This window comes from Rhinichthys klamathensis, unplaced genomic scaffold (genome assembly GCF_029890125.1).
Source record: "Rhinichthys klamathensis goyatoka isolate OS25496 unplaced genomic scaffold, OSU_Roscu_1.1 h1tg000055l_1, whole genome shotgun sequence".
In the NCBI taxonomy this organism is placed as follows: domain Eukaryota; kingdom Metazoa; phylum Chordata; class Actinopteri; order Cypriniformes; family Leuciscidae; genus Rhinichthys; species Rhinichthys klamathensis.
This window is the reverse complement of record NW_026606600.1, coordinates 459,158-747,515: the sequence shown is the minus strand read 5'-3', so window position 1 is coordinate 747,515 and position 288,358 is coordinate 459,158. Positions and strand designations below refer to the sequence as shown.

Here is a 288,358-nt window from a genome sequence, read left to right as displayed (position 1 = left end):
GTAATGGGTGTTCAGTCTATATTTCTTTACAAAGTGGCAACTATTAAAACTAGCGATTTTAGCCGTTTTCGTGGATCTGTGTGAACGGGGATAGTTTTCACAACGTTGTTGTAAGTATGCGAAAAAAGCAAAGGAAAACTTTTTAATTTTTAGTACATCGTTGTCATGTAAACATACCCCGTCCCCAATATCCTGATTTGGTGCTCAAGAAACATTTCTTATTGTTATCAATGTTGCAAACAGTTGTGCTGCTTAATTATATATAAATATATATACACACACAAATATTATATACATAGTATCTGAAAAGGTTTTGGCCAAGAGTGATGGGATAGAGATCTAAGCCAATTACACAGCTGAGTGAGACAAATGAGAGCTACTATGATCTCTAAAGTGAACTGCTTCAATGACCTCTACCTCTGCTATGGCACCCTATTGTCACCATAATTATTTATAAAGCTGTAATATGTTACTGGTGACATGAGGATAATGGCACCGGCACCAACTGAAACTCACTTCATTGTATTAAATGTAATACATTTCTACTTTAAATGCTGCATATTATTATTTTATTTGTATTTATTTTTAATTGGTAACATTTTACTATAAGGTTTTTACAATAAGATTTCCTCATAATGGAAAAGGTAGAATGTGCTCAACTCAACAACAAAAAATTAAACAGGAAGTTGCTACTCTAATAGAAGTCCTGACAAAATAATTTTGTAATGCATTATATTTTATTATTATTAATGCTCTTCTATTTATGCTAAGTTGTTTTGTGATCTAAATTGTTGTCATTATTTTTTTTTATTTTTGGGATGAAAAAAACAGGCCCTTTCTTATTCTTATATCTTATCTCATTTAACTGATGTTTCAGTCCCGACTTTGTTTTTTAAATTCTTGAATTCTGTTTTTGAATTTTAAAGTTAACTGTTCATAATTGAACCTGTAACATTTTGACTAGGTCTAAGGGTAATGGCATGGCTGCCCTGTATATGCATCCACAGGTGTTTGAATAATAATAAGAGATTCTATGTCGGCGGCTTCACAAAGTGGTGGAGAATTCAGCTTTGAGAGAAGCACAGAGGAGATGTGAAAAAGACTTGCCTGAGACCTTACTACTTACTGTCAAGTCAAACAAGTCATATTTCTATACTAACTACTGATGCTAACATGAGCCAAATTAAATTTTAAATAATTTTGGATTGCAACACTCATAAGTGTTAGCTAAATTCATAATAATAAATTATTTTAGATCTACGTAGTTAAGTCAAGCTCATTGCAATTTTACATTATGGCCTTCTTTTCTTATACTGATACCTAGTCTAATTTGTGAATGATTTATACATATCAACTAAAAGAACATTTTATAACTGAGATTTCAGTCTTATCTGAGAAATGAAACCAAACTGAACTGACATTTGAGGACTCACCTGAGAACTTTCTTGTGTGGTTTGTTGGGGTCCTTGTGATAGGGCACAATGCGAGGCTGGAAGTCCTCATTCCCATCCCCATCTTGGCCATCCTGGAGATCCCTGATATGACCACTGTGTATGAGTCTCCCATTTCCCAGTTCATCTCCACAAGCCTCATCAGTGTCCCCCTGTGTCCAGGACACCATCAGGAGACTGAGGCTACAGCCCAAAGAGAGGCCCAGGATGAGGGGCAGAGCAGGCCGGAAAACAGCCAGGAAAGGAGACAGGCGCATGGTGGAGCAGGCAGTCTTCTGCAAGCCAGACCAGTCAATGGATGTCAAGTCTAGATAGGTCTCCTTGGAGAGCAGTTCAAGTAACAGCAAAGTCTTGATTACAGTAGAGGCATTTCACAACGATTCTGTATGCGAAGTATTTGAATTCCTGACACTATATGATCATAGCATGACTAGTCAGTCAGTGTTGAGGTCTTCACAATCAAAATAATGGGCGATGAAGATGTAAAGTTACGCAGCGCAAATGCAAACAAAAGGAGGCGCAATAGTAACCAGTGTAACCTGCCTCTTTACACTCAAATGACTAACACCAGGACTTGTCTGATTTACCATCCAAATATGCAAAACCGAGGCACTACCACTCCCTCCATATAAAATAGTCTGTGACTAAGAAAAAACTGACTGATCTAGCCGGACATCCTCCTGCAAGCGATATGCGTGAGCTGCATGTATGAATACATTATTTGAGAATTACTTCTACATTATTAGATGAGAAATCAGCTCCACTGGTGATGCACAAAATGTTAGATCTCTAACCAGTCGACATCATTTGCAGTCGCAACCAAGATGCAACGTTCATGCACAGTTGACCGCGGACTGAAATATGATATAGTGCAGGATATTAGCATGTAAGTTTTTTTAGTCTTTTGGAGAGAATCTGCGGTTCGAAAGACAATCGACGATAAATTACATTCAATAAAAAGTCCTCCACTATCTAGCGTAACTTAGCTGCTTTGCTTGCACACTGAAGCTGAGCAACATTAGCAGCCACCAGCGATATTTCCCCAAAAACACACTAATCCGAAGAAAATGCTCTCAAATGTGGATTAATTCCTGCGTCACTTCCGATGATTTGTTGAAAAATACAAAAAAAGTCGCGAAATGACTTTATTGGCTTTGCTGTAAACGTCTCCAGCATCGTCGGGCACGTATCAAGCAGGGTATCAAGTCCTACCTACGGATGTGCTCGAGAGAGGAAGATTGACTTGACTCAATGCGTTAAAACCAAACGGACCCAGGGAAACAAGCAGCACGCGCACAAGAGTTCCACGTGTACACGAGTCCTAATGCAGCAGAGAGTCGCTCTGACTCTGACAGACAGCAAGTGTTTGTCCGCGCGGTTCCCGTTATCCCATATCCCGCTCCTGCACTCTTCATCGTGCTCATTCAGGGCAGGCCGAGGGGAGGTGGTAGACACGTCATCAACCACGAATGATAGGTCAAGATTCAGGCCATCAAATGTCAAATACATGATTTCAAGGAGAGGGGAGGAGTCACATTATTAAAGAATCTACAAATAAAATAAAAGGGAAAATTAATCATATAACAGTTAGCTCTGGTCCTGTAATTTGATTTGTGTCAGAAAGAATTGTGCTCAATTGAAAGTCAAAGTATATATTAAAAAATTTAACATTTATTTGTAACTATTTATTTTGAAATTAGGAAATCTGAAGGAGATTCCTGTTACCCGACCTCTAATTTGACAATTGTGTATTGCTTAAAGACTCTGTTTACATTTTAATCAAGTTCATCTGCTGTTAGCAACCGTTATAATTAGGCTAGCCTACAATTAATTGCTTAATGTCAAAGACTTTGATGTGGGGAATAATGAGAGGTAACCTACAAAAATGAGGAGTGCAATAAAACAATTTGATTGGCTTGTTAGCTCAGTAACAGAAGAAAGAGAAAATTAAATGCAAAATATCTTGCAAAAACAAACAAAAATAACGACTTTATTCAACTATTCATTTTCTTCGAGTTCATGAAGTGTAACAGCTTGTGTTGTACGTCACAGTCAGGCATCACACACATGACCAGCGTCTATGGCAAGCCGTTTTAGCTTTAATTGTACCCAGCCTTACTCGTCGTAATTACATTTTTACTAGTAATAATTCAATTAGAGAGCTCTACAATTCAATTATTACTAGTAACAATTACAATTAGAGAGCTCTCTAATTCAATTATTACTAGTAACAATTACAATTAGAGAGCTCTATAATTGAATTGTTACTAGTAAGAATTACAATTAGAGAGCTCTCTAATTCAATTCTTACTAGTAACAATTATTATTAGAGAGCTCTCTAATTCAATTATTACTAGTAAGAATTACAATTACAGAGCTCTCTAATTCAATTCTTACTAGTAACAATTGCAATTAGAGAGCTCTACAAATGAATTTTTACTAGTCATATGTCTCCATTGACTTCCATTCATTTTTAATTAGAGAGCTCTATAATTGAATTGTTACTAGTAAGAATTACAATTAGAGAGCTCTCTAATTCAATTATTACTAGTAAGAATTACAATTAGAGAGCTCTCTAATCCAATTCTTACTAGTAAGAATTACAATTAGAGAGCTCTCTAATTGTAATTCTTACTAGTAACAATTACAATTAGAGAGCTCTCTAATTCAATTCTTACTAGTAAGAATGCAATTGCAGAGCTCTCTAATTCAATTATTACTAGTAACAATTACAATTAGAGAGCTCTCTAATTCAATTCTTACTAGTAAGAATGCAATTACAGAGCTCTCTAATTGAATTTTTACTAGTAACAATTACAATTAGAGAGCTCTCTAATTGTAATTCTTACTAGTAACAATTACAATTAGAGAGCTCTCTAATTCAATTCTTACTAGTAAGAATGCAATTGCAGAGCTCTCTAATTCAATTATTACTAGTAAGAATTACAATTAGAGAGCTCTCTAATCCAATTATTACTAGTAACAATTACAATTAGAGAGCTCTCTAATTCAATTCTTACTAGTAAGAATGCAATTACAGAGCTCTCTAATTGAATTTTTACTAGTAAAAAAAACGAATTAAAGATATGTATAATTGGAGAGCTCTGTAATTGAATTAGAGAGCTCTGCAATTGCATTCTTACTAGTAACAACTGAATTAGAGTATGGCAAGCCGTTTTAGCTTAAATTGTACCCAGCCTTACTTGTAGTAATTTCATTTTTACTAGTAAAAATTTAATTAGAGAACTTTACAATTCAATTCGTACTAGTAGCAATTACAATTAGAGAGCTCTCTAATTCAATTCTAACTAGTAACAATTGCGATTAGAGAGCTCTCTAATTCGATTCTTACTAGTAAGAATGTAATTGCAGAGCTCTTTAATTGAATTAAAGAGCTCTGCAGTATGGCAAGCCGTTTTAGCTTTAATTGTACCCAGCCTTACTCGTCGTAATTACATTTTTACTAGTAATAATTCAATTAGAGAGCTCTACAATTCAATTCTTACTAGTAACAATTACAATTAGAGAGCTCTCTAATTCGATTATTACTAGTAACAATTACAATTAGAGAGCTCTCTAATTCAATTATTACTAGTAACAATTACAATTAGAAAGCTCTCTAATTCAATTCTTACTAGTAAGAATTACAATTAGAGAGCTCTCTAATTCAATTCTTACTAGTAACAATTATTATTAGAGAGCTCTCTAATTCAATTATTACTAGTAAGAATTACAATTACAGAGCTCTCTAATTCAATTCTTACTAGTAACAATTGCAATTAGAGAGCTCTACAAATGAATTTTTACTAGTCATATGTCTCCATTGACTTCCATTCATTTTTAATTAGAGAGCTCTATAATTGAATTGTTACTACTAAGAATTACAATTAGAGAGCTCTCTAATTCAATTATTACTAGTAAGAATTACAATTAGAGAGCTCTCTAATCCAATTCTTACTAGTAACAATTACAATTAGAGAGCTCTCTAATTCAATTCTTACTAGTAACAATTACAATTAGAGAGCTCTCTAATTCAATTCTTACTAGTAAGAATGCAATTGCAGAGCTCTCTAATTCAATTATTACTAGTAAGAATTACAATTAGAGAGCTCTCTAATCCAATTATTACTAGTAACAATTACAATTAGAGAGCTCTCTAATTCAATTCTTACTAGTAAGAATGCAATTACAGAGCTCTCTAATTGAAATTTTACTAGTAAAAAAACGAATTAAAGATATGTATAATTGGAGAGCTCTGTAATTGAATTAGAGAGCTCTGCAATTGCATTCTTACTAGTAACAACTGAATTAAAGAACTCTCTAATTATAATTGTTACTAGTAATAATTGGATTAGAGAGCTCTCTAATTGGAATTCTTACTAGTAATAATTCAATTAGAGAGCTCTACAATTGCATTCTTACTAGTAACAATTGAAATAGAGAGCTCTCTAATTGAATTAAAGAGCTCTGCAATTGAGTTGTTACTAGTAAGAATTGAATTAGAGAGCTCTCTAATTGTAGTTCTTACTAGTAACAATTGCATTAGAGAGCTCTCTAATTGAATTGTTACTAGTAAGAATGCAATTAGAGAGCTCTATAATTAAATTACAGAGCTCTTCAATTGTAATTGTTACTAGTAACAATTCAATTAGAGAGCTCTACAATTAAATTGTTACTAGTAAGAATTGAATTAGAGAGCTCTCTAATTGTAATTGTTACTAGTAACAATTGAATTAGAGAGCTCTCTAATGGTAATTCTTACTAGTAACAATTCAATTGTAGAGCTCTCTAATTGTAATTCTTACTAGTAACAATTCAATTAAAGAGCTCTGTAATTAAAAATGAATGGAAGTCAATGGAGACATATGACTAGTAAGAATTCATTTGTAGAGCTCTCTAATTGGAATTGTTACTAGTAAGAATTGAATTAGAGAGCTCTGCAATTGTAATTGTTACTAGTAATAACTGAATTAGAGAGCTCTCTAATTGTAATTGCTACTAGTAAGAATTGAATTGTAGAGCTCTCTAATTGAATTCCTACTAGTAAGAATTGCATTAAAGAGCTCTCTAATTGAATTAAAGAGCTCTGCAATTGCATTCTTACTAGTAAGAACTGAATTAGAGAGCTCTCTAAATCAGTTTTTACTAGTAATAATTGCATTAAAGAGCTCTCCTAATGTAATTCTTACTAGTAAAAACTGATTTAGAGAGCTCTCTAATTTAATTGTTACTAGTAAGAATGCAATTGCAGAGCTCTTTAATTCAATTAGAGAGCTCTTTAATGCAATTCTTACTAGTAGGATGGCAAACCATATAATGGCAAGCCGTTTTAGCTTAAATTGTACCCAGCCTTACTTGTTGTAATTTCATTTTTACTAGTAAAAATTTAATTAGAGAACTTTACAATTCAATTCGTACTAGTAGCAATTACAATTAGAGAGCTCTCTGATTCAATTCTTACTAGTAACAATTGCGATTAGAGAGCTCTCTAATTCGATTCTTACTAGTAAGAATGTAATTGCAGAGCTCTTTAATTGAATTAAAGAGCTCTGCAATTGCATTCTTACTAGTAACAATTAAATTAGAGAGCTCTCTAAATCAGTTTTTACTAGTAAGAATTACATTAGGAGAGCTCTTTAATGCAATTATTACTAGTAAAAACTGATTTAGAGAGCTCTCTAATTCAGTTCTTACTAGTAAGAATGCAATTGCAGAGCTCTTTAATTCAATTAGAGAGCTCTTTAATGCAATTCTTACTAGTAGGAATTCAATTAGAGAGCTCTACAATTCAATTCTTACTAGTAGCAATTACAATTAGAGAGCTCTCTAATTCAGTTATTACTAGTAACAATTACAATTGCAGAGCTCTCTAATTCAATTCTTACTAGTAACAATTCCAATTAGAGAGCTCTACAAATGAATTCTTACTAGTCATATGTCTCCATTGACTTCCATTCATTTTTAATTACAGAGCTCTTTAATTGAATTGTTACTAGTAAGAATTACAATTAGAGAGCTCTACAATTGAATTGTTACTAGTAAGAATTACCATTAGAGAGCTCTCTAATTCAATTGTTACTAGTAACAATTACAATTAGAGAGCTCTCTAATTCAATTCTTACTAGTAACAATTTAATTGTAGAGCTCTCTAATTGAATTGTTACTAGTAACAATTACAATTGAAGAGCTCTGTAATTTAATTATAGAGCTCTCTAATTGCATTCTTACTAGTAACAATTCAATTAGAGAGCTCTCTAATGCAATTGTTACTAGTAAGAACTACAATTAGAGAGCTCTCTAATTCAATTCTTACTAGTAACAACTCAATTGCAGAGCTCTTTAATTCAATTAGAGAGCTCTCTATTTCAATTGTTACTAGTAAGAATGCAATTGTAGAGCTCTCTAATTGAATTATTACTAGTAAGAATTCCAATTAGAGAGCTCTCTAATCCAATTATTACTAGTAACAATTATAATTAGAGAGTTCTTTAATTCAGTTGTTACTAGTAAGAATGCAATTGCAGAGCTCTCTAATTCAATTACAGAGCTCTCCAATTATACATATCTTTAATTCGTTTTTTTACTAGTAAAATTTCAATTAGAGAGCTCTGTAATTGCATTCTTACTAGTAAGAATTGAATTAGAGAGCTCTCTAATTGTAATTGTTACTAGTAATAATTGGATTAGAGAGCTCTCTAATTGTAATTCTTACTAGTAATAATTGAATTAGAGAGCTCTGCAATTGCATTCTTACTAGTAAGAATTGAATTAGAGAGCTCTCTAATTGTAATTGTTACTAGTAAGAATTGAATTAGAGAGCTCTCTAATTGTAATTGTTACTAGTAAGAATTGGATTAGAGAGCTCTCTAATTGTAATTCTTACTAGTAATAATTGAATTAGAGAGCTCTCTAATTGTAATTCTTACTAGTAACAATTCAATTATAGAGCTCTCTAATTAAAAATGAATGGAAGTCAATGGAGACATATGACTAGTAAAAATTCATTTGTAGAGCTCTCTAATTGCAATTGTTACTAGTAAGAATTGAATTAGAGAGCTCTGTAATTGTAATTCTTACTAGTAATAATTGAATTAGAGAGCTCTCTAATAATAATTGTTACTAGTAAGAATTGAATTAGAGAGCTCTCTAATTGTAATTCTTACTAGTAAGAATTGAATTAGAGAGCTTTCTAATTGTAATTGTTACTAGTAATAATTGAATTAGAGAGCTCTCTAATTGTAATTGTTACTAGTAATAATCGAATTAGAGAGCTCTCTAATTGTAATTGTTACTAGTAAGAATTGAATTGTAGAGCTCTCTAATTGAATTATTACTAGTAAAAATGTAATTACGACGAGTAAGGCTGGGTACAATTAAAGCTAAAACGGCTTGCCATATGCCATACTGCAGTTGCATTCTTACTAGTAAGAATTAAATTAGAGAGCTCTCTAAATCAGTTTTTACTAGTAAGAATTACATTAGGAGAGCTCTTTAATGCAATTATTACTAGTAAAAACTGATTTAGAGAGCTCTCTAATTGTAATTCTTACTAGTAAGAATTGAATTAGAGAGCTCTCTAATTGTAATTGTTACTAGTAATAATTTAATTAGAGAGATATATGACTAGTAAAAATTCATTTGTAGAGCTCTCTAATTGCAATTGTTACTAGTAAGAATTGAATTAGAGAGCTCTGTAATTGTAATTCTTACTAGTAATAATTGAATTAGAGAGCTCTCTAATAATAATTGTTACTAGTAAGAATTGAATTAGAGAGCTCTCTAATTGTAATTCTTACTAGTAAGAATTGAATTAGAGAGCTCTCTAATTGTAATTGTTACTAGTAATAATTTAATTAGAGAGCTCTCTAATTGTAATTGTTACTAGTAATAATCGAATTAGAGAGCTCTCTAATTGTAATTGCTACTAGTAAGAATTGAATTGTAGAGCTCTCTAATTGAATTCCTACTAGTAAGAATTGCATTAAAGAGCTCTCTAATTGAATTAAAGAGCTCTGCAATTGCATTCTTACTAGTAAGAACTGAATTAGAGAGCTCTCTAAATCAGTTTTTACTAGTAATAATTGCATTAAAGAGCTCTCCTAATGTAATTCTTACTAGTAAAAACTGATTTAGAGAGCTCTCTAATTTAATTCTTACTAGTAAGAATGCAATTGCAGAGCTCTTTAATTCAATTAAAGAGCTCTGCAATTACATTCTTACTAGTAAGAATCGAATTAGAGAGCTCTCTAATCGCAATTGTTACTAGTAAGAATTGAATTAGAGAGCTCTCTAATTGTAATTGCTACTAGTACGAATTGAATTGTAAAGTTCTCTAATTAAATTTTTACTAGTAAAAATGAAATTACAACAAGTAAGGCTGGGTACAATTTAAGCTAAAACGGCTTGCCATACTCTAATTAAATTCTTACTAGTAAAAATGAAATTACGACGAGTAAGGCTGGGTACAATTAAAGCTAAAACGGCTTGCCATATTAGAGAGCTCTCTAATTATAATTGTTACTAGTAATAATTGGATTAGAGAGCTCTCTAATTTGAATTCTTACTAGTAATAATTCAATTAGAGAGCTCTACAATTGCATTCTTACTAGTAACAATTGAAATAGAGAGCTCTCTAATTTAATTAAAGAGCTCTGCAATTGCATTCTTAAGAATACAATTAGAGAGCTCTCCAATTGTAATTCTTACTAGTAACAATTGTATTAAAGAGCTCTCTAATTGAATTGTTACTAGTAAGAATGCAATTGCAGAGCTCTCTAATTCAATTAGAGAGCTCTCTAATTGTAATTGTTACTAGTAATAATTGAATTAGAGAGCTCTCTAATTGTAATTGTTACTAGTAATAATCGAATTAGAGAGCTCTCTAATTGAAATTGTTACTAGTAAGAATTGAATTGTAGAGCTCTCTAACTGAATTATTACTAGTAAAAATGTAATTACGACGAGTAAGGCTGTGTACAATTAAAGCTAAAACGGCTTGCCATACACTCAGGCATGACGGCGTAACGTTACGATTATAACGTAATACCAGAGCCCGTCTAACGGAGAGCCTTGGCACTTCCTATTAGCCCCATTGTGTATCATCTTGGTTGCAGTTTCATTAGAATTCCACTGGAGGTGATCGCGGGCGAGTGCAGAATGAATGGGAGTCTATGGAGCTAAACGGCTAAATGTATCTCTTTCTCCTGGTTGTCGTTGAATCAACATATATTTTATTGTTGATTCTGCAAGTTCAATATAGATTATAGGCCAAAAGTCGAATGAACGAGTACTTATGTCCTTTCGATTTTTTACAGGTTAGGCCGTTGTTGGCTGGAACACGCTAGCATTCTGCTATTATGTGACGTCATCACATTTTTGAATGGATTTTTAGAACAGATAAGTGATCTTAAAAATTCAGTTTTCAGCTGAGTGTATTATCTTAGCCCTCCCTTTTGAATGCAACTTTCAAATTACTTGACAAAAAATTACATCCTGAGAAAAGTGGATTTCTGGGGGTGAAACCCCATAGACTCCCATTCATTCTGCACTCGCCTGCGAGCGCACCCGCATGGAAAGAGTCGGAGACGTGTTACTGCAGCCAGTCCAGTAACCGGAAGTAACCAGACAGTGCCAATTCTCTTCAATTAGACATTCTCTGGTAATACTATAGAAAAAATGACAGACGTTAGCTTCAGTAAAGTTAGCTTCATTCATTGAGAGAAAATGTGCACCATTTGGGTTTGCAGTCTTTGTAATTTCGTATTTTCACATCAATTTTGACTATGCATTTTGATCAATGCATAGTCAAAGTCCCTAAGTCCCTCCCCTTCCGGTTGACCACCATGGGACCTTGGAAAAATATTGTATGGTAGTCAATGGCGAGAGACAACAAATATTTTCATCTCGTTTGAATTGTGTCCTGAATTACACATATGATGTTTGTCAATTTTGTTGTAAAGTTTGATGTAAAGTTGAAACATTTCGAGATTAAAGTCAAAACGTTTCGAGATTAAAGTCGAGTTTTTTACGTTGCGGTTTACAAGGCTTCCGTATATTACAGTCACGTCCGTTACTGTAAACCTTTATTTTTGCGTGATGCTGCACGGACGCACCTACGCCAGTAGGTGTCAGTATGAGTGAGTGTAACACTGGCCAGCGCAAGATTCTCATCTGTGGCTTTAATATTTCAAAAATAATTTTATCGAATTATGTATAATAGCTAATGTTGTACACATTAACTCAGCGATATAATAAATCATATGTTTGACAGCATAAAGCAAATTGTTATGCAAGTGACACGACGGAATGCATTGGCACATCATCACACGTTTTAGTGACACATGCCAATATCCACTGGCACATGCCAGTTGGCCTGTGTCACTAAAACTGACATGTCTCTTTATGTTGTGGCACCTCCAGTAGTGACACCTGCAGATGTCTGCCTGAGTATATTGTAGATTATGTAACATATGCACAATTGCACATAGTTAATTTGTACAACAAAAATGGATTTTATTTATTAAATAATTCCATAAAATTATTTTTAAAATATTAAAGGTACATAGGAAGGTCCAAACGTTTGTTGAATATTTAAAATGCACTGAGCACTTTTTTGCACTGTCTTGGATAAATAAAGAAGATTGCTAGTAGCTCTGTATGTAATCCTTTTCAGATATAGCCTAACAAATTATTTTTAATAATTGATTTTTTTTTTTTTTTACACTTTTTGGAAGGACTTGAAATGCTTGAAATATTAAAGCCACAGAATCCTGCGCTGGCCAGTGTTACACTCACTCCTACTGACACCTACTGGCGTAGGTGCGTCCGTGCAGCATCACGCAAAAACAAAGGTTTACAGTAATGGACGTGACTGACTGTAATACGTTATTCGTAGTGACCCATGATAGATTTATTTCGTGTCTTTCCTAGAGCAGTTTGTGACTTTACGAGATAAACAACATAAAGTAGCAGGGGTATTACAAAACATTCAGTGGCACAAATAACACGTTTGAAAAAATATTACTGATTTTATTGCGTTTAATTGATATTTAAAATATCACAAAATTAGGCTATTTATTTAGGATTTTGTGTCACAATTACGTCAGGATAGGTGCTCGAATCTGCCAGTCACTACTGGAGGTGTCACAACACCCCACATAGCAAACAGACTTGGCCCAAATGTGGCCTCGGCGTGGACATACACGCGGATATTTCAAAATGCGTATAGATAACACGCCACTTGAATTGAAAGTGGCGTGTATGTTTACGCAAAGTCATGATGTCATGTTGCGCATGCATCATGTCAGCCAACTCTGGGCCATGCGTGGCAATGATGGCACTGCATGCATGACGGCAAACAACATTTGGGCCGATTGTGGATGGGAGGTGTGTGGCCCAGATCATGTCAGCCAACTCTGGGCCATGCGTGGCAATGATGGCACTGCATGCATGACGGCAGACAACATTTGGGCCGATTGTGGATGGGAGGTGTGTGGCCCAGATCAGTTTAGCGATTATGGCCCAGATCAGTGTAGCGATTATGGGCCTTTGTGTACTGGACAGTTATAAGTATTTAGGGCTGCTAGGCCTATTAGTTTTCAGCAATGTTCACAAAATTCAATAATCATTAAACAATTCCCAAATCCATTTGACCTGAACAAAATATACATTTTCCTAACATGATAATTGATTTTTTTTTTAAAAATAAATAAATTATAGTTTAAAGAAAAAATAATTCACATACAAAATAGTCAACATTTTCCATACTTTTTAGTTTAAGCACCACAAAATCATGTTAAAAACGTACTATATATATATATATATATACATGTTAAAAACGAACTATATATATATATATATATATATATATATATATATATATATATATATATATATATATATATATATATATATCAGTTTATTAAAAAACGTTTGAAAAAAAATATCATTTAAAAAATGCTTATTTTGGCGCGATCTCCACGGTAACAGCAGCTTTTCTGGTTGGTTAATGAGGTTCACGTGATGTATGCGTCGTTTGAAATTTCTCCCGCTGAAGGGTGAAGAACAGAAGAAGTCTGTCACTGTCAGACAACTGCTGTTCAGGTAAGTGAAGTTCGTCGCTCTCTTTCTTTGTGCTTTTTTTAAATACCAGAATTCAAACTCGGATGTCACTTTGTTCTTTATTGAAGTGAACTTTTGCTTATATGGTAGCGGATCCACTGCCCCTTGAGAATGCGAGTACAGACTGACGCGACCGGTGCGATAAACCGGCCTGCGGGATGTAATGTAAGTTAATGCTGTTAAAATGATAGGAAAAATCACAGCGAAATCAGCAACAAACAACAGTAATTGACTTTTAAAGCTCAAAGTGATTCAATGGCTGTATAATCAGATTTAATTATATCTAAATCTAATCTGTGACTTTGATAAGCAGGATATGTCTGCTATTTTATGTGTGTGTGTGTAACGTTATGTCTGTTCTTGTTTTTTAAAGGAAGTTCAAACAAAACTGAAAATTTACTCATCATTTTCTCATATGGTTTCTTTTGATGAACACAAAGAACACATTTTGAGGAATGTTGGTGACCAGACAGGTAACTGGAATGTAACATTAAATTGGAAAGTGGTTCTCTACTGATTAAACATTTTTTTATTTTTTTTCTGCTGTGTTCAACAGAAGGAAGAAACTCATACAGGCATCGTACAAGTGGAGGTGAGGAAATGTTGACAGAATTAAAATTTTTGGTTGAACTATTCCTTTAGTGGATAATTGCCGTTTTATTTTAACAGTTAATAAATTAAAAGTTAATTCACAGATAAGCATGTGTTTACACCACAGTTTTCATATCTAAACATTTTTAAGGTTTTTGTTTGCTAAAAAGGTTTTGTTTGTCAAAATACTGTTGTCATACTGTTGTGAGTTTGACAACAGTATTTTGACAGTCATTCAATAGTGCCACATTATAAGCAACCATTTCCTGTATAAAATGTAACCAAAGCAACCTTATTTTATTTTGTTACCTACAGGTGGATTAATGTTTGTATATGTATTTATTAATTTTGTATTAATTTAATATTTTGTCTTTTAGCTGCTGTGAGAAAAAAATCGTCTGACACAACATGCTCCCGATCAGGAGATAGAAGCAACTATACAAGATGGCTTCAGCTTGCTCCTGATAGAGATGGAGGAAGGAGAGAGCGCTTGAGGAGAAAAGAGGGGCTGCAGAGATGTACTTCACTTCCTGAGAACTATTTTTTTTCTCCCTCACACATACAAAAATTCTGATGTGTAAATTTGTTTTAAGTAATTGTTTTAATTTGCTCTATGTTTGTTGAGAGTAAAATTACATTATAATATGGTTACATTTCAGTGCTAGATTCATTCATAGATTAATTTAGTTAGAATTGGAAAATGTTGTATACTTGGCTGTTCAGGCAACTAAAATAGTGTTCACACAACTCTAGCTGTATTACTACAATATTACTACAATAAGTAAGCTACTGTTTAAAGGAACACTCCACCGTTTTTTTCATATTAAACTTTTTTTTATTTTTTATTAAACAGACCATTAAACTATGTTATTGCCTTATAACATATAATGGATAACTATAATGTATGGCAGAATAGCACTTGATAGCACTTCAACTCGGTGCAGTAATATCATCACTCATAATCCTCTCCCGATGATATAGTTATATTACTGCGCCGAGTTCAAGTGCTATTCCGCCATACATTATTATCCATTTTACCCGCTTAGAAAAGTGCCATGTTTTATTTTGTTTCACCATACTTGGTCGTGTAACTGTATTTAAATAGGGAAAACGTGGAGGTGTTTGGTCGCTTCTAACTTCATCTCTGTTTGGATCCTAATGAATGAACTGGGCTAAGCTAAGTGCTATCAAAGTGTTGCCGCGCGCCAGAGCGATATAGTGCACGCACTGAGACGAGAGAGGTATCAACTCGTCTTAGTTAAGGGAATAACATAGTTTAATATGAAAAAACGGTGGAGTGTTCCTTTAAGACAGACCAGAACATTTTGAAATTAAATGCACTTTGAGGTAATAGGATGTTGCGCTTTGAATGTACAAAAAAAAAAAAAATAGCCTTCACACAGTTACACAATTCTAGATTTGAATTTTCATTATTATTAAATGTTTTGGCTTGTGCATTACTACAATAAGTAACGGTTAAAGACAGACAAGAACATTTTGAAATTAAATGCACTTTTTTGAGGTGCTAATAAGATGTTATGCTTTGAATGTACTAAAATAGCCTTCACACAGTTACACAATTCTAGATGTAATTTAAAAATGTATTTTTGGCGTGTACATTATTGTTAAATAAAGCAATTTTCAGAATTGAATTTTCCTGTGACTTATTTGTTCATATGGTTTGGTAAGATTAGGCTGGGTTATGGCTCAGTTTTGGGGTTTCTGGTGTTGATAAGGTTAACTTATGGCTGAGACTTGGTACCAATAATAAAACCTGTTTTGGTCCTATTCAGGGCCAGTTATGGCCCATGTGTGACTCTTGTCCTTAATCCAGTTCTGGGCCACTTCAGGGCCAGTTAAGGGTTAACTGGCTGAGATTCGGGCCAGTTATGGCCCATGTGTGACCCTTGTCTTTAATCCAGTTCTGGGCCACTTCAGGGCCAGTTAAGGGTGATTAACTGGCTGAGATTCGGGCCGGTTATGGCCCATGTGTGACCCATGTCTTTAATCCAGTTCTGGGCCACTTCAGGGCCAGTTAAGGGTGATTAACTGGCTGAGATTCGGGCCGGTTATGGCCCATGTGTGACCCTTGTCTTTAATCCAGTTCTGGGCCACTTCAGTACCGTCATTCTTTGCGGTACTTGGGCCGAGGGAAAAGTGATTGTGTGGCCCGGAGCTGGGCCAGAAAACATTTGCTATGTGGGACGGCGACATGTTCCGCGACTCGGTGTCAGTCAGGTGTCCTGTCAGTGTGTCGCGATAATGTCAGTGACACATGCCACTATCCACTGGCACATGCCAATGAAGACCGGATGTGCCACCACATGTGCCATTGGCTTCTGTGCGTCAGATGCCATGTCACTTAATGTTAATACCGCCTCTCACTATGTCATGAGTGTAGGAACCCATTACCCTGTTACGCACTATTTCCACCTCTGCATAGTTGACGATTACCGCAATTTACTAGAAATTTAATGAGACACGTTTGTAAACCATGTTTTCCGGCAAAATAAAAGCTTGATGCAGTTTCCGCCAAAATAAAAGATCATGTGCTAATCTCTTTCAAGTATAGAAATTAGTACAAGACTAATTATAAAAGTTTCCTTTATTTTTCAGTGCATTTGTTTTTACAATATATGGCTATTACTGTCATGGGATTAATATTATAACTATTATTATGTAGTAGTGTAATGCAGACACTTATAATACCTTATAGCTTGTTTTTAGGGTCCATTACTGATCTTCCTGCTTTGCTACTGTTCGGACGCTCTTGCTTACCGCTCCGCGCTTTGCTCTATCGCTTTTATATTTTTATATTTTATATTTTATCTCCTTTTATCACCTAATTTTAACTTCAGCTAATCAGCACAGTGCTCAAACGCTTGGATTACTAAAAAAAAGCAGAATACTTTTATTCAACCAACCTCCCACTGCTTACATTCCGGGGAAGAAAACACAACTGCCTACATTCTAAAGGATAAGAGAAAATGCCTCTTCTGGAATCTACTTGCTGCACTAACTGCCAGAGACTTTTACAAAGGATTGTAGTTCTTGAAACAAAGTTACTTGTGGGACCACCAAACCAGTCGGAACACACAACAGAGCTTCGTCATGGACGCCCTCAGCATACAGCCGGTGAGTCCCATGAATCTAGTCCTCCTCGACAGGCCATACTGAGTGTAGAGAAACAAGCCGATCAACTTACAAATCGGTGGCACAAACAGGGAGCGAGACCCAAAGGCACTCGAGACATCAGATTGTCACGAGCATCACATATTGCCGCAGTAGCATCCTCTACCCCAGATACGGCTCTGACAAGGATTGCAAACACTGGTCTCCTACCACCGCCTATACATCTTGAGAACAGATTTGAAGTATTAATGAATGAGGAATCCCTGAATGTGATGAATGTGATGAATGTGATCGAACACAGACTGAACCAGCCAGTAGCTAACACTGCTAACTGGCGCTCAAGGTCGAGCAGACAGCGGCACTCAGCTCAGAGCGCAGCCGAGCACAGGACTCTGATAGTGGGTGACTCCATAATCAGAAACATTAGTAGCAGGGATACAACTACGTGCTGCCTTCCACAAGCAACGACTTCTGATGTAACAGGGAACTTGAGAACATTCTGACGAAACATAAGACTGCAAATCGACTCATCATTCATGTGGGGAAAAAGGATATTCATAAAGAGCAGTCAGAACTCCTTAAGAAGGATTTCAATGAACTTTTTGAAACACTTAAAAGACTGAAAGTACAAACATTCATCAGTGGACCACTCCCAGCAAGAGGAACAAACAGGTTTTCACGGTTGCTTGGGCTCAACACATGGCTGCAAAAAACCTGCAATGTAAAAGGAGTAAACTTCATTGACAATTTCAATCTTTTCTGGAGTCAGAGGCAACTGTTTCAACAGGATGGCCACCACCCAAACAAACTTGGTTCAAGAGTGCTAAAGGACAATATCTACTTCTCCCTCAATCATCCTTCTGCAGTGTGTGCCAATCCACTCAACCTGAATGGCACACACACACACCTGGACACAGTATGAATGACCACAGGACTTCACTTCAGCACGTGGATGGACATGCGGTTGACATATCACACAAGGACAATGATAACACCACTCAGCCAAAACAGCCACTGCTCACGGACACAATCTCAGCTGAGCCCTGCCCACAGAGCTCACCACAGACAGACTGTGACATGCTAGAACTGCTCCAAGTTTCAGCTCCAAAGGATGACTTGCTGGAAAACCAGGACAGCATTTTACAGCCTCCAATAACACCAGAGAAACAGCCCCCTCCAGCCTCTACCCTCTCACCAGACACGTTATCCCTATCTCCAGCATCTCCACAGCATCTTATGTGCTCCTCAGAACAAATGGAAAAACTGGTGTTTGCTGGAACCAAACTATCTGCAAGCCCCCAGACATCAACCAAAAAACGGCAGGCCCCAAAACCACGAAAGCCTGCGGGCCCAGCTCGCTCTCCGCTTGTGAGAGCTCTTCGGCCTCTGCAAAAACGCCAGGGCCCACACCCTCCTCCATCGGCTCGAGGTGAACCAAAAACAACTGATACCAGCTCTCAGTGATATGTGCCGGGTGCCCGCTATGATAACAGTAACTTTCTCAAATGTTTACAGAACAAGCGGGAACCCAGTGTGCCTGTATCTTTCTCTATTGCTGTTCGATTACATGATAGAAAGTCTAAGGCCTTCAAAAGCCGTACAGCAAACCCATCTAATCTGGTGCCTATTACACGCCAAACTAAGACAAAAGTAACAAAAAGTAAGACTGTTAAGTTAGCACTTTTAAACATCCACTCACTTAAAAATAAATCACTTCTAGTCAATGACTTAATAACCACATACAACCTGGATTTTATGCTTCTAAACGAAACTTGGCTAGAAGACAGCTGCAGTGCAACAGTCCTCAATGAAACAGCCCCTCCTAACTTTACTTTTATGAGTGTCTGCAGAGCGGATAAGAGAGGTGGAGGAGTAGCTGCTCTTTTTAAAGATGTCTATCAATGTAAGCAAACATCATTTGGTAACTACCCCTCTTTTGAATATCTGGGTATTATGTTAAAAGGTGCCCCACGCATTTTACTTATCATTATTTACAGGCCTGCAAAATACTCTCCAGCCTTTGCTGAGGACTTTACAGAACTGTTATCAACAATTTCCTCAGAGTTAGACTGTTTTGCTATTACTGGAGATTTTAACATTCACATAGATAATGATACAAATATGGCAAAAGAAATCAAAACTGTTTTAAAAACTTTTGATCTGACTCAGCATGTACATGGTCCCACACACAATCGTGGACACACTCTAGATTTACTTATCAGTAAGGGTCTAAACATCTCATCGATTGTTATTAAGGATGTAGCACTGTCTGATCATTTCTGTATTTTCTTTGATATATTGATCTCTCCTGCCATTGAAGCTAGATCTGTGTCTGTCAAGAAGAGATGCTTAAATGAGAACACTAGTGTACTATTTATGAAGGCTATATCTTTAAAACCAAGCATATCTGCTGACTCTGTTGATTTTAAACTTGATTCTTTTAACTCAAAGGTTAAAGGTGTAATAGATTATATTGTTCCTGTGAAAGTCAGGAAGAGTGGTAGACAAAAAGCACCTTGGAGAAACTCAACAGCTGTGCAAAATATGAAAAGAACATGCAGAAGAGCAGAGCGCATGTGGCGGAAGATAAAACTTGTAGTCCATTATAACATCTACAAAGACAGCATCCATGCTTTTAATATTGAACTAGGCAAAGCTAGACAGACTTTCTTCTCAAATATTATAAACAGCAACTTAAACAACACACACACTCTTTTTGCTACTGTAGAGAGACTGACAAACCCCCCAAGCCAGATTCCCAGTGAAATGCTCTCAGACGGCAAGTGCAGTGAGTTTGCTTCTTTCTTCTCTGAGAAAATTAAGAATATCAGAAAGGTGATCAGCACATCATTGAGCCGCACTGGGGTCAGACAGATCAGACCACAACCTGAGAAAGTAGTTACTATGTCTGTTTTCGAAGAAATTGATGGCAAAATTTTGGAAGAAACCGTACAACACCTTAAAACATCAACCTGCGCCCTTGACGCACTTCCCACATCTTTCTTCAAAAGTGTGTTAAACAGTTTAGAAGCAGATCTCCTAAAAGTGGTTAATGCCTCACTTCTCTCTGGTAGTTTTCCAAACTCCCTGAAAACTGCAAGCCCCTCCTGAAAAAGAGCAATCTGGATAAGACTATATTAAGCAACTATAGACCGATCTCAAATCTTCCTTTCATAGGCAAGATCATTGAAAAAGTTGTCTTCAATCAGCTGAACAACTTCTTAATCTCGAATGGATACTTCGACAATTTTCAATCTGGTTTCCGATCGCATCACAGCACAGAGACAGCGCTCATAAAGATAATAAACGATATTCGCTTAAATACTGATTCAGGCAAATTATCAGTGCTGGTACTACTCGACCTCAGTGCTGCATTTGACACTGTCGATCTCAACATACTTCTTGACAGGCTGGAAAACTGGGTGGGGCTTTCTGGGATAGTCCTAAAATGGTTCAGGTCATACTTAGAAGGGAGAGGTTATTATGTGAGTATAGGAGACCATAAGTCTGAGTGGACATCCATGACATGCGGAGTCCCTCAAGGCTCAATTCTTGCGCCACTCCTATTCAACCTATATATGCTCCCACTGAGCCAAATAATGAGAAAGAACCGAATCTCTTACCACAGCAATGCAGACGACACACAGCTCTACTTAGCCCTATCGCCTAACAATTACAGCCCCATTGACTCCCTGTGCCAATGCATTGATGAAGTAAACAGTTGGATGTGCCAAAACTTTCTTCAGTTAAACAAAGACAAAACTGAAGTCATTGCGTTTGGAAACAAAGATGAAGTTCTCAAGGTGAACGCATACCTTGACGCTAGGGGTCTAACAACTAAAAATCAAGTCAGGAATCTTGGTGTGTCTCTAGAGTCAGACCTTAGTTTCAGTAGTCATGTCAAAGCAATAACTAAATCAGCATACTATCACCTGAAAAATATTGCAAGAATTAGATGCTTTGTTTCCAATCAAGACTTAGAGAAACTTGTGCATGCTTTTATCACCAGCAGGGTGGATTATTGTAATGGACTCCTCACTGGCCTTCCTAAAAAGACCATAAGACAGTTGCAGCTCATACAGAACGCTGCTGCCAGGCTTCTGAGCAGAACCAGAAAATATAAACACATCACACCAGTCCTCAGGTCTCTACACTGGCTCCCAGTTACATTTAGGATTGATTTTATTTTAAAGTATTATTACTGGTATATAAATCTTTTAATGGGCTAGGACCTCAATATATTGCAGATATGCTCACTGAATATAAACCTAACAGATCACTCAGATCATTAGGATCACATCAGCTAGAAATACCAAGGGTTCGCTCTAAGCATGGAGAGTCTGCTTTTAGCTATTATGCCAGCCACAGCTGGAACCAGCTTCCAGAAGAGATCAGATGTGCTCCTACAGTACTCACATTCAAATCCAGACTCAAAACACATCTGTTTAGCTATGCATTTACTGAATGAGCACTGTGCCTCTGTTCGTCCGACTGTTTTTACTGTACTTTATTTTATTTTTTATTCTAAACTGTTTTAATTATTCTTATTTGTTTTGATTATTTTAATTTCTTCTATGTAAAGCACTTTGAATTACCATTGTGTATGAAATGTGCTATATAAATAAACTTGCCTTGCCTTGCCTTGCCTACTGTGGAATATTGTTCAATGAATTAATAAATGACAATTTTGTACTTATTTCATCTGTTAACTCTCACTCGTTCCTACTCACTCATTACATGGCATTAGTGGTTTTCCAATCACCGACATGGGTTCGTTGATAGACGCTGGCTTCTTGCCAGCAGCCATATCACCCTGTAGCCCAAGACTGGTTCCCCACTGAAGCTAAGCAGGGCTGAGCCTGGTTAGACCTGGATGGGAGACCTTCTGAGAAAACCAGGCTGCTGCTGGAAGAGGTGTTAGTGAGGCCAGCAGGGGGCGCTCACCCTGTGGTCTGTGTGGGTCCTAACGCCCCAGTATAGTGACGGGGACACTATACTGTCAAAGAGCACCGTCCTTCGGATGAGACGTTAAACCAAGGCCCTGACTCTCTGTGGTCATTAAAAATCCCATGGCACCTCTCGTAAAGAGTAGGGGTGTAACCCCAGTGTCCTGGCCACATTCCACCCATTGGCCCCTACCAATCATGGCCTCCTAATAATCCCCATCCACTGAATTGGCTCTATCACTCTCTCTCCTCTCCAACTATAGCGGGTGTGTGGTGAGCGTACTGGCGCTGTTGTACTGTGGCTGCCGTCGCATCATCCAAGTGGATGCTGCACACTGGTGCTGGTTGAGGAGAGAACCCCTGATATGATTGTAAAGCGCTTTGGGTGTACAGTAGTACATATGAAAGCGCTATATAAATGCCTCATTCATTCATTCATTCATTCATTCATTCATTCTTCTTCAGCTCCGACTTCGCATGCAGCCGTGCACGAGCGCAAAACCTCACAACACCCGCCCCCTGTCGGTGATTGGTTGGAACACTATTTATTTTGGTTTTGAGTGGTTGGTGAAACCAATTGTTTTTGTGTGCAGATCTCAGAGCCTAGGCTGCCTACAGAGATGCATTTTTTTTGATGGCCTGCTTATGGGGCGGGCAGCTAGCGGATTGTTAGGAAAGATTAGATGAATGTGATCATTTATGTTTGGGCCTGAAATTCCTGATACAACCTTTAAGGCACACCAGGGGATATTTTTGAAACAAGGTTTTTTCAAAAAGAATATGTTTTTCTTATGATGTCTAACTAACTTTTTTTTGTTTTGTTTTAAGTGCATCCTTGTACTCATCTCACACTCTCAAGACTTTCTTAATGGCGTGTGCATGAACATCATTCATCTCCACCAGAGGAAGCTCAAGTACTACACTGTGAGTGCTGTTTTGGTCACGTTTTTTTTCCTACAGTTTACTATTTGGAGAATCTATTGAATGCATTTAAAGAGATGGTTCATCCAAAAATTCAAAACTCATAAGTTACTCACCCTCGCTCAGCTCTAAACTGTATGACTTTTTTTTTATTTTCTGTGAACCATAAAAGAGAAGGTATTTTGAAAATGTCTTAATGTTTTTGTCAGTACAATGGAAATAGAAATATCTTTTAAGTTCTACAAAAGAATGAAACTCATACAGGCTTGGAACAGAATGAGGGCATTAAAGGCACACTGTGGAACTTTTCAACCTTTATAATATATTACCAAAACCCATTGAGATGGTACATCGACTTACAATAGGTTGAATGACACGTCTGCCGTAGCCTGAAGGTGTCTGTATCGCTTTTCCTAGCACTATGTAACTTCGGGTTTCGGGTAGGAACCCGAGCACAAAAAGAACTACAAAATTCAACCGCTTTACGGCATACGTCACTTCCCCCACCACTTCCTCAGATTCTGACGTGAGTGCTCAACTCGCGTTTGATTGCCGTCTGTATGTTTTCGTCATGGCCGAACCAACAGATACAAGGAAGAAGGCAAAGGTTTTGTCAGAGGACACTAAAAAAAAAAGAAAAAGCATAGTGACAAATGTAAAGCCAGGACGAGGATCACCATTGGTCCAGCGTTCGCTCGCTGGCGTGAGCTACAGGAGGAGGAGGGGTGCCCGACCGATGCTGACGCTTGCCTGCACACAAATGCCGTTTCCAAGGTGACCCAGATAAATCATATAAGTAGTGTAGTATTTTCTGGTATTCCGGCCACAGCCGATGGTGTTATGAGTGTAATAAAATGCCCACAGCCCATTGTTCATTTCTACACACAAACACAGCCCGCCACAGTGCAGGGCTCGCACAAATAGTCGACTCATGTCAAATGTACATTAAATGTAGTGAACGTGCCCACGACTCAGTGCCCACAAACACTACACACAACATGTCCCACGGTTTCTGTAAAACGAAACCAACACACATAAGTTACAGTCAGCTCAGGCCGACGGTGTTTTTAGTGCAGTAGAAATGTGCCCACCGTCCCGCGCCCACATTCACTCACAGACATGTTAGCACTAAGCCCCACGGGGCTCGCCCCGCTCGCTCTCTCTCAGCAGACTGCTATAACCCCTCATTTACACTGCACACGTCTGCGGCGCATTACGGCTGCGACATTCCGTTTTATTCCGTCCTTCACACAGTGCCAACTCACTTCTGAGTGAGGCTGCCCGCCTCAAACACTGCACACAATCTAAAGACACGGGAGGCTGACCCACTGTCTATGGGCTGACCGGTTGACTGTTTGTTGACTTTTGCGACAGTGCTGCGGAGCTTGTGGCCTCTAGGGACGCTAGACGTGAAAGTTACAGGTCGAGCGCCACTAGTGGCCAAAAGTTCCGCGGTGTGCCTTTAATGAAAATAATGACCGAATAATTTTTTTTAATGTAATGTCACACCTTTTTTGAAAATTTGCAGTCCATTCAGATATTATTGAATGAAGCTCCATCAGTGTTTAGGAACTTGGATGTAAAAGCTTTATTGTCTCCAAAAATCTGTATTGCTACCCAGCAAGCAATAGCTGTCATTTCAGTTTCGGTTAACTATAGTCAGACTACGAGTAACCCACTTCTAGACCAAATAACCTTGAATTTGGTTACATGTTGTTTTTGACAAAATAACTTGCAAGATTTATGATATTCCATCATTCAAGCAAAGTCAACAGTGATTACAAGGTGTTTGGTTTAATTTCTTTGAGAGGTTCTCTGCGTAGCCTGTGCGTCTATTCTTGGGCTATGGTTAGATGTCTATTAAATTTTCACTGACAGCCCAAATTTTGCCTTGTTTTAGCCTAGACACCAGGGCTGTGTTTGGACTGCTATTAGACGTCTTTTAAACGCAAAATTGCTTGCTGGCTATGTACTTGTCTAGCCTTAAAATGCCTGAAATCTGATGCTTTTATTACTGTTGCTAATTATGAACTGTCTGGTTCATTGGCACACTTATCACATATATTAACAGGAACAAAGGTACAGTATGAGAGCGGTAAAGTCTGTTATGTATGCAATTTTAGGGTAACTATGACCAGTATGTGAAGACCAGGGAGGAACTGGAAGAAAACCAGATGAAGCGGTACAACTGGGAGCAGGACCAGATAGCTCACATGAAGGTGAAACAGTGCAGCCTTGTGGCCTTATTGCTCTGTTTGAATTGCACTTTCTCTTATTTCATCATTATTTTATTGCGTTGTTGCCACAGAAATATTCACCAGAGGTATGCCATTGCAAAGATAATGTCAAACTTATTCCCTTCATCTCTTGTAGAGCTATATCGCCCGTTTTGGTCACGGCTCTGCAAAGCTAGCTCGCCGGGCTCAAAAAGCAAAGAAAAAACACTGCAGAAAATGGTGGCCTCTTGCCTAACAACTCGTGTCGTAAATGATAAGGTTTGTCTCACAGACAAACACATCAACACTAACACACTGTAGCATTTAGAGTTCTTGCATGTCATTTTCTCTTGCCCAACACCTGTTATCGGCATAAAGCATCAGTTTAGAAATGCTCACATTGTTCAATTGACCAATGCAATGACAAAGACAAAAGAAGTGAAAAGTGAGAACCATTTAGAGAAAAAACACAGACATGATTTATTTTTTTGTCACTTCGGTACAGGTTTGGTAAAAGCAATTGATTAAAAATGGATTCTGTAATTTCCTTAACAGTTTACTAAGCCGACATTTGCTGTGGTGACTATAAACACAGCTTAAAGCTGCAGTCCGTAGCTTTTTTGGGGTTAAAAATTATCCAAAATACATATTTGATCAAATACTTAACCAGCCAGTGTTCAAAACTATCTGCTTGCTTTAGCTCGATTCAAAACGGTAAGCTTGTAATAATGTTTTTAAAGTCCCCGTGAACCGGAAGTTGCAAACGACTTTTCTCCAGTGTTGTGACGTATTTCCGAGAGAAACGGAATACTAAATGAGGCAAAATAGTGGGCGTGGCTTTTTTTCCAACTAGCACCTGATTGGATCTAGAAAAGTAGGTGTTTTCATTCAGCCTGTCTACTGTCAGTTGGAGGGGCGTGGTTATGGATGTTAAGCAGACACCCAAACCGTAAAGCCTAGGTCATCGGGCAAGGTCCTCCAATGCAGAGGGGAGGGGCATTTTCAAAATTTGATTAAAGATTACGAAGCCAAAAAAATTTTTTGTGTGGATTGACTTGCATGGATGAATTGTTCACCACAAAACGATCAATTTAGGCAAACAAAGTAATTATGGTCAATTTTGATTTCATGGGGACTTTAATTCCAGTGGTACTGGTGGATTTCCGCGGGAGATTCGTTACATTCATTACGTCACATCTGTACACATAAAGAAGGAGTCTCGGCTAGTCGGCTATGTTGCGTGTGAGGATGCTGGAGGTGGAGATTTATAGCCTTTTCTCACATCACTTGATATAATTAAACTTATCAATTTGATGGCGGATCCAGAAAGGTTCAAACGACACTCACCAGTGACAACTAGAGATTCACCCGTTGTAAAATGCAAAAGACTTCGTTCGGACTTCGGAGTGGCTACAGAAAAGAAGAGACAGCAACCGGCCCATGCGAAAACAAGGATAATATCGGAAGGCCATTAAATGTAGTGACGCAATGCTGACGTTGTTAACATTAACAATTTGTGAACAAAGTATAATTTGCACGGTTTTGCGTGATATGATAACTTATAAGCGATTGTTAGATTCAATCAGCGCGATTTACTGCAATGTCAGAACCAGAACAAAAGTGGATGTTTCTTACTAGTTCAGACATTTTCCGGTGAAAATTCTTATGTTGGTCATACTTCCAAAAAGAATAATCTGTGATTCTGAATGACAGTATTCACACCGGCGCGGTGATTGACAGCTGCACTCTCCTCAAACATTAGTGTTCATCCGCGCTGTGCCGTGTCGAGGGTGTTGAAGTACAACTCACGTAAAGTTGATAATTCCGCGAATGATTGCAATTGCAGATTTCGAACAGAGATGGCGACAAAGAGGAAAAACGCCGGACTGCAGCTTTAAGCTTTGGGCTCTAGAAGGCACTGAGTTTGCTTTTAAAGATGAAATTGTCACTTGTTTATCAGAGAGTTTTAACCACACCTTTATCCTTCAGAGCTTGTCGTTTTATTTTCCCCCTTGTGGGAAGATCCAGCCTCCTGTCATCATGGTGCAGAATGTCAGCTTCAGATGCAGTGACACAGTGAGTCAACCGCCTGTTGCTGGATCATTTACACAGTATTGTCTGTTTGGGATATTTTTGTTTCAGCACTCATACTGTAAGCTGTCATATGCCGTATTATGTTCTAAAGTTTTAGTAAGCCTTCTAATTCTATAAGAATAGTGAATTGACCTATGGCTAAGCCACGCCCCCTCCACTCACTCGGACAAACAGTCAACATTCGGTGACAGGCGCTATGGCAGCTGTCACAGTAGGAGACATTTCACAGGAGGCAATTGATGATTTTTGGAGACAGAAAGATTATATATCATCTCGAAGTCACCAAAAGGGCATTAACTATGCATTGGAGGGTTATATTAATAATTTTATTGTTGAGAAGGTCAATGAAAAGCTTCAGCTCCAAGCAAAAATGTACAGGTCACAGTGTAAACGTGATAAACCGCATCTCGTTGCCATCACCATCTCAGACAACAAGATAGAGGATCAGCATTGTTCATGCACTGCAGTATTTACATGAATCATTCAGCACAACATTGCTAACATTTGTTATCTCGGTTATTTACATACGTTTATATACGTTAATAAAGCTAAGTGACATGATGTACAACGCAGCTAGAAGCTAACGTTAACGTTTTAGGGCCGTTACATAGTCAACGCGAGCAAGCAAATCGAAATTTGAAATCGAAAGCGAGGCTCCGGTGGGAAGAACCCCGGAAGTACAGATAGACAACAGTGCCTTGGACTACCAACCTGAAGCTGCTGCCGCGATTTACACTATTGGATGTTAATATCCAATATAGGGTACAGGTCCTTCTCAAAAAATTAGCATATTGTGATCAAGTTCATTATTTTCCATAATGTAATGATAAAAATTAAACTTTCATATATTTTAGATTCATTGCACACCAACTGAAATATTTCAGGTCTTTTATTGTTTTAATACTGATGATTTTGGCATACAGCTCATGAAAACCCAAAATTCATGTCTAAAAAAATTAGCATATTTCATCCGACCAATAAAAGAAGTGTTTTTAATGCAAAAAAATATTCAAATAATTATGTTCAGTTATGCCCAGCCGGCATTTCAACGTTGATTCACCGGTGAATCAACGTCAGGGACCAAGGTTGAATCAACGTTGGATTATGATTCGATTTTGCAAAACGATTCAACGTTGAAATCGTGACGTTGTTTCACCGTTGATTTCGTGACATTGTTCCACCGTCTTGCAGCGACGTCGAGGTTGAATTAATTGGTTTAATTAAATGATTTTGCAAAACGAAACAACGTTGAAAATGCAACCTTATATCTTTTTTTTTAACATTGAATAAACTATAGATTGAGTTTCCTTTTCACTGTAGCCTACTCTCTGAAGACATGACATTTGTACAGAAAATCAAAGGAACTGTAATTATGTAACTTGCTATGTATAATTTGCAATACTATCCTATAGTCGCATCTGGGAAAACATTTGGTTCAAACTGTGTACAGATCGGTAGTTCAGGGGTGAGATGTTACACATTGTATGGGGGAAAAAAATGTTAGCACTATGCCAGATTTTAAAATAAAAAAAACAACTGTTCGAATACATATATATATGCTTTTTTATTTGTCTTGTTCAACAACAGCAAAACACAAAACTATAATGAAATAAATTGAATTCATCAATTGAAAGCATCATTAAACATCAAAAATTTGGTCTTTAAAAAGGTTCTTACAGCATTACAAGCCAGAATAATAATACATAGGCTATATAATTTCATTGAGTTCAACCGGTCTTTAAAAACGGTCTTACAGTACAAGCCAGAATAATAATAATAAATATATAATTTCAAGTAACATCAACAGGTCTTTAAAAACGGTCTTACAGTACAAGCCAGAATAATAATAATAATAATAATAAATATATCATTTCAAGTAACATCAACAGGTCTTTAAAAACGGTCTTACAGTACAAGCCAGAATAATAATAATAATAAATATATAATTTCAAGTAACATCAACAGGTCTTTAAAAACAGTCTTACAGTACAAGCCAGAATAATAATAATAAATATATAATTTCAAGTAACATCAACAGGTCTTTAAAAACGGTCTTACAGTACAAGCCAGAATAATAATAATAATAATAATAAATATATCATTTCAAGTAACATCAACAGGTCTTTAAAAACGGTCTTACAGTACAAGCCAGAATAATAATAATAATAAATATATAATTTCAAGTAACATCAACAGGTCTTTAAAAACAGTCTTACAGTACAAGCCAGAATAATAATAATAAATATATAATTTCAAGTAACATCAACAGGTCTTTAAAAAAGGCATTACAGTACAAGCCCGAATAATAATAAACTATTATTTCGAGTAATATTGTTCAACAGCAAAACTATTTTAGAATGCTCATTAAACCCATTATTCAAACTTTTTTTTGTGTGGGTTTCAAGTAAGTTCTTATAAAACTACATGCCAGAATTATCATCAAGTAACATCTTTCAACATCAGTAAATCACTAATGAACCAAAAACATTTTACTCTAGGTTTCATTCTTGAATTATATATTGACCTAGAAACAATAAATAAACTTTTTTTTTTTTTTGTGAATTGAGTCTTCATGTAAGAGTCGTCTTACGGCCACCACCACCCATCCTCTCTGGTGCATATTTTAAGTATTTTGACATGGTCTCCAATATTTGTGTACATGTTGTGTTGTATGCATTGATGACAGCGTCTAAAGAGAAAAATAAAGACAGTTTAGATCAACATAACTGCTGTATATTTCAGCCCATGAAACATCCTGTGTTTTACTTTTTCTATAGAATAGAATCACATGTAGGTGCATGTTAAGAAATATTTGCAAACATTCTTGATATGTGAAGCCAGAAAACCACTTTGTTGGTGCTAACTTTTGACTGTTGGAAGTAAAAGAGGCACAAACAATTAAAAGACTGCCATTAACTTGTTAAATGATCAATAAGAATTACAATTTGTAACTACTGTAATTTAATTACATTTGGATAAGCACAACCAAAATAATCACACAAAAAAAAACAATCAAACACAAATGCCCCACAAATGAGTTGTTCTGCACCCGTTTTCTTTTTTTACTTACCACAGATGATCTGGCATAGCAGAGACTGAGAAAATGGCAGCTTCCCACGTTTGCCCTTTAAATTCATCTGTGCCATCAAGGCATTTGAGAGAGTTCTAAAAAACAAACATGCATGTAAATATATATTAAGTACTCATTTATAAAAGGTATCTTTTCCATGTTAAATACATGACAATACATTTGCAACGTCTTTTGCATAGAGCAGAGACATTGCAACGACAGCAAGAAACTAGAGCTTAATGTGTGGCGTAATTATTTATTTTAAATAAATGCAGCAATGTGTGGCATAAATGGTACTTACGCAGACATTGATTTTTTCACCATGTCTACCTCATCAACACCTCCCGGTCTTTTCAAATATGCTTGCTGTAAAGGAGTAAAACAGAACAGCAAAAATTACTTGTCTGTAAGATGAACTTGACAATAGAAATCTGACAAAATAAAAGGGTCTAGTCCTTCACCCCGGGTTAGCATAATTTCTAACTGGGGTGTAAATTGGACAGTTCATCACGATACGATATCGATTGTCTCAGCCAGCAATACGATATCTGTCGATACCTCAACAAATTCTGTGATACAATTCAGGGATATATTGATATTTAGATATTATGTGCCAAGTTTACACTCACAAATGCAACAAAAAAATATATAACATGTATTTTTGTTTGTGCATTTGAAGTAATATCAAACTGCAGCTGGGTTGTTTTGATTAAGTAAAAAGAATCCAAAAACATACAGGTAACTTACCAAATAAAAAGTTAATAGAAAGTATGTTTTATATTTGTTTTACCAAAAGCTAAACTGAGTTTCAGGGTTAAACAAAACCAAGTAATTGCTATGATACATAAAAAAAAAAACACTTGGTTAATCTCCTCAGCTGACATAGACGCCTGTCAAACTTTGTTGTGATCACATCAAGCGAGCTTTTCCCTCACCACTGTAACATGCTGCTTTAGCAAGCTTCTGTGAAAAAGTTTCAGCTTTTATTTTCCTTTTACGTAAAAATAATCATTTAATTAATTAATTATAGAACACATAGAATTGTCAATTAACATTTGTGAATTGTCACTTTGAGGCTAGAACTGTGATTGATTGCGTATTTCATCTGAAACTTACCAAGGCTGCTCTTTCCATTTTGTCTTCTAAACGACTCTCCAGTTCTTGGAATTCGATCTTACTGTTTGCTTGCTTCAGATTAAATGTAGTCCCATCAGAGTTTCCAATAGCAATTTTTATTGAATCTCTTATGTCAATAAGCATTTGAAGCACTTTCTTCTGGAATTCTAGGATTTAGGGAAGTGAGAACATGAGTTAATAGGGTTGGGCAATAACCTCTAGGTACTATGTGGTTTATAGCAGTTAACATAACTTCAACTTATAAATACCCATTACAGATCATGTATCCAAGCTTATTCTTCATAGTCTGACAAATTATTAACTTAAAAAAATAAATTATACTGCCCAGCACTAACACAAATCACTATGAAAAGTCAGTAAAATTAAAAGTGACTACTTACTTTCCTCTGATAGAGGAAAGTTTGATGCCTTCAATTTTGGAGTTGAGGTCTGTTGGCACACTTCAGAGAAAGCAGGCTCTGATCTTTCCCTGTCCTCATTGTTGTATGGCACACAATATCTTTTTCCCTCACTTGACAGTTCTGCACTCATGGACCTTACTCTCTTCTTGTTGGATTTAAGTGGTGGGTGAATACTCGGATGCTGGCTCAGGCTTCTCTGTAAACCTCTTATTCTCTGGCTGTCACTTTTGAGGGGACATCAATATACCAACAAATGTTAAATAGGTTGTGGTCTTAAAATGAAATTAAAGTTTAGACACTGTCTAACAAAACAATACTTAACACCAAAGATAGTTTATTCTTCTACTTATCTATTATGGTATAAATCCATAATTATAAATTCAGGTAGGGTCGTCAATGGTATTTTTTAGTGAGAGGCTCACCTCTTACTGCCATTTCTGCATTTGTCACGGGAGGCTGATTTAGAGGGTCTCCTTTTGCTGTGTGACTGGGTGTCTATGGATCTATCTGACAGACTCCAGTTGCTGTGTGACTCTGAAGAAATACTTCTCAAGCTGTGCGAGAGGGATTTACTTGGGCCTCTTCTCTGGTCGTGTGAGAGGGACTCACTGGACTGATCTCTCCTGTGATTCTGTGAGAGGGATTTACTTGGGCCTCTTCTCTGGTCGTGTGAGAGGGACTCACTGGACTGATCTCTCCTGTGATTCCGTGAGAGGGATTTACTTGGGCCTCTTCTCTGGTCGTGTGAGAGGGACTCACTGGACTGATCTCTCCTGTGATTCCGTGAGAGGGACTCTATGGGGCTTCTCTGGTCGTGTGAGAGGGACTCACTGGACTGATCTCTCCTGTGATTCTGTGAGAGGGATTTACTTGGGCCTCTTCTCTGGTCGTGTGAGAGGGACTCACTGGACTGATCTCTCCTGTGATTCCGTGAGAGGGATTCTATGGGGCTTCTCTGGTCGTGTGAGAGGGACTCACTGGACTGATCTCTCCTGTGATTCTGTGAGAGGGATTCTATGGGGCTTCTCTGGTCGTGTGAGAGGGACTCAGATGGATTACTTGGGCTGCATGTGGATGGTCTGCTTTGGTTTGGACAGATGCCAACAGTTTCTGCTAAAAAAGAACAGATGACAATAAAGACAAAATACTAAAAAACAGTTATGTACCGAGCCGATCTTAAGGATCAATATCAGGGCTGATTAAACTTTAACTATCCTAAGCCCAATCCCTTATTTTATATCAGCTATATTAAGTGACTCGGATCGGGGGCACAAAAAAATTGGGACATCCCTACTAAACTTTTACTATGCACTAACTTACATGGAACAAAATTTAAGTTTAGTGTTGAAATAAGACAAGATTTTGATTTAAGTTCAGCAGAAAAAAAGGGTTGAACAAACACCAACCAGAATGCACATTCTTCTGAACTTTCTTGGGTACATCAGGAAGAAAGAGATCATCTACGAGGAAAAAGGATATAGATACTAAATATCTCTGACCATAGGCTCCATTCAGTTCATATTTATAAGCATCATTGGCAGGCATAAACAATTTATCAATTTTAATGTGAAAAATGTTTTTTTTTTACTACAATGTCAGATACCTGCGTGCTCACGTATTTGGGGCCCAGCAACAGCCACCATTTCAAATCCATTTACATTAGTGTCAGGAAGGTCATCTGCAATAATTTACATTCAATATTTTTTATTTTTAAAAGGTTCAGTCTTACACAAAAGGAAAACAACTAAAATCAAAACTCCTCATTTATCTTTATGGCATTTTAAGTAGAAAATCAAAATACCAGAAGGTACACCGAACGCCATGAAAGTTTTATGGATATTATTAAAAATGCACTGGCTGGTAACTTAAAAATAAAATGCAGGCGGGGAAACAGTTAATAATTGCACACCAACTGAAATATTTCAGGTCTTTTATTGTTTTAATACTGATGATTTTGGCATACAGCTCATGAAAACCCCAAATCCCTGTCTCAAAAAATTAGCATATTTCATCCGACCAATAAAATAAGTGTTTTTAATACAAAAAAAAAAGTCAACCTTCAAATAATTATGTTCAGTTATGCACTCAATAGTCAATACTTGGTCGGGAATCCTTTTTCAGAAATGACTGCTTCAATGCGGCGTGGCATGGAGGCAATCAGCCTGTGGCACTGCTGAGGTGTTATGGAGGCCCAGGATGCTTCGATAGCGGCCTTAAGCTCATCCAGAGTGTTGGGTCTTGCGTCTCTCAACTTTCTCTTCACAATATCCCACAGATTCTCTATGGGGTTCAGGTCAGGAGAGTTGGCAGGCCAATTGAGCACAGTAATACCATGGTCAGTAAACCATTTACCAGTGGTTTTGGCACTGTGAGCAGGTGCCAGGTCGTGCTGAAAAATGAAATCTTCATCTCCATAAAGCTTTTCAGCAGATGGAAGCATGAAGTGCTCCAAAATCTCCTGATAGCTAGCTGCATTGACCCTGCCCTTGATAAAACACAGTGCACCAACACCAGCAGCTGACATGGCACCCCAGACCATCACTAACTGTGGGTACTTGACACTGGACTTCAGGCATTTTGGCATTTCCTTCTCCCCAGTCTTCCTCCAGACTCTGGCACCTTGATTTCCGAATGACATGCAAAACTGAGCAACAGTCCAGTGCTGCTTCTCTGTAGCCCAGGTCAGGCGCTTCTGCTGCTGTTTCTGGTTCAAAAGTGGCTTGACCTGGGGAATGCGGCACCTGTAGCCCATTTCCTGCACACGCCTGTGCACGGTGGCTCTGGATGTTTCTACTCCAGACTCAGTCCACTGCTTCCGCAGGTCCCCCAATGTCTGGAATTGGTCCTTCTCCACAATCTTCCTCAGGGTCCGGTCACCTCTTCTCGTTGTGCAGCGTTTTTTGCCACACTTTTTCCTTCCCACTGACTTCCCACTGAGGTGCCTTTATACACCACTCTGGGAACAGCCTATTTGTTCAGAAATTTCTTTCTGTCTTACCCTCTTGCTTGAGGGTGTCAATGATGGCCTTCTGGACAGCAGTCAGGTCGGCAGTCTTACCCATGATTGCGGTTTTGAGTAATGAAACAGGCTGGGAGTTTTTAAAAGCCTCAGGAATCTTTTGCAGGTGTTTAGAGTTAATTAGTTGATTCAGATGATTAGGTTAATAGCTCGTTTAGAGACCCTTTTCATGATATGCTAATTTTTTGAGACAGGAATTTTGGGTTTTCATGAGCTGTATGCTAAAATCATCAGTATTAAAACGATAAAAGACCTGAAATATTTCAGTTGGTGTGCAATGAATCTAAAATATATGAAAGTTTAATTTTTATCATTACATTATGGAAAATAATGAACTTTATCACAATATGCTAATTTTTTGAGAAGGACCTGTATATAGTTCGTTCCTGCTTCTTTTTTTTCGTTCTGAATTATATATAAAAAAAATGTTTCATTTATAAATGAATTTCACTGTATATAGTCTAAAGTATGAAAGAAATGTATGTACATTTTTAGAATAACTAATTTCTACATTAAACACAACAAAACGCCATCGCATTCGCGACTCTCCTATGATTAAAAGCGACACTTCCCGTTTTCTTCCCGCCGGAGCCATTTCAAAATGGCAGGTGCGTGAAATCAGCGTATGGACGTGGAAGCAGAGAATGTCCGAGTGTATTGGGTTAGCTATGCGCACTGATTGGCTCATCGCGTTTGGGGGCGTGGCTTAGCCATAGGTCAATTCCACACTACAGCCATAACAATAAAGCCACAAAGGAACAATATTAATGGAATCATTTTCGGAACAAGTTTTTTCCAGTTGATGAACAATAAAAACATTGACTACCAATCAGAATCCACTTCACTTTAAAGAGCTCAAGCAGTAGACAACATAACTCCATAGCATACTTATAATAAACAGAATGTTATTGTGCGTTGGTGTGGACGCTACTATAGTTATTGTTATAGTTATTCTCTGTGAAAATGGGCATTTGGACTGAAAAACAGCGGCACACGCAAATATATCATAAAATTTTTTTCGTTGAATTTTATTTTATTTTTTACAGCATTTTATTTATAAGAACTTGGAGTGTGGCATTGACCTGGACACACGAGTTGCACTTGTGGGTCCCAATGGGGCAGGGAAGTCCACACTTCTCAAGCTACTAATGGGAGAGGTCAGTTATGAAAAAGAGATTGATTTGACAGTTAAACGTCTTCTAAAAAGTGAGTTTTAAAGTCATTAGCATTAATTGGCTTCTGTTTTTATCTCTTGCAGCTTCTCCCCACAGACGGAATGATAAGAAAGCATTCACATGTCAAGATTGGCAGGTATCACCAGGTACCGTCTTCATAGAAATACTGAGTATGATTAGTTGACTTATTACTTGTGTTGTTCTTGGCAGTTTCATAACATTTATATGTCTTAGATATCTATGTACTGTATATACATAGAGATACATATTAAAGGTGCTATATGTAATTTCTAAAATGAATCCTTTTTTTATTGCCTGTGTGTGAAGGGGTTGTAATCAAACATTACAATGATCCACTTGTCGGGTTTTGCTATTACCTCTGAAGGCCAGTATTCCTTATTTTTATGTGAAGTCTCCGGGTCGGATTTTCTGCGAAATCCATCGGATGTGACGTGCATGCGCCCTCCCGAGCCTCTCTCCTTTTTATATACAGTCTATGCAACGGCACTGCAGCTAACGACATGGAGTCTGATAACACCAAAAACGACCTGCCTCCAGCACAACACAGACTCCAACACAAACTCCACATAAATATAAAAAACAAAACAAAATTTATCTGCAAAAATTTATCTCGTCAGGCCAAACGTGAAACGGATCGACTTAGGACGAAAACACGGATCAACATCGGCAGAGCATTTGAATTATGGAAAGACCTCCGCTATTTTTATTGTGGTAAATTTCAAGTTTTCAGATATGCTGAAATAAATAATGGTAAACTGTAATGAAATAGCAAGGTAAACTACAACATACATGAGACATGAAATGAATACAAAAGACTGTTCCAGGATAACAAAAAGTAGGTGCTTTAGGATGTAACTTTTATTTTATGTACTAGATCTACTGTCTAACGTCACTCATCCCACTACTATCATATTGTTTATAATACACATTTCCAGACACGTTCAGTACAGTATGTTACTTTCTACGATCTTACTGTTACACTGAAATTCTTCAGTCTAGTTCACTAACCGTTTTCGTTATCACATTATACATTTACCTATGTTGACATTGCTGATTGTGAAAGATACACGAATAGTTAGTGAAATGCCTTATTATGCGAACACCACATGTCGGCTAAATGCAGTCAGTGTAACGTTATCATGGTACGAGCATGGAGCATTAGTTCAACATCAAGCTGATAAAAGTAGCCTATTATTGTAACGTTGCAGTGGGAGTTTACTTGAGTTTCCAGCATGTTGTGTGATGCTTTCTCCGGGGTGTTGAAAGTCTCAGTGTGGCCGGCCGGTACCATGAGTGCTGGCTCTTGAGTTCGAGCACGCGCAAGAGCACGGGCGCTCTTGTAAAAATTGGTTGCAATCTGAAACATCACCGATAGAGGCCGTTAAAAAATACATATAGAACCTTTAAATACAGTTACAGTTACAGTTACAGTTCTGGGGGCGTATTACAGAAACTTTCTGTCTAAAGTTAAAATCTGACTAGTTAATTTAGGATTTTTCACAAATTCGTATTACAGAAGCAAATCCTAAGTTGATTTGGGATTCTTATCCTATCTTACAAAATCTCATCTTATCTGTAGTTAGGAAATCTTAAACCCCTCCATCGAGTTCGGTAATCAACTCTCAGGTCTGTTACCAAGCAACCAATGGCACCTGCTGTGAAGTAAAACGGAAAAACTGGAGAATGGAGAAAAAAAATTAGTGGTGCTTTTCATTAAGTAAAGTTTTGATAAGCTTGGTAGAAAAAGCAAAGCCTAATCTGTTTTGTCGTCAAAGTGCAGCACATCATTTGGGAGTTCACAAAGTCTTTCCACCATCAAACATCGCTGTTCTTCATCTTGTATCATTAATAAATGTGATGCCATTCTCAGCCAGGGCTATTATTATGTGATTTTTACAGTTGGCTTTCAAATCATTTTGAAGTTTGGACACCATCGGGGTTGTCCTAAAGTTAAGACAGTTTTTAGGATTTTTTGTGGAGTTAGGATGCTTCTGTAATATTCTTTTCCTATCTGTAGTTAAGATAAGATTATGGACTTAAGAAATGTCATTTTGTAATAGCTTTTGTTCTAAATGAGGTCCTAACTGAAATTGCCATGTTTACCAGACAGATAAGATGGGATTCTAAAGTTAGGATCTTTCTGTAATGTGCCGCCTGAAAGCTAAATATAGTCAAATTATTTGTTTCTTCGTTATGTGAAGTAATAAGCACATACTTTTTTAAGTATTGGCAATTGTCCTGCAGCATCTGACTGAGCAGCTAGAGCTTGACCTGTCTCCTCTGGAGTACATGATGAAGTGCTTCCCTGAAATCAAAGAGAAAGAGGAGATGAGGAAGATCATTGGACGTTACGGCCTGACAGGGAAGCAGCAGGTATGTGTGTGGTTGTGTTTAATGTGCAGGGCTGTTAACATGAGTACTAAATTTATTTTGAAGGCCAAACAATACAGCACACTGTACTTAATTATTACTGTTTTAACTGTCATATCCCTCCTATACAGGTCAGTCCCATCAGGAACTTGTCAGATGGCCAGAAGTGTCGGGTGTGTTTTTCCTGGCTCGCATGGCAGAATCCCCACAGGCTGTTTCTGGATGAGCCAACTAATCACTTGGACATTGAGACAATTGATACTCTGGCTGAGGCCATGAGTGAGTTTGAGGGTGGAATGATGCTAGTTAGCCACAACTTCAGACTTATTCAGCAGGTATGTCTTATAGTACAAAGCCAGTAAATGGATCATACCTTAGATTTATTAGTGTGTCTAATTAGGATGTTGTTTTTACATTTGACTGTGATCTAAATTGTGATGGATGCGTTTTCTATCTCATTCTAGGTGGCTCAGGAAATTTGGGTTTGTGAGATGCAGACCATCACCAAATGGAATGGGGACATTTTGGCTTACTTGAAGTCAAAACTTGACAAACAGACTCATGATATATAAAAATCCATTAGCTGGACAGACAAGCTTTTCCATCATGGATTGATTACCCTCCTCTATTTCCCAGATGTGCATGACTGATGGAATTTTGAATCGGACAGTGAACTCCAGTTTCTCAGCTGTTGTGGATTGCATTCCATTTTACTGTCATCTAGGATTGTTGACAACTTAAAATCAATCATTAAGCATTCCCTGGTCTTATATCTTTTAATGCACCTCTCATTTCCCAGCATCAGCACGTCTGTTTTATTTAATATTGTAAAGGCAATAATGGTTTATTGGAATGAATAAATTTGATTATGTTGTTGGAGAACAGTAGAATTTTCAGAATATCCTACATCAAAACAACGTATGGTGCTCATACCAAAATAATGATGGTAGACATAAAATACCATTTTAAACTGAGCAGTGTGATGTGTGAATAATGCGTACATGTGAATGCACGTACACTTGGAACAACAAAGGGTGCTGCTGTAAAACCTTCCTTTGTTTCCTCATTTAACTGTTAAAGTAAGATGAGCTGCTGTGGCATTATTTAGGCAAAAAACAAAACTAAACACATCAGGCAAAACTGTGCTGTGGCTTAGTTTACACGTACAGTCAAGCCTGTTCAAATAGCTTTACTTGTACCTGTGAAGAGAATCATATTGTAGCTTAGCAATATAACAGCAAGCAATGATTAATTAATATAGTTTCTAAATATTTTTAAATAGTTTCTCAAAGAAGACTATGTGCAAATGCACAAACAAATGCAAAGAGATACATTTATCAGTTCTAATGAACAGCAGCACCCTTTCTCATAAAATACCAAGTCATGCAGGTTTCAGTTGTTAGGAAATGTTCCTGCCCACACTGTGTGTGAGTGTGTATTTCTAACTTGGCTACACTTTGGGGACACATTTTATAAAGATTTTCTTTGTTAAACCCAACAAGATCCTTGTGGAAACACCCATTTAGAGAGTTAAACATGCATATGTGCAACTGTCCTCCAGTATTGTGGTTGCACATCTGCATTGTACAAAGTAGATGATCTGTCTCTGTCTTTCTGTTTCCCGCTGTATTCATTTCTTAGTTCATATTGTAAGAGGAGTGTGGGGTGTTTGATTGGGAGGGTGAGGGTGATGTGTGATGGGTCATTATCCTCCACATACACCCTAACGTTAACACGCACTACAATGGCTTTGCCAAAGCTTTTAAATACATTGGGATTAAATGAGATTAAACTGTATTGACACTGTATGACTCGCTACATTTAAATACAAATATTAGCCCTTTGACAACACATAAACAATCCTTTAAACAATCTCTGAAAATATGCTTTCCTTCCTAATATAATGGTGGCAGCAGATGCTGCTAGTCATATCTCTAGTGTGTATCTACTTCCATCCTTTCACAATGAAGGAAACCAAAAATTTGACACGAGTCAAAATCCTTTCAATTTTTCATCTTTGTACAGGGAGCCATGTGTAGTAAGATTGATTCCTATAAGATGGCCACCTACACAGCAATATTGGACATAAAATCTTTAATTCTCCTCTTGAACTCCACAAGACTAGTGTATTTGCAACAGAGATGAAAGAATAACAGTGAGTTGGGTAAACAGGAAAGTATTGCAAAAATAACACAGTTTAGTAAGTTCCTTTATAGTTGATCAAGACTTTGCTTACAGATAATTCTTCAGAAATTTATGTTTTTGAGTCCTTAATTATGGCATGAGGGTATTATTATTAAGTGCATTTATTTTTTGTAATCTTTGGTTTAGTGTAATGAAATAAATCTTTGATGAATGAATACAGTCATATCTGCACTGTCGGTTTTGCAGCTGTTTAAAATTCCCCATTATGCAAAATTCACTCTTACATGGTGTTTTGAACATAAATGTGTGTCGGCAGTGTGTACACACACAACCACACTATAAAGGTAAAAATCCACCCACTCCTTTTTTAATCCATAAATCATAAGCAGTGTCTCAGAACAAGCCTATGCAGATTGTAGCTTGCACAGGCCCCGCCTCTGCTGACAGACTCCGCCCTATTAGCATATACCCCGCCCACGGTCCACCATGTTTATCTCCTCGGCGGAGCATTAAACAGCAGCATTGATCATATAAGAAAGAAAGAGAACTTAATACTCATGGTACACACCGGTCTGACAGCCAGCTTTTGTCTATAGGTAACATCGCGCGCAATATAATAGGATATAATATAATAATTTCTTAATTCCGCCGTTATTTTGTCATACTCAATTAAAAATAAATATTATTATAGGCCTATACATTTATGATAATATCATGTTGCTATGGTCGCACAGGTTGTTTACGCTTTTAATTTATAGCCATGAGAAATAGATGTCCTTCAACATAAAGAAGTCATATAGCCACAAGAAAAATATATTCTTCCCTCAACTAGGATCTCATGGCGACGACTTTACATCGTGTTCCCACAAGTTAACATGTTGTGGCCACGACAAAACTAAGTGAACCGAACATGTTCCTTCCCGGTCACCGTATAATACAATTATCTGTGGGGTATTTTGAGCTTAAACTTCACAGACACATTCTGGGGACACCCGAGACTTATATTACATTTTGTAAAAAGGAGCATCATTGGTCCCCTTTAGAATCATGACATTTACAGTTTTGATAGGCTACTCTTATCTACACATAATTTGCAGTAATTTGTTGGAGGGGATACATCACAGGACCTGAAATAATGCAGGTAATAATTTATATAACTATATTATGTTGGCAAAAGGTTCTTACATCTAACAAGATCCAACATTTTACAAATAAATATTCAGAGGTAAAATAAAAAATAAACTACACAAGATTCGGTGCACTAAACATGTTCGTTCTTATTTTCTGTGAAGCTTAAGATGAAAGGACAAGATGAATTACTGAATGAAGTTGACACTTCCTGTCACTCAAAAAAATATTTTAAATTATACATCAGCTCAATTGCTCAGTATGAGATGAGACAAGCTTTTTGAGACAATAAAAACAAATACATGATTGGATTACAAAGGTAAATCAGCAGAATGTAAAAGCAGTGTTTGTTTAATCTTCAGTTTCAAGTGAGAATAAAAATATGAGTCAGAATTTCCTTTCATCCAATATCCTATTTCATGCACTTCTCAAAACAAAATGTGTGTGTGTGTGTGTGTGTTTGAAAATACATAGTATACCTTCTATTGAATTGAATTCTATTGAATTAACTGTCTGATTGTTTCAACAAAACTAAGTGTCTTACCAAAGTTTTTAAAATTATATGCTTATCTCATTCATTTGCAACATATTTGTTATCAGAGACATGCACATGTTGTTGTCATCACTTGCAACATGACTTTCTAACAAGAGATCAATATAAATATTGCTGTAACTTCCTCAAGTAGAAGAGGCTACTGCTGTACATCTAGTGTTCAGGCTCGGGTATCCTGCTGCAATGAAGCAAAAATCAACCCTTCATTTGACTGTAGGCCATTTTTTTCTCATTTTCATCTTTATACAAGGAGCCTTATCAATGAAGCAGAGCAAGAATCCACCATGGGTGAGATGACAACTTGCAAATTAACTTGCAAAATCTACTCTTGAAGTCCATCTATTTACTTGGTTGAAATAAAATGAATGAGAGTATTATAACATTCCTTAAATAATGATTAAAAGATCAGCAAATCTGTTTTCTTCGTTTTATCAGTTTGCAAAAGTCAAACAAAACATGATAAAAAAAAGTTTATGAAAATTAACTTTTAAATAATGTGCATTATTGAATATGTTCATGATTAAATCATTTCTTGCTATCTTTTTTCCTCAGAATTTTGGGTCCACATCTTTGCCATTAGATGAAGGCCTACCGAATTCAGCGATGGATTATGATGAGGTGAGGTCTCTATACTGTGTCCAGCCATATCAGTTAATGTCAGACTAATCATAGATAATTATATCACTAAGGATGTTTTTATGTTTGGAGAAATGTGTTATCCAGGCTATTGTGTTGTGGATTTAAAAGCAGGAACACAGCTTTTGATTCCTCTGCTTTACTTAGCTGTCAGACGACATGAATCTGTCTGGATCCAGTGATGACTCCGCTGTGGAGGAGACATTCATCACAGGACCTGAGCGACCAATGAAGGCAATTTAAATCTCTCTCTCTCTCTCTCTCTCTCTCTCTCTCTCTCTCTCTCTCTCTCTCTCTCTCTCTCTCTCTCTCTCTCTCTCTCTCTCTCTCTCTCTCTCTCTCTCTCTCTCTCTCTCTCTCTCTCACTTGATATCATCTAACAAATACGTTTAGGTAAAATAAATTAATCTTGTGTATTTCTTTTTTTTTCTGAAGTTATTTGGAGAGAAGAGGAGCCAAGACAGTTAAACCTTGTGAACATGATTGTCACACTGCCTATATTAAACATGTTTGGTTTTACATTGTAATAAATGTTGGGCATAGCCTACTTTACAATTTTGTAAAATGAAGTAGGCCTAATGACGGTTAGAAATTAAAATGTTAGATGCAAAACAACCTCAAGCAGTTTGTAGATTAAACGATATTCAGTGTCTCTCATTTGAGTCATTTCTCTTGTCTTCAAATTCAGTGTCACTGGAAAAATAAAATTGAGGGACAAGGGTATTTTTTGTAAGCGTGTTTTTTCCCTCTCTGATGTCTTCTCTCATGGAATAACATCTACTGCAGATTAGCCTACTGGAGGATTCGAGAAATAAATAATTAAAGAGCTATTAATTACATAGGCTAGCTACACGCGGTAAGGCCAACCCAGATTTGAAATTTCTTCAGCACCAAATAACAATGACTTCAACACAATTTATGTTTTTTGGTTTTTTTAAATATGAAGTTTACAGACATTAAAAAAATGAATAAACAATCATTTGACTTAGGATAGCCTACATTTATTTCTTACCTTCTTTTGAACCGTAAACAAAAACTTCTCGATTAACATCACGTTCTCTTGTCAAATTTATCTAAAATCATATTTACTCTCACATCTATTAAGTAATTATTCAATAAAAAGATCAACTAATATTAGTCAGTCAGACAGCCAGTAAAACGAAATGACCCTTGAGGTTAATTTTTAAATTTCGCGACCGCTGCTTTGTGCCATGTGCGTCGGATGTAGACGTTTTGGCAAAAGCGTCAGTATATGACGCCTTGGGATGAGAATGCGTTGGGAAGACAGGAGAAAGCGTGCTGGAGAAGCGCGTGCAGATCAGAGGCGCGCAGTAAATGAAGATAGAAACAAACCCAGTGCCGATCCTGACCTCCCTGGGGCCCTAAGCTAAATTCTGCTAAGGGGCCCTCTACCTGACCCGTGAAGCCGTGAGCTATGTAAACCATTTGCCATTGCCACAGTCACACCTGACACTTCAGTTCTTCCAATACAATCCTCCCTCCTTTAAACCAAACAGTCAAAGAATAAGTACAATAATATAGAACAGAATGATATTTATTGAATAGAGTATTTTCTATAGAATATTAAGATAACAAGTGAATATTGTGTTGCAGATATCAATAATCCCCGTGAGTGATGACATCATTGAAATCAAGAATTAACTTTTGTACAAGTGAACATGTAATTCCTGATATCAGAAATAGACATTGGTAGATAAAAATGTAACTAAGGGGCCCTACTAGTAAAAAATAATCAAGAATTCACATTGCAAATAGTAAAAAAAAAAAATGAATTCTTGATATAAAAAATGCATAAACTGTGAATGAATAAAAGCTAAAATGGCTTGCCATATGTTAAAGGTTTGTTTTAGTATGCATGTTGAAGCAATTCTTGATTTATGGTTATTATTTACTGAGGGATGTGCATCCATATTGACCAGTATGTCCAGCTAATCAACATTTTAAATTCAATATAGCCTATAAATCAATAGTCAATCAATGTCAAATTGTCAATACATTGCTTTCCATCTTGCATAAGCAGTTGTTTAGAGTTTTTAACTACACATTGACTGAGACTAGATAATCAGTGTCTTGTTTTAAAAGTATGTATAATGTGTAATTTGATGAGGAGTGTCATCATTCAGGCCCAAATATTGTAGGCTACAGTATGTCTGGTCTCTCTCCACATATATTTCTGCTTGAAAAATGCGCCTTTCATTTCGTGCACGCGCATATGAACGTATGATAACACACGCGACGCGGTTATCTTTTCCGAGCCGTTGCACTTTAAAAAACACAATAGAAATGCACATAAACTTAACTTTACTTTGCTGACATCAAACTTGGAGAGGAGAGAACACAAGTTTACCTGATTGTTGTTTCCGCAATTCACTCATGTTTTCCCCCCCTCTTTTTGTGACCAGAAGGATAGTTTCGCTTCATTTTGTCATTGATGTTGTAAACATTAATTGACGCGCTATGACACGAGGGGGAGGCGGGGCCTTGAGTAATTTGCGGGGCCCTACGCAGCTTGCGTAGTGAGCGTATAGGGCGGATCGGCTCTGAACAAACCTGTCTATGAAACAAACCCACGAATTTATGATTTCTGTGCTTTCCAGAGATGGACAGTAACAAAGTAGTCTACATATACTTGAGTACTGTACTTAAGTAGCCTACTCTTTTTGAGTATCTGTAGCCTAGCCTACTTTACTTGAGAATTATTTTTTTTCTGGAAACGTTTTAATTGAACCTCACTACATTTGAAAGACAAATATCGTAGTCTACTTTTTACTCCACTACATTTCTGTCAAGGTCCTTAAGTAGAAAGTAGTAACGTCAGTCAGGGGATGATATTGGTTGCAGGGCTTGCATTTTGGTTGGAAATGAAAGTCGGATTGACGTCAACATCCAACGTAGGACAGACGTTGTATTTTGGTTGGAAATGAAAGTCGAGTTGACGCCAGAACACGATAATGTTGGTTTCTGACGTCAACCCGTTTTCTATTTTCAACCACAACACAACGTCTGTCCAACGTTGGAGATTAACGGCAATCTGACTTTGGATTCTGACATCAACCTAATTTTCATTTTCAACGTTGGGTTTGGTCTTATAAATGCGAGTGTTTTGGAGCACACTAGCTTATAGATAACAGTAGGCTAACATATTCATACTAAAAGCCAAAAAACTTTAAATAGGGCACAATTGAGGGAACAGCCAGTTGGGTATTAGGCTACATAACAATGCAACGTTTTAATTAAGGTTATTTTACACGCTAAAAATAACCATTAGGGAACATTCTGTATAAGCTATTTTTATATTAAAAAAATAACAACCCTGCAACGTGGGGACGTTATTTTATGGTTGAAAAAATAAAACCTAAAAAGAACGCTCCAACGTTATCTAAAAAAATTTAATAAATAATAATAACCAAATGGGAACCAAATACTAACATTAGGGGAACGTATGTTTGCTGCATGGGTATGCACCGTAAAACCAGCTCCATGCCTGCCTTCATCAGATCTTTTCATCCATCTGCGAAAATTGGATATTGTCTTTCTACTGTCCATATATTTGAAATATATCAGGAAGATTTTTTTTTTTGTTAAAAAAACAGTGGCAGTGGCTCAGTGGTTCATGTAGGTTGTCTACAAACCGGAAGGTTGGTGGTTCAATCCCTGGTTCCACCTGACCAAGTGTCGAGGTGTCCATGAGCAAGACACCTAACCCCAGCTACTCCCGATGAGCTGGATGGTGCCTTGTATGGCTGACACCGCCGTCAGTGTATGAATGGGTGAATGTGAGGCAAAATGTAAAGCGCTTTGGTGGCCATTGGGTCTGTGAAAGCACTATATAAATGCAGTCCATTTACCATTTCCAAGATTCTAGAGAAAGTGGTCTAGCTGTTGAATACTTTTGATATTTTAGACGCTTTCTGAGAGACTTTTCTTCCACATTGGCCCCTTTGGTTTGTGGTGTTCCTCAGGGGTCGAATTTGGGTCCGTTGCTGTTCTCTCTGTAGGTATAAGCTTCCTCTAAGCACTATTTTTCAGAAGTATAGTATTTCATACCACTCTTATGCTGACGATCTCCAGTTTTACTTTCCTGTGAGCTTAGATAAAACCTGTTCGCTGGACAAAGCACAGGAATGTTACAGTGACATTAAACTTGGGCTTTCTAGCAACTTTCTCCAATTAAATGAGAGTAAAACTGAGGTTTTGATTGTAGGCTTTCCCATCTCACCTACCTTTCCTGATCATTTAGGTTCATTGTCCCTAAAGATTGAAGATCATGTAGAGTTTAGGGGTAATCATGGACTCATCACTAAATTATAATAGACAGATTGGTGCCGTTGTTAAAGGTAGCTTTTTCAACCTGAGATCAATTGCTAAAATAAAGCATTTTCTATCCAGTAAGGATTTGGAAATTGTGGTTCACTCTTTTATTTCATCAAAGATTAACTATATTAAAATTCTTTATATATTGGTCTCCCCCATAGGCCTACTAGTCCGCCTACAGTTAGTGCAAAATGCAGCGGCAAGGCTTTTAACGGGGGTGAGAAAGAGAGACCATATTACTCCTGTATACTGCAATCCTTACATTGGCTTCAGGTTAAATTCAGGATTGATTTTAATATCAGGCCTTGCCCCCCAGTACATCAGTGATCTTATTATTCCCTACTCTCCTTAGAGCTCTCAGGTCCTCCGATCAAAGGGTTTTAAAGGTCCCTCGTTTAAAATCAAAGGAGATCGTGCTTTTTCGGTGGTAGGTCCCAAACTCTGGAATAGTCTCCCATTCCACGTGAGGTCAGCTCCATCAATTGCCACTTTTAAGTCTTATTAAAAAAACGTATTTATTTTCTTTAGCTTTTGAATAAGTTATGTTTGTTTTGTTGTATGATTTTAATGTTATCATTTTTGTAAAGCACTTTTGGGCAACGTCTGTTGTTTGAAAATGTGCTATATAAATAAAGTTGCTTGCTTGCTTGCTTAACAGGCCACTTTACCAAATTCTTTATTATTGCACTGCCCCTTTGACTCAAAATGTAAATGTGCCTTTTCTGGTCAAAGTAAGTCTACAAAGTTAATACCAGTATCAATAACAATAACAATAATATGAAATATATAAATACAATCTAATTAACAAACTTGTGAATGATTATGAGGTTATTGGCGGAAAAGCAAAACCTCCTTCTGATTTATTTTGTTGCTTGCCAGACAACCACTCGGGGTATCAAACAGCGACATCCAGCGGGTGATAGAAGTTATTGTTCCTCCAGAGTGACGTGCTGCTCAAGCAGGAAGTGAACGTGTTCGCATGTGTTTGTGTTGTTCTGTTTTGCCGCCCTGAAGCAAACTCACATTATTTACATGAGGTGTCAACGTTTAATCATTTCTGATGTAAGCAACAGACACAAATTATGTCTTCTGATACTTCTACTGTTGGAGGGATTCAAGGTTATCTCCTAAAGCTTCATTCATTACTTGGAGACACAGAGAACAGGAATGCTGCTATAGTCTGCCATGACATTATTGGAGACTTGGGGCAGGAATGCATGATAACTAAAAATCACAATGAACTGGGTAAGAACTTTCTCATGCAAAAAGCATTGCGTTGTGTTTATACAAAATGCAAAAACAAAATGTTTTTATTTATTACTTTTATGCCTATATAATTGATACTTATACAGAATCAGATTACAGTGGCACATGGAGCAGACTGACAGAGATTTGTAAATCTTAATGTTATCCAGGTTAATTAAGGATGAATAGCTGCATGCACATAAACTCATATTCTATTGTTGAACAAAATAAATAATGTATGCATATAAAGTTAACTCACTATAGATGGACAGATAGCTAGATATTTTAAAGGGGAAATTAAAGTGCAAGAGCAGCCAGACAAAAATAAACTGTACCACACATAAAAAGTAAAAAAACACAAGTTTATTCCCATATATAGAATAATATGTGTGTATTTGTTCAGGCAAGGGATGAGAAAGATATCTGCAAGATTTAGTCCGCCGACAAGCTCACAGTACAGTCATTGGTAACTCTGAACATAGGTGATAGCTTGTTCAGTCTTATGGCAGAAAGCACAAGTGAACTTCCATAATGCTCACTTTTGCACTAAGGAAGGACCATCCTATTGCTGAGGGTGCTCTGCATGCCAATGAACATTTCATGTAGAGGGTGATATATGTATTGTCCATGATAGTCATCAGTTTGGTCATCATTCTCTTTTCAACATCGGCCAACCCCGATGACCAAGCCTGCCTTTTTAATTATCCTGATGACCATTAATCTTGAAATATGTTCTAATGCATTTCACTTTCAGTTTTACAGACATCTTTGCTTTTTGCAAAGGAAGGGGGGTTGCTTAGCTTTCTCCGAAAGTCTCTCTCTAATGAAACGGTGAGAGGTGTTTATGGGAAAATTCTAAATTCGAATTCTATATGTATTATTTAATTATAACATTATTATAAAGATATTGATCATACGTTTGTCCACAGCTGCGTGATACAAGAGTGGAGATTCTCAATTTCTTAGGGGCATTTCTACAGAGAATGTCAGTCACTGTCCGAGGATGGGAGAAGAACTATGCTGTGGACCTCAAGGTACCTTCAGCAGTCGGCAAATTTCTTTCTGGTTTGGCATTGGCATCACATTTTAATGTGTATTTTTAAGGTTGACTAATTATACACGTCACCTTTGAACCACTAATTTGCTGTATTTTGGCACATCTGAGTATTTTTTCCTCTCTCTGCATGGATAGGACATTTGTATGGTTGTCTACACAAAGGACAAAGCTGCAAAGTGCAGAAGCCCTGCTTTAGATCTCCTAATCAAAGTGAGTTCTATATACACATGTTGACCTAGTGTATGCTGATACCCAGACATGGCAACTTGCACTTACTGTAAGTCATTTAAAAACTTGAGACTGGTAGTCAACTGACTTGACATCTGCAAGGAGAACAATTTCCTTTGAATATCACAATACAAAGTAACGTTTAGTTTATTCTTACTTTTTAACTCTTACTTGGAGTCAGAGAATTGTGAACATGTCCTTGGTAATGACATATTTTGATATTCACAGATAAACCGTTAACACATTTCAAAAATCTCTCTAGATACTGTATCTCACGAAAGACTCCAGCATCACCCAGGATCTCAAAGTTGGGGATATGTTCAACAAATTTTATGGAGAGTTATGTCAGAAGAATAAGATACCTGATACAGGCAAGTGAAGAAATCATAAAAACATTAGGCTTATTGTGTCTGTTTAAATTTAGTTATGTAGCCAAAATATGTTGGCATTGCCGCCAATAGTTATCTTTAGATGACTGATTATGATTGCGTGTCAGATTACAAACAAACACGTTACCACATATGCATTATTGAAACATCAAATTGACTACCAACAGTGCTGGGTTGCATTTATGAACTTCTTGGAGTGCTGGGTGAAGTGCACCCCAGTGAGATGGTCAACAACTCTGAAAAACTCTACAAGGCCTACCTGGGTGAACTGAAAGGACAGGTAAAGGCGTCTCATCCGCGTATGGATATGTGCTCTTATGTGCATGTATAAAATTGCCAAGTGCTAAATCAATGGTTTTCAGATGACATCTACTACAAAGGAGCCCAAACTTCCTGTTGTTGCTGGCTGCCTGAAAGGAATCACCGCTCTGATGGTGAACTTCACCAAATCAATGGAAGAAGGTGGGTTAATTTAGTAAAGTTTGTGTAAATTTACTGTCCTGCACTGGTCTTAACCTAATTAAATGAATATGCTCACTGTTTTGCTTTAAACAGACCCGGTTACGTCAAAAGAAATCTTTGAATATGCGCTAAAGGCGATTTGTCCTCAGGTAGGATTAATTAAGAGTGTTAACTTGGCAATAAAATTTAAAGCTGAATTGTTATTTTACCCTTTTGTGTAGTATATGTGCAGCTCAGTCACATTTTCCATTAAGAGCTCCCAATAAATGCACTTCTTCCTTCCTTATGTCTCTATAGACTGATATGAAACGATATGCAGTCATCTTTGGTAAGTGGAATTAGATATCAACATGTATTTTCATACCATACTGCCAATGTTTAACTCATTCCTTGTCTTTTTTTACTCTTGACAGCCGGTCTCAAACTGTTTGCTAAGCACTCAAGCCAGTTCGGCAACTGTCTCATGGATCATTACATGTCTATCTTTGATGTCATGTCCAAACTTTGTGGACATATAAATGGAGAGCTGAAAAAGAGTAGTTACACAGCCCTAGAGTCATTCCTAAAACAGGTTTTTTCTATTTATTGGTTATTAAATGTATAAATAGTTTCATATTATTTTTTTATTTTTTTATTTGTGTTGAGAGATGTTCAACTTGGTTATGATGACCATGATCTTTTCAAACTCTTCCTCTCATTGCTGTAAAGGTGGCTACTCTTGTGGCAGAGAACATTGAGTTGCACAAAAGCAAGCTGAAGTTCTTCATGCAGAAGTTCTGTGCTATCATCAGGACCATGGAATCCACTAATAAAGAACTGTCCATTGCTATCAGAGGATATGGCCTGTTTGCTGCGGTTGGTATCTGGACATTTTATTAGAATAATAAGAACAGTCTATACTGTAATTAAAGTCTCACAGCAAGTCCACGTTTTTTTTTAATATCTGCAAAATATATCTGTTTTATTGCTGATTCTATTTGATCAAATTTTTCATTTTGCACTAATGTAATTGTTTCTATATCAGGCTAAATGAATGGAGATTTTCTGACTGTGTTTTGTGTTTGTTTGCCTTTAGCCGTGTAAGGTGGTGTGCCCTCGGGATGTAGATCTGATGTATACAGAGCTCATTCAGCGGTGCAAGCAGATGTACCTGACTGAGTCTGACCGGGAGGATGACAATGTCTACCAGCTGCCAAGCTTCCTCGACTCCATAGCTAGTGTTCTGATACACCTTGACCGGGTAAGATACATCTCCTTTACTATGAGCAGTGAATCACATTGTAGATGATTTTATCTAGCATTTGGTTTATCTAATCCTTTAAACGAGTTGGTTAATTGGCATTTTAAATCAATATTCAGTATTTAGGTAATTTAGGTGAGTATTTTTAGTCCCCTCCTCTGCTCAAAGTGGTTACTTCATCAATTTAGGATAACAAAATTACTTTAAAGTGTCTCATGTCATCGAGTCAGATGAACATATGCATATTTAAAAAATATATATATATTTTCTAGATTATTTTAAGTTCTAAAGTGAGCAGGATATAATAAAATGTTACAATTGCTTCGACTGCCATATATTATGGTACTAAGCGGGGTGGCGGGTGCCTGAGCCCTCCCCTGCTCTACAGCACCCCACAATTTTTCTTTGGGGCAGATTTCACACTGCCCCACTTATTTTCATGTTACCTTACATAAACCTTGCTCCAGACCAAGACGATTTCAATCTGCTTCAGTGATTAGTATATTAGTCTTCATCAGATCAGTAAATAGTTGGCATGTCTGTTCTTCCTGGAGTAGCATATCAAGTTATGAAAATATAAATTCTTTAAAGGTGCTCTACGTAACTTTTAGCGGCCTCTAGTGGTTATGTTTCAGATTGCAACCAAATTTTACAAGAGCGCTCGTGCTCGAACTCATAGACAATACCGTCTATTACGCAAATATCTCGGCGAATACTTGACGGATTCGGCGAGCACCGAGCTCGTTGGGACCATCTAGTCGAGCTGAAAAGAACCATATAAGTTCCATAGTTTTTGGTGGTGTTTTCGCAGAGATATTAGCAGAAAACCATCGGGCGCGCTGCAAAATTGCGGACGCCGGTGACGTCACGATCTCAGAAGAAAATCGCTCGTATCTCTGGAACGCAAAGACCCAGAGAGCTCAAATTCTGGATAGGAGGTCGCAGGGGAACCCTTGCCCGAACGCTAGAGTGGCGGGCCTCGGGGGTGCCCCCTACCGGATCGCCGTTCGCTGGGACCCCCGATTTCGAACGGCTATAGCTATATAAGGAGAGAGGCTCGGGAGCGCGCATGCACGTCACATCCGTTGGATTTCGCGGTAAATCCGACCCGGAGACTTCACATAGAAATAGGAATACTGGCCTTCAGAGGTAATAGCAAAACTCGACAAGTGGATCATTTTAATGTGTGATTACAACCCCTTCACACACAGGCAATAAAAAAAGGATTCATTTTAGTAGAAAAGTTACATAGAGCACCTTTAAGTTAAAATGTGCTCATTGGAATACCCTATATATAGTTCTGTTGTGTTTGCTTTGTTTGTTCTGTCCTCACCAATATTCTGTAATATTCTAAAACAACATTCAGAGGCAATAAATCGTATATTAAAGGGATAGTTCACCCAAAAAATGATAATTAGCCCATGATTTACTCACTCTGAAGCCATCCTAGGTGTATATGACGTCTGGCGGAAGCTAGTTATTTTAGAGTTTAAAGTTATAAATATGGGTATTTTTCTCACAAAAACACATGGCTTCAGAAGGCACTTATTAACCCTCTGGGGTATCTGGCGGTATCATGGGCTAATTTTAATTTTAATTTGCAATTCTAAGATGGTGTGTGGTGTGTACTTAAAGCCTGTCGATTAGAGCGCCACCATCAGGCTGAATAATGCAAGGACACCAGACCTCTGCCAAAAATGTACTTCGTGTTCAGCGATTACAATATAATGCTTCAAAATGTTTATTATAAACTAGCTCGAAAACCCAAAATCTGCTCTACAAAAATTTACTGTGAGGAGCCGCTACTGTTTGTTACCTTTAACCTCACCTAACAGATTCTATTGTAATTTCTATAACTGGTTATAGATCCCTGAAGTGTACACTCCCGTGCTAGAGCGCCTCCTTGTGGTTCAGATGGACAGCTTCCCTCAGTACAGCCAGAGAATGCAGTATGCCACCTGCCGCTCCATCATCAAGGTGTTTGTTGCCATGGCAGTTCGAGGTCCTGTCCTGTGGAGTTTCACTAGTTCTGTGGGTAAGGATGAGCTGGAGGTTAGCATGGCTGATCTGATTCTAGGTTCGTTTTTACCAGTGCTCACACTCTTTATTTCTTCAACAACAGTTCACCAAGGCCTGATCAGAGTGTGCTCTAAGCCGGTTCTTCAGTCAGAAGTAAGTGTTTTTGCTAAAAGTGCTGATCTTTTTTGATTTTTTTGTTGTTGTTTAAATTATAATTATCATGAAATCTAAATGTCTAAGTGGTACATATTTATTCACCGTCAGGAGCGGAGCATTCATTCCGGTGGTTCTCAAGCGGAGGAGGATCCCACCCTGGTGCGCTCTGGGAAATGGAAAGTTCCTTCCTCTAAGGACTACCTTGACCTCTTTAAGGGCCTTCTGGACTGTGAAAACTTTAAAGTAAGAAATTAGATATTTATTTGATGAACAATTATCTAGTTAAGGTAATGTTTTAATTTGTTAGTATTTTAATGATGTATTATTGGGTTTGAATGTGACCATGTAATCATAAAAGCCGCTGAATGTGTACTCTGGTTACTTTGTTTCAGCAGATTAGACTAATGTCTGAACTGATCTAATTTGCTGTGATTTTAGGACACAGGATTCATGGATGGAGCTCCAGCTGCCAAGAACTACAACCTGAGAGACATAAACCGACACTTATACGATGCACTGGTGCAGTCAGTCATGAAGATTGTGGAGAAACTTGATCTTTCAGTTCAGAAAGTCAATGCAGCAGATGAGGTGATGTTGCAGTGCTGCACCTTGAATGAATAGTAAAAATGTGGGTGGTTAAAGAAACGGAGGAGAAATAAAACCCCCAAAAACATAATTTATTTTCAATAAGTTATGTACAGGAATTCCAAATGGATGATTTAAATGATCATACCTGGAAAAACCTTGGCAATAATTTACGGTCCCCCAATTCTTCCTCACTAAATGCTGCTCACAGTATTTCTGAAGACTCGCATACACTTTGACAGCATCAGACTGTGGAGGACATTTTTGTGTGTGTACTAAAGCAGTACATATAAGAAACAAACTTGAAACACAAATGTTGGATGTTAACAAATGTTATGGCCAGTTTTGGGAAGTATTTCTTCTTTTCCTCAGGCCCAGAGTGATGCAAGTGCTGGATTTATGCCTTCATCTGACCCCACAGCAAACCTGATGCCCAACAAACCCAAAGACTTTATTGCCTTTATCAACTTGGTTGACTTTTGCAGGTGCCAAAACTTTTTTTTTCTATTGGTAATGTCAGAAATCTATCAATCAAACAAAAAAACAACAAATCTTATTTGGGCCCTTATTTTATAAAAAATTGCATGCATAAGATTATTGTTATCTTCTCTATAGTGACTTATTGCCTTCAAGAAATCCTGAGTATTTTGCCCAGTGGATGTACCCCCTGTGTCATGAGCTCATTCTGCAATCAATACGTTTCCCTCTGGTCAGCGGCTTTTATAAGCTCCTCTCCCTCTCTATGAGCATTGCCAAGAAAATCCACTATTTTAAGGTAATACACACACTCTCCATCACATTAACTCCTCAATTTGTCAATTGATAAACCTTGACAAAACCAATATCTTTTGCTTATAGGACCTAAAACAAGGGCCTAAAAGTGTTGGTGGTGGCGGCTCCACCATGGAGAATGCCTGTTTCTCGCTCCTTGCAAAGTTTGGAAAGGAGGTGACCCTTTGACCCTTTTCGTCACTTTATTTCTGTGATAGATACTTGAACATTGCAGTCAGCTTTATGTATTCTGTTTCTGGTCATATTGTTGTGTATGATGAATGTGATGATTTGAAGGGCAAAAGTTTTTGTTATTTCCTCAGGTTTGTGTACGTATGAAACAATATAAAGACGAGCTACTGGCTGCCTGTCTGATGTTCACCCTCTCTCTTCATCCTGACATGGTGGCTCTTGATATCAAGGCATATATACCAGCTCTGCAGGTTAGGAAAGGGAAGCAAATGGGCAATTTTGTGATTATCAACATTCTGTTTTTTCATTAACAGTAAATAGCAATCACATTCTAAAGTGATTAAGTAACATAAATTGAAGCATGATATATGTATGGAATGATCATCTGTTTTCATTGTTTTGTTTGAAGGCTGCTCTGCGTCTGGGTTTGAGTCATGCTCCTCTAGCCACAGCAGCACTGGATGCTCTGGAGTCCTGGTCTTCTCTGATCCCTTCTGCCATCATGCAGCCGCACTACGCAGACATACTGCCACATTTAGATGGCTACCTCAAAACAACCAGTAACTCTGGTCAGTTATTTGTAACCTCATCATATTTATCTTAAATAGTGTACTGTCAAAGAAATGCTCACTGGTTACTATTCTTTCTAGATATACTACTTGGATATCTAAGGGTCAGTGATTACTATCAAATTCATTTATTAGCTGATTGTTTTTATTTGTTTTTAATCATTCAATTAGAACAAGATGACAGCAATATGGAAGTGACGTTTCTGTCAACGGGAAGTTCAAAAGGTTATGGAAAAGTCATGATGAGGCTCCTGAAGAAATCAAAGCACTTGTCTGTGGTAATTAGATTGATTTGTTTGCCATATTTTGATTTTGTCTATGTAATTGATTCTGTGATGCATCTGTGTTACATACTCTGAGTCTGTGATTCGGATAATATATACGTAACTACATGCACACAGTGTCCTGATGTTACTGTGGTCTCTGTTAGGGAGATGAGTCTCCGATTGCTGCTGTGAGACGCAGGGTGGTACGTCTGCTCGGACACTTGGGCGGACAGCTCAACAGGAGCCTTGTGACAGGTTATTTTGTTTCTGCTGCTGTTAAATAAATTAGTTGTTGACTTTTTTTTAAAAGGCAGTACTTGTTAATTTTGCTTGCTTGTTTTTAAGCTTTATATATTGTATTTTCTCATATCTCACCCCAGCTGTCTCTGCGGAGGACACGATGAAGCGTTTTGTGGCATGGGACTGTGAGAAGAGGCTGAGTTTTGCTGTGCCTTTTAAAGACATAAAGCCTGTGATCTACCTGGACTCCTTCCTGCCAAGGGTCACAGAGCTCGCACTGTCCTCCAGTGACAGACAAACTAAAGTAATCATAGTCAAATTTTCTTGTCATTGTTGATTAAAGTTTATTAACATTTTATTTATTCACCCAATAAATTGAGGCTGAAAGTGATGATTCTGTCTGGTGTGTAGGTTGCAGCGTGTGAGCTTCTGCACAGTCTGGTCATATACATGGTGGGTAAAGGAGCCCAGATGACAGAAGACGACAAATCTGCTCCTCCCATGTACAACCTACACAGAAAAGTCTTTCCTGTTCTCCTACGCCTGGCCTGTGACGTCGACCAGGTCTTTTACCTAATGTGTGCTCTTTAAATATGATGAACAGAATAAACATTTCATTTGACAGTCAGGTTTTCTAATGTAACATAGTTTTGTCCTTTATCAGACACTTTGAAGCAGTGGTTCTCAATCTTTTTGCATCCAAGGCCCCCCATGTAGACCAAGATATTTCCTCTGTTACTTCTCCTGTAATGATTGAAAGTAATTCAAGAAGTTTCAGTGACGTTTTTTCAATAAAAACAGCAGTTGTTCACGGTATAATTTAAAATAAAAAACACAGTGTCAGTTTACACATTTCATACCTGGATTTTTTATTTAAAGGTTAAGTTAGATTATTTACAGCAAGTTATTTATTTAATTGTTAAAAATATATATAATATAATATTGAATGAATGAATTAATGATTCATAAGTTTTTTTTTTTTTTAAATCAAGTCATCTTGTAGGCCCCTTGGAAATTTGATGAGGCCCCCTAGTGCCCCCCGACCACCTGGTTGAGAATCACTTAAAAGTTCATAGTTTCATGTCCACATTTTGTCCACTTTAATCAGTCTCTGTCAGTCATGTGTAAGTTCCACAAAAATGGAAACTTTGACTACTTGTTCAGGTGACGAGGCAGCTGTTTGAACCTCTGGTGATGCAGCTTATCCACTGGTTCACTAACAACAGAAAGTTTGAGAGCCAAGACACAGTGGCGGTGCTGGAGGCCATTTTGGCAAGTAAACTCCTTCAGTAGAAACACTTTATTTTATTCAAAATCGAGTTTGCCGTCTATAAACGAGGGCTGTAAATCTGTTTGGGCTGCACAGGATGGAGTTGTGGATCCGTTAGACAGCACCCTCAGAGACTTCAGCGGCACCTGTATCCAGGAATTTGTCAAATGGTCCATTAAACAGACCACACCCAAACAGCAGGAAAAGAGCCCAACCAACACAAAATCTCTCTTCAAACGTATCTACAGCCTGGCCTTACACCCCAACGTCTTCAAGAGGCTTGGAGCTGCGCTTGCCTTTAACAGCATGTACAGACAGTTCAGGTCAGTGTGTGATGAGCAGAAGAGCTCATTAGATGGGCTACTTACAGCCTCTCAACATTTCAGCAATATATTCTATGCCATCTTGAGTGAATGTAAGAAATCTGTAGCGAATGAAAATGGTATTTATGCAGATATTTATCCAAATATTGTCTTGTTTCTCAGAGAAGAGAGCTCTTTGGTGGAGCAGTTTGTTTTTGAGGTGCTGGTGGTGTTTGTTGAGAGTCTGGCTCTGGCCCACTTTGATGAAAAGTCCCTGGGTAAGACTAGACATATTCTCTTCATCAATACGTCCTGTTTGATGCTCATGACTATGATCTATCCTGTCATATTGTTATTTTCTACACAGGAACTGTCCAACAGTGTTGTAATTCCCTGGATCATCTGATGAGAATTATCAAACACAAGGCAGACTCGCTCAATAAGAATACCAAGAGACGCATACCCAGGTACACACACATTTGATTAGGATATTATTCTTAACTTCCCTTAATTCACATTTGTAATGTGAGTAAAGTGAACATTATGTGTCTGTGTTGTAAAATACTGACAGACCTGCATTTTCTACTCTTTCCGCAGAGGATTCCCTCCAGACCAGTCAGTGTGCTTGTCAGATGTAGTCATGTGGCTGCTGATCCAGTGTGGAAGACCACAGACTGAGTGCCGACACAAAAGCATGGAGCTCTTCTATGAACTTGTGCCTCTGCTGCCCGGTAACCGGCAGGATATTTATAATGAAGGCAACACAGTGATTTAATTGCCATTCAGGGACTCTCCTATTCGAAGACATTTCAATCTCCTTCTTCAGAATTTGAACATAATATGAATTGACCAAATTAACTTGAAATTAACAACTGTAAAAATATTCACTGGTAGCACAGGGATTCTTTTTGATCAATCTCAGAATTTCACTAAGCAGAAAATATGTCCAGAATTATTTGCTGTGGTTTTAATTAAATGTTATAGAAAAGCTTGGTCATATAAATAGTGTAGAAATGCCTTTTGTGATGTAGGTCATTTTGCACCTCTAGGATTGTATTAGAATTGCATATAAGAATTATTACTAAGATTATTGAGAAAAACATAACACAATTTTTTATTCAAAATGACTACACAGTTTCTTTACAATTTCTCTTCTTCTTTTGACAGGTAAAGCATCTCCTGCGGCCTGGCTGGACGAACAGGTGAAGCAGCGTGGTCCAGGTTTTCTTGTTTCGTGTTTGGAGGGAGGCGGTTTACTCTCCCAGCCTACTTTGAGAGAGGTTGAAGCCCCCTTCAGCATCAGAGGCACCTTGCAGTGGATGGATCTACTGCTGGCTGCTCTTGACTGCTACAGCACCTTCACAAAACTGCACTGTGTACAACCCCAGAGGATCCTGGGTGGGTGAATCCACACCATGAATTACCTCAACTTAAGATGCATAACTGAAATCTTCTCATATCTTTGAAATAATCGGTATCTGTCGAATTATTGCTAATAGCTTCTTTGTTTCTCCCATTCCTCTCCGCATCCAGGCACTGGTGAGAAGTCCAGCTTTTTGCCAGCTGTCCGTTTCTTCCTTACAGAGCTGTCCATGCAGGACGTTCAGGCTGCCAGAGCTTGCTTCAGAATAGGTAATGCAGGTCAGTCACACTTAAGCCCTCGTGAGACAGAGCAGTACAACTACAGCAAGTGCTCCATCATTGTCCGAATGCTGGAGTTCTCCACCATGGTACTAAAGAAATGTCCACAGGATCTCTGGAAGGTAAGATTTTTGTTGCTTGTATATTTCAAGGGAAACATAATTCATTTTAAAAAGGTTAAAATAGTATTTTGTGATCTTATTGAGTCTACCTGCCAAATGCTCTAGTGAACCTACCAGAATCTACAAAGTAAAAAAAAAAAATACCATGCTGATTTAACTTTTTCACTTTCTCTTTAGTTAATGGAGCAGGATTTTTTCAACACTTCCTTCTTCACACTGGTGGCGCTGACGGTGTGTGAACCCTCTTCCATTGGGTTCAACATGGCTGACCTAGAAGTGATAACTCAGCTGCCAGAAGTGTGCGCTCCTTTGCTTAAAGTTTTGTCAGCAACGCCTTACAGGACACAAGTGGAGAGCAGCATTAGGAAGAGAATAACCGTACAGAGGTCTGCTTAATTTGTAGTTGGTTTCAGTGAATTATTCATACATAGTTATAAAGTTCTGTTTACATCTAGCTACTCCGACATGTTGCGCAGTGGTGCTCAAAAGTTTAAATCCAGTTTGTATTTTTTCCTGATTCCATTACACCTCCTATTTCCTATCGTCTCAACGTACATTTGTAGAAAGGCTATAAACTGTGGTTACAGTTGCAGTGTTTTGGAATATTGTTGATGAATTTTTTGAACTGATTGAAGTAAATAGTTTTTATGTGTGCTTGTTCATTTATGTGTGTGTGTCTTGATTGTTCTGGACAGTGTGGAGGAGTTGTGTGCTATTGATCTGTATGAGGCAGACACCAGAGACAGTCATGCTAGCATGCATCTTTTACTCTCAGCCTGTAAGCAGCTTCACCAGTCTGGGATGCTCAACTCTGTTCTGCACAGTCAGGTACACACTGATCAAATGAATGTTATTGTAATTATGTTCAGTCTACGTAATTGTTACATTGACTTGGGTTGGGATGTTTACAATTTCTCTGTAGGATGCTGGTTTCGGTCACACTCTGGGCTCCAAACTTCTCACTAGTGTGTATAAAAGCATAGCTCCTGGAAACGAAAGGAAGTCTCTGCCCTCCTTGGATGTTGGCAGCAGGAAGTTGGCTAACAGTCTCGTGCAGTTGGCATTCTGTTTGGGAAATCAGGTAAGTGGTTTGAATTACAGGGGAGGAGTAAAGCTGGGAACACATTACAAGACTGTCAGGCCGATTATGAATGTAATTTGGTTGTGACGACTGATCATGCCCAAACAGACCGGGTCTGTTCCAGTTGGTCTCAGTCGTGTTTTCAAGTCGTGTAGTGTGCAAGGTCTGAAAATTCTAGTCTTATAGTTTAAGAACCAGCCGTAAGACATTGAAGATCACAGAATGTTCATGTTAAACCATGAAACCGGTCTTTTTTGTTTCCCTAAACAACTCAGAGTGAACAGACGGTTGGCCTTTTGCTGAACACCATTACACTCTCCGTCCCTCTCTCTGGCAGTCTGAATCCTCACTTCCTCAGCTTCTCTCACGGAGAGTACTTCTACAGCCTCTTCCAGACATCTCTGAATACTGAGTTACTCCGCAGTGTGGAGTGCACAGTGCCGCTGCTGCTGGCTGCAGCCAACCAGAACCCCAGCATGGTGAGGCATCAAACTAGACTGGGCTACGTTTCCTAAAAGCATTGTTAGCCTATGTAAAATTTAGAAACCACTGGCCCCAATGGTCTTTATGATCTAGCTAGATCTAGGGTGTTTTCGGGAAGTGCATCTCTGGTGAACAAAAACACCAGCAGGATAAAACTCTAGTTTCTCTGCACGCATTGTGACTAAACCCTTGAAATTGTGTCTAACTTGGGATTATAACATGCTTTTGCTCTTGATTGGTTAGACAAATAATACAAATAAGTCCTAGATAGAACTGTTTTACCATTTTCTCCATAAGCACTGAAATCTGAAAAGTTTTCCTGTCCAACTGTCTTTTTAGGTTAGTGTGTTGCTGAACGGCATGTTGGATCATAGTTTCCGTGAGCGTTCTGTCAGAATGTCTCAAGGCTCACAATTGGCTGAACAGGTACTGAAGGAGTGGGATTTACTCAGGCCATGGTGGGAGGGTCCTGCAGCCTCACCAGAGAGCAAAACTTCAGTCCTGTCATTGCTCGCCAAAGTGCTCCAGGTACCACATACTCAATGATACTTTATTTTCTGTGCATTTTGAAGAGCTAAAATGGTTACATGGATGGGATTTTCAGGAGTAGATTTTAAGATTTTGTTTTTTCTGCAGATAAATTCCTCTGTATGCTCCAATACAGATCACCCAGCATTTAATGCTGTGTTCACCACTTTCACAGCTCTTCTCACAGATATATCTATGCCATTAAATCTCAAGGTATTCGTTTCCAATTTTTAGCAGTCAAATTTACATTTACTCTGCACCAGTTGTACATTATAGTCTTCTCTTATTCTTGTAGTGGCATTTTTTTTGTACAGGTACAAAGCTAAATCTGGAAACAGTACAATTTAGTGCATGCTTATGGCATTTGGCCAATGGAGTCTATATTAATGTCTTCATATCTTTCTCTCTTGTGATTAGAGCCAGGCTCTGATCATGCTGCCCTTCTTCACTGCATTACCCAGCATGCCACTGGAGGAGCTCAGGAGGGCTCTGGAGACGCTGGTGGCTACACATTTCCCTATGCAGTCAGATGAATTCCCCCGGGGATCACTTCAGTGCAACAACTACATGGACTGCATTCGCAAAGTGAGATGCTTAAACTGGATATTCATTTTTAGTATAATAAATCTTTCATTTCAGAGGTGGCCATATCTTTTCAAAAAGTATTCTTTTGCTCCGAATTTCACCTGCTGAGTGTACTTTGGAAACTTACTCTAACCAATCTTTTTAACTCAAACCAATCAATTTAAAACTCTGGATTCTTGACTTCTTAAAAATCATATTGCTTTAAGTGCTGTAATTTTCTATATTTTAAATAAATATAACTCATATTTATTAAGTAACATAGGTCCTATACCCAAGAATATATTTTGCATCCTTATTTTATTTGGTTTCTTAAAGATTTGTTATATTATCTGAATTTCTTCTGTCCAATATATATATATATATATATATATTTTTTTTTTTACTAGTGTAAAAAATGTTTATCTTCCCAAGGTATCTACTCCGAAGACTATGGATACTGTTTCACTCTCTTTTTCACTTTCTTTTTTTTCTACTTTTACAATTTCATTATACCTTGCTCAATCAGTAATTTAAACAACATTTTGACTCTTTTTTTTTTTTTTTTAAGTTAAAACTGGAGTGAACAGGGAGAACTTAAAAAAAAGTATATTTTATGTTAAATGATAATAATTAGTCCTTCATTTTGGTAACACCAGTTTTTAGAGGCCCTGCAGCTGTCTCAGAGTCCTGTGTTATTGAAGCTCATGGCTAGAGTTCTGTGCCGGGATAAAAAACATATCATGGAGGAGCTCTTTCAGACCTGCTTTCAAAATATTGCTCGCCAGTAAGTTCCAAAAATTCCTGTTTATGTGTCTATTATTTAAAGTTCATAGATTTATTTCTAAAATGCATTTGTTCTGTATTATTTCTCTTTGTCAGGTCCCAGTTGGAAAGACAGGTTCTTCTCCTCAGCTCTATCTACCAGTCATTTCAAGCCAAAGAAGTTCCTTCAAACTCCATGCTCATGGGTCTTGTAGACAGAGTCCTTCTACTACTGGCCTCTTACTGCAGCCCTCAGGCACTCTCTCAGTTCTTCATTACTAATATTGCTGACATCATGACTACTCTACAGGCACGCTTCACTAAGGTGAGTATACTATACTTAAAATGATTCAGATGCCAATTAGTGATGGGTGCTTAACTTTGCGAATCATTTGTTTCGAACCAGCTATTCGGAGCGCGTTTCAAACTGCCAAAGTCACATGATTTCATAACGTCATAACGGTTCTGAAATGTTTAGAAATTTCAATAGTTCGCCGCTAGGTGATGTTCTATAGGGGGCAATTTCTGCAAACCCATCAAAAAGTGTCTATATGGTTTTTACCTGATCTTGAATCAGTCTTATAAATTTGTATACATTTAATGACACATTAGTATCATAAAAAGTAAGAGTTGTAGTTAATAGTCTTTTATTGGCCTGATTAAACAAGCTCTCCATAAAAAAAAACATTACAACCAAAACAATTTAACAAAACAACACATATCATTAAAACACTTGATATTAAAAGGCAGGGTAGGCAATTTTGGAGTGGCTAGCAATAGCAGCTTTAAAAGCATAAGATCCCACCCTCCCTTCAGAAGACAATGAACGCACACAACAGATTCTACAAAGCGTCACGAAACGAGTGACCGCGTTAAATTATTAATAATTCCGTCTGGAACGCGCTGATGTCGCGTGATGTCTGCACGAGGTATAGAAATACATATGTTGACAGGCAGGTAGGACATTCAGACCAAATGCAATGATTGGACGAACATTTTTTGGTCCTGAGATTTCTACAGAAGATATATGTACATGTTTTAATATTTAGACCAATTCTGAAGAGAGTTTCAACCAGTATAACAAAAAGTGTTTATAAAACAAATGGCCTACATTGCCTTTAATGGAATTAGATGATTTGTTAATTGTACTTAATAGATTACACTTAAAAAAACAAACATTTGCAATTAGTTTGTAAAAAGTGTTTTACGCTTGTTTAAGCTGATTTTTCGCTACATTTACACCGTTCTGACCAGCAGACGTCACCAGCATGTGGCAATTCGAATGCTTTGTAACATTGAATCATTTTGCGAAGCAAATGATTCAATTGATTCAAAGTTCCGAAAAGCTTTTTTTCCTCCCATCACTATTCAAAACATGTTTTTGTCTTTTCTCTCATTCATTCTGCTATTGTGTCTTTCCTGTCATATGTCCTTTAGTCTGTTGAGTCAGTGTTTGAGAGTCAGATTATGATGAAGATTGGCTGTTGCAAGCTGTTGGAGGTGTTATACTCTCGTCTGCCTAAAGAGGAAGTCTATTCTAAAAACTCTGCTATCAACCAGGCCTTCTGTGGCACAGGCAGTGCAGAAGGCAACGAGCTTTCCAAGAACCTCCTCAAGTATGTTGAGTGATATGACAGTTTTCTTTTTTTTACCTTCAAGAGCAGATATTACACTTTATATGGTCAGCTAATTAAGTGTTATTAACACTCTTGTGCCCCTTTGATGTTACCAAAGGAATAGTTTTCTACAGAATTCCTAAGACTGGAACACAATTTTTTTTTTTATAAAGTCCTTAAAGTCAACATGAAATAAAATGTATTTATAGAGTATTGCAGTGTTTTGGAGGAGAGAGAGGTACAAGATTGGGAAAGGACCACAAGCCGGGACTTGAACTTGGGTCGCCCGAAGTGCTGTTGCGCTATATGTCGGTGCGCTGCCCACAAGGCTATGGCTCAGACATTATAAATGCTTTATCTGTGTTTTAAAAACGTTAACTTCCACTTTCCCTCGCAACTGCATTTCTTCAGTCTCAGGAATTCTGGAGCAAACTGCAAAAATGCCATAATAAAGTAGAATTTCTGATCAATACAATATATGTCAGATTGTGTTTTGAGGCCTTCACTGAGAATATGGCAGGAGAGACAGTCCTGCTGGAGCTGAGGAGACAGTATCACTGTGCTGCTTATAACTGTACCATCGCCCTGATCAGCTGCAGCTTCAACGAGACCAAGTTCTATCAGGGCTTCCTCTTCACTGAGAAACCTGACAAGGTCTGTTACTGCGCACTCAAAAAAAAAAAAAAAAAAAAAAACTCAATACGTATTGTGTACAAGCAGGTCATAATTCAATGTTTGTTAATTTTATTTTTATTTTTATTTTACAATTTAAATGTAAGGTATTTGTTCACTTACCATTCACGTTCTTGGCAGCCTATTTGATCAAATAACCATAAAAATTACTCTTTCTGTTGGTCACCATGTTACATAAGAAAGGCACACACACATTTCTAGTGAAACAGACTCTCTCTGATAGAAGTATAACCTTTTCTGTATTTGTAAGTGAATTTTGTCATTTGATATTTTCCAGAATCAGTTCATATTTGACAACCTTATTGATACACAAAGGGTGTACAACTTTCCTATAGAGATTGATGTAAGTAAAGCTCTTAAACATATAATATGATATTTGTACTTGTTTTGTGTTGTTTGGTATCATGTTTCCTTGCATTTACAGGTCCCTATTGAGAGGAAAAAGAAATATGTCATGATTAGGAAAGAAGTGAGTGGAGAAAACGGAGGTGAGTTGACTGAGATATTCACACGCTTTTAATCAACTGCATGTTTACAAAGATAAATGCCATCCACTAATATTCATGAAATGCTGCTGTTGTTGTTGTCATGCATAATCCTTGTAAAGCAGTGCAGGCCGCAGTCTGCTCTCTTAAAACTCTTGTTCTTTTTCAGATGCCCCTGTATACCTCTCCTCCCAGTCCTACATGGCAGACAGCAGTCTTAGTGAGGAGATGAGTCAGTTTGACTTCTCCACTGGAGTTCAGAGCTTCTCCTACAACTCCCAGAATCCTTCAGGCGAGAACAGCTCCAGCAGGACTCGAGTAGGTCCTTCTGTAGTAGTTTTCTATAAAGTAGAGGTCATACGTTTCAGAATATTATCTCTAAGATTATATAAGAAATATTTTATGAATAACTGTCTGCATTATTAGGAGCGTAGGGATGTTGTGTCTCAAGATGAGACTGTGGAGCTGGAGATGGATGAGCTGAATCAACATGAGTGTATGGCCAATATGACGGCACTACTGCACCACATGCAAAGGAACAACATTACCCCTAAAATAGAGGAGGTCTGTCTCAGCATGACGTCATGGCCATGAACATTTTTGCCAGGATTTTGTGTGAGAACACTGTCAGATATGTGCTATGTTTTGTTTTAGGGTGTGACACCTAGTGTTCTTCCTCCCTGGATGAAGTTCCTGCAGGGGAAGCTGGACAATCCATCCACCCCTCTGAACATTAGACTCTTCATAGCCAAACTAATCATCAATACCGAAGAGGTGCTGCCTCAGCATTTTCATATCTCTGGATTTATTGATATGATGTTTATGTGTTGCTTTTATTGTACGTCTTTATGTCCAGATATTCCGTCCGTATGCGAAGCATTGGCTGGGCCCACTGGTGCAGCTGGTGGTTTCCAGTAGCAATGGAGGAGAGGGCATTCACTTTATGGTAGTGGACATTGTGGTGACTGTCCTCTCATGGGCCAGTTTGACCACACCAAAAGTAAGTATGAGATGGTATTTTTATAAATTGCGTATTGACTTCCAATCTGTCTGTATGTGTGTACATGTACTTTTTTTTTGCAAAGAAAATTATGTAGGTATGTTGCATACTTTTTTTATCTAGTTTGTCTCTTTCCCTTATCTCTCTCACCATTTAGGGTAGCACAAGAGATGAAGTTTTGGCCAATAGGCTCCTTGGGTTTCTGTTTAAGAACTGCTTCCACACCAAACGGGCTGTTTTCCGCCACAATCTGGAGATTATCCGCACAGTTGTGGAATGCTGGAAGGACTGCCTCACAATACCCTACGAGTAAGAAAACCGACATTTAGACTGCTTTTTTCCCTGGTTCGTAATAAATTGAATTGAAGGACACACATTATGACATACTGTATGGTTATGAACTATTAAGCAGACATGAAGCTGAAGCATTTGATATGCTTCTATTATATCATTATATAATCTTTTAGAAAATTAAAAAGAGCAGCCCAGGTTATTTTTGAATGGCTTAATATACTTTATATACTGTAGTTTGTAAATGTAGTGAAACTATTTCAAATTGAGAGTTGCTAAGATTGCAGGCTTGGATTTTTAATGCCAGGCTAAATGACCATGCATGAGTGGATGGTTGCAAAATCCTAAAGATCTTTTCCCTCTTTTCCTCCTATAGTTTGATATATGAACGGTTTGCTGGAACAGATCCCAACAGCAAGGATAACTCTGTTGGATTGCAGCTTTTAGGTATTGCAATGGCCAATAATCTTCCTCCTTATGATGCTGCATGTGGCATTGAGCACACCAGGTAAACATTTTTTTAATTGTATTTTATAATTATTCATTTTCTCATACAAATGTGATTCATGTTTTTTTTTTTCAGAAATTGTAAATGTGTATTAAAACCAATGTTGTTCTTTTACAATTTTTGTTATAGATACTTCCATTCACTGGCCAACAACTTATCATTCATCAGATATAAGGAGGTGTACTCTGCAGCTGCTGAGATCATTGGGTTAATCCTAAACTACATGACTGAGCAAGAAAATGTATGTGTGGCTGTTTGTTCCTGCCAAACTATATCACATTTGTCACCAGAGTTATTTAGCTTTTGTTTAATGTATTGTTGTGGAATATGATGGTTGTCTTTAGATACTTTAGTGTCCTGTAAACGTACTATTGTTTTTTTTGTTTTTTTACGTGGTAGCAAAATGAAGGGCCCTTATTGAATATCACTATTACAAAGCTCATGGATTTGAGGAAGAAGGAGGTGGATGACAAATTTATTGTTTGCCTAAGCAAAGTGTCCAAACACTTCCCACCTTTGGTGGACCGGTAAGAGACATTTTTTTCCATCTAGTCTTATCCGATAAAAGCTAAAGCATATGTCTGTAAATAATGTTTGTTTTTATATTCCACAGATTCGTAAATCCTGTTTTTTATTTGCTGCCAAAGCTGCATGGCATGTTGAAGACACACTGCCTTGAATGTGTGCTGAGTCGTGCTGATGTCATCCCTGAAATCTACCTGCACCTGAAGACCAAAGGCCTCACACAGATCATGAGCCACAGGTCAGTTAATACTGCAGTAGCTCACGTCTCCATTGTTTTACTTGTGTTATTACAGGTTTTATGCCTGTGATAGTGAAATATTATAGTTGAGATAAACCCTCTTCATATCACATGCTGTGTCTTTCAGAGATGAAGCCAGACAGCGTGTTTGTCTGGACATCATACATAAGATCCTGGCATGTCTGAAGCCAGAAGAGCTAAAGGAGATTTTGGGAACTGTCACGGCATTTGTGTCTCATCCTTCTCCTGTCTGCAGAGAGAGAATGTATGACATCCTGATGTGGATCCAGGATAACTACAGGTAACTGACTTTACAAGCCTCCCCTCTCCAGTCCATTCATCTCACACAAAGGACTTTTGTAGTTCATTCCTCTCTATATGGTTCCCATGAGGTTCTAAGGTTTTTTTTTAGTTTTTGTTACAGTTACAGTTTTATGATTGAATGTGTTTTGCATTTACCGTTTCATCACAAATTAAATTTACTCTACCATTCAAACGTTTAGGGTCAGTAAGATTGTTTTTATTTTTATTTTTTATTAAACATACAGTAAAAATAGTATTGTGAAATATTACTTAATAATAAATAATTTAAAATAATTGTTTTCAACATAAAAATAAATGTTTATTTTTTCTGTTATGACAAATCTGAATTTTCTGTTTCATTACTCCAGTCTTTAGTGTCAGATAATAATTCAGAAATCATACTAATATGCTGATTTGGTGCTCAAGAAACATTTCTTATTATTATCAGTGTTGAAAATATTTTATTTTTGTGGATTTTTTTTTTTCATGATTCTTTGATGAATAGAAAGTTCAAAATAACAGCATTTATTTTAAATAATTTTGAGATTATAAATGTCTTTACTGTTACTTTTGATCAGTTTAGTACATTACAAATAAATTAATTTCTTTAAAAAAAAACTCGCAGTAACCCCAAATTCAGAACTGTAGTGTGCGTATAATAATGGTGTGTTTGCAGTGATTCTGAGAGCAGGGAAGACTGCACCTCTGTTGAAGTGCTCGGTACAGCTCGGGAGAGTCTCCTCCAGGGGCTGACGGATGAAAACCATGGCTTACAGTAAGCAGACTAGATACCTGCTTTGATCATTTCATTAAACTTACATTTTTCACACCTTTGAACAACAAAAGCATTAGCATTTGTGCATTTGAATCTCCTCACAAATCACCCTAAAGTAATTTCTTATATCCCTATGTGATTTCTCTTTAAGGCTTTATGTGCGTAATTTCTGGAGTCACGAGAGCCGTTTACCTCCAGACACTATGGAGCGCATGCTTGTCGTGCTGAAGTCACTGTATTCATCCCGCATTGAAGAACAGTTCCTCAGTCTGGCCACTGACCTGCTACTCGAGATGACCAGTCACAGCCCTGACTTCACACGCAACATGTTTGAGTTTCCACTGTCTGAGTGCAAGTTCCAGGTTAGAACTGTTTTTTTATTACCGCATTTCAAAAATCATATCTACATGCTGTGTATTTTACCTGGCTCTTGTAATCATACCTAGTATTTGATTAATTCAAATGGAAGTTGTTTTTGCAGACCATAATTTCAGTGGTTTCGTTCTATTCCAGGACTACACGATAGACTCTAACTGGCGTTTGCGGAGTACAGTCCTCACGCCGATGTTTATGGAGACCCAAGCCACCCAGGGCCCTGGCACTCAGGGTCCAGAGGCTGCAGGAAGCCAGGCAGCCACAATAAGCGGTCAGATCAGGGCCACACAGACGTCCCTGGAGTTCTCCCAGACGTTGGCTCCTGGTGCAGGTACCTCATGAAAATAAAATGAGCTTTAGTTCTTTCACCTCTATAGTGTTGTTCAGTGGATTTCGTAACCACAGACTCAGATCTGTAGAAAAGATGTGGGGGGAATTTTTTTTTTTGAAGGATAACTAATGACAATTCACCATATCTTTCTGTGTAATAATAAACATCTGTTCTTTCAGGACGCCGTTCAGCATATAACTGGTTAACCGGGAGTAGTGTGGACACACTGGCTGATTATTCCCTTTCATCCGATTCTTTATCGTCACTCTTGGTGTTTGAGAAAAAGAGATCAGAGCGCCCCCAAGCTTCCTGGAGAGCCGTGGGTGCAGGGTTTGGCTCTAAGAGGCTCACCGCTGCCGGTGACGAGACAGACAGTCGAAGTGCAGGTCAGTCACCAAAAATAAAGGAGAATGCGTGAATACATTTGATTTCTGACAATTCCCTATGAGTAAAGGTTGGACTTGAGCATTAAGCAGTAGAGACTTCCGCAGCAGTGAAACTCTGTGTTGGTTGGTTTTCAAACAGCTGAGCGGGAGCGGCGTGCAGACATTCTGAGGCTCAGGAGGAGATTTCTTAAGGATAAAGAAAAGGAGAACATCAGATTTGCCAAGAAAGAAATTCAGTCCCAAAGAACAGAAAGGGTAGCTCTTTTTCATAGATGGACATTTGCATTATAATTTGTTTACGTTTTTTTATTACTATACTCTCTTTTCTGTGTTGTACAGAAGAGAAGAGCAGATCTGAAGATCCGTCAGGATGCTCAGGTCACACTGTACCGCAGCTATAGAGTTGGAGATCTTCCTGATATTCAGATTCAGTACAGCAGCCTCATCGCCCCACTACAAGCTCTGGCACAGGTTCACTGTGATTCAGGATTATTTTAACAATGTGGTCAAGATGTGTTTGAAAGTAATTGACTGAATATCAAAAAATGCTTAACAGAATCAAAGTTTTTGTTTAAATGTGTTTTACAGAGGGATGCCACACTGGCAAAGCAGCTGTTCAGCTCACTGTTTGCTGGGGTGCTGGTTGAAATGAAGAAATCCAAGTCTAGTAAAGAAACGAGCAACATTCTAAATGATCTAGTGCAGACCCTGAACACCTTCCTCAACATGAGCACTGTCTACTTCCCCCCTTTCATTTCTTGTGTGCAGGTAAGACACAATGGCTCTGTTTATAAGCTGGTGAACAAGGCATCTCACTAGGGCTGAACAGAGCTTGAATATTAAAAATCTTGAAGTAAGACTGTTGTCCTGTTAATTGTATTATTTGCCTGTATGCAAACACATTTTATACATTACATTACAGGATATGAGTTATCATCATAAGGCCCTTCTTGGTGTTGAGCCGGCTCTTGTCAGTGCCAGCTGTCTCGCCAGTCTGCAGCAGCCCATGGGCATCCTGTTACTGGAGGAAAGTTTGCTTCATGGCACTGGAACATCAGAGGAACCTCCCTCGAAACGAGCTCGAGGCAAACGAGAGCTGCCACCTGACACAGAAAGATGGATCCACCTCGCCAAGTAAGATCAAAACTCCCTCATAAATGTTCGAAGCGTTCACCATGTTCATCAGTTCTATACTGATTCATATTCCTCTGTAGACTTTACAGGTCTTTGGGAGATTATGATGTAGTCAGGGGAATCTTTAGCGGCAAGATTGGTACAAAGTCAATAACATTCACGGCCCTGCAAGCAGAAGCAAAGAGTGATTATGCTGAAGCTGTGAAGCTCTACAATGAGGTATTGATGTGTTTTCTTGGTTACAAACACACTATGGGAACATAAACAGATTCAGAATATGCTTTTTTGCTTAAATTGTTTTTAAATGTTTGTTAGAGAATAAGACACTATATCAGATTTTCACTACATGATTATAGTGGCCAAAAGAATTCACGATAACAATATTATCATGTCTATAGAAATTTTGGAGAAAAAAAATAGATAATGGTATCAGTCAAATTCATCTTTAACTGAATCACAATACAAGTGTAGAGAGGCAGAGAGTTTCTAGCCATAACTGTACAAAAGCATACAAAAAAAAGAGTCCAAATGTCCAAAAAAACTTGCGAGTAAGTGTCTCGCTTTCATCTGTCCTCTCCTCTGAAATGATTTGGTTATACTTTATTTTGATAGTCCAATTTAAACATTCTACTAACTTTGGGTTAGTAGAATATGTTGACATGTATTTGCAAAGTTACTTAGTAAGTAGAATGTCTAAATTGGACCATAAAAAAAATAAAACCAAATAAAATGGCAGTTAATTTTCTCTGGCAGTAGTAGCTACACATCATCGTCGTCTTCAATGGCCACCATTCAGTTGCAATACCACCACCTACTATATTGGAATGTCAACCTGATGTTATTGCCGCTGGATTATTTATAAAATATCAACATTAAATCAATATTTTATTTTTTAAATATCACTGTCATTGTCAAAACTGGTATATTCTGACACCCCACAGAGAATTTTAATTTATGAATATTTAATATTTATACTCAGAACATTTATCTGAATTTCTTTAAATGCTAAAGTGCTTTATATCTGACCTTATCAATTGAATTGTGACGTGTTGTTTTGATTCAGGCTTTGAACAAAGAGGACTGGAATGATGGAGAGCCCACAAACACTGAGAAAGATTTCTGGGAGATTGCTGCGCTGGAAGCCTATAATCACCTTACAGAGTGGAAATCTCTGCAGTACTGTGCCACAGTCAACATTGACGACAACTCACCCGTCAAACTAGAAAAAATGTGGACAGAGCCATTTTATGTGGTACGATTTTTAAGTCATTTTGAGCAGTTTCAATTTGAGCAATTTTTTCAAGGTTGTGTCACCACAAAGAGTAACTAATCATATTATCTGGAATCTCACCTATTATCAAATAATATAATATCCTGCAGTAATTGCTTCTGTTTATTTCTCTAATAGGAAACATACCTGCAGTACATGATGCGTAGTATGTTGAAGCAGTTGCAGCTGGGCGAGAGAACTCAGGATCTGCTCAGCTTTGTCGATGCTGCCATGAAGATGGAAGAGCACAAGATCATCATGGAGACCCATTACAGTCAGGAACTGAGTCTACTGTACATCCTGCAAGAGGACTATGACAGAGCCAAATACTATGCCAACAACTGCATGCAAGTCTTCATGCAGGTCAGTTTCAAACCAATGAGTTGTTTCACAGAGGGTAGGATGTTACATAGGCTTGCAGACAGACACACATAGCATGTGATCTGTCCTGTAAAGAGGGGTTTTTCCCTTTCTTCAACAAATGGCATATATTTACATACCTGATTTTTCTTTCCACATTACATGGTACCATGTAGAACTACTCAAGTATCGACCCACTGCTGAACCGCAGCCGTCTGACTGTGCTACAGTCTGTCCAAGCTCTGACGGAGATCCAAGACTTCCTGAATTATATCACTGGAGAGGGTGAGTAATTGATCTTAGTAAGGTTGGTTGAACGCTTGGAAATTTATAACCATGTTGTGATCTTTCAGCAAACTAAATTATCACTGTATCTTGTTGCTCTCAGTCTCAGTGAATTCTCTCAAGGTCATGATCAGACGATGGACCAGCCGCTATCCGGATGCTAAACTGGACCCCATGAATATTTGGGATGACATCATCACATCTCGGTGATTTACTGCTACTTTACAACCAATGTTCCCTCTAAGCTGCGCGCGTGCGCAGCCGCGCACTTCTGAAGCGGCGGCCGCGCAGAAAATAATAAAATGCCACGCAGAGGACTGACGCGAAATGTTTGGGGAAATCCATTTGATTGTAGTTTAAGTGAGAAATAATTGCAGTGCTCTGGTCAACCGCTATAGAGTGAAAACTGGTGAATGCAGTTCACAGGTTTCATAGAAAGAGAACGATGTGAGCGTGTGTGATTGGCAGTGAGTGTGTGTGTGGACCAAATAGCTCAATACGAGAGGCAACGAGAAACCCAAAGACACGTGAAATAAAATCATATCATAATGTTTTAAAGAAGAGTGGTTTGATTAAAGTGGTGGAAATAACGGTTGATGGACACAGAACGGTAACAATTACACACCCACCCGCGTGCAAATTCAAAATACATCATTAGTTTAAATAATGTTTTTGTGTGTGGGGGAGTTTTAGGGATGGTTAGATTATAAAAGAGTTCACATTCACTTTTCTTGAAAATATTTAGCTATTAGATCTATTTAAATGCTTCAGTTTGTTTTCATATTATAATAATATAATATGTAAACAAATTGAAGCATTTAAACTATATTTTATCACTTAAAATACTTCAATTCGTTTTTTTTATATTATATTATATTAGGCCTATATTTTATTATATTATAAGCCTAAATAAAGAATCTCACAAGGGTATTGTTTAGGGCTCCTTGCCATTAAAAAGTTTGAAATCCCCTGCTAAAGAAAATATCGGAAATTCATAAGCAATAAACAATCATTTAACTTTGATGGTTTAATGCTTCCTGTAATCAATTAATTGACTGTACAAAAACTCTTTATGGTTTTCCCAAACCATCTCAGTGTAACAGCTTACTTTTCTTTCATACTATATTCTATTATTGTAAAGAATTGAACTGTCCTGCAGAAGATTTTGTAAATTATTTTTCATAGGATTTCTTGGTAAAGACTGTACAGTTAACAGCACTGTAAAAAAAATATCAGGTAACCTAAAATCTGCTTCATTTAGTGACTTCTTAATTTGTTAAGAAGCTTGTTTTTCGAAAATATGATTTAATACCAATAAGTTACATCAAGGGTCAAATAAAATAGAAATGGCACATTCAAGTTAAAAGTTACAACTGAATGTTGAAACCATTGTGTTTCTACGTATGCTGTACAGGTCAGGTGTAAAGAATATTTTTGCTCAGGTGGCGAAAAATCTCCGCCCAATAGAAAAAAGTTTTGCTCAGCAAGAAAAAAAAATAGAGGGAACATTGTTTACAACACCTCACTTGGAATACAGATTTCTCAATGCTGTTAAAGTGAAGAAATGGTTCACCACCTTGAAAAGTCTGAAGTGCTGTAAAGCTTAATTATGGAGTTTTATAAATGTCCCATCCATGCTTTCATCTTTGTTTTTTAGTTGTTTCTTCTTGGATAAGATTCTCGAGAGGCTGACTTCCACCCCTGAAAACAGCATGGAGGTGGACGGTGCGGAGCAGGCGAGTGGAGAGGAACTCGGAGGGCTGGTGAAGAGCTGCAAATTCAATATGAAACTCCAAATGGCAGACAGTGCATGGAAACAGGTGCTCAGGGATTTCAAACATCAGTGTTGGTGCCTAGTAGGGAACCGAATAGATATCTATTGTTTTCAACATCAGTCATTCAAGCTTATCAAATGCTTCATATTTAAACTACCTGCAATTAAGAAACAAGCAGAACGTAATGTGTTAATTTTGTTGACAGAATAACTTTCCGGTGGCATCCAAGCTGTTGAAGGAACTTCACCGTGATGCAAAGACTGATGGTCACTGGTTGCTCCGCTGGGTCCACAGCTTCAGCCGCTTTACTCACAGAAGAATTCCAGGCCTTGGATCTGCTGAAAAGATTAATGCTTTGCTCAAGACTGTTCCACTTTTAAGTATGAATCATCCACTCTTATCATATAGATTACACATTGAGGATTGAGAATGTGTAGATTACACATTCAACCCTCGTCACAGTCCGAGTTCATGGTTGATGCATTACTGTATTTTACAGTGGATGCTGAGAGACAGAGTGAAGGTTCATCTGCTCGGATGCTCCGTGACCAGAAGATCCTTTTGGGTACCACCTATGACCTCATGGCCAGCGCTGCAGATCGCAGTCCCTCTGCTCTAGAGACTCTCGGGGAAGATAAAGTACAAAAGATTCTCCAGCTTTCAATGGTCTCATCTGTCACCCAGGTATTTAGACATAGCTTTCTGGCATGTATTGCTTATTGAAGTCACAGATTACAATTGTTATTGTAGAATTGGTCATGTTCCAAATGAGATTATTTAGATGTATTTTTGGCATTTATTCTGTAAATTTTGAATATCTTCAATATGAAAAAGCAAGGAGCTGCAGCATGGTGCAGATACACTATCGTTCAAAAGTTTGGGGTCAGTAAGAGTTTTGTTATGTTTTTTGAAAGAAGTCTCAGAAGAAAGAAGAATATTATTATGAATAAAATTGTCATTAATGTCTCACCCTCATGTCGTTCCAAGCCCGTAAGACCTCCGTTCATCTTCGGAACACAGTTTAAGATATTTTAGATTTAGTCCGAGAGCTTTCTGTCCCTTCATTGAAAATGTATGTACGGTATACTGTCCTTGTCCAGAAAGGAAATAAAGACATCATCAAAGTAGTCCATGTGACATCAGTGGGTTAGTTAGAATTTTTTGAAGCATCGAAAATACATTTGGTCCAAAAATAACAAAAACTACGACTTTATTCAGCATTGCATTGTCTAAAAATTCTAAAATTCAAAAAATTCTAACTAACCCACTGATGTCACATGGACTACTTTGATGATGTCTTTATTTCCTTTCTGGACAAGGACAGTATAATACCGTACATACATTTTCAATGGAGGGACAGAAAGCTCTCGGACTAAATCTAAAATATCTTAAACTGTGTTCCGAAGATGAACGGAGGTCTTACGGGCTTGGGACGACATGAGGGTGAGTCATTAATGACATAATTTTCATTTTTGGGTGAACTAACCCTTTAATATATTTTAAAATCCTTGTGATGGCAAAGCTGAATTTTTAGCAGCATTACTCCAGTCTTCAGTGTCACGTGATCCTTCAGAAATCATTTTAATATGTTGATTTGGTGATCAAGATGAAGAGAAATTTCAAAAGATCAGTTTTATTTGAAATAGAAATCTTTGTGTAATGTGTTTGTGTAAAATGTAATGTGTCCTTTCTGAATAAAAGTATTAATTTCTTTTTTTATATATATATATATATATATATATTACTGATCCTAAACATTTGAACGGTAATGTAAGTGTTTGCACCATTTTAAACAGGTGAACAAAAAAGTTTATGCCTCCTGAAGAAATAGGTTTGAAATATCATTAATCTTTTTAGTAGGAGCCTGTTCAATGTCTGAAATCAAGATTTTTATGCTTACAGTTAGTGCACAAATTAATAATGCTGGTACTTACTAATTCATTAAAAAGCTGTTTTAATGACATCTGCCATTTACCTATGGCATTTAAAAAAAGAGGGAAAATCATTTTGCCACAATTTTGATGACTGCATATTTGCTTGTTGTGCTCTAGCTGTTGAAAACAGTTTTTCTCACCCCAGTTTGGATCATGGGTGTTGTTTTTCTGCTCAGGTTGTAGAGGGTCTGCAGATGCAGGCTCTGGAGTTGTTGCGAAGTGCTGCACGTAAGGCAGAAGAGGAAGAGCAGTCCTTCAGCCAGCAGCATGTGCACACAGATGGTATTGTGGAGGCCTACATGACCTTGGTCAACTTCTGTGACCAAAGACTCAGAGTGAGCGAACAGAAAGAAGAGGGTGAGACAGCTGTGGACCAGTACAGCACCCAACTGCTCTCATAAATACAATGTACCCTACAAGTGTCTCACAGGATTTATAATGTCTTTTTGTGATTCCATGCATGCAGGTAGTGGTTAAAGTGCAAGTTGATGTACTTACAACAATACCTTTGATGTTTGATTCTAGCATTCAGTTGTAAGCTGCAGTCCTTGCCTGGACATGTAGTAAAGATGATGCTGAAGGCGCTGAAGCTCAACTCAGATGAGGCCAGGCTCAAGTTTCCGCGTCTACTGCAGCTAGTAGAACTGTACCCCGCAGAAACCCTGGACCTGATGGTCAGAGAGGTGTGAGATCATTTGCTACCCTAAGTTCATAGATTTTAGGATTTATGTACAGTATAGTATTAAATTGACCAAACTGCTTTTCTCTTCTTTTCCTTTTTTTTTGTGTTTTTTTTTTTTTGCCATTTTAGGTTGTTAGTGTGCCTTGCTGGTTGCTGATTGGCTGGATCAGTCAAATGATGGCTCTTCTTGACAAACCACAGGCGACAGCAGTTCAGCATGTTATAGAGGAGATCGCAGAATGCTATCCACACGCCCTCATCTACCCGTACATGATCAGCAGAGAGAGCTACACCTTTGAGGAGTCTGCAAGTGGTCAGAGGAACCGGGAGTTTGTTGAGAAGTATGTAAAGGTCTGTTCAGTGACTTTGGCTTTCCTGATACTGAGACGTGAAAACTGTGTTGTTTGTGTACCAGGCTGAAGTCATTACTGGATAAAGGCGGCGTCATTCAAGAGTTTGTAGATGCCCTTCAGCAACTTACCAACCCTGACATGCTTTTCAAGGTACAAAAGTCCTTTTCCCTATGAGTCTTGCCCCAAACTCCCAAGTGCCATTAGTTTGAGCCAGTTTTGAGATGTCAAACGCATTCGAGCTGCTCAAACAGATTGCCGTTTCAGTTGGTGCCTCTAGTGGCACCGTAATTACACACTTTCTCTTTAACTAACTGGGACTTGACATTTTTATGGCCTGTTGTGGTAGTTTTGATTCTCAAGTAATGGTTTGGCAGGACTGGTGGGGTGAGGTGAAGAATCAACTGGACAAACCAAACATGGACGCAAAGAAAACGAAGCAGCTCTGTGAGGAAATGACTGGATGGCTTGGTGATTCAAAGGCTCCAGGACTTGGATCTTTCCGAAGAAAATTCATTCAGGTTCATAACTTAAGAGTTCTTATACTTGTGTACAGTACTTATACAATATCAAATCACAAAGCCTGCAATTTAATTAAATGTATGTGATGCATATTTCCGAGTGAAGCGCAAAGAATGTGTTCTTTTAGATGCACGCAGCTCATTTATCCAATATTTTCAGCATCACAGAGTGGTTTGGTTGGCAGTAAATGCTGCTCTGCACAAACTCATCTCTGCATCTGCTCTGAGTTTGGGTCATTTATAACGTGCATTTGGGAATGCAACATGCGCCAACTTTTTTCCCAAACTTGAATTAAGAAATGCCGGATCTTGCCAACAAAAGAGCCCCTTTAAGGGCTCCCTGTGGTTTTCCTCCAAAATAAAAGCTTGATGGTTTAACTGTTGAAATAAAGAAATTAAGACAGCCATTAGTATATAATTATTGTAATTTTACATTTGTACTATATAATAATAATCATTACTAATACTCTTTATTTGAGTAAAATATTACAGTAGTCATATTTCTTATTTTGTTTAATATTTTATTTAGTGATAACAATAATCATAATAAAAATAAGAATTACTATTGCATTATTATCATTATTATTATTATTTTATAGTCATATTAATTAGATTCCCCCTCCCCCCAAATGTACAGCCCTACCTAAACTAAATATCTGATGTTTTAGAATTGTAGATGTGTGTTGTTGTTGTTGTTGTTGGTTTAAATGTAAACTACCTTCTGTTGTTTGAAGATAATTAATCAGATCTCTGCTGGTTTCTCTATATTTCTTGAATAAATACATATTTTTGGTCTACTGTTACATTTTTACTGTATGTGCCCGTCACAGAAATACTGTAAAGAAGTGGAAAAGCTGCTTGGTGCTGGTGGGTCCAAGTTGTATGAAAGGCGAAAGGATAAGAATTTCCTTCAGCAGGTGGACAACATGGCCGCCTCCATGAAAGGTTTCCAGAAGGAACCAGGTAACATGAAGGAATATTCACCCTGGCTCAGCAGCTTCAAAGCAGAAATGCTTCAAAATGAACTGGAGGTACCAGGTTAGTTCAAAACTTTCTTACTTTTACTTTTTTGTAAATCATGTCATTTGTTTCTCAATACTTTAATAAAGTTCTGCATGTATCATAAGTGTTTGTCTTTTGAAGCCATCTGGTTCTGGTCTTCCCTCTACAGGTCAGTATGATGGCAAATCGAAGCCTTTGCCTGAATATCATGCCAAGATCACAGGTTTCGATGAAAGGGTACGAGGAATAATGTTCTTATTATTAGGTGTCATTTTGACATGATTATTTCAGTGTATTACAATTCATCTACCCAACCTTAGGTAAAGGTTATGACATCTATTCGACGGCCGAAGCGTATCATCATACGAGGAGATGACGAGCGGGATTATCCGTTCCTAGTGAAGGGCGGGGAGGACCTGCGGCAGGACCAGCGCATCGAGCAGCTCTTTGGCGTGATGAACATGATTCTCAGTCAGGACACTGCCTGTTCTCAGCGGAGCCTGGCACTCCGCACTTACCAGGTCATTCCCATCAGCAGCAGGTACTAGCATGGGCTTCTCTTGATTCAACTTGTGTGCTGGGCTGACCTGAACTGTTTTTTAAGGGTTGTTAACAAATGTCTGCTGACATTTACAGGATTGGCCTGATTGAGTGGATGGAGAACACCTGCACTCTGAAGGACTTCCTTTCCAGCAGAAGGACTGAACAGGAGCAGAAGACAATCATGAAGTGAATATTTATTCCTTTTCCTCAGCAAATAAAGCAAAATGTTCATGCCTTCATACCTTGCAATTGGTACTCTGCATTGAGTGAATCAAGTGTTACTTTGTTTTAATGTATTTTAGGCCCAATGAGTCCTATGATGACTGGATCAGCAAAGTTGCTGGTGGAAAGGTGGACGGCATTAGACGATATGCTGAACTCTACAAGTAAGTCGCCAGTTCATTTAACCACTTGTCATGGGTCGATGTGACTCTGTATTTTACAATGGCTTTAAGATATGACTTGTCATTGTATAAATAATATTATTACTTAATCCATTTACATTTGATTCACTACAGGAAAGCAAAACGAGTGGATACTGTGAACAACTTTAGGAGAATTGAGCAGATGGTGCCTGATGACTTGTTAAAGTATGCCATCATTTCTCTCTGCATTATACATTGTTCAAATGTAACACTGATGGTATATTTGTCCTAAGTCTAAAAGGAATAAATGATGCCATGAATGCTTGTTTTCAGGCGAGCTTTTGTAAGGATGAGTACCACACCCGAAGCCTTCCTTTCGTTGCGGTCCCATTTCAGCAGCTCTCATGCTGTGCTCTGTGTCAGTCACTGGATTCTGGGCATTGGTGATCGGCATCTCTCTAACTTCATGATCAACACGGAGACGGGTGGCATGATCGGCATTGACTTTGGTCATGCTTTTGGATCAGCCACACAGGTGGGTTTTTTGTCTAACAGAACAGAACAATGAGTCTGTAAGGTGACAAAAGCACAGCTACAAACAGTTACTGTACTAATTTAGAGATAAAAGATAGATGAACAGCTTGACTATAACTTTGCTGCATGTAGTTCCTCCCAGTGCCTGAACTGATGCCATTTAGACTGACACGGCAGTTTATGAACTTGATGCGACCCATGGGCGAGTCTGGCCTCATCCAGAGTGTGATGGTACACTCACTGCGAGCCTTCAGAGATGACCCAGACCTGCTGCTCAACACCATGGATGTGTTTGTGAAGGAGCCTTCACTGGACTGGAAGGTAGAAGAACTCAAAGCAGATTTTAAGCCTGCAAACAGAAACAAATAGCTTGCTTTCCTTTTTGCCACATAGCCCTCAATGTCATCATCGAAGTGATCTGTCCTCATCGTAGACCTGTTTCACATTTTCCATTTTCTAGTTTCCCACTTAAGAGTTCATTTCTATAACAAGCTTAAACATTATTGAATCAGTATCAAAGAGGCAGGCTACTTGTGAAATACAACACCACTATTCCTCATGTTACAGAACTTTGAGCTGAAGCAGCTGAAGAAAGGAGGTACCTGGACAGAGAGTGTGAACACCAAAGAAATAAACTGGTTCCCTCTACAGAAGGTCAGCTTTGCTCGCCGGAAGCTAGAGGGAGCCAATCCCTCGGTTATAACAAGGTAGGTCCAACCACACAACTCTGAACTCTTATTTTTATGGATTTCTGGCAAATAAACACGGCTGTTTTAAACATTTACATTGGCAACACATCATGATGTTTTGTAATTAAGTTCAACCACTTGCATTAAATGATTACTTTTCATTCTAATTCTTGTAAAGACTTTAAAACCATTTTCTTGATAGAGAAAATAAGAATGTACCAGTCGTATCTTATACAGAAAGACATTTCTAACCATGTTGATTGGTTAATGTTCTAGTGAAGAGGTTTGTCTCGGATTTGAGAAGACCCCGGAGTATAAAGGAATTTTGGCTGTTGCTCGAGGGGAAGAACAACACAATATACGAGCTCGACACAATGAGAAAGATCTGAGTGTTGAAGATCAGGTAGATTGCTTGCTCGATCAAGCAACTGACCCTAATATAATGGGCAGGGTATGGGTAGGCTGGGAACCGTGGATTTGAACCAAATAGTGGGTGGCATAATGAAGTCCAAGTTTTTTGTGTATTTTTAAAAATGTTGTAAACCTTTTTTCAAATTGTAAAGACAAGGCTTTCAGACCCGCAGCTACTATCAAAAGACACTGTTTTATAGCAATGTTTAGCTATACTGCAAAATTTAACGAGATTGTTTTTGAAGTGATGTTTATTAAAAAAAAAAATTCCATTGCACTGCATTAAAGGCATCCAGCCACCAAATAAAACATCTATATGTGTCGTTGTCATCCTGGAGCCTACAAAACCAAAGTGTTTGAACAGATATAAAAGGGTGAGACTTCATCCTCTTCACTTTTGTTTGACACATCAGCTTTCATAAATCACTGGGGTAAAAATTATGGGAGCATTTGAATTTACAGTGAGCTAGTGACATAACCATGGCCCTTTTTACACGTACATGGTTATTTTTAAAAACGGAGACATTTCCCTTCATTTGTGCCCTTTGTTTACATGCAAATGGAGAATTCGCCTCTGAAACTGATTCTTTCTAAAAACTCCGGCCAGAGTGGAGATTTTGGAAAACTTTGTATGTAAATTGAGAAAAACAGAGTTTTAGGCAGCTGACGTCACAAAATGCGACAGAACTTGCACCTGTGTCAAAAGTGCGACCTATGTTTACATTTTCATTTGGCTATGGTGATCATGGATGCATTCAAAGTATTTATGTTGGTACAAACCCTTTTCGTCTGTTTGCATTTGCAAATACAGCTGCTCTATTATGTCGAGGAGCAGAGACGATTGAGTGCTTAGAGGTCAGCAATTTTGAGGAAGTGATTCATTGCTGTTGTTGCTATTTTCGGGATTCTGATTGGCTAACGTGGGCTTGAGCTTCTCGTTACACTGCCACCTACAGGTTTGGCATGCTCTTGACGGCATATATATACGGGTTCGTGTAAACGAACACTTTTCTGAAAACTGACAGGTGTGCACAATGTTATTTTTGAAACCGGAGAGGGTGAAATGTCCGTTTATGAAAATAGCCGGCCACGTGTAAACGTAGCCCAAGTTATAACACGGTTAGTGGTTAAGGATCTTTTAATTTGAATGAGGTTCAAATATTAGTTCTTAATATGGTAAAGCAATAAGTTAGATTTATTCAAGTAAAGAAATTGCCTAATCAATTGTTAATCATCTTTATTGATCAACAAAAAAAGAAACTTAGGCCACAGTTGGATTGGGTCAAAATAGCTTCAGGTTTTTCCCAAAGGCTTTGGGTTTGAGCAAATAAAGTCTGTTGTGCAGGTACCGTAAGGTCAGAGAGATTACATAGATGGGTACAGGTTAATACACAAAGCAATCAATATATAGATGTATATACATGTGTATATATATTAACCAAAATGGCTATTACAATATTACAAGACTGCATAGTATTGAGATACAAAACTGTCTAATGCAATACTGAAGACCAATATTTGCTACTGCAGCACATTGCATGTGTTTTGCTCTTGACTGCCTTGCTTTTGTTCATCCTTACATTTTGGGCCTCCAGCCATTAATAAACTGCATGAGTTTCTTCACTTGAAGTTTGCTTAGCTTAAAGTCTTCTGACAGAATCTCCTCTGTTAGCTGCAGGAGCAAATTTCCATCAATTTTTTCTTGCACAAACAAAGAGACAACATCATCTGACAAACCAATGAACCGTAGTGACTTAGAAACCTCCTCAATGGAGATACCTGATAGATTACTTGGTGGTTGCCAAGACAACCCTGAAGCTCCAGGACAGGAAATGGAGAATACATCTGTAGTGCCGTGATGCGGCCTTTCAAGCAAGCAGCTTTTGGACTCAAGTTCCAGGACGTCCGCATCGGCCGTGGCTGTAATGGCAGGCTCTGCGTCTTTCTTTGTATCGTTACATTTAGGGGTTCTTGGAGGCAAGATAGGGCAGGACTGGCTATGCTTAGTGTTACATTCCTCTGTTGATTTGTCTCTGCACATTTCCATGGTATAGCTGGTGGACTTGGTGCAAAGCTGTGCAGACTGGGAAACCTGTTGGGTCTTGGAGGCCACAGCACTTCCCTCACAATTTGCTCGCCTATCGAAGTCTAAAAGGCCTGAGGGACAAGCCTTAGGAGTACCAGGGGTCCTCTTCCGAGGATAACTAGAGTAACTCCGGCAGTGAGGAGACGGGAAGTCCTCACCTTTATACGAGTCACCCCCGGAGAAATCGTTAGGCCAGGAAAGGCGGGAGAAAGAGGCATCTACCGAAGGATTGAGGCAAGGGAGAGGCTTGGAGCCTTCACTGGGATCTGGTCTGATCCAGTTACATGGGTAACATGCATGGTTCTGATCATCTGATTCACTCTGAGATTCGCCCTCTCCAACTCTATTGAGAGATGGAGAACAGGGAAGGTAGAAGAGGATCGTTTAGTCATAACTAGTGCAGTTCACAAAAACTAATGTTCAATCAAAACAGTGCGTAACTCACATGTTGTGTAAGCCAGACGAGTAATAGGATAGTGTTGGGCTAGGGGAGCGGGTATCTGTCTGACGTGGCTTGGCAGGAGGGTATGGCACTGTGGCACTGCTTGAGCTTGCCTGCTTGGAGCTCCTCGGTGGAATCGGTGGAGCATTCAACAATCGGCACTCCTCCTTCACCTGCAAAGGTGACAAAAAAAACTGTAATGGCTCTAAAATGTGAATGGATACAGATTTCTTGAGACAGAGTGTGCAAATTTATCAGCTAGGCCTTAAACACTTGAAATGTTAACCTTTGTTTCTACTTGGATACAATTAGACCTTCAGGGATTGACCAACAGTACACAAATAAGTCACTATGTAAGCACAGAAGAAACTTTGCCTTATCTGCGAGTGTGAAACAGACAAAAAGTCCCAAAATCATGGATTTTTTTATCAGGTGTATCAATAAATTAAGATTTTTACAAGCAGTTTAATGTTCTTTATATTCTAAACTCTATTTATTAAAACTTTATATTCAGGGTTCCCACTTTTTCAATCAATGACTTTTACAATCTTTTGTGTTTTACTGGATAAGGATTTTTAGAAATGTTTTTATTCAGTCTATTTTGCTGGTGAATCTTTCACTATTTTGTTAACCCTTGCCTAAACCAAAAGAACTGTCTCAAAAGAACAATTCACTCACAAATCACTTTTTCTTGCAAGGTTTAACTCTACACAAATTGTTTTCCATGACCATCTGAACCCAGATATTTGCTACATATTATCAATAATAGTATATACACTACCGTTTAATAGTTTGGGGTCGGTAAAATGAACTGCTTTTGAAAGAAGTCGCTTATGCTCCCCAAGGCTTCATTTATTTGATAAGATTAATCTAGTAAAAATGAACTCACAGCTTCAGACTTTGGAGGCACTGGTGGTGGAGGTAGAATGACATCTGTGCCAAACAGTGCACTTGTAGGACCTGCTGTGGAGAATGGCAGTACAGTCGTGCAGCCAGAGACAGTAGAGTTTCGCTGGACACCCTCAATGTGGTCTAGCACAGGTCCAGAATTCTTAACATGATCCAACCAAAGCTCCTCGTATGGCACGTCTGGTTTAAGGGAGCCTGAAGAACTCTCCAGCAGCTCAGGGAACAGATAATCTGCATCCGGCGGTTCTGCTGGCACACAATCGCCACATAAGCTAACACAACCCTGAAGATTCACCTCGCTGTTCCCATGAAGATTGTTTCCGTAGACACAGACAGACAGGCGATGAAATGACTGTGTGAGCTCATCTCGGGCTGAACTTAGAGAGCTTGGCAAATGCACATGTGAGGGGCAGCCATTGCTCCCGCTTCCACATCCCGTTCCTCCGGCGCTACTTTTTTTCGGGCTCTTGCCGTCCTCAATCCAGTCCACCCGCACATCACGCACTGCCCTAGAGTAGTCATCAATGTCGAACTGCTCCTGGCAGTAAGCAAACCAGCGGTGGACCACTGTCTCCAGCCAGGCTTCTCCTTGAAGCAGCCCTTCAGGCACCAGTAAACGTGGCAGTGCTGTGGACACATGCAAGGGGAAATGCACTGGCAGTATTTTGTTCGAACGTAACGCACAACACACGACCACTGTCTTAGTCTGGATGTTGACCAGCTTGTATCGATGGCCTTCGCGGATCAAATGGAGGTCATGCGGATTACGTGGCGGGCTGCTGGGCACCGTGACATTAACGGGTAACCTGGTCTTCTCCACGATTGTGCGAATAGTGTGTTCTCCTTCCTGCATCTGCAGCTCCAGTGGGGAGCAGGTACTGAAGCGACCACGGCACTGGAAAGGCAGGCTGATGCTCTCATTGGTGCGGTGGTTCATGCAGATTAGGCAGGGCATCTTTCCACGGCCAAGCTTACTGATGGAGTTAAGCTTGCCGATGCGCTTGAAGAGAGTGTTGAAACGTGATTTTTCTCGCGATGTTTTGGCATAGAGGATCTCAGCCTGGCCCATTAGTGTCAGCTCATCCCCAGTGCTCAGTGTGATGTTGTAGACTTCTGTGTCCTCATTGGATTCTCCTGATGCCATCTAGGAGAAAGACAAAAGCAATTTGAACAGATCACTGAAAAAAGATGAAGTCAAATAATGCTAGTCATACAGAAGACCTTTGACTGCCGCCAATCTTAAAATTAAAGGATTAGTTCACTTTTAAAACAACTTTTGCTGATAATTTACTCACCCCCATGTAATCCATGTCTTTCTTTCTTCAGTCGAAAAGAAATGAAGGTTCTTGATGAAAACATTCCAGGATTTTTCTCCATATAATGGACTTCAATGGACCCCAAACGGTTCAAGGTCCAAATGACAGTTTCAGTGCAGCTTTAAACGATACCAGACGATGAATAAGGGTCTTATCTAGCGAAACGATCGCTCATTTCAAAAATAAATAAAAAAGTTTAAGTTTTATAAGCACAAATGCTCGCCTTGCTCTGTTCTGTGATGCACGTTCGTGACGTCACGTAATATGCAATTGCGTTGAAAAGGTCTCACAGAACAGAGTCATCACAGAACAGAGCAAGGCGAGCATTTGTGCTTATAAAACTTAAACTTTTTTATTTATTTTTGAAATAACCGATCGTTTCGCTAGATAAGACCCTTATTCATCGTCTGGTATCGTTTAAAGCCCTTTGAAGCTGCACTGAAACTGACATTTGGACCTTGAACCGTTTGGGGCCCATTGAAGTCCATTATATGGAGAAAAATCCTGGAATGTTTTCATCAAAAACCTTCATTTCTTTTCAACTGAAAAAAGAAAGACATGGACATATTGAATTACACGGGGGTGAGTAAATTATCAGCAAAAGTTGTTTTAAAAGTGAACTAATCCTTTAAGGCAAATCGGTATTTCAAATTACAAATACAATGCCTGAGATACATCTTGATAAAGGTCTAAATCAAAAACAGTGGCTGCGGTGAGCACAAAACCAGACCTTGACATTGAAGGTTATTTCCTCCATGACATAAACTCGCTCAGGGAATGCTTTGGCCACTTCCTCCACGCTGTTGAAGTACTGCACAGGTTCCTTAATGTCCCTGTCCTGCTCCAGCAGCTTAAACTGGCCTGTGACATATAGTAAAACAGAGCCATTATGTAACACATCATGACAAGGATAAAGCATTGAGTCAATATGTTCATTTCAGTAACCTAAACATAAATAGATTGGATTTCAAGCCAGGCCATTTCCGTGGAAAGCAAAGAAATAAATTATAGGCTATAAATTTGGGAATAATAAACAACTAAAATTTAGAGTTAGATATAATTAATTTATATAACTGTTAATTTTTATTCCTTGAACCGAAATAAAACCAAATCATATTTTGACAAATTATATAAAAACACTGCACCAGAGAAAGAAGTAGTAAAATAGACCGTTAACTAGGTCTGTATGAACCATATCCAGGGTTTTTAAATTCTAAGGAAGGTCTTGTTTCCTTTAAGTGGCCAACTGACCCTCTCCACAGCCAGAGAGAAATGTCAATATGAAAAGACCAATTAGCTAATGAACTCCCAACTAAAACCAGATGGGAAATACAACAGCACAGATCTTCGCCTTTTCTGTTTCAATAAGTCGCAATAAAACAGTGAATCCTAGCAGACTAACTTTTATTTCCTTTGTCTTACTTATGGAAATAAATACATAAGGTGTCAGAAAGAACAGAAGACGTTTCTTCAAACAGTGCAAGCTGCATTACAACAACTGAATGGCTTACCCTCATAATGGACAGGGATCTCGATTTTCGGTCCGATGACATAATGGCCCTCCTCTAGGCTATGGGCGGTAATTGTGGTCCACTGCCGGCATGAATGAATCAAGAGGTAGTCATTTTCTCTCAGCCCTTCCACCGATTCCCCTGAGGCGAAACACAATATGACATCAGTATGAAACAGTGACCTTAATAGTGTGTCATTTTGTCTAAATGAAAATCAGCAAAGAAGCAACAAGCTTAAGGATATAATTGAGTCCACGATGAAACGGATCTAAAGAACAACAGTTGCAAAAAATATTAAGGTCATAATAATCTACTTATATAATAACAAAGTACTTGTAAGTAGAGCATTCACACAATAGATGTAACTATTAGTTGATATGGGTTACTTTTGTGTGCCTTTAGTTCTGTCTGTTGTACCCAATGAGCGCATAAGGGTTCAGTTAGTCAGTGAGTCTAACGATAGTGCCCCAGTTCCCATAATGATAATGATCTAGTTCCTCTGATATTATGACTTCCTCCATCTTTACACACAGCACTGAACTCAGCTCACACACAACAGCACTTAGAGCTTACTTTGTAAGCACTTTATAATAAATAAACAACTCCATTAACTGTATATAATTAGTATTTATATAAATATTATTTATTATTGAGTATTTCTCGCACCTAAAGTTTCAGAATTGAGGAGGTTGCGGTCTAGTTCGGAAAACCAAGGAATTGTGTAATAGATGATAAAAATGAAATGTTATAAGGTCGGTGTTTGACTGCATATGCAGTCTGTTATTAAACACTCTGGCCTCTGGCTAATTTGCGTTAGCTTGCTAACGTTCATAGCTCACTTTTCTGCCTTTTATTAGGCCGTTTGATCTTTAACTGTTTCAGAACAACTAAAAACGCATCACTTGTAACGTAGACTGTGTAGGCGATGGCAGTAAAGCCCCCGGTTTAAAGGTATTCCGCTGTGTGTGTTGATAAAAGCTCGCGTTAGCCTAGCGCGCGAAGCGGCTAATGATTGGAATTCCACAGGAGCGCGACCGCCCACGCGCAGCTGCCGCTGCTGCACACAACACCAACACAAGCACCAACACAACTCAGGACAAACCTTACCGCTGTCCAACTTCACAATCTGTGGCAGTCTGTAGGCACTAACAAGTCTATCCAAAGGTAGTGTCGTCGTACTCCACGTTACATCTTTCAAACTGTTGTACAGCATTGATCCAAGGTCCATGTTAGCTTGCTAACATCAGCACGTTAACCCACCGCAGCATGCATCTGCAGTGAAGAACGGCTCTTTCATGGAGAAAGCTTCGTTGGATGTCCTTTTGTTAACTCAAAGGCAGTGGATTGTAAGTCATGTAAGCCGACTGTCTATTTACACTGACAGGAAATGCCATGTATCGCATACCGTAGCGATCTCGCAGCTGGAGTGGCTATTTCCTCTTCCCAGTAGCTCCAGCGGTTGCCCGGGCAACCAGCGCTATAATGGTTGTAACGTGGTTGTAACTTACCTTGTGTAGGTTGGTTCTTCAAACATTTAATTATTAATAATAGTACTAGTGCAATGCCCGTGCAAAATCTGTTTTTGTTGGTTTGGTATGTTTGAGTTGCTTAAAGGAACACTCCACCGTTTATTGAAATTGGGGTTATTCACTGTCTCCCCTACATTTAGATAGGTGGGCAAACGCATTTTTGTCTCAGTGCATGCATTGTCTTAGTCTGGCAGCGCCGCCGCTAGCTTACCTTAGCATAATGAATGGAATCCTATGTTGCCAAGTAGCATGTCGTTAGTAAAAGTGATAAAAAATCAAAATAATAACAATTATTACTTCTTGAGGCCTGCTTATTCACAACGAGTACTAATAGCAATGCAGATTAAGACTAGGTGATTTCCTAGGCAGAGATTGATTTGGGACTATATTGGGGGGGGGAGCACAGGCGAAGCACTGCTACTTGGGCGCAGAGACATCACGCAACACCTGAAATAAAGCTTGCCACAAAGAACCGGCGAAAGTAATGATTATGCATGAAATTTTTAAAGTGTTACAAGGGTTACTCTGCTGAGGCAGCGTGGAACTCCCAACCATTTCCTAATCCTAGTGTATGAACTTATTAATGCTTCCAGCTTATCCACTGTTGTCAAAGAAACCTCGTACCAGTGGCCACAGCAACCTCGGCAATAGACCAAACTGAAAGCACCAGAGTTTTAGTTTGCCTGGTAGAGTCCAGCTGTTTATGCTCTTCAACCCTTCCACTGCTAAAACTCTTTTCTAGAGCCTAAACTCTGAGAAAACGATAACGTTAAGCGCACCAGAATAAAATATAATATTCAGAATGAAACAGTGTAGCAGCTGACTTACAAATTCAGATAAATCGCTACTTTAAAAAAAATGAATTGCTACTTTTTCAAAAAGAATCGATACTTTTTCAAAAAAGAATCGATACTTTTTCAAAAAGAATCGATACTTTTTCAAAAATGAATTGCTACTTTTTCAAAAATGAATCGCAACTTTTTCATAGTTTTATACTTAGTTTTTCAGTTACATTGTTATAAACATATAATTACATTGTAATAAACATATAATTACATTGTGTTAAATGTATAATGACATTGTAATAAATGTATGATAAGAATCGCTACTTATTTCAAAAAGGATCGCTAGTTTTTCAGAAAAGAATCAATACTTTTTCAGAAAAGAATCGATACCTTTTCAAAAAGTGAATCGATACTTTTTCAAAAGTGAATCGATACTTTTTCAAAAGAGAATCGCTATTTTTTTCAAAAGTAGTGAATCGCTACTTTTTCAAAAAAGAATCGCTACTTTTTCCAAAAAGAATCGCTACTTTTTCGAAAATGAATCGCTACTTTTTCAAAAAGAATCGCTACTTTTTCGAAAGTTAATCGATACTTTTTCAAAAAATAATCGTTACTTTTTTAAAAATGAGTCGCTACTTTTTAAAAAATGAATCTTTTTTTTTTTTAAAGAATTGATACTTTTTCGAAAGTTAATCGCTACTTTTTCAAAAATGAATTGCTAATTTTTCAAATGAATCGATACTTAAAAAAAATCGCTACTTTTTCAAAAAGAATCGCTACTTTTTCAAAAAAGAATTGATACTTTTTTCAAAGGTGAATCGATATTTTTTCGAAAGTAGTGAATCGCTATTTTTTCAAAAATGAACCACTACCTTTTCAAAAATGAATCGCTACTTTTTCAAAAAGAATCGCTACTTTTTCTAAAATGAATCGCTACTTTTAAAAAAAAAAATCACTACCTTTAAAAAAAGAATCGCTACTTTTTCAAAAGTGAATCGATACTTTTAAACAATGAATTGCTACTTTTTCAAGTGAATCGATAACTTTTCAAAAAAAAAGAATCGCTACTTTTTCAAAAAGAAAGTCTGCTTTTTCAAAAAAGAATCACTACTTTTTCAAAAAGAATCGCTACTTTTTAAAAAAGAATCGCTACTTTTTCCAAAAAAGAATCGATACTTTTTCAAAAATGAATCGCTACTTTTTCATAGTTCTATGCATAGTTTTTCAGTTACATTGTCATAAACATATAATTACTAGGGGTGTCACGATTCTCCAAATCCTCGATTCGATTACATTTTCGATTCTAAGGTCACGGTTCGATTCGATTCTCGATTTTTACATTTATTTTTTTAAAGCCGAAACCGGCCAATCAGGATGCTCTCTGTCTTAATGCGCTTCATGAGGCACATGCGCAAGATCTCTCGCTCTCTCCTGTGCGCGCGCTATATGGTTTGGAGCATAGTTTTTTCTGTCTCACATGCGCGATTGCGCGCTCTTGCTCGCTTGCTCATTCCGGGAGATTACAGCCTTGTTTATACTCGACGCGTCCGCAAGAGCGCGAGTCTCCGCTGACTGCGCGCGCGCCTCTCCAAACGGACGAGGCGTTTATACTCGACGCGCTCGCCGTTGTGCTAGTCTGTGAAACGACAGGGGGCGACTAAAGTAATTGTCCTCTTAACCATCAGGAATCAATGTGAGAAGCAGAAAGGTCCACACGTTACAATGTTTATTTTAGTACATCACCACCAATAACACTACAAAAAGAATCGTGTAAAATCCAGTAAACCCTGAGATTATTATTGTGACATTAGAACAAAATATGTGGATATAAAAACGTATGTAGGATGTAGGCTATACAACTCAATTAACGATCTTTTAAATTTTCTTATTTCACTAAACATTTAATTAAGTTTAATGGACATTTTATAAAACATGGAACTTTATTTTTATTAAAATGGCTTATGTTTGCTATAGACTCATTTTGTAAATGTAAGAAACTAATTTAAGACGCACAAACTGGATGCCGGTGCGGTGAGACATACATGCTCGGCCAGATTCGGCTCGAAGTCGTTCATCTTCGGATGCGGCGTCGCGCGCGCTGTTACAGCTGCCGATGTTAAGTTCTGTCGATGGGTCTCCTGCATCTGCTGCAGTTGCCATGCTATCTTTTGAATGGCTGTAGCTAAGTTAGAGGAGGTTGACCATATACTCGCAGCTTTTCAACACGCGTGTTTTTTTCCCGCTTGGCACGCCGACCGGACGTGACATGGGGGCGTGGCAGTATCGACGATTCCATTTTTTAATTCGATCGATTCGGAAAAAAAATAATTTCGATCGATTTCGATTTAAAATCGAAATCGTGACACCCCTAATAATTACATTGTAATAAACATATAATTACATTTTGTTAAATGTATAATAACATTGTAAAAATGCATAATAAGAATAACAAATGTATAATTACATTTTTTACACTACTTTTTAAAAAAGAATCGCTACTTTTTCATAAAAGAATCGCTACTTTTTAAAAAAGAATTGCTACTTTTTTCAAAAAGAATGTAACAAAATAATGTAACAAATGTATAACAATAATGTAACAAATGTATAATAACACTGTAATAAATGTATAATTACATTGTAATAAATGTATAATTACATTGTAATAAATGTATAATTACGTTGTAATAAATGTATAATAACACTGTAATAAACGTATAATTACATTGTAATAAACGTATAATAACACTGTAATAAATGTATAATAACACTGTAATAAATGTATAATAACACTATAATTACATTGTAATAAACGTATAATAACACTAATGTATAATTAAATGTTTTACACTACTTTATTCAAAAAGAATTGCTACTTTTTTCAAAAAGAATCGCTACTTTTTCAAAAATTGCTGCTTTTTCAAAAATCGCTACATTAAAAAAATCACTATTTCAAAGAGAATCGCTACTTTTTCAAAAAGAATCGCTACTTTTTCAAAAAGAATCGCTACTTTTTTCAAAAAGAATAATGTAACAAAATAATAATGTAACAAATGTATAATAATAACACTAATAAATGTATAATTACATTGTTATAAACGTATAATTACATTGTAAAAAATGTATAATAACACTAATGTATAATTAAATGTTTTACACTACTTTATTCAAAAATAATTGCTACTTTTTCAAAAAGAATCGCTACTTTTTAAAAAATTGCTGCTTTTTAAAAAATCGCTACATTAAAAAAATCACTATTTCAAAAAGAATCGCTACTTTTTCAAAAAGAATCGCTACTCTTCTCAAAAAGAATAATCTAACAAAATAATAATGTAACAAATGTATAATAATAACACTAATAAATGTATAATTACATTGTTATAAATGTATAATTACATTGTAAAAATGTATAATAACACTGTAATAAATGTATAATTTACATTGTAATAAACATATTATTACATTGTAATAAATGTATGATAAGACTGTAACAAATGTATAATTACATTTTTTACACTACTTTTTTCAAAAAGAATCGCTACTTTTTCAAAGAGTCGCTACTTTTTCAAAAAGAATCGCTACTTTTTTCAAAAAGAATAATGTAACAAATGTATAATAACTGTAATAAACGTATAATTACATTGTAATAAACGTATAACAACACTGTAATGTATAATTACATTGTAATAAATGTATAATAACACTGTAATAAACGTATAATTACATTGTAATAAACGTTTAATTACATTGTAATAAATGTATTTTGTATTCCAAATGTATTCCAAAAAGAATCGCTACTTTTTAAAAAAAAGAATCGCTACTTTTTCAGAAAAGAATCGCTACTTTTTCAAAACAGAATCGCTACTTTTTCAAAAAGTGAATCGATACTTTTTCAAAAGTGAATCGATACTTTTTCAAAAATGAATCACTACTTTTTCAAAAGTGAATCGCTATTTTTTCGAAAGTAGTGAATCGATACTTTAAAAAAATGAATTGCTACTTTTTAAGTGAATCGATACCTTTTCAAAAAAAAAGAATCGCTACTTTTTCAAAAAGAATGGCTGCTTTTTCAAAAAAGAATCACTACTTTTTCAAAAAGAATCGCTACTTTTTCAAAAAGAATCGCTACTTTTTCCAAAAAAGAATCGATACTTTTTCAAAAATGAATCGCTACTTTTTCATAGTGTAAGGGGTATACAGTCAAAGACCCAGAACCAGATATGAAGAATGAAGACCCGGAGTCAGAATTATAAAAAATTAAAGAAAAGTTTTACTGAAGATAGTTTGCATTTTCATCAGCAGAAGTCAGCTTCAAGACTCACACAGGAGTTCGTAGGCCGCCCCGCTTACAGTTACAAAGATCACAGCAGTTATACCATTTCCAAGGTCTAAGCTACGTCATTGCTTACAGGTTGAATGATTCTCATTGGCTAAGAAACATTAAGAGCCTAAACAATTTAACACATGTGAGGAGATAGGGGTGCCTATCGCCATTAGTCAAGATAGTTGTCGTCCACTCATTAGATTTAGGTCTGTGGTGGCCTCGCAGGTTAGAGAAGGGCGCCGGGGTGTCTGGTCCGACCGTCCAGAACCTACATAGAATGTCATACGCACACACACACAAATAACAGACACTAGCAAATAACAGCTCCCATCAAGGCTGAAGAGAGTCTGAGCTCCTTATTATCAGTTAAGTATACCAAAACATAATGCTAAAACATTCACTCGTTTGGGAGAAAAACAGATCACTGGCATTTACTCCCAAGGAAGGAAATATACTGGAAAGAATACATTTTAATACAACAATTAAAGTTTGATAGTAACGCTCAATATAGCTTGACTATATGTCCAGCGAAGAATCATATGTGCCCACGCTGCCTTTAGGACCCTCTAACCTTTCTACTGATCCCAGAGAAAGAGACAAACGGCCTTGTGGGTTACGTGGCCTTCGTGTCCTGCGTGTACTACGTGCAATCTCAAAGTAAGATTGGAATGCACCTAAAAGAAACTGGTTACTTGCATCCATGCATTTAAGAAAATATAATTTCACAGGCACAAAGAATATAAAAATTATTATGTGATAATGAATATATTTGATTATTGATTTTTATAAAGGAAGTATATAACCATTCAAAATGATATATGATTATATATGTATTTGAAGAGGCAAGGGATTTTGACCAACCCTTCAATAGTTCTATGCATAGTTTTTCAGTTACATTGTCATAAACATATAATTACATTGTAATAAACATATAACATTTTGTTAAATGTATAATAACATTGTAATAAATGCATAATAAGAATAACAAATGTATAATTAAATTTTTTACACTACTTTTTTAAAAAGAATCGCTACTTTTTCAGAAAAGAATCGCTACTTTTTAAAAAAGAATTGCTACTTTTTTCAAAAAGAATGTAACAAAATGTAACAAATGTATAATAACACTGTAATAAATGTATAATTGCATTGTAATAAATGTATAATAACACTAATAAACGTATAATTACATTGTAATAAACGTATAATAACACTGTAATAAATGTATAATAACACTATAATTACGTTGTACTAAACGTATAATAACACTAATGTATAATTAAATGTTTTACACTATTCAAAAAGAATTGCTACTTTTTAAAAAAAGAATCGCTATTTAAAAAAAATTGCTGCTTTTTCAAAAATCGCTACTTTAAAGAAATCACTATTTCAAAAAGAATCGCTACTTTTTTCAAAAAGAATAATGTAACAAAATAATAATGTAACAAATGTATAATAATAACACTAATAAATGTATAATTACATTGTTATAAACTTATAATTACATTGTAAAAAATGTATAATAACACTGTAATAAATGTATAATTACATTGTAATAAACATATAATTACATTGTAATAAATGTATGATAAGACTGTAACAAAAGTATAATTACATTTTTTACACTACTTTTTTCAAAAAGAATCGCTACTTTTTTCAAAGAGTCGCTACTTTTTCAAAAAGAATCGCTACTTTTTTCAAAAAGAATAATGTAACAAATGTATAATAACTGTAATAAACGTATAATTACATTGTAATAAACGTATAACACTGTAATGTATAATTACATTGTAATAAACGTATAATAACACTGTAATAAACGTATAATTACATTGTAATAAACGTATAATTACATTGTAATAAATGTATTTTGTATTCCAAAATATATTCCAAAAAGAATCGCTACTTTTTAAAAAAAAAGAATCGCTACTTTTTCAGAAAAGAATCGCTACTTTTTCAAAAAAGAATCGATACTTTTTCAAAAAGTGAATCGATACTTTTTCAAAAGTGAATCGATACTTTTTCAAAAATTAATCACTACTTTTTCAAAAGTGAATCGCTATTTTTTCTAAAATAGTGAATCGCTACTTTTTCAAAAATGAATCGCTACTTTTTCAAAAAAGAATCGATACTTCAAAAAGATTCGCTACTGTTCTATACATAGTTTTTCATAGTTACATTGTCATAAACATATAATTACATTTTAATAAATATATAATTACATTGTATTAAATGTATAATTATATTGTATTAAATATATAATAAGACTGTAACAAATGTATAATTACATTTTTTACACTACTTTTTTTTAAAAAGAATCGCTACTTTTTAAAAAATGAATCGATACTTTTTTAAAAAAAGAATTTATACTTTTTCGAAAGTTAATTGCTACTTTTTCAAAAATGAATTACTACTTTTTCAAGTGAATCGCTACTTTAAAAAAAAAGAATCGCTACTTTTTCAAAAAGAATCGCTACTTTTTTGAAAATGAATCGCTACTTTTTAAAAAAGAATCGCTACTTTTTCGAAAGTAAATCGATACTTAAAAAAAAAAAATCGCTACTTTTTAAAAAATTAATCGCTACTTTAAAAAAAATTAATCGATACTTTTTCAAAAAGAATCACTACTTTTTCATAGTTCTATACATAGTTTTTCATAGTTACATTGTCATAAACATATAATTACATTTTAATAAATATATAATTACATTGTATTAAATGTATAATTAAATTGTATTAAATATATAATAAGACTAACAAATGTATAATTACATTTTTTACACTACTTTTTTCAAAAATCGCTACTTTTTTCAAAAAGAATCGCTACTTTTTAAAAAACCACTACTTTTTTCAAAAAGAATAATGTAACAAAATAATAATGTAACAAATGTATAATAATAATAGTTACAAATGTATAACACTGTAATAAACGTATAATTACATTGTATTAAATGTGTAATTACATTGTAATGTACAATAACACTGTAATAAGTGTATAATTACATTGTAATAAACGTATAATTACATTGTAATAAATGTTTAATAACAGCCTTGAAAAGAATCGCTACATTTCTCGAAAAGAATCGCTACTTTTTTACTTCAGAAGTAAACAGTGTAGCTGACTTAATGTTTAGCTGACAGAATGTTTATTTTTAAACCACAACTTCAATGTATGCTTCTTTTACAGATATATTTAACGATATCTTTTGGATTGCTAATCCAAACAATGTAAAACTGCACTGCACTTACTCGTGCCCGTAGCAAGACACCAGTCAAGTTTGAAATCCATCGGACTAACGGTTCGAGAGATATTCGATTAACAGACAGACAGATAGTCAGACGCAGACAGACAGATAGTCAGACGCAGACAGACAGACGTTCCTGTAATTTATAGATAGATATGCAATAGTAACTAACTACATCAAAATAAATAAAATGCAAAGGCATCAGAAATATACATTTAACATTGGATGTTTTTTTGATTTTTTTAATGAAAATGTATTAGATTTAAAATAATTTCCAGGGCTATTTGGAAATGAACAAAATAGGGATTTGAGTCACTCCACTCTAGCTAAATCTCCTTTATGGACTGGATAGGTGTTTAATGCAAAGCTAAACTAAACTTTAGAAAAGTTTTCATAATAGGCCTAGTGCACTTCTCTTAACTAGACTCAAAAATAACTCTTGTGTTCTTGGTGTGCAGAGGTGGACAGTAACGACGTACATTTACTTGAGTATCTGTACTTTACTTAAGTGTTAATTTTTCTGGAAACTTTTTACTTTAACTTCACTACATTTGAAAGACAAATATCGCACTTTTTACTCCTTTACATTTCTGTCAAGGTCCTTGAGTATAAAGTAGTAACGTCAGTCAGTGGATGATTTTGGTTGCACGGGTTGCATTTTGGTTGGAAATGAAAGTCGGGTTGACGTCAGAACACACCGTCGAAATGCATTTATTCAATCTCACATTCAATCCCATTCCACTACTGGAACTGTGTTCTAGAAATACATTTGATATTGATATAAGGGTAGGCAGGCAGGCATAGTTTCAGAGGCATACTGTACGTATTACATACAACAACGCAACAATCATAAAACAATGCATTGACATTTACTTTTTACTTTTGATACTTAAGTACTTTTAAAAATGAGTACGTCTGTACTTTTACTTAAGTAAAAATAGGTCTTTACAACTTTTACATGTAATGGAGTAATACTTGACGACCAGTAGTATCTGTACTTTCCCTCAAGTAAGGAAGTTGTGTACTTTGTCCTCCTCTGTTGGTATGGTATCATGATGATGTTTCATATATTAGTATGATAACATGGTATCATGCTAATAATATTTTATTTGTGAGACTGTAGCAACATATTGATGATTGGGGTGGCAGAAGTAATTATTTATGAATAATTCATGTAAAACCCCATATCGGTCAACTAAATAGGACAATCTTAATATTGTACCCCAATGATATATATGATCAATATAAGTAATGGCCATATTCCAATATGTCATGCAAATGCTTTATCCCAAATGCTGTTGGATTAAGCCATTATCTAAACCAGCAGTATTACTTTTGGGTCATGTATTCCTTTTTAGGAATATCCATAACAGAATATTCATAATATCTGTCTGTCCTTCTCAAAGATTCTGGGTGCTATACAGGTCTTTCTGCAAAGACAAGCTATCGCAGAAAGACATTTAGGATACTACTGTAGTTAAAAGAAATGGAATGAAATAAACAAATCAATAGAAGCTCTCATGGCCCATGTTTTGAATTCTTGCTTGTGTGCTATTGTCAAGGACATTGCATTGATTGAATTATCTTGCAGCAAAATATGCTGATTATCATGTTTACATGAAGAACCAGCAAACCTCTTTTTGGTAAAGGCTTAACCTTAATCAGAAAGTGCCTGTCATGCCTGTCTATAATAATGACCCTGATTTTTCGGACATGCTGTTGTTAGATTTTTTTATTAGCATTGGAATACCATCTAAATACCAAAGTACATTATTGGTAATCAATTAGTCCCACGGTATGTGAATGTGTCATGTATCATGCTATATTACCATCTGATACAATCATTGTACCATGACGCCACAGCACTCTTTGTGTAGAGACAAAACATGCCTCACTCTTAAAAGCATAACAAAATAAGAGCCTGCTACCTTTTGTTAGATTAACTTATTAATAAGTATGCCTTACACCAAAAAAAAGTGAACTTACTCAAATGGCAAGTGAGGAAACAACAAATAAAAAAGCAAGTGACGTGAAGCTGATCACTTCCTCTCTCTCAGAGGAGGGGATGGGCTTGTTCTCTAAGAAAACTTTCAGATTCCCTCTACTGGGCTCACAATAGAGAAGTACAGCATTAATTTGTGCATTGCTAAGTCTTCTGAGGGAGCATGTCATTTGTAAGCACTCTCCGTCAGTGGGACGAGGCCGTGGCTTGCGTGGAGCAAAGAGACCCAGACTCTGCTCTCAGGATATTCCTCAACATCGAGGAGAAAAACTCCAAGATTGCCTTCAACATTGGCTGTCTTTATTTGAACAACGATGAGTTAGATGAAGCTGAAAAGGTACAGTTACCGGGCAGATTCAGTGTTTTATACTAGTTAAGAAAACAACAATCAGGATATGCTCTTTAAATTGATTTGAAGATGTTTTTACTATTTAAAAAAAAAAGTTTGTGCATGGCTGTAAAAAAGGGAAGTAAAAGTGGTTTCACTCTTTACGGGAAACTTTTATTTCTGTCACACATCTTAAGGCATTTGATGGAAGTATTGGCAAAGATCAACACCTAGCGGTGGCCTTTTTTCAGAGAGGAGTTGCATTCTACAAAAAGGAAAGGTAAGGCCATTACCATCTCTTCATGACACATTAAGAAATATTGTATGCTTTTATTATAGTTCAAAAAAGGGGACCACCCCTTACCAAACAAAAATATATAGGAATATACTGGAAAATATTGTGCAATATATTAAATAATACATTTCCATAAATGGAAAACTAGTGCTTATATTATTTTAATACATACCATGACCATGTATGGCTATATACATATATATATATATAAAATATACAGATAGCAGTGAAGACAAAATCCGCACTTAGGTTTTACATGTCTTAGTTACATGTCATTTGCTTTATTGAAACACTCAATTAATTTATCTTTCAAGAGTTAACACTTGTTTTTTCATAAAGCTAAACACATTCTCACTTTATTGTTTGAATAGTTACACATTTCATATATGAAAATATGTGTGATGTAATATATAAGAAAAAAAGTGTTTATTGAAAACAAATTAAAAGTTTAGGTTTTCTGGACAATTGGATGTCTTGTTAATACATGGCAACATGGTCGGTTGAAAATTAGATTTGTGCTTTATGTACTATAAATAAATACATGGATATCACAATATATATTTTCCTCATAATTGAGTACATATATTGGGAATACATGTTCCCATATAAATGTAAATATATAGTACATAGGTGTAAGGATATCCACTGAAGGCAAGTTGTAGCGAGAGAACCCAAGTGCAGTTTATTTAGACATAAGATAAAACAAAAGCATGACGTGGCATGAAACAAAACCGTGGACAAAAACTTACGCAACAGAGGATCACAGGAAACAATACTTGACAAAGACACATGGCAAACATGAGGGCTTAAATACACAGACTAATGACAAGACAAGGGACATCTGTGAACAATGAACAGACGATTAACCAATGACAAGACACATGGCAGGATCACATGACAAACAGGGAATCACTTGACAAACTTGGATAATATGGCTATATGTTCATACACACACACAGTACCACATTTTATCTCATGTACATCTATATATTATGAATGATATTAATGCATATAAAATTACATACATTGCGATATATAAGTAAATATATTGTCACATTTTTCAATATATGAAAAGCGGCAATTCCTTATGTATTTTTTAATTTATTGTGATATATTAACTCAATATATTATTCATTATATTTTCAATATACATTACAAAATGTAATATATTGATCATTAAATGTAAGAAAATATATTTTCTTTTGCATAAGGGACAACCCAGCACATTCTGTTTCTCTTGATGAAATGTCCTGCCACTTCTTCATCTTCATAATTGTATCTACAGGTTTGAAGAGTCTCTTCTAGATTTCCAACAGGCGTTTAAGCAGTTAAGAGGAAATCAACTAATAGACTACAAACCTCTGGGGTTGAGATATAAACTGTATGCTTGTGAGGTAAGACGAGAGTTGTGCCATGCATTAAACAATGTGCATAGAATCTTGTTTTTCACCCTTATTGTTTTTGATACACTAATAGATGTGATGTGAATGACTCATTCACTCATGATTTATTCCAAGTGATGCACTTGATGACTCATTTAACACGTACTGTATTTAGCATGACTTTATCATTGGCAAGGCTTTCCCCCCATAATGTTAAAGCAAAAGTCGAACCAACACGCTCCCAGTTCATTCTCTGATGCTGCTGTTTTTGTCCCATGTAACATTTAGGTGCTGCACAACATAGGGCTGGTACAGGCTCAGTTGGAAAAATGGGAGAAAGCTCAAGAAAATCTTCTTACTGCTCTGAGCCTGAGGGCAGACGCCAAATTCAGCCACATTGACCATGCTCTGGATGCCATACTGGTCTGTAACTGCTAAAGTCTTCCACTTTACATAATCATCAGTACTAGAATTTTAAACCTAAATTCATATTAATGAAAATTACTGAAAGAAATGCAGCCGTATAAAGTTGCCACCCTAAATGGATGAACTGAATAATTAATTCCACACTGGATGCAGTTTAAAAAATTTTTTTATATAAAGCCAGTTCTGAAGTTTATCTCAAATCTAAAGTGTGCTCTCACGTGTGCTGTTGTTCTTTTGTAACATATTGCAGTTTTCCTAACTAAAAATGGGTTAAATTGCATAATTTGTTGCATAATCAGTGGTTCTAGTTAGGATTTGTAGGAAGTGGTGTAAGTTTCAGGAAGGACAAAATTCAAAAAAGACAGATGAAGTCATGCTTCATCAGTGGGCATGTGTCATTCTTTGTAAGCTTTTTAATATAAAGCATTTCAAATGACATATTTTAAAACTGTTGCATCAGGATAACCTTAAAAGTTAACCTTAAAAACAAAATTAAAATCAGTTATATTACGCTGATGAGTAAAGTGCAACACAGCATGACTTGTATGCTGTGGTTGTCTTGATGCATTGTTTTAAAAGGTCTACACATTGTGATTTCCTCTTTCCAGAAGCAGAAGCTCTTTCCTCTGGTAGAGATTCGAGTAGGGCTGATATTCAAACCCAATAAGCACTATGTGGCAGAGCTGGAGAAAAAGGACTATCTTGGAAAAGCCAAGGTACCCGCCATTATCAAATTAATACAGTGTGCAATCACTAAAACCTTTGTCCAGTTACTGAAACGACCCCTTTTCTATTTGGCCATTAAATTTGACAAAACTGATTAAGACTAGTGTTTTTTTTTTCATAGGTTGTATCTTCTATTGTACCCGCAGATCAGTTTTCTGGTTTTGCTCCACTTCAGCCTCAAGTAAGTAGTGTTGTTAACAAGTGAGTTAACAAAATAATTGAGCTAACAGTAGTATGTAATAAGAATAACTGAGAGAGGTGTGAAGATATGTTAATGCTCAAACAATTTTAATGACCACATAATTTGTGTATTGTTTAGGTTGACAATGTTCCTTCCACACCAAAAGTCCCAGAAGTACTAAGGTAAATATAATTTAAGGTCATGTTCAAAATGAAGAACATTATTTAATGCATATAAACCTCAAACTCTCTAAAACTTAAATATAAGCTATATGCAGTTTGGGGAGTTTTTGTATTATTTTGTTGTGTGTATATCAAGTGTCTGTTAAAGCGATAGTTCACCCAAAAATGAAAATTCAGTCATCACCCTGAGGTTGTTCCAAACCTGAATGAATTTCTTTCCTCTGCTGAACACAAAAGATATTTTGAAGAATGTAGGTAACCAAACATTTGACAGTAGTCGTTGACTTGAAAAAAAGGGTGAACTATCCCTTTAAGACAGTAAATGTAAATGTCATAATCAACAGGGTATTTGAAGGTGTGCCACACACTGTTCTCTATGAGTTTGTTCCTGAGACCAAAGAAGAGCTGGCTGTGTTGCCTGGAAACATTGTCTTTGTTCTTCAGAAAGGAGCAGACAACTGGGCATTCGTTGTTTTCAATGAGAAGGTACATTTTTGGTGAATTATCATAGAGGCCAGTAAATGAGAACAGACCTGAGAGCTGGAGTTCAATGTCAAAAGAACATTCCAGTGGCATGCTAATATCAACATACACTCACCGGCCAGTTTATGAGGTACACCTGTTCAACTGCTCGTTAATGCAAATATCTAATCAGTCAATCACATGGCAGCAACTAATAGACATATGATCTGCTGAAGTTAAAACTGAGCATCAGAATGGGGAAGAAAGGTGATTTAAGTGACCGATCGTGGGTGCCAGATAGTACAAAAACTGATCTACTGGGATTTTCACGCACAAATGGTAAATGAGAAAATATCCAGTGAGCGGCAGTTCTGTGGGCGAAAATGGCTTAATGTCAGAGGAGAATGGCGAGACTGGTTCAAGCTGATAGAAATACAACAGTAATTCAAATAAGGACTCGTTACAACCGAGGTCTGCAGAAGAGCATCTCTGAACGCACAACACGTCGAACTTTGAAGCAGATGCAGCAGTAGAAGATCACACCGGGTCCCACTCCCGTCAGCTTATAACAGAAAACTGAGGCTACAATTCACACAGGCTCACCAAAATTGGAGATCAGGAAAACGTTGTCTGGTCTGATTTAGTTTGTAGGGTCAGAATTTGGCGTAAACAACATGAAAGCATGGATCCATCATGCCTTGTATCATCGGTTCATGCTGGTGGTGTAATGGTGTGGGGGATGTTTTCTTGGCACACTTTGGGCCACTTAGTACTAATTGGGCATCGTTTAAATGCCACAGCTGAACTGAGTATTGTTGCTGACCATATCCATCCCTTTATGACCACAGTGACCCATCCTCTGATGGCTACATCCAACAGGGTAACACGCCATGTCAGAAAGCTCAAAACATCAAAATTCTAGAGCACCTTTGGGATGTGGTGGAACGGGAGATTCGCATCATGGATGTGCAGCCCACAAATCTGCAGCAACTGGATGATGCTATCATGACAATATAGACCAAAATCTCTGAGGAATGTTTCCAGCACCTTGTTGAATCTATACCATGAAGATTTAAGGCAGCCCATCTCGGCACTAACAAGGTGTACCTAAGTGGCCAGTGAGTGTATAAGCAGAGAGAATAATGCCCTATTTTCTGTTTAATTTTTTGTTTTGTTTTCTGGTTATTTCCAGCGAGGTCTTGTACCTTATAATTTCCTTGAACCCTTGGATATTGTTACAATGACATCAAAACCAGTACAGGTAATTGTCTTTTGAACGAATATGCAGTTTTCCAAAACGGCAAAAGGTACTAATATCATAATACCAAAATACAGGTGCACAGAGATGAACTGTATATAGATTTATAACTCAAACCACTTAGATGTTGTTGTTGAGATCCATGTTCAAAAGCTACTCCCGTTTAATTGAGCTAAAGTACTTTTTTTGTCCTACATTATAAAAATAAAAAAATCGACATCTTCTAGATTGAACCAGTAAATGAAAATGATGATATACCAGCTCCACCAAGAAGAGCAGCACCTAGTAGACCAGTGGGTACAGACGGCCTGAAAACTGTGATTGGAGAGGTTCAGTATTTCATTACATACTCACAACATAATCACAGTCTATTAACTGTAACCTGATATCAACTAACATAACTATCAAACAATGCTTCCATAGCCAACTTTTATTAGATGTAGGAATTAATTCTCAAGTTCGACTATATTCCTCACAGACTAGTAACGCTAGTGAATTCTCAGGCTGCGTTGTGAAAGTACACTTTCAGTTCACCATTGCTATCAGCATTGCACCTGGACAACCATATGGAGTCATTCTTCAGATGATAAGCTCTAAACTGAAGCTGCCTGCGTCAACGTTAATTTTACGGTAACTATACCAGTTATAACATTCCCAGCACTGTATTAACATATTTCAGCGAGAAATAAAATGTGGTTGTAATGTACCTTTCAGTTATGCCAAGGAAGGCTCGGATAAGAGGGTGATTATTGAGGACTCTGAAATGGAGGCTGTGTGGAATAGTGTGAAGGATGGCCGTCTTACGCTGTGGTGTTCAGTGACAGAGGTAAGACTTGACAGAGCTTGACTCAACTACCCTCACACGGGATCAAATGAACACATAATATAGCTTAGTCATATAACAGCTGAATGTAAACTATACCTTACAAATAGTAATATTAACATAAAACAGCTTTGCCAGTAACTAAACCCTAACATTTCTTTTCTGGCCCTTCCCAAAACTGCTGTCCGAAAGGGTAAAAGTGTGCCTCATGAGAAAGTGGTTGCTCTTTACTCTTATGACTCTACTACCCCAGAGGATCTGGGTTTCAAACAGGGAAACATCATCACAATTCTTTCAAAAGGTAGGAACTGACACTGTGATACTCATTTCACTAATACGGACATAAAATACAGTATGACTATGAACTAAGGCATTCTTGAGATGAATTTCTGATTTTTCTTTCATTTTCAGTCAATGATGAGTGGCTTGAAGGTCAATGCAACGGGAAGATTGGCATATTCCCATCAACCTTTGTCAAAGCACTTAATGGGGATCAGAAATGTAAATGAATGTTCAACCAATAGTTACAACTAATGTGTTGTTTTACACATATTTGGCATGCTTAAATTTAAACAGTATTTTCAGGTCTTTTTTTTTTTTCTACATTTTGTTAAACTCAGGCCAGAGCTTGCTCATGCTCATCCCACTTTGATTGTATAGTATGTCAGACCATATCAGACCAGATCGTACATTGAGGTCATAGTTTAACAAATCCAGAAAAATATGTTTTATTCTGTTTTAATATAACATTTAAAACAAGACAAGATTAAAGCACATTGACATCAGTTACATTTTTCTTTATTATTCCATAGATTGCTACCATATAGTAGCACAATAGAACTTCACATTCTTATATTTAACAAATATGAATTTACCTTGATATTTGAACAGCAGCAAAAGAAACACTTGCTATTATCAAGACTTAAAAACATGTCCCCAAAAAATGTTTTATTACTGACAATTAAATCCTCTTCAAAATACTGATGTGATTCATGTGCTGAGTGTGAAGATAGCCCTTAGATGATTTCCTGTGACAGTCTAATAGTAAGTGTGAGTGTTATGATTTTTGAGGAGATGTTAAAGGATCTTTATTACCCACACCTTCCTCCTCATAAGCGATTGCAATGCCTCTCCGTCCCTCCACAGCTTTCAACACTGGCGTCTGCCCCAGTTTGGGCTCCAGTCCCTGCCAACTACGGCCAGCCAAAAATGATGCTGCAAAACAAAAAGATCCTCATTATATTCTGCATTTGCATGAATCAAACGTTTTATTAAAAAGGTGGCAGAATTACTACCGCAACTACAGTTCATTATGGCCTCAGACTCTTTACCTGCAGTGTTAGTATTGGCCACAGTGAGAGTCTGATTCCTGGGCACAAGTGAAGAAGAGACTGTGCCATTTATTATCTCAGATGAGGTGGTGGAACAGGCTCGCAGAGCTCCTGTGATAAGAGAGACATCTGTGCTCTCTTCCTCAATGACAGACTCGTTTGGTTCAGGGAAAACCACATGACTGCTTCCATCTATAATAAAGGTTTCTCATTAGATGCTCAGAACGATACTACATATGGACACATATACTGACATCATTTAAAGCCAATAAGCAACACAATATCAATATCAATATCACAATGCTTTTCTAGTGCTCTATAGTATGATTTGTTATAATGATGCAATGTCATACCAGGCAGTAAATCTCTGAAGTCTGTGATATATTCTCCAGTCCACTCTCTTTGCTTATTGCAAGCCAACTCCATCTCAAAGGGAGTCACCACAGGTCTGTAGAATTCACTTGAATCCAGCAGTGAGTTCTCTGGACAGGCAACCAGCACGTAAACATCAACTTCCAAGAAGTTAGCGAGCTTGGGAACATTGATCTTTCCCATAGCAAACATATAGCTCTTCTTGCCTGCTTTGTGAATAATGTCTTTCAGCTGCTCTATGATGGTCAGATAATTAGCGACGCCCAGGGTGCCCACCAAAATGCCCACCACACTGGCATCTTTAGCCCGCTCAATGGCATAATAGCGTTTCATCAGTGCCTTGTTGATTTTAACCGATTCCACTTGTCCTGTACACGTTTCTGGATTAAATGAGCTGAAGGCACAATGGTTCCAGGTCATCATGAAGTTTGTCAGAGTCAGGCCTTCCTGGCCAATGTAAAACATACTGTAATCATCAACACTCTGCCCCTTTTTTACACTAAACTGTCTGCCAAATTTAAAAATGACTCTATCATCCTGTGAATTCAAGTGATCACTGTTCACACAGCTGTCCTGTATCAGTTCAGCACCGCAGGAATAATCTGTTTTTAGAAGAGATACCGCAACATTGGGGTAGATATCACACAAAAGCGTCCTGAGATCACCTGAGGACAGACGATATAAATTAACACACAACATTCACAATGGTATTAAATCAGAGGTGTCCTGCAGGGCCACAAACCTACAGAGTTTAGCTCCAATCCAAATGAATCACACCTGAAGCAGCTCTATTTGATGGGACAGCCATTGGTGTATTGGTGTCTGAAACCATAATTATTTAATCTCATAATGCACTGAAATAACGAGTGTACAACTGAAACTTTTTTGTCAGTCAAACCCATTAAATGTAAAATATTCACTTGAAGTTGCTTGTTTTTATTCACTCTTTTAAGAGTACTATATTTGTGGACTGATAGGGAATAGTGAATCGGGGACAATTTCGGATACAGCCCGAGAAACTTCAAGGCAGGTGTGTTGGGGAACGTTGGAGCTCAACTCTGCACAACACTCGCCCCCAGCAGTAGGATTGGACACCCATGTGCATAGATTGAACAGTAACAATTACCTATAGCATGTGAATAGGTGACATCATACAGTATGATCACATGACTTTGGCGGTCAGGGTAAAGCTCTTTAAAGGCTGCAACACACTGCTGGACATCTATAGGTCTTTTCCCAAACACATGCAGAAGAGGTAGTCGTCTGCATGGGCTGAGGCAAGATGGCCCATAATGCACTATACAGTCTGCTCTTACATGTTCTGCTGCTACCTCATCCACACAACAGCTGAAAAGGAAATAAACAGGTCTGGAAGTCAGAATTAGCCACACAATATTTTTTGGTAATAATTTCGAATTTTTACAATTTATGTTTCATCAGAATGGTAGGAAACTTGGTACTTTTTATGGCACTTGCTATATAAATACACAAAAATATGGACATGATTAGAAAAGTCTTAAAGGGTTAGTTCGCCCATTTAAGACATGAAGTTGTATGCAATCCTTACCAGCACTATAGTGCATACACCCTGACCCACTCTGTGGTCACCTCCCTGGTCAGAGTTCTGGCCGCTGGAAGTTTTTCAATAAAGTACTCCCGGTTATTTTCCGGGGCCACAAAACTGTGCGTTTTTACGTGAAAAAATGATTTGCGTTTCAAAGCTTGATTAATTTACCACACAAAAAACACGCCGGTCAAAATTCATACCTCAGTTTTAATCGGCACTATTTTCTATCCATTTCTATCAATCCGCGCTGCTGTCGACGTCAACAGTGAGCACGTTCCGATCAGCTGTTCCATAGTGTTTACACAATCGATTGACAACGACGTAAAAAGTATTAAATTAACAATGGTGCGAACTTGTAAATTCCCAGGCTGTGACCACAAGGATGTGCCGGGATCAAAGTTCAGATTCCATCGTTTTCCTGTTTCGAATATAACTATGAGACAGCTTTGGCTGGTTGCCATCGGCTACTCTGCGGGAGCTAAAATATCCAGAATAAAGGATTTTCGTGTGTGTAGTGCTCACTTCAGCGAAGACGATTACAACCAAGGAGGAAAAGGAAAATTAAAGAGTTTTGCTGTACCAGTACCACGGGTAAGCTCTATTTACTAACTTTATGATCCCATGTCTAAACTGTACGGTAAACAAGCTGATGTTTAGACTCAATTATAAAACATGTGAAAAGATGTCTATATAAAAACAGTATAGCCTATAGGGATATTGGTACAATTTGCTGAGAAAACTATTTGATTGAACACACACACAATTGAGGTTTGGTGTTGCAATCAATAACATTGTCGTTGTGCTAAAATTACTTTCATCATCTGATCCGTCTGACATTGTGCTAAAATTGGTTTCATCATCAGAAGTTTCGCAGTCAGACATGTTGTCAGCGAGTCGCGCTATCAACAGCTGATCGGAACGTGCTCACTGTTGACGTTGACAGCAGCGCGGATTGATAGAAATGGATAGAAAATAGTGCCGATTAAAACTGAGGTATGAATTTTGACCGGCGTGTTTTTTGTGTGGTAAATTAATCAAGCTTTGAAACGCAAATCACTTTTTCACGTAAAAACGCACAGTTTTGTGACCCCGGAAAATAACCGGGAGTACTTTATTGAAAAACTTCCAGCGGCCAGAACTCTGACCAGGGAGGTGACCACAGAGTGGGTCAGTGTGTATGCACTATAGTGCTGGTAAGGATTGCATACAACTTCATGTCTTAAATGGGCGAACTAACCCTTTAAAAATATAAAATATGTAGGGCTATATAGGCATTTAGTGGTAACATTGTGGTATTACATATGATTTTCTTGTAATGTAAATGAAACAACAGGGTTCTTACCTGCCATAAGATGTATCTCCTAAAATGTATGTCTTGGCTTTGGTTTCATTCTCTATTTCTGCAGAGACCCGGACGGCATCAGGGAGTAGTTCATCTGGAAACTGTAAGGCCACCTGTGATAAAAACAGGACATATTTATATCTTTAATAGATCAGCTGGACAAATGGTTTCAGTAAACATGACAGATGATTTCTAAAGATGTTGTCTTGCCTTTGTGAATTGATTACTAGTAACAAAATGACATGTCTCAGCTATTTGATACAGCTGCATCAAATTTCCAGCATGGCTGCTTGTGATGGTGGACACATTGACAGTGCGCTGAAGAACTGCCTCACTGTTGCTACTGAAAGCATCTGTCATCTTCTCTCGGGAGATAGTGATGTACTTTGGGTCTGAAACGAATGAGAGTTATAATTAAGCACTAAGCAGCATCACATTCTTCGTACTGCTGGAAAGAACAAACACAGCAAAGTAATTGCCCTTCCCCACAACAGCACACAATCTAAAATTTAACTTTCATCCAACCAGTAGCTTGGGGTTGTCATTAAAGGTCCAGTATAAAGAGGTTTAAAGGGATAGTTCACCCAAAAATGAAACTTCTGTCATTAATTACTCATCCTCTTGTCGTTCCAAACCCGTAAGACTTTTTGTTCATCGTCGGAACACAAATGAAGATCTTTTTGATGAAATCTGAGAGCTTTCTGTCCCTCCATAGACAGCTACGCGAGTACCACTTTGACACTTCAAAAAGTTCATAAAGAGATTGTAAAACTAGTCCATATGAATGGAGTGCCATCCATCCATCTTCTTCCGCTTATCCGGGGCCGGGTCGCGGGGGCAGCAGTCTAAGCAGAGATGCCCAGACTTCCCTCTCCCTGGACACTTCCTCCAGCTCTTCCGGGGGGACACCGAGGCGTTCCCAGGCCAGCCGGGAGACATAGTCTCTCCAGCGTGTCCTAGGTCTTCCCCGGGGTCTCCTCCCAGTGGGACGTGCCCGGAACACCTCCCCGGGAAGGCGTCCAGGAGGCATCCGAAACAGATGCCCGAGCCACCTCAGCTAAACCCCTCTCGATGTGGAGGAGCAACGGCTCTACTCTGAGCTCCTCCCGAGTGACCGAGCTTCTCACCCTATCTCTAAGGGATCGCCCAGCCACCCTGCGGAGAAAGCTAATTTCGGCCGCCTGTATCCGGGATCTTGTCCTTTTGGTCATGACCCAAAGCTCATGACCATAGGACTATGGTCATGAATGGAGTGGTTTATTCCAAATTTTCTGAAGAAACATGATTACTTTATATGATGAACAGATTTAATTTAGGCTATTATTCACATATAAAAATTGATCAATGATCATAAACAGAAGCTCAACCGAACCTGCTTGATGCACGAGAACAAACCTCATTGGTTCTTGTGGAAGCTCAAACGTGCTTCATAACACGAACAAACCACATTGGTTTTCACACGTCAAGCGAACATGCTTGAGCTTCTGTTTACCACTACTGATGTGCAAGTTAAGGAATGTATATGCGAAAGAATAAAAGCCTAAATTAAATCTGTTCATCATAAAAAAGCGACTAGTCTCTTCAGAAAATGTTGACTAAACAGCTCACATTTTCTGAAGAGACTAGTCGCTTTTTTATGATGAACAGATTTAATTTAGGCTTTTATTCTTTCGCATATACATTCCTTAACTTGCACATCAGTAGTGGTAAACAGAAGCTCAAGCATGTTCGCTTGACGTGTGAAAACCAATGTGGTTTGTTCGTGTTATGAAGCACGTTTGAGCTTCCACAAGAACCAATGAGGTTTGTTCTCGTGCATCAAGCAGGTTCGGTTGAGCTTCTGTTTATGATCATTGATCAATTTTTATATGTGAATAATAGCCTAAATTAAATCTGTTCATCATAAAAAAGCGACTACCCAGGTAGCAAACAGACGTTGGGCCAACGTCAATATCGGTTGGTTACGTTGGCCCAACCTATACGACCGAAATACAACGTTGGGCCAACATTGGCATGGTCAGCTGCGATGGCCCAACCTATACGCCCGAAATACAACGTTGGGCCAACATTGGCATGGTCAGCTGCAATGGCCCACACTTCCCTCAAATAGAAGCATGCAGCATTTCATGTTTTACCATTCTTCCCAGTAAACATGGGGAAAAGAGTGTCTGGCTCCTTTTTATGACGTTGTTTCCAACCATAGGCCTACCATAAATGCATTTAATTAAATTATACTACTATTTTTCACAGACATCTTTTTACTTTAAGCTAGGGGTAAAAGCAATTTACACTTACCAGGAGTAGGCTAGGCTTTAGCAAAAATAACTATTGACTAATGTCAAAAGTTTTTTTTTTTGTTTTTTTTTTTTATTGTGACTGCGTTTGTTATATTATATGTGGGCATAGGCCATTAAATGTAATGCGATTGCACCTATGAACGGATCATAGATCTCCAAAATTAGTTTTGAATTCGTAATTTAATATTTATGAGATTTTTATTTAAGTAATGTTCTAATTCTAGATGTTTATATTTGTAAATGCTGCATGCTTTTTACCTATGCTTTTAACGTGGTTTAATCAATGAATGGCCGTGCGCGTGAACTTTCGAGTCGCTTTCAAACACTACTGGAGCGGCGCAGAGTGCCATGGAAACGGCGCGGGACCACTGCGACTGACAAGCAGCAAAACTATCTCTTCTCGCTGTTGTTTTCACTGCTTTCAGGTGAGATTAGTCTCTAAAATCACACGAATAATACACACAACTGTTCTTGACACTTCTCTTACTTGTAATTGACACGCTTCTGTTGAATATTTACTTTATAGACATGGTTTAGTGTCTTCGGAAAAAGTCCGTTAGCATCTCAACCGTTTTCAGAAGAGGTAACGTTAGCAGCTAACGTTAAATTAAGCTAACTTAACTTTTTAACTCGGTTGAGCGTTTGTTTATGAAAGTTTGGGATTTTAATCACCTCTTATGTGTAGATGAGAGTTTTTGTAAAGATTTTACTTGGAAGTGAGCTAATTTATTTAACATAAACGTGTGTACTTTTAATCGGTGACGTCACTTACATGGAGCTGCGCAATAGTAAACAAATATTGATAAAAAAAATGTTCTGTGATTTCAGCAGCAACAAAATAACCCCTCTAAAACAGGGAAAGCTCCACGAGCTCAACATTTCTGAAGACAGCTGCTGCCAGAGATGTAGAAAACACAGGTGAACCGAGGAAGCTCATTACATAACTTCATATCCATTTTGTCACAATATTTTTCACCTAGCCTATATCACGCATCTGTCATTTTCTTTTCTTTTTTTAATTTCTCAAATTTACATTTTTAATTTATTTTAAGAAGGTTTTGACATCCACAGGTAAGTGACACTGTATGAGCAATATTAAATGATTAGCAAACCTAAAAACACATTTATCCTAATTTATCCTGTTATCCTAATTAAAAAAAATATTTTCTTTATATTCTTTCTCTTTTCTGCATTTCCCCTCTGCTGTAATTTCTTTCCTTTTAATAAACCTGGCATTGTATAATAATATTGTTGGCTCTGTGACAAATGGTTCCTAGATCCTTCAATGTTGATGCCCTGCACCGTAGCAGATGAGTTGTTGTCCTGGGGCCGTATTCACAAAGAATTTTGTCTTACCACTAGGAGTACTCCTAAATCGCACTCAAATATTTTAGCTAGGAGTTTTCTCTTAAAAGTTATTCACAACGCCTTTCAGACCTACTCTTAGTAAGGAAAAATGACAACTCCTAAACTAAGAGTGAGTCTTCGTTGCTATAGATGACGTCACTTCTCATGCACGAGCTTCCTCGCAATGATCATGGTGATTGGTTGTTAGATGACAGGGCCATCATGCGGAGCATAACACAGACGCAACAAATCATGGAATTACGACATCTAAATATGTCTGTGTCCTACACAAAATAATAATAGTAATGACATCGAAATGCATATATAATGACATGTTTGTGCAGGCCCCAGTGAAGTGTAATTCTAAAAAGGCAGAGAGAGAGAGAAAAGTCGTGAATTCAATTAAATCAAGGTAATACCCTAATGAAAACCGCCACTTGCCTAATAATGAAAAAACGACACTTGCCAACTGAGGACTGAGGACATTGACTGAATGTCCTCAGTCAAATACCTTAGTACACTTGCTTGGTTAATTGACATCCTATTAGCCTAAATAGAAAAATAAACTTAAAGCAAGGAAATGTTGCTCCTATTGAAGTAATGTAATAGTTGATTTACGGTGGATTATGAACTTGCCAAAACTTAAAAGAAAGCCCAACTGGACGCAGGATCAGTTACTGCTGCTGGCCCAGTTGGTGGCTTGGTGCTCAAAAAAAGTAATAATGATACAAGTGAAATTCGGCACTGGGATATCAAGCAAAACTAAGCGTGAGAATGGGAGAGGATTTGTTCGCAGATCGATGCAGAATTTCCCGCTTGTGTCGCGGACCCCGGACGACTGCGAGAGGCGCTGGTGTGCGCTACAATCCTTTGTGAATAGGTCTTAGTGAGTTAGGAGTCCTCTCGACTTCTTTTAAGCTGTCCCAGACTTAGGTGCTACTTTTAGGGCTAAAATGCTTCGTGAATTACTCTTAGTGAAAAAAATTAGGAGTCCTAAAGTTAGGAGTGACACGCCCATTATTTTTAGGAGTTGCTCCTAAATTCGCCAGTTAGGAGCTACTTTTAGCCTTAAAATTCTTTGTGAATACGGCCCCGGATCATCATCTCTAAGACGCTATGAACCATTTGACTAGTAAATAAAACTTCAAACATACACTAATGTCAAACATACACTAATTGTGTTGGTACAAATTTTAATGTTTTTAAAGAAGTTTCTTATGTTCACCAAGACAGCATTAAAAACAATAATATTGTGAAATAATATAATAATATTGCTAGCAAAAGTTGTCATAGGTGATATGTTTTAAAAAACATTCAAAACTTAGACATAAACTTTGAAATAGCAAAAGAGGAAACAACCCCTTACAGTTTCACATAATGTGTCATTGAATGAAATACAATGCAAGTCAATGAAATAATGCCAATTAATCCACTAATCATACAGAACTCTACAAAATACACCTCAGTCAGATATGATCTTTCTGCTTACCCTTTCTCTGTTTAATTTTCTTTAATTTCATGCTGACAGATGCAGCCAAAAAACAAGGAGCAAAAGTGGTGGAAGCCGAGGAAAAAATAAAAACCTGGCTGAAGTATAGTGGAGACCGAAATGGAGGAAGAAAAAAAAGAGCAACAGAAAAAGGTACACAAGGCCTTTTTAAGGCTGATCAAATATGTTATTAATTATTATATATATTAATATATAAGTTGTAAGTAATTTACATTTTGATAATTACTATATTTTTTCTTTAACACAGAAAAGCAGATGCCTCCCCCTCAAGCAGATTCCAGCAGCTGTGAAAGTGAATGTAAGTGTCTTCCAATGATTGTTTTTTCTTCCTCTGTCTAACCCCACCACTAAACAGAGGTGTATTTCATCTTTACTAGGCGTACACTGCATTAAGATGTATAATTAATTTGCTACCCCAACATGATGAAAATCTCTTGCAGGTGGGAAATACATACTACTGTTCCCCCATAAAACTATACACTCAACTACTAACACCATATTTTTTCAGTTACACAATATATACCTTAGGTCTAAAAAAACACACACAAAAAAAAAACACACAACATACACTAAATCACTAAATTAATGGTTAAAATCCATAATGCACCAGAAAAGAAAAATATGGTATTTTAATGGGCATTTTGAGGTAAGTTCTAAGAGTCAAATGTGTAATTTTCAACGTTTGATATGTTGACTATGTCCTTTTCGCAAATGATCACATTCTGCTTTTCTGTTTGCTGTTTGTATATTTTACACAACACCCCAACTTTTTTTTCTGTTTTGGGTTGTGTAATTAAAATAGAACGACACATCTTAAATGTTCTAAAAAGTTGTTTGTATGTTTGTTGTTTTTTACAGGAGTGTATGCTGCTACTTCTCCTCCTCCGCTCCGTCTTCATCATCAGAGCCACACACAATCTCTAATTCGCTTCAAATCTGCAGAATACGGAAGAGAATCTGCACATTTTCTCAGTTTTCAGCAGGTTTTTTTTTTTTTTGCTCTTCTTCCGCATTTTCTTTGCCGCCTTTTTTGTGACTTTTTGGTTCCTTGTTGATTTCTTTGACTTTATGTTTTACTTTTTTTGCCGCTGCCTTTGGGTAGTTTTTTTTTCTACTTTTTTGTCGATCGACTCATCGTAGCAAATCCAGAATGAAAATCTGCAGAATGTATCTGTATAAAATGTCTATATAATGAACTGTGGAGATGTTTTAACCAATAAATAGGTTCATTTTTTATAAACAATTCAGTTTGTCTGTTGTGCCGTCTCTTAATGCAATTCAACACTGAATAGGCCATGCATGGCACAATCTTAAAATTTTAGTTTAAGGTAGGTAAAGCCTATTTATTTATTTATTTACTATTTATGAAGTTGGCAGATGGTTAAAATAGGCTATATTTTTAAATTTGTTTGAAGGTCTGCTGGTTGTCCAATAACATGGTTGGCCCAACGTTGGCCCAATGTTGTTTTAGTTGTTTTTAAGTTGGCAGAAGGTTGGTAAGGTATTTTTAGGTTGGCAGAAGGTCTGCTGGCCGTCCAATGACATGGTTGGCCCAACGTTGGCCCAATGTTGTTTTAGTGGCTTTTAGGTTGGCAGAAGGTCTGCTGGCCGTCCAATGACATGGTTGGCCCAACGTTGGCCCAACGGACAAAATTACGTTGGGCCAACGTCAGCACCCAACGTTGGCCCAACACAACAACAGACGTTGGGCCAACGTTGGGCCATCGTCTGTTTGCTACCTGGGTAGTCCCTTCAGAAAATGTTGACTAAACAGCTCAATTCATATGGATTAGTTTTACAATCTTGAACATTTTTAAGCGTCAAAGTGTCAGTTGTGTTCCATCAAAAAGATCATCATTTGTGTTCAGAAGATGAACGGATTTGGAACGACATGAGGTGGGTGAGTAACGTTATATGACATAATTTTAATTTTTGGGTGAACTGTGTGGACCTGACATTCATAAATTAATATTGACATTTATTAAAATAAACAACTGATATGTCTCGCTCGCTTAGATTAACAGAATCATTCTAACTCTACTAACGTTACAGTCTACGTTGCACATGACATTGGAACCAGCTAGGAGTTGCCACAGAAACTGCTTGAAGCGGCTAAGTTGACCGCTGGATAAATGAATTTGATAACTGAATTTACGGCAACAAAAATTACATAATAAACCACAGCAAAACGTAACCTACCAAAACAGAGATGCAAATAACATGTCAATTCCCACGTGAGGTTGAGAGGAACACGGCACTCTTTTCTTCATCGTTCAGCGTCTGCGACTCGACTCGAGTTCTTCATCATACTGCCTTCTAGTGTGCTGGAGAGGCGGTCGGTGACGGTGACTACTTTCGACTTCACAAAACAGGTACACAAAGAGAATTCAAAAAGACGACTTTTATTATTCAGAATTCATCATATTCACTTTGACTTTCGTTGAATCAGAATCATATTATCATGAATGCAATTTTTGGACATCTCGTGTGCGTTTCCTCACCTTTTAGTCGATCTATGTATTGCAAACTCAAGTTTTTATTATTCTGGCAACAATCCCAACCATCCAAAAATATGACAAATGTCATGTACTTTAATCATCATCACACAACTGCCAAAATTACCCAAGGCACATTATATGACATCATCAAGCTGTTTGTCACACACAGCTGTGCTGATGATATTCAGTGTGAGGTGCTTAAATATGCAGTGTATTTAAACGGCATCATTTCATCACACTTAAAATTACAACACAACATAAATGAATACAAAGTTAATAGCTGTTTGTTCTAAAAACGGCTACAAATTTGTAAATTGTGAAGGTGAATGTGTATTTAGTTGCTTGAATCATTGAAGTATAATGTACTTCACACCTTCTTCTTTTTAGTTTGGACCTTTTTCAGACTGTGATGAGTTTTTTCCACAGTTATCAATATCTCAAATCTAGTAAAGTTTTTCATATCAAAAAAATGTAATACACATTCATAACGCTTTATATTGTTATATTACCTTGTCAGAAAAAAAATACCACTGTGAGGGTGTTTCTAACACAACGGCTGAGGGAATGATGGCAAATTTGACATCTTTCTTCTAATCAATCTCTTTATTTTTCCCTCTTTTGGAAAGTCGTGGAAACTCTATTACAGATTTTTCTTTTGCTATTGGAGCAATTAAAAAATTATATTTGCAGTCATCTCCCCTTCACCGCTATAGAAGTTTACCCAACTATGACAACTTCTGTTTCTTGGGCTTCATTCAAGCTGTTGATATTGGTGTAAATAAGCTTGGACTTCATGATCCTAATGCAAGATGTTGCACTGTTGATGTAGATATGTAAATATGATTTATTTTCCTAATAGAACTTGATATCTTAATAAAGCAAGAACGGACATTTGCTCCTAGAGGATGACTGTGAATATCACAGGTCTTCTTATGACCAAAGGCTGATGAGAGAGTTTTGTTTTTAGGAAGAACAATGTCTCCTGGTCTTCACATCCATATCCGATAGAATCCAAGAACTACTGTGAGACATGTGAATACTGAACCTAGAAGAATTACAAAAATAAATCATGAATGGAAATAAACACTGAAACAGTCTCTTACTGACCAGTTATTTGAATAACTAATCTTGAAAAATTTCTCTTGACCTCTTTATCGGTATGATTAATGTAACATGGACATTCTGCAGCTGTGTGTACGGCAGGTCCTTGAGACGGAACTTAATGAACACACTATCTTTGCAGAGACCAGTGGTGGACAAAGTAATCAAGTACTTGAGTAAAAGTACAGATATTCTAATAAGACATTACTTCAGTAAAAGTACTCCTTTTTTAATTTTACTTGATTAATACTTGATTTTTAATGTACTGATCAATGAATTATGTTTAGGATTAGTTCAGACATCTGCAAATAAACAAAAGTTTTATACACTAGCAAGTAGTAATCAAAAGTAGTCATACACTATCTAAATATTAAATCTCAATATACTAATATATCAATTTAATTTCCTGATAATTCAAGTGTACAAACAAGAAAAATAACAAAATATTCCATTGTATTTAAAAAATTAGGAAAAACAATGTGTGTAAACAAAAAAAAGTATGAACATACAATATACAGACACCAGTCCACCACTGGCCGAGTCTTTTTATTTATTATTATTATTTTTATTATTTATTTATTTTATTTTACTTGCAGCCTCATTTTGGGCCTTCATAAAATAAATAAGCTCAACAATAAGTTTCAGCCTCATTCCAAACTTGAACTTGAGGACTGCAAACACCCTGTATGCATAGTCCGACAGATGTACAACTTTTTCAAATTGCAAATGTGTGATCTTGACACTTTTACCTGCAAGATATTTGATAGTATCTAGTTTATGTGCCTCTAGCATAGTCTTCAGGCCAGCCACTTCTGTGTCGATTTTCATGTTGGTCTCTGTCACATGCCGATCCTGCTCAGAATGCTAAGAAAGAAACTCCAGTTTTATAAAAAGTTTCATACAAAAAATCAAGAAGATATTATTGTCCTAAATACTGGTACTTCTCACCATTTCCATCAATTCATTCCTGGTCCCAATAAGTTTTCTGTCAAAGTCTACCGTCTGGACCAAGAGCAAACATCTCAGTTAAAGCGTAACTTCCAGCTCAAAACGTCACAACTCTAATACACATCTTTGGTTTCCAGAGACGGTGAAGCTTCCAAAGCTGTTTTTCTAGCGAGTCTTTGATCTTACTGTACTTGTACTTACCATCTCCTTTACACGGCTTTTCTCTATGTTCAAATCCAAAATGGTATCTGCACGCCTTTTGCTTATCACATCCTGCAGCACAAAAACAAAATGTAAAACTATAATAACTAGAGTAGTACCCAGTAAATTTGTATGGTCAGGGGCTGTGTATTTAAGGTCTGAATAGCAAAGTAAAACCTTTTTTTATGATCAAAAAGTTGTTTTTTAACTTACAGTGATTTGTAACTTTAGCTGTGATAGCTCAACCTTGATTTTCTGTAAAGGAAATAAGATACGTAATACTTCTTTATTAGGTGATGTACCAATTGAGGGATTCAAGGCAAACCAAATAATGACCTTATTCAAAAAAAGGCATCACTTTTTATTTCACAGCTACTATGTTACATTATTTATTTGAATATACCAAGCCAAGAGATTCAGACGGCATAAGGAAATATTTATATTTATTTATATACACTAACGTTCAAAAGTTTAGGTTCAGTAAGATTTTTTTAAAAGAAATTAATACTTTTAATCAGCAAGGACACAATAAATTTATCAAAAGACATTTATAATGTTCCAAATGATTTCTATTTGAAATAAATCCTGTTCTTTGGAAATTTCTATTTATCACAGAATCCCGATTTTTTTTTTAACAAGATTTACACAAAAATATTAAAAAGCACAAACGTCTTCAACATTGATAGTAAGAAATGTTTCTTGAGCACCAAATCAGCATAGTTGAATGATTTCTGAAGGATCATGTGACACTGAAGACTGGAGTAATGATGCTGAAAATTCAGCTTTGCCATCAAAGGAATAAATTACATTTGAAAATATATTCAAATAGAAACATTGATTGTAATAATATTTCACATTACTGTTTTTACTGTATTTTTTTAATCGAATAAATGCAGACTTGGTGAGCATAAGAGACTTCTTTAAAAAAAAACTTTTAAAAAAATCTTACTGACCCCAAACTTACAAATAATGTAAGTATACAAATCGAGTGGGTGATGATGATAATAATAGATAACACAGCACAAATGATGAGAGGTCTCACCTCATTGTCTGCCAATAATGCTGAGAATTCACTCTTCTCAAGAATGATCATGTCCTTTTTCACAGTGGTGATATGAGACATGACTTTCTGTAACATGATTTCCTGTAAAAACAAAAATAGTCAAGAAGAATAACTGACCTGTTCGACCTGGACTCTGCTATGAGGGAAGTTGTATAGACAACAGGCAGCCAACACAAGTTTTTTTTTATTATTTTTTTTATGTGTACATTAAAGGTGCAATGTGTAATATTTCTGAGGATCTATTGACAGAAATGCAATATAAGATCCATAACTATGTGTTCAGTGGTGTATAAAGACCTTACTCAATGAACCGTTATGTTTTTATTACCTTAGAATGAGACATTTATATCTACATAACCGCGGGCACCCCCTTCTATGAAGGTCGACATATTGTGACGTCATGTTTCTACCGTAGCCGACAGCGAACAAACAGCGCTACAGTGCGCGTTTCGTCACTACCTTGAAAGAGAAGCAGCAGAAAGCTAGAAGCTAGCCATAGACACCGTGAGTAGTGACTTTTCCCTTGTCAGTGGTGTAAAATATGTAGTTGGATTGTTTCATGTAACTTAGTTCTTCTCCCTCGCTGTGTTATGGCTTTGACAATCAGCTGATTAGTACGATTGACCGTAAAACAGTAACGTTAAAGGAGTTACCAACCCGTCGATCGTGGTCGACAAGTCGATCTTGGAAAGATTTTAAGTCGATCGCGAAGAGTTTTCAAAACCAGTGAAAGAAAAACAATATTTTTATTCATTATTATTTATTAATTTGTGTGTAGTAAATGGTGTCTAGGGGATGCGGAGGCGCACGCGCTGTTACAATTACGTAATTTTTCCCGCGCGCACCTTTGCGCTCATGCGGGCGCGTCGAGTATAAACAAGGCTTTACGCTTTAACCAGCTCAGCCACAGCCCTACAGCATAACAGCTCATATTAGCCAGCTAAACTTTTACTACCCTGTTAGAAAAAATATGTAGTTGGATAGTTTCATGTGGTTCTTCTCCCTCGCTGTATTATGGGTTTGCTATGTGGGGAGAAATGTCCTGGTTACGTTCGTGAGACAATCAGCTGATTACTATTATTATATTATATATTAAGACCCTTGATCCTCACCTGACTATGGCTTTGTAAACTTTATCCATGATGTGGTTTATAATGGACTGTGGTACAGAAACTTGGCTGACTCTGGCTATTCTCTGCTGTCTCAGACGACGATATGTTTGTTCCGTTTTAGCAACCGTAGCTTCTTCGAAAGGGAGGGGTGAGTAGTGGGCTGAGCCCTTAGTGCAACTCGCAACCGAACCGATAGATGCCACTAAAATCTACACACTGCACCTTTAAAAACATCATGTCATTATCAACTTTGGTAATTGTTTGCCAACTTTTGCCATGAATCAATCACTTAACAGTCACTTAAACCTTATCAAAAGTTGAATACATGACAATAAAATGTATACAAAGACAATAAAAATCTCACCTGCTGTGTCTTGGTGGCCATGTCACCGTACGTAACGTCCATGTTTGAATTTGTGGTATTCACCATCATATTGACAATGACCTCCGCCTGCTGGGTCATGAAACCTGAAAGGACACAGATCATTTTGATGAATCACTGACCTAGACTTTGTCAGAACATTTTAGAAACAAAAGCTATCTTACCACTTTCCTCAAGCAGTCGGACCATTGCATGAGTGTCAAAGAATAGCTTCCTATTGACAGACTTAGATATGTCTGATTTTTTCAGGTCATACTGTAGAGTTTTAACAGAGGTGCTCAATTCTGAAACAAAGACAATGGGGGACGATTAGCTTGTATAATATGTAAATCATAGAAAACTGGTCATTATCAACAGCAGTAAACGTTCTGCAAACTTAGACGTGTGGTGTGTATCACTTACAGTACAAACATCGAGAGTACATACGCACCTCTGACCAACATGCATGAACCTCTCAACAGCAGAACAGACTCCGTGCCAGACCTGCTAAATCCACTTCTGATCGCAGAGATCAGATGTCTGCTGTGTGGAGACCACATTCTGCCTGAAAATAAGCACTTTGTAGCCTATTTTTTTTTGTATTAAATCCGTGGAAAACTTTAAAATGTTGTGGGATGGCGGCGGTGCGGGACCTGATTTGACCGCATGATCTTGCTTTTCTCCTGTAACCTATTCTTCTTCTAAAATCAATACTTTGAACAAAACTTTAATTCCTGAAATAATTCAGAATAATTACATAACCGGGCCAGTAAGACACTGTTTTTTCCCGCACTGCAATAAGAAATATAAAGGTTTCCAAACGTTTCTCCTTTCTGTTTGACAGATCCGTCAACCTCTGTCAAGCTTCCTGTAACTGCGCGTAAACAATGACGTTTCACGTACACATGCTGGTTCTAAAAGCGTAAGCACGTCGTAACGTTTTACAAATGGTAAGCGAGGAGAGGTGCTTAGCAACCAGAAAATGTTTACTCAGGGGGTAAATATATAAATATTGTATGACCTGTTTTATTCTCTATTAATTACTTGCAATTATTGCTGTACCTTTACCAAAATGGGACATCTCTACAGTTTAACCCCCTGATTTATTGCGATTTTACAAGCAATATAAACATGGAAAATGCGAGAGAGAAACTGTTGAGACTGACTCTGAATATCAATCAGACTGAGTCTGATATTGTCTGACAGATCTGACAACACATATACTGGAACTAACATTCAAAAATCTAATTTATTAATATTTTTATTTTGACAAAATTAATATTCGTGAGATACTTGAAATTGAGGACATTACAATGCATGAAGGAAAACAGAAGGATTTTCAACAGTGTCGTAAAATGTCAAATGTCTTTGAAAAAGTGACTTTCAGTTTGAGGTAATTACAATATTTCAGTCCTTTTCTGTAAAAGTTACCTTTACTTTATATTGATTAACCCCTACTTGTTTGTAACTAATGACTGAGTATTAATACCAGTCATATGCTGACTAACATTTTAAAACAAAAAATGTGGCTGGTGTAGCAGCTAACAGGTTTCTAAACATTTGATTCGAACTAAATCAATAATTAAATTCCACACAAAGATGTGCATAACGTATAAAGCCTGATTATTTTAGTGATGTTTCAAGAGTAGGCTACAGTACAAACTTGCCAAGTAATGGTTACAGGATTAGGTGTTGTGTCAGTGTTGATACTGTATTATAGTCAAAAACTAAAACAGAATAAGGTTCTGGAGGTATGGCATGATGAACCAGCCAATGAACCGCCCACGACTTGAGCTACAGTAAACAGGAATTGTGTTTACACACACCAAAACCTCAAAACAGAAGTCCTGAAAGTACATATGAAATCTGATTTTACTATTTTACTGCTTTCCCAAATTCCAAAATATTCTGCATTGAAACCCAAATTAATTCATCATGCTTTCTTTTGCTATAAATGATCATACACCCAAAACTAATGGCAAAGTTTTTTGATTTGTAAAACAGAACTCACAGGCTCTGTTGAGATCAACAGTAAGAAACTGTTAAATTGTTGATAGTAAGTATACACAGGCAGTTTCATTTTTAACATTGTGCCGTGCAGACTGTTGATGTTTGGCCGATCACAACTGAAGAGACCTCAGGAAAAGAAAAAGAGATAAGACTTCAGACCAGGAACACCACACACACTGAGAGCACCACGGCAAAGATCGCCACACCGCTCAGCATCATTGCCGCGAACACCTGGCTACGACTGCAGAAGCTTTGAGCTGCCTCTTCGTCGATGGACAGCAGTGCTAGTGAGGCGCTGTCACTGCTAACAGGGTCAGCGTACTGAGGACCCAGTGCCTCCACAGTCCAGCGCAGAACGTTGACTTTCAGCTCCATGTCTTCCAGTGTGCGGTCCACCTGTGCGATCTCTTGCTCCAGCTGACTCTGCTCCTGACCCTCCACGCTGGACGTCTGGGTACCGTCACCTGCCTCCTGCAGGTCCGGCCGGCTCAAGGCCCGCGCCGCCACCTCTGTTGTCCCTCCTGTTTAAGCAATTACATGTTTATCAGACCAATAACGGGCTGTGACGGTTACACTTCATATGTTTGAGGAATGTACAGAAGTTGTTTTTCTTCAAGTCTTAGGCTAAATAATTAGTAATCAGTTTTTAAACTTCTTACAGTTATGCATGCCTACCCTGTATGCCTGTTTGCACCATGGTACTGTTATTGGCCAGGGAAAAGTGCTTGGCCATGGTGAAAACCTTGCACATGTCTGCATGTAGGAGCTCCAGACATGAGGAGAACGCTACCCACAACAGATCTGTTTCCTTCCTTTCAGTCTCTGGTAATGTTTTATCCCTCAGTCGAGCTGTCAGGTGGTTTCGGCAGGACAGCGCAAGTGTCTGGGCTCGCTCTCGTGTTTGCCGAAGATCACGCCGTAGGCTGGAGTTGTCCATGCATCCACCGACACAGGAGGCCAAGTGTCGATAACATGCCACCACCTGAGTCAGATCAGATCAACTATGTTTTGAACTTTAACTTTGGTTTAATACATCTACCTTTCTTCAATATCTAGACATGTATCTTGTATTAAAGGGGTCATATAATGCCATTTTCATACAAGTAATTTCATAATTTAATTTTTAGTAATTCCATAATTTGATTCTTTAGGGTCTAAATGAAAAGTTTGTAATATACTTTAATTAAAAATTCTCATTAGTATTGTAAGAAAACACCCATTTTATCTGGTCAAAAGCAGCTCTGTTTTCAGTACGCCATTTCAGTGCATATGCCTTTAAATGATAATGAGCTTCGCTCACTCCGCCCCTCTGTTCTGAGGGCGTTTTGACCGGTTTTGACACAACGCTCGTGGAGTGTTGCCTTGACAACAGTTGAGGGTATATTTTGGAGAGAGAATGGCAGCGGGAGTCTCCGAGGACACATCTGTGCAACCGTATCAGTTTGTATCAGTGAGTCGCACCCGGAACAAGATGACGGTCGCAAAGAAGTTCGACAATTAAGGCTCGAACAGGATGTTTCTGAATGGTTGGTTAACGTAATGTCACTTTGATCTATCTTTGTGTACTGGCAGGGTAGAGTAACTTAGTGAGATGTAGGAACGCTAACGTTATGTGTTTACTGATGTATATACTCAGTTTGACAATAACCATAACGTGTTGTTCATTATAAACGTGGGATTATGAATTATATTGAGAACGTCATATATAGAAAACATGCCGTAATGTACCCTGAGTGTAAACCTTAGCCGCATTCATTGTGAAGCGTGCAAGCGATTTGCAAAGATTAATATAAAGGTTAATAAAATTTTACACTCACTTCTTCTGGAGGTGCAGCAGGGACACGAATAGTTGGTACCGATTCTTTTTTCAGGAGCAGCTTCTTAGCAAAACCAGCTTTATACTGAGTCTGACCCTCGTTTATAAAGCAGTCTGCTGAGAAATGATTCGCGAATCGCGCAAACATGAACGCATTGACGTTGCTCGTGGGGAATATTCCCTTCGAAAACAAAACTCAGCCACTGCGTCTTCAACGGTTCGGATCTAGGAACATCAAAATGACTGTTGTGTTCGTTATTACACCCAAGAACAAAACACCACAATCGCTTAGACGCCATTCTGCTCCAGCGTATCAACAATGGCGGACTATGATGACAGCTCGCTCAGGGCGGGTCTGTGTGGAAACGCTGCTGTCAATCAACAATCGTGGGAGGGGCGTCCGACCACTGATCTACACTGTAAAAAAATTGCTGTAGTTATGCAGCTGTTTGCCAGTAACTTACTGTAGATTTAAATTGATGTATATTTACTGGCAACAGTTTGTTCAAAGTTAATTGAACATTAAACATTAACAAGTCTTTGTCTTTACAGAATAAAATTATAAAATAACAATCTAATGCAAAGCATTCTGGGAACCAGAAATCTTCTTCAACCTTTTTCTGTTTTTTTTTCCTTCAGATTTTGGTTCCCAGAATGCTTTGCATGAGGCTGTTATTTTAGTTTTATTCTGTAAAGATAAAGACTTGTTAATGTTTAATGTTCATTTAACTTTGAACAAACTGTTGCCAGTAAATAACATCAATTTAAAACTACAGTAAGTTACTGGCAAGCAGCTGCCAGTAATACTGTAATTTCTACAGATTTTTTTTACAGTGTATATAATGACATTGTCATTATAAACACCATGTCATTCTATATAGATCAGTGCGTCCGACTGTGTGACGTCACACGGTCGATTTTAAGGAGATTGAAACAAAAACACTGGATGGATTTTTATCATTATATGATGGTTGTGTACAGGCACTGCCAACATACATTTCAGTTCAATCAAATTGAAAAAGTGCATGTATCATTATATGACCCCTTTAATGATGCAATAAAGATATAAAATAAATACCTGTTTTTAAAAACGGAAAAGGTTTGATGGCACAATGGATTTCATACAGGATTACAGATCAATTATGTAACATCAGCCAAACTGCTCGGAATGAGTTATTATTAATGATAAAATACATACATCAATAATACATTTATAATACAATACCTCACTGACCAGGTTCAGACGAAATAAATACCTACATCACAGTTCTTTAGAGCACATGGCAGGTGGCTTACTGGACTAATAAACATTAGTTTATGCTGTGTTTTGGGGGATGTAAAGTGCATTTTTTTTTTTTAACTATTTACAGCCAAATTCCTAATCTACAGCATTGGCATGCATATGGAATGTTACATTTTTATCAAAATTAAATAAGAGTTGTTTATGGATATTGATCTAGGTGTTAAAGGCAGAATTCTGTCATCTACTGGTTAGAGAAAAATCGGTTGGAAATACAGTTTTAGAAAAAAAAAAGTCTAATTACCATAAACATCCAGCAGAGGCCCATAGAAATCCAATATATTTTTCTGGATGTGGCTATAACTGCTCTTATAACAGCTTTCCTGATTAAAATTTTGTGTTTATACTCTATATATTTAAACATTATACAATACATTAAATCAGTATTTTTGTCAAAGTTTAGATTTTTTATTCTGTTGTTTGAGGTCTTTTGAAATGCCACATACATTTGCAATAATGCCACATAAGTTGCCACTAAAAGACAAGAATAGATTGTAATCACATATTATTTATTTCAATAATCCAAATGTATAAAAAATAATTAACTTTAGAATAAGAAATTAATTATAAAAAAGTAAATAAAACCAACAAAAAATGCACTGAGCAGAGATCAGGAGTGAAACAAGTGAACCATGTTTTTTTAACTAAGCAAAAGTTGATTGGGGCTCATATTGACCCCAAACACTGTAAGAGGGGTAAGAAGCCCCCTATATTAATATTTCTTTTTCTTTTTTTTTAAGTGTGATTCATGTAAAATACTTTAACATCTTTAAATATATTTAATATAATTTATTCCGGTGATGCTGTGAAGGTTTTAAAAGGTTACATAAATGTTCAACTTATCAAACATCATTATAGATAGATTAAGCATTAGTATGAGTGACAAATATTATACTGATAATCTGCTTGTCATAAGACGGCTATTTCAGGATAAGCTTTGGAAACTTTTGGAATCTTGCTTTAGTTGCTGTCTATTGCCATTAGATTTACTTTATGTGTTGATTCTTAAAGCATGTAGATGAACAGAAGCTGCTACCATTGCTGACAGCAGAATAGAGTAAAGAAAACAGGTAATTCTGCTGGGCTAGTGCGCACACTGGAAATAACAGCTCCGAACGACTATTTATTGAAAGCGCAAGGTTTCGACCGTCAGGTCTTCATTAGGCACAATGGTCAGAGTACTGACACATGCCTCCACTGGCTCAAACTGAAGATAATCAAGCAGTGGAGCGTGGATCATCCCTACTCATAGAGAGAGTGCTTTTTCACCCTAAGGCTCAAGGAATACACCATCATAAGATACTTTCATGTTCAGCCTGAAAATAAGGAGAAATGAGGACAAGCACATGCTTCGGCATCTTCAATTCGAACCTCAAGAAGTTTGTCATCATGTCAACAAACAAATGATGGAAAATAAACCACAACTGATTGTCGATATATTTATCTAATTGATGTGCTTCCCTCATTCTTTCTTCTAATATTCTAGAACACTTCTTAAGGGAAATATGTAAAAAAAAAAAAATATATATATATATATATATATATATGCATGCAGGGAAAGATATGAATCTGATTTATTAATCTTTCTTTCCTGTTAGAAAAAATGTATGATTGATGCCCTGATTGTTAAAAACTCTTGGAAAAGATATCACCACAAAACTCTATGACAAGTATGGAGGTTTGTTTAGACGAATGATTCTAATCAGTTTTTGGTTCATTAAATATCAACTCACCTTGATGAGGGAGTCCACCATTGCTTTTCCTTCTTGCAGTAGCTGTGCTGAAGTTCCATCATCAGCGACCTTGTTGTTGGACAGTGGCATTGGGTTATGTTTTCTAAGGTAACAAGGGTGAATCCCTGTTCTAAAAGTTAGCGTCTGCCTTCAAACTCAACAATGCGTATACACCCTTCGTCTTAGCTGGAGTAAACTATAGTCCATATTTGAGCTGACTGTCCTGTCTGACCCTGTGACCAAAGCTTAATATATCAGTTGTCCTCCAACAAGGATAAAAATCTAAGATAGTAAAATACAAATTTCAGGTTTCCAAAAAAGAAGAAAAAACCGAGAGGCGTGGAGGATTGTGATGTCAAAGTGGAGTGTGATAATCCGAATGACTGACCCCTTTGCACTGAGGCCGTGTGGTTAAGCTCATTATTTGCTGCTGAGAGGTGCGGAGATTCTGTGGCCTGGGAATACGTCACTACCTCCTCCTGGAGCCCCCTCTTTTTCTCCCATTACTCTCTCTTTCTTCTCTCTCCTTTCTTTTTCTCTGTGTGTGCCTGAATGACAGGCCAGGCCCTGAGGGGCAGGTTGTGGTCCAGTGTTTGCTGCAGTTCTTGCATCGGTTAACCAACACATCGCTTATTTGTTACAAACCTACAAAAAAAAACTATATTTCAAATCTAAAAATTGAATCCAATCATATATTTAAATAAAACTGTATGCACGGACTAGTCAGGTAATTGTTAGTCTCCTCTGTCTCAGGTCAAATTAGATTAGGGCCATGTTAAATTAATCCCTGAAATATATCTGCTGGATTGGTCTGGTTATCCCATCTTAACCATGACTGTACAGACCATGCAGGTGCAAATCCTTTTTCGACTATCATATATGGAATATAGTTTTGGACAATTTATGAATTAATTTGACAAAAGATACAAACACAGGAACATGAGAAGCAATAGGTTTATATTGAATATGCTGTAAAATGTATTTATAAACAGACTATTTGTTTTGATATTTCTCTATTAACATCTAGTCTTAGGGTTTAAATCTCTAACTGAGAGATTATAAATCAGATTCTATTGGCATTTAACATTGGTAGTTTGGTAGTCTTGTTGGCTGTATTTTTCAGATTATGTTAAGAGCAAACAATCAGTAGATTATCAAAGTTTGATATTAAAATTAGAGTTGTAATGTCATGTTCAGTTTTAATCATGGAATAACTTACCCAGTGGACAGTTTAATTAAAATATATGTTTTACATTATCACCAAATAATGAAAATTACATGTTTAATAAGCATACATATCCTATACATTAAATCATTTGTTTTATCATTCAACATGAGGGCTAGTATTGCATGTAGAGCAGCATTTTAGTATTGTCTTTACGGTTATGAGTTAAATTTCTTTTTTTCTTGTCCATTTCACAAGTAAATTTTTTTGTACCTGTGAGACAAGGTTGTTTACATTTATTCTTTCTTTTATTTGTAAAAAAAAACAATTCAGCGCTTACACCTGTGAGGTCATAAATTGCAGTTAATTTTATTCCATGTATTGATATTCCATTTGTGATATTCTATAATACAAAGGTAATTAGTTCAACAAACATTATAGCGTCATCTCATTGGGTTTGACTGTTAAACAGGTTGTTTTCCAGTTCACATCACTTGTCTGTTATCTGAGGAGAAAATAGTTGAACAATTTTAAAACAACTTTTCACAAACAACATTCAAAAATCAATGCATTTTAGCTATTACATAATACATTAGTAAGTATGAAACATGGCATACCATTTAAGTATCTTGAGCTACATCTTAGTATTGTGTGTCGTTTTGTGGCCATTCATTCTGATGAAAAAAAAGTGAAACACTTCACTAGGGCTCTTTATAGACAAGTCTTTACACATATGACTCATTCCAGAGTAATTCCACAATTACTGCATTTAACATGAACTGGCAGAACTGCATTAACAGAACGAAAACCCAAGGTGACTCCCTTGTGACTCCATCTAGAGGCTGACAGACTGAGAGTCCTCTTTGTTTTATATATTAAAAAAATGCTTGTTAAAAAAAAAAAGCCCTTGCCCCCACTGTTAGTTCTCACAACAAACTACAAGCATGTGTAATAATAGTTAGCCTTTTGTTACCATTTACTCATCCTCATGTCGTTTCAAACTCATATGCTGTTATTTTTTTACATGTGGAATGTGGCTGTGTCAATGTAACCTTCAAACTATCTCCTTTTATGTTCCATGTAAAAAATATTGATTTGGGAATGACATGAGTTTTGAGTAAATGATGACAGTCAAAAGTCTACCTAATTTGATCAGAAAGAAATGTCGCTAAGGAAAATAATTGGATTTAAGGAGAACTTTATATCCCAAGGCTTCCGTTTAGAAAAAACTGTCTTGTGTAAAGGATAGATATACGAGTAATCTACATTTTCATTCATGAGAAATGAAGGCACTGAAGGGTACCTCTGCAAGGTTCCGCAAAATGATCCTCTCCAAAGTACTTTTGGTTTTATTTAAAAATGTATGGTTGGTCATCTGTTATGGATGGAAATCAGTACATACTGCATATTAAAAGTATGAAAAAGTATTGACATTTATTCAGAAAGCCTTTAAAGCTCTATATCTTACTGGTGAGATTTACAGTATGATAGTGGCATTGTTGCCTCAAATATAAGTCTGTTTAAAGCAAAAACACTTACCTGCTCGTATTTACTTCCATTAACAAGGACATTGCTTGAAGGACCTTGTCCTACAGGACCTTGCTGTGGATATGATTGAGGCAAGAAATGTGGTTTATTCTTTTAAACAGCAGCAGTGCTATAGCATGTAGAATGTTAAAAGTTACGATGTCTCCATCATAAATAATACAAAAGTAATTCATATTTTTAGGAATGTTCATTCTTTTGTCATTTCACACTGCATTTAGGAATACTTGTTCTTAGACACAAAAGCGCTATTGCTTGCTTTAAATTAAGACTCTTGAAGGCACCAACCAACCGTCGTATTTGGTTTGTATGATAAAAATGTGAAGTCGTTCGCAGTATCCCCATTCCTGGCTGATCTCTGTGTAAAATTATAGGATTATTAGTAGTATTAATAGTTAGTAGCCTACTAATAACAGTGATTAGAGGAAAAAAAGAATATATAATAGATATACATTCTGATGGCATTTGACCCCTTAACCTCAATAAAAGTTAATCAAGATATAGGCTAATTGAACAGGCTAAATAATATGTATCTTACTGGTCAGTGACTATTTATTTTCATCGTCAAATCATTTTTAAAATACATAAATCTCAGAAAAGAAAGACATACACTCTAGTAACTTTTTGAATAACTGCAAAAATGATGTTTTTAGGAGTGTCTGATTAATGGTATTAATATGTACATACCTTATGTGCTTCAAGTGTTACCAAACAGGCACACAGAACACAGATGTAAACTTCTGTTTTCATTCTCAGTGAGTTGGAGGTTTTGTAGCTGAAATGTCAGCTTTAGAGAAGTTTAGAAGGGTTTGTTTTATATGTCAGACCTTGGGTATACTTTTAACCAGGGAGGAACAAGCTGACGGTCATTCAACTGCACAGCTTCCCAATCAAACTGCTAGAAGTCAACAATCAGGGAAGGGGGGTTCAGGGTTGCGTCTTACTGCCTGGTTTGGTTCAATAGCTTTTTTTGACTCTCAAAATGTAAATACAAGAATTTACTTTCTAAACACCACCGAAATGCGTTTGCAGCTTTGAAATATCCATGAATGTTCCAGTTAATGTCGCAGGGCCATGCTACGGGCCTAATATCGACCATACTAAGCCTACAGGCTTTAACACGCCCGTAATATTCTTACTGAAAGTAACTTTTAAACTTTGTTAGTTTCCTTTTGATGTGAGGAGCTTTGCAAATGATTGTTATAGGGTCCGGCAGAGGTGGTCAAACTAGAGGTAGGCAGGGACGGACTGGGACCAAAAAACGGCCCTGGACCTTGACTAGGCCCGGCCCAAAGCAATCGGCGCGAGGAAACTCGACAACAACAACAACGCCTACCGCGTGGCATGAGTGTCATAAGACTTTAATTGTGGCTCATGATCCTATACCATCCAAATTATAGCTAACAACATATTATACAATCTATTCCATGCTGTCTTAAAATTAATTTATTACTTAATAATCTTAATTAATTTATGCAGTAATAAATCTTAGCTACTGCACAAATAATAATACCACATCTAAATGAAAATAGGCAATACCATTACAAATGTAACTTCTGTATTTAAAATCTTCAAAGTTTGTAAGCATCAACTGTAATGTTAACAACATTTTTAAAAGTAAAAGCACAACATATTTCTTAATATTAGCTACTGCATGTGGCATTTTACAGCTAAAATGTTGAAGTTTAGCTGTTTTAACTACTGTAATCATTAAAAATGTAGCAAGCTGAATATCACTTCGTAACATCATCAATAGCAAGTAACTTGCAAAGTAATAATTTCTGATTAATTTGGTTCGGGAGTAGTAGAGATAAAAGCCCGCCCACACTGACAATTGATTGGTTGGGTCCTTACATGCGCTTCGTGAGGCACACGCGCACACTAGCACACACACGCAAGGTCTCTAGCTCGCTCCCTCTCTTTGGCATGCGCGCGCTACGCATGCGCGCTCTTGCTCGCACTAGATTCCGGGAGATTTTAACTAATTTGGGATGTCTGCTGACTGCGTGTGTGGTGTGTGTTGGGCCGGCCCGCCGGCCGTCCTGGAGTACCGGCCGTTCTGTGATTCTCCAGATCACACAGATGGCCAGTCCGCCCCTGGAGGTAGGCCTTTGTGTTTATTATGAAAAAAGAAATAACATACTTGGATTTAATGAGTTTATCTCTAATGGTTCCGTTCACATAGCCTAGCCACGGGCTTTCCAGGAATGCGGTTATTATGAGTCCTGACAATATAGGGGTGCGAATTCGGTTAGAATGCGCGTTGTTACTCCCGCAAATAACCGAACTGTGTGTGATTGTAACCGGAGACAAGGACTTTGTTGTAACCACGATGACTCAGATACAGGTTTAATAAAGGTAACGTTAACCAGAAGTGCTGCGCAGCTCATAGTGCGAAGCTCGAGGCATTGTCATGACAACGGCATCAACACTAACTAACAGCAATTTCCAACAACAGCTAGGCTATTATGTGTTGTGCTATCGCACAGGATACACAGGTGAGTTTCGAGAGGACAAAGTTTACTCTTGATTCAAGATTTGATATTCAAAACGCGCTCTTATGTCATATGATGGCCTATTATTCAGACTTATTTGTCGTGCTGTAGGCCTATGTGAGAGATAACGTTACTCTACATTGCAGGAATCATGAGTTCGCAGGGCTCTCCAGTAAAGGTGTATATTCGCATCCGACCCACAGCCAATTTTGCGCACAAGCTTATTGAATGCCTACCTGACCAGCAGGTAACCTTATGCAATATGTGCTAACATTTATCTTTTGTCTAAACGGTCTTAATTGTTAAATGAACTAATCTGTGAAGTTGGTCTTGTATTGCTTCTTACAGCCTTCTGTTTTTTTTTATTGTTTTAACGAAATACAAAACATGTCAAAATAAACACAAAACATAATACAATTCCAACAAATCTAAATAGCTGCAAAAACATAACTACTATTAAAAATTATTTAAAAAAGCAAAGAAGAGAGACAAATATTAGTGGCATAAACTTTTTGTTATGCATACGTTTTAAGTATTAACAATAAGAGGATCTTTAAAAAAAAAATCTGCATTTTTGTATGAAAACCACAATATTAACTAAAATAATAATAATAATAATAAGGCATTTTTTTTTATAGTTTTGAAGTCAAAGTCAGGTACTTCATTTGTCAAATTTAGCCAAACATGAAGGTCGTTAAATGTACATAAAATACCACTCAAATATGTTTTTAAAACATAATTATTACAACTTTCCTCCAGAAATGTAATACCAGAAATGATTAAATTACTTTTTGGGATCACAGGTGAATAACACAATGCACCTTTAACCAACTGAGCCAAACCCACAGGAAACGTGCCCCACATAAAACAGATTGAATGATGCTAATGTTTAAGAATGCTTACACCTGTCCCTCTCTTTATCTCCGAGACTTTGAGAGTATGGTCCAAGAAAGGAAAGAGGAACAATCATCAGAGCTCATGGTTATTTCAGCTGAATGGAGTGCTGCACAATGCGTCACAAGAGGACATCTATGATGGTGTAGCCCGGAGTGTAGTGCTGGGAACCTTTGGGGGCTACAATGGTTGGTCATTCAAATGCATACATATAATATCTGAAATCACAAACATTTACAGAGGCAGTTTCTACTTTGAAATAAAATGTTTAGGAAAGCCATTTGTGTGTTTAGGTACAATAATGTGCTTTGGGCAAACTGGAGCGGGGAAAACATACACTATGACAGGTGCCGCAGAGACTTACAAACAGAGAGGCATCATTCCTCGAGCCCTACAGGAGGTGATCGAGACCCATGAAAAAAGAAGCACGTAGTCAATGTTTCAGCTCTTATGGCTAATAAACCATCTCTTAATTCCTCAGGTTTTCCAGGAGGTGGTGGATCGTGTAGATCATACATTCTCTGTTCACCTTTCTTTTCTGGAAATCTATAATGAGACAATAGTAGACTTGCTCTCCAGCTTAAAGCATGGAAAAGGTTCACATAGTGGAGTCTTAACTGTGGTAGAAGAACCAGGAGGTGGAGTCTCAGTCAAAGGATTGTCTTTACATCTGGTTCACAATGAAGAGGAGGCTCTTAACCTGCTTTTTGAGGTAAGAAGTAAAGTCACGAGGTCATTGATCAGCTTATTAAAAAAAACATGAATGCATAATTATTTCAGCAAAAGGTCTATTTCCAGTAAACAGAATTGTTATCAGGTTGTGTTTGCCCTGTTAAGGGCAAAGGTTTGTTCTTATCTTTCATCATAGCTGTTGACAAATTGGCTAATGATAAACAATACGATATAACCGCCACCAGAGAATCTCCAGTAAAGACCTATTACTCATGAAAGAATGACAAAAACATTAATGTTTGCCCACATGGGCAAAAGCAACTGCTACAGCACATTCAGAATTGGATTTTCATATTTTCGTTACAGATTTAGACGAAATAGGCACATCTGTGATAAATAACACTGATCTCACTGCGCTGACAGGGGGAGATGAACAGAATTATTGGAGAACATGCCCTTAATAAACATTCCTCCAGGTCTCACTGCATATTTACCGTCCACATTGAGGTAAGTGCCTGGAATATACTGAACACAAGATAAAAAAATTGAGTAAACTGGCCTTTTTACATATGGTGGTATTTTTTGCATATGTGGTTATGTGTGGCATAGTCTCGCTCTCGCACACTGTCAGAAGCAAAATACATCACCTCTAAACTGAACCTGGTGGACCTGGCGGGATCTGAGAGACTTAGCAAAACTGGGGTCAGTTAATTTCTCTTCTCATCATTACAGTTCGTGCCTCAGTTTAGTGTGGAGCTAGCAGTGCACTGTTGAAAATTTCAGCATTGTTTGCACTAATCTAATGTGTTAATCGTGGCAAGCTCCTCAAATGCATACAGTTTCCAATTTTGTCACTCTCTACTTTTTGTCTTTTACTCCAGTCAGAGGGTCAAGTCCAAATGGAGGCAATGTATATCAACAAGTCCCTTTCTTTCCTGGAGCAGGTCATCTTGGCTCTTGCTGACAGTCGTAGGGAACATGTTCCCTTTAGACAGTGCAAACTTACCCATGCTCTCAAAGACTCACTTGGTTAGTGTGCTAAACAATTATCACAAGTTATCCCAAAGAAGTTTACCAACAAACCAACATTTGTCATTATAATTTGAGATAGCTTTAAGCATTCAGCCACAGAACCTCAGCATGTAAACATTCATTTTGAACATTGGGAAAATCTTCATTTATGAAAAAACTAATGTAATCTTGAAAGGGACATATGTAAGCTAATGATTTATCTCTGGCTCAACTGTACCTACACAGGAGGAAACTGTAACACAGTGCTTGTGGCAAACATATATGGTGAAGGGGCACAAATTGAAGAGACGGTGAGATGTTTTTATTATAAATCCATCGAGACATGTCTGTTAAGTCTAGAAAACCCACACAGCTTCTTTGTTTTTTTGTTTGTTCTTTTGGCAGCTTTCAACTCTTCGCTTTGCCACCAGAATGAAATGTGTGAAGACAAAGCCATTAATCAATGAACATGTCGACCCAGTGGTAAGATTTTGTTCATGTATATTACAAAGCTAATACTCTAAATCCTCTTATAATAATATATCTAAAAAAGATTCATCAGCACATTCAACTAATGTGTCACAGTTTAGTGCAGAAAATCCTTTCATATGATGGTTAAAACCATGTGAATGTTTATCAAGCTTCAGGTGCAAAGACTAGAGAAAGAAATCCAGTTTCTTAAGGAGGAGCTGTCTATGTGTAACAAACTGGTGAGTACAAACACGTGCACATTCCGAATCTGTGCCTTTTACACAAAACACAATTACCACATCAACAAATGAACGCCGCATTCTGGTTTCCCAAGCTTCGACTTTGGGCTACATGGTTATTTTAATGTCCTCCTTACTCATAGACTAATCGGGTTTCTAATGAGATCCTGTCAGAAACCCAGGTGGAGGAAGTGAGGAGTCAGGTGCAGAGATACCTGTCTGGATCACTGGTTGAGATTCCGGTAAACACCATAGTTTATACATCAGTGCTTCAAATATGTAAGTTTACCTTTTCTTGAATTAATCTCATTTTTGTCAGAACTGAATAAACGATTTAATGTTTCAGATTGTAAGCATTACACAAATCCAAGAGGTGTTTGCCCAGTTCAAAAAAGTGGTGTTGTAAGTACAGTTACCTCTTCATCAACAATTGAACATATTTATAATGGAGTTCAATACAATTATGTTTGAATGTATTTATGTATTAAATAGGGAGCAGCAAACAAAATTGCGAGAGCAACTCTGTCCGAGAAATGCTCGCGTAGAGAAAGCCATGAACACAACACCATTTACTGTTGCAGAGGTTAGTGCTATACAGATATTCAGTAGACAACAATACTTCAGTAAGAACAGAAAAGTTCAGAAAAGGATGTCACATGCCTCATGACCTTTGCTACAGGCGCAGGGGTCTATTTGTGCTGTTGGAAAGGTGGAGAGCTGTGGATATGGCCTAGGTTTAGCTAAATCTTCACAGAGACATCAACGAGAAGTGTCACCTAAACCAAGTAAAGCAAGAAAAGACAAACAGATCAGCAGGTGACATCTTATTTCCCTAATGTTTGATGCCTGATGTGACAAATGTGAGCAAATAACTAAGCATCCATGTTTAGATTTAGAGTCTTGTTATGGCTGGAATACACTGCACAACTTTTTTAAATCTGAACAGAATTATTAGGAGACATGCAGGGACTAAGCATCATACACTTGCCGACTTTATAAATGGTTACAGAGGAAAAACTAGGCATGATTGAGGATCACACACTACCAGGACACAATAAACTCACACAGAAACACATGATTTTCTGTGAAATCTGTCAACTCCAACTGCTCAAAATCTGCAGACTGCGCGGACTTTCAGCAACTACCTTTAGTCAGCTCTTTTCTTTGTCAATAGACATCTAGACATGATGAAAGCTTTGTGATGGAAGACAGTATAATATCTTTGAGTCAGTCTACCCAGTGACATTTTTCTAGGAATGCAGATTTTGGTATTTAATTTGATAAAAATGAAACGACAAAAATAACACATGACAATCGTATATGACAAATTTGTCATTCTAAAAATAATTTACACTTAAAGGCCATTACAGTACACCATGGTCAAGAAATAATCCCTGACTCCATATGTATGTATATTTGTAATAACCAAAACCTCACCATAAACTACAAGAGCATTTGGACTTAAGAGAAACTAACCAAATTTAGAAAATGGACTACCAGGCTGTAAATTGTGCTTCAAATCTGATCTTGAACAGAAAGGAAGGAGCATTGAGCCAGTGGCCTGTGGAAAACACAACTGTAGAAGCCGCACAGCCTCTAAACATGAGTGAATCTGACATGACCACACAAGAGCCCCAACGACAAGATCCAGAACAACAACACAGAACTGAGTAAGTTCCTTACTTGCATCAGCAGCACCTACAGTATAAGCTTGAGGAGACCTCTGCTGACAGGTACCAAGTACCGCAGTTACTAATAAATGTGAACGTCAGCTTACATTAATATTAAAATTAATTTCTCAGCTCTCCTCCGCCCAAAGCGGAGGCATTTGAAGATTTCAAAGCACAACGGGGAAGTGAGATTAACCGCATACTAAAAGAGAACAAGGCTGTGCTGTTGGACCGCACGTCCCAATTACGCACACTCACTGATGTCATCAATGTGACTAAACGGGATCTTGACAATATTACATATGAACTACAACAGTTCAGAGAGCGAAGACAAAGCCAGGGTGAGCATTACATGATGTAAAAATGAGCTCCTTTCTAAATGAGATGTAGTAATCATATGAAGCTGAAGCCATTGGTTTTATAGGTCAGTTTGTGAGTGCGGAGGGGGAGCCTGTGATGGAAGAGGCTGAACTGTCTCTATTGATGCAGCTAAAAGAGCTGAAGAACCGTTATAGACAAGCCTATGAGGACCTCAGATGCACAAAGACAGAAGTCAGCTACTGTCAGCACCTGGTGAATCAGTGCCGCACACGGCTGCTAACAGGTACTTCCATTAGTTCTCTACACAACATGTAGTTCCTCGTTTCCAGGCTTCTCTATTTGTGGTTTGAATTTCAAAACCTCCACCAATTCAGATAGCTAGTTGTAATCTATGATTGTCAACATTTTGTGACAAAAATGTATCTAAATTTACTTCCCTGACCTATCCAAATGTTTTCATAGTTGTACTTACCACACCTCACTTATGTTCATCCTTCTCTAAAATCAGTTTTGCGCTTTTGTTTTGTGCTTGCCAGAGTTTGAGAGCTGGTACAATGAGTCTTTCCTGTTGCCGGATGAAGTGCTGTCCGTCTTAGAGGCTGGACCAGTTAGGCCAGGTCACATACCTGTGGACAAAGCTTTAGCTCTGGTCAGTAAGAGCCACACATATACTCATGAAGACCATGACGCTTGAGACCTGAGTGTTAAGGAGTGAACATTTTTTTTTTTTTTTTTTGGAATACATTTTATTCAGAGATGCAATAAATTTATCAAAGGAGATTTACATTGTTACAAAAGATTTAGTTTTCAAATAAATGTTCTTTTAAACTTTATATTAATCAAAAGTATTGCAGTTTCCACAAAAATATTAAGCAGCACAACTGTTTTCAACATTGATAATGACATTAAATGTTTCTTGAGCAGCAAATCAGCATATTCGAATTATTTCTGAAGGACACTGAAGCCTGGAGTAATGATGCTGAAAATTCTATTTAAAAAAATATTCAAACAGAAAACAGTTTTTTAAATAGTAAAAATATTTCACAACATTGTTTTACTGTATATTTTTGATTATATAAATACAGCCTTGGTGAGCAGAGACTAAACATCTAAAAAACACACACAGACAAAAAAACAACAGACCCCAAACATTTAAATGGTAATAGATATATTAAATGACACTACTCATTTTGATATGATTACATAAAATATGTATATTTTCTAAAAACTGTTAGCACATGCTTCCTAGTAATTCTTAAAACATTGCGGTTTTAACGAAGATGTGATTTTAATTTCTAAGATCTTAAGATTTTTTATTTTAAGATTAATATTTTAAGATCTCTTGCTTCACTGTAGCACCTGAAACATCTCATGATTTTAAATATTTGTGGTACATGATGTAATGAGTAGAAAAAAAAGCTTGACAATGTGTGAGACTCGTTCAAGTGTGACCGTGTCAGATGTTGTATTACTGGACAGATGGAGGATGATGAAGAGCATTGTGATGCTCCCTGTCATAAGCTGCAGGCAGACAGTTCCAGTGCTGTGTCATTTTATAATGCCTACAACAGGACTCTACAGAGGGTAAGACACACTTACACCTGATACTAGCTTTCATTACTCAGCACTCAAATAATACTGAATGCAATGCCAAATGTATGCAACAATATAATTTGCATATATAAAAAGATCATCTTGTCTTTACAGAGGGGAAGCAGACAGGCTTCTCAGAGTCCAGACTCAGTGAGAGGCAGCAGGAGTAAGATAAAACTCTGTTCTATTCTCTCAATCATCCGATGAAGGCGTCTGTACGCTCAGTCTCACTCTTTACACTTTCTGAAGCATGTTTCCATGGATGTTAGAAATTGGTAGAACACGAAAACACCTGCTATCTGAAAGCTGCTTGTGCTGTATAATGTGCGAATCTGTATTGTTCAATCACAAAGACAATCTGTCTATAAAATGTTTGGATCACTTTTCAGGTTGAATGTGTAATGCGTATTTTTGACTGTACATTGTTATTGGTATGTACTTGTTACACTTGACAGTATATTTCTCCACTTTAAGAAAACAGCAGTTTGCGCTAATCAGAGGCAAAAACAACCTCAGTACATCAGGTTGTTAAATGAAAAGTAAACTTTATTATTCCTGAACCACAAAATAGACTTCTTTGGTTGTACAAATTCACTAGTTACAGTCCTGAATGAGCTCTATTCCCAGACCTTTTGTCCCACCCCCTTTAGCAAAAAACAAACAAACAAAAAACAATCCTCCCCACCAAGACAGGAAAACAATAAGAGCTCAAACTCGTTTGCTCCGAAAAAGTAAAAATGTAGTGAATCCCATTATCTCATTGGTTACAGAAAACCAACTTCTCTTTTTTTCTCTCAAACTACATAAAAAATAAATCAATGATGAGCAATCCCAAACTGTTATTAACCAAAACTGAATTTCAGTCAATGAGAGCAACACAAAAGCTAAGATTAGTAAAAAGAAAAAAAAATATTATTTCATATGTTTAACAGGTTCATTGGGACACAGTGTTGATGGCAGCCAGGGTGGTGAACAACTGATTTGAGAACAGTGAAATAAAACATGTTTATTTAAAGGAATAATAAAAGTATATCGTCTTAGTCCTCACACAGGATTGACACTAAAATTGCAATAAGCAATAAACCAATATACACACAGGGACTCAGTCAGTCAAGACCCTGGTAGAATCATCTACACCCTCCAGACTTTAGTTTGGTCTTGGGGCAGAAAGGCTCAGATTCAACTCTGATTTTTGCTGCTTTTTTTTTTTTTTAAAGCATTTATACATTATTCACAAAATGAGCTTTTTAGTGGCTTTATAAGTTCAACTAATTAAAATGTAGATTAGAAAACACCTACTACCTTCACACACCTGTCAGAGTAAGAGAAAGAAAAGATTTGTAGATGTTAATAGAGACCAACTGTTCTCAGATGATTTGATTGCCTCCTCGCAGTCCCAAAATGGTACCAAATGTTTATGGAGAGTTGAGTTTTGTCAGTGTGAAATTCTCCACTCTGGTCACTCAGTGTAGCAAAGGGAATGATTCAATTTATAGATATACAACATGGCCCAGAACAAGGAGTAGAAAAAATGGAGAACGCATTTTAGGTGATTTAGATCACCAAAGGAACAAAAAAAAGTCTTAGGAAATCATTATCCACTTCATTTTACTCTCCTAGTCCAGTCAAGGAAGACTAGAGATTTAAAAGGTTTCGAATGACGCTACTCAATATAGTAGGTCAGTCTTTATGATATGGCATGATCATACACATTCTAGAACAGATCTTTGAATTAGGTCAGACGCAACCTTTCAAAAATATTACATTCATTTGCATCACCTTAAAAGAGAATTCTGTTTTGAAACTGATATGGATATAAAATGGAAATAAAGCTTTATGCCAAGGCCTCGTTTTCAATCTTAAAATGTTGCGTGCAAGAAAATGTATACCAATCCCAAAACTCATCACAAAAGAACAAGTAATCAGCTTATACACATGTCAAAAAGCCTCAATTTGTTCCTCTATTGTACTGGATTCCCATAGATTAAAAACAGTATATTACATTAATAAATTACATTTAAAAGGAATAAAAGCATTTTTCTTTCTGATAGTGAATTAAAACAACAAAAGTGAAATTCTGGCTTACATGGTCAGTGAAGGTAGCAGTATGTTGTCTGCAAACTGAATGTCCCAAAACATGAACACGGATACATTTAAAATCCCCTTTTCTGCCTTTCCACATTTCACCCAGAACATTCTCTAGAGAATGTTTTCAAAGTGTTTAGAAAACCCCACAGCATTTCTTAAAACAATTCTGCTTCTAAAATGGTGACAGACGGAAACAGAAAAATTGAGTACAATGGGTAAATGAATCAGCCATCCTCTGGACCTTTCATAGCAAGACTAGACAAGAGAAGCCCATCAGCTCACCTCCCAACCTGTGTTGTCGGCACCGAAATAAGAGTGGTTTAATATCTGTGTACATCTTTTAGTATGAGATGATGATCACTATGTGTGTTTTATCTTCACAGTTCAGATGCATTAGTGTGTGAGTGTACGGTTACGTGGGCACAGGAGCCTCCAGGCTGCGGCGGCCCTGTCGTAGTTTGCGCTTGTTACTGTAGAGAGCCATCTCCTCTAGAGCAGATGTGGTGGCCACGGGAACTTCTGGATCTACAACAGAAAAAATGACTTGAGGAAGTCTTTAACGCTGCACATGTAAAGCGCACCTTCAACCACTGAAAATAAGAAATTTGCCATCTCCGAATTGACAAATGACAGCTTTTATAACAATAACATTGATGCCGCCTTTTATTTACACTTCCAAACCATCCCATTATCTTTAAGCCCCATACCATCCGATTTCAGTTCTAAACCCCCAAACTCCCGCAAAGCAGTGATTCAGGAGAGCCATTCGATGATGCATAAGCTGAAAGGCGGAGCTGCACACCATGCGGAAAAAACCCCTGCAGAGCACTGATGACATTTGGGTGCCTTATCAAGACACTGGAATTGAGGTTAGAAGCACACAGATAAAAATATATAAGTGTACTCTACAGCATATGAAACTCTTGATTATGAAATTAACACCCATTTTAATGAATCTTGCAGTGAAAGATCTGTTAGATGTACAAACAACAGGTTCACCAATTTTTCAAAATGTAATAAAACATGCAAGCTGCAAAAAAATAAAATAAAAAAATAATATAATTAGGGCCCGAGCACCGATGGTGAAAGGACCCTCTCGGAATTGCTCCGTTTGTTACACATTAGTATTTTACCGCAGCAGAGAGACTTCGGAATATTGCAGGGTTGTGTTATGCACAACAGGGATGCACAATATATCAGAACTATAACGGTTATTGGTCGATATTAAAGATTTTTTTTAAAGAATTTAATCTTATTACTCAGCTCTCTGGACTACTTGATTCTGACTTGTCAGATGTGACATTCCACATGATGATATTTCCTAATAATGGCCGTCGTCAATAGCAAAACTATAACAGAGAGCTTATATTGCTCTCTCTCTTTCATTAAAACTTAGCTGGTAACATCTTGCATCTTACTTGTCGACTATTGAAAATGAAATTGGAGCACATTAGTATTAAAATACTGTAATATTGTTGAAGAGTTCGTATTGTTGCAAGAATGATTGTTTTGTACTATAATGGATTGTAAGATAATAAACAGGTACGATTTTTTCATATCAAATCAATATTTATGGCCACGTCACCACTTGTTACACAGCTTTTCACCAAATAAGTAATATGACTGTTATACCTTAAATGTTTTTTTTTTTTTTTACTTGCTGGTTCATCTAAGCTCAAAGCCACATGCAAGGAACTCTTTTTCTTTGTGGAAGCTTTACAAGTAAGAAAATAAAATATTTAAACTCAAATCTATATTTTGCATCCAATTATTTACTCATGTGGCAAGCAGCTGTGTAATAAGTGGAATAATGTACATCTAGCTAGTTATGGCAAAAATTATTTAGCAAAAACAACCAAGTTAGATGTACATTATTCCTGACATGTTGTTTGATATTGGAAATTTTATAGTGCCTGCATTTTTTCCGTTTTTACATTAAACCGCTCATTTAAGAACTGCAATAACTGTTAAATGTATTCTTAAGAACATCTCAATTTCATACTGTACAATTATTGTACTTGTAGCATTTTAAACTATAGAATATGGACCACTGATCGGTTTTCAGCCAAAAAATCAATAAAAAATCAGCTAAGTAGTTATGTTGACCACTGCTGTTGCACACTACGTCAAACAGAAGGTAGCTGTTCAAATCTTCATCTATTATAAGACTTATGTTACTGTTTTGGCAAACTACAGCATGTGGCATTACATTCAGATTGCTAGAATTCGCATGCAGTTCATGTCGTCAGGTTGTGGTTCAGACACACCTATTTTGAAAAATTGGTAGAACTCTTAATCAAGTAACCTTGATTCTTCAAAAACAGGTTAAGGAATTAAAGCTCACCTGAACCTTGCTAATTTTGAAGAAATTGCAGATTATCCACCTTTTTCCTAACAAGTCTACCGCGTTTTAGATTATGAAAGGCACTTCCAGTTTGGGGAAGTTCCACTCAAAAATACGGAAATATATAATTTCAAATCATAAGGTTGCCCTATAAATAATGCTTATTTGTCAGTTTGACTGAATGAGCTGTAAAATTTCCTTTGTGTGCTATTTTCAGACTTCAGGAGAATAACGCAACACTTGGAATTTTAATGTGACATGGTATAACGAGAATATGTACGGAAAGAGCTCTTTTCAGTCGCTGCATTCTTTTCCTCCTGATTACATTTTTTTCTTTGTATTCTGCTGTAACAGGATGAAAAAAGACAACATACTGGTCATTTGTGGTCTGCTGTCCCGATTTAATTTACCATATATCCCATGAATAATTCACTGGAATGCACTAAGAATCTCTTGTTTTTCTCCAAATCCTCAAGTCTCTAGCCATGTTTCCATCCACTTGTCAATCGAATTATCTGAAGTTCGGTAAAAAACCTCATGCGAATAAAGCTGGTGAAAGTGTGTTTCCATCAAACGGCTTTAAAGCGGATAAAAACCTGTGCGTAATGACGTCACATGCTGTTTTGCGATCAAATTGGTATATCGAATTGATTTGAGACATGTTAAGGTGTTTCCATTCATTTTCTCACCGAATTGCACAACATTCAAGCCAACATTTGCGAACAAAGTTTTACTAGGCAAAATGGATTGCACCATAATAACGTTTCCATCCGCATTTATCGCATAAGCCGTATATCGATCAAGATAAAATCCGATGAGACCGATCGTATTTCATTTGAGTCGATATTCATGAAATTCAATCGAATTTTACTGTTTCCATAAGGCATTTTTCATTCAATAGCACTTAATGCGGATAAAAACGTGTGGATGGAAACATAGCTTCTTTCCAGGTTTGTTTTCATACGGATGCTTTAAAATGTGGATGCACACGAATGCTTTTCACTTTTTATCCCTATTAGCAGTGTGTACTGTAACGTTTCTAAAGCAGGTAAATACAAGATTTATTATCAATCAAAATGATAGAAATCATTTTGAAATATCACGCAATGCTCCTACTGTGATATTTAACACTTTCGTAATATTGCTGCGGAAAATCAAACTTTTGGGGTTATTCCTTGTCTGTTGTAGTAATTTGTTACAACTTTTAAATTTCCTTATAATGTTCGATGGTTGAGGGGTGAGTAGAAAAATGTAATCTCATGGTACCCAGTTTTTGAAAAAGCGTTCATAGACCGAACCTTTCGCTGATTTGTTTACAGTTTAATGGAAGTTACTCCCATAATTCAAGCAAATCATGGGGCTTAGAAAAAAGGTGGATAAGTTTAGCCCATAAACAAGTGCAGTACAGCAGGCTTCTTATCAAAAACCAATGCATATGCACACACACACACACTCACACACAAACAGATCTCCTACCAATATTAGAAGAGCATTTATCCAAGGAAGTCACCTGTGTCAAGGGAACAATAACTGTAAGCCAAGTACTAGTGAACACAAAGATACCCAGTAGACTGTATTCACTCTGAGGATCTTACCTGGGTTACTGGAGGCATCATCCATGAAGCGCACGTCGTCACTTGCACCAGGGGACTGCAAGAGAGAGACAGTGTAAGAGGAGGAAACGGAGTTCAGTAAGAATTCAACAGCTCATCTTTTCTTTCCTACCCAAAAGACAAATACCAGAGTAAAACTTTCAGGTGTCTCCCACGAATAGCTCTTTTTGGCTGAATTTAAAAAATGCTAGGTGTAAATATTCAGTCTAAAAAGACAAATGTAAATGACAAGATGAGGTATTTAGAACGGCACAGCGGTCGGTTGGATCAACAGACTCTAGACATCCGAGCCACAGAGCTGTTCTGGGAGACGCCGCTTAACCTTCACCTGATCAGAAAGCACTTCTGTAGGGGAGCTGCTGCTTCAAAACTGAGGTTTAAACAGCTGCGGACAGACTTACTGAGGGACATCTATATTAAAATAAGGTCCATAAGGCCTGCAAACTTCTCATGCTCCTCTGTTGAAGATCCAATTCGATTAAAGGATCCAATTGTTAAAGGATTGGCCTAATGCTGAAAATTTCCCCAAATCAAGCATTTCAAGGATATTGGAGAGACCATTTCAGGGCAGATAATTTTAAGAATTGAAAGAAAACGTATAACATACTAAGCTCTGCTTTTCAGAGTCTGCTTAAAACTTCACACAACAGTCCCTCCAAAATCTCACAACACAGGCATGCTGAACAAACCTTCACCCCCACCAAAAACACGTTGCCAATCAGTTTTTTTCACACCCCCCCGCCCCCCGAATAACCCAGAGAACTATATTAAATTATCCCAGTCAGGGTGAAGGTGCTTCTTCACACAGTAACTCACATAAACACAACATAGTAAACACTCATATCATGGCAGTCTCAAAAGGCCACCAAATAGCATTTAAGGATTTATCAGGCTTCCTGCATTTGGCTTTGCTTGAATCCAGAGTGCAGTAAATTAGGATCGACTAGAGGCATTTTGAGTGGCCTGTTTTTACATAATCCAACAAAACAAATGTATCTAGGCTTTAAAGGCAACTTTAAAAGGGAACAACTTACACTACAAAAGTTCAAATGTTTGAGGTCAGTAAGATTCTTAAAGTTTGTGAAATAAGTCTCTTATGCTCCCTAAGGCTGCGTTATTTGATCAAAAATACAGTAAAAACAGTAATATGAAAAAAAAATGTCAGCCGCCATTACTCCAGTCTTCAGTGTCTCTTGTTAAGAACAGCATTTTATTTTGTATCATATTTAAAATGAAAAACGTAAGATTCTTGAGATGCAGTCACTTTTGGTCAATTTAATGTGGCCTCGCTGAATAAAAGTATTGATTTCTTAAAAACAACTTGCCACAATCTTTTAAATATTAATGTATGTTTGTAATGTATATCCTTGTAAGCTTGTGAAATGTGTGTAATTTATCCTAAAATGGAAAATCACTTTTATACACACTTCTAAAGCTTCTAAAAATGGCAGACACTTAATAACTAGTAACATTTATGACAAAATAATGGCATTGTGTGGTTGGAGAGAACGAGAGACAAAACTTTGAGAAAAATCAAAAAGCAAGTTATAAAGTTTTGGCTGCATATCTGAGAGGGAAAAAACAGCAGGAACTGTTTGAGAATAAAAATGAGATAATATAAAAACATTACAAAAAACCTTTATTACAAAAAATATTTAGAAAATAAAAATAAAATTCTTAGACGTATATATAAACTCTTGATATTACTATTGTTATCTGCCACTCTGGTTAAAAGCTCCATTCAACGACACCATGAGTTAGAGTGACTGACTTCAGTTGCCTGATTATACAGACACTATTTGGGGTCTGCTTTTGTCTGCACAGGACAATTTGAGGGCCAAAAACATGACATTGTGAATTAGTCTAAAGACACACTGTTCCAGCTTAACTTGTCAAGTAAATAATACAAAAACTTGTGCTCCACCAAACCAATCAAATTTGAAAACAAAAAAACAAAAACCTGCTTAGCAAATCAAAGCATTATTTATCCCTTTCAAAGATCCAATAAAGACGATCCAGATTCAGCAGACCTAAATCAGCAATATGTTGTCAACACCATAAATGTGTTAGCTGCATCTTCATACAAAAATAAATGCATCATTCATTCGTTATTGCTTCATTCATTACTTAATTTCAATTTAGTGGCACCAATTTAGACACCAGTTTGACAGATTGTCAGTCTCGCAGATTTGGTGGTCTTTTGGTCCAGTACCAGAGGAAGAGTATTGGAACATTAACTTCACCCCACATGCCCAATTTCCCTTCAAACAAAGATCCCAAAACACCAAGAAACACGACGTTCCATTGTTCCCATGACACCCTGCATCCCCGGTGGAACTGTCTCTCCCAGTGACATCACATGGCAGAGCCACATTCATCTCTGTTGAGAAAGAGTGCGCAGGGCCGCACACAGAGTGGAGGGAGGGAGAGGACAATGCAATGCTGTTTTCCTTTTTTAGTGCATTAGTATGTTATCCCATGTTTTGGATTAACGCAAAGCCCACGGACCAATCTGTAAGCCCCGCCTCTACGCTACATCTGCATAACCAGAAGAGAAGCACATGGTATTGACAATGTAAGTAGATTAAGAACAGGATGAGTTTAAGCAGTGGAAATGGTCCTTAGAGCCGAAAACTAAACCCAAATTTATTCTGACAACTAAGATCCAGAATGATGCTTAAAGCTGCAGTAACACGAATGACCATGCTGCTCACGCTGGCGAGTAGAGGGCCTGAATAGTTATTAATAGTTTTGAACTAGTTGTCAGAAGGGCCAGGGAGAGGAGGAGCAGGGGAAGCAGGGAAAGCCAGGAGGACAGGAGTGGATCAAAGGGTTCGGGCAGGCTGGACTCCTCGACGCTTTGCATGCAGGCAATACCTGAATGTCGTAAACGGGTTTGGAAGAAGGAATGGCAGCGAATTGTCGGTAGTCAAACTTCTTTTCTGACAGGGACTAAAAGGACAGCAAACAGGCATAAGCAGTGGAGAGATGGAAAGAGAAAGAAGGGGGAAATTAACATTGCAAAAGAGAGATGGCAGGATGGACGAAAGGGAAGGACAAGAGGGTGAGAAGCAGTAAAAGTACAAGGAAGGAAGAAGAAAGGGCAACAAAGAGATAAAGGAAAAGTTCATGGATGGTGTTCTACTTGCTATGGACATGACTGTTAGAGTAAAGAATGACTTTTTTTATCATAAAAAGTAAAACAATGTATGTTTGGTATTCTAGTAAGGGGATTAGTCACAACTACATTACGGGTGCTTCAAAATGTGCCGTTTGCTCTGTACTAAATGTAAAATATAAATAACAATAGCTTCATACCAGTCTGCCTGGTGAAGTCACTGCCCGTGGACTGATATCTGTTTAGGAAACAACAATGGATACATGTAACACATTTGCATGTTAAAAATGAACCAGCATCACCCAACAGAGCATGAAAACAGAGCTCGGCATTGTTTTGTTGTTCAGATCAATTTAAATGAGATCAGCACCTTCCATTGGTGTTGGAGAGGGTGTGGGCGCAGGTGACGGTGACTCCGACAGCTGATCCAACGTTCCACGCTTCTTCCCCTCTTTAGACTTGGCAATGACCATCTGGGCCTTCAAAGCATCCTGCTCTAGAGACTTCATCCTGGAAAGAGAGTGAGATACAGTGAGGCACAGAGAGTGAAGGAAGAATGCAAACGGTGTGTGGAGAGGGACAGGATGAGAGATGAAAGAGGAAGAGGTGCTGTGCACACTGATTGGTTAATACAGAAGTAAATTTGATGGAGGCTGTCAAAAATGTGAAAAGGTTATGAGAAAGGATCACAAACTAGAGATGCACCGATTATGTCTCATTTGTTGGTGGAACTGCAGAGTTTCTCCTAATGTAAGCCTTTTTCAAACCCAAAGCTCAAATGTATTTAGATCTTTGAGACACCAGTTGAACTAATCTGACCAATAAGCAATTAGTTATTAGCTAATCAGTCTTACTTTTCAAATACCAATCTACCTTTTTATGTAAACTGACATAAAAAAAACAAGTGGTTTATGCAACCGGCCACAGGATATTAATATGGTCATTTTAACAGCATTCTGTTTAGCTTCGGCTTTATATGATCACAATGTATTTTACTTTTTAAATATTTATGTAACTTCTAAAACAAATGGTCTTGAGATTGTTCATATAATGGCAGTGGACACACTGGACAGTGACCACAAAAGTATCGCAGGATGATCCCATATGACTGGTGGCCGTTGGTTTGCTGTATACGACAGCATGTTCATGAGACTATATTAGCACAGGGTGAGCAGGTAAGTAAATAATGGCTGCATTTACATTTTTGAGTGAACTATTTTTTTTAAGCCATGAACACATGCTCTGCCAAAATGCGTTAAGTCCGATTTAGTCTCATTATAGTGCACTCAGAAAGTCCATTAACAGATAATATGCACAACCATTACAAAATCCCAAGCTCTAATCTTTGAATCAGCATAATATTATTGTGCTATTATTTCAGATTTAGCCAAACCTAAACATGATAGCCTAAAAAAAGCTGTAAAAACTGTCAAATCTTTTAGTCTAAGTGGATGGTTTTTGGCCACAATATCTTGCAATGTGGAACAAAAAACACATTTAAGTGATTATTGGAAATCTGCCTGCATGTGAAAAATATTTTAAGTTTTTACATGCTGCACTGTTACACAGCTTCTATATGAAGGAGCCAAGTATCAATGGTTCCTTTATATAGAAGACCATTTTAATGAAGGTCTTGACTAGAACTAGTATCAGTGCACCTCTAATAAAAATAACTGCAAGCAACTTTAACAACAGCAAAGAAAAACATGTTATTAGGACAACATGGGACCTTTACTGATACACAGATGGGAGGAAAAAGTGAGCGAGCAAAGAGAAAGAGGGTGTGCGCCACCAAACTAAATAATAAATAAAATAGCACACGTGCAAAAGCAGTAGTGGGTTCTTGTAGGGCATGTTCATTTGTTCAGAAAAAGCCACAACAAAACGTTTCATCCGTTACACACTATGCACTATAAAATGTCCACAAGAACCAAGCACCCCAAGCAGTGACAAGCATCAGAGCTAAGCCCCCATGATGCTTTCTGGCTGTTAAGGGCAGACCTGGGCTGACAGGAAGAGGAGGAGCAGGAATTGGGAGGGGTTGCAGCACTGCCTAGTGATGCCCTCACACGGGACTGGTAGAGCCGCTTAGCCAGGTCTTGCTCATACTGCCTTACGTCCTCCTCTAGACCATAAGGCCTTGGGAGCAGCAAGTAAGAAAGTAGAGAGGATAGAAAACAATAACATACAAAAAAAAGGGAAGAGAGGAAGGAGCACAGATGAAAGGAAACACTCTGTAATGGACAGTAAAGATTAAGAAGGAGAGGTTTACATTGAAACTGAGGGCCATCAAAGACAAATGCACAGTATATCTGTGTGTATAAATATAATGTATATTTTATCTATTTGAACAATGTGAAAATGTCTTTGAAAGCCCTGTTCATCAAGGGGAAGACATGAGAAACAGGGTAGGTTTTTACTAAATGCCTGGAGAAAAAGATGAGATTAAGGCACCACAAGTGGACAGCTCTTTCGAGATCAGCGTTACAGAGGAATGGATGAGACCAGAGAGCAAAATGCTCCTAATGTGATACATTTTCATATAACGCATCATTCACGGTGGCCATTATACCTGGCTGCTCTCCACATGGCCCTCTTCTCTGCCTCCAGGGCTCGTTTTTCAGCAGGCGACAGCTCCTTGTCCATAGCGACGGCAAGCTCCGGGCTCTGCATGCGTAACCGATCTTGCTGCCTACGCTCTGCCTTAGCCGTCCGAATCGGAGCCACAGATTCACCGGGATAAACTGGGATCAAACTGTTAAGACAAACACTGGGTTCAAGCATTTCAAATATCCTGAAACATCACCAAACCGTTTAGCTCTGAGAATGAGCATTCACCCCGTCATGGAATTTGGTCTCTGCTCCAGTCTGAAGCCGTCTTCCATTGAATTTCGCTGGGAGTCGCCTTTACCGTCGACAGAGGAAGGACTGGGGAGCGAAAACAACAACTTTACTAGGGATGCACTGATGTATTGTTTAGCTGATAAAAGCAATTATCTGCAAAATCGGAAATTGACCGATAAACAACCAATGATTAAGACAGACGTATCCTCCCAATCAAAAGGGGGCAGAGAAACATATCAGACTGCAACTCATACGGTGTGTGAAGTTTGTCTCTTGCATACAATTAACAATTTAATGCAATCTCACTTTAACAGTTTTACAAAATTGCGCCGTTAACACAGGTTCTATTTGAGCCTATGCCAGGGTTGCCAAGTACGCAGTTTTTACATCCATAAATTGTAAAAAGCTGTGTTATTTCATATATTTTTTTTACAATATTACTGTTTATACTTTATTTTTAATCAAATAAACGTAGCTTTGGTGAGCATAAGATGCTTCTTTGAAAAACATTTTAAAAAAAAATCTTACCGACCCCAGACTTTTAAATGGTAGTATATATTTTTGTAATGCATTTTTATTATTAATCATCAAAGCTATCAGGATGGGAGTTTTAGATGTTTTGAGTGTGTTCTGTAATCAAAATTACAATGATAAAATACTACCTAATGAGAACAACTTTGCAACTATGAAAATCTAGCAAATGATTCCGCAAAAGCGCAGCTCACCCTGAGCTGCCACAGTGGCTGGGAGGCGTGGCACTATAGCTTGGAGGTGTGGCACACTGCCGTGGAGATGGGGAACTGTGACTTCCCAAGCTCTCCACCTTGTACTCCACACCATCAAGTATAACCTTTCCGTGAGCCTTCATATCTGCCACCTGTTTTGCCAGATCTTCCTCCTCATCCTCTTCGTCTTCATCCAGCATATACTCTTGTGCACTCTGTTCAATTCGCTTTGCTGAGGAAAGTCAATGACGCACAATTTAGCAAGATTCACCCATGAACTCAAGTTACTGTACACTTGACAACTACACAGACACAAACCTTCTTCCTCTTTCATTTTCTTCAGGTCCTCTTCTCCCACAAGTGAGATGCGAGGTTTAGGTTTGTCTGGTGTCTGCTGCTTCACATCAATCTCAAAATATTTCTGTCTGTCTCTGAAGGAGCGCTGCTCTGGACTATCTCTGCCAAAAGAGGGGGGAGTCTGGGAGAGAGAGAGAGAGAGAGAGAGAGAGAGAGAGAGAGAGAGAGAGAGAGAAGAGAGAGAGAGATGGACATTTAAGTTTCAGATCAATTATAAAGAACGCTTTACATGCAACCAAATTTCACATGCATCCGGCATGCAAGAGAAGCTCCCATGATGTTCTGAAATATTCAGACAATAAGTAAGAATTTGCACAAAAGTACCAAATATTTGCTGATCCACCACCATGACGATGCAGTGATTGCATAATTTGCTGCCATTGCAAAAAAGACTCAAATTATTGCTCTCCTGAAGCCTTGTCACCAATAATAACTGCCTTGATTCAGAGCAGAACACCGATCGAACACGTACCCATTCTTTACTGAAATGCATGCTGCCGGATGATCTGGCTTCTTGACATTTCGGACACGCAAGAATTACGTTAATTGTTGTGGTTCGAAGCGACATATACACCTGCACCACCACCTCTCAAGCTCAAAAGCATCCAAAGTGTCAGAGTGGTTCTGCTGGAGACGAGCTGGGTACCTTCGACTCCATTGAGGGGCGAGACAGGCGTGGCACGGCTGCCAGGCTCCTGTACTCGCGGCGGTCAGATGAGAGGGAGAGACGAGAGCTGAGAGGACCACTGCCCTCACCATCACCCTCATCCATAAACACCTCATTATTCAGCACAGGCTGAAAGAGCCATCATGTACAGCATATCAACATCCCGCTTGCAAACAATGTTGCGTTCTTAAGTTGTGGTGAGTCAATACACACCAAATAAGGGTTATGTGTCAGGAATCATACACTTGCTGACTTAAAATAAAAAGGGCATCATACACTAAACAACGGAGGATAGTCTGAAGCTTGAAAAAAATCGGTCTATGTCCACACGTGATTGTGACATCTGTGCAAACTCAGACTGGCCAAAATCTGAAAAGACTGACTTTTAGCAACTAGCCCTGATGCTTCAGAACTAAAAATCGGAGCAAAAACTAGGGATAAAGTCATGTAGTGTATTCCAGTTTAAAACAGCTCTTTAAAAATACCTCTGGTGACGGTTGCTTTGCGCTGACATTGTTCCGTGGAGCGTAAAGATCCTAACAAATGAGAGTGAAAAGGAAAGATGATTCAGTTAAGACACACTTGATACAAAACAAGTCCTGTTGGATGAGAGGACACACTTTACACACTGTAAGGAGTCACAATATCAAATCAAGAACATCAAACAACCAAGGTGACAGATGAATGACGCACATTAGTGACCCTGTGAAATGAACTCCTGGATTCGACAGCACCATACGAGTGACTCATGCACAACAACAGCAAATAGGAAACAAGCTCCCAAAGGAACAAGTCTCCAATGGGAAGACTCCCCAAACAGGAAGTATGGGTGACCAAGCACTGAATTACGGGGGAACCACACATGCTCACAGCCTTGAGGAGCATTTGTCCTACCTGTGGGGGTTCCAGTACGGCCAGGGAGTGTGGCACAGCTGCGAAGGCCTTATATACCTGCTTGATATTGATGGGGTATTCCTCATGTGTGTCAGGGGATGGGGCACGAGGCTGTACGAGGGGTTGGGGGGGGGGTCGAAGACGGAGGGGTGGAGGGGTAGAGAAACAGACAGAGGACAAAAAGGATGGAACAGCTAATGAGAGACAGAGCAGCAAAGGCAGAGCACAGGAGGAAAATGCAGGGCTAGACCGCATGCAGCCCACTCGCCAATGTCAGTGGAAAGATGGAGGGAGAGGAAAAGAGAGAGATTGATAGTATGAGGGAGGTCTGTGGTTATGGTGACTGGGGCAAACGACTCTGGACGATATTTTAGTTTACACTGGTATCCTGAGATAATGCGAGTGTAAACCTTGCTGTGCAAACAATGTGGTTTGTGTGATTAGGGAAAGAAAAAAAATCCAAAAGAAGTGTCTTGATGATAGAAAACAGGCACAATGTTACTTGCAGTGAGAAGTTGATATGTCTTTGTTTTCTAAACAACCCGTTTCTTTGACCTGGATTATGGTGTGACCGTTTGTTAGGCTTAATAGGCACATCGGTAATCACACCTTGGAATATATTTGGAGAAAATATAACAACAGTTGCGTTCTGTTGGTCTTTAGGCATGGTAACTGAGGATGAAGGGGGAGCCTCATTAGGGTTCAGACAGTGGTGAGGGATCTTACAGTGGTCTGAGAGCTGATGGGAGAGAGGCCATGCTGGAAAGGGTTGGGACTGCTGTGGCCATCCTGACTGGCTGGAGACACAGCGGGTCGCACCCTAGAGAGTGGCTGGATGGCACCAGGTTTAGTCTAGAAAGAGAGAGAAATTAAACAACAGTAAATCCAACCATCCACCATTTGGGTAGAAAGTACTATAGCTAAGACACTTTCCAGTGACCTTCACTGTATTTGACATTTGGCATTTGCATAATGATTGCAAGTTTAACATAATATGGTCGGTAATGTAATTCAGATTAATATTAGCATGAACTTGCTCTAGTATATATTACAAGATATCTACACTTTTGGACACTCACTGATGATGAATTATCCTTGGTGTTTGCATTTGAAGGGAACTGAATGTTTGACTGAAACACACAAAAAAGAAAATTATGAACATGGTGTAAAAATTAGTGAAAGAAAGAGAACGTTTTCACATGGGATTTGCCGTTTCAAGTCTAGTAACTGCACATGTGGGCTTTATTATATTATAATTCAAAAGAATATAATATATTTATATTATATATTATAATTTCTGTTCTTTTGAACTTTTCATTAATCAAATATTTTTTTTATCATGGTTTCCAGAAAAACATGTTTTCATGTTTCTTTAAATGTTTCTTGAGCATCAAATCAGATTATTAGAATGATTTCTGAAGGATCATGTGACACTGGAGACTGGAGGGTAACACTTTACTTGAAGGGGTGTACATAAGACTGACATGACACCTTCATAACCATGACATGACATGTGTCATGAATATGAAGTAGGGTTTATGCATGTTTATGACAACCGTCATTAAGTGTCTTTCGCTCAATAATGACATTTTGAATGCAAATATGACATTGTTTGAGATGTCTTTGTTATGACATCTTGACATAAACCATAACATCATAACCTGTCAGTGCCTTTGTCATGACAACTTGACATTAAATTAAGTTAAACTGTCATGTGGTTGGTTTTGACATTGGCTGTCATAAGGCCATTATAACTGTGTCATGAATATTTTTCGTGACCTCAACTACAGTGGTACACATTGAATTTGTCATTAAAAAGTTATAATGGCTTCATGAGAGCCAATGTCAAAACCAACCACCTGACAGTTTAATGTAATGTTAACCCATAAATAGGGGTGTACGATTTCACGGTTTTTGATCGTGGACGATTAAAATGTCTCCACAATCTACTTTTGAGGAAATATCGTAGTATCGTGCATTTTATCAGTTGCAGTTCTGGCGCTGAGCTCCGTCTCAACATACAACAAATGTTAACGCAGAGGAACGGGACACTGTAGTTCACAGAAGTTCATTATTTGCATGTGCTTTAAAGCCTTGCTGGTTAAACATGTAATTCACGTGCTGATGCGCTGTTCTGACGTGTGCTTTCTGAGCGCATACACCCGAAGCACACGGGCACTAAAAGCCTGTCTAACAGCGTCTGTTTACTGGACTACGTTATAAGTTATCTTTCGAGTCTTATTGCGCTAATATTGTCAAATACACACAAGGTTTACATAAACAAAGTTGGTTATGTCTAAAGTGAAAGCAAACAGAAAAAAATTTAGAGAAAATCTGCTTGTCAAATGCGTGTATATTAGATGCGTCGCGTGCAGCTCTTAAAGCGACAGTAGCCAGTTAGTAAACAAGCTGCCTCTTGTCCTTAAAGAGATAGTTCACCCAAAAATAAAAATTCTGTCATTATTTACTCACTCTAATCAATGTTGTTCCAAACCTGTATTAATTTCTTTCTTCTGTTGAAAATAAAAGTTATTTGGAAGAATGTGGGTAACCAAACAGTTGCTGGTCCCCATTGACTTCCATAGTAGGAAAACATATACTATGGAAGTCACTGGAGTACAGCAACTGTTTGGTTACCCACATTCTTCCAAATAACTTTTATTTTCAACAGAAGAAAGAAACTTATTCGGGTTTTAAACAACTTGAGAGAGTAAATGATGACAATTAAAATGTTTTGGAGAACTATCCCTTTAATGTTAATAAAACAACAAAACACAAAGAGGAAATCACTCACTGCTCTTGACTGAGAACTTTAGTAGTAGCTTTAATAATAATTAATGTATAATTTATACAGTGAAGTCTATGTTGTGTTTTATTTTCGTATTTGTTCATTTAGCCTAATTACTTTCTTCAATGCTACTGTTAAATACCCCTACTGTAGCTGAAAAAATAAAGCACTGTTTATTTCATTTGTATATTAAGTTGTGTATGCTTAATGTGTATCTTTGTTCCTAATTCTTAATAACAAAGAAAATAATGATAAAGATTTTTATCTTCGCCACGTTGGCCTAAATGTCTGCCATTCTTTTTTCTTTTGTTACCTATAAGGCTTTTTTTTTTAAATAGGGACATTAGTTTGGCTGTAATGCTCAGTCACTTGCAAAATAGAGTAAAACCAACATGAAAAAGAATCATGATAAAATCGTTAATCGTGGTTTTCCTGAAAAAAATCGTGATATGATATTTTTGCCATATCGCCCACCCCTACCCATAAAGCTAAGTGGTTTCTTAAGTTTGATAATTAATCTGCTATGTCATGTTTATGACAGGTTGTGTTGTCTTAGTAATGTCAAGTTGTCATGACAAAGACACTGACAGGTTATGATGTATTGATTTATGTCAAGGTGTCATAACAAAGACATCTCAAACAATGTCATATTTGCATTAAAAATGTCATAACTGAGCAAATGACACTTAATGACAGTTGTCACAAACATGCATAAAACTTCCTTCATATTCATAACATGTGTCATGTCATGATTATGAAGGTGTCATGTTAGTCTTATGCACACCCCTTCAAGTAAAGTGTTACCGCCCCGGGTAATGATTCACCTTTACCATCACAAGAATAAAATATATTTTAAATATATTAAATAGAATTATTATTATAATTTAAAATGTTTTCTGTTTACTGTATTTTTTAATCAACTGAATGCAGCCTTGGTGATCATAAGAGACTTTTTTTAAATCACCAACCACAAACTTTGAACAGTATGGATATGGATATTATCATTTGTTACATTCACTACATATGATTCCCAAGGTCTTATTACGCAGTGTTAATTTAAAAAGCTGTAGTTACATGCTCAGTTGCTTGGTTTGGTGTAAATACTATAAGAGTCAGGCATTTCACTGCTGCAGAGAGCATGAAAAGCAGGACATGCTCAGTTACAGTCAGGCTCGTACACCATTCCTCTCTTAACATCTAATGCAAAGCCAAATGGAGCTAGTGCAGGCCATATAAGGGCTAGTCAGCCCACTTACATATCGAACCTCTCTTCCAAGCATCGCAGAGGAAGATTTGTGGGACTGCTGAGAAATATGGAAATGTCATGACGACGGGTGGAATCAGAGCACATAGGCCATCAACAAGAATACTAACTTAATGAAGACATTAACTAGACTTGTAAAAAGTAGACCTGATAAATCTGTACAGCCTTCCCAATGGAAAATGTTTGACAGCCACATGAAAACAAATGAGAAAAGAAAGGGCTGATAATGGAAATGGAGTGAAACCGATTTAAGTGGGACTGACCTGCGAGTTGTGTGGAGAGTGTGCAGCATCTCGGACAGGACTGTCAATCCTGAGAAGCTCCGACGGTGAACCCTGAAATACAGAAAAATTAACATCACTAGAGCAAGTACAGGAAAGGAATTGCTCATTGTCAGTGAAGTGCTTCACAAAGCAAGATGAGCTTTGTGTCTGCCATTTCCAATAAGCAAAGTTTTATAGAAGCAGTTAATCTTCATTTGAGAGTAACAATAGCAAACCATAAACAACTGCACTTGATGACAAATGTGTTGTATTACGTGCCTCAGATCATTTGAAATCAAGCAGTGATGCCATAAAAACACATTCGTACAAACAGTGTCTACAACAATGTCATGCTACAGAAAACATTTTAAACGTTTCTTTAAAAACCACAGTGTTTTATGTTCCTGTAAATGGCCAGTGGCAGGTCAGAGGCCTTAGCCCTTCTGTTGATTTCACATTCAAAGCATTCTCAGTCACTCTGGGAATGTTTAAATGCCTCAAGAGTCAAGACCATACGTTAAAGCACAGTACAAAGTCCCATTTTTGCATCCGTTCCATTTTCAGCTTCACCTATTTCCTAAACATGGGAAATGTACATAGACATGTATTTTTCTGTGAAACAATTTTACAACCAAAGGATGTTTTCAAAGACATTGATAAGTCTAAAGCAGCTATTCAAGTCTTTGGATGGCATTTGGGATTAAGGTGGTATGTTAACTCTAAATAGCTACTGATGACACACCATGCTTGACCAGAAACACACTCAGTCACAAAACACACTCCTCAAGGCTGCTTGCCTTGCTGTACAACCAGGGTTGCAGCTGCCCATGCCTGCCGTAACCCACAGGTGGCCCTGATAAAATGCGCTCCTCAGGAGGGCAGCCTTTGCCCTTGCGATTAGCCACAAGGAAGGGGTTTTCACTAAAGCAGATTGGCTGGGAGTCCACAAAACATTCTTCTTCCTGGTTAGTTTCTTGTGGCACTCCTAGAGCTGGGAGTGGGTCCCATGTGTCGGCTTGGGGCTGTTTTAAAGCCGTTGAACTTGCGGCAGTGCAGACTGGAGATGAAGGGAGGGCAATGGGCTCTACATGGTACATAGAGGCATGGACTTTCTCAAAACCCAGGGGATCTACGGGGCCAGCTGGCATGGCAGCCTCCATTGTGACGAATGCAGCAAAGGAGGGAGAAAACTGAGGAATGAGAGAGAGAATGTGGTCGACAGAGACAAAAGGGAGAAATAATGTGAGCAGGAAACAAAGACAGATAAAAGAGCAGAGCAACTAATGATACATAAAGGGGAAAGGAAAATGTCATGAGAATGAGAACACAGAAAATGTAAAAGAAAAGAAAAGCAGTAAAGAGTGAAACAGTTGGGTTTAGTCTGGCAGAGTTGGGAAGAATCACAGCCATGCTAAAATCACAAACATCTACCGCTAATTCAGATGAGTGAGGAGCTAAATACAGCTATCCCATCATCCTGAGACATCTCACAGTGAACAGTCACTCAATCCTGAACATTTGCACTAATGTGCTGTGTGCTTTAATATAGACTTTAGGCTTGATATGTCCTGTGACAGACTCAGAGAAAACTTAATGTGACAATTACAATCAATTAATTCAATAACCAGGGAGCTGTTTTTCTGTTTCAGTGCTGTGTTATCTTAGTATTAATTATATAATATTATAGATTTCATTAATATTTTGAATTAACCTTGATGGTTATATATTCAGTTTTCATTTTGATTTTAGCAATTTTGTTGTACTTTTGTCATTTTTGTTTTTTATATATATTTCTAATATTTCTTTAATTCATTTTAAATCAGTTATAGAACATTTTGTACTTAAAAGTTAATTTTAAAAATCTTTAATAAAATCTTTTTCACCATCATGAACGTTGAATGATACTTTAAGAGAACACTGAAGTTTAAATATACAACCTAATTGAAATCATAAGTAGTTCTTACAAGTGCATGTAACTACAGAGTGGACACTAACCACAATATGCAAACATGTACGTAACTTATTACTATTAACTTAAGCATGCAACTTTACGAAGAATTATAAATCTGTTCTCTGATTCTCCTCACAGGGGAAAAAATGCTTCAAATGTGGCTTCACAAACAGGTGCAGTTGGTGGCACATTGTGATGCTTAAGTTGTGACCGTCGCACACAGTTAATGGCCTCATTCTGATAAAAAAACTTCATTCAATGGCTCTTGTGTGCAGATAAAAGTCACTGCTCTACAAAACAGTATCTATAAATAGCCGTGACTAAATGGTTCTTCATATACCACGAAAAACGGTGCGCTAGTGTTTCCCTGTCTAAGAGCAGTCCACCCCCCCTCCCCCTCCTCCATTCCTCACTTAACTTTGCTAACAGCTGCTAGTGCTATGTAGGTTATACATTCCCAGAAAATAGCCAGGCTAAAAATGATGACAAAGGGGCAAGGAATATATCAAGGAACATCAAAAAAACAAATTACAAAGCTCAAATTACATCTACTACATTTTATAACCTTTACTGAACATCACTAAAGCCAATAAATCACTGTAAGTGGGATGTTTGTGTGGAATTAACAATACAATTTACTGACTTAACTCTAACTCAACGTCCAACAACCAATGGATACTGTTATTATTTCAGTGAAAGTTAAAACACTCAGAAAAAAAAGAAAAAGAAGAAAAAGTAGTGAAGAAAGTAAAGGAGGATTGAGTGATAAAGAAATAACAGAAAAGTCAGAGTTGTAGAGTAATAGCAGTGGTACACTCACAATACGATGACAGGAGCTGATTCCAAACGGCTCGACTTAGATAACTTAACTGTCAAGCTCTTCCAAGGGTCCCTCATTCTCAATGGCCACACCCACCCATTAAACCATTCAACCAATCAGCTCACAGCATACATTTTAAAATAACTTGAGCTACTGTCAGCTGTCGGCCGGCACCTCCCCCTCACTACCCCTCAAGCACCGGCAAATACAATCTGTATTTTGTCAGAGGTATGGCTGGAATGACCAGCAGCTGGACTGCTTCACCTTTGGCACTACTAGTAAAAGGAGCACTACAACGCAAATGTAAAGCTTGACCTCATAATGTTTCAGAAGACCAATACACTAAGCATTCAAGCATCTGAGGAAATATGAGCTGACCCATAAGCTTTGTTACTTTTAATAAGTAACAAAGACTATGCTTTTAAATTCTGCCAATTTGATCACAAAATTCAAACAAATGTAATTTGGATGCTCTTTAATGTAGTGTGACAGAACGATCTCTGCAGCCGCCTCAGTTCAAGTGGCGTACAAGTGTACCCATCATCTTAACTACTTAGTTACAGCATAAAATAAACATGAATCAACAATCAGGTATTTAGAAAGAAACAGTAGAACTTACTGAAATGTATCATGTCTCATGTTATCTCTCAATCAGTGTTTCAACCGCAAAAGAAGTGTCAATAAAATAGCTTGTAAACAATGTACATTACTTCGTATTTACCTCAGGGAAGCTATTCAATATCCATAAACTCGTCAGTTTATTAGAAATAATAACTTTATATATGTAATATACAGTTTTAGAATATTTTTACCTGTTAGTGATGTCTTATTGAATGCATGTCTGAATAAATCGGTCACGAAGACAAAAAACGCGATGACAACCATTATTTAAATGTTGTACATTGTAGAATGTGGAAATATAACTACATAAAGTTTATATAAAAACTGTCCAAAATGTTTTAATGTTTCTTATTGTTGATTATTATATCTAAAAATAATTAGCAAGATAATTTTAATAGTTTAGACTCATTCAAACCTTTAAAGTGCCCCTATTATGGATTTTTGAAAATGACCTTTCATGCAGTGTGTAATGTAGATGTATGTGAATGTAAACAGTCTGCAAAGTTGTAAAGCTGAAAGTGCATAAATAAAATTAGTTTTTCTCAAAAGAAAGAGTCAACTCTAAACCGCTCAAATGAGTCGTTTGGAGTTCGAATCTATTTTTGCAAAGTTCACACGTCATGACTTGCTACATTTGCATAATGCCCCCCTACATTCTGCGTGAACAGTCACAGGACATCTTGCTGTAGCTTGTTCGTGTGGATATCATGTCGTCAATTCGCTTGCGTCTCTTGTCTTTTGCGATGGAGGATCGGGTTGAATGACTAGTTCTTCCAATGTTTCATCATCGGACTCGCGCTCGGATTGATATGGTAAAATCGACGTCATCGTTCGTTACCGTTTTTAGTTTACAGTGTACAATCGCTGAGCTGTCGGAAGCCTCCGGATGGAGCTGAAGTTCAGTTATGGCAATCGACGTTTTTGTTTTCGACATGAGCTGTACGTGGTAGACCAATCACAACAGACTGAGCTGTCTGGCCAATCAGAGCAGAGTAGCTCACGGAAAGGAGGGATTTAGAGAGACTGATTCATCCATGGAGTCGTTTGAGAATCATTGAAAAATGTGGTGATGTGAAATATTTATTATGAGAAAATTAAACGTTTTTTTGACCGTTGATGCATGTAAACCTGTTGTAGGAGACCTCCTAAACAAAATTAGGACACTTTAATGTTATTAGTATTGTACCAACTGACAGTATAGTTTACAGATTTAATTGAGAGACTTTCTTTCCAAACTGATTCTGATATATATCCAAATGATTTGAAATTGGAATCGAATCAAGAAGTTGTAAATTGAAATCAAATAGAAATAACTGAATAAACTGTCAATACTCAGGCCTAGTCTGCAGGGACGAAAGCTCATTTCATGGACGTGCAACAGCCAGTGGGTGTATGCACTTTGATAAGAAAGCATTTGTTTGGAAATCCTTACATGGCATTTATGTCCAAAAGTCTTTCAAATATTTTTTTTCTAGATGCTTTCTAGCCTATTTACTAAAACATGATGCTACATGTAGGTACTTACTCTGTTAACTTTCTGTAGACTAGTCATAGGCAGAGCCGCCAGTGTCTTGTAGTCCAGTTTCAATGGCCCAGTGCTCAAATTCTGTCGAGAGAGCATTAGAAAGATTACATTGAAAGATCTTTGTTCACTGAAAGAACATGTTCAACAATCTTCTGAACTTTATTTAGACTTTTCATTAAGCTTTGAGTATGAGGACACAGTATCTAAAGGGCTTCTAAATGTTCAGAGGTTCAGACATGACTCATTTGTTCATGTTCAAGGTGACGGCTGGTCCCGTGATTCACTCCTGGAGCCTTTATGTGGGCCGTTATGACAGGGAGGGCATAAGGCCTCACCTCAGTTTCCTCCTCCAGCAAGCGAGTTGCCTCCTCGCGCTCCAAGCGCATTCGCTCCTTAACCGAAAGAGGGAGGGTAATAAGGAGGGAGTGGGAGGTGGGTTGGTGAAATTTACCCAATCACACACGTGCACACATTTTACCGACACAAATATGGACACACACACACACACACACATTCCGATGACATCCATTGCACAGATGGGGATGAGGTTTAGGTGACACGAGTCATGGATGAAAAATAAAATCAGGGAACCATGTAGACACAAGAACATATTTAATGAAGGAGATGAATGGAATTGAGAAGAAACAAGATGTGATGTTTGGAATGAGCAACACCCAAAATCATTCAGAAGGGTTTGGGGGAAAAGTGGGGCATAAGATAAGAGAAAGAGAGAAGAAAAAGGACAGATCCACATTTATTAGTTATAGTTATAGGGGAGATTTGGAAGTTGTTGTCATTTTAATAGCAATTGTTATTATGATAATAATCTGTTATGACAAAGGCGATTTGGGGAGGAAATTACTCACCACTTTTTCCATCTCCTCCCGTTCCCACTGGGACGTCTCTCTTACCATTTCTACCTCCTGCGGGAGAGTTCAGACAGAAGAATATTATTTTTCCGTCCATGCCACAGTTCTTCCTATTCTGTGTGCCGCAGAGAGCTCACCTTCTGCATGATGTCAATCTCTTCAGGACTCAGGTCTCTGTCTACTGACGAGATGCTCTCCATACTGTTCTTACGAACAATACCGGCCGCAAACGGGTTTGCAATAACACCAGGGGATGCCTGAAAAATCAAATTAATTACAAATAAATATGCAAAATATGTAGTAGTTTATACAGCACGGTGCAAAAGTCTTAGGCACGTTAATATTTACCAAAAATAAGACTTCAAGCCAGTTATTTATATATTTTGCTGTAGTGTCAGTAAGAAATGTCAGTTTACATTTCAAAAGATTCCTTTTGCCATTAATTGTAATAATCCAGTGAGATTTTTGTATGCACAAGGAGTCAATATGCTTCACACAGAGACCTGATCACAGTTGACACAGTTCTTCTGGATTTAGCGTCTGTCTCAGTATTTTCTGTTTCTTCATGTAATCACAGACAGACTTGATGATGGTAGGATCAGAGGGGATACAAACAAAATATTTTGGTTGTCAGACTCCTTGTGCATACACAAATCTCACTGGATTATTACAATTAATGCAAACGGAATGATTGGAAATGTAAACTGATATTTCCCACAGACACAACTGGTTTAACCATTTTTTGGGGTGAAAATACTAACCTGCCTAAGACATTTGCAAAGTACTGTACATATTATTATATAATTATTTGAGCCACAGCTGGACACCAGAGCAGATCGCTTCTCCTCCTGTAAAAGTGTTTACCTCTATGCCCGTAGCGTTTCTTGGGTCAAAGCCATCACACACAAGCATAACCAAGGAATCACCGGAGGCACGCAAGACCCTCACTGCTTCCGTGTGGGTCATACCCAGCAGACTGTTGTTGCCCACCTCAAGAATGCGCATGCCCACCCGCAGTCGGTCATCTCGTGCAGCGGCACCACTGGTGCTCACCTATAAGAACAAGTGAGTAACAAATCAAGGATTTACATGACTGTAGTGAGGAGGAAACCAGACCAGTTTTTTTGCAATCAGAATCCTGAAGGGTTTAAGCTTTATGGTTACCTTGGAAATGAAGATGCCCTCATCTGTGGGGTCAAAGGGGTTTCCTGCATGGCCTTTAGCGCCACCCCTGATGCTGATTCCTAGCTTTTCTCCAGGCTGCTTGTGAATGACAATCTCCTACAATAACACAGATATGTTTTAGAGGGTATGTAAGGGTATCTCATTGCAGGCCATTATGCCGTATTTTCAGGAAAATCTAATATTTGTTAGATTTGACTGAGCCAAGAGAACTTCACAGATGTGACTGTAAGAAACCATCTGACCATACTGTAGGTTTTGCTCACAACCCTGTGCAAATGTGGTAATACCTCCATGCCGGGAGGCGAGGGATCTCTGCGCACAAGCATGCGGATCTCCTGTTTGTTGGAGAGCAATGCTCTAACAGCTTCCTGGTGTGTTGCATGTCGCAGGTCGATGGCATTCACCTCCAAGATACGATCACCCACACGAAGTCCACTCTGAGAGGCCAAGCCATTGGGGATGACCTACTCAGATGCAATAAGGTCAGAAATGAATTCATCTGACAAGCTCCACTGACCACAAATCACAGCATTTATTTTTGACATTAACCTGCATCATACTAGGTACTTGTAAATAATAAAATAGTTTATTTTACCTTTGAGATGAACACCCCTGGCTCATTAATTCCAAACGGGTGACTGGCATGGTCGCTACCCCCTACAATGCTCAAACCCAGGGGACCACCCGCTTTGAACAGCATCACTTCCTGTCCAGAGAGGAAAATGCGATGTATTAAGTCAAGTTATGTAGAGTTTAAGTTTAAAAAGTCAGGTTTGCAGTAGGTCAGATGGATGATATAATCTTTAGGATTAATTTATAATAATAAATAAGATACTGCTCAAAAGTTTGGTGTTGGTAATTTTTGTTTTGTTGCTTTTTTAATAAAAAAAAAACCTCTCGTCTCACCAAGGCTGCATTTTTTTTACCAAAAATACAATAAAAACAGCAACATTTTGAAATATTACAATTTAAAATCATTGTTTTGTATTTTAATATATTTTAAAACGTCTTTAGTGTCACATGATACTTCAGAAATCATTCTAATATGTTGATTTGCTGCTCAAGAAACATTTCTTATTATCATCAATGATAATGCTGCTTAATTTATTCTTATGATACTCTTAATATGTTAATATTTCTGAGGAAACTGTGGTACTTTGTTCAGGAAACTTTGATGAATCGAAAGTTTTGTAACATAAAATATCTTTGTCACTTTTGATGAAATTTAAAGCATTCTTGCTGAATAAAAGTATAAATTTTCTTTAAAAAAAAATAAAATAAAGAAAAATCTTATGGACCCCAAACTTTTGAATGGCAGTGTCAATGTTTTAGATAAAATAACTGAATGTTAGTTATTTGTGATGGAGACGCACACGTCTTCTGGGCAAGTCTATAGACCTTATCCACAAGAGAAACAAGGGCGCCGCCCTCTTTAGAATATTGTCTTTGAACTTCCGTTTTTGCGGTCGCTCTGTATATCTCTATGGCATTGCTGTCCAGGAGTAATTAGCTTTTGAAGTGGATTTACCTAATGTAAAGTTAACGAAAGTTATCATGAGGATTGTAATGTTTAAAGCAGATGTCTTAACAAATGTCAGTAGACCGGGAAGATTTTAAAACGAGCCGTTCATTCATAAATCGCTGTGAAAATACAGACCGGAAGACAAAAGACAACGAGCGCAGCGCTGAAAAGGGGCGGAGCTACATAAGGTCTATACATCTACACAACTTCAAAACATCAAGGGAACATCAATAAAATGCAAAACCAATAGAGTAAATTTCAAAAGGCCAAATCACAATCCTAAAACAATAAATCCAGTATGCAATGTTCATACCGTGCACCATTTTCTCTGTTGAGTGAGGCATTAAAACATCAAAATGAAGCTGTTATGAGATTAAACTACAGCAAGCAGCATTTATCAACACTCACACATTCCCCACAGACTCACTGTCACACTTTTAGTTAAAGCTCGCACCTCAATGGGGTATTCATCTTCCATGGGACAGTTGAGATGGTTTCCAAGGTGCTCGTCTCCTCCTTCCTCTTGCTCAGGTGAGTCAGATGGCTCTGGAGGAGGGGGTGAATGAGGTCGAGTTCGAGGGGAGGCGCCCCCTGCACTGGCCTGGTCCCGATCGACCAGGAGGGTGATGGTGGGGGAGGTGCCAGTAAGCAGCGCTACTGCCTGGTCATGTCTGGCCTCTGTCATGTCTACACCATTGATCTGAAGTGACAGCCAAACACCAGAGGGTCATAGAGGGCCAATATGCCCAGAATGGGCAGATGAAAGCCCCTCATGCTGAGCTGTGATGTCTTACTGGCTCTTTAAATGCTGTAAGTAGGGTTTTAGAGGAACATTAAAGATTCCAGGTGTTAGACGAGGGAAATTTTTTTCCTGTACAGGACTGATCTGGATCAGGTGAAAGCCAATGCTGAGTCCTCTCATGCATTCATAGGCTTAAAAGGAAAAGTGATTTCCACTTTGTTTTAAAAACCTGGGTTCTCAGTGAAAAATCATGCAAACCAAACTGATACACATCTGACCAGGGAAGTGAAAAGAGAAGGGAATGTGCAATAGGAGAAAGAGGAAGTGCTGGAGATGCTTTAGGTAGTAAGATCATGTAGTGTGTTAGAGCAAGTACAAAAAGAGCAGCCTTTGAAAACAGTCCCCAAACTCTACTACAGCTTGTCACATTTAGATGCATTGCAGATATATCTCACATGCCTTGATTAGAGGACCTTTCACTCATAAAAAGTGGGTTTAGTCCAGGATGAGTTATAATTACAATTGATAGTAAGTGCGATAACATGCACTATAAAACTTTAATTACATTTGGACAAAAGCAGTAATTAATCTGTTTAAAATGTCATGTACACACTTTAGTCTGACTGAAATATACCAGTCTGGTTTTGGGGAAGCCAGACTAACAGATCTGGAAAATGTGATTGTAGCTTGGCTTTCTCCAGCACCTTAAAATGTTAATCAAACTACAATTTGCCTCAGGATTGTGCACTTGCTCCATAAGATAGAGGTGGCGCGCAACCTGCATTTAATCCTTCAAATATTCGATTACGTATTATGTCATCTATAACTGGACAGATAAAAGACTGTAGCCTGACTACATAAAAACCTGCTCTTAACTTGAGAATAACTATGCATGTACAGTACTAACTGATTCATCACATTTGCTATTGACTTATTTTTATTCAATTCTTTAATCCTGCCCTTTAATTACAATCTGGGTCTTATCTTGACGCATGATATGTTGTGTTGGAACTGCGGATTAAAGCCGCTGTGTTCATTATTTTCACATAAACTGCATAACAGAGATTCTCTCTACAGGGCCAAGGCATGTGGCTAAATCGGTTTTGTTTCATGTGAGGAAGGACTATTTTTGATTTCTGGTTACATTGTTTATAAGTAAGAATTCCCACCATGGTGACAAACAGAGGTCAGCACTGGCCAGTCAGTACCGGCGCTTACCACAGGGTGACAGAACGGCAGCTGCTATGGTAACGCATGCAGTTACCATGACAGCAGGCCCAAAGAATAAGTCTAAAACCTCCCATCACCACACCCGACACCAAGCAGGCAAGAAGTGTGTTAGTGAAAACCCATGCAAGGACGGAGGAAGAAGCAGCAAAAAAAAAATCGCAAAATAAAGAGGGCTCAGGGAGACAAAACAGTTTGGATTATAATTGTCATATTGCTGAGTAGGAATACAAGCAAGGTTACCAGGAGAGAAGTGCACAATTACACAGTGACATTTCATGGTGCGAAGCAGAACGGTTATGGTGTACAGCACAGTAAAACAGCAGAAGACCGCTCAGTTGCACTCTGCTGAAACTAACTCTAAATTCAATCCATCTAATACCTAGGACCAAAACAATCTATTATTAAAGGTATAGTAAAACAAAAACGCGTGTGTTAGTGTTCATGCATTCATTTTCCATACAATGAAAGAGAAAGCTCAGAAAACGGAGTATAAAAGTATCATAAAAGGTAGTCCATATAATTGATGTGCTTTATTCCAAAACCATACAATCAGGGTTTGAAATTAACACCCGCCAACCCTCCAAATGCAGGTAAAAATCAACTGGCGGGCAACGCTGTCAAATCACAAGCCAATTTGGCGTGTTACTTATGTTTACTCACTTTGCTGGGGAGGTTCGTGTAAGACAAATCTGTGCAGATTTAGCGCAAATACTGAACTCGTGAGTCATCATGATATATTTAATACAGTGTATTGCGCAGAATCTGCGCATATCTGGCTTACTTGAACACACACGTCAGTACACAACAAATAATGGAGCGCTTGTTAATTTACATTGAAGCAAAAACGAAGATTAAATAGCATTTGGTTAACAGAAAAGCCATTGTTATTTTCCAACATCCAACATTTTTTTTATGTTCCTTGCACTGTATTGATCTGTCCACCTAAAATACATTTTTGGTGATGAGGATGAAAGAGGAAGGGAGGAGATGGCTGGATGACATGATTTTGTTTGAATAAGAAATTAATGTATGAAATCCAAATTTTATAATACCTATAAATTATAATATTTATTATATATATATATAATACATAAGCTGTGACATAGTTAATCTGGTTTATTTTTTTGTACTTTTTGGCTAGTAGAAGTTCTGAATGGCCGGTAACTTAATTTAGTAGCCAAATTGGCCGGGCCGGTGAGTGAAAAAGTTCATTTCAAACCCTGCATACAATAGCTTTGTGTGAACAACAGATCCAAATCAAGTCATATTCATAAGATCCAAAAACCCATAATTTTTGAGGTGACGTCTTCCTGTGCCACATTTTAATATACACGAACATAAATGAGATTTGATATTCAGCATAAATGAGTCTTTCTCGCACAAAGCTATCACATTGCTTTAGAGGACTTAAAATAAAGCACATGACTTGTATGGATCACTTTCATGGTGCTGTTTGTCATTATTGGAGCTTGGCAGACCCTGGTAATCATTCACTTTTAGTATGGCAAACAACAGCCTCAAAATGTGCTAAACATGTGTTCCAAGGAACAAATTTCGTTTTTTAGTTATTTCTTTTTTTAGTCATTTTTAGTATTTTTATTTTATTTTAAAGTTTTTAAAAGGATCTCCGGTTAGTTTGACAACTTAGTCTTATTGGGTTAGCGATACCATTTGCGCCACAAACGTGATATTATAACAATGTTTTCGTTGTAGCGAGATATTTTAAAATAAAGTTTTTAACCTGTAAGTCGCCATTGTTGTTTTTACCCATTGCATTCTGGGCCGTGACGTAGACTGGTCCCAGCGCCGCTACAAACACAAGGCGCATAAACACTAACGTTATCAAGTTAAACTATTAACGTTACCTCAATTAGCGAGCGAAATGTCTGCCGTTCACCCTTTTCAGTTCGAGGCTGAACATGTCATAAATAAGAATTTTGAAATAATCTACCACAGTAAATGCATATTATAGCCTAAGAACAGGATACTTGTTTACAGATTTACCATGCATCATTGCCCATCCTAATTTTGAGGCAGTTTGTCTCGATCCAGATGTACTGTGGGCTGCCCTCGTCAGCCTCCATGACAGATGGAGCGCTGGTTTACCCAGCCGCGATGCAGTTACTAACAGGCAGGTCTAACATGAACATATTTGTTTAGAAATATATAACATATTACATGGCTTGGCTGAATTCCAGTGTAGAATGCGGTGTGTTATTTCTTGATAACAGACCGCTGCGAAGTATAACAGACCGTTGCCATGAAAAACAGCGCATTGCTATGGACGCAGCAGGATTCTAACCAGAGACGGAACGGACTATTTTCTTTAGCGGAAGCAATACAATCGTTTTTAAATCAATAAATTCCTTTTTAAATTCAATATTTTTTGTCAAATTATTGATTTATTTGGTAGGTAGCCATGTAATAGGCGGGATAATGGCTTTGCGTCGGGCTCCCGCATCAGCCTGTCGGGGTTGTATTCGCTATAACAACCGCCTCGCTATACATTATCCCTTACTTAGTTTGGCCAACACTGAAAGTTTTTCCAGTAACTGATAAAGAACCTAGACAATAACACAGCGCAAACATTATTGGCTGGCATGTATTGGCACAATGTGGCATTTTATCTCTCTAGGTGGGTCCGACGATGAACTGTAGAAGAGTGTGTCGAACTGCCCGCGAACGCTCGCCTGCCTCTGACGTGTTCTTTTTAGTTTAGCGCTCAGGACCGTCGTGCGTCATCAACAATCGACGGCCCATAGTACAAAAAAGCTGAAAAAAAGTAGTGATAGCGCTTTTTTATTTTTCTTAATCATGAAAGCGTTTCAGGTATTTTTAACCAACCGCCTTAATTAGGAGGGGTATTGACATCATATCTAGGCAAACTAGCCGGAGATCCTTTTAAATGACATGAAGTTGAGAAAATTTACAATTTCAAGTGAACTACTCTTTTAACTCTAAAGTTGATTACCTACACTAACTAGAGAGAGACAGCGAGAGAGGTGTGTGCGAGAGATGGATGGACTCACTGATATGACCCTGTCTCCCACGTGCAGGACAGTGTCTCTGTGAGCAGCTCCTCCTTCAGCAATTCGAGAGATGAAGATTCCCTGAGAATAAAGCAGGAGAACACAGTCAAGTCAACTGTAACTCAACTCCATAAGATTTTTTAAAATGCTTTTGAAAGAAGTCTCTTGTGCTCACCAAAGCTGCATTTATTTGAATTTTAAATTCACTTTTCTATTTTACAAATTTTTCTATTTGTAATTTATCCCTGTGACTGCAAAGCTGAATTTTAAACATCATTACTCCGGTCTTCAGCGTCACATGATCCTTCAGAAATCATTCTAACATGATGATTTGCAGCTCAAGAAACATTTCAATGTTCAATGTTGAAAACATTGCTGCTTAACATTTTTGTGAAAAAAAAAAGAAGTTTTTTTCTGTATTCTTCGATGAATAGAAAGTTCAAAAGAACAGCATTTATTTGTAACATTAGAATTTTTTAACATTTCTTTACAGTCACTTTTGATCAATATAATGCATCCTTGCTAAATATAGTAATTATTTCTTTAAAAAAAAGTGATCCAAAATTTTGAACGGTAGTGTATGTAAACATCCAAATTCTCGCAAAGTAATGAAAATAAGCTATAAATGAGCCTATTTACCGAGCCAGAGCAGTGAATTTACTGCTTTTAACATTCACAAAGAACTAAAAAAGATCATCCTCTAGAAGTGACAGTGCTAAAATCACTTGCAGTGCTATTTTACAGCACTCCTGTATAGCGGATAAGAGCTACTGAGTATGCTGGTGTAACATGCTGCAATGCCACATGCCTCTTAAGCAGAGAATATCCCGCTGACCTTAGCTTGAAATTACCTGCTTTTTAATGGCTCATTATAGTAAAAAAGGGTTATTTAAAACTCTAAAAATGTAATTTAGACTATGTAGTATTAAAATAACTATCTACGACCTTCAAGGCCACTTCATTCTTCAAAGAAAAATCTGACAACTGATACGCAGATAGTCTTCAAGCCGCCTTTGTCAGCACTTTCACAGTATGGTCTCTAGAAGTGTGATCAGAACACTGCATGCTGAAAACTCAATGTACCAAACAGACAAGTTGGTGACATCAACTTGCTAGTAAAAGCGAGCGCAAAGGTCAAGCAGAGGAACAAAAACAGGACTTACACTTACTCAGCCTAGAGTGTGCTAGAGTGTGCATGTGCTAATGTGTGACGGTCTCCTTCGTGAAAGTGGTGCATAAATGAGGCCGTGTGTCAGAAAGATAGAGGGTGGTTTGATGCGTGTCTGCAGCAGAGATCCAAAAATACTTCATCCCCTGCCATCCTGTAATCTATCGGCACTATCGGGTGTCAGTCCCTGTAATTCTAATCATCACAGCCTCGGTCACACATCCTAGAGGTGATGAGGAGCACCATTCAGAGTCTTATGCAGTCCATACATTTCTGTTAAATATGTTAAACATACGGACAGAGCGAACGACCTGTCCTGTGCTCCGTAAACAAACACAGAGATAAAACAACCTGACACCAAAGCAAAGAACACACCATCAAATATTTACCACAAGGCAAGTCACAAGTGTATCTGGAAGAGCGTCTTGTTTTTACCGTGTCTCCTACTCGGTACGGGGTTGACCCTTTCCCTCCAGCAATGCTGAAACCTAAACCTTTATCGTTGCGGATCAGACAAGTGGCTAGTCGCTGTGAAGGTCCAGTGCTAACAGCAGGTGAGGCAGGGTCCAGGAGGAAAGGCAGCCCACTGGAACGTCTCTCCCGGGGGAAATAATCATCTTCTGGTCGCAATGGTGTGGTGGTGATGGCGTTCTCTGGTTCCACCATGCGCTCTCGTAGAACGGTCATAACCACGGCTGCCCCCGAGTTACGCAAGGCCTCGACAGCTGTGTGATGCTCTGCCCCATGCAGGTCTACTCCGTTCACCTAAGACCCGATGAATACAAAGATGGAGGACTTAAAGCTGCATGGATGACTGGTTTTGTATGAGGCAACTCAAAAGGTGAAAATTATAACAATGTTCACCTCAAGAAGTTTGTCTCCCACTTTGACCCCAGCACGAGCTGCAGGGCCCTCTTCTGCCACTCTAGAGATGAAAATACCCTGAAAAGGACATGCGCAGTACATTAAAACAAGCTGACAACACACTCACACACAAAAGCATTTACTGAAATGTATCTTTTACATGAAAGCTCATTGAAACGTACCTCATCGTCACCCTTATAGGGCGTAGATCCTTTCCCCCCTGCTATGCTGATGCCTAACCCACCAGTCTGCCTCAGGATGGACAGGTTCAGCTACAGATGAAGCAGAGATCAGACATTTACAGAAAAGTGCACAACAAAAACCTGCACAATGCATCTCACAAGACATTTGCTATAATATGCACGACTTAACTGACAGAACAAAATAACTAACAAAAACAAAACATGAATCTTTCATGCAGTGCATGCTTGTTTATAGAGGAAATATCACTAATGTGAAGACTGCATCCATGTTCAGACAGATCGCATATATTGTCCCAACCAGCAGCCGCCTTTCCTTGATATTTTACACATTGCATTCATTTACATACAAAAACAATTGAGCTCAAATTTAAGGATCATTGGACAATCCATTCATATTCGGAAGTACTTTTAACACAATTTGAAAGATAAATCAGAAGCACAAAAACTCTGTTGATAAGAGAAATATCAAACTTTGTAAGTTGGATTAGGTGGACTGACTGTCAATTTACTGAAGTAATAAATTTGAAAACAAAATGTGTTATAAATTGGCTCAAAATATCAAACATATTTGATATCCTCCGACTGGACGGAATTATAGTCTGAATCTTAAAAACTGGAGTTTGTGCCCATCATACACCATGTGATTTTCTGTAAAGTTTAACAATTCAAATATCGCTTCAAACATCGACTTGTACAGACTGTGAACTGGGGCAGAAATCTTGGGAAATGTCATGTATTTCAGCCTTTACTCTAATTGCACAGTTTATACATAGACATCATTATGGTCTCTACAAAAATATACATTGATATATTCTATACAGAAAGTTTGTTTACATTCACATCTTTTGTTTAATAAGCCTACAACCAGAAAGTCATGCAAGCCTGCTTAAGCATGACTGTTGTCCATGTAAATGAATAAATGATTAGTAAGCAGATAATTTTATTATGAGACTGTTGAAAACAGTTGTGCTGCTTAATAGTTTTGTGGAAACTGTGATAGATATTTTTTCCAGGATTCTTTGATAAATAGGAAGTTCAAAAACAAGCACATATTTGAAATGGAAATCTTTGTAACATTATAAATATCTTTTTTGATCAATTGAAAGCATCCTTGCTGAAAAGTATACATATATATAAAAATGAAAATCATGCTGATTCCAAACTTTTGGACGGTAGTGTGTATAAAATTAGTAACACTGAACTACAGCAACGATGTTGATCCAAGATCAGTGATGGACATTTGATGGCACAAAATCGGATCAAATTCAACTACTTTAACACTATATTATGCATATTAATGCATAACACTATGCATTTGATCAAATAGTCAAAGGTCTAAAGAATCAAGGAGAGGAGGCCAGTGTTACTTGGGACAGGGCACTAATGATCTGTTTGATTTATGCAGACTGTATATAGAACACATGCTCAGGTTTAAACATCACCCATCTCAAAACTTGTATTGAGTCAAGTTTTGTAGCTTAATGGCAAAAATAATGGCTCCACATCTAGTTCAAGTCTAATTGTCATTAAACAATGTACCGTCACAGATTCATAGCCTAAAAAAAAGAAGGCTGAAGCAATTCAATTTATAGTTATTTGTCCTTTTTTGATAATGTCATCATGATATAGGAACATGAATAACTAATATCAATAATAAACTTAATGACAATTTAATCAAAAAACAACTTTGTATTGACTGATTAAGTGAGGGCACACGTCACCAAACAGTCACAACGTGACATACCCAACGGTCACAAAATGAATGTGGGGGTGGTGAAATCTTTTGTGTGATGGACTAGATGTGGTTGATTCTACAGCAGCAGCCATGCAAAGGAGGTTTAGTGAGTGGGAAGATGGGGGGAAAAAACTGAAGACGACAGAATGATGTCCTTGGTCAATGAAATAAATTTCAAAATAAATAAAATAACCAGTGCAAAGAGTGCAGTATATCAGGAATTACTTTTTAGAAAATGCAAGTACTAGCCTATTCATTATCCACATATCTGTGCTAATTCTCAGAGAGAGAGTATCAATGTCTATGTTGAAATTAGTTGCATCAATATCAATGGTAACATATTGTAAAATGGGATTTTCATTGTATTCACATCTTTTTATATTGCACTGTAAAAAAAAAAAAAAAAAAAAAAAAAAATCACACTCTGTCCATTTCATAAGCAACTAGGATGACTAATTTTAGGGGCTTCTGGAACAACAATTGTACATATATTTTTATGGCAAGTAAAAAATGTAAATTATTTTAGCACTACTTTTGTGAGTCTTGTTCATTTAAATCAGACAAGACAGAGACACTTGTAATAAGATGCTGCAAAAAAAAAAAAAAAAAAAAAAAAAAAAAAAAGTTTCCACTAGCTCATGTGTGCTACTTGCTCCTAGGTGGCAGAGCCTGACAGAAGGCTAGGCGGTGGAAAAGAGGGAAGAAAAACAGAAGCAGGCAGACAATAATGGAACCTAGTTTGGAGAAAAACATTTCTTGAAAGTTTGAGGGCAATTCTTTAAATAAAAAAAAATCTTATATTGACGTTTTCGATTACCACAGCAAATGCCTTTGTTCATATTACACTGTATTCCATTAATTTTGTTAATTACAAACTAAAGAACATGGTCAAATTATTTTCTGTGGTAAATGACAATGTCACAGATGCAGTTGACAGAGCTGGTGAATGTACTCAACCTAGAACATTCCTTTACTATCTTCAGCTAACAGAAGCACCATGACAATGTTTTCTTCTCCAAAAACTAAGATTCATTACAGTGGTGATAAGTAAGTGTTAGTCAGCGTTTCCCTAGCCATCGGGATTGGATTAATGAAGGAATTGTATGGTGGGTCGTGATCCCCTGAACTGCAGGTGAATGATGAGTGAATGAATGAATAATAGAGAAAGAGAGAGAGAGGGAGAGAGCGAGGAAAAGAGCGGGAGTTTGGGCGGAAAGAGAGTAGGTACAGACCTCTTCCTCCTCAATTCGAGCAGGCTCAATCAGCAGATTATTGACTTGATCAAATGACACCCCCTGTTAGGACAGGAACCAGCGAGAGGGCATGCAGATTAGTCAGGCCAAAAAAAAAAACAGAAGCTGTATGACTGGGAATTGAAATAAAACAAACATTCACACAGCATACAGAATGACACACACACACCACCAAACACACACACCTAGGCAGGGCAGCACACACCCACAGAAAGACAGGGCGCTTCCAAACCACCACATATATATACACAACAAACAACACTGACCTATACACTTAATGAGCTGCAAATCACAGTTAGGAGAAATTATTGTATTATGAATGACAATAGATGAGTCATTAATGATTAGAGAGGTACTAAAAAAAAAGATAAAAAATGAGGGATTGTAATGCCAATCAACTACACGATTTTACAATTAATTTTAAGCTTTTGTTAAACCTTTATTGGACTGGTGCTTTAAAACGACATAGCACAGCCCAGTTCTCAGACGACTCAGCTCATGAAATGCACAGCTAATATCTGCCTGCTCTGCAAAAGCTTGCTATGCATATCTGTAAAAAAAAGCATAATATTGCAATTAAAAAAGACCATTACAGCCATATCACACTTTACAAAGGAAGTCTAAAATGTTTAGCAGAAAATTTAAAAAGACTTGACAGGGAAAACTAAAAGCCCACCGTTTGGGTGAAGCAACTAGAGTTACAGGTTGTCAATACCAACCCAAGACAAATCATTAGTGAGTCAGGGCTATGAAACACAGATATAAAGCAATTACCCAGATTCACACAAATGTCAATATTTACACAAGAGGAGCAAACTACATATTTTTCAAACTGAAAACATGCACACACAAGCCCTGAGCAAGCATTCCTCAGCCACCCAGCCATCCAGCCTTGGAGACCACACACACACTTCTCTCTCAGTTCTTGAGCCCGGTCAGAATACTTTGAACCAGATACAGAACTTGGCTTCAAATATTAATTGCACATATGTGTAGCTTAATTAAAACACATTTATGAAGTCAATAGCCAAGTTTACATCCACTTTTTGTTATCGACAAAATGAATATGCGTTAAAAAAAGATTGCGAAATTTGCTGTCTCCAGCCTGTTTCAATCCAATTGGCCCTTTACCTATAAAACGGTGTTTGATGATGTCAACCCTTAAAAAAACTGCATTGTTTAAAAACAAAAAAACAACCGCATTGTCGCATGGGTTGTTGTATTGCTTAAAAAAAACAACAAAAAAAAACATCGGCCCTCATATTTTCACGTATCGCAAATTATATTGTATCTGTCGCATCCCAAATATTTGTAAAATGCAGCGAGTAATGAGACAATTGGAATTCCCCAGTTTACTGCTTACTATTTTCATAAATAATAAGCCTATTAATAAATTAGGAAATATTAGGAAATCAAAAATCACGGTGTAGAGGGACAAGCTTGTCTGACAGGACTTTATTTGACGAACCCCATGGGTTTGGACACAGGGCAGCTCATTTGTCGTGTAGCCTATGCAAAATTTTAGGATCCATAAAAAAGATTGGTACAGTGAAATGTTTGGTCATACAGCAACAATCTTTAACGTAAGCCTTGAACATACAGTCAAGACAGTCGCGGTTTGATGTGAAAGTTGTTCGTTCTGATTTCAGAGTTCAGTAACATAAAATCGATCAAAAACTTCATATTGCTGCTGATTTTTGCAGACAGATGCAGTTTTTATTTGCGTAGGCCTATATTTAATCTTTTTTAATTGTCTATTGCTTAACTGATGCCTTCTTAATTCTAAAATTCGTTTGATTTAAAATTATATTGCATATTAATAAATTGTATTTATAAAATAGTATTATTAACAAGTGTCATGTCGTGAATTTCATTCGTCAATTAGCAAGCTTCAGACCATAAAATCGTAATTTTATGACATTAATTTTATTTATTCAGAAACAGAAGTAACGTGTATTTTACCTTTATTTTTGTCAGCTTTGGAAACTCCAACAGCCTTCTTTCGTTTGACAGACGCCACATTTTTAGTTTTAACGAGCTGCAAAGGTTTCCAAGGCACTATATTTTCCTCATCCATTTGTAACAAAACGTTATTATATATTATTCAATTGTATACATCAATTATTTTTATTAACAAGTGTCATGTTTTTTTGTAATTCGTTATAAAGACTATTTAGACTTATCATCAAGCAATATTCAGAAACGGGTGCAGTTGTATTATTTTTCTGATTAACTTTTATTAATAATTTATTTTATTGTAGATGGAAAAGAATGCTTCCTAATAGGCTTATTATTTTTTAAATGGGAGCAACTACTGCCTATTCCGAATGTATACACTGTATTAAAAAAAAAACAATAATAATATTATATATATATATATATATATATATATAATAGATTTAATGCACCTTTGAACTACAGAGAAATGGCGCTTTGACAGGAATAATGGCACGGACGTGGACCCTGTATAGGCTAATTATGTAATGTGACACCACATTTATTTGCATTAAAAAGGGATACTCCACCCAAAAATGAAAATCCTGTCATCATTTACTCACCCTCAAGTTTTTGCAAACCTGTATGTGTTTCTTTCTTCTGATGAAAACAAAGGAAGATATTTTGAAGAACGATTGGAACTTTGGCACCATTGACTTCCATAGTAGCCTATTTTTTTTTTTCTACTATGGAAGTCAATGGTGCCAAACAACTCTTTGGATCCAATCGTTCTTCAAAATATCTTCCTTTGTGTTCAGCAGAAGAAAGAAACTCATACAGGTTTGCAACAACTTGAGGGTGAGTAAATGATGACAGAATTTTTATTTTTGGGTGGAGTATCCCTTTAAAGCCCTTTTCACGGCAAAAAGTGTTTCCAAATTAGTTTTTCGCGACATTTGACCTAGAATTTACGTGCTAAAGGTAAACGGAAAAAGTATCGACATTTGCAAAAAATTATCGATAATTGGCATTTCCATCAGCTATATCAGTAAACATTTTGATGCTCTAAACATTTTTTAGCAAAAGAAAAAAAAAAAACAACCCTTGATGGAAACCTGGCTAATGAATGATTGCAACACATTCTGTAGCATGTTTGAATAAAATGTATGAAATAAGGCTCTCGTTGTTTTTTCAAATTTGCTTCCAGCAAAACTCTTAACGGGCTCAAAACGATCTTTGTAGAATGATAACTATAATAAAAATAATAATAATTAAAAAAAAAACAGTTTTCCATTGAAGTGAAGCTCAGGTATAATTTAAAATGATCAGCACATAGAAAGTTTTGGAAGGGTGGGCAAAGGCGGCAGTGTGCACTGATTCCCGCAGGCAGCAGTGACAGCAAATGATGATAAGAAGCAAGAGCAGTGCTCAATAGGGTGGAGTCAAGCTGTGGAGAAGGAGCTAAACATAGACAAAGGGTGGGGCAAAACAAGGAGAATCTTTTTCATTTGAGGTTTTGTCCTTTCAATCAGACCAGGGGCAGATGTCATCAAAACACATAAAACAAGCATTTAACATTCAGGCAAAATAGTCTAAGATATTCCTGGTATACTTTTTGCATGCTGCCAATGTCCATTCCAATGACATGATGACTCTAATACAGATAAAATGGATGAAATTTCTGCATATGAAAAAATATATACATTTATACAGTGGGGTCCAAAAGCGTGAGACTACAAATGAAAATCTGTGTTTTAGACTTGAGAGCTGCTGACATTAAAGCAAAAAGGACACAAACCAAAGACATTGTCTTTGAAATGTTCTGATAATTTTTCATTGTACACTACCATGTAAAAGGTTTGAGGAGAAATAGCTGCTGAGAATTCAGCTTTGCCATCACAGGAATAATTTGGTTTGAAATATTTTAGAATATTTTAAATTGTAACAATGTTTTACAATATTACTGTTTACTGTATTTACAGCCTCATTAAGCATTAAATACTTCTTTCAAAAACATTACAAAATCTTCTTGGTAGTATAACTCAAATTGCTCTGCTGATAATATAATTTGAATATACTGTATGAAATTAGAAACATGTAAAAGGGACACATTTACACTAGTGGTCTCAGGATTTTAGCACTGTATTTTGTACATCTCGGGCTGAAACAACTCTGCCTCTGCACTGAGATGTGTGAGCATGTGATTATTAAACCTTAAAAAAACCTTAAGACAATTTAGATTGATTTCACCAGCAATCTGTCTATATACTTTCAATGAGGTAACCAAGCTTTCCCCCACCGACTCCTCTAGAAGTGAGCCCTTCTTACCTTCACTGGCTGCAGGGATGAGTTCATCTGACTCAGCCTGCTGTCTTCTAGCTCAGCGGTTTCTAGTCTGTGCTGGAATGGAGTATTGACTATTACTCCTCCCTCGTCCTCTTCATCTTCCTCCTCCACATCATCATCCCTTTCATCCTCAGGGGTGTGAGCAGTAGGTGACAGGCCGTCATGACTGAAGCCTTGCAGCAGGGCGGCGACAGTCTCAGGTTTGGGCAACTTGGTGATCTTGAAGTGCTTTTTGTAGTGTGGTGTGTCTTTACGTATGAGCCGCTGTTTCTCGGCAGGTAAAGGTGGCGTTCGGGAGTCCTCATAGCTCCTTTCAGCATCATCTTCTTCATTCTCATCTTCCTCATCATCACCGCAACGAATGATGGGCTCTTCAGCAAAGTGCACAGTAGGCTGCGAATAAAAAAAAACTGTACTGTGAAAATGGTTCACTAACTTGCCAGTGCAGTGACTGGATTATTATTGCTCACCATCAAGGAAAAAAACTAAATCTTTTACAGAAGGAATTAACTGCAATGTATTTACACAAACCTAAACAATACAGTAGTGTCCATGTACAACAGAGTTCAGAGATAACATACTTAACCATTTACATACATGAGCAATAATGGAGCAGCTCACCTCAGAATACTCCACCTCCATCTCATCCAGCTCCTCCTCCTCTCGACACTGTCCATCATTAAGCTCCATCCCTGTACTGTTTATACCCCGCTTCTCGTCCTGAGAAGTGGCCGAGGCGGTGCTACTGGATGCCTGAGAATCATGACTTTGATTGGACAGCCCACTCAACCGTTTCTCCTGTGAAAAACCATCAAACATCAATAGGAATAACTTGACAGTTTATATCTAATATTTAAATAATAATTAGTAAACAGTTTGCATGTAATATTAAATTCAAATGTATTTAAATTATATTTAAATACAAATATTTTAAACAATACATTTAATAATAATAATAAAAAAGCCGTAAGCGACAATCATAAAGGGTCCAAGCACCAATGGCTCATGTGAACAATTAGGTGACAATTGAAATATAACTTCAAAAATGTGTTTTTTTTTACAGCAAAGTTAGTCTTCGTCCATCTCACAGGTGTCATGTGATTTTACAGTGGTGCTTGTATTTCTGCATAAATATGACCCAAACCATCATCAGATTTTCACACAAGTCCTAAAAGTAGACAATGAGAACCCAATCAAACAAATGAGACAAAATATTATACTTGATCATTTATTTATTTATTCATTTATTATTATCCAATATTACATATCTGTGAGTGGCAAAAGTATGTGAAGCTCTAGGATTAGCATTTCATTTGAAGGTGAAATTAGTCTCCACCTGTTCTGAGATGTTTCCAATCAATGGGATGACAATCAGGTGTCATTGTGTGCCCTTTTTTATTCAAAGAACAGGGATCTATTAAAGTCTGAACTTCACAACACGTGTTTGTGGAAGAGTATCATGGCATGGACAAAGGAGACTTCTGAGGACTTAAGAAAGAGGGTTGTTGTTGTTCATTAGGCTGCAAAAGGTTGAAAACCATCTTTAAAGAGTTTGGACTCAACAAATCCACAGTCAGAAAGATGGGGGAAATTCAAGACAATCGCTACCCTCCCCAGGAGTGGTCGACCAACAAAGATCACTCCAAAAGCAAGATGTGTAATAGTCTGCGAGGTCACAAAGGACCCCAGGGTAACTTCAAAGCAACTCAAGGCCTAATTCACATTGGCTGATGTTAATGCTCATGAGTCCACCATCAGGAGAACACTGAACAACCACAGTGTGGATGGCAGAGTTGCAAGGAGAACGCAACTGCTCTCCAAAAAGAACATTGCTGCCCATCTGCAGTTTGCTAAAGATTATGTGGACACGCCAGAGGGCTATTGGAAAAGTGTTTCCTGGACGGATGAGACCAAAATAGAACAATGAGAAGCATTATCACAGCATAAAGATGCATTTGAAGTGCTGCACAGGGTGTAAAATATCGGTGCTCTTTGGTTGCTTGGGATAGTAATGCTCAAAATCAAAGTAATAATCCAAGGCACTCGAGTTGTGTATACAAAAAAGTAAAAAGCCTTTATTAAATCATGGCTTCTATCATTAAAATTGGTGACAGATACACCTACGCGTTGCGGCTATCGCCTTCGTCAGGGTGTGTGTAACAAACAAAGTCACAAGTGCATTTTAAATAGCAGTTCATTAGTCTAAATAGCAAACACCTGGTCACACACTACGCAAGGTAACCAGCAGGGAGCAGAATTCAACAAATGAAATAGTATATTGCATAATATCAAGCCAAATCAAACTCAAAAAAAAAAAAAAAAAAAAAAAAAAAAAAGATATATACATATACATATATATATATATATATACACATACATATACACATACACATACATACATATATACACATACATACACATACATACATATACACAACAAAAAAAAAAAAAAAAAAAAAAAAAAAAAAAAAAATTATACATATATATACATATACATATATATACATATACATATATATATACACATACATATACACATACACATACATACATACATACACATACATACAAAAAAAAAAAAAAAAAAAAAAAAACTTTAATTGAAATATTTTCAGCAATATCTAGATTACATTATACAAATCAAAACATAACAATAAAATAAAGTAGAGCAAAAAAAACATATCAAAATATACACGTCAATGGAAGTATACATCTAATGGTACACAATACAACTAATTTCATGAAAAATTTCACAGAAATGGTACAAAATCTAATTCTCCATTTAAACCTGGAAATGTGGTGGCTTTCAGTGAGTAAATCCAGAAAGATTCTCTTTGTAGTAACTTCTTAACCCTATCCCCTCCTCTTATGGACTTGGGGATGTGTTCAATACCGATTATCTTGAGTGTATTAGGACTACCATGGTTTGTATCTCTGTAATGAATGGCCATAGGATATAGAGGGTTACAGATTCGAATGGCGTTTTTATGCTCTGATAATCGTATCTTTAGTTTTCTAGTCGTCATCCCTATATAGAAACATCCACATGGACACTCTAACCTGTAGATCACAAATGAGGTATTACAATTAATGAAAGATCTTATTTTCAGTTCGGAGTCAGAGGTTACGTCTCTAAATGTTTTTGTCCTGATCATATTATCGCAGTGATTACAGTTGCCACACCTGTAATTTCCTGCACTTGAACTTAACCAGGTATTGGCTTTCTTAGGAGAAAGATGACTTCTCACTATTTTGTCTTTAATTGTTGGTGCTTTCCGAAATGCAATGGAAGGAGATTCGGGCATGACTTCCCTGAGATAAGGGTCACTCATAACTATTTCCCAATTCTTCTTTATAATTTTCTTAATTCTGTTTGCCTCTGTGCTATACTGTGTCACGAAATATACAGAGTTATCTGGATCCTGTGATTTACGTTTTTGTTGTAATAGTTCGTCTCTACTGATGTTTCTCACTTTATTGTATGCTTTGTTAATCACGCTATTTTTGTAACCCCGTTCCTTAAATCTTTGAGTCATGTCTTGTGCTCTGATGTTAAAATCTTCTTCCTTATCACATATTCGTTTCAGCCTCTGGAACTGGCCAACAGGAATATTCTCGGTCATCCATAAAGGATGAAAGCTATCTGCTCTCAATATAGTGTTTCTGTCAGTTTCTTTTCTAAATATAGTAGTATGCAGCGCACCACTACTTTCTTTGAAGATTTTTAAGTCCAAGAAATTAATCTGAGTATGTGAATAATCAAGACTCAGCTTCAGATTTACATTGGTATTATTAAGATAAGCGTGAAAAGCTATTAAATCCACCTCCGATCCTGTCCATATCAATATAATGTCATCTATATATCTGCCCCACCACTCCACATATTTTAAATATGGGTTTAAGTCAGAAAATACAAAATTCTTTTCCCAAAATCCCAAAAACAAATTTGCATAATTAGGGGCAAAACATGCACCCATAGCTGTACCTTTAATTTGTTTATAGAATTTATCTTGAAACAAAAATATGTTGTTTTTCAATGTCCATTCCGCTAGTTGTATAATAAAACATGCAGGTGTCCTTTCGGTAGATGATCTCATATCCAGATAGTATAATAGTGCTTCCAGTCCATCTTTATGGTCTATGTTTGTATACAGTGATTCAACATCCATGGTTACCAAAATAGATGATTCAGTAGTTTTAGTCTTTTTAATGGTATTTAATACATGGGTAGTATCCTGAATAAATGAAGGAAGTTTTCCAACCAATGGTTTGATAAAACTGTCAACAAATTTTGAAGCTGGCTCTGTAATAGATTCATTTCCACTAATTATAGGTCTCCCTGGCGGATTTTCAAGATTTTTATGTATTTTAGGGAGCATATAAAATGTAGGAATCCTAGGATTTTTACAGGAAAGAAAATCACATTCATTTTTTGAAATCCATCCCTCATCTTTAGCATGTGATAAAATATCAGTCAGTTCATTTGTCATTACTTCTATTGGATTGGATCTCAGGCACTTAAGCATTATGTTAGGAGAAAGAAAAACACTGCATTCCACCATCAGAACCTTATCCTCTCTCTGAAACATGGTGGTGGCAGTTTCATGGTTTGGGCCTGTTTTGCTGCATCTGGACGATTTGCCATCATTGATGGAACAATGAATTCTGATTTATACCAGTGAATTATAAAGGAAAATGTCAGGAAATCTGTCTGTGAACTGAATCTGAGAAAGTGGGTCATGCTACAAAGACAACAACCCCAAGCACACAAGTCGTTCTACAAAAGTATTGTGCAGGACTGATCAGCAGTAACCAGAAACATTTAGCTGCAGTTATTGCTTCATAAGGGGGTCACACCAGATACTGAAAGCAAGAGTTCACCAACAGATATGTAATACTGGATCCTTTCCCCCGATAAATATTATATATTTTTGTCTCATTTGTTTGATTGGGTTCTCTTTGTCTACTTTTATGGCTTGTGTGAACATCTGATGATGTTTTGGGACATATTTATGAAGAAATATTGAAAATTTTAAAGGGTTCACAATCATTCAAGCACAACGGTATGTGAAGAGCAATATATTTTCATGTCTGGCATCTTGACTGATTCTTGGTAAACTAATTTATTATTACCCTGGAAAAACAACCAGGATGAAACGTGAGGGAAGAGGAATAAGAGAATCCATGCGTGTGTGACGTTAATAGCATTAATTAAGTCGAGACTCCTCTCTGATCATAACTTACATTCCGGAAAATATAATATATTGTCAGTGTGCTATAATTGGTTCTATGCATTTATTTCCATTCAAAGTGATGGAAACTGATAAAAGCACATTCAAACCCCTAATAAAATAAAGTAAAATAAAACTAAATAATTGTGCCTTTGTTTGCTTTTACCTCAGAGTCCGGGGACTCCAGACCCTCATCTGGTTTGGCTGTATAAGCCTCATTTCTTCTGGCTTCAATGACATTCTTCATCACCTTTAACTCACTAGGATGTGGTGTGGCTCTCCTCTGAAGACCCTGCTGGTTCACATAATACAGAAAGAGAATTAGCACATGTACACAATTTCATGTAAACATCTGTTCAGAAATTATAAACATCATGTACACATTTCCACACTCACCCTCCTCTCTGCCGCTGTCTCCTCATCTTCCTCTTCGTGTTTGGAGTCATCCCGGAACTGAATGACTGATACCCTGTTCAAATTAGTGTCTGTGGGCCAGGTTTCATCAACGCTCCTGTCCAACAGATTCTCTGCAAAGAATATTACAAAATATTATAATATGATGTGTGTCATGGATTCACTATGTATGTAGTACCAGCTTCAGACAACATGGCCATGGACCACCCAAAGTCCTTTTTACTGACATTCAATGCACTTTTGCAAACAAGTACTTCCTGTTCTAAACTGATTACTGTAGTTTCCATTAAAAATGCCAGGAACCTGACAGGTATTCAACCTACGAAACAACCTACGTCTGCTCCTGCCTAAGCGAGTGTTTCTTGGCTAGAATAAGGTGCAATGTGGGCTAGGTATGCGCGCTCATAATGGAAGCGACGCGCTCGTTTTTTCCAAGCGCGTCCGCGCCGCATCTAGATAAAAACATCTCTACTTTTCAGAATGCCGCAAACGCACCGTAGGTCAAGTGACAAGAACTAACAGAGCAACGACAGACGCCTCCGGAGCGCAACCGCCCTAGCGCTTTGGAAAAAGGAGAACGCGGCGTGCAACTTTCAGCTTTCAGTGCAACGTAAAAAAAAAAAAAAAAAAAAAACAGCGGAATGTTTTGGTTACGCAAGTCTGTGGAAAACCAAATGTGACGTGCTCTCAAGAGTTTCAGTCAGTGAACATTTAACTTAATATCCTATTGCTTTCTCCTGTCTGTGTTGAGTAAATGTTAGGCTTTGTAGTTTTAATATGCCCGGTGTAAAACACTAACATAAGATCATGTAGACTTCTAGGACTACCAATTAACTGCATTTCAGTTATTAATAACACTGCATGAGAGATGTTCTCAGTTACTTTCTATAATTTTTACTTAAACTTCAAACAAACATCAAATTATTTAAAAGTTATTTTAATTTGTAATAATGTAAAAAATAATGAGATTATAATAGATGATTTTCTAAAGGCACATGTAAAATTTGGATTAATAATTAAAAAAAGAGTATTAAAATAAGTACAATAATATTGGTGGATAACATTTGGACTATATTTGTTTTATTTTAAAAGAAATACATAGGCCTAATATTTAGCTTGCATTTAATTCAAGAGCCAGCCAAATACTTTGTTTATTCTTATTTTCATTGGGATTTATTATCCCTTTATTTATGTTTTTAAGTCAAATACCAACAAGATATTGTTTTCATGTTATCAAGTTTTCTACCTCAGGTTGAAAATAAATTTAGAACAAACTAAAAACTTAATAATTTTGTGATCTATTTCAATCAAAGAGTCCTGCAGCCTTTGGCTTAATTTGTTATTTTTAAAAGAAAAATGCTGGATGTTTACAAAGCACTTCTCTTTAATTCCAAAGGAAGAGATTGATTATTGTTTGCCATTTTATAATTTTGTACTGTGTTGTGGCAGCAATAAATAACACATTAAAATCTAGTGTTGAGTGTTCATGTGATATTATACATTAGTAGTGTTGTGAAATTAATTGATGCATAATAATCGTGATAATCGTTAAACCGTGATTATTTCTCAGACAATAATCGTACTTAGAAAATCTGTAATCGTTGCATCCCTATTCAAGACCTCCTTTATCATGTGGATAAGTATCTTGAGTCAATTCCGTTGTTTTTTCGAGAAAATAATGGGTTGTCTTAACAGTAACTTCCAAAAGCCCATGAGAAACCAAGGCAGAACACCGTAACACCAGTTACGGCTCTTTGGCTTAGTTTTGGAACGCTCATATTGAGTTAAGGCACTCTGCCTTTGTCTAGCCGCGCGTCAATATGAAGTTACAGTGCCGGTGTTCTATAAAATAATGCTACCTATCAGATTATACGGTGTTCTGCCTTTGTTTTACTCTCCATTAAAATTTAAATGACGATGTAGCCTGTGCACTTTGTACAGCTGACATCAGTCCCTGTAACTTCTGATGTCCTCAGAGCTTTGTCCTGCTAAAATGCGGTCAGAACATTTAGTATGGTCTGAACCCGCTCCATCGACAAACGTGCGATATCCATCGCGAAGGATATATGCAGAGTTGACAGAAAAATGTTACACATGCCATAGCAGATGAATACAACAAAAAACTAAAGCCCCTCACCCAGTTCGGGTACCGGACCTGGTTGAAACTAGGGATGTGCACGAATATTCGAATTTTCGAATATTCGATCTGTAATTATTATTCGAAAAATAAAATACTATTCGAATTTTATCGAATTTATGAAGCCGTAGCCTAAATGCTTTGCTGGCCGTAAATGCAGTGAATCCCTGATAAATCCCAAGCACTAACTCGCAGTTATAACTAAATCCTCTGGGTGGCGCTGTGGTGCGTGTTTAACAAGTTGTTTGTATTTGATCACATAATGTCGTCGTCGTCTGCCTCGCGAAGTTTGGAATTAGACTACTAGTTGAAAATTATGTTACTAAATGATCTTACAGAAGGGAATTACTTTTGATCAAATGAATTAATTAATCTGAGTTATAATATCATCAACACAATGAGAAATCACATGAAATCCAAACAGCAGGCGACTGAGGAAAGACAGCTGTCCATCACTACGACTGCAGGTAAGCGCAGCTGTAGCGCGCGTGATCCGAGAGATGATACTAATCTAATAGCAAAAACATTTTTTTAGACATATACTTCCCTTAAGTTTCATTGAGAGAGACACGTTTAAGAACAGAAAACGCAAAGTGCTGTTAGAAACTTATAACATCGTAACCGTTTGTGTCTCTGAATCGTCTGTCAGTGCAGCGCGTTTTCTCACTCGAGCATAAATTGCTGGCGGCGCCCCTGCATGTGGACATTATTGTTTTTCTCAACATAAACGTGAAACAATATACACGATAATCATGCTGACTCGAGTGTGTGTGTACGTTCTGTTCGATATCTGGCGCAGTCTTCTACTCTGCTTTATTAGGCGTTTTTTTTTCCCCGCTCGCGCTGCTTGAGCTTAAATCCTTTTGTTATTTATATTTTGTTTACACATAGGCCAACTGTTTAATGTTTTCAACTAAAAGAAAACTTAAACATATATTGTAAGCTGTATTGCCTAATCGTAAGCTTGTTAAGAAATGGTGACAAAAACGTTTTGAAAAATGTACTTAAAAAATAACGTCTTTTTCGTTAAATGCCATTCAAATAGGCTAAACGAATATTCGATTTCTATGAGCCCGAATATTCGAATGCCTTATTTTTGAAAAATGCCCATCCCTACAATCATGCATCTAGCTGGCAGAGTGCCAAAACTTCGCCAGCGCCTTCAGCACCTCCCTGAAAACGGTCGAGCCGTGCTGGTGCATACAACATCAGACCAGCTGTTACAACAAGCGGGTTGTACCTACAATCACAGCGTCCGGAATAAATCTGCGGGACAAGCGAAGTGCACAAGCACAATAATAGGGCAGACAGCTGAAACCACCGCTACTGAAAAGACGCAGAACACAGAAGGTTGTGCTATAAATGCATTAGTCGTCTGTAGTCGTAGTCCAGAGCGCGCTCCCCACTGAGTCTCAAGGGGGAAAGCACTGCGTTCATACTTCGTACTTTTAGTGAAAGTACGAGGAGCATGACACCTTCAAACACGAATATACTATAAACCAGTCCCTGGGTCGAATGTGCGCGAGGATCTGTTTTATAGTGATCATTTTAAATGTGCGTTTATCAAGTCTTATCTAAGACACTCTTTAGGGACCGGTCGGTATTTATGGAAAGGGCCACCGGAGGAAAATAGGGGAGGGTCATGTCTTTTTATTCTTTATTGAGGGGAGGGTCATCCAACTTTTTTTAGTCTAGGGGGAGGGTCACCCAACTTTTGTATTCATGAAAACAGCTCAATTTCAAAGTGGCTTGTTTGGTGCATATTTTTTCCATGTAGCTCTCTCGGTCCCCCATCGCTATCAGATGGGTCTGACCTAGACATGTGCCGGTATTCGGTAATGCGATAAATCGCGGTAATGAATATGCACGATATTGTTATCGCGGGGACTTCGAAATACCGTGAAAAATAATAGATCCGAATTTAGATTTTTAGAACGCGCATCAGCTTATTTTCCATCAACCGCTTAAAAAACAATGCGTATGCTGCGCAAAACACGTGCGCACTTTGATGTAAACAATCCCCACATCACATGTATAAGCACTGTGTGCATGCAGTGCGCACTCTAGTCTAATGTAAACAATCCTCAAGTGGAGAAGAAGCACGGCGGAAGGAGGAACGCTGCCGACTATTTATCCCCCGCATGGCTGCCAACTCTCACGCATTCAGCTTGAGACTCACGCAATTGACACTTTCACACGGTCTCGCGCCACACATCCATTTTCTCACGCAGAGAAAAATCGCGGAGCAAAGAGGACACTGACACCGACAGACTAGACAGAGCAGGTTACTTTTGATATGAAAAAAACATCAGCTCTCAGGTTCTGTCCATTTTATAACGAAATTCAGACAATAAATACTGTTTTGCTGCTTGTAAATGTGACGTGACAGATCGCGCGCCTCAGTTCAAGTAAACCGATCATCTGTTACTTTTTATTAAAGATACAGTACAACCCACCGAAAGGTACGTACTTTCGATCAATCAGTGTTTTTCAACCACGGAAAGAGGTCAATAAAACTGCAGGAGAACAATTATGTCACAGAACGTTACATTTACCTCAGGAAAGCCATTTAATGTTAGTTGACTATAAGAAAATAGCTATAGAGAGGAGTATTTTGCTAAATATGTGCACTATATTACATATTTTAATATATGTTTACTTGTCATTATATAATTGTTATTATAATGAAAATTACGGCATATTACATTTTTATATTTATATTATTATTATATTTATATTGTATGCATTATATTTAATTTCTCTCTGTATGTTTACAGCATTATGTGAGATATTTTTTCTTGAGAAAAATTTAAATGCAGGCTATCTACTGTAGCCTACCTAATATTTATCCAAATGAGTCAATATTGAATCAAGATTGAAATTAAATCCAAGAATTTAATTGAAATCGTGAAAATTGTGTTAAGCAATAATACAAACAGTAGCCTCAGTAACTGTACCATGTAAACATTGTAACATGTTGTCACTAAAAAATAAAATTAATGTTTTGACAATCACAATTACACATTGTGATGCAAGTTTTTTTTAGATACCCCCAATCCATCTGTTTCTCTTGTGCAATTAAAATATCGTGATAATACCGTATACCGTGATAAAAGCTCAATCAATTAATCGCAGCATGAAAATTTGATACCGGCACATGCCTAGTCTGACCCAACAAAAATCCAGTCTGGCGCTGTTTGACAGTGCGCGCGCGCTTCAGTAGCGCTCAGAAAAAGTGCATTAGAACAGAACGCCAATGAAATGTTTACCCGGCAAAGCTTTAAAGCACGAGCAAATAATGAACTTTTGTGATTGCGAATAAGTGCAGTGTCCTGTGAGTGCTACTCTACCGCTGCATTAACATGTGATGTGAATGTACGTCGAGTTTTACAGTATTGGGACTGAGGCGCCAGAACTGCAGCTGATATAATGTGCGCTGTAGCACGATACTACCATATTTTAGTTTCCATTCTTATTGTGTTTCCACAAAAAATCTTTAACTTTTAGGTGGCAAAATATTTTTTAGTCATTCTATGAACTACGTTGCGCAAAACAAAAGTAATACTACCCGCCGGATGAAGAAGGGTCGGCCTCCACATAACATAAAATATTCTTTTTATTTTATTTTTCGTGTTCGCATTTATGAGGGGGGAAAAATGCTCTGAAAGTGACTTTAAAACTTTCACAGAGACCTCAAAGAGAAAGCACAAACCCTTTCTTTAAAGTGAATTAATTTTTTTATTAATTGTATCTTAATTTTAATCAATGTTTCATCAACCAATTGCCTGGATTTAATAAATAAGAAGTAAATGTAGTAGAAACATCAGAGAAAGCAGGAGTTTAGTCGTTTGTCATGGTTGTAAAAAAAACCATGGCTATCTGAACATCTTTGCCAAGCGCAAACCAGTACAGAAGTAATCAATAAATTATCGGGGAGGGTCATGCCTTTTTTCACAATCATTTTTGGAGGGTCATAGAATCTTTTTTGACTACAGATCTCAAAACTCCTCCGGTGGCCCCTTAAATAAAAAACGGCCAGTCCCTTACCGCTATGGAGGTATTTTGTCATGTCTAATGTATTAATAATGCCACCAGAATGCAACCAAAGCACAGGGTAGCAATAAGTAGATGTCTATAAGTAATTGTAAATCATTCAAAATAAATGCCATGATCACTAGATTTTATACAGGTGTTACTATAATGATTTTGTTAATAGTGATCAGCAACCAAATATTGATAATGAGGAAGTTACTGCCTTTTGCCTTGGCATGACTTCTCACTTTTTGCTGACAATACAAAGGCAGAGTACAGTAACTTTAAAATAGTGGTCAAAAGTCAAGTTTGAGCTCAAGATGTTTTTATGTAGATAATTTGCATTACTAAAACATCTAATTGCCAGCTTTCCAGTATCCTACCTATAATTAATTTGGCGGGACAACAAAATCTTTAAAGTCATTTTTCTCAGTTCCACACTCTAACGACTAGTTAAGGTCTTTTACCTTTGTAGGGCAGTATGGGTGTGACTATAACCTGCATGACAGCTCCATACATGAGAATGGTGGAGTGTCTTACCGAGGCTTGATGAGGGTTGCTGGGGCAGCAGGTAGCAGGTGAGAACTTTTTCTCCAGTCTGCTCATCATCCTCTGTCTGGAATTTCAGCATGGGCTGAGACTGGTTCTCTGCCAGCCACATGGCCTTCAGGTTCAGATTGGCCAATGCAAACGGTAAATTCTGCAACCTGCAATAGAGAGCAATAAATAGAGAAACTTCAGTGCATGAAACACACAGTCAGTAAAAACTCTTATGGTCACTCTGACCATCTCACATCCAAAACCTGTGATAAGGAGACTGACAGTTTCGTCTACAGAATGTATTTTTCACCTGTTGCCTGCCACATCCAGCACGTGTAATTCTGTGGCGTTGGCGAGCTCAGCGGGTAGTTTTCCCAACCGGTTATCTCTGAGGGAGAGTACGTTCAAGCTGACGCATCCTCCCAGCTCTGCTGGGACGCTGCTCAAGCGGTTTCGGTCCACATTCAAGTTGGTCAACTTCTTCAGCTTCCCGAGTGAGCGAGGGAGGGACTGAAAGTGAAAACAGCATAAGGAAGTTTTCACAATGGGCTCTGCTCTGACAATTTTGCTCATTTGCAATTTTGGACGAAAGCATCCCCTAAACACAGGGATGCAAACTCTAGGGGGTCCGGGGTCATGCCCTCTGGGAAGATTTTTTCAAAATATCAGTAAAAAAAAAAAAGAAATGTGTCTTTACAGTTGGTACAGTTGGGGGGAGGGAACTCACCCTAGAACCTATTTAGTTAATAAAAAATCTATTAAAAAAAATCTCTACTTCAGTTGTTTCAGGCCACATCCACGCTGTTGTTTTTATGGAATCCATTCAATATTACTTTACAATAATACAAAAATAAATATCCTTTTAACAATAAATATATACATGTTTTAATACATTAAAAAAATTAAACAAAGCAATAAAGAAATGTATTATAATAACAATAATACCCCAACCCCCAATTCCAAAAAATCTGATCTACACAAACACTGTGAAAAAGCACTGTGACAGTATAATAATATAGAAGTGATACAGAAAATATAATGTAAGGCTCCAAAAGCAGCTTCACAGAATTAGAAAGTCCAGTAAGTAAAATGAAATCAGACAGTACAGAGATCAGGTGGTGTGGGGTTGTGTACCTGGAGAAGGTTCTCAGTCAGCATGAGCTCTGTCAGGTTCTCACACTCGCCAAGAGAGTCTGTGAGATGCACCAAGCGGTTCTGGTTCACTTTCAGAATTGACAACTTCTTAAGTGAGCCTGTTAGGAAAAACATTCCGGATATAAAGATTTCACCTGTGCTTTGAGAACTAAAGACAATACATACTCAGTAACAGCTGTAATCAAATCAAAACAGTTTCAAGATGAACACTGAGGACAAAAACATCACTGAAAAAAACTGAACAGTATCCATAAGATGTAATAACATGAAACAAGTCTGCTGACACTAGAGGGCAGTGCTGTGATTACCAAATCAACAGAAATGTTTCTCAGTGGATTAGAGCAAAGAGAAACAGAATTTAAAAAATCAACTAAGACCATAATGGTTTAAAAAAGTTCTAATTTTCCAATTTGCACACTTTTACAGTACTAGAATTGTGCCTTATTGTCCAAAAAGAAACCAACTATTTGATCATTTTCATTGTCTCCTCAAGGGAAGATTGACAAAACTAGCATTTTTTCAAAATGTTCACCAGGCTAATCACAACATTCATAAGTTAATAAGTTAAATGTCAACATCCAGTGAGCATATAATGTAGCAGACTGAAATCAAAAGCGATAATTTTGAGTAAAGATGAGGTTGTCACCATATAGGGGCTGATTTCATTTAGACTGGGCAACACATTGTTTTCAGTAAGATGAATAAGAGGCAGGACAATGTGTTTATTGTAACGCAGCTATGTCTCTATACAAAAGCAAGGACAATCTAGTATTTATTGATGTTTGTAAGAGGGATATAGAGTTTCACCAATGCTGTCCGGCAAGACTTCGAGAACGTTCTCGGAGAGCAGCAGGTCTGTGAGGGCAATAAGGCCGCTGATCTCTGTGGGAAGCTCTGAAAGACGGTTTTCTGACACGTCCAAGCAAACCAGCTGCCGCAGGTTTCCCAGCTCCTGTTAAACACAGAGGTCATCTTTCAGTCAGCCGAAAGTGAATTAAGGCACTTTACTTTCCACTTCAGTTATCAGCAGAAAAGGCACATGCCAAATGCAATCAACTGCACCAAAGGTAAACAAGGTCTGAAAAGGACAACATCTGCATGAATTTAAACTAGATATGTAACATCATCCAGACAAATGACCCATATGAAAATCAGCCAGTCAGAAGCGGTCTATACTCACAGGAGGTAGTGAGGAGAGCTGGTTTCTGTCCAACCATAGCTCACGAAGATTGGGCAGTGCCCCAAGTGTGTCAGGCTGAATGAAAGAAATATGAATAGCAGATTAAAGACACAGAACATGGGAAAAAAGAGGAATTATATGAAAAGCAGCAGATAATAAAGAAAAAAAATGATAATATTAAACTATATTTTCCTCAGCAGGTGCTCAGGTGTTAGTTAAGTAAAGGAAATGATAATCAGAGATCCACTGGGGCAAACAAAAATAACATGCTCTAAATAAACTTGAAAACATGGCATGCATGTATTTTACAGCTAAAACAACTAAATTGATCTCAGGACTGCTGAGATATGACCAAAAACCATCTGTTTCTTACCAAAACTTCCAGTACATTGCTGCCCAGATCCAGCTGTTCCAGTTTAACCAGGAAGGAAAGAGAGCTAGAGGATGATAGAGACATTTCACATTTGATGTCATTTGCTTTGCATTAATTAAAAAGATTTTGGGGGTTAATTCAGAACATGAACACTGTGGATCTAATGACTGCAGTTTATTGGGGTAATACTCACGAGGGTAAAGATTTCAGTAGATTCTCCCTCAGTTCTAGAGTCACCAGGTTTGACAAGCTGAGAGGAGAAAAAGAAAGACGAGACTGAGTGGTGTGTCACTTGATTTGGAAGAGTAATGGGCTCTTCCATCTGTACGACATCAACGGTGGTCAAAACCGTGTGTGTACATGTGCAAGATGACTGAGAGAGAGATTGTGTCTGTATGTGGATAGGATCCCTGCTTTATTTTATAATTCTCACTGCCTTTTGTAATTATAATACAGACATTTTAAATATTCTAAAATAACATGCACATGTATTCCTCTTATCCATACCTTTTGTTAAATATTGCATAAAAGCATACAGTACCATATAAATGTATGACATAACTGATACATATTATGATGGCTGCTTTGTACATTTATAATGATTTTAAAGTCAGCATGAAATGAAAATTCCCCATCTATTTTCTAAAAGCATGTTATAAATCTTATTGTGAACGATTCATCCATGTACAGGTTAATCGAAATTTTGACCTCATAATATTTAATCAAAATGTGTCAACCCGATCATCTGGTGAAAACGACGATCTTCTCCAAGACTTCTCCAAAGTTCGCTTAACAATCAACTGCAAGCTTGCATTCATTTTTGAGTGAAACACCCATATTAGCAAAAGACCCTGTCCTCTATTTTGTATCTGATAATCGGTTACATTCGAATGTACGACAATACAGAAGAAAATATCTGTCGCTACTTCTGTTTTATCCTGACTTTAATGACTTTGCAGTGTCAAATACATTTAAATTTAACTTAATACATTTTACTATGGAAGGGACACAATAACTGGCAGACCACCTGCAACAGAGCATGTTCATATTAACTTACTTTCCTATGTCATTGGGTAGAGACTGCAGCGACACATCATTGAGTGATAGGTGAGCCAGTCCTCTGAGCTGTGTGAAGCCATCAGGCAACCTGAGACCGAGAGACAAAAAGAAAATGAGAGACACAATGGAAAAGGCTTGAACTGTAAAAGCAGTTACCACTAGCAGCAGCACTCGTCGTCTTCCTGCTTAAATGTAAATAAGGAGTAGGAAGCACTCGTGTGATGAATAGTTGACATCCTCCAATGGCTATAAAAATAACATTACAGCATTTTAACAAGACATGATCATTTGTAACCATGTTTTAATGTCAATATTTCTTCTCCCTCCCCAACTTTTCTACACCTTTCATAAAGTGTCATTTGATATGAGCCAGAGCTTTGAGGGATTTGGGGGTTCCTCCAACCCACTAACCTGGTCAAGGGGTTTCCGCTGAAGTCTGCAATCTCCAAGGCCTGACATAATTTAATGTTTTCAGGAATCTCAGAAATATCTGAGACAGAAAGGGAGAGAGAGAGAAAGAGAGAGAGAGAGAGGGGGGCAAAGTCAGCAAGATATAATGGAAGGAGTGTCAAGACAAAATAAGCACTTTTTCAGGCTTCTTAATAATGGCTACCAGATGGCCTGAAAGAAAGGGAGGAGAGGGTGATTTGACTGTGGTGAGAGTTGTCTGAATGTGTGTTATATGGGATCCGAGCCACACATACAGGACCCAGCGAGAGGTGCTTCATTTGCTGAGTTGCAGAATATAACACTGAGTAGTCTAAATGCAGACCAACATGCTCAACATTCCCACAGTCAATCCTGAGACTAACAGTGAATGTGCCTCGGGCTGTGAGGCACACGAGAAGACAATTGGGCGTTAAAATTGATGTACATTTTTTAAACAGACGTGGCTCAAAGAAAACATTCCAGTGCTCTGTATAAGGAAACATACAGGATGTGCAAGAAAGTGTGTACATATCTCTAGATGGGAGCAGTTTGAGAGAGCAGGTCTATTTTTCCGGAGCAAGGCACTTAAGGAGGGTTTGCATACCATTTCTGGAGATGTCCAACTCAACCAGCTGTGTGAAGTTGGCAACTTCGGGCGGCAATTTTTGAATCTCGTTGTCACTGAGGCCCAGCTTTCGCAAATTGTGCAGTTTGAAGAAAGGCTAAACGGGAAAGAAAGCACGAATTAGACACACACTTACTGGCCAGACTAGTTCATCAAGGGAAGCACATATACACCCACTGGTCACTTTATTAGGTAAACCTGTCAATTGCTTTTTAACTTAAATATCTAATCAGCCAATTACATTGCAGCAACTCAATGCAGTTAAGATGTGTTCAGTCACACCATGTCATAATTACCACAATTACCGCAATTCAATTACACAACAGTGGTGCCATAGAAACGCATAATTCCCAGTCTGAGGACATGAACAGCTTTGAATATAACGTCAGGTATTGTCATTTTGAGACTACGGTAATTACAACATGGTGTGTATGCAGCATTAGGCATGTAGTAGACATGATCAAGGGTGAGATGCTGAAGTTCAAACTGAGCATCAGAATTGGGAAGAAAGGTGATTTAAATGAGTTTGAACGTGGTGTTGTTGGTACCAGCTGGTCTGAGTATTTCAGAAACTGCTGATCTACTGGGATTATTCATGCACAAGCACAACCGAACCATCTCTAGGGTTTACAGAGAATGGTCAGAAAAAGAGTAAATATCCAGTGAGCGGCAGTTCTGTGGGCGAAAATGCCTTGTTGATACCAGACATCAGAGGAGAATGGCCAGACTGGTTCAAGCTGATAGAAATACAACAGTAATGCAGAAGAGCATCTCTGAACGCACAACACGTCGAACTTTGAAGCAGATGCAGCAGTAGAAGATCACACCGGGTCCCACTCCCGTCAGCTTATAACAGAAAAATGAGGCTACAATACACACAGGCTCACCAAAATTGGACAATAGAAGATCAGAAAAAAAATGTTGTCTGGTCTGATGAGTCTTGATTTCTTCTGCGACATTCAGATTGTAGGGTCAGAATTTGGCGTAAACAACATGAAAGCATGGATCCATCCTGCCTTGTATCATTGGTTCAGGCTGGTTGTGTAATGGTGTAGGGGATATTTTCTTGGCACACTTTGGGCTCCTTCGTTTAAACACCACAGCCAAACTGAGTATTGTTGCTGACCATATCCATCCCTTTATGACCACAGTGACCCATCCTCTGATGGCTACGTCCAACAGGGTAATGCGACGACAAAACTCAAATCAAACTGGTTTCTTGAACATGACAGTGAGTTCACTATCCTCAAAAAGCCTCAAATAAAAAGATTAAACCCTTAAAAGGGTAGATTTTGGGACAGTTCACCCAAAAATTAATCAATTTATTTACTCTCGTCATTCCAAACCTGCATGGCTTTCTATCTTCTGCGGAACAAAAAAGATGATATTCGAAAGAACCATTTTGGTGACCACTGACTTCCATTTTATGAAAAAAATAAAAAATCATCATCTTTTATGTTCCACAGAGGAAATGACAGCCATACAGGTTTGAAACAACATGAGGCTGAGCAAATGATAATTTTCATTTTGCGGTGAACAGCCACTTTAAGAGCACTCTCTTGAAGAGCGCCTCCCCTTTAAGAGCTCATGTCAATTGGTTATTGCTCGTGAAATGTGAAAAATAACTACAGGCAAATCGGTATCTGGCATAACAGTAAATGCCCCTTTTTTTTTTGCATAACAGGCATTATATTCTGACAGATTTGTAGAAACCAGGGTGCCTGGTAACAATGAAAAATCCAGATGGGTCAAGCACAACTAGACAAACTGCATGGTGAAAAACATTAGATAAATGACAGATTTACAACAAGCTATTATACAGTCATTCTTCATTTACACAGGCATTCATCCACTTGTCCACTTCAATTGCAAATGACAGTTTGACAAAAAATTAAGCAAAACTAGTTTCTTTTGACTTGAAAGTAACATCTTGCATACTTAAGTAATGACCACCACTCAACAATCTGACCAGAGCTCATCTCCACACACTTCTCTAAACAACTAACAATAATGTAAAGGGAAGGCAAAAGTGAGCGTGTCAGTGACTGAACACCAGGCGTCTCTATCAAGAGTTCGCTTGTTAGCTGGTCACATTCAGTACATTCCTGCTGCCGCGGCCCATCATGCCCTCTCCTCTCTGCATGCTGGGCTTGCTGCTGAACAGCACCAACAGAGGGCTTACTATGTACTGCCAAGAACAAGGCTGATACTGCGGTGTGTGTGTGGTTGCTTGTGGTCTCTGAACAGAAATTCTGATTCACTGATACAAAAGAACAAAACATCAAAACTCTTTGTAAAAAGAGAAAATGGATGCAAAATAAAAATGAAGGATGAGAACAATGTGATTGGGACTTCAGCAGACTTCCTATGGAATTCAAGATGACAAACAATTTACACATGCATAAGATAAAACTACTAAAACTCAAGAATTTCTTTTCTTTTTTTTTCTTTGAAGAACGATGATTCTCTCATAAAACTTAGATCACACTTTTAAACTTAGGCAACGCAACCTCATATATCCATCCATCCACTTTCAAGGTTTGTATCACATTGAGCTGAGCCACACCCCAAAAATACGCACTCTAATGATTGACAACCTTGCTTAATCGACCATAATTAAGTTGATTAAATTATTATCGACAATTAATCAATCGGTGATTAATCATTAGCATCATCTGAGAGGAAACACAGCCTTCTATTGTTTACCTCAGTGGTTCTTTGTGGGCAGCCATGGTGGCAGGTGACGCGTATCACATGACTAAGCGATGGGAAATGTGAGCCTGGTAAGAAACAAGACCAAAATATACATTACGCATCAAGCAATAAACTCAGTACAGCTGCTGCATACAGGACTGAAATAATTAAAACAAGTGGTGTGATGACACATGGTTGAACTACCACATCATCTTAAAAACTCACGGGAAAACACGGAGATGCCCTCACACAGAGGCCAACAAAACACATACCAGCACTAACTTCCTTCAATTATCAACACGTTGGGAGACGAGCAGAGCATGGCCAGCGGGAGCCTGACTGTCGACTGCTAGTCAGGCCGTCCTGAGTGGGAGCCATGAGGTCTATTAGAGGGGAGGAAGCTCTCTAGTGAAGGCCTGATTATAAACGCACACAAAGCAGCTCATTCATCACTGCAGCCAGATGCCAGGCAAGCCCAAGACCATATAGTTACCAATCTACAACACTCACACACTCAAAAAGACACTCTCTTCACTGTCCAGTAATCCATCTGCGTACCCTGCGTGTGAACAGACTTGGTGGTCAGACATGCCTCATGTCCCTCTGACAATTGCATTTCTCTGTGAATGGACAACAGGTGACTAATGCAAAGACATTCAGCATCGATCTGTTCCATAAACTTCACTAAACAGAACAAAAGTCAGTCATCATTACCCTGGCACACTTCATATGCACTTGCGGTCTTGCGCATGTCTGTTCAGTCCAAAAGACCGTAGTAGGGTGTCCCATTTGTCATTTTAGGTTTAAGAAGCCGAGCTCGCACTGAAGCATGCCCCGCAGCAGACTTCCCCCAACAGTCAAAAAGTGTGACTTTAATCCAAACTCGCTTCATGTTAGACATTGGCTCCCACATAGACGCAGAGGCTCCCACATAGACGCAGAACAAGACATTTCCATTTCAGGACACAGATTAAAAATGGTCTCAGAATACAAGTATTTAGGACTGCACTTAGACTCTAATCTGGCCTTCAAAGCCCACATAAAGAGGGTCTGTAATAAAGTAAAGTTCAGTTTGGCTAATTTCAGGTATATCAGAAACCTCTTATCAACTGAGGCAGCTAAGGTATATTTCCACTCATTGGTTCTTTCCCACATCACCTACTGTTTGATAAGTTGGTCCAACACACACTCTACAGCCTTAAAACCACTGAAATCCTTATACAAACAAGCACTTAAAATTCTAGATAAAATGCCATTTCGTTACCATCATTGCCATATCCTAAAGAAGTATAATCTGCTTAGTTGGGAAAACCTCATAAAATACAGAAATGTCTGCTTAGTTTATAAGATCATGCACAGTTTAGCTCCTCCTCCTTTGTTTGGCCTTATTAATTTTAAATCGAGTGCAAACAGAGTTACAAGAGGTGCAACTAGGAGGGACAATTCCGCTAAAAAAAAACACATACAGTCAGGCCGTCTTTTCATTTACAGCATCACATCAATGGAACTCAGTACCACCATTAATTAGAGAGTGCCCATCTTATTACTTATTTAAGATTAATGTTAAGAAATGGCTTATTGAAAATCAACACTGTTATCACCGACGCTGGTCCCATCTATCAACAATAACTGTATCATCTATTATCAACTGATTTTTTTTATTTTTTTATCTTTTATCTGCTCATCTTGTTTACTCGATTATTTGTGATTTTAACAGTCTAATATTTTTACTTTGTATTTATTGTATAAATAATTGTATTGTAATATAACAGTTTTAGGATGCCGAATAACATCTGGCAAGGGGACTGCCGATGAAAACTAGCCTGTGGCTAACTCAGGTACGCTTACATTTGTTCTGAATGTTGATCAGTGTACATTGTCCCTTTTCAAATAAACAAATAAATAAAAATAAATGTCAAGTGCACTGACTGTTTGCAGCTGCTAGTTTCAGACAGCAGAAAACACACACACACAACAGTTACAGGTATTCTGGCCATGCGGGACAGTGGGTTTAAATAAGCCATGATAATTCACTATACAAAGCAGAGTGTCGCTTTAAATGTAAAATAAAAGGGTGTCTATAAAACAGCAGCAACAGTGATAATTACTGATTATAACGGCAATTATCCACCAAGCAAAGTCAGGCCTCCAGACTAACATACAAGAGTATTGGCACCAGTGCCACCAAAATCTACAGATATGACACCAGCACCTGATTTGGTAGCGCTGAGGGAGGGGACAGTGTGGCACAGTTCTAACAGGTTGAGCTATATTTTTTCAGCTTTTGGAGGTTTGACACTTGATGTTTATCATACACCTAAATAGCAGTGCAGCACATATTTAAAAAGAGTTCTGATGCGAATTTTTTTTGTCACATCAGAATGAAAAAAAAAAAAGGTCTCAAAATGTGACCATATACAGTAAACGCTGTCTGGACCCCTGAAAGCTACTGTAGGTTTATAAAACTGACAGTTATGGCTTTTGATTGGTCAATACAGTGTTCAGGACATGCTGTTCACCATATCACTGCAGAGAAATCAGAGGACAACTATTTAGTTCAGCACTATGTAAGGGACAATATCTTCAAGTAGATGAATGGCACATAATTCATTTGCTTAAAATGCTTTAATGACAACGAGTCCTTATTTTTATGTAGCAACAGTTTTTAAATCCAATAAGGCACTAAAGATATTGTAAACAATTAATAAAACATGCTGCATATATCAAAGGTTGAAGTTTCATTTTTTACCAGTATGACACAGCAACATTGGCTCAACCAATAGCGTGAGTTTGGGGTGGGATTGTCTGTTTTTCTGACCAATGGTAGAAGCAAGGGGGGAGTGTTTGTGAATATTTCTTTGAAAAAAGTCATCATTTTTGCAATTCTGCTTGGTGCCACAAGAGGCACAGAATCACACACTGCACATTTAAATAGGCATTCAAAGCACAAGGGAAATTGTCCTTAATGAGAATGTGATTGTTGGAGTTCTCCCATCTAACAGCAGCTCAAGTTCACTTATATTTTTTGCGCTCTGGCTGGGTGTAATCACTGTATTTTACAGCCTGTAGTACTGTCCTTGTTTATGTGACATGAACACAACAGCTGAAAATTAAATCAAACCATACACTAACATTTCCTCCTCCTGTCTGAGCAAGGCACCCATGCATATAGAGATGGAGAAAAGAGGAGTAAGATGGGGGTGGAATATGTTGGCTCAGTGTCCAGGTCAGCACAGAGGCTGCACTGTGTTAGTCAAGTGACTGCTTACCCCATGACTTTCTCCAATTAAACCATTACAGTTAACCCCTTCGTCTGCAACATTAATTCAATTCAATTCAATTTTATTTGTATAGCGCTTTTCACAATACATATTGTTTCAAAGCAGCTTAACAGAAAGTGCATTTCAGAAATGTACATAGAAAATACAGTTAGTTAATCATGTATTAACATTACTAAACAACATTTCATCCTTGAAACAGACTGCACGGAAGACGACAAGACTGTAATGTTTTAAGAGCCAGAAGGAGATGAATATAAACACCCGACTACACTGACGAACAGATGCAACTCTCACTATCACACTATCTCTATTTCCTCTACCTTGTCTCTATTACTTTACAGCATGGCCATGACACACAAAAAAAATATGGCCAAGTTGTCAACACCCCCCACCCCCAATATTTTATATTGTTGATGAGCTGCAACCCAATATGCACTGCTCTGTTTATTGTTAGCATGAGAAAAAGTTTTAAAAGTTACATATTGACATTGCCAATCAAATCAAAGATGGGCTTTATCATTCTAAAGCAGAGCCCAAATTACAGTGGAGCTCAAGTTAACAGTGAAAGAGTAATAAATACCTAAAAAAAAAAAATTTGACAACAGAAATGTTAAAACAACCAAGAGTAATATGCAGTAATAAAAAATTTTACTCGTCAAATTTTTCTATTTTGAATTAAAAACAGGCCATATAATTTACATGATTCATGTAATGTAATTTGAAAAATGAATGCAAGACCAGAAACATTAACAGAAGCGTTTTCAACATATTAGACATCAGATTAAAGACTCCCTGTGGTGAAAATCAAGTTTTATTGTTGTTTATATGTCTATGTTGTGTTTTTAATATGCTTTAAGACAAGCCATGTGCAAATTCATAATCAACACAATTGCTGAGTATTTTCTCCTTAAAACTGCAGCAAAAAAAAAAAGTCTCAAAAACACGGTTTGAAATCGCTGGTGTTTCTTACGTCACAAACTACATTGTAACCAATCACGTCAACGTGCCGGCGGGCTTTAGCATATCATTAACTATGCTCTGAAGCAGGGGAGTCTCAAGAGAAGCCAGGTTATCCTGGTATATTTTTCTGTTGATATAAAAAATTGGGTACATTTAGCAATATAGCCTAGAAGGTGAATTATGATGTATATTACGATGTTATTATGAACTATACTCACTGATGTTCTAAGTTGTTCAAAGTGTTTCTAAGGATACTGATTTTTAGAAAGCAGCTGTCTGACTCGGAGATGGCGAACGGGAACATGGTTTGTGTAAGATTAGCAACACATTATTAGCTGTTTGATAACATTGTCAAGCAAAAGGCTAATTACAGTTATGTGTCCGATGTTGTAGAGAGCGATCCATAAAACGCATTACCATTCTGATACATCGACTTGTAGACGAGCCTGTATGAGCCAGTGGAGGCGGGGCTCATTTGCATATTTATGGCTCTGTGTAAACTAAATTAACCAAGGGTGTACATTCAGTCACATACATTTTTTTCAGGATTATATTTTTAAATATGCCCTTTTGGTGATCAAAGATGAGTTTTAAGTGATACAATTATTTGACTTTTAAAGTGAATGTGTGCATATTTGAAAATAAAATATTTGCAAATAGATCAAATTCTAGTTATTTTATTACCATAATTTCAAACTTAAACTCTTACACCACCTACCTGATGGGAATCATGTTAATTGCCTCAATGTTTATAGTATTAATGTTTAATGCATCCAGAAACAATGCAAACACGCATTAAGTCCACTAAGAGCACAAACTCCTGACCTTTAAAACATTAATGACATGCCCATTGTCATCAATCACAGCGCTCATCTTAATGGCTCATGCAAAATTAAAACAGCACAGAAGTTTTAAAAATGTTACTTGGCCAGAATGGCCCTTTCACGGCCTCCTTCCTTCTCTCTGAACGAAAGGATGGCACGGGTGGGGGGCAAGGATGGGGGAGGAGTGGGCAAACAAAGCTTTAAGATGGTGGTTCTTTTCAGCTCTGAAGAAAAGAGGACAGGGGATTGTGGGGTTGACCGAATCAGTAGCCCCCCCCCCCCCAAAAAAAACCTAAAAGGTAAGTCCACATATGGACAAACACACACTGAAATGGGGAAACCAGCACTGTCCTTGTCAAAATGTCTAGATCTCCTTTGTTTGATAGGAACAAAACATGACAAAAAAAAAAAATCTGAAACAAAATTCAAATTAAAGGGGAACATCTCTCGTCATCCAATGACCTGTGAGGATTACGCTTTCCTAGGTCCTTCCTAGGAATGAACCCCATGCCCTCTTTTCCCTCTTCTTTCCCCTTAGCATTGAGACAAAGCCTCTGAAGTCGCACACAGTGCTGTCAATCAAAACTAAAACCACTTAGCTCCACCCACTAAAGGCACCAACAGAGCGGGAGACTTTTCTATTGTTCTCAAGCTAAGGACATAGGCTAGCCAAAAAAAGAGAGAAGATAAAAGATGGCAAGAATGTGGGATACAAAAGAGATGAGGTCAGGAAGGATGGAGAGCAGGAATTGGGGAAAGGGAAAGTGAGCAAGCGAGATAGTAAGAGCAGTGGATAATTAATGAGTAGAGAGGTAGGCTGATGATGGATGAAAAGGTTCATTAGTGACTCCGACTCCGGTCAATAAGACACTTACATAGACCTGATTTCCTTTGCTGAACTCACACAATGCCACTGTGATATCCTCTCCACTCATCTCATTTACAAGTGCATAACTGAACATACATAGTGGCAGTTACTGGCCAGTCCCAAACAAAACAACAAGTGTTTACTCTCACGAGCCTATCCACTACAAAAGACAGATTACTGGGTTTTTTTTTTTCAGATTAAAATAAACTGTTTTTAGTATTGAGTTTAATTGATTTTTATTTGCCGTTACATTTGAAATGGTGAAATTATATTAAAATATATTATTATTAGTAATTATCAGTGTTCACTTTTTATAAATTACAGAACCCAATGGTTCTTGAGGTCAGAAAAGTAATAAAAATATCAACAACAAAAAAGTTGTCTGTGGTATATTAAGCTGCAGTCCGTAGTGCCAAAAATTAATTTCCCTAAGGACAGTTTTTACTTCCAGAACCTGACTGTTGCACTATATTGCAAGGAATCTGGAGAATGTGCGGCTGTCAGTCGCCGCGCCGGTGTGGATTCTGACAATCAGTATCACAGATTATTCTTTTTTGAAAGTATGACCAACATAATAATTTTCACCGGAAAATGTCATCTGAACAAGTAGCCTAAGTAACATCCACTTTTGTTCTGACCAACTAAGGGGAAAAAGCATTGCAGTAAATCGCACTGATTAAATCTAACGATCGCTTATCATATCACGTCAAATCGTGCAAATTATACTTTGTTCTCAAATTGTTAATGTTAACAACGTCAGCATTGCGTGACTACATTTAATGCCCTTCCAATATTATCCTCGTTTTCGCATGGCCCGGTTGCAGTCTCTTTTTTTCTGTAGCCACTCCGAAGTCCGAACGAAGTCTTTTGCATTTTACAGCGGGTGAATCTCCAGCACTGGTGATTGTCGTTTGAACCTTTCTGGATCCGCCATCAAATTGATAAGTTTGATGATCGAGTTAATCGAGTTAAGGCAAGCAGAGAGACTTTTGAACACTGGCTGGTTATGTACTTGCTCAAATTTATTTTGGATAATTTTTAACCCAAAAACGTTACGGACTGCAGCTTTAAGTAGACACAAATTCAGTCATTTTAGGCTGCAAACATCAGAAAAAAAGTCCTGTGAAACCATGCAAGAACTGACTGGTACAGAAAAGATAGTAAAGTCACATTCACATTAAGCATGGAATAAAAATCAGGGCTTGTAGCATTAAAAGGTGCAATAAGTGATCTGGGAAATGCTAACCTTAGCCTGCTAGCATTGAAAGCATATGATCCCAACCTCCATGCAAATCGATGTCCAAATCCACGCCTTCTCCAAAACACATGAACACGCACAGACCAGAAGCAAGTTATTGGATTACATCATGTGTCATTCAGCAGTGAGAAAACTTTATAGTATAGTGAGGGGAAAAAACTGAAGCACTTGCTTGCACACATAAGTAGCCTATGTGATTGTGAAATGACTCCAGTTCAGAAATTGACAGTGCATTCTTTCCTTTATGTCAACTTATGAACTGGAGTAATGTCAGCTTTATTCATATGCGATTTCAGGACATAGCGGCAACACAGTTGAATCTCACTGAATTATCTGCATAGGGCAAAGTCAGTGGTATAGAACTGTACTGTCAAACCTGAAATGTAGATGCCACTTGTCGGTTCAGAAGGAAAGTTAGGTTGTTTGCCTGCCATTCTTGCTCTGTCTGCACAGCGTACGTGAAACGCACTGATGATGATGTATGCTGTCTGCGTGAACAGGCTGTGCAAGTGGTATGCAAACACACATTGACTGACAGGGAACACATGATTGAACAAACATTTTATGTTCCTACGACGATATATATCTTTCCACAGATTATAAATATTTATAAAAATACATTTAGACCGCTTAACAGTGATTGCTATCAGGATATGAGGAGACTTTAAACCAGCAGCATAACAAAACAAAAAAATCTGTAGAGAATCACCTATTGCAGCTTTAATTGTGAATGCCTTTTAAATGTAATATAAAATCATGAATTTGAAGTATAACAGCAAAACAGGATGCAAAGTTTTAATTCAAGGAAAAATAACTAAAATGTAAAGAAATTGATTACACAGAACCCAATTCATAAAAGTGACAAATTGTAATTCACAATATTAGATTTTTGTTTATTGATCTGTATAAAATTAATATCACATGTGGAAAAAACAACACTCTTGCTTATGTGCTTAACTATAGGCTGCCATAATTACATTAGACAAAAGCTCATGGAGGGGCATTGCCCCATATCTGGAATTTTAGGGGCATTATAACTGCATTCTAATAGTGTTGGTTTGTTTTTTGCATAGTGAGTGACATACTCGATAATGTCAGCTCGCAGCCTCGCAAATAATAATAAAAAAAAATTATCGTAGATGATTCAGCTAATATTGACACATGCACAGGCGAATCGAATTTCTCCTACCGCAGTCTGCTCTACTTTCTGCATGTCTTGATTGACAGATGTTTCGTTCAATCAGTGGTCAGTGTTCCATTCGCCACGTATATCTACCTTTTCGGTTTTGTCTGACTTGTCGTTGTGTTTTCTGATTTGTTAATTTGTTTTCAGATTTGTCGTTGTGTTTTCTTAATTTGTTTTTAGTCTTTCCATTGCGTTTATAAATTAGTGGTAAATTGTGGTTTGTTTTGCATTTCTCGGCCACCGTACATTTGGCATTTCCACACACCGGCAGAACTGAGGCATGGCTTTGGTAACATGCAGAATTGGTGTGTAAATATGACTGTAAACAGTTTATTTTATTAAGAACTCTTCCTTTCAAATTTATGTAGGTTAGAAATGACAGGTGTGTGTGGGCCAACAGAAAACTCAGAAGTACAGAGTGAGAGGGATAGAAGAAACCATTGCCAGAGAAACCGCCCGATAGGCCTATCTCAACACACAACACACTATCTAACTGCTGAATGATCATGGGAAAGCAATCATTTACTTAGGGAGGTGAAGGACTGTGCACTATTTACTGAGTGAGAGAGTGTGTGTGAAAGTTTGGGATGGAGCCAGACTTGAAATAAGCACTATACGGACCAGTTTCTGTGTGACCGTTTAAAAACTTGGAACACTTGTATTGGGGTACAAACATACACTATTGTTCAATTGTCTGGGGTTGGTAAGATTTTTTTTTTTTTTTTTTTTGAAGATTCTTATGCTCACCAAGCCTGCATTTAGGTACAAACATACACTACTGTTCAATTGTCTGGGGTTGGTAAGATTTTTTTTTTTTTTTTTTTTTGAAGATTCTTATGCTCACCAAGCCTGCATTTATTTGATTAAAAAACAATAAAAACAGAAATATTGTGAAATATTATTTTATTATATCTTGCAATATTATTACAATTTACAATAATTAAAATAATTTATTCCTGTGATGACAAATCTTAATTTTCAGCATCATTACTTCAGTCTGCAGTCTCACACGATCCTTCAGAAATCATTCTAATATGCTGATTTGCTGCTCAAGAAACATTTCTTACTATTATCAGTGTTGAAAACAGTTGTGTGTTGAAAAAAAATATTTTTGTGGTAACAGGCATTAAAGCCATTTTTGTTTTACTACAAATAAATTCAATAGAACAGATATACAAATTAAATAAACAGTGCTTAAAGTTTTTCGGAGTAGGTAGTATTCAGGTACAGAAATTGAAAAAAATCACACGTAAATCAACACTCCATAGTCTTCACAGTATAAATTAAATAAAGATGAATTCATATTAAAGGGGGGGTAAGCGATATTTAAAAAAAAAATGCTGTTTGGAAATTAGTAGGACCGACACACGAAACAAACGTGTAGCCAATCAGCATTATTAGTATGACGGTGGAGGAGAGAGAACGAGCAAGAGGGAGATTTGAAGAAAGACTGCAGAAATAGAGATGAGACAATACAAAAGAGAAAAGCTAAGAAGAAATCACTGGAAAATGAAGGGTTATGACTGGGCAAGAGGTTTAGGACCCACGTTAATCAGGGTTCATACAGTTTTCCTCAAGTTAAATTCAAGTCTTTTTAAGACCTTTTTAAGACCATTTATATAAAAAAATAATACCTATTCCACGTCCCTACCAGCAAAGAAAAACAAAATAAAAGAATTGTGTTCATTTATTTTTCAAATGTGGAATGGGTAAAAGATGATAAGCCAAGCAGGTGTGAAAAACAAAAACATTTCAGTAGGCCACAAGAAAGTTTGCCGAACAATGTTAAGTTGTTTTTTAACATTAGCTAGCTACTTATTCCATGCTGGGAATATGGGGAACTGAGAGACCCCTGAACAATAAACATCGAAAATCATAATAATCGTGGTTGACAAATGAAACTTTTGAGGAAAAATACAATACGGAGAACTTACAAATACAGCACAATTTTTAAGACCCAGACATCAAAATTCAAGACTTTAAGTCTTTTTAAGGTATTATTTCCAAATTAATAAATTCAATGCTTTTAAAGCTTTTTAAGACCCCGCGGGAACCCTGGTTAATATTAGAAAAGCTTTCCAGCGCTGGAGAGAGCTAAGCGGGAAGGCCTGAAAACAGACGCAGTGGCTTTGATTCGCTCCATACGTGAGTAACACTGGGTTTTGAGTGTCATTGTGTGTCTGGAGTTGCTGTGCTGTTGGCAACTAACAACAAACTCTTGTTTGTAATTACTATTGTGTACTGTACATTCATTTTTTTGTGCTTCCTTGTCATTCGTTCATCGTCTGCGCTTTATTTTTCGTGAAGCATTATTTTGTTGCGCTTCTGCTGTGATAAACAGACATCCACTCTTGTATTTGGGTACCACCAATGTGGTAAAGGCCGGCTAATGAGATTCGCGCTGACGACTGCTAGAGAATGAGGTGTGACACATTGGTTATCTTAGCAGCATGAAAAACAATAATGTTATTTAATATTATGTGAATAAATTATTTACAGAGAGCAAGCAAAACTCAAAAATGTTCCCTGTCACTGAAGCGCACAAGTTCTGCACACTCTGAAAATCTCCTGTTATAATCAAAGACGCTGACTACACAGCACAACACTCCTCTTACTTGCACAGTATCTGCACGTTGTTTATGAGAGAATTTGCAAGAGTACAGAATTCATTCCGTGAGAGTTTTCAATGTAAACGCCTCTGATTAGCCATTGCATTCATAAAATCAACAGAAACATGTGATTGGAGAACACGTAAAAATCATTTTTTATGCAATGTAAGCAGATCTAAAAAATGTGGCCTAATGCCGCAATCGACACTATTTATTTTCATATTTCACTTTAATTGCAACAGTCGTACTGGATTTAGTCTGGGGCATTTTCTACTCCTGTATCTTGAATTTGAGGAACATTTTTGTTAATTTCGATGCCATTTTTGCACCAAGCCTCCATTCATTTTTCATACATGGCCTCTCTGCAATCAATTGGAAATCCAAAGAACTTTAATCCCAGGGAAACACTGATACTTTTTTCAGGATTCTTTGATTTATTTCAAATACAAATCTTTTGTAACAATGTAAGTATATTTACTGTATAATATTAATTCAACTATTTACTAGGGGTGTGCGATATTGACAAAAAAAAATTATATCGATAATTAGACAATATTTTGCTGCATGTGTGTTATGTTGGTACCTTGGCAGGTTTAGGACTGCCATGGATAGCAGACCCTTTTGACCCCAAGTTTATAAATGGTAGTGTATCTTCAATGCCACATGCAGTAAAGCAAAAAAAAGAAAAAAGAAAAGAAAAGAAAAGTGCATTGCAAGATCACACTGAATCAAAGTTTACATTTGGACTATTTTCCTGCAGCACCTATGGAACTAGAGGAATATGACCACAATCAATTAAACTACGTATTTCTTGAAACAAAGGGTACTAAGAGTACTAGTTTTCCTGTATATGATGCCAGAAATTACCCTTTTGTTATAAATGACAGTGCTAATACAAGTGCCAATTAACAAGAGGAAACGGGTGTGAAATGCAAGCACAAATCACACAGTCTTCCTCTCCTTTGTACAGACCGTTCTGCTGCAGACAGCCTCCTTTTATTGTCATGTGCTGTGCAGACTGAGATGTCACTGCAAAACTAGTCAGGACAGGAGGAGCAGACTAAGAGTAAGTCTCATCCACACAGGCCACTGTGATTGACCTACAACAAACGATTTTATTTGCATTCCAAACCAAAGTCAAATGAGATGCAGAGCACAGGTGAACGTACAGACGAATCTCCATATAAGGTTTTAAAGGTGAAGTGTCATTTTTTTCCAAAAATTTAAATATGTCCTCTTATACCAGTTTAATATACGAAGACAACTAAGCTAAGATACTGTGATCATGTACTCTGAAAGACTGTACCATTGTATCATACATTGCTCCATTTTATCAGGCCCATCTGAGACGACATCTTCTTGCTGAACAAATGGTGAGTGTTTGAGGCAGTGATCACTGTTTGTCCAAACAAACAAGTACCACAACAGGTTAGGAGTATTTTGATAACCCATCTGAAATAAAATGACACATCTTTAAAGTGTGTGCAAGATGTCTAAAATTTGACAATCAGAATAGCCTGTGTCCACATAATATAGGCTAATGTTTGCTAAACAGGTTTACATAGTAAGTACATAACTGTCCATTTTGTGTTTGTTTTTTTATACCAACTACAGTAAGCCTAAATTCTTTTCAGTGGTAAATCAACAGCACGCAGATGCTCATATACAAACTATTTGACCCTTTAATTCACTTTAATTTCCTTTGCCAATTTTTTGGGCTAGTATTTATTATAACAATCCAGTTTATGTGTTGTAAAGTGCCAGTCTGTTCGAGTACAAAGAGATGACACTTTTGTTGTTGTTCATCCCATGTTTTATTCAGGGCTGTGCGCGTATCTGTGTGTTTGTTCCTCCTGTTTCCGGCATGCCACAGCTCCATTCTGCATTAGAACCTGCAAAACTTAACCATTACCATCAGGCTGGATGATCACACTAACATTTCAGACACTTTAAACTAGGGCTGCACGATATTGAGGGAAAATGCGATATCTTGTTAAATAGTGCGATATGTGGTGATACACGATGGTGCTTTAAATGTCAAATAAATTTAAATTATATAAATAAACTGAAAATAATATAGCCAATATACAGTCAGGTCCATAAATATTGGGACATCGACACAATTCTAATCTTTTTGGCTCTGTACACCACCACAATGGATTTGAAATGAAACGAACAATATGTGCTTTAACTGCAGATTTGTATATGTATAACAGTTTTATACTTGTGCTTATGCGATATCACGATTTTTGATCGTGGATGATTTAATATCTCAACGTTCTGCTTTTGAAGAAATATGGTATTCTCGTGCTAAAGCACATTCTATCAGCTGCAGTTCTGGCGCCTCAAGCTTGGTTTATACTTGCCGCGTCCGCACGAGTGCGAAGCCGGTGCGCAAGGGCCCATTTCGCTTGGCGGTGTGCACGGCAGATTTTGTAACTGCGCGCGGCTCCGCATCCGAAGATGCACGAGCACGACTTCGAGCCGAATCTGGCCGAGCATATATGTCTCATCACACTGGCACCCAGTTTGTGCAGTTGCTTAAATTTACAAAATGAGCCTACAATAGCAGACATAAGCCCTTTTAATTATGGTCCAGGTTTTATAAAAAAAAATTCTAAACTAAATTAAAATGTTTAGAGAAATTAGAAAATATGTAAGTTATCGTTAATTTAGTTGTATAGGCTATGTTCTCAAATTCATTTATTTTGTTCTAATCATAGACTGTAAAAAAAATGGACAAAGCGTCTGTGACGTCACCCATTGACTTTCTGAATAACAGTTTTGAGGCCGTTTATGGGGGGTATGGGCGGCGCCATCTTTTGAAAATCTTGGGTAATCCTAACCCCGCCCACCTTCTGGCCAATCCATATATGGGTAAAAGGGCGGGCTTTGTGTGAGACTGAGCCGGCCAGTGGACGCGCCTCTTCAGCCAAGCAGCCTCAGCTATCTGTAACGTTACAAGATCGACTGGCAGACTAGGCTACTTTTTACCGTCTATGGCTACTACATTCACTGCAAAGCTGCTGAAGAGTACAACCCATCAAAATATATTAACACTCCGATGTGGGACATATCAGTCTATTCTTATGTTACATTTATTCATTTGGCAGACGCATTTACAGTGTTTCAAACGTCAATTATTACCGGTTATAACCATAGGTAAAGTACCTCGGACGCTAACTTATCTGAGGCGATTTAATGCTAACTGTTGCAGTGCCACTCCCCACAAACATTGATGCTAAATAGTGCTAACTACGTGAAATAATAGTGGAATGTCACTTACCGGAAAAAATGGAGCGATGTAACGTTACTCCTACAGTGTCGGTTAGTGCAGTTTATAGCAGAGCAACCCATTTTATGTACGATATTTCAATACAAATATGCACCAAACAAGCCACTTTGAAATGTTGCTGTTTTCATGAATACAAAAGTTGGGTGACCCTCCCCCATAGACTAAAAAAAGTTGGATGACCCTCCCCTCAACAAAGAATAAAAAGACATGACCCTCCCCTATTTTCCTCCGGTGGTCCATTCCATAAATACCGAACGGTCCCTAAAGCCGAGTTCCGACTGCACGATTTTCAAAGTAGTCGGGTCACTGTTCTTTTCACACTGCGTGACTATCTGGGGTAACATTCTGTTGCTGCTGTGTTCACACTGAACGATGGCTCGGCGACAGGAGGTTTCACACTGCATGACTTAACAAAAGAAAGTATCGCCGACAACTTCTGCCTGGTCCGCAAACTACATTTCACAACCAAACACACCCGAGAAGTGATAAAGAAATAACGCAAGATCACGCGTGCGTGAGACCGGAGTTCTCGCGCGAGACTCAAATTGTTATTATAAATTATAGCCTGCAAGAAGCTTGCGATCCCAATTGTCTGTGCGCTGATTTGCAGTGAAAAGGAGAAAAGAAAAACACATTATGCAGGAGGAAATGGTTGGGGAGACGAGAGCAAGGATTGTGTGTTCTGCAAAGAGAGTTGGGGGTAAAAAACAAATTATTTTGCAATGTCCTGCTGGTCAAGCAAATGTGTAGACTACTTTGTTTCTGTTTGATATAATTGTAAATATATCTATATCTATTAAAATACTGATATTCTGGTCTAACTCCTCCCCGAACATCCTGCTGTCCTGTATTTTGCTCTCTCATTGGCTGTCAGTCATCGCCGATGTAGTTTTCAGTTAGAACACTTTTCACACGGCAGGATTTTGAATCGCCGACAGGTCCAGATATTTAGCATGCCAAATATCTCACGGGCGTCAGCGACTCGTTGGCAATTCTCTCAGATCGCGTCTTTGCTCATTCACACTGCGTGATTGTCAATCGCATGAACGAGCACCGATTTGCCTGTGATTTCGGGCATTTGTCGGCGATTTCTCAAAACCTGTCAGCGAGCCAAAATCGGGGCTAAAATCGTGCAGTCTGAACTCGGCTTAAGTGAAATCTGACTCCCGTTTCACTCTGTACTGTAGTTTGTGCTGTATGGGGGAGACAGACGCTTTCAGTTTATAATTGTTGTGTCTGTTGTCCAACTGAACTAAAAAAAAAATATTTATATAAAAAAAGCAAAACGACAGTGGGGCCGGTGCCAATGTAATCTGTGTACAGCCGAACACAGGTAACACTGACTACCGCAGTAAGCCTACTTTACACAACACTGACTGCAATACTACTAATTGTCTATTTGAATAAAGACAATTCCACATCAACTAGTCTCTCACAACTGCTAAAAAGGCGATGTGTTTGGATCTGCACAACACAGGAAAGGCATTCAGTCATGTGTCCAATTCAATCCTCATGATCAGTAGTAGCCTACTGGATGGTGATGAATAAAAGAAAGAAGAAAAACACTGCAAACTGTGGACGCTACCGCTCAGCCTGAAATGGCAGCTAGAAAGCAGATAAGCACAAAGCCTCATTGTGAAGGCGAGTGTTTGTAGGCCTGTCCAACAATCATCTAGTAAAGTCTCTGCAGCACAAGCAACATTCCCAGAATTCATATTCATAAGAACATGCGCTATAAAACCAGACAGTATTCAAGGGGGCAACGGAGTTATTTTAAAGAAACTGTGCCATTAACGTGGATGTGTTATTTAGGTAGCTAGTTCTAAAAACGTCAACAGTTTAACTGCAACTAATTTCCTCAGCAAGATTATATTCAAACTGTTGGACAGCCATGACAGTGATGGACCTGAAAGAGAAAACTGACTTTAGAGATTCTAATGCTCCCTATAGCGCCCCTAACAGGCAACACTGATAATGCACTGTGTACTTTCCTTGTTTTGACAAATTTTGGAAAGCAGTGACACCTGAAATCCTGTGTTTCTATATATAAGTTTGCGCACTCATGTACTGTGTAAACCACAACTACTCTGACAACGCAGGCAGTAATTTGAGAGTCCATAAATCAGGTTCTGGTTAATTACCAATTGGCGCTTTTCCACTGCATAGTACGGTACGGTTCGGTACGGCACGCTTTGGCGCTTTTCCACTGCATAGTACGGTACAGTTCGGTTCGGCTCACTTGTGGTGCTTTTCCACTGCATGGTACGGTACGGTACGGCTCGCTTCAATGGCACCTGGTCTGTTGAGGTTCCAAGCGTACCGTACCGGTAATAAAATGTGACGTAAAAACACTGCAGATCACTGATTGGTCAGACAGAATCGTCACTACTAGCGTCATTGGATTTGCGACACGAGACACTAAACCCGCTAGATTTAAATAACCAGTAGACAACAGCCAACGCGGTAGCATCTGTTTTTTACTTTCTTGGAAAAAAAAAGAGATCAAAACTTTAAAAAAGAAATGGCTGAATCGTGGTCAGTGGACGAGGTGCAGACGTTCCTCTCGTTGGTTGCCGAGGAGCGGCAACCAACGAGAGGATTGGGCAACGAGGTTGGGGCAAAACGGAATGAAAAAGTGTTCCAAGAAGTAGCTCAGCTCTTAGCCGCACACGGCTATCACCGGACCTACAAACAGTGTAGGGACAAAATAACGATCAGTCCCACCCACTTTGAAGGGGTACTAACTGCGGTGGAAAAGCAACCGAGCTAAAGCGAACCGAACCGTGCCGTACCGAGTCGAGTCGTACCACGCAGTGGAAAAGCGAAGCGAGCCGAACCGTTCCGCACCGAGTCGAACAGTACCGAGCCGTACCATGCAGTGGAAAAGCGCCAAATGATTCTGCGGAGAAGTCTCTACCAATCAGAGAATGGAAACAAGCCAATAATGCTTAAAGGACTCGTTAGCGCCCACCCACTTCAATGAAGCACTGTGAATTACACGCACACACACACACACAAAAAAGTGTAAATGTCAATATATATTAAGCCGTTAAATACAGGCTTATACATTTGTCAAATACTTTGTTGCTTAAAATCAAAGCTTGCAATGTTGTTATTCACCTCATAACGGGTTGGTTTTATTTATGGTTTATAACTCTTTAACAAGAAATTTAAAAAAAAAATCCATATGGGAAATGTGAATGGGGAAAATGCTTTCGGAAACCAAAGGAGGAGGCTAAAAAAGTGAATGGTCACTGCTGCACTAAAGGCTTTATAGATTGTCTAATTTATACAATAATTTTCAACAGTAATCATAGTGGGTCTGCTGGTCTTCTAACAGCAGAAAAACAGAAGAGACCAGAACATGTGATGGGTCACAGCAGGGTGACAAATACCATGTGCCATTTTACACTCACCTAAAGGATTATTAACACCATACTAATACTGGGTTTGACCCCCTTTCGCTTCAGAACTGCCTTAATGCCACGTGCTGAAAGCATTCTTTAGAAATGTTGGCCCATATTGATAGGATAGCATCTTGCAGTTGATGGAGATTTGTGGGATGCACATCCAGGGCACGAAGCTCCCGTTCCACCACATCCCAAAGATGCTCTATTGGGTTGAGATCTGGTGACTGTGGGGGCCATCTTAGTACAGTGAACTCATTGTCATGTTCAAGAAACCAATTTGAAATGATTCGAGCTTTGTGCCATTATCCTGCTGGAAGTAGCCATCAGAGGATGGGTACATGGTGGCCATAAAGGGATGGACATGGTCAGAAACAATGCTCAGGTAGGCCGTGGCATTTAAACGATGCCCAATTGGCACTAAGGGGCCTAAAGTGTGCCAAGAAAACATCCCCCACACCATTACACCAACACCACCACCAGCCTGCACAGTGGTAACAAGGCATGATGGATCCATGTTCTCATTCTGTTTGCGACAAATTCTGACTCTACCATCTGAATGTCTCAACAGTAATCGAGACTCATCAGACCAGGCAACATTTTTCCAGTCTTCAACTGTCCAATTTTGGTGAGCTCTTGCAAATTGTAGCCTCTTTTTCCTATTTGTAGTGGAGATGAGTGGTACCCGGTGGGGTCTTCTGCTGTTGTAGCCCATCCGCCTCAAGGTTGTGCGTGTTGTGGCTTCACAAATGCTTTGCTGCATACCTCGGTTGTAACGAGTGGTTATTTCAGTCAAAGTTGCTCTTCTATCAGCTTGAATCATTCGGCCCATTCTCCTCTGACCTCTAGCATCAACAAGCCATTTTCGCCCACAGGACTGCCGCATACTGGATGTTTTTCCCTTTTCACACCATTCTTTGCAAACCCTATAAATGGTTGTGCGTGAAAATCCCAGTAACTGAGCAGATTGTGAAATACTTAGACCGGCCCGTCTGGCACCAACAACCATGCCACGCTCAAAATTGCTTAAATCACCTTTCTTTCCCATTCTTACATTCAGTTTGGAGTTTAGGAGATTGTCTTGACCAGGACCAGAGCCATAAATGCATTGAAGCAACTGCCATGTGATTGGTTGATTAGATAATTGCATTAATGATAAATTGAACAGGTGTTCCTAATAATCCTTTAGGTGAGTGTATATTATCACAGTAAGTGTTCAGATGAGCCATACAAAGCATGCGGTCATTAATCCATCATCCATATGGTGAAGATGGGTTTGTGCATCTCTGACCATTCATTAGCTCTTTTTAGTACAAGTTCTAATGTAAGGGTCATAAGTTGCACTATGAGCATCAGATAAATATGCGGGTAATTACACTGTTAGCAATGACAGTCCTGAGTCAAAACATAAGTCACTCATTTATAAGTCATCATGAGCTTGAAATACATCTAAGGAAGTTTATGAAACAGAAAAGCTGTAAAGAACACCTTACAGCTCCGTTTTTTTTGGCTCTGAGACACTTTTAGCAGTGCTCTGGGAGGGCATTACCTATTTGCTGAATCAATGGCAATGTTTATCAAGTATGTTGGTAAGGTAATTTTTCTGAGTTGTGTTAGACAAGATGAGACCAGATGATGCCACTCACCTGTGAATAATAAGAAGGTAATATTTAAAAATTAAATGCAGATTTGTTAATTAACTACACACACGATAACAGATAATCCAGGGGCAATTAACACCTGTTTGACACTTCTAAATAGTAGATGGCTGTTACACCTGAACGTTGGTTGCCTTGCCACCCATCATAAAATGGAAAAAGGAAGAAGACAACAACACAATGTGGGAGTTTATTGAATTCCGTAAAAAGTTAGTCAGCAGGAAGTGCCGATCAACAGCAAGTTCTTTTTGTACAGTTAAGATTATAAACTCTCTCTTTGCTTCCCTACACTCGTATTTTGATTGTGATTCAGTGTAAAACACAAAACAAAGTAAAAGATTGATTTGACTGATAGCAATGTTTATTCAAAATAGCTAAAGATCTTGCACTAGTATGATTAACGTGAAATCTTTACATGATAATAGTGTAGTTAAAATCTGATATTGTGACAGCCCTAAATATTTGAAGGATTAAATACAAGTACATCACCTCTGTCTTTTGGAGCAAGATGCCGACTATGGTCCGATTAATATGTAAAGATGCTGGCAAAAATTTTCTAGGTCTGTAAATCTTTTCTTTTTCTTTTTTTTTAAAGGGGATTGAACAATTTCATGTAGAATAAAGCGTGCACATGATTACCTTTTAAAAACAATTCTTAAAGGTTCTTTGCACATTATAGTAACAGTTCTATTTAGAACCATATTGTCCTGAAGAACAATAATTACTAAACATACTAAAAATGGTTCCTTGTTAGGGTTCTTTATTTACGCCTCTGTTTTTTAAAGGGGTGGTATAATGCCCCTTTTACAATATGTAAAATATGTCTCGTAAGTGTGTATGTGAAGTTATAGCTCAAAATACCCCACAGATAATTTTTTACAGCATGTTAAAATTGTCCCTGTTAAAATTGTTTCGTGTGTGTCCCTTTAAATGCAAATGAGCTGCTGTTCCCGGTACAGAGGGCGGAGCTTCAAGAGCCTGTGTGTGTGTGTGTGTGTGTGTGTGTGTGTGTGTGTGTGTGTGTGTGTGTGTGTGTGTGTGTGTGTGTGTGTGTGTGTGTGTGTGTGTGTGTGTGTGTGTGTGTGTGTGTGTGTGTGTGTGTGTGTGTTAGCAACTCTGATTACCTAACGCAGACTTGCACTAAAATGTCAGAAACTGTTCTGCCTTTTATGTTTAAACTGGAGTCGGACAATGATGGAGAGACTCAAGAAGTGACAACATGTAGAATGCAACAGGACGTTTCTGAATGGTTAGTTGTTGAATTTATGTTGCTGATGTGGAGTTAACTATCTTCAATTAGCCCATTCTGTCATGATAATCTATAAAATCGCTAGTGTGGGAACTGTTGTAAGATGGCTACAGAGTGACATGCTGTTGCATTTGAGTTACGTACTGTCTTGCATGTGAAAAGATGGATGCGACAGCTTGAGCTGACTCACAAAAACTCTTCCTCTTCTCAACATGGACTGTGTGTTCCCGGGGGCGGGTTTATGTAAATTTTAGGGTTAGTGATGTCACTAACCCAGAAGGAATATCGTGCATTCCCTACCAGCCGTTTGTTGAAATATCTTCCTTTGCTTTGAACGTTGTAACTTTGCAGATGTTGTTTATGCTCAAACAGCAACATTACACACTAACTAAAGTTAGAAAAGTGAAATCATAATCAACCACCCCTTTAAATCTGTAACTAAATCTTTAAAGTTATAGTTCACTTAAAAATGAAAAAAATTCTTTCATCATTTATTCACACTCAAGTTGTTTCAAACCTGCTTGAATTTCTTTCTGCTGAAAACAAAATAAGATATTTTGAATAATATCGGTAACCAGACAGTTGATGTACCCCATTGACTTCCATTGTAGGGAAAAAAAAAATACTATAGAAGTCAATGGGGTACATCAACTGTCTGGTTACCGATATTATTCAAAATATCTTCTTTTGTTTTCAGCAGAAGAAAGAAATACAGGTTTGAAACAACTTGAGTGTGAGTAGATGACAGAATTTTCAGTTTTAAGTGAACTATTCCTTTAAGTGTATTGCTTTAGTCTGACCACAATCTTTTAAAATGCGCACAATTTTGACACGCAGCAGCTTCGAAGTGTTCACTTTTTTAACAAAGCGGACATTCTAAATTCCAAAAAATTCCCTTCCCTGTACATTCCTGGTAAACTTACAAGAAGATCCAAACATGTGAACTGTTCCAACTGGATATGGTCCAACCATAGAGCAGAACCAGCTTCATTAAAGCTAACAGTGGTTCTTTCTTAGCGACCTTTGCCATGATAAAACGACAGTGTGCACCACAAAAAGAGGACAAACCACACCTAAGATGACTCTTTCAATTATATACTGTTCAACATCATTATTAACCATAACACCAAAAATGTAGCACAAACAAGCTCAAACCTGAAGACAATCTCAATAAACACCAAAAATAAACATAACTCTGAATAACATGTTGCAAATACGAGTGCACTGATTCTCAACCAAAATGTGACTCGCAGATTAATTGCAAAGTTTAACCATCATTAGGGGTGTGCACGAATATAATTATTAAATAAAATTCTATTCGAATTTTACTACGTTGCTTTGCTGGCCATAAATGCAGTGAATCAATGATAAATCCCAAGCACTAATTCGCAGTTAATTAAATGCACTGGGTGGCCATGTGGAGCGTGTTAACAAGTTGTTAGTATTTGATCACATAATGTTGTCGTCTGCCTCGCGAAGTTTGGAATTACTTGAAAATTATCTTCTTGACTAAATGATCTTACAAAATGGAATTACTTAGTTATAATATCACCACATTGAATGAGAAATCACAAACCCCAGTCGAATGAGGAAAGACAGCTGTCCATCACTGCATTCACGACTGCAGGTAAGCGTGATCCGAGATGATAACTTATCTGATAGCAAAATGATTTTGAGAGACATATACTTCCTTTAAGTTTCGTTGAGGAGGACATGTTTAGTGCTGTTAGAAACTTAGAACACCGTTATCTTTATGTCCCTGAAACGTCTGTCAGCGCAGCGCATTTTCTCACTCGAGCATAGATTGCTGGCGGCGCCCCTGCATGTGGATATTGTTTTTCTCAACATAAACGTGAAACAATATAAACACGATAATCATATGCTGACTCGAGTGTATGTGTATGTTCTGTACGATAACTGGTGCAGTCTGCTTTATTAGGCTTTTTTTTTTCATTCGCGCTGCTTGAGTTTAAATGCTTTTGTTCTTTATATTCTTTTGTTATTTACCATTTTCAATATTAGAAAAAACTAATATCAGCCTAATTTAAAAAAAAACTCAAGCTTACCAAAGACAAGTAAACAGTGATAAAGAACAAAGAAACTAATTACAAGCATATAGGAAAACAAAATACAATATAAAAAGACACAAATTAAATAGATCTGAAAACCTTCAAGCACTAGAAATAAGAAACACTACATAAATTGTTTAAAGTAATAAAAAAAACATTGCATAGTCTTCACTGTGTAAATTAAATATACATTTCCTCTTATTAAAGTTACAAAAGTGAGACAGTCAAGAGAAGTGAGAGATTCTTTTTTGTTGTTTGATTAACATTAAGACAGGAGGTAAATTTCACTTTAAAGGGATACTCCACTTTTTTTGGAAATAGGCTTATTTTACAACTCCCCCAGAGTTAAACTGTAGAGTTTTACCGTTTTTGAATCCATTCAGCCGATCTCCGGTTCTGGCGGTACCACTTTTAGCATAGTTTAGCATACATCATTGAAGTGGACAAGACCATTAGCATTTCTCAACAAAAAAAATGACCAAAGAGTTTAGATATTTTTCCTATTTAAAACTTGACTCTTCTGTAGTTACATCGTGCACTAAGACCGACGGAAAATGTAAAGTTGCGATTTTCTAGGTTAATATGGCTAGGAACTATACTCTCATTCCTGCGTAATAATCAAGAAACTTTACTGCCGTACCATGGATACAATGCTCAACGCTGCAAATAGTGTTGTAATTAGAAACCTTTGGCAGTCTTCAGACTACAAAGCATAAACACAAATAAGCCCGAGAATGTTTGAAAGCAGCTGCCTATCAGTGGGTACCGATTGAGTTGAAACAGTCTTGGCTATTGGACCTGAAGTCCGCCTGCACACTATTGATTCCGAACCCGCACCACAAATGACAACGTTTATATAGTATTCCATCTGTTACATCAAATATTAGCGGTTCACCAGTCGGGTACCCGCCCGCGTGCAGGAGGATTCGGAAGATGTTCATTGTTTAATGTAGAGCTGGATTTTTGACCAATCAGACTCCACAATGGGCGGGGCTACCAAGAACACCACAAAACTCCTGTCACTTGTCATGGCTGTTTAAAACCACAGCTCAGGTTTACACAGAAGAGCTTGTAGAGTCTGATTAGGCCAGTGTGTTAGACGGAGAACGAGCGCGAGTAAGTGATGTATTTGAGCTGGTGAAGGTTCTTCTGGTCTCGGCAGCAGTGTGATGGTTAGAAAGGCTCTGCAAAACAAAAACACTACATTCCTCAGCTCTCTCCATTATTCTCACTTCCTGTCCGCCACAGCACTCTCAAAACAGAGGAATCAACAAGACAAACACACACGTCAACAAATCAGCAGCGCCTGAGCCCTCACTCACTCACTCACTCTCACACACACCCTGTGGTAAACAAAGAGCCATTTTGGTCTTTTTTTTGGGCACTGTGCTTGTTGAGGCACCAAAGGAGTCGTACACGGACAAAACAGGCTGCAGATACAAACACAGACAGGCAGACACATGCATGAACAAGCACACACAAAACAGTCCTTCTTTTGAGCCCATTAAATGAGTACGACATTAGTGAAGTGCTAAATGGAAAAAAAAAATTGTTTGGAGGAAACTGAAACACGGAAGAATACCTGGTAAATGTGGTCATGCTTGGTTAAACTGCATTGAGCCTGATTTCCTGGTTGGTTCAATGTTTATATGCAGAACTGTATAAAATGCAAAACTACATTTCTCCTATTCACCAAACGTGAAACAAACAGCAAAACTATTCACACTAAGAGCATAATTAACATTTATTGAAAAAATTTACTCAGGGCAACTGAGTCTACCACCCATTGCAAACAAAAAAAGAAAACTTAAATGTTCAGTTTTTGAAGTCAGATGAGGGACAGACAAAAGTCTGTCCTGCAACTGGACAAATTGTAGTCTTGGTCTGAACAGATCTACAGGAATGCAGTTTCAATTTAAGGATTTATTCGTGAATATCTGCTCACGGTGTGAATATGACTTCAGAGTGAGTGTTGTGATGAGGTTTGTGCAGTATGTCTGTCTCTGAGGTTCAGTCGGGACCCCTGAGAGGTGCATGACTACAGCCTCCTGTGACATGAAATAAGCTCCTGTGACTTTGAAGATGCTTCACTACTCTATTATTATTGTAAAATCATGTATTTTAAACAAAAACATTTTGGCAACATGTGCTTGTGGGTCCTTTGCGATCCAATAATCTACATGACCCAACTATCAACCTTGTGAACTTATGCTGGGAAAAAAAAGACCTGTAGATTCCAATTCTGTGTTGTTCTGTTTATGTAGATTTATGGAAACAAATAACATATTCCAAACAGACATTTATCATCATTAGCCAAAACTGTATTAACTAATTGCATATTGGCTGTATTAAGAACCTTGAAGCAGCAGGATATAAAAAGATGAGTGATATCTAACAAGTAAATTCAGTTGCTAAGCAGAAACTGGAGACATTCCTAACTGGTGAGGAATGAGAAATTTCTTTTCAAAGATCAACTAGATCCAGAAAGTAGCCTTTACAGAGTTAGCAAAAGCTGCACGTACAAGTTGAGTGATGGTTGTTTCGTAGTTAAGAAACTGGGTTGATAAAGGTTACCGGTTCAGTCCCACGTGGAGATCCTTCAGCCCTACAATTTGTTATTTCTGTACCTGCAACAACTATCTGTTAAATGACAGTAAATGATCTAATCTTAAAGGTTCACGTGTGTCCTAAAAAACACAACCTTAATGACTAAAAACAACAGCATTAAATGTTACAAGTAAATTTAGGCATCACAACATTACAATGTACAGTATAAAGAAATTAATATTCATAAAACTTACTGTTTTAACTTTAAGAGAGTGATAGATGACATAAAAGGTAAGATATAATACTGGTATATTGTGCATGCATGCCTAATGCACATTATTATATTTTTATTTGACTAAAACATATGAAAAGACATACTTGAAAGGACCATGGCACAATCAGAGCAGTTTTCCAAAATTAGCCAAGTTTCCATCTAAATTTTGCGCTGAATATGCGTAAAAAAGGCTTGCAAAATTTACCAATAAAATGGTGTGCATAATAACATAATCGCTATTAAAAAAAATGCAGTCTCATAGGTTTTGTAGCATGGCTAAAAAAAATCTGCCCTTGAGTCGTTTCAATACATAATCTTTCGTATCTCATATTTGTAAAATGTAGAAAGTAATGAGACAATTGAAATTCACGGATTACTATTTTCACAAATAATATTATCATTAAATTTGTAAATATTAAGAAATATCAGAAGACGCAGGGTGAAGTGGAGCAGCTTGTCTAACAGGACTGCATGTAACTGCCTTTATGTGACGAAGCCCATTGGTTTGGACATGCAAGCCAGTCGCGGTTTGACGTGTCTGCGTACTAGGCCTAAATATAGACTAATTGGGATTTTTAAAAAAAGCAAGATTGTTCTGTGTTTACTAACATCAAATCAATGAAAAACATCAAATCACTGCTGATATTCTTCCCCCAGGGACAGATGCAGCTGTGACCTAAACACTGTATTTGTTTTTTTACCCTTTTTAAATGGTGCTATCTTTATTCTCGCATAATTCTAAAATTTGTTTAGAGCTTTTTGGATTCAACCCACTTCCTCGTGTTTTAAATGATAATTTATTAGTAGCCTATGTAATATCATTTTATCATTATATTTATCATATAATTTTATATTTATTAAATTATCTTATTTACAAGTCTCATGCTTGTGATTTTCATTTGTCATGTTGCCATAGGATATCTATGAAATCTCACGGTTTTATGACAATTTTATTTATTCAGATACAGAAGTAACATGTTATTTGTGTATTTTACCTTCATTTTGTCAGCATTGGAAACTCCAACAGCCTTACTTAATTTGACAGACGACCCAATTTTATATTTGACGACCTGCAGAGATTATTTTACACTATGCTATATTTTCCTCATCCATGTATTTGAACCAAAACTGTATTATTATTAAATTCTAGTCTATACATATAAAAAAATTTTATTAACCAGTGTCACTTCGTTTTGTACTTCGTTTTTAGACTATTTAATTTTAGATCAATACTTGATCATCAATCAATATTCAGTTGCTATGTCCGACAAGCTATGCCGCTCTCACGCCAAACCAGTGAGCATTGTACTGAATACTTGACTTTTTCATCTTCAGAACAATATGAATACATTTTAACTTGCATTACAAAATAAAAAGGAACATCAAATGAAGATGTGTAATCAAAAAAAGAATTACAAAAATAAGGATGAATGATGTTTCGAGAGGTAACATGTCTTATTCTTACCAAATACCACAGTAATAAAATCATTTTATATACAATTTAATAATATGAATAATAGATTTAATGCACCTTTGAACATTACAGAGAAACGGTGCTTTAACAGGAGTTCACATAAAAATCCTTGGATGGAAATCTGGCTACTGCCAGCTGAGAGTCATCATTTATTTAGGTGCCATTTTTAAAAGCTCTTTCTGTTGACCTGGACTAGTGTTCAGGTCAATAAACCTTTAAAGTCACAAGTGAAGTTATCAGTCAGTGTGTTTGACCACCAATGAGATCAAACGAAATATGAAAGTGCATAGCTGATAACTTCCTTCCTTTCTTGACTGAGAGACCTTTGTAACTTTGCTTTTCACTGCAGTCAATTAATGAAGCACTTTTCACATGACAAAAAATCAATAAAAACACATAAAAAAAAAAAAAGTTTGTATTTTTTCACATCTAATATTTTTTTTTTTAGCTTTTTAGTTTGGCCACTTACTACACAAAGTTTTCTGTTTGTCCACATCGGTCTATCTGTCTCAGATCAAGTGAGAGATCAGTAGGGGACTACATACTCCTTCCTTTCTCAATGTTGTTGTACATATGTAGTTAGATGCATTTTGCATTTGACTGTACTGTACTAACTTCCAACAAAGATAAAACGTAGGAGTTGGAGATGCTACATGTCCATGTAGCAACAGCAGTGTGCTTTCCACGTGGGCTCGCCTTGCATCCTGTGGCCATGGAAACGGGAGTCTGTGGGGATTTGCTATACAGCTTCAGTTGCATGAGTCACCAACAAGAACAAGCAAACTGTAGAGGAAAGACCACTAGCGCATAGTATCAGCATGCTGCATCCAAATCACTAATGAAAACATGTTTTACCACTTTTATCATACAAAACATGCCATTTGCAAAGACAAGACATACAAGCCTAACCCTTGCCTTATTAATGGCTTACTGCAATAAAAGGTCTGTACCTTCTGTCAGAGTTCAGACGTGCCGCACAGACGGCATCTACAGTGACACCTATCCCAGTATCTGGAGAGGATATTAGCCAGACTGGGCCATCTGTACTGGAGTGTGTTTACTCTGTTCTACAGCACCTACAAACAATGTGCTCCACACAGAGAGAGAGATTTACACGACAGGTGTTGAGGCAGATAGAGGAGGAGCTGCTGGAAGGGACAGATCCATGGAAACATTCATATTGTGACAAGTAAACAGTAATCATGAGGATGTGCTTGGGGGTGAAGCACGTGCTGTCTTGAATGTACAGTAACTGCAACGGTTTAGAAATCTAGATGGCCCAGGTATCAAGGCTCACAACTTGCATCAAAAGATGCGGATAAAATTAATTTTGGTTTAAAATGTGACAAGGGGCCAGATTCATGAACACCTTCTTATGAGGTTGAGACATTTCTTATGATAAATTTCAAGAAGTCTGCAAGAATGTAATTCTAAGGGTGGAATTCTTGAAAACTTCAGAAGTTCTCAAATATGTTCTTAAGGAAATAACAGTGTTATCTGATTGTATGACAATTCTTGCCAAAGACTCACTGATCAACTTAACACCTCAAAGGCTGTGACTATTTGCGCTGCCTGCAGATTAAGACTATCATAAGCACAGACAATATTTTCACCGCAACTAACCTGACCAGAGTTCAGTACTCTGAATTGGGGTTTTTAACCCTTTGACGTGTACGATAACACCGCTCAGGACATCACGTGATGAACTGCTTTCACGCTTTGCCTATAAACATAAGTAGGCTACACTGATAAAAATTATTTTGTGGTGAAGTAAATACTACAGAAAAAAACAATGTAATTTACATGGAAAAAGTTAGTTCAGGCAAGAATAAAAAAAAACTAAGTAAATTCTATACTATTAGTATTCAATTCAAGCGTGTAGAAATAAAAGCGTAAATATCAACGTTGTAAAATTACTCAACTTTTCTGATACTGGTGTTCCCATCATGCACTGGGCCTGGAATAATTAATGAGGTTGATTGTTCACTGTTTTCCAGCTGCATTTACACTTTTATCATTGCTTTTGTTGTTAGGATTAGTAACTTTCCATTTTGTGACATTTGGAGTTCATTTTCTACTCAAAATGACACATTCAAACACAAAAACGATCCATCAAATGTTACCATCATTGTGTATTGTCTACCAAGTATTGAGGTCTCTGCGTTCACTTGATGCATAGCTTCTGATTTGTAGATATGGTGTCTCACACAATATCTATTGTATAAATCACTTATATGTAAGTAAAAAGCATATACTTTAAAAGTGTGGTTTAATTCAATGTTATACTGTTTGAGTGAAATGTATTGCAAAGGAAACTAAAAGAACTAAATAGATATTGCTCAACCTTTTACTAGCCAAGTTAAAATTACTTATTTTCTTTATTACTTTCCATTAACTTAGTTAAGTAGAGTTTACTTAATTCCACATGTGAAATTTACTCAATTTTTATTTGGCAAGTTTTTGCACGAATATTTTTAAGTCAATTTTACTTAGTCTTTTTCAGTGCATTTATCATTTGTAAAATGTTGATGGAAACGGCAATAATAAACCTTTCAAACCTAATTTGACAACATGTTTTACTCACATCAGATACACATCATGTTGTAATGCCGACAGCTTTGATTCTCAAACCTGGCCCTAGCCAGATGAATTTCGCTCCGCCTAGCTTCACTCACATCCATCTGGAACCTCTTCCATTGAGAGTGATTTCTCCAACCAACTTTATGGTTTAGCCAATCAGGACGCAGGGCGGGAGTTTCATAGATGTGACGTAGTGGAGAAGCGACCGTGAGACTGTTTTGATTCAGACAACAATGGCGGCTCGCATCGAGGAAACAAGCGTTAACATTGATGCTGCTATTTCATCCGTTTTGTCCAATCTAACTAATATTGTTTCATTAAAAGAACATCAGAGAACGGCTCTTAAGGCTTTTGTTGGTGGAAACGATGTTATATAGATCAGTGCCTTCTCCCGACCGGATTCTTCAGCGTCACGGGTTGGCTTCGGTGTGAGTGGTTGAAATAGCACGTCGATAAAGATGACAGACAAGTGGCTTATCCAATCATATGCAAGGATTTTTGATTAGGCCCAGCCTTCTGAAACGCCATTTCAATGGATCGGTTCCAGATGGATGAGTGAAGCTAGGCGGAGCGAAATTCATCTGGCTAGGGCCAGGTTATTGATTCTCAGCATTGCAGTGCAAACTAACATGGCGAAGCCCATCACCATTTAAAGTTCAACTAACATGTAGGGCTGCACCGGACTAAAGATTTTCCTAGTGAACCGTTAGTCGTTCATTTAAGCAATTAGTCAATTAGTCAGGGGAGAAATACTAAACCACAATAATGAGCATTTAAAATATAAGTGTAATTTCCTGGAAATTTTTTTATTTTTTTACCCACCCCTAATTCAAACTATATTATCACAGTCAAATCTATATAGTCTAAAGTCTCAAATATATTTTAATCAAACTGTCATAAGTGTAATATTATGATTCATGGTGAATTGCAGAGCTTGTGCAAACGCATCCACATTGGTATTATCAGATGCTTTCTAAACTGCCGGTTTGTCACCACTGTTGCTAATAACAAGGGTTTCTGAACTCTACATTAAGCCCCTTTAAAATATGGGGAAAATTTCTTTTGGGAACGTATGTTTGTAAAGTTTGTCTCCTATGGTTCAAGTCACAAGAGCTCACTGTAACAACTGAAACAGCCAATGATTCGCCACAGAGTAAGTACACTCAAATGCAGGGTTCTGTGTTTAAAAGCCTAGAAAGCAACGCAGTAAAGCATTAAGTCTACAGGCTGTAAATGAGTATAGGGTGTGTTTCCTGGTCGGAGGTGAACAGAGAGGAGCGGAGCTTCAGCTGTGTGACCTGTGGTAAACACGGCTGCACTGGATGACGACTGGTGCCGCCCATGTTTACCCAGAAAGACAGGTGACTGGCTCATGTTTCTGGTGCAACTCTGTGACAGAGGCATTCAAACAGATGCTGATCAAAAATAGTGCATTTATATGCACACTGTCACCAGGTCTACTTACTTTCTACATTCAATAGTGAATAGAAATATATATATGAGAGAGAGAGAGAGAGAGAGAGAGAGAGAGAGAGAGAGAGAGAGAGAGAGAGAGAGAGAGAGAGAGAGAGAGAGAGAGAGAGAGAGAGAGAGAGAGAGAGAGAGAGAGAGAGAGAGAGAGAGAGAGCGCGTCTCGGAGAGGGTGAGGGGCTCTAAGCGTTAATCCTTCTCCGGAATAAAACTCCCTGAGAGGGGCGGGGACAGGATGTGTGGGCCAGCTGCTCTCCCTAGCTCAGACAAAAGGATGCAGGGTAACACATTTCAGGCAGGTTTAAGTAGAGGCTTCTCGGTCTGCAGTCCGGTCCAAATCAAGAGCATAATCTCATGAAACAAGCGAGTGTGAGTATGAAAAGATGACAAGAGCCAAGAAGAGTGCTTTGTTTCTTGTGGAACTGGCAGCCGCAACAAGATTTCAGTGCCAGCGTGTTAAAACATCACAGCCCTCCTGCTCTTAATTAGCAGCTCAACCAGTGTTTCCTCTCTTCAACGACGACTAATTTTACACATGGGCATCAGTGCACCTGCTGCCATGCTATGCACTGTTATACAGTGTATAACAGTATAATTACATTATAATAATGTAAAAAAAAAAAAAAAAAAAAAATCATATTAAAACTTTTAGCACGTTGTTTAATGTACAAAATTACAACCTATGCAAAGCCACTGAAAGCCAAGTGACATTTCAGAAAAAAAAAACAAAAAAAAACTTGGATTAACTAAATGCACAAGTGTGCAAAAACATTCCAGATCTGTTAAATTGTGAGGGTATCTCCTGTGCACAGCCATCTTCAGGTCCCCCCACAGATTTCCTATAGGATTCAGGTCTGGACTCTGGCAGTGCCTTTCCAAAACATTAATCTTTTTGTTAAAGCCATTCTTTTGCTGATTTAAATGTGTTTTGGATCATTGTCATGCTGAAAGGTGAAAGTTCTCCTGGTACTTGGAGCTATTCACGATTCCCTCCACATTCAACTAAGCCCCAGTTCCAGATGAAGAACAGCAGCCTCAAAGCATGATGCTGCCACCACCATGCTTCACTGTTGATATGGTGTTTTCTGCTGATGAAAACTAAAAATCTTTACTGATGTTACAGTTAGACAATGTCCAGAAAAAAACATTAAATGCTGTGGTGTTATAATAAATTTAAAGTCGAAGAGAAATCTGAAGAGAGAAAGAGAAGATTGTGTGAAAGAGGCTCCGCACAGTGTGATCTCAAAGTCCTCTAAAGACTGAGCACCACGAGAAAAGAGGCGAGAAGGGAGGAGAGCGATGGGGGATGAGGGTAGGTTTACTGCAGCACACACAATGGCAGCTGTGATTTATGTGGGCTGCTGGCCCAGTTCTGTGGGCCGTAGGGGGAAGCCCTCACTTACTAACATATCTCATGTGCTGGCTCACAAGACAAAGGCAGAAAGTCAAGACAATGACCAGACTAAATGAGCTCTGGCCAAGAGAGTGAGGTCCCTACAGTGAAACTAACTACTGAGCCGTTCTGGATGCCTCAATGTTGGTCTTTGTAATCAGTGCAATTTTATGTTTCCTAAAACAATCAGGTTAAGGGGACGGGGTACATAGTATCTTGATATAATCTACACGAAGCTCCTAAAGCGAGCTTCTCCTTTCAGTGCTGCCAATTAGGGATGTGCACGGGTAGGCTATGACAGCGACGACTGATCATGAAAACGATGATCACAGTGACTTTAAAAAAAACTCTTTGCTTTTTTTCTGATTGGTCATTGCGGATTTTGGGCGGTACCTGAGGAAAGACTGGTTATCATTGACAGCATGTCGTCCAGACTAGCGAAATAAAGTGAAACTAGGAATTTGAAAGCATGCAGTGATGCCTGGAATCAGTTTGATCATGAAATTAAGTGCACGATGTACAGCACCAATCTGCTAAAATACATAACATTACAATAAGAACACTATGTAAAGGTGTGTTGTGAATTCTTTGTGCTTATGTTTCCTGTGTTGTACCGTACGGGAAGAGCGCATCCACAACGGGAGTTACACGTTCAGCTAAGCACGGTCAAGTTCACATGTGCATTTATGTCCTTGTGTGTAAATTTAAGTTGTAAAATTATGTATGTTGTATATATCTGATTAATCTCATATAGAACACGTTTGATTGAGTTTATTAACGCAGTAAAAATACACTTCAGTTTACCGGTGTTTATTCACTCTTCAGTTTCAGCTCAAATGCAATGCCGACATTACTGACTATGATTGGGTTATTTGAGACAGTTATATGGAATTATTCCTTTTAGATGTTTATTTTTCATGTCCATCATCATATTGATGATATTATTAATAATCCAGCAATTATTAATTTGTGTCATTTTTTTTCAACGGTAGGCTTGGAAAACTCACAGGGATGTCTGGAATCACTTGATAAAGTAGATGAAAATACAGTTAAGTGCCAGATGTGCAGCGCCAATCTGCCTTCTGCCATACTCATAACAAAATGACTGAAGAATATTGTGAATTCAGTTGCACTTTATTTTACAGTACGCGTACTTACTAAGAAAGTACTGGTTAATATAAGGTAACTACATGGGTTAAGGTTAGGTTTAGGGGTAGGTTCAGGGTTAGTAAGAGGTTATTACCCAGTTATTGTAATAATTATAATAAGAACATAAAATGGGGAACAGTGCTTTAGTTGCCCATGTTTCAGCGCGTTACGGGTTATGAAGAGAGCATCCACTACTTACAACACTTTCTGGCTATAGCATGTAACTTAGTTCAAGTTCACTTGCATTCGAGTCCTTTTGTGCAGATACAAGTTGTAATGTTACGTTTAAGTTGTGCATCTAGTCAATCTAATCTTATATAGGATGTGTAATATAGCAACGGACTTCAGTTTACTGGTCTTCATTCTCTTCAGTTTCACCTCATGCAGCTATTCCTTTTAAATGTTTCTTTTTCGAAAACATTGATGCATTACTGATAATATGCAGTGTTATTTTTCTAGTCATACTTTCATATTTTGATACATTTTAATGTGATATTCTTGTCAACATTATTTTTTATTTGTCAACACTCCGCCCCACCCCCGAATACTCGTTTTTGAGTCCTATCAATACTCAAAAAAAAAAAAAAAATTTTTACAACAATGCCCATCACTACTCCCAATATAATTCTGAAAATTCAAGACATACAACAACCACATACATGGTAATATGGCAAATAACTATATATATATATGGGTGATTCTTCAACTATGGTACTCTTTGAGCTAGACAGTTTCAGAAAATAAAAACATTTCTACAAACAGTTTTTTAGTATCATTTGGTTTCTCAATCTGTCTAGAAACCTTCCCTTAAGTTGGCTGTGCTGATTTGTATTGAATAATATATATATTTTGCCATTTTTATCTGACAGTCCAAGAAAACGGTCATTTCCATCACATAGCAAAACTTGTGTTTTGAAGAGAAAATAATTAAATATCTTCTGTAATAAATATATTTGATTAAATAGCACACACATCTCTGATCAAATTTGTAATTGATTTATTTTTCAGAAATGTAACTGTAAAGATTTTACAATGTTTACACTAAAAACACCTAAAACTAGATGCCTGGAACATTTCATTTACTTAATATAGCTCAAAATCATGTATTTCTTAAAGTGTATACACATATCTTACCCCTAACTGCACAATTATCAACACCACTGAATATATTTGGTTTGATTGTATGTTTTTTATATGTTTTACTTTAAAATATGTGTAGTGGTGGAAATGACATGGCGTGGCGGAAGAGACAGTATGTGGCGGAAATGACATAGATAGGCAACTTCCACTTAAAAACTCTTTTTCTACTGCTCTATGTGGTGAACCAGAGCAAACCAATAAGCAACAGCATTAGTAAACAAAAACATATCAATATTTTTAAATGAAAAACAATCCAAAAATGAAAAAAAAAACATGAATATGTGTTAAAAATCAGCAAATCATTTATTCACTGCTTTCTACATGCTGAACTTGGACAAACTAGTTCAAATTAGAGCAAACCCTTTATGACATCATTACCTTAATATAACCTTAATACTGTATACACAAGACACAATACACAACCCTCAGGGTCCACATCCTGTATAATGCCAGGGTAAGGATCCCTATCATACCGTACCACACACCAACTTCCAATCAGTCCCTCACACTGTCAAAAATTGCTGTAATAAAAGGGCAAAACTTTGACAGTAACATGCTAGTTTCCATTAAAACAGCAATATACTGTAGAAAAAATGCATTCTGGGTGATATATGTAGTTTTCGAGAAAGTAGCCTACAGGAATATACTGTGAATTAACAGCGCGTGTGCTTAGAATTATAAGGTTCTTTCTCCGTTTAGGGAAGTTCTGAGATATTGAGCATCAAAGTTTTTACATCCCTGCTGGTTTGTGAGATGGAACCTTTTTATTTTATTAATAACTACTAACAAAATATATTTTTTTACAAAAATAACACCACACAGGCATTAATAAACACCTAATGGATAAGATTATGTCAAAAACTCAATTTCGACCAAAAGTGGAGATAGAACCTTATAATTCTAAGCTCACGAGCGCTCAAAGTCAACACTCAGAGACTGTGTTCCAAATCACACCCTATACCCTTATTCACTATTCCCTACATTAGTTCACTAATATAGTCATTTGACTGAGTGATTAAAACAAGTGAGTTAATTCAGACACTGATGAACACCTGCTGTTAACAAGCAAAATCACTGAAGGAAAGAGGAACAAGAAGAACAGAAAAAAGATTAAATCAACTGAAGATAAAAGACATTAAATCTGTGAAGATCTCAGCAGAGGAGGATTAAACAACTCCACAAACAGCATTACCAGCTTTACTTATTACTATCCAGTTTGACTTTATGTCTGACGTCTACAGAAGTTCTTATTAAAAGGTGACAGAGGTTTAGATGTAATTTTATTTTCATTTGATGTTACCATGATGGTGATCAGTGTTTGGTTTAGTTGGGCTCTTGACCCTTCACTTTTGAACATTAGTTTTTCTTTGGCAGTGGTAACAGTGTTTTTTAAATACATTTGCTATTGGAAAAGAAAAACTGAAAGAAAACAGGATTAGATGACAGTGACTATTTGTTAGGGCTATAACGATACACCAAACCCACGATTCGGTTCGTATCACGATTTTTGACCCACGATTTGGTTAGTATCACGATTCTATAACGGGGGCGGGGCTTAGGGGTGAAAAAAAAGATTTTGAGAGAAAGAAAATATATTTTTATTAAATAACATCTGAAAACCCTGTGTAAACTTAACACCAAAGAACAATATTAACTATGCAAATTATTATACTAAACTAAGCAGTGTAGGCTGCTGATTTTGGGTTTGCTTTCTGTGCTTCAACTAAATTGATTTCGGGATGGTGCCGTAAGATATGCATCTGCATGTTGGACGTGTTGCCGGTCATTTGAGGAAGCTTCTTAAAACACTTACGGCAAATTGTGTGGGTCTTGTCAGTAGATCCAATGCTACCACATCTTTAAATTACTATTAGTATTATTTGAACTTAACATTATAAAATATGTAGACCTACACCACAAAACTATTGAGGATCAATTAAAATTGGGCAATTTCAGCGTTATGGACGTGACATTTGCAGTCAAAACTTGAAATATAAATTCTCAGAAAATGCATTTAATACCAATATATTTTTATAAAAAATAATAAAATATTTCCTTACTACCTTAACTTAAATGTTTTTTTGCATTTAAATTTTAGTATTATAGCCCAAAATAATTTGCTGTTTAGCATGAACAATGTCATTTCCACCACAACCTGTCTTTACCATCACAATGAACACCGTGGTGGAAATGACTGTGGTGGAAATGACATTTCCTCCCTTTCCCTCTAAAATATCATGCTATGTTAGCCTGCTAATATTCATTTTAGAGTTAGCATTAAATATACACAAATTACACATCATTAAATTAAATTTATCCAGTTATTTTTACGTCCATGTGAAATATGAGCCGTTTGGAAATGACGAACAATAAACATACTCTCAGTTTTACTCATATTTACCTTGATTTTTCTTCTTTACATTACCCCCTAAAGAGGTCACCCTTTCGCCCAGCCATGTGTTCCACTGTGGAGTTTCTGTTGCTATGGTTACTAAGTAAACAAACCTAAAACAATGATCCCAGGATTCTATTTTGTACTGTGTGGTGGAAATGACAGTGAACCCAAGGGACAGGGGTTCTACTTATGAAAAATATAGGAAAATGTTAATAAATATTGCAATATATAATATGTATAATTGAAATAGATATTATTTTATCATTTGTACTTAAAATCTACATTATTTAAATATTTAATTTAGAATTAAGCAAGGTTGAAGGTACAAAGTCTGGCTTAGGGACAGAGGCAAAACAGTAAAAATCATGCATAAAAGGCCTCATAATATATAATAAAAAGAATGATTGAGCCATGATACATTTTTTATAAGCTCCCCTTAGGGTGAAGTAAATGTGCCAAAAACAAAAAAGAAGAAATGTTTTTTAGATTTTATTATTTCATCCAGGGACAAGAAAAGTACCATAGTTAAAGAATCACCCATATATATATACACTCACCGGCCACTTTATTAGGTACACCTGTCCAACGGCTCGTTAACACTTAATTTCTAAGCAGCCAATCACATGGCGGCAACTCAGTGCATTTAGGCATGTAGACATGGTCAAGACAATCTCCTGCAGTTCAAACCGAGCATCAGTATGGGGAAGAAAGTTGATTTGAGTGACTTTGAACGTGGCATGATTGTTGGTGCCAGAAGGGCTGGTCTGAGTATTTCAGAAACTGCTAATCTACTGGGATTTTCACGCACAACCATCTCTAGGGTTTACAGAGAATGGTCCGAAAAAGAAAAAACATCCAGTGAGCGGCAGTTCTGTGGGCGGAAATGCCTTGTTGATGCCAGAGGTCAGAGGAGAATGGCCAGACTGGTTCGAGCTGATAGAAGGGCAACAGTGACTGAAATAACCACTCGTTACAACCGAGGTATGCAGCAAAGCATTTGTGAAGCCACAACACGCACAACCTTGAGGCGGATGGGCTACAACAGCAGAAGACTCCACCGGGTACCACTCATCTCCACTACAAATAGGAAAAAGAGGCTACAATTTGCAAGAGCTCACCAAAATTGAACAGTTGAAGACTGGAAAAATGTTGCCTGGTCTGATGAGTCTCGATTTCTGTTGAGACATTCAGATGTTAGAGTCAGAATTTGGCGTAAACAGAATGAGAACATGGAACCATCATGCCTTGTTACCACTGTGCAGGCTGGTGGTGGTGGTGTAATGGTGTGGGGGATGTTTTCCTGGCACACTTTAGGCCCCTTAGTGCCAATTGGGCATCGTTTAAATGCCACGGCCTACCTGAGCATTGTTTCTGACCATGTCCATCCCTTTATGGCCACCATGTACCCATCCTCTGATGGCTACTTCCACCATGTCACAAAGCTCTAATCATTTCAAATTGGTTTCTTGAACATGACAATGAGTTCACTGTACTAAAATGGCCTCCACAGTCACCAGATCTCAACCCAATAGAGCATCTTTGGGATGTGGTGGAACGGGAGATTCGCATCATGGATGTGCAGCCGACAAATCTGCGGCAACTGTGTGATGCCATCATGTCAATATGGACCAAACTCCCTGAGGAATGCTTCCAGCACCTTGTTGAATCTATGCCACGAAGAATTGAGGCAGTTCTGAAGGCAAAAGGGGGTCCAACCCGTTACTAGCATGGGGTACCTAATAAAGTGGCCGGTGAGTGTATATATATATATATATATATATATTATAAATGCTAAACACCACTGTGTTATAAAAAATACTTTCCAAGCTAATGTCCATTTACCATATTCCAAGGTCAAGTTACATAAGGTCCAAGTGCTGCATGATGGCATGCTGTGATTTCACAGTATAGAAGTTCAGCAGGCAAAAGGGCAGAAAAGGTCAATCTTTTAATATATAATGTTACCAATATATTTTGTATGATTATACAGAACAATTCACAAGTTTCAGAGTAAGATAAAAAATAAAATAAAAAAATTTAAAGCTTACATTGAGCAATTAAATGAAGCATTTTTTTAAGCATTAAATTGTTCAAAAGTGACTGTAAACATTTGTTCTTAATATTTCTAATAATAAATGCTGTTCTTATTAACTTCATCTAACAGTCCCAAAAAAAAACATTTCCACAAAAATATTAAGCAGAACTGATTTCAACATTGATAATGGTGTTTCTTGAAAACCGAATCAGCATATTAGAATGATTTCTGAAGGATCATGTGACACTGAAGACTGGAGTAATGATGCTGAAAATGAATTGCATTTTAAAATATATTCAAAAAGAAAAGTTATTTTCAAAATGTAACATTTCACATTACAGTTTTTACTGTATTTTTGATCAAATAAATGGAGTCTTTGGTGAGTATAAGAGGCTTCTTTTAGAAACATTTTTTTAAAATCTTACCAACCCCAAACCTTTGAATGTTTGTGTAAATCACCGACATTAAACAGTATGAATTTTAAAAGCTCCAGATTCAAGTCAAGAGCGCTATACTAACTAAAGATCATTGAGAATCATGAAGCAGCGATGGCAGGTCACAAGCTGGATTAAAATTCCACTTAAAAAATAAAATCCACTTTTTCAGTTACTGAAAATATTACTGCCAATTTTCAAGATGCTTTTCGTAATCCTGTTGGCTAACATATTTGTCTAATGATTTTTCTGCATGTGGTATGGCCTGATAAGCCAATTAGTGAGCAATCAAAGATAGTTTTAACACCTTACCTGCTGCAGTTACAGCATAGCAAGAAGGTGATGTGTAATAAACTGTGCTTGCTTCAAGCATAACTGTGGATGCTAAGAAACCACAAAATGTGCTTAAGAGCTTTAAAAAAATACTTTGACAAAAAAAAACACTAGCATCATCCTTTGGCATGGAAGACTGCACACTCCAGTCTGGACGGCAGACAGAAGGTAGTTCATTTCACTTCTCTACATATCTCATCCATCCAGTGAGCACTGACTGTATGCTTGGAGCAGGACAGCTGCAGACAGCCGCTCCACTCAAGAGACCCCTGAGGGACGAGCTTAGTGGGACGATACAGCTCGTGCAGCAGAGAGGAAGGGGACAAGGGGTTAAACATGTTTTTTTTACAGATGAATGAAAGTAGTAATCGGGCCCAAGGCGGCCACACAAAGGAGGGATGCTGGGCTGGGGTATAGTAATAACAAAATGAGCTGTTTACCACTGCAGAAATCTATGAAAAATACAGTCATATGCTCAGATGGTGTTTCCTTCAGCTTAAATCAGTTCTAACACAAACAGTGTATCAAAGATGCCATTAGCCTGGACAATGAACTTGTTGTTTCAGGGCTCCAGATTGCTACTAAAACGGTCACTAGCGATGTTATAATAAAACATGTTGTGCCTTTTTACCTGCATGTTCTGTGATGAGTAGCCCATTACATCTTTTGTTGTGTTGACGTAATAAAATGAGATGACGCGCAGGCGCAGCAAAGTTGCAGTGGAAAAAAACCTCACTGAGTTCGAGCGCCAAAATACGCAAGGAGACACAGCGAGGATCAGCTTTCTGCGTCAGAAACGCATGTCAAAACGAAACATGAGGCTTTTTCAAAGGTTTGGCTTGTTATACCTAATCAATATTTAATTACAAACAAAGTAAAGGAGGTATCATTCAAAATTATACATAGAATCAATTTACCCAGTAAAACATTCCTTTGTGAAATCTAAAAGTGACATTGCACTTTTTGCGACACTTTTTTGCCCTGAAACAGTGGTTCATTTATTTTGGCACTGCCCATTTTGGCTAAATATTTGTGATTTTATCACAAAGAACATTGATGGCCAATTTGTGTTGTTTTGGAAACATTTATTATTTGGTATTTGTGAGAACAAGCACAGTCAGGTCTATATAATACATTTTATTCTTTTAATGGCAAAATTCACAAATGTAACTTTTCCTGTAAAAAACCCTGTTATATATCATTTAAGAAAGAAATGGAGCTTTATATTGACTCTCTATATTGAGCTTTATATTGATTTTCTATGAAGCAAAAGAAAGTAAAAACTTTGAAAATTTGTAAATGTTTCAATGTCTTTATGTAGATCTACAATAATCCCCCTAGTGTGCAACTCTGTTACATTTTGTTTTTTGTATACTATTGTATTTGTAACATTATTTTTTGTTAAGAAAAAAAAGAAAAGAAAAAAAAAGGCTTTTTCAAAGCCCTCATCTCTATAGAGCAACAATGCTGACGGCTGTGCCAGCAGAGAAAAAGACAGAGACATGTCGATGAATGAACATCCAAGCACTGTAAAAGTGCATGGAGGTGTCCATTTCCTGCACACAACGTGGATAAACTACAACAGATAAACATCAGCTGTGTGGACGCGAACTAATCGTTAACAATTCTCGTTTTTAATTGACACTGATATGGATTCTTAATCTTAATATCTTTTAATATTTAGACAAAGGGGAACTGGAGCACTGCTGGTATCTCTTGTATCCTCTGGTTCTCTTGGAAGGGTTAAATGTTCATTAAAAAGGATTGGAAAAAATCCTGGACTTGGATTTTTTTCCAATTCTTTTTTATGATCTTTTTATCTTTGCTGTTTTCTGTTACTGCCTGAACTTTACATTTTGTAGCGCAGCCATCCATAGATGAAGATTTGTACTTAACTGTCAACCTTCAATATGTCACTTTTAATGTGTTTGTTAATTTTAGTAAACAATTAACAACCTTTTAGCTTCCAAATTCTGTCAATTTTATTATAAAATACAAGCAATCAATGTCGTTTTGGCGCTCTTTAATGTGGCCTGACAGATCACTCAATCAGCATTTTGACCTTGGAAAGAGCTTGTATAAAACAGCTTGAGATCAATCATGTCAAACGTCAAATTTATCTCAGAAAAGCACTTCAATGTTCATAAACTCGTTAGTCAGTTAGAAAAATAACTATAGAAAAAGGCCATTTTGCTAAATATACACACTATATCACGTAATCCTTATATTTTTCATTCAACCTGTAGTCTACATGAGAAAGGAGGAAGGAGCTAAAAATTTAATTCAACACTGCCGTATAATTGCATATAAAGAGCTTTTCACCAAATTTACCTCTCAGATATTACTAATGAAGAAAAATAGTTCTCAAGTTGGAAAAGCAATTCAGTTCCTACTTTAAGTGAATCTTAGTTCCCATGACATCCACAAGATGGATGAAAATGTTGATGCTGTAAAAGGAGGGCAGTCGTGACATGACAAAATAAAATAAAATAAATTATACTGATTTCAGTATCCAACACTAACCCTAACACTTGTGTCCCAAAGTAGGGTAATGGGCGAGATGCAACAAAGAGCAGTGAAAAAAAAACCTCCAAACTATCTCTTTTGACTTGAACGGAAAGCAACAAAAAGCCGCCAATCACTGTGTGAAACATAAAAGTGTCCAAGATTAGGGAGTTTTTCTTATGATATTAAATTTCATGAGTTTTGATCAGGTGTCAGATGGCACTAGCACCCGTGTGGCCAAATAATTTTCCACTTTCGCAGAGTAATTTCCGCTTGCAAATATGAGTGAAACGCTCACACAGTCCTAAAACATGTGATGTTTTCAGATCACAGTGAAATCTAACACAGACCTTGTGACTGCTGCTAATTTAGGTGTTGACAGTTTCATGCACAACTGGTGAGAAGCAAAAATCGTCCTTACATCTTTATATTTGCCTTTTAATTCCCAACAACAAGAAAATGACATAAAAGGCAACACAGGAAAAGTTCAGCAACAAACTTTCAAGAGCACAGCAGCAGAAGACTGTTGTATGAGTAAGTGTCAAAAATATATTAACACTTTATTTGGTAACACTTAAAGTGTCCTTGATACACGTTACATAATACGTATTTATTGTAGTAATAACAGTAAATTATGCATAATTACTTACAACTAACTAACTTTGTTTTAAAGCGCCGAAAGACTCCCAGTAAGAAAAACATGGTCATGCAAATGCACATAATTTCTGCATGAACTGACTGATGCATCAGGTTGTCTTGTCAAGTATCATTTCACACCTTTCAATGCACAAACATGGAGTTCACAGGATAGAGGAACACCTGCTGGACAGGCACCTATGAATGAACATTAGATGTGTAGGGGCAGGGCAGGGAGGAGCCCCACATAGATTAAACCTGTTCTGCAGACAACAGAACAAACCTGCCATGAAAGACAAGCCATTTATTAAAACAACTCCTTGAAACTTACTTGAGCTGGAAAAACCACTTTCTGGTTCAAACAAAGTAAGCACAACTATTACATGCAATAGGTAAAACATGTTATTGGTTTTCCTGGTTTCACTTTAGAGTTCAATACATTGTTTCCCGTTGGTGGTGGCAGCAAAATTACTTTGTTGTACCAAATGGTCTGTTATCAAAAAGCTGTATTGGGTGCCGATAAGAACAGCAAGGCTTGAACCTTGACCTAAAAGAAAACATATTAGCTAGTAGTATTTTGCTCATTCGAAACTTGCAACTCCAACTGAACATTTCCTTCTCTTTCTTTACAGTCGTCATTCGAGTCACAGGCTGATAAAGGAGGACAATGCAGTCAGAGCTGTGATAATAAGCCTGGACATTTAATATGTGCAGCTGGGTGGGAGACGTCAGATTAGCTGAAAGAGCCTACTATGTAACCCGTCACGAGATCTTCCACAACTGTCAAAGCCAAAGAGTGTTTCTCCCTCCCAAGCCCTTCAGGAAAACCGTAAAGACTTCACATTTTCGAAAGCTTCCCCAGGAACCTCCTAAACCACAGACGTATGGGTGTGTGATCCACTTGTTAATGATTAAACTGTGCTGGCATACAGCTAATGCCATTCCTGTGCTTTGTGAATGTGGATAAGGGCATTCTGGGTTAATCCAGTTAGCGCTCAACATCTCCGAAGTAAGGAATTTACTGTGACAAGCGGATGCTCAACTGTAACACAATAGGACAGAAACAGTGAGGATTAGGGATTGCGTAATGACTAAACACAGTGGAAGCTTCACGTTGATGTTTTTGGAGGGTGTGATGGGGAATTCCTCGACTGCTGCCGGCTTTGGCCTACAGTTTTATCAGTGGCAATACAGGGGCTTCAGTTCCCAGACTGTTCAGCAACATGTTTTCCCATGTAAACCAACTCCAGGCAAAGGCTGCAAGGCACTCTGTGAGCCACCCGGGTGCTCATATTAAAATGCGAGCTGGCAGAACACTTGATCTGAAGTCATTTGCTGCACATAACACTCATCGTTTTGTCTGAGGTAATTTCCCACACTTCATCCTGCTTTGTGCCCTGCATTAAACTGAAACATTTCTATTTTTGGACTTGCTATAAGGTGCTTCTCTGAACTCTACATATCCTAGCATTAAGGTGCACATAAGCCGTTCAGGTGGGGCATTCAGAGACCTGTATAGTGAACAAGAGCAACTAGGCTAAACCTCCATTTGTTCAGCCTAAAATTCTGTGCCAGTTGACACATATGACCCTGTCTATGCAAGCATGCAACTATCTTATACAGTCAGCCTCAAACATACTGAAACACTTGAAATCAGCTCACACCCAATGGCAGAGGGTCATGACCTGAGAAGCATTAACACGAGTCATGTTACAGCGCTAATCCCAAAACCTGCACCATGACCATGTATACTAGGAGCTAAACATGTGGACAGCATCCATGCTGATAAAAGCACTCTAAGAAAAAGAGGAAAGACACATCTGTCGTTATACTGAAGAAGTATCACAAGTAGGAACGAGGGCAGCAGAGTGTTCAGACTCAGAGTGAGTCTGGGGGAGAAGAAACTGTAAGCAGCTTAAATCTCAGCACATGGCGGAGCGGCGACACACGGAGTCACCATATGGCCTTCTCAAGAGAACAGGGTCAGGCCTGCTGAGACCATCCATCTAAGTGTTACAGTAAACGTATAATGGAGCACTACTCAGATGAAAAGAGCACTGCTGACTGAGCAACCTGGAACTAATTAATGAATTAAAAACAATATATATAGGCAAATGTTAACTAAAAATCAACCGATTAAATGATACAAGTGAATACTAGGGGTCGACCGATTATCGGCGCCAATATTAAGCATTTTTATGGTTATCGGTATCGGCCATTTTCAAAACCGATTTGCAGATAAAATAATTTTATTTTGAAATGCGCTATATTTGGCTCTGACGCAGCCACCTTTGTCAGAACTCACCACTCTGTAGACTAGACTAATGTCCCCGCACATCTGATTTGTTGGGAGTCACGAGTCCGGCCAATCAGCGCGGAAAGCTGAGGCACTGAAAGTGTTGCACTCTCACACCGAGAGAGCACTCGCTGACTAGAGCTGCTTCACTGATCACGCTTCAGTTGTCTCTCAAAGTTAAGGCAGCAGCAGACTTTGCTGAAGAAGCAATAGATTACTACACTGAAGTTGCAAAATACCTCAATATAATAGAGCCCTGTGATTTCTGCGATGCAGAACAGACGGAGTCTCGGAATCCAGTCATAAAAACGGAATTTACTGTATAAAGCGGAATATCACGGAATTTGTCAACTTTTTGATGAATTAATAAAAAGCAGGTCAGTACAAATCAAACCGCAAAAAGACTATTTAAATATGAATCCTGCGTGTCTCTAACGTTAAATGAATGGCGCAGAAACGCGTGATTTCAGTTACACACACACACACACACACACACACACACACTGGAGCACGCGTGACGCTTGCGCTGTTTTCAGCCTCAGCCGCATCATTATATGAGGACATGATTGCATAAACATCATCTCCAGAGCCGCTTAGTCACTTCATGAGCTTTTTAATGCTTCAACTGAGAAAAGTTATCGACATATCATAAACACACAGAAACTCAAAGATCTCCACCGCAACCCGTCAAAATAAAAGTTCGGTTTTTCACAAGGCCCTAAAAATTAAATTTTTGTTAAACTGTAAATAAATTGAATAAGTTTGATTTTAATTCATTAGAAATGCTTTTTGATTACTAAAATTTTATTTAAAAATTAAAATAGAGTCTTTAAGTTTTACAAAATGTTTACAGAATGCTGCTGGGTGCTCCCTGCACTTTTTACAAGTTATTATTATTATTATTATTAATAACAGATCTCAGATTCAAAGATATGTTTAAAATCATTTAAAGAAAGTATTTTTCAAAACCCTTTGTTATTCTTAATTTTGACATTAATTTACAGTTTTACACCAGACATAGCTATAATATATATATATATATATATATATATATATATATATATATATATATATATCGGTTCAAAATATCGGTTATCGGTCTATTTGACCTGTAATAAATATATAAATATATATATATATATATATATATATATATATATATATATATATATCGGTTCAAAATATCGGTTATCGGTCTATTTGACCTGTAATAATCGGTATCGGCCCTGAAAATCACATATCGGTCGACCCCTAGTGAATACAGTCGTCACAACATTCTAATGTACACACAAAATTGATTCATTTCAAGATTTGGTATAGATTAAGTTAATTTTTAACATTGTTATTAAATCAGGTTAGCATTAGATGACAGAAAAAAATAATCTAAACATAAAAAAGGGGAAATGAGCATGTTTTCTATTTCAATAGCTTTTGAAATGTAATTTATTCCTGTGATGGTAAAGAAATCAGAAATCATTCTAAAATGCACATTTTTATCAATGTTAAAACAGTTATTTTTGTGGAAACGGTGATGCCTTTTTCAGGTTTCTTTGATTAAATAGAAAGTAAAAAAAAAACAAATAAAGAGCATTTATTTAATATAAATAATATATTTACATTGTTTCAAAATATTGTCACTTTTGACATTTTTATTGCTGAACAGAAGTATTAATTTCTTTTTTTTTAAATCTTACTGACCCCAAACTTTGAAATGTTAATGAATAGCTGCATAATTTATGTCTAATATCTACTGATACCAATAAATTAAAAGTGGATAAAACTAATTTTCTGTTTTCAAATATTTTTGTTAACATTATGCAATTTTTTTTTATAACTGTGCAATATTAAGTGTTTCAATCAAGTGTTCAAATGTGTTCATTTAAACGTAGCAAATTATGTCTGCAACTAACTTACTATCATTAAAAATAATTTCAAATACCTCAGCAAATAAAGGGATAGTTCACCCAAAAATTAAAATTACCCCATGATTTACTCACCCTCAAGCCATTCAAGGTGTATATGTCATTCTTTTTTCAGACGTTATATAAAAAAAAAACCATGGCTCTTCCAAGCTTTATAATGGCAGTGAATGGAGGTCCTGATTTTGAAGCCCAAAAAAGTGCATTCATCCATAATAAAAGTAATCCATACGACTTCTGGGGATTAATAAAGGCCTTATGAAGCGATGCAATTGTGCAAGAAAAATATCCATATTTATAACTTTATAAACTAAATTAACTAGCTTCCGACAAACGGCCGTATGCATCGATTTACGGCCACCAGTCGTGAAACCAGTCACGAATTAGAAGACTAAAACGAGAATTTTTAAAGAGAAATGTCGGATGATTTCGATGAGAAGAGGAGCCCAGCCCTATTTGTTTGAACCGTGAGAGGGGTCAAAGCTTACACTTCTCCTACATCGCATCAAGTGTTACTCTTTTGGCACAAGTCAACTTGCGTAGGCCGTCTGCCGGAAGCTAGTTATCTTAGTTGCTAAAGTTTTAAATATGGATATTTTTCTTACAAAAACCCATCGCTTTGCTTCAGAAGGCACTTATTAACCCCCGGGAGTCATATGGATTACTTTTATGATGGATGGATGCACTTTTTTGGCCATTCACTGCCATTAAAGTAACACTATGTAGTTTTCCAACCTTCATAATATATTTCCAAGACCCTTGTGATGGTACATCGACTTACAATAGGTTAAATGACACGTCTGCCATAGCCTGACGTGGTCTGTATCGCTTTTACTTGCACTATGTAACTTCGGGTTTCGGGTAGTAACCGGAGTACAAAAAGAACTACAAAATTCGACTGCTTTACGGCATACGTCACTTCCCCCACCACTTCCTCAAATTGTCTGTGGCCATTGCAGACATCCCAACCTCCCGGGAGTCTCCCGCATATTGATAGCGTCTCCCTGATGCCCGCAAATTAGTTCAAATCTCCCGGAATTTAGAGCGCGCATGCTAAACAGAACATCCTGCGCGCATAACATACAAAGCGTGCGCACGGCAGAGAGGGAGAGAGCGAGAGACCTTGCGAGTGTGCCGCAGTAGACTGCGGTAGGCTAAATTATTTACGACAGCGGTAATGGACAATTCCTCTTCCAACCTGTAGGGCGACCGCAGAGGAAAAGTTACTTGGTGTTGCTTTAAAAAGCTTGGAAGAGCCAGGATATTTTTTAATATAACTCCAAATGCGTATGTCTGAAAGAAGATAGTCATATACACCTAGGATGGCTTGAGGGTGAGTAAATCATGGGATAATTAACATTTTTGGGTGAACTAGCTATCCTTTTAAGCATATATCAGACATCGGCTACCCGGTTCACTAAACCTTTAGCCATATCGGTTGACCACTTCAGATACCTCAGACCTCTTTTTCTAGACTTTTTGTTTCTCTTTCACTCTCTCTCTGACACAGGGCGAAGGGGAAGCCATATGCCAACTGTCTGCAAACAATTTACACACATATACACAGACCTTCAAGCTCAAGGCCTGACATGTCCGCTCAGATCAGCCGTTCCACATCATGGTCCTGTGCTGTTCTGTCTGACCCTGTTAGCAATACTGACTGTAGATAGGCTAACAAAGCTTGAGTCTTTTGCCAATGAGGCAATGCCAACAGTACTGGCATTATACAGCCTACATAAGAGCTCTAAAGGGACTGGGCTGGAGTTTTCAACAGCTTTCAGTAGTTTTTAAATGTTGATTTAAGCATGTTTGCTTTTTTTGCTATCAGTGTACTTTAGGGATCGCTGGCTCTGGCAACACACTAACAGTCTCTCGTGAGCAAATGCCCAAGGTTAAAAAAATACTTGTGTGTTTTACTGTATGTAGACGCTACTGGACTTGATTCAAAGCCAATTCAGCGGGATCTCTCACGTGCACACGCACATTAAGAAAACACAGAGGAAATCCAAATTAAAAGGACAAAGCAAAGTGCTTTTAGTGCAGTTAGTGAGACAGATGTGTAACAAGCTAAAGTGTTCCCAAGGGAGGCTAGACTGTCAAATTTAGACAGCAGTACATTGTCTATGTATCCATAGACAACTTTCCCCATTTGTCTATGGATACATGCTATACGAGACAGTTATTTATTTCACCCTTAATACAGAATAATTCCCTCAACTTTTGACCAATGAACTGCTATTACTCTTCCAATTACTTCTCAACTTACTGGGTAAAGACTTTTGAAGGCAAGACACTACATGAAAAAACCATTGTTTTTTCATGCACTTGTCAAATTTGAGATTTTGGGATATTTTGCTTCCATAACAATGTCTTCTTTGAGACTATTGAAAAGAAAACATAAAATACACATTTACGTGTTTATTTTATTACACTATCTATTTGCGAATGAAGATTTAAATTAAAATACATCTTTAAAGGCCAGAAATGGCCTTTATACCAGAAATGTCCACTTCAGCTGCACTTACATAAGGCAAACTTTCTAGTTTAATTCCTATTTATATTCTGTAGGCTTTTACAGAGGAGTTTGTTCATTTATCATTCATATAAAGTTTTATTCCTAAAAACATGGGGAAATGGTTTTTTTCTGGCTATTTTTTTACAGTGACGCATTGCTGCCAAATACATATTATTTTTTCCACTCAGTTATGTCGTAATAACGAGGCGTTATGTCGTAAAAACGAAATATTTTCTCGTAATAACGAGATGTTATGTCGTTTTAAAATCATATTTTCTCGTAATAAGATAACGAGATGTTATGTCGTTAAAACGACAAATTTTCTAGACCTTATAAGGACATGCGTAGTCATGTAGCTACAAAATATGCCTTTATCCACATAAAATGTACATAGCCTATCACGCCTTTATCATCTACGTTAAAAAGGCTAAAGCAATAGCAGCCCCCAAGGACATTCATGTTAAAAGATCAAATTCTGTACACACCTTATTAATAAAGCATGTGTAGCCTACAGAATAGATGAGCCCAGAATATGAACATTGCGTTTAATTAGGCCTACACATTAAGCGTTTTCCTCCCATAGAAACCCGTTATAAAGAAAACTCCAACGTGGCTTTCTATGGGAGGATGGCATTGCGATGCACAACAAATCCTTTAAATTGTAGATGCAATGCAAAACAAAAATGAAAATTATAAGTAGCCTATAAAATAAAAAAATGATTGTGGCATTAATTAGCCCACAAACAATATTTATTTTAAAGCCTAAACAAATTTATTTAAAGCAAAACACCATGCAGCGTTGGGCGTTTATCTGTATACTATAGTGTTGTGTTTCAGCCGCCCTTTTCAAACTGGCGCAGCGCTTAGCTTACTCGCTGTAGAAAATTGCATGATTTGATTTGTTTAACATGAAGAGGACTTATCCGTCTGGCCGCTCGCTCTAACGTTAACCTCGATATTTGTTCGCTATTATTGGGTGCATATCCAAGTGTTTGTGCGGAGCGCGCTCACTGCATAACATGGAGGCGCAGGCGGAACACTTGCATTTTCTTAATATCAACAGTGGAAACAACTTAAAATACTCAATTTCTGGTCAAACAGAAAAGAATACATCATTCGATCACTTTTATTTGTGTAAACTCACAATAACAAGAATACGTTGTGCTTTTGTAAAAGAAAAGAAAACGAACAGTACGCGCTTTCATGGTCTCCGTGAATTGGAGCAGACATGGGAAATATATCTACTTTAATGCTTGAAATGTCCACCAACGAAGAAAATCGAATGACTATGGTCTATAAAAATCTTTAGTCTATGGCAACTGTAATCAATAGCCTACATTTAATAGTTGACATTAATTAGTAATTAGTATCCAGCTCTTTACATTAAATTAGTTAAGGCATAAAGTTAATGAACTACTAAAATAACAAAATAAAGTTTAAATTAAGATGCTAACCATGTATTTCTATTTAGCATTGCTTATTCCACCACAATGACTGTTTTTAAGGTGTACAATCTGTTATACATGTGAAGATTGGCTGTATCTTGAAGAGTTTTGTATTGTATTGTATCTTCTGTTATAAAGACGAAGATTGACATTTCGTTAATTTAAAAAAAATAAGAACACAATGTTGTAAAAACAACAACAAAAAAACAGGCTATTCTGTTGTTTTGACTGCTTCTTGTTTAATTATAGGCTCTCTCTAGGTAATGAAGATATAGCCAATTAACAAAAATAAATCGTATTGTTTAAAAAAAATGTATTAGGCCTATATAAAATATATTTTAAAAAAGGGCCTTACCGATTAATTTTGCCTGGGGCCCCCCAGTCAGTGTAGGTTCGCCTCTGATTGGGGGCTGCTGCTATTTGCTTCAGCTTTTTGAACGTAGAAGTATGATAAAGGCGTGATAGGCAAATTTTATGTGGATAAAGGCATATTTTGTACATGACTAGGGCTACACGTGTCCTTATAAGGCCAATAAAATATGTCGTTTTAACTACATTGCATCTCGTTATTACGAAAAAAATATGTCGTTAAAACGACATAAGATCTCGTTATTACGACATAATTGAGTGGAAAAGTAAAATGTATGTGGCAGCAATGCGTCAGCGTAATTTTCTCATCGTAGCAAATGAGTGCATATTTGTTTAGACGGTACCTAATTTGAATACAATTTTAGAAAATGTGTAATACAAAACATGTCCTAATGTGCTGCGATTCATCAACTGGGAAAGTAAGGTGACATCTTTGTTACATTTTTTTTTAACCCCATACACATAAAATACGTCTTGCCTTGAATCACTTTATAAAGACTGCACCCACAAAGACAAAATTCTAGCCCATGAAATGAAAAGTACAACTAAGAATACAATACGTATGTTAAAATTTCCAGATTTTTCAAGCTGGCTGTGGAACCCTTGAAAAGAGAGCCACGATTTAACCAGTCACATCCATGTGTGTCAAAACAGCTACAAGTCTATGCATAATTTATAGTTGAGGTTGGCAAGTAGAGAGACATGCACGAAGACACACATGAGATGTAAGTGCTGGATCATCATGGCAGTCTTACCTTAGGCAGCTCTCTCAGCTGGTTGGCGTCCAGGAGCAGCTCCTCCAGACTGCGGTTGTAGCGGTAGATCTCATCGGGCACCGCAGTGAGCGAGCAGTGCCGCTTATCCACAGACTCAACGTGACGGTTGCACCGCCACAGCGGGATACACTTCAACATGTCCCGGGCGCACTCAGCCCCTCCGCATCGGGGACTCACTTAAGCAGCCAAATGATGAGGATACAGGCTGGTGCTGCCGGGTGTCTCTCCCTGGACTTTATCCACCAAAAGCAGTCAAATAAAAGCCCCTGCGTGAACGTTTCTCCAGCAAATGTCCACTGACTCCAATGATGGTAGGGGACATCCAGATGATTAGTCCAGTCAAGAGTTAATGAGAGTTAGCTCTTCATAAAGTATTTCCTCATACACAAGACGAGTTACTCAGCAAATTCACAGTTTGGTTCAACTTAAGCCGAGTGAAGTCAACTACACACTCACATTTTATGTTGTACACAGTTTTACTGCATAAAAATCTCTTCGCTGAATTAAACGAGATTATGTCGCACGGAACAAGTGACGCCACTTAGCCGTTAACATGTAACGTTAGAAGAAGCGGGGTTTAAATACGCCAAACTCGTTGGTTAATGCCACGTGCCCTGTTATCAGACATGGTTTGTCTTGTAATAATAATAAAAAAGAGATCTAATAATCAGACTACATCATGTCCGTGAGGCTGCTGTACACACGACGATATGCTACAGCTAACTGATTAGCCAGCTGCAGAACGCTATACTTCTGCAAAATACACCAGCCAGCCTCTAAACAAAGACAAAACAACTCCAAACTACTTACAGACGTGTGTGTTTCTGAGATATGTGAGATATAAGAGGGACTGTTATGATGAGATCACATACACAGCAGCAACAGGCTAAGAGCAGCAGGCCGGTCTGTGTGTGTATGTGGGGGGGCTGGGCTTGATCTCACCCGCTCCAGAGACACTCCACCGGCTTTGTGCTCCTCTGCTGCCCGTCCTAGTATCGAGTCCTGACTGATTCGTCACAAACCTCTCTATCCTCCTCATGTAGATGGTTAGCTTTAGGACGGACGCGCGCGACGCTCCTCCTGGGCTTTATCTGCCGGGGAATTTCCTGCTCTTGTAGGCGAGTGAGTGGAGGTAACGTTACTGAATTAAGCACGGCTTCAGTAGCTGATACATTCCCAGCTCCGCCTCACTGTTGTGAGTCTCTGCTCTGAGCGCCTCTCGCACGCAACTCCAACGGCACACAGCATCACTCTTGCTCATGCGAATGGCGACCTCTAGGAGTCTGGAGGAAGAAAGGGAGCGCTGAAGGGAAGCTAATGCTCGTTCGCCGCCCTGCGGAAAGGTTTTGGTACTGCAGCGTCGCATGGCAAGGCTGTTGCTCGAGGCCCGTTTGGTCATTTGACATGACACGAAACATATGCTGTTATAAACAAGGCTAACAATTTAAATAGCAAATAACAGATTTTGTCTGTCTGTCTATCCAGTGGATTAAGACTCTTCGGTGCCCCTGGGCACAGACACAGAGTGCCCGCCCCCCTCGTAATATCATAATAATACATTCAGTTACTATTATTATTATTACAACTTTCATTTCCAAATCCAACGTCTGTCCGACTTCGGATATTGACGTCAAATCTGACGTTGGGTTCTGACGTCAATCCAACTTTCATTTGACCAACCAAAATGACCAGCAGCCATGTCACCCTGTAGCCCAAGTCTGGTTCCCCACTGAAGCTAAGCAGGGCTGAGCCTGGTTAGTACCTGGATGGGAGACCTTCTGAGAAAACCAGGTTGCTGCTGGAAGAGGTGTTAGTGTGGCCAGCAGGGGGTGCTCACCCTGTGGTCTGTGTGGGTCCTAACGCCCCAGTATGGTAATGGGGACACTATACTGTCAAAGAGCACAGTCCTTCGGATGAGACGTTAAACCGAGGCCCTGACTCTCTGTGGTCACAAAAAATCCCAGGATGTCTTTCGAAAGAGTAGGGGTGTAACCCTGGCATCCAGGCCAAATTTGCCCAGTGGCCTCTGTCCATCATGGCCTCCTAATAATCCCCATATATATATACCAATTGGCTTCATCACTCTGTCTCCTCTCCACCAGTAAGCTGGTGTGTGGTGGGTGTTCTGGCGCAATATGGCTGCCGTCGCATCATCCAGGTGGATGCTACACACTGGTGGTGGTTGAGGAGATTCCCCCTTCTGTGTAAAGCGCTTTGAGTGCCGAGAAAAGCGCTATATAAATGTAATGAATTATTATTATTATTATTAAAATCCAACGTCTGTCCGACTTCGGATATTGGCGTCGTTCTGACTTCAACCCAACTTTAATTTCCAACCAAAATCCAACGTCTGTCCGACTTCGGATATTGACGTCAATCTGACGTTGGGTTCTGACGTCAACCCAACTTTCATTTCCAAACAAAATCCAACATCTGTCCGACTTCGTATATTGACGTCAATCTGACGTGGGGTTCTGACGTCAACGCAACTTTCATTTCCAACCAAAATCCAACATCTGTCCGACTTTGGATATTGACGTCAATCTGACGTTGGGTTCTGACGTCAACGCAACTTTCATTTCCAACCAAAATCCAACTTCTGTCCGACTTCGGATCGGATCTGACGTTGGGTTCTGACGTCAATCCAACTTTCATTTCCAACCAAAATCCAACATATGTCCGCCTTCGTATATTGACGTCAATCTGACGTTGGGTTCTGACGTGAACCCAACTTTGATTTCCAACCAAAATCCAACGTCTGTCCGACTTTGGATATTGACGTCAATCTGACGGTTCTGACGTCACCCCAACTTTCATTTCCAACCGAAATCCAACTTCTGTCCGACTTCGGATCGGATCTGACGTTGGGTTCTGACGTCAATCCAACTTTCATTTCCAACCAAAATCCAACATCTGTCCGACTTCGTATATTGACGTCAATCTGACGTTGGGTTCTGACGTGAACCCAACTTTGATTTCCAACCAAAATCCAACGTCTGTCCGACTTCGGATATTGACGTCATTCTGACGTTGGGTTCTGACGTGAACCCAACTTTCATTTCCAACCAAAATCCAACGTCTGTCCGACTTTGGATATTGACGTCAATCTGACGTTGGGTTCTGACGTCAACCCAACTTTCATTTCCAACCAAAATCCAACGCCTGTCCGACTTTGGATATTGACGTCAATCTGACGTTGGGTTCTGACTTCAACCCAACTTTCATTTCCAACCAAAATCCAACGTCTGTCCGACTTCGGACATTGACGTCAATCTGACGTTGGGTTCTGACGTCAACCCAACTTTCATTTCCAACCGAAATCCAACGTCTATCCGACGCTGGATATTGATGTCAACCCATTTTTCGGCACTGACACCTAGAGTGCCCCTCGTTTCCACTAGCCTAGCCTAGCGGAGCAGAGCGAGCGTTTTCAGTTCATATAGAAGTTTAGCTTCACGCTCACGCGCGAGCTTAAAGTTCAACTTCCATTGAAATTGAAAACTCACTCTGCCCCGTGCCAGTGGACGTGCTAGTGTAATATGGGCGTTGAAATTAAACGCGTGTTCACGCAGTAGTGTGAATCTGGCTGTATCGCGCATCCACAAAAAGAAAAAACGTATAAAATAATGAAAAAATAAACTTTCAACAAAACATTCAGGGAATTTAGAACGTTCTAAAGAAAGCTTATAGGCCTAGGCTAGAAATACGTTTGAGAATGAATCGCTTGAAAAAAATATTTGCGTGGTGCCCCTGGGCACTTGCCCAATTGCCCATATAGGCTATGGTTAATTCGCCTATGTGTCTCTACCTAGTGAAGGTTCACTTACATTCAAAGATCCTTTTCTAATTAAAATTACAACAATATTTAAGGAGGACATACACTAGACATGTCAGCAAGGTTACAAACTCGCACTGTAGCCTACGAGTAGATTGCATGCGATGTAAAGCTAAAGCTCACGATTTATGTGCTCACACTATATGGTCCGACCGTCAAGCTGCGACTTGTCTGCTCACACTACACGTGTGAAATATGCGCGATAAACCTTAAGAGACCATGATATCATGTATCCAGAGATCGATATCAGCATTTCCAATTTATGTATTAAATTATTATTATTATTAGGATAGGCCTACTTTTATTATTAAACACAATTTATTTGCCCCGCAATAATTTCATAGCGCATATCACTGCGGTGCAAAATGGGGTATGCAGTAGCCTATGCAGTGCATAGGGGCACCGGACAGAAGAGGACCATCGTGCCAAAATAATTCTTTTAAAATCTCCTTTAATAAAACTTTATAAATAATAAAAAATTATTTGTTGTGTTCTGCCTTACTGGGGGATATGGGGATCTGCGGTACGATCAGCGCAAGCCCGTAACCAGTCTGTGCTCCTGCCCAACAGTCTGCAGTTAGCATAAGCCCCTGACCAGTCTGTGCCCCTGCCCAGCAGTCTGCAGTTAGCACAAGTTCGTTACCAGGCTGTGGACCAGTCCAGTGGCCTACATTCAAGACAAGCTAGCTCTCAGTCTGGGTCCCAGTTCAGCGGCCTGCAGTAAGCATAATCCCGTTACCAGTCTGTGTCCCAGCTTAGCGGCATGCAGTTAGCTCAATCTAGTTGCCAGTCTGCAAAGCACACTTGGCCATCACCACACTATTTGTCGCAAAGAAAACTATCCTCTTACCAGCTCATAGTTTGTGGAAAAGTCTGGCATCCAACAACTAGCCTAAGCCAGCTCACAGTCTGGCATTCAACAACCCACCCAAGCCGGTTCACAGTCTGTGGACCAGTCTGGCATTCAACAACCAGCCCAAGCCAGATCAAAATCTGTGGACCAGTCTGGTATTCAACAACCAGCCCAAGCCAGCTCACAGTCTATGGACCAATCTGGCATTCAACAACTAGCCTAAGCTAGCTCACAGTCTGTGGACCAGTCCGACATCCAGCCTAAGCCAGCTCACAATCTGTGGGCCAGTCTGGCATCCAAAAACCAGCCCAAGTCAGCCCACAGTTTGTTGAATTGTCAGATAGCCTGCTGTCAGCCCAAGCCAGATCACAGTCTGTGGACCAGTCTGGCATCCAACAACCAGCCTAAGTCAATTCATAATCTGTAGACCAGTCCGGCATCCAACAACCAGCCCAAGTCAGCTCACATTCTGTGGACCTGTCTGGCATTCAACAACCAGCCCAAATCAGCTCACAGTCTGTGGACCAGTCAGGCATTCAACAACCAGGCTAAGCCAGCTCACAATCTGTGGACCGGCTTGGCATCCAACAACCAGCCTAAGTCAGCACACAACTTGTGGACCTGTCTGGCATTCAACAACCAGCCCAAACCAGCTCACAGTCTGTGGACCAGTCGGGCATTCAACAACCAGGCTAAGCCAGCTCACAATCTGTGGACTAGTCTGGCATCTAACAACTAGCCCAAGATAGCTCATAATCTGTGGACCAATACGACATCCAACAACCAGCCCAAGCCGGCTCATAATCTGTGGACCAGTCTGGCATCCAACAACCAACCTAAGTTAGCTTACGGTCTGTGGACCAGTCTTGTATTCAACAACCAGCCCATGACAGTTCACAATCGGTAGACCAGTCTGGCATCTAATAACCAGCCCAAGTCAGCTCACAGCCTGTGGACCAGTCTGGCATCCAATAACCATCTCAAGCCATCTCACAGTCTGTGGACTAGTCTGGCATCCAACAACCAGCCCAAGTCAGCTCATAACCTGTAGACCAGTCTGGTATCCAATAACCAGCTCAAGTCAGCTCACAGTCTGTGGACCAGTCTGGCATCCAACAACCAGCCCAAATCAGCTCACAATTTGTGGGCCAGCCTGGCATCCAACAGCCAGCTAAAGTTAGCTCATAGCTTGCGGACCAGTCTGGCACCCAACAACCAGCCCAAGCCAGCTCGCAACCTGTGGACTAGTCTGGCATTCAACAACCAGCTCAAGCCATCTCACAGTATGTGGATCAGTCTGGCATCCAACAACCAGCCTAAGCCAGCTCACAATTTGTGGACTAGTTCGGCATCCAACAATTAGCCCAAGTCAGCTCACAATCTGTGGATCAATCCGGCATTCAACAACCAGCCCAAGCGAGCTCACAATCTGTGGACCAGTCTGGCATCTAACAACCAGCCCAAGTCAGCTTACGGTCTGTGGACCAGTCTAGTATTCAACAACCAGCCTAAGTCAGTTCACAATCTGTGGACTAGTCTGGCATCTAACAACCAGCCCAATTCAGCTCACGGTCTGTGGACCAGTCTGGCATTTAACAACCAGCCAATGCCAGCTCATAATCTGTGGTCCAGTCTGGCATCCAACAACTAGCCCAAGCCAGCTTACAAGCTGTGGACCAGTCTGGCATTCAACAACCAGCTTAAGCCAGCTCACAGTTTGTGGACCAGATCTCAGTGGTCTGCATTTAGCACAAACCTGTTACCAGTCTGTGGACGAGCCTAGTGGCCTGCAGTCAGCATAAACCAGCTCTCAGTCTGTGTCCCAGCCCAGCAGTTTGCAGTCAGCACATTCCCGTTACCAGTCTGTGGACCAGCCCAGTGATCTGCAGTCAGCACAAACTTGTTACCAGTCTGTGTCCCGGCCTATCAGTCTGCAACTAACACAAGCCCGTCACCAGCCTGTGGACCAGTCCAGCAGCCTGCAGTCAGCATAATCCAGTTACCAGTCTGTGTTCCGGCCCAGCAGTCTGCAGTCAGCACAATTCCGTTATCAGTCTGTGGAAGAAAAAAAAATTATTTGTTGAAAAATTATGAAAGGAAATGTTTTTATTTAAAGGGCACCTATTATGCAGAATTCACTTTTACATGGTGTTTGAACATTAATGTGTGTTGGCAGTGTGTGTACACAACCACCCTATAATGATACAAATCCACCCAGTGCTTTTTTTTTATTTTTTTTATCCCCATAAATCATAAGCACTGTCTCAGAACAACCCGTTCTCAGATTCGGGGCAATGTGACGTACTTTGCACAAGCCCCTTCCACGACTGTTGACTGGCACTGCAGTTTTAGCGTAGACCCGCCCTAAGTGAGCTGTACACAGTCCAACATTGTTTTTGCCGAAGCAGCTGTAGACAAGAATGTCTCTAAGCGATTGAGGTGTTTTGTTGTTGGATGTAAGAATGAACATAGCAGTCCTCATTTACTCTGGTTGTTACTGGATGATGGATCAGTAGCTTACCAACTGTTTGTGATCCAGTTTACAGTCACTGAGTGATAGGCCTGACGTTACTGATCACTGAGTAGCTAATGGAAGGGAGAGCACTCACTTTATTACAGTCCATAGGCTTTTACAGATATACAGTTTACCAGTTTATTAAGCACCCCCTGAAAAGCTGTGTATATATTTGTTTACTGTTAGTTGTAACAAGTGTTTAATCCGAGATATATATCCAGCTGCAGCCCCGCAGCGCCCACACACACGTTTCAGGACACACAATCCAGACCACACGTTTCAGGCCGGAAGTGAAGGCGAACCATATATGGTTTAGAACGGGTCTTATGCCGCGTTCCAGGCAACCTGTAACCCGTGTTTTTCCAACCTTATACCCGTGAAAGTGCACTGGAACTGCAGTCAAACCCGTGACTTCCCACCCGTGAACTCGTACTAGATCGATGTACTCCCAGTTACGAGCTCTGACGTCACATAGCCCGCGAAACCATACAAAACAACTATGTTTGTTTACATCTAGCTACCACAATTCCTTGCGCTCAGGTAGTTTAGCGTGACTGGCCTGGAACGCTACAAAGTCGTGAGTCGTGGTTTGAAGTCGTGATTTACGTGCTCAAAAACCTGCCTGGAACGCAGCATAATTACAGTCATGCCACCTAGGTTTTTTCTTTTATTTGATTCATAATACGAGCTATTTGATGGATAGATCGTGGATTTCATAGGATTTATATATGTACAATATTTAATAACTTAATTACTAAAAATACATGATCTGATTATTTATTGATGTTAATTTTAAACAATGTACAACATGTTCATTTCATTAACTAATGTAATATTATATGTTTATGACCGCTATTATGAGATAATATTCACTTCATGTTAATTTGTAACAAATACTTAAAGACAGAGAGTGACGATTTGCGGCTGGAGTGCCCGCTTGAGCCTCTGGAGGGCACTCCTTCCTAGTTTATTGTTTCCATTATGTTTTACCCTGGACTGATTATGGTTTATTTGTTGCACCTGTTTTAGATTGAGCGTCCCTGATTTAAGCCTGAGTTTTCCCTTTGTTCAGGGCTCAGTATTGTTTGTATGTGTCTGACTGCATTACCTAGCCTTGTTCCAGTTTCCTTGTATTCTAGTGTTTCGGTTCCCTGATTATCTGCCTGTTCCCGGTTTCCCGTTTGCCTTATCCCTGCACGGATTTGATGTTTGTTTGGACTGCTTACCTGGTTTTGACCCCTGCCTGTTTCCTTGTACCTGTCTCTGGATTCTCCTCATAATAAACCCTGCATTTGGATCACCTCTGTCTAGGGGTGGAACGGTACATGTATTCGTATCGAACCGAAACGGTACGGGCGTCACGGTTCGGTGCACGAATTTGCACGCAGAATACACGGTACAAATAAAAAAACCCCTCTTAAATAGCGATAAATTTCGCTCTATTCGCTTTTGGTGTGACTGTGAACGCAGCAATGAACAGGCTGCGATCAAGATTGCAATGCAGGAGTGTGTGTGTGTGTCTGTGTGCGCGAGAGAGAGAGAGAGAGAGCGAGAGAGAGAGAGAGAGAGAGAGAGGCGCGATGAACAGTGTGTGTGTGCGAGAGAGAGAGGCGCGATCGAACAGTGTGTGTGTGTGTGTGCGCGCGCGTGCGAGAGAGAGAGAGGCGCGGGCGCGAATCGCGCAATGAACAGTGTGTGTGTGTGTGTGTGTGTGTGTGTGCGCGCGCGCGAGAGAGAGAGAGAGAGAGGCGCGGGCGCGAATCGCGCGATGAACAGTGTGTGTGTGTGCGCGCGTGCGAGAGAGAGAGAGAGGCGCGGGCGCGAATCGCGCGATGAACAATGTGTGTGTGTGTGTGTGTGAGAGAGAGGCACGGGCGATCGAACAGTGGAAACGTAAAAACATACTCCGTCATTTTTTTCATACAGGACATCATTAAAACTGCTAATTGTTTACTTATATTTGTGTACACTCGCAATAAAACACAACATTGTGCTTTTGTCACACTCTAAACTCTTGTCAAACTGTAACCTACAACTGTTAACAAAAGTTTTTATGGTAGTATTATTTTATACGGAAATCAATTATTTATAATTCAGATGAGAATAAAGTTAGTTAATTAAAATAAAGGAAAACAAATATCTTGATCTGAAATAGCAAATTAATTTTAAATTCATTCAGGTACAATTACCAAACATATCTCAAGGTCTTTTCGTCTTTTTAATAATTTAATTAATAAACTAATTATATAAAACTACTGTCAGTGCACTACAAATAAACTGGTTCTATGCCTTTATTAATAAAACTTATTTAAAAAAATACAAGGCTTAAGACATTTATAAAAATGCCTTCTATATTTTTGTTTTGCTTTTCACTCCATTGTACCGAAATCGTACCGAACCGTGATGTCTGAACCGAGGTATGAACCGAACCGTGACTTCTGTGTACCGTTCCACCCCTACCTCTGTCCTTGTTCCACGTGCAGTTCATGACACAGAGTATGGATATTTGATGCCAAATAAAGCCTACTTTTATATTAAAATTCAAAATAAACATTACATTTTAAAAAATGTGCAACGTACTTCTCATTTAAAAAGACACTGGTAACACTTTACAATAAGGTTTCATTTGTTAACATTAGTTTACTACATTCTTTAAAAGGATAGTTGAAAATTGAAAATGCTGTCATCATTTACTCACCCTCAAGTTGTTCTGACTAAACATGTATGTTTCTTTGTTCTGTTGAACACACTACACACACCCAAAAAAAGTTATTTTTGTACATGTATTTAAATTTTGAGAATGATGGTAACCAAACGATTTCTTTCCCATTTACTTTTTTACTACTGTGGAAGTCAATGGGGCCCGCCAACTGCTTAGTTACCAACATTCTTCAAAATATCTTCTTTTGTGTTCAACAGAGGAAAGAAACTCATACAGGTTTAGTCAAAACAACTTAAGGGTGAGTAAATTATGGCAGAATTTTCATTTTTGGGTGAACATGAACTAACAATGAGCAATACTTCTACAGCATTTATTAATCTTAGTTAAAGGTGCTCTAAGCGATGTCATGTGTTTTTTAGGCCAAAACATTTTTTGTCACATACAGCAAACATCTCCTCACTATCCGCTGGCTGCCTGTCCCCTGAACACACTGTAAAGAAACGCGATCTCTGTAGACAGCCCATGCTTCACAAACAGCACCAAAAACAAACTGCAGCGACCCGCTCCCCAAAACATAACAAACTGTTCCAGCCAATGACCGACAAGAAGGGTTTGGGGGTGTGGTTTGGGGGGTTAGTGTGCGGATGAGGAGGAGGGAGGGTCTAGCTAGCCTCCGTTTTGTTTGACAATAGTTCGAACGTCAACAAGAAGTGACGTCACCCAGGATCGCTTAGAGAACCTTTAATCTCAACATTTACTAATACATTATAAGATCAAAATTTGTATTTGTTAACATTATTAATACACTGAACTAACATGAATATAAACATTTGTATTAACAAAGGCTAATAAAATATATTGTTCATTGTTTATTCATGTTAGTTAATGCATTAACTAATGTAAACAAATGAAACCTTACTACCAAGACATTGCAACAAATAATAGAACAAACTTATAATTAAAAAATTGTACACATGTATAATTGTAATATATAATAATAATAATAAATAGGACATTTATCAACTTAACACTCTTGAAAAGAACAGTTTACTTTTCAGTCCCATTATTTAATTGCATTCATCCCAAAAAGACTTCATGTCATCCCTAAATGAAAACAAAATGTAAAGGGCTCTTTGGCAGGGCCGGATTAAGAGTTCAGAGGGCCCTGGGCACAATGTCTTGTAGGCCCCCTCTTAGGCAGGCCAAATGTATATTTTGCCCAAGGACATTTTAATATGGCATTTACAGTTTTACTGACTTAAAAGGAACTTTGTTACTATGCTGGAGTAAAGTTCCTAAATGGTCGTTCTTTCCCATAGGAATTTGTAAAACTATGTTGGGTGGACCTCTGTGCCTCTAGGGGGGTTCGGGGGCATGCTCCCCCGCAAGAAAATTTTGTACATTTTAAGGTTAAATGCATCAATCTGGTGCTCTTTGAGAGATCAAAATTAAGAGCTTCAACCCATGAACTGCTCGTTGAACAAAGAAAAAGCATTGATTTGTACCAGGACAATAAAGAGGGCTCAAATATCTTTTTAGTTATGAGAGTCTCAGTCTACATTACATTATCAATGGTGTTTTAGGATGCCAAACAATTATTATAATAATGTAATAATGATTTATATAATTATTCCTATGACGTAAAATCCGTATAGCCTGTAAATGTACTATAAATGAAAATGAATATTTCAAAAGTATATTTTAGTCAACATTACACTATAATACAGGAAAATTAAAATACTTTTGTCCTAATTTCTTCACTTGCAAGAAACCCTTGAGCTTTTATTTAGGAGAAAACACCAGATAACCATGCTGATCGCGTGAGCAAAGAGCGCACTTTTCTTTAAATCACCCAGCACACACAGGATGCCTATTCTTAAAGTCTTGTGCTGTTTTATAAAGGCACAAAGCCATATCATGGTTTCGATTTTATTTCGTTGGCAAAATATAACGCTAGAGACCTTTATGTTAGGTTATACATTTTACATCTCATATGTGTTGGGAAAAGGGAGAAGAGAGAGTTCGGCAAAAGGCGGATTCGAACTCGGGTCGAGCACATCAAAAGCTGCTTTCAAGCAGTTCGCGCGCTACGACCTACGCCACTGTAGCTATTCCGTGACAGGCGTCTTTTTGGTAAAAAGACAGGCACTTAGTGCAAATATACGCTCCGTTATCTAAAATATTTTTTTTCTTCCCCTCGCTTGGGCCACAAGTGCGCATGGCGAACTTGCAATGAATACATTTTATCAGACCGGCCCACCGGGGAAACTCCAGACTCTCCCGATTGCCACTCCGCCCCTGCTGCCCAGGGCCCCTTAGATGTCATGGGCCCCTGGGCAAGTGCCCAGTTGCCCTAATGGTTAATCCGGCCCTGCTCTTTGGAATCATCCAACTGGTTCATGAGATTTCGGAGGGCCATTTCCTTGTCCTCCTCTTCCATTTTGAGGAAAATAAGCTCTTCCACAGTGGCCCCTGAACACGTCTGTTGAATGTATCCATTGCACAGCCAATTTCATGTGTCTGATTATTGGGAGTTCCTTCATTATAAAATGGCAAAGAATAATGAAGTTTTAATATTTCATATAAATTTAATATTTGCAATAACACATATACTGACAAATACCTCACTGCTGCTGGATGTAGCTTGTTTTTCACATCTCCTTAGTTTTGGAGGTTTTCTGTCCTGTAACACAATTTTTGGTTGATATAGTATTGGTTGGGATAGGGTGATGTTGTGTGAGTTGGAGAGAAATAAGGAGATGCCTTTCAGACAAAACTCCAAAGTTAGAGAGTAAGTGCCCACCATCTCCTTATATTTGGAAAGTCATACTTTAAGATGGAAATATAAAGAAAACCTTAAATATCAACTGTATCCATGCAATTACTTTAGCTGGTAATTATTTACAGATCAAAATTCAAAGCAAGCTTCCAACACAACGTGTAGAGAGTATACTGAAAAACAATAAAACTCAGGAAAAAATTTACTGTAAATGCATAGTTAAAATGGGGAGGTTTTTTCTTATTTTACTCAGAGACATAATAATATAAATATAACAGAATTAGGACAAAGCATTATCTATCTATCTATCTATCTATCTATCTATCTATCTATCTATCTATCTATCTATCTATCTATCTATCTATCTATCTATCTATCTATCTATCTATCTATCTATCTATCATCTGTCTATCTGTGTACATACACTCACCTAAAGGACTATTAGGAACACCATTTTAATACTGTGTTTGACCCCCTTTCGCCTTCAGAACTGCCTTAATTCTACGTGGCATTGATTCAACAAGGTGCTGAAAGCATTGTTTAGAAATGTTGGCCCATATTGATAGGATAGCATCTTGCAGTTGATGGAGATTTGTGGGATGCACATCCAGGGCACGAAGCTCCCGTTCCACCACATCCCAAAGATGCTCTGTTGGGTTGAGATCTGGTGACTGTGGGGGCCATTTTAGTACAGTGAACTCATTGTCATGTTCAAGAAACCAATTTGAAATGATTCGAGCTTTGTGACATGGTGCATTATCCTGCTGGAAGTAGCCATCAGAGGATGGGTACATGGTGGCCATAAAGGGATGGACATGGTCAGAAACAATACTCAGGTAGGTCGTGGCATTTAAACGATGTCCAATTGGCACTAAGGGGCCTAAAGTGTGCCAAGAAAACATCCCCCACACCATTACACCACCACCACCAGCCTGCACAGTGGTAACAAGGCATGATGGATCCATGTTCTCATTCTGTTTACGCCAAATTCTGACTCTACCATCTGAATGTCTCAACAGAAATCGAGACTCATCAGACCAGGCAACATTTTTCCAATCTTCAACTGTCCAATTTTGGTGAGCTCTTGCAAATTGTAGCCTCTTTTTTCTATTTGTAGTGGAGATGAGTGGTACCCGGTGGGGTCTTCTGCTGTTGTAGCCCATCCGCCTCAAGGTTGTGCGTGTTGTGGCTTCACAAATGCTTTGCTGCATACCTCGGTTGTAACGAGTGGTTATTTCAGTCAAAGTTGCTCTTCTATCAGCTTGAATCAGTCGGCCCATTCTCCTCTGACCTCTAGCATCAACAAGGCATTTTCGCCCACAGGACTGCCGCATACTGGATGTTTTTCCCTTTTCACACCATTCTTTGTAAACCCTAGAAATGGTTGTGCGTGACAATCCCAGTAACTGAGCAGATTGTGAAATACTCAGACCGGCCCGTCTGGCACCAACAACCATGCCACGCTCAAAATAGCTTAAATCACCTTTCTTTCCCATTCTGACATTCAGTTTGGAGTTCAGGAGATTGTCTTGACCAGGACCACCCCCCTAAATGCATTGAAGCAACTGCCATGTGATTGGTTGATTAGATAATTGCATTAATGAGAAATTGAACAGGTGTTCCTATAATAATCCTTTAGGTGAGTGTACACTCATACCAGCTGTTGTCAGACTCCTTGTGCATCCAAAAATATCACTGGATTATTACAATTAATCGCAAAAGGAATGTTTGGAAATGTAAGCTGATATTTCCTAATGACACACAACAGCAAAATATATCAATAATTGGCATAAAACCATTTTTCTGGGGTGAAAAAAATAACGTGCCTAAGACTTTTGCACAATAAGCCTACTGTATACAGTGTAGATATATACAATATAAAAATCATAAAGTTAATTGTAACACTTAACAATAAGGTTAACTTAACATTAGTTAATGTATTACCTAACATGAACTAACAATTAGCAATACATTATACTACGGTATATTTATTAATCTTTGTTAATCTTAGTTAATACAAATCCAGCTGTTCATTGTTTGTTCATGTTAATTGACAGTGCATTAACTAATGTTAGCAAATAGGCCTACAACCTTTGATTTCCATAGTAGTAAAAATTGAAATGATTAATAAATGCTGTAGACGTGCAGAGTTCATATTAACCAAAGCAGTTAACTAATGAAACCATATTGTAAAGTGTACCATTAAAACAATAATGTCTGGCAGTCTGCCTTTGCCAAGTTTCAGAAACCATTGATTTTTGTGTTTTGTGTTCCTCCCTTTCTAGCTCATTTATTATACAACTGTTGATATGATTGTGTTCTTTCGTGTGATTGATGTTTTGGGGACTGTGATCCCAATTAAACCAGTCAAATGGCCATGATCAGACTGGCAGCTTACTGACGCTTTGCTCGACGCTTTGCTCCACGCTCATGGAGCCGCGGCTGAACTGCGAGTAGCCTAACGCGTTGCCTGACACTCTCGCTGGAAATTATTTGTTTTCTTATTATGAATATAATATCATGCATTTATTCTTTTGTATGATTGGTGTTTTGGGGACTGTTATCCCAATTAAACCAGTCAAATGTGTGCCTGAAACGTGTGTGGGCGCTGCGGGGCTGCAGCTGGATACTCACAACCGGCGCAACGTCATAGAATGTCTCTGAACCAGACTGTAAAAAGCTCTGAACAGATTCAGATTAAAATTAATTCGATGTGTATGTTGATGATAATGAAAGGGAGAGAGAGAGAGTTTATGGATATTAATTTAATGCGCACTTGGAATTTGGGAGACTTTTACTTTAACCCCACTACATTTCAAAGTCAAATATCTTACTTTTTACTCTACTACATTTTCAAAATCAGTCGTTCCTTTTTATTTATGAGTGGATAAAAACGTAACTGGTCAAACGAGCCACCAATCACAGTACAGCGCGCGCGCTTTGTTTTAAACTTGCCTTGGCGGTATCTACTAAGCGCGAACCAGAGCCGTTAAATATGAGAGTTGCGAACATAGATGGTTGTGACAGTGATCTCGCCGCCGCGCGGTCACGTTATTCGTGTTCCAAACAAATCGCGTTGACAATGATTTTAAGCGGGACAGAGAGCAGCAGCTATTATTGCAGCAATGGACTCTACGTTTCAAAGACGAGAGGACAGTAAATTATGAAGACTCTGCCATAATCCTGTTTTCCTCGGTTTTCCTCCGCTTTAAATCTCCCCAACCGGAAACGCAAGAGCATCCTTGCGTCAAACGCGGAAGTTATGCGTGCATATAACCCATTATCGGTAAGTATTGACGCATAATGTACATTGCTTACTTTGCCACTAAAATGACTTGCATATAGCTTTTTTCTGCGGAGTAGCCTAGCAGAAACACTGCATTAGGCCTAATACGTTTTTGTGTTAAATTTTGGAGGGAAATTGGCTGCTCCCATAACATAGAATATAGAATATATATATATATATATATATATATGTGTGTGTGTGTGTGTGTGGGTGTGTGAATGTGTGTGTGTGTGTGTGTAGTGTGTATGTATATATATATATATTTTTTTTTTAATGGCGTTGTGCAGGTTTATGTGAATGTATCATAACATTAAGATGTTAATAATTACGACCATAGGCGCTGGAGAAAAATATATACAGTAAATACTGTAAATGTTTTATACCTTATGGGAACAGTCCCCTTCCCTCCAAAATTAAACACACAAAAAATTAATTCAATTCAAATATATATACAGTATATATATATATATATATATATATATCAGACTAATTAATGTCATTTCATTAATAGATTGGTGAGCCAAGAGTGACATTAGTCTTCACTTAGACTGAGTTAAGCAAGAGTCTTGTGACAAATTATAATAGGACATTATAGCCATAAAAAAAAATCGAAGTACTTGGATACTTAAGTATATTTGAAGGCAAATACTTTTGTACTTTTACTCAAGTGAATGTTTAAAGGCAGCACTTCTACTTTTACGAGTAATATTTTACCTTGAGTATCTTTACTTTTACTCAAGTACATGGTATGTGTACTTCGTCCACCACTGGATGTACAATAGTTAAGTTAAGTTAAAGCTTTATTTGCCATTTGTACCGGTACAGCTATACAGGTACATAGGAATTTTTTGTAGCAGAGCTCGTTGAGTCAGCATAAAAGATAAACATTAAAACAAAGAAAAACAGCTAACAAGCTACACAAAACACACTACACACAATAAATAAACTTTAAGACATACAATCAAGACCTTAAAAATACATTAAACGAAGGGCATCTTAAACCCATATCAAGCAACCCCCCACACTTAAATTGTTACTTTAAGATTACGATAAAATTTAAGATTGCTCCACGCTGAATGAAAGAAATATTGCACTGTCCCAAGATACTGCGTGACATAAATATTTAAAAACAAGCTTACTGTAATAAACATTGTCTATCTAACAGAGACCGCCACATGGACATTTCATTGGCTTCCTGTACCACCTCTATACAAAAAGAGATAACACCTGTCATTTTACACAAAATGAGGCAGACACATTTGTTCCTTCTGCCATGTCCTTCGCCATCAGTCTCACAGTGGCTGGAAAGAAACTGTTATAGAACCGCACCCTGTGTGAAATAATGCTGTTGGGTCTGCTATATCTCAAGTTATATATTGAGTGTTTAGGTTTGAACATGGAGTGTGCAGGGTGGTGTATGTCCCTTAGAATGTTCTTAGCTCTCTTCCTGCAGCGTTGTGTGAATAAAGTGTCCATAGAAGGAAGGTCCGATCCAATGATCTTCTCCGCTGTCGTTATTACCCTCTGGAGAGCTCTCCTTTCTGCCTGGGTGGTGCTTCCAAACCAAACAATGATACCATTTGTTAGAATGCTTTCCACAAGTCCTCTATAGGCCTGGATAAGTGGGTTGCGGCTGAGTCCTGCCTTCCTTAGCAGCCTGATAAAATAAACTTCATTAACTCATCAGTATATTTCTGGCTAGTCTCAGCCTCAGACGTCACGCCCACGGAACGTTGGCTAAACGTCTGATGCATATGGTACACTTAACTGGAAACACTTCAGGAATGTCGAAGTCGTCATCTGATTGGTTGAATTTTATCGGATTTCCGGGGGGCGCGAGTGTCGCGTTTATTTTCGGTCCGCCGGGAAACAAAGCGCAGACGTGTGATTGCGGAAGAAAAACTGTTGTGTTTACATGAGTGACAATGAGCATTTATCAAGATCAGCTGAACGTAGGATTCTCAAAAGTATGCGAGGTTCACGGCATAGACTCTTGAAGTTTTCTTCTCCTTCTTTGATTTTCTATGCTGACTGACTTGTTGCACGCCGGTCTGTTGTTGTGGGGACATTTCCACGCACCGAAATGTGACGCTGAACGAAACGAACTGTAATTGGTTGTTTGACATGTCGGTCAAACGGCCTTATGGGCGGGCCTTGGCCAAAGAAAGCTGCTATGAGTTCCAGACCTTCAGCCGTCAGTCTGAAGGTCTGGCTACGCGAGACTAATTTCTGGCCAACATTCGGTCCGCTACAGCAGGCTTGAATTAATAGTGGATAAAAGCAGATGACAAATAAGTTATAACCGTAATTAAACTAAACTACTTTTCTCCATACAGCATATTCTCTGGCTCAGTGTCCGACTCTGGCAGTAGCACCTCAATGCAGTACATGAGATCCACGGGGAGGAGTCGGATCAAGATCCAAGGGGTGGAGATGGGTAGGATTAGGGGTGGGTTTAGGGATTAGGGGTGGGTTTAGGGATTAGGGGGCGGAGATGGGTAGGTTTGGTATATGTAAGGTGGGAGGAGTCGGATCTGGATCCGACTCCTCCCCGTGGATTTCATGTTCTGCAGTGAGGACTTTGGCCCTGGCCCAAATGGCACACTCCGGACTTGTGGACTTCCTCAGAGTCCACACTTCGGTGACGTCATGTAGTGCAGCAGACCTATAGGGCCCTTAGCGCGAGTCCGCCAGAGCGCATTGAGAGGTATTTTTGGCACAGACTCGATCGTCACGGCGGAAACAGGAAGACTGTTTGTTGTTATGGACAGGAGCTACAGGTTCGGGGAAATATGCTGCCTATTGTTGTTGTGTTTACATATGACTCAGTAAAGCCCTGACATTGTGTTCTATTTATTTAATGAATCATAATGCGATCGTATTATTCAGCTCGCTATTATTAGCCTATGTTTGAGACATCAACCACTGGTCGATGTAATGTTTGTATAAACTTGTCATAAAAAACATAATGATAATTACACTTAATTATTTTCTTCTCAGCCATGTTAACAATTGTCCGTGAGCGAAATCTCCTCCCATTCGTTGTCTGATTGGCCTTTCGCAAGGATTCCTGGGTAGTTAAAGTGCGTGGAGCCTGCATCTATGCGGGCTTCGCGGAAGACCGCTTCAAGGGTACAAAGGGGTCGCTATGAGCACACTTCAGAGCGTTAAAATGCTAAATGGGACGGCCTACGGACTCGTAGACTCGGCGAGCATGCGCAATTTAAGTCCACGAGACCGAAAGTCCGCATGAAGTGCGCCATTTGGGACAGGGCCCATCTCGACTCTGGCCCTGGGTCGAAATGAGCACAGCTATTTGTCTGGCTCTGAGCGCGAGCTCGTAAGGCTCCGCCCTCTCTGTTCGGCGGCATCAGCTCATTTGCATTTAAAGGGATACACATACACACTAAAACGGCGCGTTTTTCTCTATGGTTTTTCTCAGCCCCCAAAAGTGACAATTTAAAGATGCTGTAAAAAATGATCTGTTGGGTATTTTAAGCTAAACCTTCACACACATCAGAGACTTATTTTACATCTTGCGAAAAGGGGCATAATAGGTGCCCTTTAACTTTTGTTTAGCATTTTAAATTATTATTTTATTATATCAACACTGATGAGAATATTGCTTCAGAATAAATTATATTTATACCACCAAAAAATCCTCCCGGAATAAATGAGTGTTATTTTACATTTGATTATTCAATATCTATAGCCTACCTGAGTACTGTTAGACCTATACCTTGAAATCTTAAAGCTGTGTTTATTTCATATGTTTCATCTTTGTTATATTAAATTTGTTTTTGGCCATTGCCATTAAATTTATTTGTTCTTTTTTATTACTGAGTGTTTGCTTTTCTTCGGAAATGTGACTCACTGGTAGGCCCGTAGGCCTATCTAAAATTTGGTCGCTTTATTTGAATAAAAGGTTACATGGGTCAAAACAACAAAAGAAATAACAATTAAAATACATTTTATTATTATTGTGCGGCTGTAATGAGTTGGGGGGCGCCAACACTGATCATCAATGAAAACTAAGAGCTTTATTTATTTAAAAAACAACTTGTTTAACACGAAATACTATATCTGCTCTTTTATCACTACGCACGATAAATATTAAGAAGATAAATTAAGACCGTTTTATAGGTTTATATATATAGTTTGCACATTGAGTGTGATACCCGGACCCACTGACTCGTCTTATGGTTTAAAACGGAAAAATTTCCAATAATGTGATGTGACATTTTTCTTAGGCCTATCGCCAATTGCCAAATGATGGACAACCGTTCACTTTTCCCGCGATTCTATAATTAAGTAAATATGAGTAATATAAATAAATTGAAAGTATTAGGCTAAAGTAATAAAAGAGCCGCCAATATGTAGCCTATACGCTGGTGGCTTGGAAGACGTGGCCGTGGGTATGGCTTAGCCCTATCCATTTTGCAACACGAACTGGAGGAGGCAAGCATCAGTTTGCTAAACCGCAGTAAGTTTGATAGCTAGGCCTACTACAGTAGGCTACAGTACAGGGGCCTCATTTATAACCGTTGCGTACGCACAAAACAGGCCCTGAAAGAGGCGTACGCCACTTCCGACGCATAAGTTGTGATTTATAAAAACAAACTTGACGGAAAAATGTGCGCACCTGCACGCAAACTCTGACCCATGCGTACGAACGTTTTGGAGACGAAGCAGTTTGGCGACACCGATGGTGAGCTGGAGTTAAATGTCTTTTTGGTCACTTTTAGACAGAAAATCTAAAGAAAATTATACATAGGCTATACAGAAAGATAATACAAATATAATTTCACTCACCAAGCATATCACTTGAGGCAAATATTCATCCCTTCTTAAATGTCCGCGCCAGCGAGCGCGTTGGGCCGTTTAGTGAAACTAACGCCTATCTAACGACAGAGTCCTAATCATAAAAACAGTGCATGTTCACAATAACAGTTTAAATAAATAAAAGAATGATTTAAACTGTTTTACTTCTGATATAAACATTTAGATTAAATATGCCATTGTCATTGATGGAGTTAAACACTTAAACATGAAATCATTACTGAGAAGTTACAACATTTTTTATAAAAAATAAATATAAATATTTCTTGTGGATGCGATGCTTTTGAACACTTTTCCTCTGGCATGCTGTGTTTTAATATTTTAACTAAAGAGATAATTGCTTATAGCAGATTGTCTGAGAAAATAGTTTCGTGCAAATAATGCACAACAGTCTATCTGTTTCCATTAAAAATATAAATCAATAAAAAATACTATTTGGTCAGTGGAAAAGATTGTGAAAACTTTCTCTGAAATGTATTTTACACTATTTGATTTATTTATTCAAAAACAAGGCAAGGATAGGCTACTAAATTATTTTTATTAATGTAGGCTAATGTGACGGCACATCCGTATTAGGCTATTTATTTCATATTTTCCTAATGTCTATACCGTTAAACATGTTATCACGTGGATAATAATCATATGCAAATGATATGCAGATGAGGATATGCATAGTAAAACTAGGCGTTGTAAGCTCCATATATGGTTATTTCGGGGAGGAGACGCGTGTGCGCAAAATCTTCCACTGACTGAGATTTATCGGGATTTATAAAGTGAATTCTGCGCAGGTTCTGGCGTACGCACGGTTTTATAAATCTGAATATTTTTTTTGCGTACGCCATTTTTGGCTTTCGGGCGCACGTACACTTTTAGTAAGGATCCTACGCACAGTTTTATAAATGAGGCCCCTGATCTCCTTCTTTTCGTTTTCTTTCTTGCTGCATTAAAGATGAAATGGTTTAACTTGTTTTCGCGCAGGCGCAGTAAGAAAAAAAACGGAGTTAAGGGTAATCGGGTTGTACGAGTCCGAATTCGGCTCAAAATCGGACGAAAATCGCAGTGTATGCCCAGCATTATGTGACTAGGTCTACATTATTCTTACTTTTAAAAATTCATGCGTCATCTCGCACAGCATCTAAAATGCATCTTATGTACTTGAACTACAAATTCTCACCTACAATTGTGATGTTTTTGTTAAAGTTTGAGTCTAAATATTTGAACATGTAACACATGTCTGATAGATTTAAGAATATAGATTGGCAGCATTGTATGTAAATGTGTTTGTATTGAACATTTTAAGCCTTGGTCAAAAGGTTCAAGAAAATATTTAATGTGACACTACATAGTACCCATATCTGGTAATTTATGTAAATCAAATTTTTACCATTTAAAATAATTTCATAATTCACAATTATGCAATTGCTGGTTTTTGTACTGCAAATTCTAACCATTATCGGATTAAAAATCACCAGCAAATCTCCTAAATTAAACTTTTATTTTCTACTGTGTGTATCATGGTGTGCGTTTGTGAGGTGTATATCAGGGGAGTGGCCAATCCTTTATGTCCTGATCCAACCATCCATATAAATGACGAGACAACACTGCATATTAGACAAATTTATTGTTTTGGTAAAGCCAGAACCAATGTCACCAACACAATGTTTAGAATCTGAACAATGTCAGTGGAGAAAAAGTTGCCATTTGTAAAAAAAAAAAAAAAAAAAAAAAAAAAAAAAAAAAAAAAAAATTGGGTGGTAATGGGGAAAATTGTATCTTTTCTTCGAAATTAGAAAACAAAACCCTGCAAATAATGACTGTTAAAAAAATGCAAGTCTTTCACAGTAGGTGACACGAAGTAAATGTATGAGGAGCATGTTTTTTTGTCCTAAGCTAAATCCCACCATTGGGATTTTTCCAATAATATTATTACTATCAACATCAATAAAAAAATAATTACAAGTTTCAAAGAGGCCCAGATCTCAAGCAGCAGTGATGAAAGCTGGGTAAGTTTGAGTGCCAAGAAACGGGGCCAGTGGCCATTTCGGGACAGTCTTATGCAGTGAGGTCACTGTTATTAAAACGCTCTTGATCGTACAACTCGGCAACAACCTTGCGACCTGCAAACCAGCGGTTGTTGAGAGCTTGGATGGCCTTGTTCATTTCATCAGCATCAGAGAACTCCACGAAGATCTTCACTATTATCTCAGCATCGTCCTCCTCACCCTGTCGTTCTTGGTATATGATAACCCGATTAACAGCACCATACTTCCCACATTCCTCCATCACTTCGCCTTCCAGGTCATCGTCAATGTCCTCTGGGCCCACCATGTTGCGTAGCACCATAACTGTTGACTGAATGTGGGTAAAGAGAATGTGGGCATATCATTAAACTGATATTTTAAACTTGGCTTCTTGTATAAACTTTTGATTTATTCATTCAATGCCTCCTAAGTAGTGCTCAAAAATTAGTATGATGCAAACCTAAGTAATTTCTGAATTACTGCTCTTAACTTGCTTTCAGGACTGACCCTTTTACAATTGTTCTCTATAATCTTTTAAGGGTTGGTTCACCCAAAAATATTTTGTCATTAATTACTCACCCTCATATCTTTCCAAACCTGTAAGACTTTCGTTCATCTTCTGAACACAAATGAAGAACTTTTTGATGGAATCTGAGAGCTTTCGATTCCTCCATAGACAGCCACAACTAGGGATCGACCGATATGGATTTTTTAGTGCCGATACCGATTTTTTCCCCATTAGCCTTAGCCGATGACCGATACGGGCTGCCGATTTTCTTGAGCCGATATTTGGAGCCGATACATTTTGCTCCCTCAATTTACATCATAAAAATGACATGATGTTAAAAAATGTTACAGGTCTCAATTTAATAAAAGTAACATTTATTTAACGAAAAAAATCAATATTTAACGAATAGTAAAAACATGTGAGGTAGAACAAGAACAAGTAGATAAACAATATTTAACAAATATTAAAAACATGAGGTAGAACAAAAAAAAGTTCACTGCTGAAAATAAATATTTAAGCATAAATAAAATAATTACACTATTGCACACAGTAGCAACCAGCATAATAAAGTGCACAGTGCACACTGTACTTCATTTTAAAAGTAACGAACTATTTACTGCCATGGTTTAAATTTTTCTACATAAAATAAAATGAGCATGTCTAGTCTCTAATATCACTGCGATGGCGAGGGAGACACACACCACACGCATCCAAACCTCAGCCAGGTGGTCGCTGAATAAATCTCCCACAAAAAGCACGGAACAACGTTGGTATTACTTATCCTATGACCAGTGTTCGTAACAGCTACCGTACGCATACTAGGGCTGTCAAAATTGCTCAAATGGCGTTTGTATATTCCCTTCAAAAAAACATATTTGAACATATCGTCGTGCATTTGGTCAATGACGCGCATTACGTCAATAACAGGACAAATTAATACAAAGAGACATAACTACTAGTATTAAGTAGCTTATTTGAGTTTAAACATATTTGACAACGTATTACTACAAAAAAAAACGAGTAAATCAACTAATGGCCAAGACCGCAGAGCTCACTCTGGCTCGCCCGGACTCGCAGGCGCACTCTCTCTCTCTCGCACTCACCCTCACGCTCTCCGCGCATACCGGGTTAAATGAACAGCAACAAACAAATGTTGAGTGCTGATCAAGAGTTTTGTGCAAGCAATTTAAGGTATATAGCAGGCTATATTCAGTGATTGAAACAAATACATTAATTGAAGTTTCACAGTACATAGAACCGACACTGAGCGAGCTGTGCTGTGGTAACGTTAGTCTGCTACCGCGGGCGTGTTTTTCCACATTCGAATATTAATTTTCACCTTCAAAATTCAGTTTTTTGAAACTATTCGAATATATATTCGTATTTAGAATATTCATTGACAGCCCTAATGCATACTGATCGGATAGCCTACAGCTATTTGCAGCTCCCTAAATACAATGGCAAGCAAGCAGTTTTATAGACGAGTCATTCGCGTTTTCCATTTAGACCCACAAACTTGCTTAGCTATATAGTTGCAACCACATAACAGTTATAGAGCAACGTGTTTCCATTTTCAAAGTGTTTGACAATATTTCAGCAGTCAAACAGTTAAAAGATGCTTTGAAAGTTTAAAAGTTACCGTTATCTTGAAGCGCAGGTTGCACTCTGCTAGTGGGGGAGGGACAGTGCAGGGTCTGCACGTGAACTGCAGCGTCTCCAGCAGCACAGAGCTGCCTGTGGACTCCTGTCTATAAATAATGCCGGGAAAAAACTATCGGCGAACGCAGCAGCCGCGTATCGGCCGATTCCGATACACGTAAAAACCGCAAATATCGGCCCGATATATCGGCTGGCCGATATATCGGTCGATCACTAGCCACAACTACCACTTTGATGCTTCAAAAAGTTCATAAAGAGATCGTAATACTAATCCATACGAATTGAGCTGTTTAGTCAATTTTCTGAAGAGACTCGATCGCTTTATGTTGAACAGATTTAATTTAGGCTTTTATTCACATCTAAACATTCATCAACTTGCACATCAGTTGTGATAAACAGAAGCTCAAGCACGTTCGCTTGACGTGTGAAAACCAATGTGTTTCATTCTCCTGTTATGAAGCACGTTTGAGCTTCCACAAGAACCAATGAGGTTTGTTCTCGTGCATCAAGCAGGTTCGGTTGAGCTTATTTATGTTCGCCTATCAATGTTCATATGTGAATAAAAATCAATCCTAAATTCAATCTGTTCATCATATAAAGTGAGTCTCTTCAGAAAATTTGGACTAAACCGCTCAATTCATATGACTTCGTTTTACGATCTCTTTATTAACTTTTTGAAGTGTCAAAGTGGTACTCGCATAGCTGTCTATGGAGGGACAGAAAGCTCTCAGATTAAAAAAAGAAAATCCTTAATTTGTGTTCTAAAGATGAACGAAAGTCTTACGGGTTTGGAATGACATGAGGGTGAGTAATTAATGACAGAATTTGAATTTTTGGATGAACTATCTCTTTAACATACAACCATGGTGATGCTGTCTAACCTTTGACAGTATGACCGTTTGTTTTCCTCCACTTGCACTGACACTTAGCTGCTCCAGTTCACTGTCCTGTCCATTTCCAACCGGTGCACTCGGATCTTCTTCAGGCCGCCTGTTGTCTTCCTCTCTCTTGACTTCTGTATGTGTTTGAGCTGTAGATGTTGGTGTTCCCACAGAAGCAGATGTTGTGACTGGTGGGGATGCTAGTACTGGGTTGACCAAACCAACCTGTGGGACTACAGGGAGAGTGGGGCGAGCAGGTGTCACACCTATCGAATGGATTAACAAGAGAATTATTCAGTTAAGATTCAATTCTCTCTTTAGAGAACAATTTTAGTACAGATTTAAATGCTTTATAAGCTTTCATTTTTTGTGACAATTTCATCCAGCTAGATTTTCATGATTCAGAAAGTTTGCTGTTAATAAGATGCTATAATGGTACCCCTTGAATGTGTATCAATTCAATGCCTGTTCACACCAACACAGCGCCACCAAGTAGTAGTTTTATGTAACAGCAACAGCAGCTCTGGGCATGTGACTAAAAGCAGGAATATTATTGGTTGGCCAGCATTATTCTTATTATTCTCATATAAAGAGATTAGAACACTCAAACATCTCAAAATGTTGCATTGGCGACATGTGAATGTTGGTCTGAGGATATTAAAATGTTTATTGCACCAAACATTCAGGTGTGAACAGGCCATCAGGGGGCTTAAGAATTCAATTTAAACTGCATTAGGCCAATAAAAGTAGTCAAAGATCCCTGTTCATTGATTTTTGCAGACCTGTGATGATCCCAGGGGCCTGGGCAGCCAGTACAGCCTGTGGAAGTCCCATTTGCTGACTGAGAATGTGTGCTGGTGAAGCAAGAGAACCCAGCACTGACCCAGCAACAGCCTCCTACAAATGCATTAACAACAATTATGAAATCCCTGATTTCAGTCCGATCTAGTTTGATAAGCAAATAGATACGGTAACACAACATACACAAGAGATTGTTCAAAACGTTTAACCATGTGCAGCTGTAAATGCATTAGCATATCATTCTGAAATCTACCAAATTTCCAAAATTTGACTACTACCCTTATGATAGTAACGCAGTGTTCAGCCTAATCTAAGGTTTAATTCTCACCTGGGCAGTGATCTTGGCGGTGGCAGCAGCAGCCGCCACAGCTGCAGCAGGGGGCAGACCTCCAGGGGTCATAGGTGTCAAGAGAGGCATGGGAGGAGTAACAGCCTTCCCCACTCTTAGGTACTGACCTCCAAGGTCAAACAGGTTCATAGATGAGACGGCATCCAGTGATGACTGAGGCTTATCGTATTCTACCCATGATGAAATGGACAGACCAGTTCCTCAATTTAGGCTTTTGTTTTCATACATTTCTTGAATCTTTAGTAATGTCAACACATTTGATTCTTTCTTGCTCTATTATCCTTTAGTTGATGTACTTGTAATTGAAAGGAAAACACTGCTAGCATCTTTCTATTGTCTCTAATAAATCTGTACATACAAAAGTGTTTTGTAACCATTCACATTTTAACTTGCCATCTCTATAGGTAAAGAGCATGGAACAACTCAGTGAACTTCACTGAAAATATCTGGATCTGGAAAGACATTTCATAAGCATGATATGCTGGAACACTGTGGAATTTAATTCAGTTGTACAGTAGTACAACATACAGCAATGACTCAATCTCCACACAGTGTTTACAATGCTTACTAGAGCAGCTCACCAATAAATCCGTAGCCCTTGTGCTTTCCTGTGGTGGGTTCCCGCACCAGCATGCAACTTTTAATCTTTCCGAAGGCCTCAAAGACGCTCTTGATGTCCTCGTCAGATAGATCAGGGTGGATAGAGGCAACATAGATTCGGTTGAAGGCACGTGCCTCCTCTGCCAGTTGGTCAATGATAGGCTGCGCCTGTCCAATGTTACTTGGCCGCCCCACCTACAGTACACATACCAGCACATGGGCCACTAAGTGGAAGTGTATAAAGGAGTGAGTGTGTGCGTGTGTATGTAAATGCACGTGGTTGAGAAAAACTGCACTACCAGTCTAAAAAAGTACAGTATAAGATAAACTTTAATGTAGCTCAGCCCTCAAACTAATGAAGTTATCAGAAGACATTCTCACTATGTTAGAAATTTATATACATGGAGAATACATTCGGTGATAAACTTTATATATATATTTTTTTTACAAAGGCAAAGAAATAAGATAGCACTTTAACAATAGCTAATTCTTGTCTAGTCACTATGAGATCATAGATGTTAAAGGACAATAAAAGGTTGATTCATGTTTGATCACTAATGTGTCTGTGATTGTTAAAAAACAGTTTGATTTTTATTTGGTGGCATCTGTACTGCAGTTGGGGCGGCCATGCAAACACCAGCCAGGCGCAGCCCATCATCAGCACATCCCAGACAGAGAAGAACCTGCCTCAAACGAACAATTCTTTCTGCAGCTCCTAGAGAAAATGAGCTCCGAAAACAAACAGTATGACAGTATGGAAGCATGACATCGCATACGCTCACATTCAGGTTAGAGGACAGAAACACACGTAAAGAGGAGAGCACCTAAGTAGTGCACAAGCACACACACACGCACGCACAACAGGTACTAGCAGGGCTACAGTAAGTCTACTGACAGCTTCTCTGCATCTTGCAAACACAAAAGCAGCAAATCAGAAAATAAAACAGTTCCTTGTCAGCTGTTTAAACAGGAGTTTTAGATTGATTGTCCTGTTTGGAACCCACCTTAATGTTCCTCCCACCCAGCATGACTGAGTTCATCTGCTCCAAGGCCAGCTGAGCTGCTTCAGGAACTTCATACTCAACAAAGGCAAAGCCCTGTGACAGAATTTCCAATGTGTACAATGTTTACATGCTTCCTGCCTTTACGGTAGGGTGAATTTCACTCAAGTTTGTATGGGTCATATCCACCATCCTCACAGAAATAAAAAAAATAATCATATAAAAAATTAAATACATTTTGCTTTTATTCAATTCAAAAGTCTGGAGTCAGTAATATTTTTTGAAAGAAATACTTCCATTCTGAAAGGATGCATTGAATTGATCAGAAGTAACAGTAAAACATTTGTAATGTTACAAAAGATTTCTATTTCAAAAAAATGTTCTTTTTAACTATTTATCAAAGAATCCTGCAAAAATGTATCACAAAAATATTATTTGTGGAATACATTGATAGTTATAAGTAAGGTTTCTTGAGTAGCATATCAGCATATTAGAATGATTTCTGAGGGATCATGTAATTGAAGACTGGAGTAATGGCAATTATTTTTTTTGCTTTGCATCACATTATATTTTAAAGTATATTCAAACAATTATTTTAAATTGTAATAATATTTCACAATCTATCTTTGATCAAATAAATACAGGCATTATTACTTTTTTGCTCAGAAAGACTTAAAAATAGTAATGTTTCAAGTCTTGACCCACACTGAACACATTCATATAATTTGTAGCACTACTACATATATTCTACATTGTCTATTTGCAAATGTATTATTTAATTCTGCAGATTTTGGAATAAAATACAACTCAGAAATGTTATAGACTCTAAAAGCATACCTTGTGTTTCATGGTGACAGAGTCCCAGGACATATCAATGCTCTTAATGGGACCAAAGGGGGCGAAGGCCTGCCGGATGGTATCCTCCCCCAGCTCGTAATAAATGGAGCCCACATACACACGACACATGATGGCCAGAGCTCTCTGCCTCTGTGCTGCCACCTGGTGGTCATGAAAGGAAGAGACAACAGGAGAGAATATTAGCTACTGAATAAAAAACTGGGGAAAAACAAAGCACCAAAAACAATGAGATCAAATATAGCAAAGGATTAAAGATTTAAGCTGCTGTTTTTAGTGCTAGTTTCCACTTCCTTTGGTCCTCTATGCTTACTCATTACTTACATCACTTACCATTAACGACAAGCACAGCATCGTGAATTAGGAACATGTGGCACAGCCCCTTCTTACCATTTCGAGAGTGCTGCTTGCACGTTCCTAAATTAGCGTGTGTGCTTGCAGACTAAAACATGTTTCGTTATAACTAACCTGAATTCTATCCAAGAATACTGATAGCCTAAATAGTTAACATTTCAAAGTAACCCATTAGCACAACTAAATACCCTGCATAATGAGCTGATGTGAAATCAGTTCTCTTTTCATGAGGTGAGCTTTTGGACTTACATATCAGATCACTGTTGAGGGAGAATCAGCATAAATCTATCTATTTTACACTTCTTTTTTTACACCAAACAACACATTTATCATTCTTTAATCATTTTTTATCATTCAAGTTTTAAATTGTATGTCAGTCACATGACGAAAGTATACGATTACACACAAGGCTCAAAGTTTAGGCAGATTCAATTTGGATTGTCGTAGTGACCGCTATCCCTCTTTTTCAGCAGACAAAGATGACAATTATATGCCACAGCATATTCACAAAGGAGAAATGGATCATCCACACCATTCACAACACACAATCCCCACAAGATTTCTTGTGACAGAAAAAGGAGCTTCAGGTTGAGAAATAAATTTCAATCAATGACCAGTTAAATGAGGGCGCACACACACACACACACAGGTGGCCATGCAGTGATTCAGGGTGGCAAATATGGGAAGGATTGTCAGTAAATTAGAAGTGTCCTGTGTAATTGTCATATTAAAACTCTCTATAATGACCTATAATATCCTGTTCCTGTTATTTAAAACAGCTCCCATGGCATTCATTAACACTGAAACAGTACAGTCAGTTTATGGAGGTAGTTCATGTTGTGTCATCTTGCATCCTGCTTAATGAAATGGGTGACCAAAAACAAACATTTCATTCACAACAAAGCCAAGTCTGCTTTTTAAATATGCTGCTGCAATGTCTAGTGTATCAGGCCAATGCCGGTTAAAGAAGGGTAACGGTCATTATGCCAAAATGCGTACAGAAGGTAAATAATAGTTAATCTATTGACCGATTGTAAAGATGAGAGAGGATCTCCAAAGCCCATTGTCACTGCTGCCATCTGAAACACAGTAAAGATGGAAAAGTGCTGAAAAAGGTTAGATATCTCTTTTATCCTTTGAAGACAGACATAGTATTCCAGACAGTCTCTATGAC

General features: G+C 37.9%; 11 protein-coding genes and 1 long non-coding RNA gene across 37 annotated transcripts in view; 5 read left to right on the top strand and 7 right to left on the bottom strand.

Moving 5' to 3' along the window:
- chpf2 (chondroitin polymerizing factor 2) overlaps positions 1-2,046 on the bottom strand; it is a 6,171-nt gene extending 4,125 nt beyond the window's left edge. The window contains exon 1 of the mRNA XM_056248427.1: positions 1,434-2,046. Within this exon, the coding sequence (XP_056104402.1) occupies positions 1,434-1,708 (275 nt within the window). The 5' untranslated portion in view covers positions 1,709-2,046. The remainder of the gene's footprint in view (positions 1-1,433) is intronic.
- Positions 2,047-18,371: 16,325 nt separating this feature from the next.
- abcf2b (ATP-binding cassette, sub-family F (GCN20), member 2b) lies at positions 18,372-39,594 on the top strand. Its single transcript, XM_056248379.1, is given in 12 exon segments — positions 18,372-18,723; positions 23,064-23,164; positions 25,285-25,380; positions 25,535-25,588; positions 25,591-25,656; positions 27,367-27,453; positions 31,428-31,433; positions 36,145-36,255; positions 36,357-36,419; positions 38,539-38,667; positions 38,796-38,999; positions 39,129-39,594. Coding segments are annotated over 12 exon segments (1,377 nt in total). The 3' UTR covers positions 39,237-39,594.
- Positions 39,595-48,409: 8,815 nt separating this feature from the next.
- On the top strand, positions 48,410-83,286 carry prkdc (protein kinase, DNA-activated, catalytic subunit). Its single transcript, XM_056248426.1, has 86 exons — positions 48,410-48,706; positions 49,461-49,537; positions 49,636-49,740; positions 49,899-49,973; positions 50,254-50,362; positions 50,548-50,660; positions 50,743-50,842; positions 50,936-50,991; positions 51,140-51,170; positions 51,256-51,413; positions 51,551-51,697; positions 51,918-52,082; positions 53,949-54,117; positions 54,205-54,254; positions 54,366-54,500; positions 54,696-54,845; positions 55,215-55,327; positions 55,458-55,617; positions 55,701-55,790; positions 55,937-56,056; positions 56,215-56,374; positions 56,546-56,652; positions 56,805-56,895; positions 57,021-57,184; positions 57,292-57,444; positions 58,045-58,152; positions 58,247-58,473; positions 58,636-58,730; positions 58,820-58,919; positions 59,050-59,183; positions 59,620-59,850; positions 59,986-60,215; positions 60,393-60,601; positions 60,911-61,043; positions 61,138-61,296; positions 61,572-61,775; positions 62,119-62,307; positions 62,416-62,520; positions 62,725-62,892; positions 63,528-63,655; positions 63,751-63,958; positions 65,071-65,249; positions 65,735-65,903; positions 66,220-66,285; positions 66,367-66,430; positions 66,597-66,745; positions 66,854-66,991; positions 67,082-67,201; positions 67,284-67,427; positions 67,585-67,736; positions 68,095-68,226; positions 68,356-68,467; positions 68,626-68,753; positions 68,840-68,989; positions 69,117-69,290; positions 69,969-70,067; positions 70,219-70,429; positions 70,581-70,773; positions 70,953-71,159; positions 71,299-71,414; positions 71,499-71,630; positions 71,748-71,927; positions 72,082-72,293; positions 72,374-72,512; positions 73,357-73,545; positions 73,702-73,926; positions 74,100-74,208; positions 74,312-74,414; positions 75,866-76,028; positions 76,189-76,363; positions 76,483-76,667; positions 78,094-78,274; positions 78,443-78,600; positions 78,729-78,940; positions 79,015-79,102; positions 79,327-79,470; positions 80,301-80,508; positions 80,642-80,709; positions 80,793-81,013; positions 81,109-81,201; positions 81,318-81,401; positions 81,534-81,605; positions 81,714-81,915; positions 82,047-82,235; positions 82,482-82,621; positions 82,880-83,286. Exons 1-86 carry the CDS (start codon positions 48,544-48,546, stop codon positions 83,082-83,084), a joined length of 12,369 nt encoding a protein of 4,122 aa, XP_056104401.1. The 5' UTR covers positions 48,410-48,543; the 3' UTR covers positions 83,085-83,286.
- A 950-nt stretch (positions 83,287-84,236) lies between these two features.
- Positions 84,237-90,727, bottom strand: garem (GRB2 associated, regulator of MAPK1). The gene is made up of 6 exons (XM_056248423.1): positions 90,386-90,727; positions 89,279-89,419; positions 88,498-88,628; positions 86,432-87,595; positions 85,546-85,715; positions 84,237-85,443 (listed from the first exon to the last, which is right to left on the bottom strand). The coding sequence occupies exons 1-6, from the start codon at positions 90,504-90,506 to the stop codon at positions 84,591-84,593; spliced, it is 2,580 nt and encodes an 859-aa protein (XP_056104398.1). The 5' UTR covers positions 90,507-90,727; the 3' UTR covers positions 84,237-84,590.
- A 10,422-nt stretch (positions 90,728-101,149) lies between these two features.
- Positions 101,150-107,807, top strand: ncf2 (neutrophil cytosolic factor 2). Of its 2 annotated transcripts, XM_056248424.1 has the most exons (14): positions 101,154-101,494; positions 101,683-101,765; positions 103,066-103,174; positions 103,451-103,585; positions 104,197-104,304; positions 104,436-104,495; positions 104,634-104,677; positions 105,022-105,163; positions 106,332-106,400; positions 106,625-106,726; positions 106,876-107,027; positions 107,112-107,223; positions 107,413-107,521; positions 107,632-107,807. In XM_056248424.1, exons 1-14 carry the CDS (start codon positions 101,321-101,323, stop codon positions 107,727-107,729), a joined length of 1,497 nt encoding a protein of 498 aa, XP_056104399.1. In that variant the 5' UTR covers positions 101,154-101,320; the 3' UTR covers positions 107,730-107,807. The 2 variants fall into 2 exon arrangements, with proteins under 2 accessions (XP_056104400.1, XP_056104399.1); XM_056248425.1 differs by lacking the exon at positions 106,332-106,400 and having other exon boundaries at positions 101,150-101,494.
- A 122-nt stretch (positions 107,808-107,929) lies between these two features.
- dph2 (diphthamide biosynthesis 2) lies at positions 107,930-119,324 on the bottom strand. The gene is made up of 7 exons (XM_056248422.1): positions 119,186-119,324; positions 112,043-112,224; positions 111,833-111,945; positions 110,050-110,270; positions 108,905-109,588; positions 108,552-108,743; positions 107,930-108,435 (listed from the first exon to the last, which is right to left on the bottom strand). The coding sequence occupies exons 2-7, from the start codon at positions 112,190-112,192 to the stop codon at positions 108,278-108,280; spliced, it is 1,518 nt and encodes a 505-aa protein (XP_056104397.1). The 5' UTR covers positions 112,193-112,224; positions 119,186-119,324; the 3' UTR covers positions 107,930-108,277.
- On the top strand, positions 116,985-117,900 carry LOC130083395 (uncharacterized). Its single transcript, XR_008806828.1, has 3 exons — positions 116,985-117,118; positions 117,234-117,284; positions 117,848-117,900. It is a non-coding gene; the product is annotated as an uncharacterized LOC130083395 (long non-coding RNA).
- Positions 119,325-120,439: 1,115 nt separating the features above from the next.
- mcur1 (mitochondrial calcium uniporter regulator 1) lies at positions 120,440-125,163 on the bottom strand. The gene is made up of 9 exons (XM_056248421.1): positions 124,722-125,163; positions 124,456-124,575; positions 124,274-124,377; positions 122,777-122,878; positions 121,948-121,989; positions 121,735-121,806; positions 121,534-121,587; positions 121,335-121,449; positions 120,440-120,529 (listed from the first exon to the last, which is right to left on the bottom strand). Exons 1-9 carry the CDS (start codon positions 124,828-124,830, stop codon positions 120,474-120,476), a joined length of 774 nt encoding a protein of 257 aa, XP_056104396.1. The 5' UTR covers positions 124,831-125,163; the 3' UTR covers positions 120,440-120,473.
- A 749-nt stretch (positions 125,164-125,912) lies between these two features.
- Positions 125,913-131,665, bottom strand: rgs9bp (regulator of G protein signaling 9 binding protein). The gene is made up of 3 exons (XM_056248382.1): positions 131,130-131,665; positions 126,956-127,262; positions 125,913-126,801 (listed from the first exon to the last, which is right to left on the bottom strand). Exons 1-3 carry the CDS (start codon positions 131,217-131,219, stop codon positions 126,434-126,436), a joined length of 765 nt encoding a protein of 254 aa, XP_056104357.1. The 5' UTR covers positions 131,220-131,665; the 3' UTR covers positions 125,913-126,433.
- Positions 131,666-136,279: 4,614 nt separating this feature from the next.
- Positions 136,280-144,020, top strand: kif9 (kinesin family member 9). Of its 4 annotated transcripts, XM_056248420.1 has the most exons (21): positions 136,286-136,337; positions 136,481-136,581; positions 137,263-137,416; positions 137,522-137,628; positions 137,710-137,940; positions 138,324-138,407; positions 138,510-138,602; positions 138,782-138,929; positions 139,158-139,222; positions 139,317-139,394; positions 139,553-139,621; positions 139,765-139,863; positions 139,968-140,023; positions 140,114-140,204; positions 140,301-140,437; positions 141,157-141,291; positions 141,424-141,632; positions 141,716-141,895; positions 142,149-142,261; positions 143,092-143,196; positions 143,320-144,020. In XM_056248420.1, the coding sequence occupies exons 2-21, from the start codon at positions 136,486-136,488 to the stop codon at positions 143,410-143,412; spliced, it is 2,343 nt and encodes a 780-aa protein (XP_056104395.1). In that variant the 5' UTR covers positions 136,286-136,337; positions 136,481-136,485; the 3' UTR covers positions 143,413-144,020. The 4 variants fall into 4 exon arrangements, with proteins under 4 accessions (XP_056104394.1, XP_056104395.1, XP_056104393.1 ...); XM_056248418.1 differs by having other exon boundaries at positions 137,263-137,628; positions 139,559-139,621; XM_056248417.1 differs by having other exon boundaries at positions 137,263-137,628.
- A 524-nt stretch (positions 144,021-144,544) lies between these two features.
- scrib (scribble planar cell polarity protein) lies at positions 144,545-258,601 on the bottom strand. 21 transcript variants are annotated; one of them, XM_056248403.1, is made up of 48 exons: positions 257,366-258,601; positions 202,323-202,440; positions 201,701-201,779; positions 201,288-201,377; positions 200,424-200,480; positions 200,231-200,294; positions 199,858-199,932; positions 199,485-199,629; positions 198,663-198,775; positions 197,833-198,038; positions 197,523-197,689; positions 190,796-190,926; positions 190,566-190,694; positions 185,790-185,966; positions 185,151-185,561; positions 180,867-180,929; positions 177,879-177,968; positions 177,697-177,774; positions 177,268-177,597; positions 175,665-175,745; positions 171,118-171,363; positions 169,737-169,847; positions 169,429-169,605; positions 169,121-169,237; positions 168,821-169,009; positions 168,094-168,213; positions 167,954-168,010; positions 167,423-167,479; positions 167,088-167,168; positions 162,968-163,360; positions 162,171-162,242; positions 161,900-161,947; positions 158,935-158,985; positions 158,582-158,707; positions 157,856-157,966; positions 157,447-157,497; positions 156,941-157,090; positions 156,256-156,415; positions 155,938-156,169; positions 155,207-155,296; positions 154,941-155,123; positions 154,370-154,507; positions 152,739-152,878; positions 152,569-152,606; positions 152,128-152,202; positions 149,233-149,287; positions 149,114-149,147; positions 144,545-145,818 (listed from the first exon to the last, which is right to left on the bottom strand). In XM_056248403.1, the coding sequence occupies exons 1-47, from the start codon at positions 257,522-257,524 to the stop codon at positions 149,131-149,133; spliced, it is 6,048 nt and encodes a 2,015-aa protein (XP_056104378.1). In that variant the 5' UTR covers positions 257,525-258,601; the 3' UTR covers positions 144,545-145,818; positions 149,114-149,130. The 21 variants fall into 21 exon arrangements, with proteins under 21 accessions (XP_056104378.1, XP_056104371.1, XP_056104372.1 ...); XM_056248396.1 differs by lacking the exon at positions 149,114-149,147 and having other exon boundaries at positions 197,833-198,032; positions 198,657-198,775; XM_056248397.1 differs by lacking the exon at positions 149,114-149,147.
- Positions 258,602-279,757: 21,156 nt separating this feature from the next.
- The window catches only part of puf60b (poly-U binding splicing factor b), a 16,624-nt gene continuing 8,023 nt past the window's right edge, over positions 279,758-288,358 (bottom strand). The window contains exons 5-12 of one of the 2 annotated variants that reach the window (XM_056248394.1): positions 288,213-288,263; positions 286,813-286,974; positions 285,979-286,071; positions 284,956-285,169; positions 284,354-284,544; positions 284,007-284,121; positions 283,225-283,490; positions 279,758-280,507 (exon numbers count right to left, since the gene is read on the bottom strand). In XM_056248394.1, the coding sequence (XP_056104369.1) occupies positions 280,208-280,507; positions 283,225-283,490; positions 284,007-284,121; positions 284,354-284,544; positions 284,956-285,169; positions 285,979-286,071; positions 286,813-286,974; positions 288,213-288,263 (1,392 nt within the window). In that variant the 3' untranslated portion in view covers positions 279,758-280,207. The remainder of the gene's footprint in view (positions 280,508-283,224; positions 283,491-284,006; positions 284,122-284,353; positions 284,545-284,955; positions 285,170-285,978; positions 286,072-286,812; positions 286,975-288,212; positions 288,264-288,358) is intronic. The other variant, XM_056248395.1, reaches the window with a different exon arrangement.

What these genes read in the sequence shown, in the direction of transcription:
- kif9 (XM_056248417.1), top strand. Translation starts at nt 136,486, where the DNA reads ATGAGTTCGCAGGGCTCTCCAGTAAAGGTGTATATTCGCATCCGACCC. An exon ending in TATTTACCGTCCACATTGAG is followed by an intron (nt 138,408 to 138,509) that starts GTAAGTGCCTGG and finishes TGTGTGGCATAG; the next exon opens with TCTCGCTCTCGCACACTGTC. An exon ending in TGGACAAAGCTTTAGCTCTG is followed by an intron (nt 142,262 to 143,091) that starts GTCAGTAAGAGC and finishes ATTACTGGACAG; the next exon opens with ATGGAGGATGATGAAGAGCA.
- rgs9bp (XM_056248382.1), bottom strand. Translation starts at nt 131,219, where the DNA reads ATGCCACTGTCCAACAACAAGGTCGCTGATGATGGAACTTCAGCACAG. An exon ending in TGGTGGACTCCCTCATCAAG is followed by an intron (nt 127,263 to 131,129) that starts GTGAGTTGATAT and finishes GATCTGACTCAG; the next exon opens with GTGGTGGCATGTTATCGACA. An exon ending in GGTGCAAACAGGCATACAGG is followed by an intron (nt 126,802 to 126,955) that starts GTAGGCATGCAT and finishes TTGCTTAAACAG; the next exon opens with GAGGGACAACAGAGGTGGCG.
- scrib (XM_056248396.1), bottom strand. Translation starts at nt 257,524, where the DNA reads ATGTTGAAGTGTATCCCGCTGTGGCGGTGCAACCGTCACGTTGAGTCT. An exon ending in GCAATGTACTGGAAGTTTTG is followed by an intron (nt 199,933 to 200,230) that starts GTAAGAAACAGA and finishes TCTTTCATTCAG; the next exon opens with CCTGACACACTTGGGGCACT. An exon ending in CAAAGCAACCGTCACCAGAG is followed by an intron (nt 157,091 to 157,446) that starts GTATTTTTAAAG and finishes TGGCTCTTTCAG; the next exon opens with CCTGTGCTGAATAATGAGGT.
- dph2 (XM_056248422.1), bottom strand. Translation starts at nt 112,192, where the DNA reads ATGACAGATGCTTTCAGTAGCAACAGTGAGGCAGTTCTTCAGCGCACT. An exon ending in CTAGTAATCAATTCACAAAG is followed by an intron (nt 111,946 to 112,042) that starts GCAAGACAACAT and finishes TTTTTATCACAG; the next exon opens with GTGGCCTTACAGTTTCCAGA. An exon ending in CTTCAGAGATTTACTGCCTG is followed by an intron (nt 108,744 to 108,904) that starts GTATGACATTGC and finishes CCTTTATTATAG; the next exon opens with ATGGAAGCAGTCATGTGGTT.
- garem (XM_056248423.1), bottom strand. Translation starts at nt 90,506, where the DNA reads ATGGACCTTGGATCAATGCTGTACAACAGTTTGAAAGATGTAACGTGG. An exon ending in GATTGTGAAGTTGGACAGCG is followed by an intron (nt 89,420 to 90,385) that starts GTAAGGTTTGTC and finishes GTTTCGCCTCAG; the next exon opens with GGGAATCGGTGGAAGGGCTG. An exon ending in GATCCCTGTCCATTATGAGG is followed by an intron (nt 88,629 to 89,278) that starts GTAAGCCATTCA and finishes TATATGTCACAG; the next exon opens with GCCAGTTTAAGCTGCTGGAG.
- prkdc (XM_056248426.1), top strand. Translation starts at nt 48,544, where the DNA reads ATGTCTTCTGATACTTCTACTGTTGGAGGGATTCAAGGTTATCTCCTA. An exon ending in CGGTGCTGGAGGCCATTTTG is followed by an intron (nt 58,153 to 58,246) that starts GCAAGTAAACTC and finishes TGGGCTGCACAG; the next exon opens with GATGGAGTTGTGGATCCGTT. An exon ending in TTACCCCTAAAATAGAGGAG is followed by an intron (nt 66,992 to 67,081) that starts GTCTGTCTCAGC and finishes GTTTTGTTTTAG; the next exon opens with GGTGTGACACCTAGTGTTCT.
- ncf2 (XM_056248424.1), top strand. Translation starts at nt 101,321, where the DNA reads ATGTCATTTGTAAGCACTCTCCGTCAGTGGGACGAGGCCGTGGCTTGC. An exon ending in AGTTAGATGAAGCTGAAAAG is followed by an intron (nt 101,495 to 101,682) that starts GTACAGTTACCG and finishes ACACATCTTAAG; the next exon opens with GCATTTGATGGAAGTATTGG. An exon ending in ACTATCTTGGAAAAGCCAAG is followed by an intron (nt 104,305 to 104,435) that starts GTACCCGCCATT and finishes TTTTTTTCATAG; the next exon opens with GTTGTATCTTCTATTGTACC.
- mcur1 (XM_056248421.1), bottom strand. Translation starts at nt 124,830, where the DNA reads ATGTGGTCTCCACACAGCAGACATCTGATCTCTGCGATCAGAAGTGGA. An exon ending in CATTATTGGCAGACAATGAG is followed by an intron (nt 121,990 to 122,776) that starts GTGAGACCTCTC and finishes TTTCCTTTACAG; the next exon opens with AAAATCAAGGTTGAGCTATC. An exon ending in GGAATGAATTGATGGAAATG is followed by an intron (nt 121,450 to 121,533) that starts GTGAGAAGTACC and finishes TTTCTTTCTTAG; the next exon opens with CATTCTGAGCAGGATCGGCA.